The sequence below is a fragment of the Thalassophryne amazonica genome, chromosome 4 (genome assembly GCF_902500255.1).
Source record: "Thalassophryne amazonica chromosome 4, fThaAma1.1, whole genome shotgun sequence".
NCBI classification, from domain to species: Eukaryota; Metazoa; Chordata; class Actinopteri; order Batrachoidiformes; family Batrachoididae; genus Thalassophryne; species Thalassophryne amazonica.
This window is the reverse complement of record NC_047106.1, coordinates 136,645,241-136,861,031: the sequence shown is the minus strand read 5'-3', so window position 1 is coordinate 136,861,031 and position 215,791 is coordinate 136,645,241. Positions and strand designations below refer to the sequence as shown.

The window sequence follows — 215,791 nt, the reverse complement described above, 5'->3', positions numbered from 1 at the left end:
GGAAAACAACCATCAAAATGGATAGAAGAATAACCAGAATGGCAAAGGCTCACCCATCGATCAGCTCCAGTGTGGAGTTACCTGTAAGTGCTGTGACAGTTAGAAGACGCCTGTGTGAAGCTAATTTATTTGCAAGAATCCCCCGCAAAGTCCCTCTGTTAAATAAAAGACATGTGCAGAAGAGGTTACAATTTGCCAAAGAACACATCAACTGTCCTAAAGAGAAATGGAGGAATATTTTGTGGACTGATGAGAGTAAAATTGTTCTTTTTGGGTCCGAGGGCCACAGACAGTTTGTGAGACGACCCCCAAACTCTGAATTCAAGCCACAGTTCACAGTGAAGACAGTGAAGCATGGTGGTGCAAGCTGTTGTGTGGGCCGCTGAAGAGGAGGTACTGCTGGCCCACCACCACCAGAGGGCGCCCTGCCTGGAGTGCGGGCTCCAGGCACTAGAGGGCGCTGCCACCTTGCAGGAGCAGCCAGAGTGACAGCTGTCACCCATCACCTGCGACAGCTGTCATCAATCATCGGATCTGCAGGGGTATATCAGCAGGACGGCATCTCCACCTCAACGCCAAGATATCGTTTCTACTGAGAAGGTAACGTGCTCAGCTGACTGTTTAACAGTGATCTTTGTGACTTTTGTGTTTTGCTCTGAGTATTTTCCAACGAGAGGTGGAGGTAACTTACCTGCCGTTCGGATTCCTGGGTGCGAACGCGCCCTTCTTTGATTGTCCTTTGTTCCTCGCCAGCAGTACCAGGTCCGACACGCGGAGGCAGTGGCCACCTGGGAGTTCGGGACTTGGCGGCTCCAGTATTCCCGGGGTCTGGTGGCGGAGGAAACCGTGTGGTTCCGGTTCTACTTTGGAGAGGCGTCTCCTATCTTCGAGCCTGCCCACACGACACCTGTGTGAATTCGACTTTGTCTATTATTGTAATCTGTTGTACTTGTTGTGCATATTCACAACAGTAAAGTGTGTTATTTGACCTATTCCATTGTCCGTTCATTTGCGCCCCCTGTTGTGGGTCCGTGTACTTACACTTTCACAACAGGATATCTCGGCCAACGTCATGGATCCCGAGGGGCGTCAACCTGCTGTTGAACGGCCAATGGAAGAACAGGGCGCACAGGCGCCCGCAGGAGGAATGATCGGTGAGTTGCAGCGGATCCTCACCGTTTTCACGGCTCGGTTGGATTTAATGACCGAGCAGAACGTCCTCCTTAACCGCAGGGTGGAGGCTCTCGCCGCGCAGGTGGAGGTGCGCCCTCAGGGCGCTGCTGCGGCTCTCCCTCCTGTCGACCCTGTGCGTAACAGTGACGTTCCACTGGTCGTTCAACGACCCCTCCCACCTTCCCCGGAAGCATACATAAGCCCTCCAGAGCCGTACGGAGACGTGCGTGGACTTCCTTATGCAGTGTTCGCTCGTCTTCGCACAACGTCCTGTCATGTACGCGACTGATTCTAGCAAGATAGCTTATGTGATTAATCTGCTTCGCGGCAAGGCACGCGCTTGGGCTACAGCGCTTTGGGAGCAAAATTCACGGCTCCTTCTGACATATGATGGGTTTGTGAGGGAGTTCAGAACAGTGTTCGATCACCCAAATAGAGGAGAGACCGCTTCAGCCGTGCTGCTGTCAATGAGACAGGGGCGCCGGAGCGCAGCTGCTTATGCAGTCGACTTCAGCATCGCGGCTGCGAGGTCCGGCTGGAATAACACTGCCCTCCGCGCCGCCTTCATAAACGGACTGTCGTTGGTCCTGAAGGAGCTCCTGGTGGCTAAGGACGAACCGCGGGATTTAGACGGGCTTATCGATCTCGTTATACGATTAGACAATCGGTTAGAGGAACGCCGTCGGGAGCGAGGCGAAGGACGTGACCAGATACGCGCCGCCCCTCTCCCTTCCGGGTTCGAAAAGGGGCCGCCCTCCCCACGCTCCACAGCCGCAGCGCTTTGTGGGGCAACAGCTCCCCCTGTTGACGTTGTTAGGGAGACGCACAGGGCCAAAATGGGGAGGCTGATCCGTGGAGAGTGTTTTCTCTGCAGCTCAACAGAGCACACACAGAGAGACTGCCCCAAACGGCCAAAACGTCAACACTCGCCCTTAGAGACTGGGCTAAGGGGGGGTCAAGACATTCAAGTGAGACACACACAAATTGCCACACGACTCCCAGTCACAATCCTGAGCGGGGATTTAACCCTTCAAGCCCGAGCACTGGTGGACACGGGGTCAGAAGGGAATCTGCTAGACAGCAGATGGGCAAAGGAGGTAGGGCTCCCTCTGGTGGCGCTTCCTACGCCATTGCAGGTGCGGGCACTAGATGGCACCCTCCTCCCTTTACTCACACACAAGACACCACCAGTAACTCTGGTGGTGTCTGGAAACCACCGGGAGGAGATTGAGTTTTTTGTAACTCCTTCTACCTCGCGCGTGATTTTGGGCATCCCATGGATGTTAAAGCACAATCCCCGGATCGATTGGCCGTCTGGGGTGGTGGTTCAGTGGAGCGAAACCTGCCATCGGGTGTGTTTAGGATCCTCGGTTCCTCCCGGTTCCCAGGCTAAGGAGGAGGTCAAAGTCCCTCCCAATCTGACGGCAGTGCCGGTTGAGTACCACGATCTTGCTGACGTCTTCAGCAAGGATCTGGCGCTCACCCTTCCCCCGCACCGTCCGTACGATTGTGCCATTGATTTGGTTCCAGGCGCTGAGTTCCCGTCCAGCAGGCTGTACAACCTCTCGCGACCTGAGCGCGAATCAATGGAGACCTACATCCGGGACTCATTAGCTGCCGGGCTGATCCGGAACTCCACCTCCCCGATGGGGGCAGGTTTCTTTTTTGTGGGCAAGAAAGATGGCGGACTTCGTCCATGTATTCATTACAGGGGGCTGAATGAGATTACGGTTCGCAACCGATACCCGTTGCCATTATTAGATTCCGTGTTCACCCCCCTGCATGGAGCCAAAATCTTTACTAAGCTGGATCTTAGAAATGCGTATCACCTGGTTCGGATCCGGAAGGGAGACGAATGGAAGACGGCATTCAACACCCCATTAGGTCACTTTGAGTACCTGGTCATGCCGTTCGGCCTCACAAACGCCCCCGCGACGTTCCAAGCATTAGTTAATGATGTCTTGCGGGATTTCCTGCACCGATTCGTCTTCGTATATCTAGACGATATACTCATCTTTTCTCCGGATCCTGAGACTCATGTCCGGCATGTACGTCAGGTCCTGCAGCGGTTGTTGGAGAACCGGCTGTTTGTGAAGGGCGAGAAGTGTGAGTTTCACCGCACATCTTTGTCCTTCCTGGGGTTTATCATCTCCCCCAACTCCGTCGCTCCTGATCCGGCCAAGGTTGCGGCGGTGAGAGACTGGCCCCAACCCACTAGCCGTAGGAAGCGGCAACAGTTCCTCAGCTTTGCAAATTTCTACAGGAGGCTCATTAAGGGCTACAGTCAGGTAGTTAGCCCCCTGACAGCCCTGACCTCACCAAAAGTCCCCTTCACCTGGTCGGATCGTTGCGATGCCGCGTTCAAGGAGTTGAAACGGCGCTTCTCGTCTGCACCCGTTCTGGTGCAGCCCGATCCTAGTCGCCAGTTAGTGGTTGAAGTGGACGCCTCGGACTCAGGGATAGGAGCTGTGCTTTCCCAGAGCGGGAAGACCGATAAGGTCCTTCACCCGTGTGCCTATTTTTCCCGCAGGTTGACCCCGGCCGAACGGAACTATGACGTCGGCAATCGAGAGCTCCTTGCGGTGAAAGAGGCCCTTGAAGAGTGGAGACATCTGTTGGAGGGAACGTCCGTGCCATTCACGGTTTTCACTGACCACCGGAACCTGGAGTATATCAGGACCGCCAAGCGGCTGAACCCCAGGCAAGCCCGCTGGTCACTGTTCTTCGGCCGTTTTGACTTCCGGATCACCTACCGTCCCGGGACCAAAAACCAGAGATCGGATGCCTTGTCCCGGGTACATGAAGACGAAGTCAAAACGGAGTTGTCGGATCCACCGGAACCCATCATCCCGGAGTCCACTATCGTGGCCACCCTCACCTGGGACGTAGAGAGAACCGTCCGGGAGGCCCTGGCACGAAGCCCGGACCCCGGAACCGGGCCGCAGAATAGACTTTACGTCCCACCAGAAGCTAGGGCTGCAGTCCTGGACTTCTGTCACGGCTCTAAGCTCTCCTGTCATCCAGGGGTGCGAAGAACCGTGGCAGTTGTCCGGCAGCGCTTCTGGTGGGCGTCCCTGGAGGCCGACGTCCGGGATTATATCCAGGCCTGTACCACCTGCGCCAGGGGCAAGGCCGACCATCGCAAGGTATCGGGATTGCTACAGCCGCTGCCCGTGCCTCATCGCCCCTGGTCTCACATCGGCCTGGATTTTGTCACGGGCCTCCCGCCGTCCCAGGGCAACACCGTCATCCTCACGATAATGGACCGATTCTCCAAGGCGGCCCACTTCGTGGCCCTCCCGAAGCTCCCAACGGCCCAGGAGACAGCGGACCTCCTGGTCCACCACGTCGTCCGGCAGCATGGGATCCCAACAGACATCGTCTCCGATCGCGGTCCCCAGTTCTCCTCGCACATCTGGAGGAGCTTCTGCCGGGAACTGGGGGCCACGGTCAGTCTCTCATCTGGGTATCATCCCCAAACCAACGGGCAAGCAGAACGGGCCAACCAAGAGATGGAGCAGACCCTGCGCTGTGTGACAGCCGCGCACCCGGCGGCCTGGAGTACCCATCTGGCCTGGATCGAGTATGCCCACAACAGCCAAGTGTCGTCAGCCACCGGCCTCTCCCCTTTTGAGGTATGTCTAGGGTATCAGCCCCCGTTGTTTCCGGTGGTTGAGGGAGAGGTCGGTGTGCCCTCGGTCCAGGCCCACCTGCGGAAGTGCCGTCGGGTGTGGCGAGCCGCCCGTTCTGCTTTGCTGAAGGCCCGGATGAGGGCAAAGGCCCATGCAGACCGTCGGCGGACCCCGGCCCCTACGTATCGTCCAGGGCAGGAGGTGTGGTTGTCAACCAAGGACATTCCACTCCAAGTAGCCTCCCCGAAACTACAGGAACGGTACATAGGTCCCTTTAAAATCCTCAAGGTCATCAGTCCCGCCGCAGTGAGGCTTCAGCTTCCGGCCTCACTGCGGATCCATCCCGTGTTTCACGTGTCAAGGATCAAACCACATCACACCTCACCCCTCTGTACTCCGGGTCCGGCACCACCTCCTGCCCGGATCATCGATGGCGAGCCGGCTTGGACTGTGCGCCGGCTTTTGGATGTCCGATGGATGGGCCAGGGCTTCCAGTATTTGGTGGACTGGGAGGGGTACGGCCCCGAAGAACGCTCCTGGGTGAAGAGGAGCTTCATCCTGGACCCGGCCCTCCTGGCCGACTTCTACCGCCGCCACCCGGACAAGCCTGGTCGGGCGCCAGGGGTGCCCGTTGAGGGGGGGGTCCTGTTGTGTGGGCCGCTGAAGAGGAGGTACTGCTGGCCCACCACCACCAGAGGGCGCCCTGCCTGGAGTGCGGGCTCGAGGCACTAGAGGGCGCTGCCGCCTTGCAGGAGCAGCCAGAGTGACAGCTGTCACCCATCACCTGCGACAGCTGTCATCAATCATCGGATCTGCAGGGGTATATCAGCAGGACGGCATCTCCACCTCATCGCCGAGATATCATTTCTACTGAGAAGGTAACGTGCTCAGCTGACTGTTTAACAGTGATCTTTGTGACTTTTGTGTTTTGCTCTGAGTATTTTCCAACGAGAGGTGGAGGTAACTTACCTGCCGTTCGGATTCCTGGGTGCGAGCGCGCCCTCCTTTGATTGTCCTTTGTTCCTCGCCAGCAGTACCAGGTCCGACACGCGGAGGCAGTGGCCACCTGGGAGTTTGGGACTTGGCGGCTCCAGTATTCCCGGGGTCTGGTGGCGGAGGAAACTGTGTGGTTCCGGTTCTACTTTGGAGAGGCGTCTCCTATCTTCGAGCCTGCCCACACGACACCTGTGTGAATTCGACTTTGTCTATTATTGTAATCTGTTGTACTTGTTGTGCATATTCACAACAGTAAAGTGTGTTATTTGACCTATTCCATTGTCCGTTCATTTGCGCCCCCTGTTGTGGGTCCGTGTACTTACACTTTCACAACACAAGCATCATGATATGATACAAGCAAAATCTTGGTTCCAAACCAACAAAATTAATGCCTCGCAGATGTGAAGAAATCATGAGAATCTACTGAATCTACTGGTACCTTGTTTCCCATGTAACAATAAGAAATATACTCAAAACCTGGATTAATCTTTTTAGTCACATAGCACTACTATTTTTCTGAATACTACTGTAATATCTACAACTCTGCAACAGCAAGTACAACCACATCAGTGTCTGCTGTTCTGATGAGGATTTGTTGGTGGCCCTTATTGGCAGCATCCATGACATGGAGCATGATGCGTGTATCTGTTTCCTCTTGAGTCAGGGCTCCAGGGCTGTGTTGCACACTACCTCATCCTTCTTGGTGCACAGAATTTGTTTATGTTCCTCAATTCCAGCACCATGCTCAACAAGAAGGCCAGAGAGTTCTGTTTTGTTTTCACCGTTACAAAGAAAGCTCTGCCAGTTGCCAGGGATCTTTGTAGTGAGAGCTACTCTCCTGCGTACACTGCTGCTTCGCTTCTCTTAGGTTGATGTCTTGAGGCTTTGAACATCATAGATGTCAAAGACAACATCAACTCTCTGCACGTTTTGAATGATACTCTGGATGTAGGGTGTGAAGACATCTATTGCACCATCCAGCACTGCACAAGTGACCGACCTGAGGTGTTGTGTTGTTTGCCTGTGAGCGATTCTCCAAGGGAGTGAGTAGGTCTGATTCCTTGCCTGATCTCATCTCTCCTCATTTGGACATTTAGATTTGGACATTCTCGAACTTGAACTCTTCAAGTTTACCTTCTCTGGATTGGCAAGCAATATACAACCTTGAAAACAGCACAGTCATCCTTCAATGCAGACACCTGGGTTTTCTGCTTTACTTTAGTTTGGGAACTGGAAAACAGTGACAATTTTTTCTTTGTGGGCTGGGTTATAGACTTATCCTTTGTTACAAAGCGCTCTGTAACAAATGCCTCATACTGCTGTTGTCCCAGGACAAGAGCACCTCTGATGCTTTCAACAGTGGACTCATTCATCACAATCTTGCTGTCAGGTGTCAAGAGATCATTGCTGTCCTCAAGAAAAGGATTTCCAAGGTCCTCTATGGTAGTCTTCAGAGAAGCTACCTCTGTCATAAATGATTTCTGGGTGCCATCCGTCTCTTTGTGGTGTTTTTGATTGCCTTGTTCGTTTGAGGCATTCTTGAAGTCACGTACTAGTCTGCAGATCTCTGGACCTCCCACCATCCCCCAATGCACTGCTGTTGTTTGTGAGGCCCACTGCCCTCCCTCTCCTTTGGTAAGGGATTCTCCTGTTTGTGTACCTGATCTAGTGCCAAGGCAGAGAACCTGCCGCCTGTTTTCTGGACCACAAAGCCACCTTTGCTGAACTCTTGAAACACTGCTGGTTGTGTCTATTCCAGGCCTAACATGTCTCGCAGGTGCAGTGGGAGCCACCTTGCATAGTTGGTGTGATCTGTAGCAAACACCCAAGGAATTAGTCTCACCAGAGAATCAACATATTGTTTGAAATCACCTTCACGGATAGACTGCAGAAACTAAGTACGCCAAGCTGCAGCTCAAGTATCCAGAAATGGAACTGTGGGTGGTCTTGACACATCTTCTTGACCCAGTCTTGGAAGTCAGTTATGTTACCATCAGTTGAAGTTGTTTGCTTGTGATACTGGTATGCCTGAAACTGAAGGAGGTAGAGAGCAGCTGCAGTGACAGTGTGCGCATGGCGTGTCCTGATCAGGTGTGCTGTTTTCAGAAATGAGTCAGCAACCCCACCAGTTGCAATACCAACAGAGGACATCACTGTGGTCCATCCAGTATCAGCAAGCAGGTCTCCTAGAACTTTGAAGAAGGCCATTTCTGTATGATTGCACCCAACATCAGCACAAACTTCTCTTCACCATGGCTCTCAGGAAATGCCCACTGAATCATTTTGCCAAGGGCGAAGAGAAGTTGATCCATTGCCAAGACAGGTACTTGTCCAGGATTCACGAGCTGGGTAGCTGCCGCTATGACATTCATGGCATGTTTTATCATGGCAGGTGTGTGTGCACTCTCCATGAAAAGTGACATCAAGGCCGCTTTTGCAGGACACAGAACTGATGTCTGCAGACTACCATGGAAAGCTGCCCATGAGACAGCATCTGACTCTTTCAGGTTTGGCTTGTCCAAGACCTTTCTCACGTTCTCCAACCAGGAATGTTGCTTAACAAGAGTGGTGGTTGGTGTGAGGGATGGAGGTCTCACAGGTCCTTGGACAGCAGGCATTACTGGGTCTTTCTAAGAAATAAAGTGACATGAATTCATGAACTAGACTTCATGCAGCATCATGTTCACAAATTTAACTCCATTTGTAGCCAGCAAGGGGTTTCAGATGTTCTTTCTTATTTTCGTTATATTTTCCATCATTTATGACTATGAAGTAAGAGATAAAGATTTTAGTACTATATGTGAGCGTGACACGTGTCATCCTCGTAACTTTTAGTTTCCACTGCGGCCACCAGGGGGCTCTGCCAAAATGTATCCATAACTAAAAATGTTCACCCTAGGGTCTTCTATGTGTGTGCAAAATTATAGGCTTCTAAAACAAAATGCACGAAATCCCCATCTGGTTGAACTTGCATCTCTCGCTATATTTGGTTAAATGTCTCTTGGCAAGCTGCACCTCGACCAAACGCTTTTGGTCACCATCAACAAGCTTCTGGCATACTTTTGGCTGGATATTTGACCACTGTTCTTAGAAGTGGTAGAGTTCATTTAAATTGTTTGGTTTCCTGGCACGGACATGGCTTTTAAGCATAGTACTCCACAAATGTTCAATAGGGTTGAGGTTTTGGGAAGTTTGTTTGCCTGCTTTATCCAACTCAGTTTTGATGCACATTTTGGATCATTGTCCTGTTGCAACATCCGGTTGTGGCCAAGGTTCAACTATCTGTTGATTTGAGGTAATGTTGATTAATCTGGATGTAATCCTCCTCCTCCTCCAATATTCCAATTGATAAGCCCTTACGTCCACGACCAGATAGAGCCCCAAGGAATGCCGCTGCCAAATTTCAAAAAAATTCATAGACGTTTTTGAGAAAATGTCCAGATAGCACACATATCATGGTGGCATTAGAAGTTTCTAACCTTTAGAAACTGACTGCTGTGTTTGACACGCAGTACTGTGTGTATAATCAACTGCCAGCCAGTCATGGAGGTTGGTGATCCAACTCTGCTGCTGGAAAGATAAACATTTGAATTATAAAGTTTCAACTCAACACACAAAGATGAAAATCAGAATTTGTTTCTCTTTGATCATCTTGATTCAGATTAATAATAAAAAAAAAAGGCCTCAAAGAACAAATAGGATGAAGAAAATCTTTAATAAAATGTAATTTAAAGCCTGAAACCCACAGAAAAGGCAAAGAAACGTACATCAAAAATGCAGAATAATCACAACAGAAAAAAAGGACTCTGTGCTTACAACAGGATACCTAAAGAATAAAACCCTCAAAATATTTCAAGTGGCAACTAACTTGGAAAGCATTTCTTTTGTTGACTGACACCATTACACTTTTACCTGAAATGGTGGCAGATTAAATGTGCTTAACTATCTTTTTATGCATCTTTTTATGTTTTTTTTTTCCCCCTTTCTATGTCATTATGTGTCTTGTGTGATTGGACCTGGATATGGGTAGCGTTCGGGGGGGGGGGGGGTCATGGTCATTTTGTCTTGACTCATCACATTGTATGTTTTGTTCTTAAAAATTCAATAAAGAAAGTTGGAAAAAAATATTTCAAGTGGAAACTGAAAACACAAACTGACAATTTGTACAGAACCACAACTGCATAAGTCAGTTTAAACATTTGTGATACAAAAAGAAAATTAAAGTTTTGTTACATTTTTAATAAGCTTCATTACACTCAAAACACACATTATGACAAACAGCGGCCTTTTAACAGTCAATTCACAGGTTCTGCCCACACGCCTGGTTCCTCAGAGGTCAAACAAACAAACAAACGATATCAACAAAAGTCTGAGTTCATAACATAAAATGTCTGTCATAAAAAAATGCTACATAAAAACGTTCCACTGATGCTTCAAAGTAAAGATAAGAACGATACGAGGAAAAAGGAAATATGTGAAGAAGAGCATGATGGGACAGCTGGGCTCAGGCTCACATAGTTGCTGATGTTTGTGACACATGGAAGATGTTCCACATGAAAAGTATTAACCCCCCCAAAAAACGGGTACGTCATTCTGTGGCTCGTGTTGTTCGCCTGCTGCTATTCCTCACAGTGACAGCTTCATGACGATGTGTAAAACCCGCCACGCTTCTGTTAAAAATCGTTGAGGCCACGTTCATAGTCAGGTTGTGCACTTTTTTATTTGTCGGCAGGTGGACGCAGCATCAACTTTCCCTCCCATCACACGCAGAAGCTGAGCTGCCACCTGATGAACAGGAGCTCCTTCACGTCATCGGTGAGAAAGACCGCCTTGGGTCAGGAGGGCGGGCGGAGAAGACGGATATTAAAGCTGGAAGACACAGACACACTGCCGGGTGAGTCAAAGTGCTGAGTGAGCGCATGAAAGACTTGTGAATACCACCGCGACACTGCATGTCAGCACTGCAGGCAAAACAATTAGAGTCAGAGAGAATACAGCACACACACGGAACGCCACCAGGCTCGTGCTCGGCTTCATTTACACTGTACTTTCTGACTGTGTGCTGCTTCCACTGGCAAATTGTGAAGGCGTGCACACACATACACATCAGTCAAGACATCGCGGACGTGCAGCCGTGAAACGCAGCCTTGAAAGTGTGACAAACTTCTACTTGATGTTAGATCATCAACTCAAAGGACACGATATCAGGCAATTATTACTCGACAAGTCCTCGTGCATGAGCGTGTGCCAGTCAAACGCAAAAATCTGAACTGTAATAATCTGAAATAACACAGGAAAAAGGAGGAGCAAAAAGACATATAGAAAGCCAAGACACCAGCTGAAATCCATCAGTAATTAGCTGCTAGAATGGTCCAGCCAATCACCTGACCAACAGAAAATCTATGGAAAGAACTAAAGACCACAGAAGAGCTCCACGGAACCTTCAACATTCGAAGACTGTTTGTGTGGAAGAATGGACCAAAATCACACCCGAGCAAAGCATGTGACGAGTTTCTCCACACAGGAGGCATCTTGAACCCGTCGTGAAGTATTAACCCCTTAATGCCTGAATTGATATAGCTGTACATAAAAAAATGTTTTGTGTGTGTTTTTGCCTTTAAGTAGATGGTAAATAATGTTGAGATTATTAATTTCACTTTTGCACAAAAATAAATAGTAATTTTGGTATTTTGGTAATGACTTTATGTTATAATGTTATAATAATAATAATAATAATAATAATAATAATAATAATAATAATGGTATGTTGCAAATTTGCGACAACAGGCATACTGGTCAATTTGGTATGTTGCATATTTGAGTCAAATATTGTAGCATATATGCGACAATAGGTGTTAAGGGGTTAAATAAATTTCATTGAACATGTTCAATACTTTTCCCTGTGTCATTTCACATTATTACACATAACTTAATTTCCGTACTTATTTGTTTTGCTTTCTTTGTATGTGTGGATTACTTGCGTTGTTACCAAGATCTAGTGGAAATTTCATGTTAATAGCATCTTTACAAATAAATTTACTGAGGAAAAATGGTGACGCGTTCAATACTTATTTTGACCACTGCCTACTTATTTTGTATATTTAGTGTACGGGGGGATTAGAAAAAATAATGTCTGTTGCATACTGATGTTAGCAAAAACAGGTCAACCTCTGTACATGTAACGGATAAATATGATTATCATATACCTATAAATGATACGCCAATATGATTGGATAAAACACTAAAGAATAAATAGCAATACACCCTTTTCGCAGACGGGTAATATTTTTCATACCACCCGAGTAATCAGCCAATCAGGTGACACATACAATTCTTTCAGCCTCACTTAGAAAACAGCGCTTGGAACTTGACGTGGATGGGTGTTGAAAGAACCAAAACACCATCGCAATTTATGCAGATATTTTGATGAATTTCTTCATTTACAGCAGCTTCATTAAACAAATGTACTCGAATAATTATCAGCATGACGGCAAGCTTACAGGCTAACCTCCGCTAACACTAGAGGACAGTTGCCAGTTATGGCTTCTGAAACAAGGGAGAAAAAAAGAAACAGCACCATTCAGCTGAAGCATTAGTGGACGTAAAATATTCTGTCTGTTAAGAGCTTCACCTCTTGTTCCACGTGTGTATTTCCCACCGGTGTCACGTACGCCGCCCCCCCATCTGCTGTACCGAGCTGCATGCAGCAACAGGTCCAGAGACTACGCTCGCTGTTTTGATGCGCAGCGCCCACTGCAGGGCCTCGGTAACCTCATCCGCAGAGCTCTGTGGCCATATGACTTGGATTCTTTGCGGGTCCCGCATCCGTATCCGCGGAGGCAGTGAGCAAAGGGAGAGCACGCGCATTGTGTTCTGCATGCATTTATCATTTATAGGTATATGATAAAATCGTTGAAAGCCTCAGGGTGTACGGTTTTCTTCAGGGTGTATAAAGCCATATTCATTGGTGAACAACTTGACAACTGATATTATAAAACAATTATTTTCCTTAGGAGTTGCACTCAATGCTGTGTTCACACACAGGTAGGACACGTTACGAATGTCATTTTTCTATCAATCTTGGCACATTCCTGACATTATTAACGTGACTTAAAACATCTGAATAGGTTTCTTAACAGTGCGTGTCGGTGCGTGATATTCATGATATTCATGGAGCATATTTTGGCTGTCCAAAAATGTTCCACGAATGTCATGCACCACCCTCATTTCGCCTCATGTCATGGAGGTTGCAACTGAGCGTGTTGATACATAATGATTAGTGGTGATCCTTAATAGAGTGTGACAGTGTTCACAGTGGTTCCTGTGATGGTACTTGAAGCCCAAACTGTCACGTGTTGTTATGAATTGACACGGACACTGTCAAGTTTTAACACAAAATGTAACACGGTGTCACATTTCACTGTGTGCCACGACAAATCACTTCACTCACTTGTGCACAATTAAATCCTGCTGCACCACTAGAAGGACAGGGCCGCCAAGTCGGCTAAGTCTCGTTCCAGTGCTCCTCAGCATGCTCCTGCAGGTGTTCCACCTGCTGTTGTGCCTGATCTTCAGGAGAACCGGTCTGAGCCAGAGGAGAGCTACATCCGGCTCTCTGTCTCCTCCTCCTCCTTTCTGCGCCACTCCACGGCACAGAGCCCAACTAAGCATGCAATCACAAAGTTCTTCTGCTGTCGATTCATCTGATGGTGAGGAGCAACCTGGAGCAAACTGTTCAGCAGCTGACGGTAGGATGAATATGGGGGGGGGGGGGGGGGGGGGGGCAGGTGGGTTGTGGAGACTGATTCACAACATGACAGAACATAACGATGCGCTGTTATGCGCAACTGCGTGGAACATTATTATTGACCGTGCGTAATGTGCGTAATAGTTTGTGAGAATTCGCTAGCGACACGTTCCATTAATTGTAACATGTGGTAACAGGTTGCAGCAGTTCCTGAGGACACCTGACGCCTCTGTCCCGAATCATCACATTCATGATCAGTGGCCAAGAATGTGTACTTCGTAGCATTCGTGACTTGTCATTGTTATGTGTTAAAGCAGCATAAAAGACTCGAACTCTGATTCCTTTGGCTCCATCACACCAAAAAAACAAAAAACAAACAAACAAAAAAAAACTGGCACGTTGGCAGTTCGTTCCAGCACGTCTGAAGGTTCTGATTATTTAAAGTAGAACTGAACGTTACGGCTGAGCCGCCTGTCAGACGGGGTTTGAGCACATTTGTATGCAGGTGCGTGCATGTGTGTGTCTCTACCTGCTGTGTCACATAGGCCGTGCACGCTTCCTAAAACCGGGTCCCTGTCCGTCAGCAGCTGGCTTCGCTTCTGCAACATCACCTCACATGGCTCAGCTTCCTCTACACACTCCTGAAAGTGAAAGTGAACTAACCTTACACGACCAGATTCACTCAGGGCCCACAAGTATTTGGACAGACTAATTAACCACAGACTAAGGTTAATTATGGAGTTCCACAAGGTTCTGTGCTAGGACCAATTTTATTGACTTTATACATGCTTCCCTTAGGCAGTATTATCAGACGGCACTGCTTAAATTTTCATTGTTATGCAGATGATACCCAGCTTTATCTATCCATGAAGCCAGAGGACACACACCAATTAGCTAAACTGCAGGATTGTCTTACAGACATAAAGACATGGATGACCTCTAATTTCCTGCTTTTAAACTCAGATAAAACTGTTCCTAGGGTTTGTAAGAGTAGAATGGGAGGCAGAGCCTTCAGCTTTCAGGCTCCTCTCCTGTGGAACCAGCTCCCAATTCAGATCAGGGAGACAGGCACCCTCTCTACTTTTAAGATTAGGCTTAAAACTTTCCTTTTTGCTAAAGCTTATAGTTAGGGCTGGATCAGGTGACCCTGAACCATCCCTTAGTTATGCTGCTATAGACTTAGACTGCTGGGGGGTTCCCATGATGCACTGAGTGTTTCTTTCTCTTTTTGCTCTGTATGCACCACTCTGCATTTAATCATTAGTGATTGATCTCTGCTCCCCTCCACAGCATGACTTTTTCCTGGTTCTCTCCCTCAGCCCCAACCAGTCCCAGCAGAAGACTGCCCCTCCCTGAGCCTGGTTCTGCTGGAGGTTTCTTCCTGTTAAAAGGGAGTTTTTCCTTCCCACTGTCGCCAAGTGCTTGCTCACAGGGGGTCGTTTTGACCGTTGCCTTACAATATAAAGCTCCTTGGGGCAACTGTTTGTTGTGATTTGGCGCTATATAAATAAAATTGATTGATTGATTGATTGACAGTGACACCGTATTTGTAGTTTTGACTCTGTTCAACATCACAGTGTCATTTAAATCAAACAACCAAGATGTGTTTGTAGTGTCACATCCCAGCTTTAGTTCAGCGGCTTTAACAGAAATATCACATTAACCATTTAGGAATTACAACCATTTTTAACACATTCCCTGTTTATTCAGATGTCATAAGTAACTGGACAATCCAGTGATAAGGACTGTTTTTTTAACATTTAAAAAAAAAACAAAAACACTTTTATAGCCAGTTTTGTCTTGACACAAAGATTTCTGAGTCACTGAGTATGTCAAACAGTACAATACTGTGTAGTAAATGTACCTGTAGTAGGCAGTTCTCAAAGATTGTCCAAGAAGGAGAATAATGAGGGAAGCCAACAAGACAGCCATAAGAACTGTGAAGGAGGTATAGGCTTCTGTGGCTTTGAGAAACTGTGCATCATGCAACTTCTGTGTCTTGCATCACCAGTTACACAGCTTGTGCGTACTCTTCCTTCGCGGTGCCGCAACAGGTGTCCCGTCATCTCGACAGAACACCGGCCTGCTTGATGAGGACGCAGAACACAATGCGCTGTAAAAAAAAAAAGCATGCAAAATTGGACTAAAAAAATCTGCGAAACTGCGAGGCCATGAACGGTGAACCACGTTATAGCGAGGAACAACTGTAATGTGCTAATTATGAAGGTTTGTGCGTTAACCGACACATATGCCAAAAGGCATTATGGGACATGAGTCTCTGGGTAGGAGTGTGAACAGTGCGCTGAGAATGTCTCAATATTTCATAAGTGAGCAAAGCAATGAATGCATGTGATCGGTGATCCACACTTCACAAACAGAATTTTCAGTTTTGCAAATGCCTTTTGTTTTTGCAAATCAAAAAAAAAAGAGACATATTTACAAAAACACATTTATTTGTAAAAACCAACACACAAGTTACAAACTGGAATTTTGTGTTTGTGGATCGCAAACACATGCAAATCAAGGAGTATTTGTAGATCACCCTCTGTGCATTTGCAGGTATTAATGAGACACATTCTTATACTTTTTGATACTTTCATAGCACTTCTACTATATTTCTTAATGGCTGATATAAATCAATCAATCAATCAATCAATTTTTTTTTTATATAGCCCCAAATCACAACAAACAGTTGCCCCAAGGCGCTTTATATTGTAAGGCAAGGCCATACAATAATTATGTAAAACCCCAACGGTCAAAACGACCCCCTGTGAGCAAGCACTTGGCTACAGTGGGAAGGAAAAACTCCCTTTTAACAGGAAGAAACCTCCAGCAGAACCAGGCTCAGGGAGGGACAGTCTTCTGCTGGGACTGGTTGGGGCTGAGGGAGAGAACCAGGAAAAAGACATGCTGTGGAGGGGAGCAGAGATCGATCACTAATGATTAAATGCAGAGTGGTGCATACAGAGCAAAAAGAGAAAGAAACAGTGCATCATGGGAACCCCCCAGCAGTCTACGTCTATAGCAGCATAACTAAGGGATGGTTCAGGGTCACCTGATCCAGCCCTAACTATAAGCTTTAGCAAAAAGGAAAGTTTTAAGCCTAATCTTAAAAGTAGAGAGGGTGTCTGTCTCCCTGATCTGAATTGGGAGCTGGTTCCACAGGAGAGGAGCCTGAAAGCTGAAGGCTCTGCCTCCCATTCTACTCTTACAAACCCTAGGAACTACAAGTAAGCCTGCAGTCTGAGAGCGAAGCGCTCTATTGGGGTGATATGGTACTACGAGGTCCCTAAGATAAGATGGGACCTGATTATTCAAAACCTTATAAGTAAGAAGAAGAATTTTAAATTCTATTCTAGAATTAACAGGAAGCCAATGAAGAGAGGCCAATATGGGTGAGATATGCTCTCTCCTTCTAGTCCCCGTTAGTACTCTAGCTGCAGCATTTTGAATTAACTGAAGGCTTTTTAGGGAACTTTTAGGACAACCTGATAATAATGAATTACAATAGTCCAGCCTAGAGGAAATAAATGCATGAATTAGTTTTTCAGCATCACTCTGAGACAAGACCTTTCTAATTTTAGAGATATTGCATAAATGCAAAAAAGCAGTCCTACATATTTGTTTAATATGCGCTTTGAATGACATATCCTGATTAAAAATGACTCAAAGATTTCTCACAGTATTACTAGAGGTCAGGGTAATGCCATCCAGAGTAAGGATCTGGTTAGACACCATGTTTCTAAGATTTGTGGGGCCAAGTACAATAACTTCAGTTTTATCTGAGTTTAAAAGCAGGAAATTAGAGGTCATCCATGTCTTTATGTCTGTAAGACAATCCTGCAGTTTAGCTAATTGGTGTGTGTCCTCTGGCTTCATGGATAGATAAAGCTGGGTATCATCTGCGTAACAATGAAAATTTAAGCAATACCGTCTAATAATACTGCCTAAGGGAAGCATGTATAAAGTGAATAAAATTGGTCCTAGCACAGAACCTTGTGGAACTCCATAATTAACTTTAGTCTGTGAAGAAGATTCCCCATTTACATGAACAAATTGTAATCTATTAGACAAATATGATTCAAACCACCGCAGCGCAGTGCCTTTAATACCTATGGCATGCTCTAATCTCTGTAATAAAATTTTATGGTCAACAGTATCAAAAGCAGCACTGAGGTCTAACAGAACAAGCACAGAGATGAGTCCACTGTCCGAGGCCATAAGAAGATCATTTGTAACCTTCACTAATGATGTTTCTGTACTATGATGAATTCTAAAACCTGACTGAAACTCTTCAAATGGACCATTCCTCTGCAGATGATCAGTTAGCTGTTTTACAACTACCCTTTCAAGAATTTTTGAGAGAAAAGGAAGGTTGGAGATTGGCCTATAATTAGCTAAGATAGCTGGGTCAAGTGATGGCTTTTTAAGTAATGATTTAATTACTGCCACCTTAAAAGCCTGTGGTACATAGCCAACTAACAAAGATAGATTGATCATATTTAAGATCGAAGCATTAAATAATGGTAGGGCTTCCTTGAGCAGCCTGGTAGGAATGGGGTCTAATAGACATGTTGATGGTTTGGATGAAGTAACTAATGAAAATAACTCAGACAGAACAATCTGAGAGAAAGAGTCTAACCAAATACCGGCATCACTGAAAGCAGCCAAAGATAACGATACGTCTTTGGGATGGTTATGAGTAATTTTTTCTCTAATAGTTAAAATTTTGTTAGCAAAGAAAGTCATGAAGTCATTACTAGTTAAAGTTAATGGAATACTCAGCTCAATAGAGCTCTGACTCTTTGTCAGCCTGGCTACAGTGCTGAAAAGAAACCTGGGGTTGTTCTTATTTTCTTCAATTAGTGATGAGTAGAACGATGTCCTAGCTTTACGGAGGGCTTTTTTTATAGAGCAACAGACTCTTTTTCCAGGCTAAGTGAAGATCTTCTAAATTAGTGAGACGCCATTTCCTCTCCAACTTACGGGTTATCTGCTTTAAGCTACGAGTTTGTGAGTTATACCACGGAGTCAGGCACTTCTGATTTAAAGCTCTCTTTTTCAGAGGAGCTACAGCATCCAAAGTTGTCTTCAATGAGGATGTAAAACTACTGACGAGATACTCTATCTCACTTACAGAGTTTAGGTAGCTACTCTGCACTGTGTTGGTATATGGCATTATAGAACATAAAGAAGGAATCATATCCTTAAACCTAGTTACAGCGCTTTCTGAGAGACTTCTAGTGTAATGAAACTTATTCCCCACTGCTGGGTAGTCCATCAGAGTAAATGTAAATGTTATTAAGAAATGATCAGACAGAAGGGAGTTTTCAGGGAATACTGTTAAGTCTTCTATTTCCATACCATAAGTCAGAACAAGATCTAAGATATGATTAAAGTGGTGGTTGGACTCATTTACATTTTGAGCAAAGCCAATAGAGTCTAATAATAGATTAAATGCAGTGTTGAGGCTGTCATTCTCAGAATCTGTGTGGATGTTAAAATCGCCCACTATAATTATCTTATCTGAGCTAAGAACTAAGTCAGACAAAAGGTCTGAAAATTCACAGAGAAATTCACAGTAACGACCAGGTGGACGATAGATAATAACAAATAAAACTGGTTTTTGGGACTTCCAATTTGGATGGACAAGACTAAGAGTCAAGCTTTCAAATGAATTAAAGCTCTGTCTGGGTTTTTGATTAATTAATAAACTGGAATGGAAGATTGCTGCTAATCCTCCGCCTCGGCCCGTGCTACGAGCATTCTGACAGTTAGTGTGACTCGGGGGTGTTGACTCATTTAAACTAACATATTCATCCTGCTGTAACCAGGTTTCTGTAAGGCAGAATAAATCAATATGTTGATCAATTATTATATCATTTACCAACAGGGACTTAGAAGAGAGAGACCTAATGTTTAAGAGACCACATTTAACTGTTTTAGTCTGTGGTGCAGTTGAAGGTGCCATATTATTTTTTCTTTTTGAATTTTTATGCTTAAATAGATTTTTGCTGGTTATTGATGGTCTGGGAGCAGACACCGTCTCTACGGGGATGGGGTAATGAGGGGATGGCAGGGGGAGAGAAGCTGCAGAGAGGTGTGTAAGACTACAACTCTGCTTCCTGGTCCCAACCCTGGATAGTCACGGTTTGGAGGATTTAAGAAAATTGGCCAGATTTCTAGAAATGAGAGCTGCCCCATCCAAAGTGGGATGGATGCCGTCTCTCCTAACAAGACCAGGTTTTCCCCAGAAGCTTTGCCAATTATCTATGAAGCCCACCTCATTTTTTGGACACCACTCAGACAGCCAGCAATTCAAGGAGAACATGCGGCTAAACATGTCACTCCCGGTCCGATTGGGGAGGGGCCCAGAGAAAACTACAGAGTCCGACATTGTTTTTGCAAAGTTACACACCGATTCAATGTTAATTTTAGTGACCTCCGATTGGCGTAACCGGGTGTCATTACTGCCGACGTGAATTACAATCTTACCAAATTTACGCTTAGCCTTAGCCAGCAGTTTCAAATTTCCTTCAATGTCGCCTGCTCTGGCCCCCGGAAGACAATTGACTATGGTTGCTGGTGTCGCTAACTTCACATTTCTCAAAACAGAGTCGCCAATAACCAGAGTTTGATCCTCGGCGGGTGTGTCGTTGAGTGGGGAAAAACGGTTAGAAATGTGAACGGGTTGGCGGTGTACACGGGGCTTCTGTTTAGGGCTACGCTTCCTCCTCACAGTCACCCAGTCGGCCTGCTTTCCCGGCTGCTCGGGATCTGCCAGAGGGGAACTAACGGCGGCTAAGCTACATTGGTCCGCACCGACTACAGGGGCCTGGCTAGCTGTAGAATTTTCCACGGTGCGGAGCCGAGTCTCCAATTCACCCAGCCTGGCCTCCAAAGCTATGAATAAGCTACACTTATTACAAGTACCGTTACTGCTAAAGGAGGCCGAGGAATAACTAAACATTTCACACCCAGAGCAGAAACGTGCGGGAGAGACAGGAGAAGCCGCCATGCTAAATCGGCTAAGAGCTAGTAGCTGCGCTAAGCTAGCGGATTCCTAAAAACACGCAAAGTGAATAATATGTAAATAATTTAGAGGTGATTCAGCAGAAGGAGTGCTTTAGTTAAGGCACGTGAAGATTACACTGGGAAACAAATCGTTATCTAGATAACTAGATCAATCTAACTGCGCAGATTAAACAGCTAACAGATACAGCAAAACACCGCTGTGCTCCGGAACAGGAAGTGATACAATACCGCAGTGAGAGCCAACCACCAGTAGAGGCAAGCAAGGAAGTCCAGTGATAAATGAAGTCCAGTGTTGTACGAGGTCTGTTAGAAAAGTATTGGACCTTTTTATTTTTGCAAAAACCTAATGGATTTGAATCACATGTGCTTGCATGAGCCAACCTTGAACCTTCGTGCGCATGCATGAATGTTTTCACGCCTGTCGATTGCGTCATTTGCTGTTAAGCAGCCTTTGTGTGAGGACGCGTGCTGTGCTCTCGTCAGATTTTCATTGCAAGGAAAATGGCAGAATGACTGGAGCAGCACTGCATCAAATTTTGCCAGAAACTGGTTGACAGCCAGGTGGAAACCATTCGGAAGATTCAGACAGTGCTACGGGCGATGCTACGGGCATCACACAGATTAAGGAGCGGCACAACCGGTTTAAAAACATCCGCACAACGGTGGAGAGCAAGCTACACTCCAGGCGGCCATCAACATGCTGAAATGACCAGATCATTTCCAAAGTGAATGCTGTGGTGATGCGGGACCGTCGTGTGACTATCCGAGAAATTGCGGAAGAGGTGGACATCAGCACTTTTTTGGTACATTCCACTGTGACAGAAGATTTGGCCATGAAAAGGAGTGGCGGTGAAATTCGTGCCGAAGCTGCTAAAGGCGGAGCCACAGCACCTCCATGTTGAAGTCTCACAGGACATGCTCTGACATGCCCATCTCTTCCACAATTTCGTGGATAGTCACACGACTGAAAAGCCACCGAAAGCCGGCTGAATCTTCCGAATGGTTTCCACCTGGCTGTCGCCCAGTTTCTGGCAAAATTTGATGCAGTAGCTTTGCTCCAGTCGTTCCGCCATTTTCCTTGCAATGAAAATCCGCCGAGCGCACAACACGTCCTCACACAAACGCTGCTTACCAGCAAATGACGCAATCGACAGGCATGAAAATGTTTACACCTGCGCACAAAGGTTCAAGATTTGCTCATGCAAGCACACGTGATTCAAATCCATCAGGTTTTTGCAAAAAATAAAAAGGTCGGACACTTTTCTAACAGACCTCGTATAGTAACGAAGTAAAAATACTTCACTACTGTACTTAAGTACGTTTTGAAAGACTTTGTACCTTACTTGAGTTTTTTTTTTTTTTTAATTCAGCTTACTTTCACTTTTACTTCACTACATTTCCAACCTTAATTGCATACTTCTACTCCGATACATTTTCTATGCGCCATGCCGTTACTCATTACAAAACAAAACAAAAACACACACACACACGAAAAAAGTCGTGTTTTCAGCCAGAGACACCACTGATTACTAGTGACTGCAACGAAGTCAGGCCGATTTGTCATGAGGCATGTACATGTTGGCTTTTTTGCAGTTGCGCACTTGGGGGGTGTTTGTCAGGAAAATTATCATTTCTCTACATTGATTACAGACCTGCAGTGGTCAATCAGTGGTAATCAACTTTTCTGCAGCGCGGCTTTGCTTTGAACCTTGAAGCAATTGAAGCAGTGATTCGCAGGTCGAAGCAGTGCTTCGGTCTACGATTCGTGGATTTTATTTTGCTTTATCCTAATTTTTCTCCGCTAAAACCCTGAAGAGCATATGTCTGTGAGTAATATTGAATATTTTATGTTAAACCGACCTGTCTGAAACAGTTGATAGATGTATTTTATAACATAAAAATGGGACTGATGCTAATGCGTTAGCATGTCCATGGCGTTTTCAATGTTAAAGGTAGCATTAAGCTGTTCGCATCAGCACGTTTGTGTTGATTTGTGTTCGTTGTCGTAAAAGAGTCAAATTGTAATTTTTTTAATTTATTTTTATTCATATATTATAGCAACAACAATAATAGTCTACATAATAGACAATAATAGTCTAATGAAACAAAACACAACAGAAAAGATAAAACCATGTAACAATGAAAATACATACAGAAATAAATGTTTCCTATGAACACCTAGTGAGTAGCCTACTCTCGTTTCAGTTTTGAAACTTTGTTTCTGAAGTGTTTTTGAGTGATGTGCACAATTTTCAGTATTTTGACTAATACTACCAGTCATTTACAAGCCTAGATAAACTTTTATTAAAAAAAAAAAAAAAAAAAAAAAGTCCGTTTTTGATTATTAACATTTACTTGTACTTTTACTTTCAATACTTGAGTACATTTAAATCAAATCAATTCAAATCAAATCAATTTAATTTATATAGTGCCAAACCACAACAAACAGTTGCCCCAAGGCGCTTTATATTGTAAGGCAAGGCCATACAATAATTACGTAAAAACCCCAACGGTCAAAACGACCCCCTGTGAGCAAGCACTTGGCTACAGTGGGAAGGAAAAACTCCCTTTTAACAGGAAGAAACCTCCAGCAGAACCAGGCTCAGGGAGGGGCAGTCTTCTGCTGGGACTGGTTGGGGCTGAGGGAGAGAACCAGGAAAAAGACATGCTGTGGAGGGGAGCAGAGATCAATAACTAATGATTAAATGCAGAGTGGTGCATACAGAGCAAAAAGAGGTGAATAAAAAGAAACAGTGCATCATGGGAACCCCCCAGCAGTCTAAGTCTATAGCAGCATAACTAAGGGATGGTTCAGGGTCACCTGATCCAACCCTAACTATAAGCTTTAGCAAAAAGGAAAGTTTTAAGCCTAATCTTAAAAGTAGAGAGGGTGTCTGTCTCCCTGATCTGAATTGGGAGCTGGTTCCACAGGAGAGGAGCCTGAAAGCTGAAGGCTCTGCCTGCCATTCTACTCTTACAAACCCTAGGAACTACAAGTAAGCCTGCAGTCTGAGAGCGAAGCGCTCTATTGGGGTGATATGGTACTACGAGGTCCCTAAGATAAGATGGGACCTGATTATTCAAAACCTTATAAGTAAGAAGAAGAATTTTAAATTCTATTCTAGAATTAACAGGAAGCCAATGAAGAGAGGCCAATATGGGTGAGATATGCTCTCTCCTTCTAGTCCCCGTTAGTACTCTAGCTGCAGCATTTTGAATTAACTGAAGGCTTTTTAGGGAACTTTTAGGACAACCTGATAATAATGAATTACAATAGTCCAGCCTAGAGGAAATAAATGCATGAATTAGTTTTTCAGCATCACTCTGAGACAAGACCTTTCTAATTTTAAAGATATTGCGTAAATGCAAAAAAGCAGTCCTACATATTTGTTTAATATGCGCTTTGAATGACATATCCTGATCAAAAATGACTCCAAGATTTCTCACAGTATTACTAGAGGTCAGGGTAATGCCATCCAGAGTAAGGATCTGGTTAGACACCATGTTTCTAAGATTTGTGGGGCCAAGTACAATAACTTCAGTTTTATCTGAGTTTAAAAGCAGGAAATTAGAGGTCATCCATGTCTTTATGTCTGTAAGACAATCCTGCAGTTTAGCTAATTGGTGTGTGTCCTCTGGCTTCATGGATAGATAAAGCTGGGTATCATCTGCGTAACAATGAAAATTTAAGCAATACCGTCTAATAATACTGCCTAAGGGAAGCATGTATAAAGTGAATAAAATTGGTCCTAGCACAGAACCTTGTGGAACTCCATAATTAACTTTAGTCTGTAAAGAAGATTCCCCATTTACATGAACAAATTGTAATCTATTAGACAAATATGATTAAACCACCGCAGCACAGTGCCTTTAATACCTATGGCATGCTCTAATCTCTGTAATAAAATTTTATGATCAACAGTATCAAAAGCAGCACTGAGGTCTAACAGAACAAGCACAGAGATGAGTCCACTGTCCGAGGCCATAAGAAGATCATTTGTAACCTTCACTAATGCTGTTTCTGTACTATGATGAATTCTAAAACCTGACTGAAACTCTTCAAATAGACCATTCCTCTGCAGATGATCAGTTAGCTGTTTTACAACTACCCTTTCAAGAATTTTTGAGAGAAAAGGAAGGTTGGAGATTGGCCTATAATTAGCTAAGATAGCTGGGTCAAGTGATGGCTTTTTAAGTAATGGTTTAATTACTGCCACCTTAAAAGCCTGTGGTACATAGCCAACTAATAAAGATAGATTGATCATATTTAAGATCGAAGCATTAATTAATGGTAGGGCTTCCTTGAGCAGCCTGGTATGAATGGGGTCTAATAAACATGTTGATGGTTTGGATGAAGTAACTAATGAAAATAACTCAGACAGAACAATCGGAGAGAAAGAGTCTAACCAAATACCGGCATCACTGAAAGCAGCCAAAGATAACGATACGTCTTTGGGATGGTTATGAGTAATTTTTTCTCTAATAGTTAAAATTTTGTTAGCAAAGAAAGTCATGAAGTCATTACTAGTTAAAGTTAATGGAATACTCAGCTCAATAGAGCTCTGACTCTTTGTCAGCCTGGCTACAGTGCTGAAAAGAAACCTGGAGTTGTTCTTATTTTCTTCAATTAGTGATGAGTAGAAAGATGTCCTAGCTTTACGGAGGGCTTTTTTATAGAGCAACAGACTCTTTTTCCAGGCTAAGTGAAGATCTTCTAAATTAGTGAGACGCCATTTCCTCTCCAACTTACGGGTTATCTGCTTTAAGCTATGAGTTTGTGAGTTATACCACGGAGTCAGGCACTTCTGATTTAAAGCTCTCTTTTTCAGAGGAGCTACAGCATCCAAAGTTGTCTTCAATGAGGATGTAAAACTACTGACGAGATACTCTATCTCACTTACAGAGTTTAGGTAGCTACTCTGCACTGTGTTGGTATATGGCATTAGGGAACATAAAGAAGGAATCATATCCTTAAACCTAGTTACAGCGCTTTCTGAAAGACTTCTAGTGTAATGAAACTTATTCCCCACTGCTGGGTAGTCCATCAGAGTAAATGTAAATGTTATTAAGAAATGATCAGACAGAAGGGAGTTTTCAGGGAATACTGTTAAGTCTTCTATTTCCATACCATAAGTCAGAACAAGATCTAAGATATGATTAAAGTGGTGGGTGGACTCATTTACATTTTGAGCAAAGCCAATAGAGTCTAATAACAGATTAAATGCAGTGTTGAGGCTGTCATTCTCAGAATCTGTGTGGATGTTAAAATCGCCCACTATAATTATCTTATCTGAGCTAAGCACTAAGTCAGACAAAAGGTCTGAAAATTCACAGAGAAACTCACAGTAACGACCAGGTGGATGATAGATAATAACAAATAAAACTGGTTTTTGGGACTTCCAATTTGGATGGACAAGACTAAGAGTCAAGCTTTCAAATGAATTAAAGCTCTGTCTGGGTTTTTGATTAATTAATAAGGTGGAATGGAAGATTGCTGCTAATCCTCCGCCCCGGCCCGTGCTACGAGCATTCTGACAGTTAGTGTGACTCGGGGGTCTTGACTCATTTAAACTAACATATTCATCCTGCTGTAACCAGGTTTCTGTAAGGCAGAATAAATCAATATGTTGATCAATTATTATATCATTTACCAACAGGGACTTAGAAGAGAGAGACCTAATGTTTAATAGACCACATTTAACTGTTTTAGTCTGTGGTGCAGTTGAAGGTGCTATATTATTTTTTCTTTTTGAATTTTTATGCTTAAATAGATTTTTGCTGGTTATTGGTGGTCTGGGAGCAGGCACCGTCTCTACGGGGATGGGGTAATGAGGGGATGGCAGGGGGAGAGAAGCTGCAGAGAGGTGTGTAAGACTACAACTCTGCTTCCTGGTCCCAACCCTGGATAGTCACGGTTTGGAGGATTTAAGAAAATTGGCCAGATTTCTAGAAATGAGAGCTGCTCCATCCAAAGTGGGATGGATGCCGTCTCTCCTAACAAGACCAGGTTTTCCCCAGAAGCTTTGCCAATTATCTATGAAGCCCACCTCATTTTCTGGACACCACTCAGACAGCCAGCCATTCAAGGAGAACATGCGGCTAAACATGTCACTCCCGGTCCGATTGGGGAGGGTCCCAGAGAAAACTACAGAGTCCGACATTGTTTTTGCAAAGTTACACACCAATTCAATGTTAATTTTAGTGACCTCCGATTGGCGTAACCGGGTGTCATTACTGCCGACGTGAATTACAATCTTACCAAATTTACGCTTAGCCTTAGCCAGCAGTTTCAAATTTCCTTCAATGTCGCCTGCTCTGGCCCCCGGAAAACAATTGACTATGGTTGCTGGTGTCGCTAACTTCACATTTCTCAAAACAGAGTCGCCAATAACCAGAGTTTGATCCTCGGCGGGTGTGTCGTTGAGTGGGGAAAAACGGTTAGAAATGTGAACGGGTTGGCGGTGTACACGGGGCTTCTGTTTAGGACTACGCTTCCTCCTCACAGTCACCTAGTCGGCCTGCTTTCCCGGCTGCTCGGGATCTGCCAGGGGGTAACTAACGGCGGCTAAGCTACCTTGGTCCGCACCGAGTACAGGGGCCTGGCTAGCTGTAGGATTTTCCACGGTGCGGAGCCGAGTCTCCAATTCACCCAGCCTGGCCTCCAAAGCTACGAATAAGCTACACTTATTACAAGTACCGTTACTGCTAAAGGAGGCCGAGGAATAACTAAACATTTCACACCCAGAGCAGAAAAGTGCGGGAGAGACAGGAGAAGCCGCCATGCTAAATCGGCTAAGAGCTAGTAGCTGCGCTAAGCTAGCGGATTCCTAAAAACACGCAAAGTGAATAATGTGTAAATAATTTAGAGGTGATTCAGCAGGAGTGCTTTAGTTAAGGCCCGTGAAGATTACACTGGGAAACAAATCGTAATCTAGATAACTAGATCAATCTAACTGCGCAGATTAAACAGCTAACAGATACAGCAAAACACCGCTGTGCTCTGGAACAGGAAGTTGTACATTACTTTAGTTGTACATTACTTGTCATACTTAAGTACAATAAATACTAGATACTTGAAGACAAACTGGAATTTTGTGTTTGTGGATCGCAAACACATGCAAATCAAGGAGTATTTGTAGATCACCCTCTGTGCATTTGCAGGTATTAATGAGACACATTCTTATACTTTTTGATACTTTCATAGTACTTCTACTATATTTCTTAATGGCTGATATAAATGAAGTCCAGTGTTGTACGAGGTCTGTTAGAAAAGTATTGGACCTTTTTATTTTTGCAAAAACCTAATGGATTTGAATCACGTGTGCTTGCATGAGCCAACCTTGAACCTTCGTGCGCATGCATGAGTTTTTTCACGCCTGTCGATTGCGTCATTTGCTGGTAAGCAGCCTTTGTGTGAGGACGTGTGCTGTGCTCTCGTCAGATTTTCATTGCAACGAAAATGGCAGAATGACTGGAGCAGCACTGCATCAAATTTTGCCAGAAACTGGGTGACAGCCAGGTGGAAACCATTCGGAAGATTCAGACAGTGCTACGGGCGATGCTACGGGCATCACACAGATTAAGGAGCGGTACAACCGGTTTAAAGACATCCGCACAACGGTGGAGAGCGAGCCACACTCCAGGCGGCCATCAACATACTGAAATGACCAGATCATTTCCAAAGTGAATGCTGTGGTGATGCGGGACCGTCGTGTGACTATCCGAGAAATTGCGGAAGAGGTGGACATCAGCACTTTTTTGGTACATTCCACTGTGACAGAAGATTTGGCCATGAAAAGGAGTGGCGGTGAAATTCGTGCCGAAGCTGCTAACGGCGGAGCCACAGCACCTCCATGTTGAAGTCTCACAGGACATGCTCTGACATGCCCACTTCTTCCATAATTTCTTGGATAGTCACACGACTGAAAAGCCACCAAAAGCCGGCTGAATCTTCCGAATGGTTTCCACCTGGCTGTCGCCCAGTTTCTGGCAAAATTTGATGCAGTAGCTTTGTTCCAGTCGTTCCGCCATTTTCCTTGCAATGAAAATCCGCCGAGCGCACAACATGTCCTCACACAAACGCTGCTTACCAGCAAATGACGCAATCGACAGGCATGAAAATGTTTACACCTGCGCACAAAGGTTCAAGATTTGCTCATGCAAGCACACGTGATTCAAATCCATCAGGTTTTTGCAAAAAATAAAAAGGTCGGATACTTTCCTAACAGACCTCGTATAGTAACGAAGTAAAAATACTTCACTACTGTACTTAAGTACGTTTTGGAAGACTTTGTACCTTACTTGAATTTTTTTTTTTTAATTCAGCTTACTTTCACTTTTACTTCACTACATTTCCAACCTTAATTGCATACTTCTACTCCGATACATTTTCTATGCGCCATGCTGTTACTCGTTACAAAACAAAACACACACAAACACACACACGAAAAAAGTCGTGTTTTCAGCCAGAGACACCACTGATTACTAGTGACTGCAACGAAGTCAGGCCGATTTGTCATGAGGCATGTACATGTTGGCTTTTTTGCAGTTGCGCACTTGGGGGGTGTTTGTCAGGAAAATTATCATTTCTCTACATTGATTACAGACCTGCAGTGGTCAATCAGTGGTAATCAACTTTTCTGCAGCGCGGCTTTGCTTTGAACCTTGAAGCAATTGAAGCAGTGATTCGCAGGTCGAAGCAGTGCTTCGGTCTATGATTCATGGATTTTATTTCGCTTTATCCTAATTTTTCTCCGCTAAAACCCTGAAGAGCATATGTCTGTGAGTAACATTGAATATTTTATGTTAAACCGACCTGTCTGAATCAGTTGATAGATGTATTTTATAACATAAAAATGGGACCGATGCTAATGCGTTAGCATGTCCATGGCGTTTTCAATGTTAAAGGTAGCATTACGCTGTTCCCATCAGCACGTTTGTGTTGATTTGTGTTCGTTGTTGTAAAAGAGTCAAATTGTAATTTTTTTAATTTATTTTTATTCATATATTATAGCAACAACAATAATAGTCTACATAATAGACAATAATAGTCTAATGAAACAAAACACAACAGAAAAGATAAAACCATGTAACAATGAAAATACATATAGAAATAAATAACTGTTTCCTGTGAACAAGTTTTGAAACTTTGTTTCTGAAGTGTTTTTGTGTGATGTGCACAATTTTCAGTATTTTGACTAATACTACCAGTCATTTACAAGCCTAGATAAACTTTTATTAAAAAAAAAAAAAAAAAAAAAAATCAGTCCGTTTTTGATTAACATTTACTTGTACTTTTACTTTCAATACTTGAGTACATTTAGTTGTACATTACTTGTCATACTTAAGTACAATAAATACTAGATACTTTAAGACTTTTACTTGAGTAGCATTTCAATCAGTGACTTGAACTTCTACCAAAGTCATTTTTTTAATGGGTATCTGTACTTTTACTTAAGTGTGATTTTCCGGTACTTTATACAACACTGATGAAGTCCAAGACATCATCAGTGACTTCACGTTCATGTGCCCATCCCCTGAGTTGCCTAATGAAAACTGGCTGTAAAAGCGGTTATTTGTATGAACAATAATCTGTGTAGTTTGTTCAATTACTTATGGTGTCTGAAAACAGATGGACTCTGTAAAAATGGCTGTAACCTATTAATATAAGCAACAGGTTGGTCATCATCACGTCCCACGGCAGTCTGTACTAAATGTTCTTGAAAGGGAGCAGTATGTCCACGTAGATCTTGGTTCTTTCATTTCATCTCCATTGTCTTGATGTGCAAATACCGATGGACCTATATTTATCAATTTTTCATCAAACACATTAAATGTCTAAAACCTTTTCACAAAACTGCCTGCATTCTAATGACTGTTGTTCTAATCTAAAAACTTCTCATATCGTGAAGTTTTATGAATGGACACAGTTACACATTTTTTAAAAGTTATGTTTAAAAAAAAATACATGTTAGTATTAAAAGTAAAGTTTTTTCATGCAGCGTTTAAAAAACAAAAACTGTGCTGAATCACAGTTCATTAGACAACGGACAAATGTTTTTCATTGATCCTTTCACATCATATGACACGTACAAGTACAATCAAGACCGTAAAACACCAGACAGGAAAAAGTCCATGCCATTATTATTATTAGGCTATTATTAAATTAATTCAGTAAGGAAGAAGCTGTTTAAATAAACTTATTTTTTCTCTCCTCTCACCAGTATTGTCTGGCTCAGAAGCGGTTCTTCTGGAGAGGATGGACTGGGTCTCTGCCTCTTGTCCTGAATCGTCTGCTTGCACAGAATTTCCTCGTCTGTGGAACGAGTCCTACAGAAACAGACATGCTGATGGTGAATTCTTGGTTGTTAAAGTGCACGTACTAACATCTCCATAACTGCACAGCAAGTCGGTCCTGATGCAGGTTTTCACAATAAAAACCCTATGAAGGCCACAAACAGTGTACCTCATTATACAACAACAACTACAACAACATATGTCACTATAAAAACAAACTGCTGAAAGGAAATGTGAAATATGTAAAGCTACTGCTGGCTAGGCACTTAGCAATCACACCATTTTAAGGTCAAATCAGAGGAAGTGATTTCACTGTGAAAACGTGGTGCAAATGTCAACACGCTAATCCCCGGGACTTCATTTTCTGTGCAAGTACCTTAAAATCCTGACAACACAAACCAATAAAGAAAGTGTGGCATTCAACATATTCATGTAAGGTACAAACATGCCTGATGTTAATGACGTGGCCACATTTGTGATGTCACCTATAATCTGTATTCATGTGAAGCATTTTGGTCCTCTGTAATCAATACCATCATCACAAACTGCAAAAAACCTGCATCAACCATATGGGTATAAAGATTAGCACAGTACAAAGACGATGATACCATGACCAGAACAACAACAAAAAGAAAATGGCAAAATGTTTCCATGAGTAGTAAAAACTTCCACAATGCTGACATCCTTCAGATTTACATTTCCTACACCAGAAGAGCTTATATGAGATCACAATGAGAACATCAGCTGGAGATGTTTCAGCAGTAATCTGTCTTCTGTTGTCCTTCCACATAAGGTCCACTGGCACCTGAACATTGTACATTTCCACCTTCAGCGTAGGGATTCAACTGACAGACATTATAAAACTAATTCTACCATTATCTGATGAATAATGTTATGAAAACTCCTAAAAACATAAATACTGATTTGCAATATTGATACATTATCAACTGTAGAGGAGTGTGATAAACCTCACAGCTTCATGGATGAACCTCACAGGTTCATGGATGTGGACTTTGAGGTCTTATTGAAATTAAAAATGTTATTTATGTTTCTTTTCTTGTGCATAGAAAAGTTAATGTTCTATGCATTTCAAACGGGTCAAAAGACTTTACCCCCATAATTATGTTGAAAGTAGGGGGGCAGTGGTTCAGTTGTTAGACCAATGACCAGAGCATGTCCGAGCTGGGACTGATTTCACTTGGAGAGGTACTGTATGACACCGGGGGGCACCATCAGGACATGTGCTACTACTATGAACAGGTACATCCCCAAAGCTCAGGATTAATATATTCAATCAGAGTACTTTTCTCCCCCACGAAATCCCAAATGAAACCGACCATCCTTCCCTCTCTAAACATCCCTCCGTCACATTTAAGAGCATAAACACTTTAGGAATTCTGTCTGACCTCCTCCTAGCTCTTATTTCATTCACAGTTGCGTTGGTGCACTTCGACTCTCAGTTGTACCGTTTTCTGCTGAGTTCAGCTGCAGGCGCTCCACTGGAAGGTTCCCATGAGGACGAGAAAGGATTTTCACTGTCCTCTGGCAATTTGTTGAATATCAGCTGGAAGTCATCGTCCATAGAGATGTACGGCGCCAACATGTCCAGGTCCATCGCCTCAAAGCCCTGCACACAGAGCAGCAGAGGTCAAAGACCACAAAGTTGAATGCACTCACCAATGTTTTAGGATTTTGTGCCAGCTAAATGATGCTCATGATGTTATCACACCACTGATCAACAATTCAGTTACCAAACCAACAGCTTCAATACAACTTTATGTCATCGCAAGCGATTCCAACTTCAAATGTTAAGAAACAAATTTTAAAAGTTTAAGGGCTCATTTATGCTCCACTAACGTACATAAATCTGTCTATAGCTTTGTTGCACATATTTCTGCATGTCCTTTACGCTGGCGTGGATCTGTAGGCCCTCTGGAAAGATTCTTACAATGTCTAACAATTGAGAAGTCATGACAAGTTGTAGATAGAGGTGGTCTGTGCAGCCATTAAATACTTCATGACAAAATTTATATATATATATATATATATATATATATATATATATAAAATTTCTCTTTTAAGGTACACTAACGTGTTGCCTGTGGGGATCCATGGGTTCTAGAACGGTCATAAAATAGGTAGCTGACATTTTTGAAGGGTGGTAATAAATTATGCAAAGTTTCTATAATGATTTTAATAGAAAGTGTTGGAAATTAAAATGAGAACATTTTGTGAATAACTATATTTATTATTTGGCAAATGAAGTTGATGTGATGTTTTACAAATGGCAAGGTTGAGATATTTCCTTTGTTAAGAGCTTCTGCGATTACCAGGGACTGATTAATGCTGATATCAACGTCCATTGTTCAGTGTTGTTAGCTAATATCCGTAATTTCTGCAAAAATGTTAGTCCTACCAATGTTCCATTTTGGTGGCATTCATCCTTGACCCAAAATACATCCCCCCCCCCCCCCCCCCCCCCCATATATAAGAAAATTAAAATTGCTGGACCATTCCCGGGGAAAAAAAAAAAAAGGTTTTTCCCACAATAATTTTCTTTGTAAGAGTAAATAAAAAATAAAAGTGTTTTCAAGTTGACAGAACTGTTCTTTTAGAGTTTATGAGTGTTGACTGGTGTTTTACAGTGAGGACCTCCCATTAACCGATGCTGCAGCCAGAGGGCAGCCTCCCTGTGCAGGGACAGAAGGAGACCAATCACGTGATATTCTCCAGATGAGATTTTGTAGTTTCAGGAAGTGGTCAAAAAAAAAGTCTCTGAACTTCTGTTGCTAATCTATTCAGAGAAATATGACGAAAAGTACACTTAGACGTTATGGAGCCTCTGTGGACCTCAAAGAAGGCTGTGGCTTTCTTGAACTTTGGAGCCACTGACTCCAAAATTACAGTATTTTTGTCGATATCCGTTAAGTTTTCAGAAAACAGACAACAACAGATATAGACAAAATGTGCTGACAGTAGGTTCCATCTTCATCCGGATTAAACATTGAGCATAAATGAGCCCCAACTCATGAGTACCATCAAAATGCTGGAACTGGGTTCAAGGTTCTGTTTAAGGCCCTGTCACACTGGAGCACGAATGCCGTACGAATCACACGAATGGGAAAAACAAACAGAACTCGAATGATTCAAGCACATTCGGAGAGCAGCAGCTCCCAAATCCATGTTGACTACCCAGAGTGGGTGGAAGCATGGGTGCAACCAACTGAAACTTTTTTGAATGAACATTTTCTGTGAGTGGACAGCTGAGCCCTGAAGGCACGAGGTCCCCTTGTGGGGGTCCAGGGGCATGCCACCCTGGAAATTTTGAAAAAATTGTGCAATTTGGTGCATTCTGAGAGGACTACGGTCAGTTTTTCCTGGTTTTAAAACACAGTGACTCTTATACTCGAACAAAATATGGCTCAAGTCTTGATTTCATTCAAATTTATTTACTATCTTTTGTTTTTGTCTATAACAAGTTTCCACAAATGGACTGACTGTCTGTATGAATTGACTTATTGTCTTATAAACAAAAAATAATTACACCCTTTCGGATTTTAGTAAATAATACACTTAAAGAGAGACCGGAAGCCAGTTAAGGCTTCCGGTCTCTCTTTAAGTGTATTATTTACTCTTTGAGATCGGATTTTAAAGTGTTATTATTGGCCTACAAAATTGTTCACGGAATGGCACTCCGCCTACATGGCCAGCCTGGTTGAGCCCTATGTACCGGCTCGGGCTCTGCGTTCACAGGGTGCAGGCCTACTATGTGTGAATTAAAGTCAGCAAGTTACAGAGCCTTTTCCCACTGTACCCCAGCTCTGTGGAATGATCTGCTGTGCAGATCTGGCAATCAGACTCTGTGGAGACTGATTGTCAAAGCTAGATTGAAGACACAGTTTTTTCCCATTTTATGACACTTTTTTCCCGTTTTATCATTAGCATTTTATACGATTGTGTCTTCTTTTATTCCTTTTACTTATTTTTGTTTTAATTTTTTATTATGTTTTTAATCTTTATTTCATTTTATTCTGCCTTTTAAATGATGTTTGTGACGCACCATGAGACGACTTGTTGTGATTTGGCGCTATATAAATTTATAAATTTGATTTGAAAGACATGATAACTATTATCAATGAAAAGTGTTTTGCCACTTGTAAGTAATTTAAAACTGATGCAATAGTTAAAAAAGACCATCACCAGATCAAGACCACACATACTATCACCAGAATGCAGTGCTTTCAAATGCCCAGTTATAATATAAATCATAAAAATCATATCCAATGAATATAGCTGTACAGTATTTAGCACACTGCTTTAATTGTACCTCCAAATATTTAATTTTAATTTTATATAGTCATTTCTGAATCTATTAAAAAGTAAAAACTGAAAGCAATCAATAAGGTCAAGTGGGAGGGGGAAGTGTTGGCTTTTTTAAATACTTGAAAGACACTGGATTCATCGAGAGGATTTAGTACTGCTATAAAGGACTGATGCAGCAGGTGGCAACAGTGCAACAATAAGGATGTCGACTGCTGTTAACAACAAATTTTGACGGATATCCGTATACAAATGGAGGTTTTGCACACATGTGGAGGCAAGTCATGGTGGGGTGCCAGGGCAAGCACTGTGGTCCGCTCTTCTGAAGACCTGCCGTGTCACACTGCTTGTCGTGTCACACAACGCATGGAACGATTACATGTAAACCAGGGTCCCATGACCATTGCATCAATGGACTGCATGTGTGATTGGATTATTATGGACATCTGATCACTGATGTGCACACCCACAACCGCTATTACCGGCAGGGGTGAAAGTAAGATTAGATTCTTGCAGGAACTGTACTAATCAAAAACGCTTTTTTTTTACTCGCATCCTATTAAAGATGGCTCTTAATGGCTCTCTTAGGGTGCAGGCAGGATTACGCTGTCCAACACCTTCTAGCTAAGCTGCAATCATGAGCAAGGCAGACGTGTCGACATGTTCCGCACTGCAGAGGGTTTTCCAAGAAGCAGTGAAGAAAGGCAACACCAAGAAGGTGCAGTTGTTGCTGCAGAACATGACAAACTGAGAATTCAACATCAACTCCTTCAGCTCAGAAGGACAGCTGGTGCTCCACAGTCCATCACTGACAGTAACCTGGAGCTGATAAAACTGCTGGTGAAATTTAGTGTAGATATCTGACAGGCCAATAGGGAAGGGTGGAGTACAGTCATTTATAGCTACACAGTTGTGGCAGATTTAAGGAAGAAAAAAAAAAAAAAAAAAAAAAAAAAAAAACAACTTTGCGAGCATCAACACCACCAACCAAATGCAAACAACCAAACACGGCGCTCTTTGTGCTCTCAAATCCAAAACACGGTGGTGCTTTTACACAGTGCTTCTCTGTGAAAATTCAAAATAAAATAAACTAAAACAGCTACATCAACCAGTTTTGTCGGTACTGAAGTTTTCCCCTTAAGTATGTGTTAACTCCGATTGTGCGCTCCACTCCAGCGGGAGTCGACACGTGTGTGCGTGTGTGTGTGTTTGGAGTCCCGAGCGCAGATGGCCCCGTTTTCACCCTCCACAGTCTCCTCTTCCTCAGCAGGGGTACAGATTCAACCTGTCAGTTTTTATTTTTTGTCTTTTAAACTTGTTTTATGTCACAGTCAAACACAGCACTTGATGCTCAGCATCACTGTGACAGCTTGGTCAGCTGTGTGCAGTACAGTGCAGCTGTGAGACGCAGCTCACCTGACCGTGTGTCTGTAACACCTGACTGTTACAGAAACACGATCATGCCCTCATTGGTTACCAAACATATGTGAATTCTGATCATCATCTCAGCTGTAACATCATGTGCAGCTGCGTGGCGTCCTGGCTCTGTGGTGCGCCACTAATGTGCATGATATTACAGATCCATTGTCAGTCCACCTCATGTGTTAGAGGACATACCTGTAATATCAATCAATCAATCCATTTTATTTATATAGCGCCAAATCACAACAAACAGTTGCCCCAAGGCGCTTTATATTGTAAGGCAAAGCCATACAATAATTACGTAAAAACCCCAACGGTCAAAACGACCCCCTGTGAGCAAGCACTTGGCGACAGTGGGAAGGAAAAACTCCCTTTTAACAGGAAGAAACCTCCAGCAGAACCAGGCTCAGGGAGGGGCAGTCTCCTGCTGGGACTGGTTGGGGCTGAGGGAGAGAACCAGGAAAAAGACATGCAGTGGAGGGGAGCAGAGATCAATCACTAATGATTAAATGCAGAGTGGTGCATACAGAGCAAAAAAAGAAAGAAACACTCAGTGCATCATGGGAACCCCCCAGCAGTCTAAGTCTATAGCAGCATAACTAAGGGATGGTTCAGGGTCACCTGATCCAGCCCTAACTATAAGCTTTAGCAAAAAGGAAAGTTTTAAGCCTAATCTTAAAAGTAGAGAGGGTGTCTGTCTCCCTGATCTGAGTTGGGAGCTGGTTCCACAGGAGAGGAGCCTGAAGGCTGAAGGCTCTGCCTCCCATTCTACTCTTACAAACCCTAGGAACTACAAGTAAGCCTGCAGTCTGAGAGCGAAGCGCTCTATTGGGGTGATATGGTACTATGAGGTCCCTAAGATAAGATGGGACCTGATTATTCAAAACCTTATAAGTAAGAAGAAGAATTTTAAATTCTATTCTAGAATTAACAGGAAGCCAATGTAGAGAGGCCAATATGGGTGAGATATGCTCTCTCCTTCTAGTCCCCGTTAGTACTCTAGCTGCAGCATTTTGAATTAACTGAAGGCTTTTCAGGGAACTTTTAGTACAACCTGATAATAATGAATTACAATAGTCCAGCCTAGAGGAAATAAATGCATGAATTAGTTTTTCAGCATCACTCTGAGACAAGACCTTTCTAATTTTAGAGATATTGCGTAAATGCAAAAAAGCAGTCCTACATATTTGTTTAATATGCACATTGAATGACATATCTTGATCAAAAATGACTCCAAGATTTCTCACAGTATTACTAGAGGTCAGGGTAATGCCATCCAGAGTAAGGATCTGGTTAGACACCATGTTTCTAAGATTTGTGGGGCCAAGTACAATAACTTCAGTTTTATCTGAGTTTAAAAGCAGGAAATTAGAGGTCATCCATGTCCTTATGTCTGTAAGACAATCCTGCAGTTTAGCTAATTGGTGTGTGTCCTCTGGCTTCATTGATAGATAAAGCTGGGTATCATCTGCGTAACAATGAAAATTTAAGCAATGGCGTCTAATATCCGTCTAAATCCAGACTTGCCTCTACTGGTGGTTGGCTCTCACTGCGGTATTGTATCACTTCCTGTTCCGGAGCACAGCGGTGTTTTTCTGTATCTGTTAGCTGTTTAATCTGCGCAGTTAGATTGATCTAGTTATCTAGATTACGATTTGTTTCCCACTGTAATCTTTACGTGCCTTAACTAAAGCACTCCTTCTGCTGAATCACCTCTAAATTATTTACACATTATTCACTTTGTGTGTTTTTAGGAATCCGCTAGCTTAGCGCAGCTACTAGCTCTTAGCCGATTTAGCATGGCGGCTTCTCCTGTCTCTCCCGCACTTTTCTGCTCTGGGTGTGAAATGTTTAGTTATTCCTCGGCCTCCTTTAGCAGTAACGGTACTTGTAATAAGTGTAGCTTATTCGTAGCTTTGGAGGCCAGGCTGGGCGAATTGGAGACTCGGCTCCGCACCGTGGAAAATTCTACAGCTAGCCAGGCCCCTGTAGTCGGTGCGGACCAAGGTAGCTTAGCCGCCATTAGTTCCCCTCTGGCAGATCCCGAGCAGCCGGGAAAGCAGGCCGACTGGGTGACTGTGAGGAGGAAGCGTAGCCCTAAACAGAAGCCGCGTGTACACCGCCAACCCATTCACATTTCTAACCGTTTTTCCCCACTCGACGACACACCCGCCGAGGAACAAACTCTGGTTATTGGCGACTCTGTTTTGAGAAATGTGAAGTTAGCGACACCAGCAACCATAGTCAATTGTCTTCCGGGGGCCAGAGCAGGCGACATTGAAGGAAATTTGAAACTGCTGGCTAAGGCTAAGCGTAAATTTGGTAAGATTGTAATTCACGTCGGCAGTAATGACACCCGGTTACGCCAATCGGAGGTCACTAAAATTAACATTAAATCGGTGTGTAACTTTGCAAAAACAATGTCGGACTCTGTAGTTTTCTCTGGGCCCCTCCCCAATCGGACCGGGAGTGACATGTTTAGCCGCATGTTCTCCTTGAATTGCTGGCTGTCTGAGTGGTGTCCAAAAAATGAGGTGGGCTTCATAGATAATTGGCAAAGCTTCTGGGGAAAACCTGGTCTTGTTAGGAGAGACGGCATCCATCCCACTTTGGATGGAGCAGCTCTCATTTCTAGAAATCTGGCCAATTTTCTTAAATCCTCCAAACCGTGACTATCCAGGGTTGGGACCAGGAAGCAGAGTTGTAGTCTTACACACCTCTCTGCAGCTTCTCTCCCCCTGCCATCCCCTCATTACCCCATCCCCGTAGAGACGGTGTCTGCTCCCAGACCACCAAAAATCTATTTAAGCATAAAAATTCAAAAAGAAAAAATAATATAGCACCTTCAACTGCACCACAGACTAAAACAGTTAAATGTGGTCTATTAAACATTAGGTCTCTCTCTTCTAAGTCCCTGTTGATAAATGATATAATAATTGATCAACATATTGATTTATTCTGCCTTACAGAAACCTGGTTACAGCAGGATGAATATGTTAGTTTAAATGAGTCAACACCCCCGAGTCACACTGTCAGAATGCTCGTAGCACGGGCCGAGGCGGAGGATTAGCAGCAATCTTCCATTCCAGCTTATTAATTAATCAAAAACCCAGACAGAGCTTTAATTCATTTGAAAGCTTGACTCTTAGTCGTGTCCATCCAAATTGGAAGTCCCAAAAAACAGTTTTATTTGTTATTATCTATCGTCCACCTGGTCGTTACTGTGAGTTTCTCTGTGAATTTTCAGACCTTTTGTCTGACTTAGTGCTTAGCTCAGATAAGATAATTATAGTGGGCGATTTTAACATCCACACAGATGCTGAGAATGACAGCCTCAACACTGCATTTAATCTATTATTAGACTCTATTGGCTTTGCTCAAAAAGTAAATGAGTCCACCCACCACTTTAATCATATCTTAGATCTTGTTCTGACTTATGGTATGGAAATAGAAGACTTAACAGTATTCCCTGAAAACTCCCTTCTGTCTGATCATTTCTTAATAACATTTACATTTACTCTGATGGACTACCCAGCAGTGGGGAATAAGTTTCATTACACTAGAAGTCTTTCAGAAAGCGCTGTAACTAGGTTTAAGGATATGATTCCTTCTTTATGTTCCCTAATGCCATATACCAACACAGTGCAGAGTAGCTACCTAAACTCTGTAAGTGAGATAGAGTATCTCGTCAATAGTTTTACATCCTCATTGAAGACAACTTTGGATGCTGTAGCTCCTCTGAAAAAGAGAGCTTTAAATCAGAAGTGCCTGACTCCGTGGTATAACTCACAAACTCGTAGCTTAAAGCAGATAACCCGTAAGTTGGAGAGGAAATGGCGTCTCACTAACTTAGAAGATCTTCACTTAGCCTGGAAAAAGAGTCTGTTGCTCTATAAAAAAGCCCTCCGTAAAGCTAGGACATCTTTCTACTCATCACTAATTGAAGAAAATAAGAACAACCCCAGGTTTCTTTTCAGCACTGTAGCCAGGCTGACAAAGAGTCAGAGCTCTATTGAGCTGAGTATTCCATTAACTTTAACTAGTAATGACCTCATGACTTTCGTTGCTAACAAAATTTTAACTATTAGAGAAAAAATTACTCATAACCATCCCAAAGACGTATCGTTATCTTTGGCTGCTTTCAGTGATGCCGGTATTTGGTTAGACTCTTTCTCTCCGATTGTTCTGTCTGAGTTATTTTCATTAGTTACTTCAAGTCAGAGAAATCATTTTTTGGCTTGCCTCTACTGGTGGTTGGCTCTCACTGCGGTATTGTATCACTTCCTGTTCCGGAGCACAGCGGTGTTTTGCTGTATCTGTTAGCTGTTTAATCTGCGCAGTTAGATTGATCTAGTTATCTAGATTACGATTTGTTTCCCAGTGTAATCTTTACGTGCCTTAACTAAAGCACTCCTTCTGCTGAATCACCTCTAAATTATTTACACATTATTCACTTTGCGTGTTTTCAGGAATCCGCTAGCTTAGCGTAGCTACTAGCTCTTAGCCGATTTAGCATGGCGGCTTCTCCTGTGTCTCCCGCACTTTTCTGCTCTGGGTGTGAAATGTTTAGTTATTCCTCGGCCTCCTTTAGCAGTAACGGTACTTGTAATAAGTGTAGCTTATTCGTAGCTTTGGAGGCCAGGCTGGGCGAATTGGAGACTCGGCTCCGCACCGTGGAAAATTCTACAGCTAGCCAGGCCCCTGTAGTCGGTGCGGACCAAGGTAGCTTAGCCACCGTTAGTTACCCCCTGGCAGATCCCGAGCAGCCGGGAAAGCAGGCTGACTGGGTGACTGTGAGGAAGAAGCGTAGCCCTAAACAGAAGCCCCGTGTACACCGCCAACACGTTCACATCTCTAACCGTTTTTCCCCACTCGACGACACACCCGCCGAGGATCAAACTCTGGTTATTGGCGACTCTGTTTTGCGAAATGTGAAGTTAGCGACACCAGCAACCATAGTCAATTGTCTTCCGGGGGCCAGAGCAGGCGACATTGAAGAACAAAATTTTAACTATTAGAGAAAAAATTACTCATAACCATCCCAAAGACGTATCGTTATCTTTGGCTGCTTTCAGTGATGCCGGTATTTGGTTAGACTCTTTCTCTCCGATTGTTCTGTCTGAGTTATTTTCATTAGTTACTTCATCCAAACCATCAACATGTTTATTAGACCCCATTCCTACCAGGCTGCTCAAGGAAGCCCTACCATTATTTAATGCTTCGATCTTAAATATGATCAATCTATCTTTGTTAGTTGGCTATGTACCACAGGCTTTTAAGGTGGCAGTAATTAAACCATTACTTAAAAAGCCATCACTTGACCCAGCTATCTTAGCTAATTATAGGCCAATCTCCAACCTTCCTTTTCTCTCAAAAATTCTTGAAAGGGTAGTTGTAAAACAGCTAACTGATCATCTGCAGAGGAATGGTCTATTTGAATAGTTTCAGTCAGGTTTTAGAATTCATCATAGTACAGAAACAGCATTAGTGAAGCCTCTTATGGCCTCGGACAGTGGACTCATCTCTGTGCTTGTTCTGTTAGACCTCAGTGCTGCTTTTGATACTGTTGACCATAAAATTTTATTACAGAGATTAGAGCATGCCATAGGTATTAAAGGCACTGCGCTGCGGTGGTTTGAATCATATTTGTCTAATAGATTACAATTTGTTCATGTAAATGGGGAATCTTCTTCACAGACTACAGTTAATTATGGAGTTCCACAAGGTTCTGTGCTAGGACCAATTTTATTCACTTTATACATGCTTCCCTTAGGCAGTATTATTAGACGGCATTGCTTAAATTTTCATTGTTACGCAGATGATACCCAGCTTTATCTATCCATGAAGCCAGAGGACACACACCAATTAGCTAAACTGCAGGATTGTCTTACAGACATAAAGACATGGATGACCTCTAATTTCCTGCTTTTAAACTCAGATAAAACTGAAGTTATTGTACTTGGCCCCACAAATCTTAGAAACATGGTGTCTAACCAGATCCTTACTCTGGATGGCATTACCCTGACCTCTAGTAATACTGTGAGAAATCTTGGAGTCATTTTTGATCAGGATATGTCATTCAAAGCGCATATTAAACAAATATGTAGGACTTCTTTTTTGCATTTACACAATATCTCTAAAATCAGAAAGGTCTTGTCTCAGAGTGATGCTGAAAAACTAATTCATGCATTTATTTCCTCTAGGCTGGACTATTGTAATTCATTATTATCAGGTTATCCTAAAAGTTCCCTAAAAAGCCTTCAGTTAATTCAAAATGCTGCAGCTAGAGTACTAACGGGGACTAGAAGGAGAGAGCATATCTCACCCATATTGGCCTCTCTTCATTGGCTTCCTGTTAATTCTAGAATAGAATTTAAAATTCTTCTTCTTACTTATAAGGTTTTGAATAATCAGGTCCCATCTTATCTTAGGGACCTCATAGTACCATATCACCCCAATAGAGCGCTTCGCTCTCAGACTGCAGGCTTACTTGTAGTTCCTAGGGTTTGTAAGAGTAGAATGGGAGGCAGAGCCTTCAGCTTTCAGGCTCCTCTCCTGTGGAACCAGCTCCCAATTCAGATCAGGGAGACAGACACCCTCTCTACTTTTAAGATTAGGCTTAAAACTTTCCTTTTTGCTAAAGCTTATAGTTAGGGCTGGATCAGGTGACCCTGAACCATCCCTTAGTTATGCTACTATAGACGTAGACTGCTGGGGGGTTCCCATGATGCACTGTTTCTTTCTCTTTTTGCTCTGTATGCACCACTCTGCATTTAATCATTAGTGATCGATCTCTGCTCCCCTCCACAGCATGTCTTTTTCCTGGTTCTCTCCCTCAGCCCCAACCAGTCCCAGCAGAAGACTGCCCCTCCCTGAGCCTGGTTCTGCTGGAGTTTTCTTCCTGTTAAAAGGGAGTTTTTCCTTCCCACTGTAGCCAAGTGCTTGCTCACAGGGGGTCGTTTTGACCGTTGGGGTTTTACATAATTATTGTATGGCCTTGCCTTACAATATAAAGCGCCTTGGGGCAACTGTTTGTTGTGATTTGGCGCTATATAAAAAATTGATTGATTGATTGATTAATAATACTGCCTAAGGGAAGCATGTATAAAGTGAATAAAATTAGTCCTAGCACAGAACCTTGTGGAACTCCATAATTAACCTTAGTCTGTGAAGAAGATTCCCCATTTACATGAACAAATTGTAATCTATTAGATAAATATGATTCAAACCACCACAGCGCAGTGCCTTTAATACCTATGGCATGCTCTAATCTCTGTAATAAAATTTTATAGTCAACAGTATCAAAAGCAGCACTGAGGTCTAACAGAACAAGCACAGAGATGAGTCCACAAGAAGATCATTTGTAACCTTCACTAATGCTGTTTCTGTACTATGATGAATTCTAAAACCTGACTGAAACTCTTCAAATAGACCATTCCTCTGCAGATGATCAGTTAGCTGTTTTACAACTACCCTTTCAATAATTTTTGAGAGAAAAGGAAGGTTGGAGATTGGTCTATAATCAGCTAAGATAGCTGAGTCAAGTGATGGCTTTTTAAGTAATGGTTTAATTACTGCCACCTTAAAAGCCTGTGGTACATAGCCAACTAATAAAGATAGATTGATCATATTTAAGATCGAAGCATTAAATAATGGTAGGGCTTCCTTGAGCAGCCTGGTAGGAATGGGGTCTAATAGACATGTTGATGGTTTGGAGGAAGTAACTAATGAAAATAACTCAGACAGAACAATCGGAGAGAAAGAGTCTAACCAAATACCGGCATCACTGAAAGCAGCCAAAGATAACGATACGTCTTTGGGATGGTTATGAGTAATTTTTTCTCTAATAGTTAAAATTTTATTAGCAAAGAAAGTCATGAAGTCATTACTAGTTAAAGTTAAAGGAATACTCGGCTAAATAGAGCTCTGACTCTTTGTCAGCCTGGCTACAGTGCTGAAAAGAAACCTGGAGGTTGTTCTTATTTTCATCAATTAGTGATGAGTAGTAAGATGTCCTAGCTTTACGGAGGACTTTTTTTATAGAGCAACAGACTCTTTTTCCAGGCTAAGTGAAGATCTTCTAAATTAGTGAGACGCCATTTCCTCTCCAACTTACGGGTTATCTGCTTTAAGCTGCGAGTTTGTGAGTTATACCACGGAGTCAGGCACTTCTGATTTAAAGCTCTCTTTTTCAGAGGAGCTACAGCATCCAAAGTTGTCTTCAATGAGGATGTAAAACTATTGACGAGATACTCTATCTCACTTACAGAGTTTAGGTAGCTACTCTGCACTGTGTTGGTATATGGCATTAGAGAACATAAAGAAGGAATCATATCCATAAACCTATACTCAACAAAAATATAAACGCAACACTTTTGGTTTTGCTCCCATTTTGTATGAGATGAACTCAAAGACCTAAAACTTTCTCCACATACACAATATCACCATTTCCCTCAAATATTGTTCACAAACCAGTCTAAATCTGTGATAGTGAGCACTTCTCCTTTGCTGAGATAATCCATCCCACCTCACAAGTGTGCCATATCAAGATGCTGATTAGACACCATGATCATTTCTCTACCATAAGCCATCTCCAAAGGCCTTTCAGAGAATTTGGCAGTACATCCAACCAGCCTTACAACCGCAGACCACGTGTAACCACACCAGCCCAGGACCTCCACATCCAGCCTGTTCACCTCCAAGATCGTCTGAGACCAGCCACTCGGACAGCTGCTGAAACAGTCGGTTTGCATAACCAAAGAATTTCTGCACAAACTGTCAGAAACCGTCTCAGGGAAGCTCATCTGCATGCTCGTCGTCCTCATTGGGGTCTTGACCTGACTCCAGTTCGTCGTCGCAACTTCGCACAGCCATTGAAGAGGAGTGGACCAACATTCCACAGGCCACAATTGACAACTTGATCAACTCTATGCGAAGGAGATGTGTGTGAGGCAAATGGTGGTCACACCAGATACTGACTGATATCCCCCTCCCCCCAGTAAAACAAAACTGCACCTTTCAGAGTGCCCTTTTATTGTGGACAGTCTACGGCACACCTGTGCACTAATCATGGTGTCTAATCAGCATCTTGGTCAAGCACACCTGTGAGGTGGGATGGATTATCTCAGCAATGGAGAAGTGCTCACTATCACAGATTTAGACTGGTTTGTGACCAATATTTGAGGGAAATGGTGATATTGTGTATGTGGAAAAAGTTTTAGATCTTTGAGTTCATCTCATACAAAATGGGAGCAAAACCAAAAGTGTTGCGTTTATATTTTTGTTGAGTGTAGTTACAGCGCTTTCTGAAAGACTTATAGTGTAATGAAACTTATTCCCCACTGCTGGGTAGTCCATCAGAGTAAATGTAAATGTTATTAAGAAATGATCAGACAGAAGGGAGTTTTCAGGGAATACTGTTAAGTCTTCAATTTCCATACCATAAGTCAGAACAAGATCTAAAATATGATTAAAGTGGTGGGTGGACTCATTTACATTTTGAGCAAAGCCAATTGAGTCTAATAACAGATTAAATGCAGTGTTGAGGCTGTCATTCTCAGCATCTGTGTGGATGTTAAAATCGCCCACTATAATTATCTTATCTGAGCTAAGCACTAAGTCAGACAAAAGGTCTGAAAATTCACAGAGAAACTCACAGTAACGACCAGGTGGACGATAGATAATAACAAATAAAACGTTTTTTGGGACTTCCAATTTGGATGGACAAGACTAAGAGTCAAGCTTTCAAATGAATTAAAGCTCTGTCTGGGTTTTTGATTAATTAATAAGCTGGAATGGAAGATTGCTGCTAATCCTCCGCCTCGGCCCGTGCTACGAACATTCTGGCAGTTAGTGTGACTTGGGGGTGTTGACTCATTTAAACTAACATATTCATCCTGCTGTAACCAGGTTTCTGTAAGGCAGAATAAATCAATATATTGATCAATTATTATATCATTTACTAACAGGGACTTAGAAGAGAGAGACCTAATGTTTAATAGACCACATTTAACTGTTTCAGTCTGTGGTGCAGTTGAAGGTGCTATATTATTTTTTCTTTTTGAATTTTTATGCTTAAATAGATTTTTACTGGTTGTTGGTGGTCTGGGAGCAGGCACTGTTTCTACGGGGATGGGGTAATGAGGGGATGGCAGGGGGAGAGAAGCTGCAGAGAGGTGTGTAAGACTACAACTCTGCTTCCTGGTCCCAACCCTGGATAGTCACAGTTTGGAGGATTTAAGAAAATTGGCCAGATTTCTAGAAATGAGAGCTGCTCCATCCAAAGTGGGATGGATGCCGTCTCTCCTAACAAGACCAGGTTTTCCCCAGAAGCTTTGCCAATTATCTATGAAGCCCACCTCATTTTTTGGACACCACTCAGACAGCCAGCAATTCAAGGAGAACATGCGGCTAAACATGTCACTCCCGGTCCGATTGGGGAGGGGCCCAGAGAAAACTACAGAGTCCGACATTGTTTTTGCAAAGTTACACATCGATTCAATGTTAATTTTAGTGACCTCCGATTGGCGTAACCGGGTGTCATTACTGCCGACGTGAATTACAATCTTACCAAATTTACGCTTAGCCTTAGCCAGCAGTTTCAAATTTCCTTCAATGTCGCCTGCTCTGGCCCCCGGAAGACAACTGACTATGGTTGCTGGTGTCGCTAACTTCACATTTCTCAAAACAGAGTCGCCAATAAATAGAGTTTGATCCTCGGCGGGTGTGTCGTCGAGTGGGGAAAAACGGTTAGAAATGTGAACGGGTTGGCGGTGTACATGTGGCTTATGTTTAGGGCTACGCTTCCTCCTCACAGTCACCCAGTCGGCCTGCTTGGGATCTGCCAGAGGGGAACTAATGGCGGCTAAGCTACCTTGGTCCGCACCGACTACAGGGGCCTGGCTAGCTGTAGAATTTTCCACGGTGCGGAGCCGAGTCTCCAATTCGCCCAACCTGGCCTCCAAAGCTACAAATAAGCTACACTTATTACAAGTACCATTACTGCTAAAGGAGGCCGAGGAATAACTAAACATTTCACACCCAGAGCAGAAAAGTGCGGGAGAGACAGGAGAAGCCACCATGCTAAACCGGCTAAGAGCTAGTAGCTGCGCTAAGCTAGCGGATTCCTAAAAACACACAAAGTGAATAATGTGTAAATAATTTAGAAGTGATTCAGCAGAGGGAGTGGTTTAGTTAAGGCACGTGAAGATTACACTGTGAAACAAATCGTTATCTAGGTAACTAGATCAATCTAACTGCGCAGATTAAACAGCTAACAGATACTGCAAAACACCGCTGTGCTCCGGAACAGGAAGTGATACAATACCGCAGTGAGAGCCAACCACCAGTAGAGGCAAGCAAGAGCCAAGATGAGCGAGCAGTAATATCATGTTAACATGGCATTTAGACCCCATCAAGACGGCCGCAGGGCGCATCAGCGCGTCACGGAGACGTGCTGACTCACAGTGACACAGTATATTCGGTGTGACTGTACAATGTTCACGTCTAGTGCATATAATGATTGCGTGCCACAGAGTTTGCACATTACAATATTTTCCAAGCGGGGGGGGGGGGTTCGGCTCGTGCAGCTCGAATTTGCACGACTGTCGTTGGAATCCTCATTTGTACGGCATTCGGGCTCATTCGTGTTCTAGTGTGACGGGGGTATTAAGGATGCCTCAGTGAGGATCAAACCAACAAACCTCACAGATTTTCTTGTTAGAAAACCTACAAAAAGAATCATGTTTTCAGATTAAACAAGTTTTTGTTTTCTACCTCCTGAGTCTCTCCATCTTTTGTCTGTCCTTCTTCTGGACAAGTGGCAAAGAACTTCACCATGCTGGTGTCCATCACTCCATCATCCAACGGGCTCTGATGGAGGAGGAAACAAGTTGGTGGGCAAATAAAATAAAGAGACAGACACACACACACACACACACGTCTGTGTCAGAGATTTACCAACACTTGACAGGATTCTGAGGAAACAGCTGGAGATGATGATGATGAAGTGTTGAAGATGGGCGACAGCAGCTTCCTCAGCTGTGGGGTGCAAAGTTTCTCAGGACAATCTGGCACCATGTCTGGGCTGGACACTTTGGCAAACGACAGCTCCACAACTACTTACAGGAAAAAACAACAACAACAACAACAAAAAAAAAAACCACAAAGTAAAAATCAAACCAAATGTACAAAATTTTATGGCATTATGAGGTCAAGTAGTAAATCTTTGACACTTTGTTGTTGTGCATCTTACCTGTCAGCGAGACGACAGCATCTCCGGCCTCAGGGGCCAACTGGGGAAGCTCCTCCTGCTGGTCTTTGAGGTTGAAGAGCTCTGCAGCATCGTCGTCACAAGCTGCAGCACCAAGACTCTGGCTGGAGTCAGTCACACGTTCACTGCTGCTGTCAGAGTCACAACCATCAGAAATGCCAAAAGTTTCCTCTACAGCTGCTGGTGACTGAGGTTCCACTTTGAGCGTTTGGCCGCACTCCACCTGCTCCGCTGAAAAAATGACATCCGGCTGCTCGACTGCACTGCAGGACAAGGAGGTGCGAGGACAGAGAAGAAAATGTCAGCAGGTTGTTTATCACGTGCCAGGTTTTACGATGCTGAAGCATAAGACTGACTGTGGGAAACTGAAGCTGTTCATGTTCTAACATTCTATACCAGGGGTGCCCACACTTTTTGTGAACTTGTGAGCTACTTTTAAAAAGACCAAGTCAAAATAATCTACCTACATTACAAACACTAAATGCATTGGCTCATCAATTAAACTTGGTGCAGAACTGCAGTAAAACGTAGTCCCAGAGTAATACTAACTTAAACATTTTCTTGTTAAAATTACTATTATTCGCCCCTGGTTTGTCGTCTGAGCAGGAAGAATGAATAACGTGAATTTATGCAGAAAGCATGACCTGATTGATGAGTACGAAGGGTTTATCAGCACTTTTTACGTCATGCCGTCCTCAGAAGAGACTTTTGGGGCATTTGGACAGGAAGCGTTAGTATTTGTTGTTAATGTGTTGCAGGTCTTTAGATGTTTTTAGTTAAACTCCAACTCAGAGGTCGGCACAGAGTTTTAATGAAAAGTGTAAAAATGTCTTTCTAAAGCTCAGTGCAGGTCTGCTGTTGTCACCGTGCTGTGAGACACAGAGAGACCAGGACAACTGTTTCTCAACTCAGAGCTGCTGCACAAAACAGCGGATGAATGACTCGCAGCAGCAAATGCTAAAAGTGGGCGGTTCGATCGAACCCCTGACCTCCCACTGGCTATGTGTCAGTTTTAATGCCATGTGATCTCCCCACACTATCTTTGCGATCGACCGGTCAATCTCGATCAACCTATTGGGCACCCCTGTTCTAAACGAATATGTAAATTTAATATTTTGCTCTTAAAGTCTGCCCAGTCAGTTCAGCGGGTAAAACACTGACAGAAGGATCAGGTTCAAACCCCAGCTGCAGCCTTAGCCAAGACCTGAACTGTTAAACTGTTTAACGTGCAGGAACACTGACCCCTTCAAATCCAATCTACCCCATAAGATGAACTGCCCATTAGAAGCCTATGCACATAACATGGATCAGAACTATGTTCAAGTTACATCTGTTTATCTTGTTCATTTCTGCACCTGCACAACTGAAATCTAGAGTAAAATAAAACAGAAAGCCCACTACTATAATACAGTTAGCACGTCAGTCATGTAGCATGGCTTTCTTGTCTCTGCTCGATGCCCACGAGTTACATGGCACTGTGTGGACGCTATCCGTGTGTGGTCAGTGTCATCGCTGCACTCTGATGTACCTGAGTATGAAGTTAAGGCAGACAATGGCTTCAGGCTGTGACGTCTTGTTGCTGTAGAGGACAGTTGCCTGAGTCTCCACCCAGACAAAGCCACCATTGTTTACCAGAAAACGGTAGCGGCTGGTGCGAACCTGACCTTTGGTCAGCACTGTCAGGTAAACACATTTAAAGAAGGTGAATAGACAAAGAATATGATAACTTACAAAGATTTCAGTCACCGTTACACAGAAGTCACAGTTGTGATCATGTCATGGTTTGGAGTTTGGTACAATTGGAGAGGAGGTGGCTACAAATGTTTTTTTTTTTCCCTTCTGTTCTCTGTTTTGAGAAATGTGAAGTTGGCGACACCAGCAACCAGCAACGGGGGCCAGAGCAGGCGACATTGAAGGAAATTTGAAACTGCTGGCTAAGGCTAAGAGTAAATTTGGTAAGATTGTAATTCATGTCGGCAGTAATGACACCCGGTTACGCCAATCGGAGGTCACTAAAATTAACATTGAATCGATGTGTAACTTTGCAAAAACAATGTCGGACTCTGTAGTTTTCTCTGGGCCCCTCCCCAATCGGACCAGGAGTGACATGTTTAGCGGCATATTCTCCCTGACTTGCTGGCTGTCTGAGTGGTGTCCAAAAAAATGAGGTGGGCTTCATAGATAATTGGCAAAGCTTCTGGGGAAAACCTGGTCTTGTTAGGAGAGACGGCATCCATCCCACTTTGGATGGAGCAGCTCTCATTTCTATAAATCTGGCCAATTTTTTTAAATCCTCCAAACCGTGACTATCCAGGGTTGGGACCAGGAAGCAGAGTTGTAGTCTTACACACCTCTCTGCAGCTTCTCTCCCCCTGCCATCCCCTTATTACCCCACCGCCTTGAGACGGTGCCTGCTCCCAGACCACCAACAACCAGCAAAAATCTATTTAAGCATAAAAATTCAAAAAGAAAAAAATAATATAGCACCTTCAACTGCACCACAGACTAAAACAGTTAAATGTGGTCTATTAAACATTAGATCTCTCTCTTCTAAGTCCCTGTTAGTAAATGATATAATAATTGATCAACATATTGATTTATTCTGCCTTACAGAAACCTGGTTACAGCAGGATGAATATGTTAGTTTAAATGAGTCAACACCCCCGAGTCACACTAACTGCCAGAACGCTCGTAGCACGGGCCGAGGCGGAGGATTAGGAGCAATCTTCCACTCCAGCTTATTAATTAATCAAAAACCCAGACAGAGCTTTAATTCATTCTCTTAGTCTTGTCCATCCAAATTGGAAGTCCCAAAAACCAGTTTTATTTGTTGTTATCTATCATCCACCTGGTCGTTACTGTGAGTTTCTCTGTGAATTTTCGGACCTTTTGTCTGACTTAGTGCTTAGCTCAGATAAGATAATTATAGTGGGCGATTTTAACATCCACACAGATGCTGAGAATGACAGCCTCAACACTGCATTTAATCTATTGTTAGACTCGATTGGCTTTGCTCAAAATGTAAATGAGTCCACCCACCACTTTAATCATACCTTAGATCCTGTTCTGACTTACGGTATGGAAATTGAAGACTTAACAGTATTCCCTGAAAACCCCCTTCTGTCTGATCATTTCTTAATAACATTTACATTTACTCTGATGGACTACCCAGCAGTGGGGAATAAGTTTCATTACAGTAGAAGTCTTTCAGAAAGCACTGTAACTAGGTTTAAGGATATGATTCCTTCTTTATGTTCTCCAATGCCATATACCAACACAGGGCAGAGTAGCTACCTAAACTCTGTGAGTAAGATAGATTATCTCGTCAATAGATTTATATCCTCATTGAGGACAACTTTGGATGCTGTAGCTCCTCTGAAAAAGAGAGCCTTAAATCAGAAGTGCCTGACTCCGTGGTATAACTCTCAAACTCGCAGCTTAAAGCAGATAACCCATAAGTTGGAGAGGAAATGGCGTCTCACTAATTTAGAAGATCTTCACTTAGCCTGGAAAAAGAGTCTGTTGCTCTATAAAAAAGCCCTCCGTAAAGCTAGGACATCTTACTACTCATCACTAATTGAAGAAAATAAGAACAACCCCAGGTTTCTTTTCAGCACTGTAGCTCTATTGAGCCGAGTATTCCTTTAACTTTAACTAGTAATGACTTCATGACTTTCTTTGCTAATAAAATTTTAACTATTAGAGAAAAAATTACTCATAACCATCCCAAAGACATATCGTTCTCTTTGGCAGCTTTCATTGATGCCGGTATTTGGTTAGACTCTTTCTCTCCGATTGTTCTGTCTGAGTTATTTTCGTTAGTTACTTCCTCCAAACCATCAACATGTCTATTAGACCCCATTCCTACCAGGTTGCTCAAGGAAGCCCTACCATTAATTAATGCTTTGATCTTAAATATGATCAATCTGTCTTTATTAGTTGGCTATGTACCACAGGCTTTTAAGGTGGCAGTAATTAAACCATTACTTAAAAAGCCATCACTTGACCCAGCTATCTTAGCTAATTATAGGCCAATCTCCAACCTTCCTTTTCTCTCAAAAAGTCTTGAAAGGGTAGTTGTAAAACAGCTAACTGATTCGCGATTACCGTGAATTATTTATTTTATCCATAAAGCATAAAACGATTCAGAATCTGATGTCAAACGTGCTGCAGCCTCGCTCTCATCTTAAGGCGGGACAATAACAAGGAGGCTGACGGCCGATTAAAACAGTGCCGTCTCTTTCAAAAGCCGTCTAAAATGCGGAGCTGTCGGTGTGTGTGTGTGTGCCTGTGTGCGCGCGCGACGTTAACAGGCTGCAGACTGCGAGGGAGGGGGGGTGGTTGAGGGAGATTCCTGAATGCAGGCGCGACACGTTCAGTGCGCAGCGAGCGCGGAGCAGAGAGAGGATTTTAACCCAAGTAAACATGTTAACGGAAACGTGGAGCTGCTTTTACTTCTCTCTGAACTTTCTCTAAAGGTGTGATTCTGCCGTTACTGTCCTGTTCACACCATGTGCGCGTCATATGCTGAATTTATGAGATCATGAGATGAAATAAACAGTCAAATATCTTTAACAACATATTTAAAAAATGAGAATATATAAATGAACTGAGCCACAAAAAAAAAAAAACAATGTTCAGACGCAGAGATCACAAAAAGCAGGTGAGAACTCTGAACTTTAACAGCTGTTATTTTCCAAAGGTATTTATTTGTTCAATCTTGAGCTTAATGCAGTGTTTAAGCACAAAACGTGACTGATGAGGAGAAACAATTTCAGAAATGCAACAGAAACAACCACAAATCAGAAAAAGTTGGGACTGTATGTAAAATGAAGATAAAAATAAAAATGTTGCACCATTCCCAGTTTCTCCACTCACAGAAGCCAAACGTTCTTCCAGAGTTGTGTAATTATACTACAATAGTAGAATATAAAGAAGGGGAAAAAAAGAAAAAAAAAATAGACAATATATTCGTCAATCGCAATTATTTGTCTGACAATTAATCGTCTCCAGAAATTCCTAATCGTGACAGCCCTACTTGAGATCAGAGCGCAAAATGCTTGAGGATTTTCGAAATGCGGTGTTTTCTGTATCGATTTTCTATTGCGATAATTGCGTTTTGCGCAAAACCAGAGGTCAATCAATCAATCAATCAATTTTTTTTATATAGCGCCAAATCACAACAAACAGTTGCCCCAAGGCGCTTTATATTGTAAGGCAATATAAGGTAATAATAATAATAATTATAATATTATTTTGGTTGGTGGTGTGCCGCAGGATTTTGTAAATATAAAAAGGGTGCCGCGGCTCAAAAAAGGTTGAAAATCACTGGATTAGAGCATGCCATATGTATTAAAGGCACTGCGCTGTGGTGGTTTGAATCATATTTATCTAATAGATTACAATTTGTTCATGTAAATGGGGAATCTTCTTCACAGACTAAGGTTAATTATGGAGTTCCACAAGGTTCTGTGCTAGGACCAATTTTATTCACTTTATACATGCTTCCCTTAGGCAGTATTATTAGAAAGCATTGCTTAAATTTTCATTGTTACGCAGATCATACCGAGCTTTATCTATCCATGAAGCCAGAGGACACACACCAATTAGCTAAACTGCAGGATTGTCTTACAGACATAAAGACATGGATGACCTCTAATTTCATTTAATTTTTGATCAGGATATGTCATTCAATGCGCATATTAAACAAATATGTAGGACTGCTTTTTTGCATTTGCGCAATATCTGTAAAATTAGAAAGGTCTTGTCTCAGAGTGATGCTGAAAAACTAATTCATGCATTTATTTCCTCTAGGCTGGACTATTGTAATTCATTATTATCAGGTTGTCCTAAAAGTTCCCTGAAAAGCCTTCAGTTAATTCAAAATGCTGCAGCTAGAGTACTGACAGGGACTAGAAGGGGAGAGCATATCTCACCCATATTGGCCTCTCTTCATTGGCTTCCTGTTAATTCTAGAATAGAATTTAAAATTCTTCTTCTTACTTATAAGGTTTTGAATAATCAGGTCCCATCTTATCTTAGGGACCTCATAGTACCATATCACCCCAATAGAGCGCTTCGCTCTCAGACTGCAGGCTTACTTGTAGTTCCTAGGGTTTGTAAGAGTAGAATGGGAGGCAGAGCCTTCAGCTTTCAGGCTCCTCTCCTGTGGAACCAGCTCCCAGTTCGGATCAGGGAGACAGACACCCTCTCTACTTTTAAGATTAGGCTTAAAACTTTCCTTTTTGCTAAAACTTATAGTTAGGGCTGGATCAGGTGACCCTGAACCATCCCTTAGTTATGCTGCTATAGACTTAGACTGCTGGGGGGTTCCCATGATGCACTGAGTGTTTCTTTCTCTTTTTGCTCTGTATGCACCACTCTGCATTTAATCATTAGTGATTGATCTCTGCTCCCCTCCACAGCATGTCTTTTTCCTGGTTCTCTCCCTCAGCCCCAACCAGTCCCAGCAGGAGACTGCCCCTCCCTGAGCCTGGTTCTGCTGGAGGTTTCTTCCTGTTAAAAGGGAGTTTTTCCTTCCCACTGTCGCCAAGTGCTTGCTCACAGGGGGTCGTTTTGACTGTTGGGGTTTTTCCGTAATTATTGTATGGCTTTGCCTTACAATATAAAGTGCCTTGGGGCAAATGTTTGTTGTGATTTGGAGCTATATAAATAAAATTGATTTGATTTGATTTACTGTGATGTGCACATCTGGGTGATAGAGTCAATGTGTTTGAAGTGTTATAGGAGTAGCACGGCTCCTCAAAGGGTACTGGATGTGTGGGGTGGATGGGTGAGAGAGAGAGACTGAAAGAGTGGGATTTACGAGTGACAGTGAATGCATCAGGGACTTTTTGACCAATGGTGGTAAAAAGAAAAGTGGTGTATGTTATGAGTTATCACTCATGTAACTTATAACTGCCAAATAACACTGTCCTGTTCTGATCCACCACTCACAGCTCACTTGGAACTAGGAATTGGTATTGATAAGATTTTATCAATATCAATGTCATTATCATCTGCAGTGGAATGGTCTATTTGAAGAGTTTCAGTCAGGTTTTAGAATTCATCATAGTACAGAAACAGCATTAGTGAAGGTTACAAATGATCTTCTTATGGCCTCGGACAGTGGACTCATCTCTGTGCTTGTTCTGTTAGACCTCAGTGCTGCTTTTGATACTGTTGACCATAAAATTTTATTACAGAGATTAGAGCATGCCATAGGTATTAAAGGCACTGCGCTGCGGTGGTTTGACTCATATTTGTCTAATAGATTACAATTTGTTCATGTAAATGGGGAATCTTCTTCACAGACTAAAGTTAATTATGGAGTTCCACAAGGTTCTGTGCTAGGACCAATTTTATTCACTTTATACATGCTTCCCTTAGGCAGTATTATTAGACGGTATTGCTTAAATTTTCATTGTTACGCAGATGATACTCAGCTTTATCTATCCATGAAGCCAGAGGACACACACCAATTAGCTAAACTGCAGGATTGTCTTACAGACATAAAGACATGGATGACCTCTAATTTCCTGCTTTTAAACTCAGATAAACCTGAAGTTATTGTACTTGGCCCCACAAATCTTAGAAACATGGTGTCTAACCAGATCCTTACTCTGGATGGCATTACCCTGACCTCTAGTAATACTGTGAGAAATCTTGGAGTCATTTTTGATCAGGATATGTCATTCAAAGCGCATATTAAACAAATATGTAGGACTGCTTTTTTGCATTTACGCAATATCTCTAAAATCAGAAAGGTCTTGTCTCAGAGTGATGCTGAAAAACTAATTCATGCATTTATTTCCTCTAGGCTGGACTATTGTAATTCATTATTATCAGGTTGTCCTAAAAGTTCCCTAAAAAGCCTTCAGTTAATTCAAAATGCTGCAGCTAGAGTACTGACGGGGACTAGAAGGAGAGAGCATATCTCACCCATATTGGCCTCTCTTCATTGGCTTCCTGTTAATTCTAGAATAGAATTTAAAATTCTTCTTCTTACTTATAAGGTTTTGAATAATCAGGTCCCATCTTATCTTAGGGACCTCGTAGTACCATATCACCCCAATAGAGCGCTTCGCTCTCAGACTGCAGGCTTACTTGTAGTTCCTAGGGTTTGCAAGAGTAGAATGGGAGGCAGAGCCTTCAGCTTTCAGGCTCCTCTCCTGTGGAACCAGCTCCCAATTCAGATCAGGGAGACAGACACCCTCTCTACTTTTAAGATTAGGCTTACAACTTTCCTTTTTGCTAAAGCTTATAGTTAGGGCTGGATCAGGTGACCCTGAACCATCCCTTAGTTATGCTGCTATAGACGTAGACTGCTGGGGGGTTCCCATGATGCACTGTTTCTTTCTCTTTTTGCTCTGTATGCACCACTCTGCATTTAATCATTAGTGATCGATCTCTGCTCCCCTCCACAGCATGTCTTTTTCCTGGTTCTCTCCCTCAGCCCCAACCAGTCCCAGCAGAAGACTGCCCCTCCCTGAGCCTGGTTCTGCTGGAGGTTTCTTCCTGTTAAAAGGGAGTTTTTCCTTCCCACTGTAGCCAAGTGCTTGCTCACAGGGGGTCGTTTTGACCGTTGGGGTTTTACATAATTATTGTATGGCCTTGCCTTACAATATAAAGTGCCTTGGGGCAACTGTTTGTTGTGATTTGGCGCTATATAAAAAAATTGATTGTTGATTGATCGATTCCGCTTATCGATCCGATTCCTTATCGATACCTCTTGTGAATTTTCAGTGTACTAAAAGTAGGCTTTACAGGTTTTCTATGTCAACATTTTTTGAGTCTTAAAATAAATAAATATGATCTTGTACATAAATAAAAATAAACAATCTGTACTTTTTGTCAAAAGCATTTCAGTTTTCAGACATTTTGGCCTGAATGTCTCTCCGTACCCCTGAGTTGAGCTCAGCCGGCTGCTGCACGTCAGCGCAGGACGTCTCATTTTTGGAAGAAAAAACATTTTGATCGACTGCAGTTTATTGTTTGTATTACAACATTTGGAAAGAGATGTCAATTAATTTAAACGCTGTTTCACTTTGAAGTTATTAATTCCGACCTGGACTCTATCATTATAACTTGACTCGCCAGAGAGCGGCGCAGTGTTTGGAGCTGTGAGAACGGAACAGAGGATGATTTTCGTTTCTTTCTTGCAACAAGACAGGAGTCCCAGTTAGTGACTTTAATCTGCACAAAAGTGACTCATGATTGACATATTTTAATGGCTTTGAGAGGAATTAAGAAGAGGATTTGTTGCTTCTGAAAAGCAAAACTATAATGTCTGCACGGTGACAGTTCAGTCCGAAAAGTACTGTTGTACCACCCCAGTCAACAGGAAATCAAACACTCTTATGCGCTAATTTTGCGTTAATCTTTTTTTATTTATTTTTTGTGAAGGGCAGAGGGTTTGTTTCACTAAACAAATAGATTAACAAGTTACAAAGCTCAATTTCTAAATAAATACAAATAATTCCTGCCAACACAGCTGTCAATGATCAACAGCACAATTATAATAAAATTACTGTAAAACTCTGATCTAATTTTATTATAAATTGCAGTTCATCTGAAACAAATTCCCAGACTGGCGTCCTGTCCAGGGTGTGCCCCGCCTCACGTCCTGTGACTGCTGGGATAGCTCCCCGTAACCCTTAACTGGAGTAAGTAGCTGAAGATGAGTGAGTGAAACAAATTCTATTTGAAACTTTCAATGAATTCAGCATTTTTAAAGGTGAAGGTCAATAACAGATTTAACCTATTTTTTTTTTTTTTTTTAAATGTGAGCAGCTTTTGTATTTCATAATAGAATGTTTGTTCCTAAATCGGGTTAGCTGCACAAACACATGACACTCACAGGTGAGCAGGCTCTTCTTGATGTGAATGGAGTCAAGTGCGTGGTGGAACTCGTAGGCCGAGTGGCCAATCAGATCTTCAGACTTGTATCCCACTAACTCAGTCACCCTGGAAACAGAATGATGGCAGAAAACAAGACTGTGGGCTTTTTCCCTCCCCGCACACACTGTGAGAAGATATTTTGGGGTTATTTTGTCCCCGTCAAAGGAGAACTTGTCTTTCCTCTCACCTCTATAGAAGGGTGAAAGGTCATGGGACACTTAGGATTCCATGTTGCCGTACCTGCCCTCGCAGTGTGTAAAGCACAGGTCCATGCTGTGACGGGTCAGAAAAGTGTTGGAATCCAGAGGGAACTCCACGCTGGATGGGTGAGGGATGGGCTCACACAGCAGGGTCACCACTCCGGCTGCAGGGAGCGATGTGGCACCACCACCAAACTGACGCATGTGGCCTGTACAGTGGAGCACCTGGGCAGAGAAGGGGGATTGGACGGGTTAAATATCTTGGAGCCACATGCATGAGTTAATAAAATAATAAAACAGACTTGCAACTGAAAATGATGCAAAAAGTGTTGAATTTTTCTGTGTTCAACACAGGAACTATGATGTGCACGCAAATGTGCATGAGCTACAAATGCACATCCAATGTGAACACTGCAAGTGTTCAAAAGGTTTTTATTGGTCTATGGTGTAATCACTTTCTGCTGCCACACGACAGTAATTCACCTGCACCGTGCCTGACCACACTGTATTTTTCAGGATTCTTCACAGTCAGGGGCACAAGTACAAGATGCTCCCTCATACAGTTGTATGCAAAAGTTTGGGCACCCCTGATCATTTCCATGATTCTCCTTTATGAATCATTGGTTGTCTGGATCAGAAATTTCAGTTTAAGATGAAACCGCATGAACATATTGCACTTTTTCTTCAGAACTCACAGGTTAACAGGTTCATTATGGTCAGCCAATAATTGGAACCACTTCACTGTCCAGAGAAAATCAAGTTGTTTGGTTTGGAATTTTTATTATTCCAGTGAGAGGGAGAGAGTGTGTGTGTGTGTGTGTGTAAAGTTTGGGCACCCCTGATGATTTCCATGATTTTCCTTTATAAATCATTGGTTGTCTGGATCAGAAATTTCAGTTAAATATATCATATAGCAGACCAACACACTGATATTTTTGAGAAGTGAAATGAAATTTATAGGATTTACAGAAAGTGTGCAATAATTCTTTAAACAAAATTGGACAGGTGCATAAATGTGGACACTTGTCATTTTAATGATTTGAATACACTAACTGTCAGAATGCTCGTAGCACGGGCCGGGGCGGTGGATTAGCAGCAATCTTCCATTCCAGCTTATTAATTAATCAAAAACCCAGACAGAGCTTTAATTCATTTGAAAGCTTGTCTCTTAGTCTTGTCCATCCAAATTGGAAGTCCCAAAAACCAGTTTTATTTGTTATTATCTATCATCCACCTGGTCGTTACTGTGAGTTTCTCTGTGAATTTTCAGACCTTTTGTCTGACTTAGTGCTTAGCTCAGATAAGATAATTATAGTGGGCGATTTTAACATCCACACAGATGCTGAGAATGACAGCCTCAACACTGCATTTAATCTATTATTAGACTCTATTGGCTTTGCTCAAAAAGTAAATGAGTCCACCCACCACTTTAATCATATCTTAGATCTTGTTCTGACTTATGGTATGGAAATAGAAGACTTAACAGTATTCCCTGAAAACTCCCTTCTGTCTGATCATTTTTTAATAACATTTACATTTACTCTGATGGACTACCCAGCAGTAGGGAATAAGTTTCATTACACTAGAAGTCTTTCAGAAAGCGCTGTAACTAGGTTTAAGGATATGATTCCTTCTTTATGTTCTCTAATGCCATATAACAACACAGTGCAGAATAGCTACCTAAACTCTGTAAGGGAGATAGAGTATCTCGTCAATAGTTTTACATCCTCATTGAAGACAGCTTTGGATGCTGTAGCTCCTCTGAAAAAGAGAGCTTTAAATCAGAAGTGTCTGACTCCATGGTATAACTCTCAAACTCGTAGCTTAAAGCAGATAACCCGTAAGTTGGAGAGGAAATGGCGTCTCACTAATTTAGAAGATCTTCACTTAGCCTGGAAAAAGAGTCTGTTGCTCTATAAAAAAGCCCTCCGTAAAGCTAGGACATCTTTCTACTCATCACTAATTGAAGAAAATAAGAACAACCCCAGGTTTCTTTTCAGCACTGTAGCCAGGCTGACAAAGAGTCAGAGCTCTATTGAGCTGAGTATTCCATTAACTTTAACTAGTAATGAGTTCATGACTTTCTTTGCTAACAAAATTTTAACTATTAGAGAAAAAATTACTCATAACCATCCCAAAGACGTATCGTTATCTTTGGCTGCTTTCAGTGATGCCGGTATTTGGTTAGACTCTTTCTCTCCGATTGTTCTGTCTGAGTTATTTTCATTAGTTACTTCATCCAAACCATCAACATGTTTATTAGACCCCATTCCTACCAGGCTGCTCAAGGAAGCCCTACCATTATTTAATGCTTCGATCTTAAATATGATCAATCTATCTTTGTTAGTTGGCTATGTACCACAGGCTTTTAAGGTGGCAGTAATTAAACCATTACTTAAAAAGCCATCACTTGACCCAGCTAAAGCGCCTTGGGGCAACTGTTTGTTGTGATTTGGCGCTATATAAAAAAAAAATTGATTGATTGATTGAATACATTTAGCACAAATTATTGGAACACAAAATTGGTTTGGTAAGCTCATTGATCCTTGACATCCTTACACAGGTGAATCTGATCATGAGAAAGAGTATTTAAGGTAGCCATTTTCAAATGTTTCCCCACATCGCCTCTCTTCTAATGAGTGGCAACATGGGAGCCTCAAAACAACTCTCAAATGACCTGAAAACAAAGGTTGTTCAACATCATGGTTTAGGGCAGGGGTGGCCAAGTTCGGTCCTCGAGAGCCACCTTCCTGACACTCTTAGTTGTCTCTCTGCTCCAACACACCTGAATCCAATGAAAGACTCGTTAGCAGATTTTTAATGAGCCTTTCATTGGATTCAGGTTTGTTGGAGCAGGGAGACAACTAAGAGTGTCAGGAAGGTGGCTTTCGAGGACCCAACTTGGCCACCCCTGGTTTAGGGGAAGGATACAAAAAGCTATCTCAGAGATTTCAGCTGTCAATTTCCACTGTGAGGAACATAGTGAGGAAATGAAAGACCGCACCCTTACCAAAAAGTAGTACATGCAAGTATGTTTCAAGTATACTTCCAGTTTACTTTTTATATACTTATCAGTACTATTTTTTGGTAAGGGCAGGCACAGTCTTGAGGCAGATAGTGTCTCTGTGCATCGTTCAACGATACAGTGCACTTTGCACAAAGAGATGCTGTATGATGCTGTAATGCAGAGGAAGCCTTTTCTGCGTACACGCCACAAACAGAGTCCCTTGAGGTATGCTAAAGAACATTTGGACAAGCCAGCTTCATTTTGGAATAAGGTGCTGTGGACTGATGAAACTAAAATTGAGTTATTTGGATATAACAAGGGGCAGTATGCATGACTGAAAAAGAACACAGCATTCCAAGAAAAACACTTGCTACCTACAGTAAAATTTGGAGGTGATTCCATCATGCTGTGGGGCTGTGTTGCCAGTGCAGGTACTGGGAATCTTGTTAATGCTGAGGGTCACATGGATTCCAGTCAATATCAGCAGATTCTTGAGAACAATGTTCATGAATCAGTGACAAAGTTGAAGTTTCTGGATCTTTCAACAAGACAACTACCCTAAACACTGCTCCAAATCTACTAAAGCAGAAGTGGGCAAGTTGTTCCAGAAAGGGCTAAGAGAGTTCAGGTTTTCCTTGCAGCCACTGACTCCACCAGGTGAGTTCACTGATTAACTGATTCCATCTGCTCAAAGCGATATTAATCAGTGGCTGCAAAGAAAACCTGCAGCCTCTTGGCCCTTTCTGGAACAAACTGCCCACCCCTGTACTAAGACATTCATGCAGAGGAACAAGTACAACGCTCTGGAATGGCCAGCTCAGTCCCCAGACCTGATTATTATTGAAGATCTGTGGTGTGATTTTAAGAGGGCTGTCCATGCTCAGAAACCAACAAACCTGAGGTGTTTTGTAAAGAAGAATGGTCCAAAATACCTTCAACCAGAATCCAGACTCTCACTGGAAGCTATCTGAAGCATTTAGAGGCTGTTATTTCAATATAAAGCGCCTTGGGGCAACTGTTTGTTGTGATTTGGCGCTATATAAATAAAATTGATTGATTGATTGATATTTCTGCAAAAGGAGCATCTACTAAAATATTGATGTAGTTTTTTCTGTTGGGGTGGCCAAATTTATGCGCCTGCGTAATTTTGTTAAAAGAGTTATTGCACACTTTCTGTAAATCTTATAAACTTCATTTCTCAAATATCACTGTGTTTTTCTGCTATATGAGATATTTAACTAAAATTGCTGATCCAAACAACCAATGACTTATAAAGGAAATCATGGAAATCATCAGGGGTGCCCAAAATTTTACATACAACTGTATGTGCCCCTGCAGGCAGTGAACATTTTTTTAGAAAGAACATTTTTTTATATATAGAAAAAAACATAAAACATTCAAATACATACAAGCTACAACAAAAAGAGTCTGCACAATAACATAAATATTGATAAAATTAACTTTAAATGAATAAATAGAAGTAGCAGCAGAAGTATATATAGAAAGCAGCAAAACACCAAGTGTCAGACAAAACATTATCAGACAGATTGTTCATGAAACTGAATACAGTTGAGTGCAGGCAGGGTTGCAATTTAAAGAATGTGTGCACTGGAGAGTAACACTTTCTTTGGTCTGTGTGTGATCCTGACTCAGGCTCAGCAAAGACTGTGGACTCTGCACCCGATTTGGAATGACTCTCTCTCCAAAGTCATCAACGGCATGCTGGCTGGAATATTTCCAGCTATTCTGTAATTAGGAGTCAAGTGTTACAGCGTGGATAGAACATTTGACTATGTGGCAGCAAAAACAAACAAACAAAAAAAAAAGAATACAGTGTGGAAGCCCCACTACGCTGTAACACTTTGGAGGAGTCCCAACTAACACAAATTCAAATGTGCACATGCATATTTCTACAGACCTTCCAGGTGGCAGACTTGATGTTGACAGTACGCCCCCTGCTGGTCATCGTGCTCTTCATGCGCAGAAAGAAGTTTAACTCGCTCAGCTGATTCTTGTTCAAACCTGAAAACAGCAAACAGAAACTCAGCAAATCCTGCAAATTCTTTGAGCAGATTCACTTGATGCCATTTTTTTAAAAAACAGAAAACTAGTTGACTGAAAATGCACAAATGTAAACAAACAGCTCATGCATGATAATGCTGTGATCAAAACTCTGTTCACACTTGGGCTGAAGGTAACTCCCTTCGGCTGCTCCCTTGTTTGCACACGGGGTCGCCACAGCAAATCCAAGGTGGATCTGCATGTTGAACTGGCGCAAGTTTTATGCCAGATGCCCTTTCTGACGCAACTCCACATTACATGGAGAAATGTGGCAGGGGTGGGATTTGAACCCGGAACCTTCTGAACTGAAACCAAATGCATTAACCACTTGGCCACCACCCCTGCTACATTTGGGCTGAAAGCTGTGTAATATTCTGTTGTGGTGTGCGACTAACAGACTGACATGCAACAGGTGATGCGTCTTTCTCCTGAGACAGTAAGAAATGTGAAAAGCTTCCAACATGAATTAATGTGGAAAAAAATATGAAGAGATGGATGATTTCTGTAGCGTTTTTGTTCAGTGAGAGGCTAAGTTGTGATGTGCAGTACATCTTACGCTAAAGGAGTGATCTGAAACACACATGTATGCTGTTTTACAGTCTTAACTGCATGCATTTATTCAAAACCCTGTGCCATGAAGCTGGTGCACAGAGAAAAGGTGCCAACACAAAAGGCTAAAACATCTACATAACAAAAACTAAAGTACACTCAACAAAAATATACCGTATTTTCCGGACTATAAGTCGCACCGGAGTATAAGTCGCACCAGCCACTTTATCCATTATAAAGAAAAATAAACCATAAATAAGTCGCACCGGAGTATAAGTCGCACCAGCCACTTTATCCATTATAAAGAAAAATAAACCATAAATAAGGTCCCCTGGACTATAAGTCCCATGGACATACAGGTATGTTAACATGAAAAGTTCAGATGATAATATTGTGACGGCTACCGTTTTCGGATGCATATTTCACCAGTTGCAACTTGTAATCTGCAGAGTATGATTTTCTTTTTGGTGGCATTTTTTCGGGCCTTCTCCGTTGTCTTGTTATGTTATCAGTAACGTTAAAATTTTTATTTTTCTATGGTAGTCAGAAGTCGCAGGAACAGTCACACAAGCCTCGAGTGCCCTCTCGTGAGCTGCATTTTACCTACGGATATGTTTGTATTTTGCGGACCACATTGCGAGCCGAACCATGCAGCGCCTACCTGCGCAGCTCATGACCACCCAGCGGTGTCGATCCAGCTCCTTCCAAGTGCAGACGCTAATCCTCCGCCGTCGCTCAGTGCTCCCATGCAGCTCTCAGCGTCAACTCTGCTCACATTGATATCCAAGGGTTGAAGCTGTCTTGTTAGCCGTCCCGGAATAAACACCATGTTCGTCTGCTTCAAACGCTTTTCACAATCATCGACGCCAGCTCCTTCCAAGTGCACACGCTAATCCTCCGCCGTCGCTCACCCAATGCTCCCACGCAGCTCTCAGCGTCAACTTAAACACTCTGCTCACATTGATATCCAAGGGTTGAAGCTGTTTTGTTCGCCATGCCGGAATAACAGCAAGCACCGTGTTCGTCAGCTTCACACGCTGTGGGTGAGGTGAGGAATACGCATCCAAAGTTCTGTTCTCTGATTGGTTATCGCGACCAGCGTGAACTATAGGATGGCCGTCATACTACAGTGCCCATGATGCATTGCATTTCCTTTTCCGGTGGCCATTTTAAAACATAGATCGACTCTGTCACGTAAAATTGTTTTGTTACAGTAAATTAATTGAGATCCTACCGGTATATTTTTCATTTATAAGTCGCACCGGAGTATAGGTCGCACCCCCGGTCAAAACATGTAAAAAAGTGCGACTTATAGTCCGGAAAATACGGTAAATGCAACACTTTTGGTTTTGCTCCCATTTTGTATGAGATGAACTCAAAGATCTAAAACTTTTTCCACATACACAATATCACCATTTCCCTCAAATATTGTTCACAAACCAGTCTAAATCTGTGATAGTGAGCACTTGTCCTTTGCTGAGATAATCCATCCCACCTCACAGGTGTGCCATATCAAGATGCTGATTAGACACCATGATTAGTGCACAGATGTGCCTTAGACTGCCCACAATAAAAGGCCACTCTGAAAGGTGCAGTTTTGTTTTATTGGGGCGGGATACCAGTCAGTATCTGGTGTGACCACCATTTGTCTCATGCAGTGCAACACATCTCCTTCGCATAGAGTTGATCAGATTGTCAATTGTGGCCTGTGGAATGTTGGCCCACTCCTCTTCAATGGCTGTGCGAAGTTGCTGGATATTGGCAGGAACTGGTACACGCTGTCGTATACGCCGGTCCAGAGCATCCCAAACATGCTCAATGGGTGACATGTCCGGTGAGTATGCCGGCCATGCAAGAACTGGGACATTTTCAGCTTCCAAGAATTGTGTACAGATCCTTGCAACATGGGGCCGTGCATTATCCTGCTGCAACATGAGGTGATGTTCTTGGATGTATGGCACAACAATGAGCCTCAGGATCTCGTCACGGTATCTCTGTGCATTCAAAATGCCATCAATAAAATGCACCTGTGTTCTTCATCCATCACAGACGCCTGCCAATACCATAACCCCACCGCCACCATGGGCCACTCGATCCACAACATTGACATCAGAAAACCGCTCACCCACACGACGCCACACACGCTGTCTGCCATCTGCCCTGGACAGTGTGAACCGGGATTCATCCGTGAAGAGAACACCTCTCCAACGTGCCAAACGCCAGCGAATGTGAGCATTTGCCCACTCAAGTCGGTTACGACGACGAACTGGAGACCCCGATGAGGACGACGAGCATGCAGATGAGCTTCCCTGAGACGGTTTCTGACAGTTTGTGCAGAAATTCTTTGGTTATGCAAACCAATTGTTTCAGCAGCTGTCCGAGTGGCTGGTCTCAGATGATCTTGGAGGTGAACATGCTGGATGTGGAGGTCCTGGGCTGGTGTGATTACACATGGTCTGCGGTTGTGAGGCTGGTTGGATGTACTGCCAAATTCTCTGAAACGCCTTTGGAGACGGCTTATGGTAGAGAAATGAACATTCAATACACGAGCAACAGCTCTGGTTGACATTCCTGCTGTCAGCATGCCAACTGCACGCTCCCTCAAATCTTGTGACATCTGTGGCATTGTGCTGTGTGATAAAACTGCACCTTTCAGAGTGGCCTTTTATTGTGGACAGTCTAAGGCACACCTGTGCACTAATCATGGTGTCTAATCAGCATCTTAATATGGCACACCTGTGAGGTGGGATGGATTATCTCAGCAAAGGAGAAGTGCTCACTATCACAGATTTAGACTGGTTTGTGAACAATATTTGAGGGAAATGGTGATATTGTGTATGTGGAAAAAGTTTTAGATCTTTGAGTTCATCTCATACAAAATATGAGCAAAACCAAAAGTGTTGCGTTTATATTTTTGTTGAGTGTATGTCAAATGTCTGCTGTCGTCGGGTTGTATCTGTAACCAGCTTCATGTGGCAAAAGGGCTAAAATGTCCACGAAACCTTAGCCTGGCAGCTGACCATACGCGTGTTTAACAAACCACGTGACAGATGGAACAGCATGAGGGCATCAACCTCACACGTCCTGCTACTTTGCAATCTTCCCCTCTGATGCAGTGATTTTGTAGTGTAGTAATTGTCACTCTGGACTTTTGAGTTTACTTCTGGGTAAAACTTGAATTTGTGGTTCAAACAGAACAAATACCTCATGTTTTGCCAGTTCAGCAAAAATAGGTTCTCTGAAATGCTTCCATTTTATAACAAAGATGCGTTATTTTATCTCTATGTCACACAGAAAATACAGTTTGAATGCAGCCTGTGAAAAACAGCCTCATGTGAGCGAAGGAGAAACACAGCTGTGTATTCAGGCAGCCTATAAAAATGGTCTGGATCCAAAATGAGACAGAATTTCTCGAAACAAATTAAGGGACTTGAGGGTGAAGTGTCCGTCTCTTTCCTGTATGGTCCTGAGTTCGCAGAACCGAGTCATCTGAGCTGGCAGAAATTTCTCAGCTCTGGATAACAACAAGTACCATATTCCAAACTTTTTCCAAGTGTCGGCTCAACAGGACCACTGATGGCAGGACTAATGTTTTTATCCTGAAAGGATTAAAAATAACTGCATTATTATTATTATTTCCCTCCCACCAGTCAATGTAGACATGCTCATCTTTTTGAAAAAGAATTTGAAGTTACAAATGTAGATCAGCTTCTTTATTTTACTTACCACGATTTTGACAAAAGCTATTTTTTAATTCACTATTTACTGTTCATATTATAATTTAATGTAACAATTAAACAATACTTTGTTTTCTTTGCCCATTAAGTGCTTTTTTAAAAATGGAAGGCGAAGTAGCATGGCTTTTTTTTTTTGTGTTGATCTGAAAAATGATTCTATCCGTCGCTTAAGAACCGTACCAAATCCGAACCGTGACTTTTGTGACCCGTGACACCCCCTAGTACTTATGACCCCAGTGATAAGCTTTGTACCCTTCTGTATTTGGCTGATGAAATTTTTATTGACACAAACTGAATATGATGCTGCATCTGTGAGAAACCACCTGGTCAATAATAACAATAAGAATTAGTATTATTGTTATTATAACAACAAATTAAGATTCGACCCAATCTGTGAGTTTCTCCACAGACTCTGTGCTCACTATTAGGCAACAACCTTACCTGCACACAAATATACAGTGACACAACTCCAACACTTCATGGAAGCTAAAGGTTATTAAAAGAGGATTCATTTACAAGTCACAGTTTTATGCAACTTCAGTTGTTTTGAGAATAAAGCAGAATGTGTGTGTTTCCACACCACAAATTTAGATTTTAATTGAGACACTGATAACTTCTATAATGTCTGTGGCAGAAAAAATAAAAACCAAAGTCTGACCTGGTCTTGGGGTCACCAGGTCTCTGAGCTCCTCCTGATCACAGGGATGAACAAAGTCATAAACACTCTGACCCAGCAGCTCCAGCTGTAAACCACAACACAAGACGTGTTATTAACATGAGTCACACACCACACTGATATGCATGAGCTCAGTTTGCAAAGTCAGCTACAGTACAGTGAAAAAGTAATCCTCGTGTTTCTGTAAGAATGTGGTCTTTATATAGATAGTACATCATAACCATTAAATGTAAAATTTAAACAGTCTTGCTGAGATGTTTATTTTTACCCGATGGCCATCAAATATGAAGACTTTTCGTCTGTTGGTTCATTCATCTGTCTGTGCTCACCATAAGTCCAGTCCTATTACTGCCAGAGTCTTCAAATTCACAGGGAACATTCTTGGGACACAGACCTTGGACAAGTTCAGAGCTGGCTAACCTTGACCTCTTTAATAGAAATTTTAAGAGGTTAAAAAGTCACATTCTGTTTCATTGTAGTTTTTTTATTTGAGGGGCGACAGCCAATCAGAGTAGAGTGGCACCGTGACATCAGTGGCTGGTCTAGCTAGCTGTAAACTCCATTTCATTTGTGTGTAAATATAACCTCTTTGTCTTATATTATGTAAAAGATTGCAAGAAATAAACACTTCTAAAAGTGAAAACGCTGTTTTTGTAACCTGATAACACCTCTGGAGTGATTTAAAAGACATTTTGCAGACATCACCGTGCATGCTAACTTACGCTAACTTCAGCTCTTGTCAAAAGCTCATGTATGCGCACACGCACACTCTCCTGCCCATGCCATTAAAACGTAAATATTGTTTATTATTGATTGATTAATTAATATAGGGGCTTTATTGAACAAAAACAAATTGTACGTAAGACAATAGGACCTTAATAATTAATGTAAATAACAATAAATGTATAATTAATTATATAACTATTTTGCACTGGGATACCGATTAAACACCTGCAAATTATAAAGAAAACTATGCTCATACAGCCGAAGGTATTTTAGCATTGCGTTATATTTCATTGTTTACAAGAGGGAACGCTACTTGTCAACTCTGAAAATTAGTGAGAGGTTATACGATTTTGAACCATTAGACATTTAAATGATATTGCACTTTTAAATAACACTACTGATACAGTCAGTCAAATATTTGGAAAGTAACAATTTTTACGTTCTTGCTCTGTACACTGCCAAAATAACGTAGAAATTAAACAGTCAAGACACGCCTGTAGTGTAAACTTTAAGGGGTTCAACAAAAAATACTGCATTAAACAGATAGGATTTAAAGCCATTTTTATACACTAGACTACCTCCCACAATCAAAAACATGCTTACCCAGCCAGAAGTGAACATCAATCAAATGTTCATAGAATGTTTGTTTATTGTTCAGCAGTTTGCGAACGCTCATGATGTTTGTGTAATTTTTGCACAGAAGCGGACATTTGCAAACATGTATCAAATGTTCATAGAATGTTTGCATAATGTTCAGTGTGTTTGTGAACATTCATATAATGTTCATGTTGTATGTATAAAGCTTGCCTCTAAATAAAAGTATATATTCCATTCCATTTTTTTGTGGGCTCTATGAAGCCCACAAAAAATGAGGTGGGCTTCATAGATAATTGGCAAAGCTTCTGGGGAAAACCTGGTCTTGTTAGGAGAGACGGCATCCATCCCACTTTGGATGGAGCAGCTCTCATTTCTAGAAATCTGGCCAATTTTCTTAAATCCTCCAAACTGCGACTATCCAGGGTTGGGACCAGGAAGCAGAGTTGTAGTCTTACACACCTCTCTGCAGCTTCTCTCCCCCTGCCATCCCCTCATTACCCCATCCCTGTAGAGACGGTGCCTGCTCCCAGACTACCAATAACCAGCAAAAATCTATTTAAGCATATAAATTCAAAAAGAAAAAATAATATAGCACCTTCAACTGCACCACAGACTAAAACAGTTAAATGTGGTCTATTAAACATTAGGTCTCTCTCTTCTAAGTCCCTGTTGGTAAATGATATAATAATTGATCAACATATTGATTTATTCTGCCTTACAGAAACCTGGTTACAGCAGGATGAATATGTTAGTTTAAATGAGTCAACACCCCCAAGTCACACTAACTGTCAGAATGCTCGAAGCACGGGCCGGGGCGGAGGATTAGCAGCAATCTTCCATTCCAGCTTATTAAGAGCTTTAATTCATTTGAAAGCTTGACTCTTAGTCTTGTCCATCCAAATTGGAAGTCCCAAAAACCAGTTTTATTTGTCATTATCTATCGTCCACCTGGTCGTTACTGTGAGTTTCTCTGTGAATTTTCAGACCTTTTGTCTGACTTAGTGCTTAGCTCAGATAAGATAATTATAGTGGGCGATTTTAACATCCACACAGATGCTGAGAATGACAGCCTCAACACTGCATTTAATCTATTATTAGACTCTATTGGCTTTGCTCAAAAAGTAAATGACTCCACCCACCACTTTAATCATATCTTAGATCTTGTTCTGACTTATGGTATGGAAATAGAAGACTTAACAGTATTCCCTGAAAACTCCCTTCTGTCTTATCATTTCTTAATAACATTTACATTTACTCTGATGGACTACCCAGCAGTGGGGAATAAGTTTCATTACACTAGAAGTCTTTCAGAAAGCGCTGTAACTAGGTTTAAGGATATGATTCCTTCTTTATGTTCTCTAATGCCATATACCAACACAGTGCAGAGTAGCTACCTAAACTCTGTAAGTGAGATAGAGTATCTCGTCAATAGTTTTACATCCTCATTGAAGACAACTTTGGATGCTGTAGCTCCTCTAAAAAAGAGAGCTTTAAATCAGAAGTGCCTGACTCCGTGGTATAACTCACAAACTCGCAGCTTAAAGCAGATAACCCGTAAGTTGGAGAGGAAATGGCGTCTCACTAATTTAGAAGATCTTCACTTAGCCTGGAAAAAGAGTCTGTTGCTCTATAAAAAAGCCCTCCGTAAAGCTAGGACATCTTACTACTCATCACTAATTGAAGAAAATAAGAACAACCCCAGGTTTCTTTTCAGCACTGTAGCTCTATTGAGCCGAGTATTCCTTTAACTTTAACTAGTAATGACTTCATGACTTTCTTTGCTAATAAAATTTTAACTATTAGAGAAAAAATTACTCATAACCATCCCAAAGACATATCGTTCTCTTTGGCTGCTTTCAGTGATGCCGGTATTTGGTTAGACTCTTTCTCTCCGATTGTTCTGTCTGAGTTATTTTCATTAGTTACTTCATCCAAACCATCAACATGTTTATTAGACCCCATTCCTACCAGGCTGCTCAAGGAAGCCCTACCATTATTTAATGCTTCGATCTTAAATATGATCAATCTATCTTTGTTAGTTGGCTATGTACCACAGGCTTTTATGGTGGCAGTAATTAAACCATTACTTAAAAAGCCATCACTTGACTCAGCTATCTTAGCTAATTATAGGCCAATCTCCAACCTTCCTTTTCTCTCAAAAATTCTTGAAAGGGTAGTTGTAAAACAGCTAACTGATCATCTGCAGAGGAATGGTCTATTTGAAGAGTTTCAGTCAGGTTTTAGAATTCATCATAGTACAGAAACAGCATTAGTGAAGGTTACAAATGATCTTCTTATGGCCTCGGACAGTGGACTCATCTCTGTGCTTGTTCTGTTAGACCTCAGTGCTGCTTTTGATACTGTTGACCATAAAATTTTATTACAGAGATTAGAGCATGCCATAGGTATTAAAGGCACTGCGCTGCGGTGGTTTGAATCATATTTGTCTAATAGATTACAATTTGTTCATGTAAATGGGGAATCTTCTTCACAGACTAAAGTTAATTATGGAGTTCCACAAGGTTCTGTGCTAGGACCAATTTTATTCACTTTATACATGCTTCCCTTAGGCAGTATTATTAGACGGTATTGCTTAAATTTTCATTGTTACACAGATGATACCCAGCTTTATCTATCCATGAAGCCAGAGGACACACACCAATTAGCTAAACTGCAGGATTGTCTTACAGACATAAAGACATGGATGACCTCTAATTTCCTGCTTTTAAACTCAGATAAAACTGAAGTTATTGTACTTGGCCCCACAAATCTTAGAAACATGGTGTCTAACCAGATCCTTACTCTGGATGGCATTACCCTGACCTCTAGTAATACTGTGAGAAATCTTGGAGTCATTTTTGATCAGGATATGTCATTCAAAGCACATATTAAACAAATATGTAGGACTGCTTTTTTGCATTTACGCAATATCTCGAAAATTAGTAAGGTCTTGTCTCAGAGTGATGCTGAAAAACTAATTCATGCATTTATTTCCTCTAGGCTGGACTATTGTAATTCATTATTATCAGGTTGTCCTAAAAGTTCCCTAAAAAGCCTTCAGTTAATTCAAAATGCTGCAGCTAGAGTACTGACGGGGACTAGAAGGAGAGAGCATATCTCACCCATATTGGCCTCTCTTCATTGGCTTCCTGTTAATTCTAGAATAGAATTTAAAATTCTTCTTCTTACTTATAAGGTTTTGAATAATCAGGTCCCATCTTATCTTAGGGACCTCGTAGTACCATATCACCCCAATAGAGTGCTTCGCTCTCAGACTGCAGGCTTACTTGTAGTTCCTAGGGTTTGTAAGAGTAGAATGGGAGGCAGAGCCTTCAGCTTTCAGGCTCCTCTCCTGTGGAACCAGCTCCCAATTCAGATCAGGGAGACAGACACCCTCTCTACTTTTAAGATTAGGCTTAAAACTTTCCTTTTTGCTAAAGCTTATAGTTAGGGTTGGATCAGGTGACCCTGAACCATCCCTTAGTTATGCTGCTATAGACGTAGACTGCTGGGGGGGTTCCCATGATGCACTGTTTCTTTCTCTTTTTGCTCTGTATGCACCACTCTGCATTTAATCATTAGTGATCGATCTCTGCTCCCCTCCACAGCATGTCTTTTTCCTGGTTCTCTCCCTCAGCCCCAACCAGTCCCAGCAGAAGACTGCCCCTCCCTGAGCCTGGTTCTGCTGGAGGTTTCTTCCTGTTAAAAGGGAGTTTTTCCTTCCCACTGTAGCCAAGTGCTTGCTCACAGGGGGTCGTTTTGACCGTTGGGGTTTTACATAATTATTGTATGGCCTTGCCTTACAATATAAAGCGCCTTGGGGCAACTGTTTGTTGTGATTTGGCGCTATATAAAAAAATTGATTGATTGATTAATTGATTGATTGAAAACTTTGTAAAATGTCATATCATTATTACAGGAAAACAGTAAATATCATTTACTGCTTACACTAATTTAATGTTCGACTCCATTTAAATTATGTTTGCAAATATACAAACAATAGGAAATGATGCATTTGTAACTAATTTAAGCACTCTTGTTACCATAGTAACCAAGAATGTCAATTTATGATTTATTCAGGCCTATGAATGAGACAAATATAGCATGCACGCACGTTATAGCGGCATGTAGATGATCAACTCGATTAAAAATTTCCAGAATGAAAATTTGCCCTTGGTGGATGTAATAAAAATCGTGATAAACTGACAGCGGTAACTCAGAAACATGTCTTGGGGCAACTTACATAAACATGTTTGTTAACTGGAATATTAATTTTTGCAGCATAAAACATTACAGACGATAATATGTGATAATCAGCTACCAAAAATATGGTTTTCATACAAACAGATTGCAATTGAAGCTTATTATCCAGAAGTGCCAATGACCTGAGTTACATACATTTTGTCAATTTTTACACAAGCACAACAGCTTTACTAGACTGGCCTGCCTGCAGTCCAGTCATGTCACTCATTGAAAATGTGTGGCGATTATGAAGTGCAAAATACGACAACAGAGAACCCGGACTGTTGAACAACTGAAGACATACATCAAGCAAGAATGGGAAAGTATTCCATCTACAAAGCTTCAACAATTAGTGTCATCAGTTCCCAAATGCTTATTGAGTGTTGTTAGAAGGAAAGGTGATGTAACACATACCACTGTCCCAGCTTTTTTGAAATGTGTTGCAGGTATCCATTTCAAAATGAGCAAATATTTACACAAAACAATAAAGTTTATCAGTTTGAACATTAAATATCTTGTCTTAGTGGGGTATTCAATTGAATATAGGTTGAAGAGGATTTGAAAATCATTGTATTCTGTTTTTATTTACATTTTACACAACGTCCCAACTTCATTGGAATTGGGACAAATATAATAAGACAAATATAGCATGCACACACGTTATAGCGGCATGTAGATGATCAACTAGATTAAAAATTTCCAGAATGAAAATTTGACCTTGGCGGATGTAATAAAAATTTACCAGGCAGTCTGAAAATAAATGAAAACATAAAACTATCACAAATTTGCCAGGATATCAGGAAATACAAAAAAACTAAAACAAAAAAACAAAAAACAAAATCAATGGACTATTATAAATTTGTGAGGATCAATCAATCAATCAATCAATTTTATTTATATAGCGCCAAATCACAACAAACAGTTGCCCCAAGGCACTTTATATTGTGAGGCAAAGCCATACAATAATTACGGAAAAACCCCAACGGTCAAAACGACCCCCTGTGAGCAAGCACTTGGCGACAGTGGGAAGGAAAAACTCCCCTTTTAACAGGAAGAAACCTCCAGCAGAACCAGGCTCAGGGAGGGGCAGTCTTCTGCTGGGACTGGTTGTGGCTGAGGGAGAGAACCAGGAAAAAGACATGCTGTGGAGGGGAGCAGAGATCGATCACTAATGATTAAATGCAGAGTGGTGCATACAGAGCAAAAAGAGAAAGAAACACACAGCAGTCTAAGTCTATAGCAGCATAACTAAGGGATGGTTCAGGGTCACCTGATCCAGCCCTAACTATAAGCTTTAGCAAAAAGGAAAGTTTTAAGCCTAATCTTAAAAGTAGAGAGGGTGTCTGTCTCCCTGATCTGAATTGGGAGCTGGTTCAACAGGAGAGGAGCCTGAAAGCTGAAGGCTCTGCCTCCCATTCTACTCTTACAAACTCTAGGAACTACAAGTAAGCCTGCAGTGTGAGAGCGAAGCGCTCTACTGGGGTGATATGGTACTATGAGGTCCCTAAGATAAGATGGGACCTGATTATTCAAAACCTTATAAGTAAGAAGAAGAATTTTAAATTCTATTCTAGAATTAACAGGAAGCCAATGAAGAGAGGCCAATATGGGTGAAATATGCTCTCTCCTTCTAGTCCCTGTCAGTACTCTAGCTGCAGCATTTTGAATTAACTGAAGGCTTTTCAGGGAACTTTTAGGACAACCTGATAATAATGAATTACAATAGTCCAGCCTAAAGGAAATAAATGCATGAATTAGTTTTTCAGCATCACTCTGAGACAAGACCTTTCTAATTTTAGAGATATTGCACAAATGCAAAAAAGCAGTCCTACATATTTGTTTAATATGCGCATTAAATGACATATCCTGATCAAAAATGACTCCAAGATTTCTCCAGTATTACTAGAGGTCAGGGTAATGCCATCCAGAGTAAGGATCTGGTTAGACACCATGTTTCTAAGATTTGTGGGGCCAAGTACAATAACTTCAGTTTTATCTGAGTTTAAAAGCAGGAAATTAGAGCTCATCCATGTCTTTATGTCTGTAAGACATTCCTGCAGTTTAGCTAATTGGTGTGTGTCCTCTGGCTTCATGGATAGATAAAGCTGGGTATCATCTGCGTAACAATGAAAATTTAAGCAATGATGTCTAATAATACTGCCTAAGGGAAGCATGTATAAAGTGAATAAAATTGGTCCTAGCACAGAACCTTGTGGAACTCCATAATTAACCTTAGTCTGTGAAGAAGATTCCCCATTTACATGAACAAATTGTAATCTATTAGATAAATATGATTCAAACCACCGCAGCGCAGTGCCTTTAATACCTATGGCATGCTCTAATCTCTGTAATAAAATTTTATGGTCAACAGTATCAAAAGCAGCACTGAGCTCTAACAGAACAAGCACAGAGATGAGTCCACTGTCTGAGGCCATAAGAAGATCATTTGTAACCTTCACTAATGCTGTTTCTGTACTATGATGAATTCTAAACCCTGACTGAAACTTTTCAAATAGACCATTCCTCTGCAGATGATCAGTTAGCTGTTTTACAACTACCCTTTCAAGAATTTTTGAGAGAAAAGGAAGGTTGGAGATTGGCCTATAATTAGCTAAGATAGCTGGGTCAAGTGATGGCTTTTTAAGTAATGGTTTAATTACTGCCACCTTAAAAGCCTGTGGTACATAGCCAACTAATAAAGATACATTGATCATATTTAAGATCAAAGCATTAATTAATGGTAGGGCTTCCTTGAGCAGCCTGGTAGGAATGGGGTCTAACAGACACGTTGATGGTTTGGAGGAAGTAACTAATGAAAATAACTCAGACAGAACAATCGGAGAGAAAGAGTCTAACCAAATACTGGCATCACTGAAAGCAGCCAAAGAGAACGATATGTCTTTGGGATGGTTATGAGTAATTTTTTCTCTAATAGTTAAAATTTTATTAGCAAAGAAAGTCATGAAGTCATTACTAGTTAAAGTTAAAGGAATACTCAGCTCAATAGAGCTCTGACTCTTTGTCAGCCTGGCTACAGTGCTGAAAAGAAACCTGGGGTTGTTCTTATTTTCTTCAATTAGTGATGAGTAGTAAGATGTCCTAGCTTTACGGAGGGCTTTTTTATAGAGCAACAGACTCTTTTTCCAGGCTAAGTTAAGATCTTCTAAATTAGTGAGACGCCATTTCCTCTCAACTTACGGGTTATCTGCTTTAAGCTGCGAGTTTGTGAGTTATACCACGGAGTCAGGCACTTCTGATTTAAGGCTCTCTTTTTCAGAGGAGCTACAGCATCCAAAGTTGTCCTCAATGAGGATATAAAACTATTGATGAGATAATCTATCTCACTCACAGAGTTTAGGTAGCTACTCTGCCCTGTGTTGGTATATGGCATTGGAGAACATAAAGAAGGAATCATATCCTTAAACCTAGTTACAACGCTTTCTGAAAGACTTCTACTGTAATGAAACTTATTCCCCACTGCTGGGTAGTCCATCAGAGTAAATGTAAATGTTATTAAGAAATGATCAGACAGAAGGGGGTTTTCAGGGAATACTGTTAAGTCTTCAATTAACATACCATAAGACAGAACAAGATCTAAGGTATGATTAAAGTGGTGGGTGGACTCATTTACATTTTGAGCAAAGCCAATCGAGTCTAACAATAGATTAAATGCAGCGTTGAGGCTGTCATTCTCAGCATCTGTGTCGATGTTAAAATCGCCCACTATAAGGATAGCACAAATTATGCAGGTGGCAGGACTGTGACCAGAGCCTGAAGTATGAGGTGTAGAGTGTGAACAGAAAGGGAGGCCGGACCGTCCACTGTGGTGCCCCGTGCTGCTCTTGATGGTGTCTGATGTGATGTCTCAAAACCTCACATACTGCGGGCAGCCTGCGAGTTAGTTGGTAATCCAAACCACCAGTGGGGCCTCCACCTTCATGTTACGTAGCTTATTGGCGAGCAAGTCAGGTGCTGAATGCACCGGCAAAGTCAAAGAACATGACTCTCTCAGTGCTGCCTGCCTCCTCCAGGTGAGAATAAGCTCTGTGCAGCATGAAAATTATGGAATCCTCCACTCTCCTGTTGGGCTGGTACACAAACTGCAGGGGGTCCAGCGATGGTTCCATGACTGTGCGGAGGTGCCTCAGGACGAGCCTCTCAAGTGACTTCATAATATGAGCTGTTCAGGCCACAGGTCTGTAGTCAAAGTGTGTTGGGATTCTTCTTCTTGGGTACAGGAACCAGACATGAGGTTTTCCACCCTATCTCTAAGGAACCACCATCTGGCTCAGGCTCAAATTGAAGATGTACTGGAAAATCCCACACAGCTGGATAGTACATCCCTTCAGCACTCTGCTGCTGAGGCCGTCATGACCCGCAGCCTTTCCGGGACACAGGCAACTAAATTCTCTTCTCACATCCTCAGCAGTGATGGTGGAGGGAGGTGGGGGTGGTACTAATTGGGGTGTGAGGTGAGTGCACATGGGAGGGGGAGCAATGATTGTCAAAGATTGTCCTCAAATCTGTTGAAGAACAGGTTTAGCACATTGTCCTCATGAAGGTCTCCTTCCATCATCTGGGCCACCTTCTTACCATGACCAGTGATGGTTCTCATCCCACTCCACACCTCCCTCATGTTGTTCTGCTGGAGCTTACTCTCCAGCTTCCTCCTGTAACTGTCCTTCCCCTCTGTGATCTTTCTTCCTCAGTTCAAGCTGCACCCTCTTCAGCTCCTCTCTGTCTCCACTCCTGAATGCAGCCTTCTTCCTGTTCAGTGTCACCTTGATGTCGTTGGTCACAAGCGGGTTGTTCTTGGTTTAAGTCTTGCCTGGGATGATACTGTCTGTTCAGAAGTAGATATAATCCGCTATGCAGTCCGTAATGCTTTTGATGTCCTCCCCCTGTGCATCACAGTGCACACCCCAGTCACCTCAAAACATTCACGAAGACTGTCTTCTACCTCCTGTGACCACCTACACTAGTGTTCAGAATAATAGTAGTGCTATGTGACTAAAAAGATTAATCCAGGTTTTGAGTATATTTCTTATTGTTACATGGAAAACAAGGTACCAGTAGATTCAGCAGATTCTCACAAATCCAACAAGACCAACCATTCATGATATGCACACTCTTAAGGCTATGAAATTGGGCTATTAGTAAAAAAAAAAAAAAGTAGAAAAGGGGATGTTCACAATAATAGTAGTGTGGCATTCAGTCAGTGAGTTCGTCAATTTTGTGGAACAAACAGGTGTGAATCAGGTGTCCGCTATGTAAGGATGAAGCCAGCACCACAATAAGAAATACAGTGGTCCCTCGCTATATCGCGGTTCACCTTTCGCGGATTTTTTTTGTGCAATTTTGCATGCTTCTTTTTTTTTTTTTTTTAACTGTCTGCTGTGCTTAGTTGCAGCCAAAATCTGGCAACAGGTCCAGAGACTACACTCGCTGTTTTGATGCAGAGCGCTCCAGCAGCGAAGAAAAAGCACGCGCATTGTGTTCTGCGTGTGTCTGTTTATAAGAATCTTCTCGCTCAGAAGTAAAAAAGAGCGCCAACAACTACCCATAACTGTGTTCTTCACTCTGAAAAGACACCTGCAGCGAGGTGGAAAACACGCTGCGGAGCGGCGCCACGACGAAGAGGCGCGATCACAGGAATACTGGTCAGGTACTAATAATAATTTCTTATGTGTCCAACCCCGTAGGGTGATCGTTAAAATTAAATTTGTTAGTTCTAAAAGCCATCATAATTATTTATAGGAAAACGTTCTATTTTTATTTCTCAAACAAATGTTTGGGCCTGAAAACAGGTTTTGATCTTTGGTTTCATTCTATAATACTGGACTTATTTTTCTACTAAGGTTTGAACTTTGAGAGTGTTTCCACAGGAGAGAAAAGTGAGAAAATGTGTGTAGTGAGGGGTTTTACAACCTTAAAACATCTATAATAATTGTGACTACTTTGCGGAATTCACCTATCGCGGGCTATTTTTAGAACGTAACTCCCGCGATAAATGAGGGACCACTGTATACTCAAAACCTGGATTAATCTTTTTAGTCACATAGCACTACTATTACTATTATTATTATTACTATTATTATTATTATTATTACTATACTACAGGGGAGGTGATGGTCTAGTGGCTAAAGTGTTGGGCTGGAGTCCAGAAGATCATGGGTTCAAATCCTCACCTGACTGGAAAATCACTAAGGGCCCTTGGGCAAGACCTTTAATCCACTATTGCTCCCGGTGTGTAGTGAGCGCCTTATATGAATGTGAGGCATAATTGTAAAGTGCTTTGAACGTCTGATTCAGATGGAAAAGCGCTATATAAATGCAGTCCATTTACCATTTTACTATTATTCTGAACACTACTGTATGTACTACTCTTGTAATCACAGGTTGCCACCGAACTGCAGGGATGTAATGTAGCTCTAAACAGAACAGGTTATGGTCCACTTTGGCGAGCGCGGGGGGGGGGGGGTTGGCGTCTGTGGCACGGTATGTTTCCTTGACAATTTCAATTCAATTTATTCTCATTTATGTAGCGCCAAATCACAACAGAGTTGCCTCAAAGCACTTCACACAGGTAAGGTCTAACCTTACCAACCCCCAGAGCAACAGTGGTAAGGGAAAAACTCCCTCTGAGGAAGAAACCTCAAGCAGACCAGACTCAAAGGGGTGACCCTCTGCTTGGGCCATGCTACAAACATAAATTACAGAACAATTCACAGACAAATATACAAGAAATGCTATTGGTGCACAGGACAGGTGGATCAGCAACATGAATACAATACGTTTCAGAGTAATAATAGTATTATTAAGAAATTCTCTGTAGCCACACGGTTTAACATACATGTTCAGTGCACTAGGTCATCGAGATAAATTATCGTATCTGAGAGATCATCTTTGGGGTAATCGGCTTGGCGTTAATGACTTTTTTCATCTTTTTGTTTTTTGCATTGGTATTTCATTTATGAAGGTATACAACATTTTTCTTTCACTGTTTATTCTCAAAAGTAAAGATGTAGAGTACTAATAGCATTAGCATACATTAGCATACAGCAAGTCTATAGTCTTACTGTCTCTTGTTTTACAGGCCACAAACTGCTTGAAAGTGGGAAGGGATGTTGAAAGGGTAACATGGTTAAAATCCTCAGCCATGGCAATGAAAGTACTGGGGTGCAGTGTCTGTAGCCTCGCCGTCACAGAGGCGATGACGTCATTGGCCCACGATGCGTTTGCCGTTGGTGAGATGTAAACAATAAGGATAGTGCCGTGTGAAAACTCCCTCTGCAAATAATAAGGATGAAGACTCACTGCCCGCAGGTCAACGTCTGGTTTACACACACACGCTCCTTCACCATAACGTGTCTGGGATTCCACCACTTGTCCAATAAGTTATTAAAAACTATTAACTAAAACAAAGTAGGGGAAGAAAAAAAATAGTGAAAACACACAATGATAAGGAGCACGCTAACTTCCTTTACAGAAACAAGTCATGTTTTTCCTTAAGAACTCAGAAACTCCTGATAAGTGTGACCTTCTTGACTGTACTGGACTATGGTGATGTCGTGTATATGTGTGCTTCAAGCAGTTGTCTACAGTCCCTGACCCCGCTGTATCACCGTGCCTTGAGATTCATCACTGGTTGTAGCCGCGTCAAGCACCATTGTGAGCTAATGCAGCCATGCCTGCTTTGACTGTAAGGTGATATACACACTGGATGACTCTGGTTAACAAGACTCTTACTGGGTTGGTTCTGACTTTATATGTCCAATTTACTTTGGAGATCTGAAAGCCGTTATGCTTTCAGCTTGAATGACATGTCATGCTTGGAACAACACAGTCACCTTGGTTCAATAAGGCTAGAGGTCTAGACCGAAAATGGTGTAATTCAAAACTAGAAGTATTCCACCTCGCGTGGCGTGATGCCATCTTACTCTATAAGCATGCACTACTGGCTACAAAGCGGGCCCATTACTTGGATCTGATCAATAAAAACAAGCATAATTCAAAGTTATTGTTCGACACGGTGGCAACACTTATTCATGGACAACCACCTGTAAATCACTCGGCCTTTACAGCTCGATTTCTTAGATTACTTTGAGAAGAAAATAGATGACATCAGGTTAACTATATCCCAGCATGCCTTAACCCAGCTACTACACCCTGTTATTGAGGTAGGTGCCATTACTGAGGTATTACCTAGATTTACAGAACTTGATAGTATCTCACTAGATGTACTGACGAAACTTGTAACATCTACAAAAAGCACAACCTGCTTATTTGATCCTATATCTACAAAACTGTTTAAGGACCTGTGGCCCACTGCTGATTTCCAGCACAGTCGGCCCAAGAATCTGTCATTAACTTCTGTACCTAAATGTTTCAAATCTGCAGTGATTAAACCATTACTTAGGAAATCTAATCTTGACCCTAGTGTATTGAAAAACTATAGGCTGATATCAAATCTATCATTTTGTTCTAAAATTCTGGAATAAGTGGTTTCACAGCAGCTCGTGGATCAACCTTACTGGGAATAATCTCTTTGAGCCACTGCAGTCTGCTTTTAGAAAATGTAATTCCACAGAGACAGTTCTTACTAAAATGGTAAATGATCTATTTCTATTTTCTACATCAAAATAGAAATTTTGCACTTTTCTATGACCCTCCCAAACATGTAGTGGTCATTCTGAACATTTTTAATGTTTTGGAAAATCTGTAGCTGCTGCAGTTTGGAAAATACAGATGTATTTGAAGTACCACTCGGGACAAAAAAGGGTGTGGTCATTTTCGGGCTGTTCGCCTTGGATAGAGATTTTAGCACATATCCCAAGTTGTTCATTGGGGTCGTGTTAGTCTAGAATAGTTGAGTTATCTTCTCCTAAATGATGTACACACATGTCTCAGCTGGTCCTTCACTGTATCCCTCTCTGTGGTAGAAAGCTACTTTAACAGGTTTGGTTTGCAGACATTCACATACAAGTGGGCATATCGTGTGCACGTGTGTCCACTGCACAATTGTGGATGGATCACTCTCTCAGAGGGACAAAAAAAAAATAAATCTAATATGTGTTGCCAAACATACTTGGGACACTATTAATATCCCTGGACAAGTAAAGTGTCTGTGCAGAGTAACTTTGTATGTCCTTGCACAGGTGTAGAGCAGAGTGTAACATTTTAGAAGGCTCTCAGTCTCAGAGAGCCAGCATGGACAAGACTCGTGTATCACCGTCCGTCCAGCACACAGACCGAGACGACGAACCCCCAGGCTGAGTATTTAACCTGTGATGTCACAAAAATTAACTCTGAGATTTCCTGTTTTTCAACAACGTTCTCTTCCATTCTCCAACATGACTGAGTAGTTTATTGCCAGCCTGTTTATCATTACTATGTCTCCGTGTCTCCAGAAGTTATTATTTTGTTGTTAATTTGGGAGGTGATGGTGAAGTAGTAAATGCGTAGCCCTGAGACCAGAAGATCATGCACACTCTGCCGCTGCTGTGACGACTGACAGGACTGATTTTTGACTGTCAGAATGTGAATGTAGCACATGCATTTCACACTGCAGCTGTCACGCTTTCTTTCCATGACCAAAAACAGCTAAGAATAGATTTACAGGATAACTCCCGCTTCTTTCTACTGCTCCAGTTACCCAGAAAGGTCACACAGTTTCACAGAGGTGTACAGTACTTCACCGGCTCAGTGCTTTAACTTTAAACATTCATGTGAAATATAGCATGTTTCTGAGCACACGTAAACAGGAAACTATAGGCCCACGACCTGATTGGTGGATGCAAAACACTATACATAAAACACAAATTTAGAAGCAGACACAGACCACGACCAATACTTGAACCTCTCCTCAACCTGGTGATTATGTTCTTCAGCTGAACAGACACTCGGTTATGACACGTCACAGTGTTACACAGCAGACGTGTACGGTGACTGCCCCAGAGCTCTCACCGGGATGTTCAATCAACAGGTCTACATAAAAGCAAGCGCGATGTCTGAGCCCAGCACTGAGCACGAAGCACAATGTGTGTGATAATATGATGTAGTTCTACTGGAATGCTTCAACAGGCTCTTATCTACAACATGACAAATGGCTGTTGGATGAAATATGCAGCGAGCACGTCTACCCCCTCCTGGAAAAATTTTAAAGACTGTGGTGCAATCTTTGCACGAAAAGCAGTTATTGTTTTGTTTTGTTTTTTTATTTAAGTAAACAGATATTTTTAAATCAATTCCACTTAGTGCAGCATAGCAGGAGTAAAACAAGGACACTCACAATAATATTGATTAAATTAGACATTAAACAATGTTTTAGTAGTAAAAAATACATTCATTCCATCCATTTTCTTCCGCTTCATCCAAGGTCGGGTCATGGGGGCAGCAGCTCAAACAAAGCCGCCTAGACCTCCCGATCCACACACACCTCCCCCAGCTCCACCGGGGGAACTCCGAGGCGTTCCCAAGCCAGCTGCGAGATGTAGTCCCTCCAGCGTGTCCTGGGTCTTCCCCGGGGCCTCCTCCCGATGGGACGTGCCCGAACACCTCTCCAGCGAGGCGTCCAGGGAGCATCCGGAAAAGATGTCAGAGCCACCTCAGCTGGCTCCTTTCAACGTGGAGGAGCAGCGGCTCGACTCCGAGCTCCTCCCGAGTGACCGAGCTCCTCACCCTATCTCTAATGCCGCGTTCACACCGGGCGCGACGCGAGCGACTGCAGCCACAGGTTGCCATGTAATCCCTATGTAAGGACGCGTTTTGGCGCCAAACCGCGCAGCGCGACGCGATGGACGCGAGTGAAGCGATTTTGAGCGTTTTGCGCGTTTGTGGTGCAATATTGCGTCGCGTCACGTCGCGTTGCCCTCCTCCCCAAGTTCAAAAATCTGAACTTTTTCATCTCGTCGCACCGCGATAACCAATCAGGGACTGAATATGTAGTGACATGGAGATGTCTGGAGTTTGACTGAAGATGTGAACATGTCCTGTATCTGGTAGCAGCCTGTGAGCAGGACTTATGTCTCTTTTGTCCTTTATTTCACAATCATGACAGAGTTTTTGGAGCGAACAGCAGCACCACAGAAGCGGGGAGCGGAGTTTCTTTTTATTTTTATTTTATGTGCGCGCGCGCGAATCGTCCTGGAGATTATTTTACTTATTAACTACACAGCTGTATAATAAAACAAATGGTGACTGGTTTCTAAACACAATTATGACAGTTTTTTGGGGGAAGAGCGAGGAGCAGCAAGCAGCAGAGTTTCTTTTTTTTTTTTTTTTAAATTGTTTACATGTGCGCGCGCGAACGGGACAGTTGATCCTCAAACTGGGTCCCGCAGAGGTGGAAGGAGCGCTGAAAGCAGCCGTCACCCAGACACAGCTCCTGCAGCAAATAATGATACTCTCTGTATTGGGAGCTTTCCACAGCAACTCGCTCCGTGTGATAAAGGTCCATCATGTTAGCTTGACTGACAAACGGAGCCGGCAAGCAGAATGGAAGCTCCTCCTATTTGATGACGCACCGGGGCGAATTTTAGCAGCGAAAGTCCGCCGAAGCAGAGCGACACACCGGGCCAAGGAGGCGCGTCCGTCGCCTGGCAACCCACGCGAATTTGTAGAGTCTGATCGCGCCCAGTGTGAACGCGGCATAAGGGAGCACCCAGCCACCCCGCGGAGGAAACTCATCTCGGCAACTTGTACTCACGATTTCATTCTTTAAATCTCATGACCATAGGTGAGGGTCAGAATGTAGATCGATCGGTAAATCGAGAACTTTGCCCCCCTACTCAGCTCTCTCTTCACCACGATGGTCTGATACAGCGACCACATCATTGCAGATGCTGCACCGATCCGTCTATCGATCTCACGCTCCATCCGTCCCTCACTCGTGAACAAGACCCTGAGATACTTAAACTCCTCCACTTGAGGCAAGGACACTCCACCGACCTGAAGAGGGCAAAGCACCTTTTTCCAGTCGAGAACCATGGCCTCGGATTTGGAGGTGCTGATTTTCATCTGGGACGCTTCGCACTCTGCTGCAAACCGCTCCAGTGCACGCTGAAGGCCCTGATTTGATGAAGCCAACAGAACCACAACGTCCGCAAACAGCAGAGACGAGATTCTGTGGTTCCCAAACCTACACCCTCACTGCACCTAGAAATTCTGTCCATAAAGGTAATGAACAGAGCTGGTGACAAATGGCAGCCCTGGCGGAGGCCAACGTGCACTGTAGTTGGAACACACCCTCCGGTCCCCCTTCTTAAACAGAGGGACCGCCACACCGGTCTGCCAATCCAGAGGAACTGCCCTCGAACGCCACGCGATGTTGCAGAGATGTGTCAACCAAGAGAGTCCCACAACATCCAGAGACTTTCATCCGCCCCAGGAGTCTTGCCACCGAGGAGCTTTCTGACCACCTCAGTGACTTCAACCTGGGTAATGGATGAGTCCGCCTCTGAGTCCCCCGTCTCTGCTTCCTCTTCGGAAGACGTGATGATGGGATTGAGGAGATCCTCGAAGTATTCCTTCCAATAATACTGGGAATTAATGTAAGGAAGGAATACATTAATTATGGTTTTATTATGGTGAAAATATGTCCGTTCATCAAAAGCAGACCTTGTCTTTCCTCCTCTCGCCCCCTCTGGCTATGCACCTGTACTGTCTCTGGTACAGGAGGAAAACAGACATGATGAGAAGAAAAACTTGTATTTACATGGAAATTCAGGGCTGTGAAATGATAACTGTGAAATCCTCAGAAAATCTGTAGGGGGTCTGGGGGCACAACCCCCCTGGAGCGGGGTCGAGAGCCGGCGGGGCCCCAGAAACCAAATTAATTTTGTATCTAATGATACATTTTCAGCATCTCCTGGAAGAAAAAAAAATCTCAAAAGAAGTGCATATTTAAATGATCCTAGAGTTAATTCATTTGAACTGTCAATGATGTTAAAATAACAGAATATGACTTGGAAGTAGGACCTGGAATGATTTTTCTTTTAACTGTAAACCAAATTATGCATTAACTCAGAACAATTAAACTACATGAAATTCATGAAGACTGAAAAGACTGTTAAAAGTGTTTCAAAAACCACAAATAAAGATTGAAGAATATTTTGAAAATCAGGGTAAAATATCAATAACATACCTTATAGTAAAAAAGTCACATATTCTTGTGTAAACTCCTGTAAATCCAATCAAAGCCACAATGTCTTTCTTCCAATGAAAGAAAGTCTAGATTAATTAAAAGAGTCACATAATCTTGTCTGAAATCCTGTTTGAACAGCACAATTTATTTTCTAGAGACAAAAAAATTTCCTGAGGGTACAAGATGCAGTTTGTTTTTCTCGTTTCTTTTAGCTTTCGGATGTGTTAAATTCAAGCCAGCGCCAATTCCATGGATTCTTGTCCTTATTAAACTTTTTCAAATTGTCTTTCTCACCATCTTCTCTCTGTCTGATGTCCCTCCGTGACACAGACATGTGGAAAATTCTTCTTTTAAAAACTTGATGGCTCTAAAGTATGCAATGTCCACATGCTACTTTTAGCTTAAACAGAATGTCTTTAATTTAACAGGAGCAGCAGACATAACAGGAGCGGCCAGCTACAGGTACACAAAGACAGACAGACACAGACGGAGCCACAGTGGGACTTACCGCAACAACATGACAGTCCCACTTTACTGCATGCTGGCAAACATATATGACAAACAGAATATGAAATTGTCTTTAAACTAAATGAAAACAACAAAACAGGAGTGCTATTCTTGACCAGTATGTCAAAAGACATACAGGCCAGTGAAATGACACAAACAACCCCACAAATTTCTTTATTAAGAGCCTAAATGACATGTTTTCTCCTGCAGGACGGGAGAAGACACAAAATCAATGTATCTCTATTATTGGTCGGACATAAATTCTCAGAGTTACAGGGGTGCGGGCGGTAATGGTCTGAAATTCAGTGGGAGCAGGATGAAGAAAACAGTCCCATGCAGGGCTCTAGACCACAGCTAAACACACATTTCTGTACAATCCTCACATATTGTACATTCCTGTCACATTAATGTGTTGGCTTTAGCCATTCAGTGCTGTATGTCTTAAAGACATGTCAGCCCTCATCAAAGCTAAATTTTTCAGGTTTTTATTTTTTTACCTGTGTGATGCCAATGTGTTTGCTGACATTTTCAGACAGGTAGATCATGTCACCCTCTTCAGTCATCACCATGACGAAGCCTGCCAGCACCTCAAGATAGAAAGGGTTCATTGGATCCTCGTCCTCCTCCGTTCTGTCTTTACACTCATCTTTCTGGTTCTCATCTGTTGTGAGAAAAGTACACACTGACTATTACTGCTGAAAACTGTGTAATTTATAGCCATAATAGCCATAATGTGTAATTACCATAATGCCATAATGTGTAATTACAGTTAGGGCACATTGACACTAGCACAAATTTGATCCACGCACTGGTACGCAATCCTGTGTACCAGTGAGTAAACGCATCGTAAATTGCTGTACTTACTTTCTTTGCGCACTGACACGCGGCACTGACACTGACATTTGTAAATGTTCCAAATTGTTAAGCCTTTTTTTTTTTTGAGACGTGAGTGAGATTTTGAGTTATGGCCTGGGGACATTAGTTCATTAGTGGCAGCTTTTATTACATCTGCCTCAGGTTGTATTTTTGAGTCATTCAGCGTCAACATGGACTTCCTCATCAAGGACCTCTCAGGGTGGGAAGATGACCCATCATTCCAGTCGCCACAGAAGGTCCTGGATAACGTTGCTGCAGTCAGTGATTTTGCTGAGGGAGACGTTGCACTTATCCAGGATTACAATCAGATCCTAACCAAGGATGAACAACAGCACCAATATCTGCTGCAAGTGGCATCGACATCAGTCAGGTAAAAATACAAACAAAAACAAAAGGGTCAGCCAGCCTGGTGTGAAGGACCCCAAAACAGATACAACCCGACGACAGCAGACATTTGACATACACTCAACAAAAATATAAACGCAACACTTTTGGTTTTGCTCCCATTTTGTATGAGATGAACTCAAAGATCTAAAACTTTTTCCACATACACAATATCACCATTTCCCTCAAATATTGTTCACAAACCAGTCTAAATCTGTGATAGTGAGCACTTCTCCTTTGCTGAGATAATCCATCCCACCTCACAGGTGTGCCATATCAAGATGCTGATTAGACACCATGATTAGTGCACAGGTGTGCCTTAGACTGCCCACAATAAAAGGCCACTCAGAGGTGCAGTTTTGTTTTATTGGGGGGGATACCAGTCAGTATCTGGTGTGACCACCATTTGTCTCATGCAGTGCAACACATCTCCTTCGCATAGAGTTGATCAGATTGTCAATTGTGGCCTGTGGAATGTTGGTCCACTCCTCTTCAATGGCTGTGCGAAGTTGCTGGATATTGGAAGGAACTGGTACACGCTGTCGTTATACGCCGGTCCAGAGCATCCCAAACATGCTCAATGGATGACATGTCCGGTGAGTATGCCGGCCATGCAAGAACTGGGACATTTTCAGCTTCCAAGAATTGTGTACAGATCCTTGCAACATGGGGCCGTGCATTATCCTGCTGCAACATGAGGTGATGTTCTTGGATGTATGGCACAACAATGGGCCTCAGGATCTCGTCACGGTATCTCTGTGCATTCAAAATGCCATCAATAAAATGCACCTGTGTTCTTCGTCCGTAAGAGACGCCTGCCCATACCATAACCCCACCGCCACCATGGGCCACTCGATCCACAACATTGACATCAGAAAACCGCTCACCCACACGACGCCACACACGCTGTCTGCCATCTGCCCTGGACAGTGTGAACCGGGATTCATCCGTGAAGAGAACACCTCTCCAACGTGCCAAACGCCAGCGAATGTGAGCATTTGCCCACTCAAGTCGGTTACGACGATGAACTAGAGTCAGGTCGAGACCTCGATGAGGACAACGAGCATGCAGATGAGCTTCCCTGAGACGGTTTCTGACAGTTTGTGCAGAAATTCTTTGGTTATGCAAACCGATTGTTCCAGCAGCTGTCCGAGTGGCTGGTCTCAGACGATCTTGGAGGTGAACATGCTGGATGTGGAGGTCCTGGGCTGGTGTGGTTACACGTGGTCTGTGGTTGTGAGGCTGGTTGGATGTACTGCCAAATTCTCTGAAACGCCTTTGGAGACGGCTTATGGTAGAGAAATGAACATTCAATACATGAGCAACAGCTCTGGTTGACATTCCTGCTGTCAGCATGCCAACTGCACACTCCCTCAAATCTTGTGACATCTGTGGCATTGTGCTGTGTGATAAAACTGCACCTTTCAGAGTGGCCTTTTATTGTGGGCAGTCTAAGGCACACCTGTGCACTAATCATGGTGTCTAATCAGCATCTTGATATGGCACACCTGTGAGGTGGGATGGATTATCTCAGCAAAGGACAAGTGCTCACTATCACAGATTTAGACTGGTTTGTGAACAATATTTGAGGGAAATGGTGATATTGTGTATGTGGAAAAAGTTTTAGATCTCTGAGTTCATCTCATACAAAATGGGAGCAAAACCAAAAGTGTTGCGTTTATATTTTTGTTGAGTGTAAATGCGCAAAAGTTTAAACAGACCTCCTCTCAAGGTATTACTGCTAAAACTCAAATGTGTGCATGCACGCACACACACACACACATCCTGTTTGCTTGAGAATGAGGCAGAAGGAGAGAGCGGAGGGTGGGGGTGGGGGGGTGCTGATCTAATTCACGAAAGTAAACTGTTCATTTCTCAAAGTTTACAGTGGTTACACTCTAAATCACAAGTGAACACAGCCACGTCTGCACAGCCATGTGGAAAGTGTTTTTCTTTTTTTTTCTTTTTTTTTAGTCACTGTTATTGCAGGTTTTAACTGACTTTTCTGTCATCAAACTCTCTCTGGTCTGTGGCTCATTTGTGCACTGAAATCTGATACTGAGCCGACTGCTCCACGGTGAAACAGAGATAATAAGGGAGCAGTGAATGTGAGCAGGAGTGGTGCACTTTGCAAAATGAGAGTGTCTTGCAAATGGCAATGCAAAACCACCAAATAAACAAGAGCAGATTGCACAAGGGCAGGCTGGAACGTTCTGCCCCAATACGATTATTTCTATTACTTTGAAGGGCGACAATCCAGCCAGGACGAGTCTGCACAATCAGGACGGCAGCGGTCGCCTCATAACAGCCACAGAGGCACAGCATCAAGTTCGGGTACGACGGCATAGCCCTCACAGAATTTCTGTAACAGCAAAACAAGTCCGACAGAAAAAAGTCTCACCCTCTGTCCCTTTTTCTGTGATTATTTATTTGATATATTTGTTATGTATTTATTTACTGTAGTATTTTATTTTTCCTCCCTCTCTGTTCTCTGTGTTTTACTGTAACACATCGTCTTCACTCTGTCAGCTCCAGCTGACGGTGTGAGTTGCTGGCCGGCGGTGGGCTGACACGCCCCCTGTCCACGGCGCTACGAGCAAAGCAATCACACATGAATGAGTTCACGCCTCTCCCCTTAATGTAGATACATTTTTATTCATTTTTCCACTCAAGGAGAAACATCCGGGGGTGCGGCCTGCTGCTGACCCTGCGGTCACTGTTTGTTTCACTGTTTGTCTGTTAGCGTTTTTAAACTTGTTTTAACGTATATTTTTAAGCAGTTCATTGGTTTAATGTGGATGTGACCTGTCAGAACTTCACTGCACTTTGGACCTTATCGTCGCAATAAAAATCGCGCTGCTGTGGATCATTTTCTGCCTATCAGCGTTTGCGCACGGGAGCTGCCTCACAAGCCGGCAAAGCTTCCTTACCTACACCAGAGAGCATCTTTTGTCACTTCGCTCACCTGGTGAGGTTCCTTCAGTTTGTCTACCTGCGGACTGTCAGGAAATCCGACGGCTTCTTAAATGTCTGCGGAAGAGGAAAAAGCGTGGCTCCAGGGGAGGTGTGAGGCACAGACTCTGGAGACGCCGCAGCAGATTCCCGTTGCCTGTCATCACTCTGTCTAACGTCCGCTCGGTAAGCAATAAACTCGATGAACTTGTGCTAAGAGCCGAGCATGACGGTGAATTCAGACAGAGTAATCTTGTGTGTTTGACGGAAACATGGCTTAAAGATCATCACAATACACCAAGCCTGTCAGACTATACCGCTGTCAGAGCGCACAGGGATGCGCACACTGCGCACAAATCCATTGGAGGGGGTCCGTGTTTGTTTGTGGATAACAGCTGGGCCACTCAGTACAGCATACGAGAGCAAGTATGCACACCTGACTATGAGATACTGACTGTATCTTTTAGACCCTTTTATCTTCCGCGGGAGTTCGGACAGATCACTGTCATTCTCGTATACGTGCCCGGTCCAAATGAGGACGCAGCAGGAGAGAGAATTGCAGAGAGCTAGAATAATGCACTCAGCCGCTCTGCTGACCAGCCCGTTTTCGTTCTGGGTGACTTTAACTCCTGCAGTCTGTCTGACTACCTGCCGACTCTACAGCAATATGTAGACTGTCCTACACGTCTGCATCGGATGCTTGACCATTGCTATGGCAACATCCCAGAGGCTTATAAAGCGGTATGCAGACCGCCTCTTAGAAAATCTGACCACAATGTGATTCATCTTTTGCCTAAATACAAAGCTGTGGTCAAAATAATTAAAACAGTTAATAAGCAGGTACAGGTGTGGTCCGAGGAAAGCAAAGAGCAACTCAGAGACTGATGGAACAAACTGGGAAATTTTCTTTGAATCCTGTCTGGATGGAGATGAACTCACTGACACCATCACATCTTATATTAAGTTCTGTGAGGATAATGTGTCAGAGACTAAAACTGTGAAAATATTCCCAAATAACAAACCCTGGGTGTCCAAACAATTGAAAATCTGTCTTAATGAAAAGAAGGCGGCCTTCTGCTCTGGTAATATGCAATTAATGCAGGAAAAAAAATCTGACAGCTGAGAGGGAATATCTTTAAGGCAAAAACTGAGTACAAGAATAAAGTAGAAAGTAAATTTTTCAGTGGCAATATAAAACAAGCCTGGGAAGGTCTAAATACACTGATGGGCAAAACCAGTAAGAAATGTGACGCTTCTACAACCATCGATCAATGTTTTGTTGATGAGTTAAACTGTTTCTTATGTAGATTTGATAAAGTGGATGATAAACAGGAATGTGATGAGATCTGTAAAAATCTTCCAGCAGGAGCTCCCACAGCCATCACTGAGGATGCCGTGGCTAAAAGTCTTTCTAAACTGAAGCCAAACAAGGCCACTGGCCCAGATGGCCTGAAAGCCCGTCTACTCAAAGACTGTGCTCCTCAATTAAAAGGAGTCTTTTCCAGATTGTTTAATTCCCTTCTTGTCACAGGAGTGCCCAAATCCTGGAAATTCTCCATAATAAGGCCTATACCAAAAAAGCCAGGGGCAACCAAACCTGAAGATTTTCGGCCCATTGCCATAACCTCCATATTATGTAAAACTATGGAAAGAGTATTAGTTGATGTCCTGACCACTATAGTGGTGAACTAGACCCTCTGCAGTTTGCCTATAAGAGGGACAGAGGTACTGATGATGCCGGATTGATCTTGCTGGACATGATCTCAAAGCAGCTTTCACTTGCTAAAGCATACGCTCGGGTTTTGTTTGTAGACTTCAAAGGGTTTGTGCTAACAACATTCTGTCAGGAGAGCTCATCATAAGCACTGGCTGCCCACAGGGTAGCGTTCTTTCACCTCTACTCTTCTCTCTTTTTACAAAGGAATTTGCAGTTAATGACACAAATTTTAAACTGATTAAGCGGATGAGATGGCCCTAGTCGGCCTGCTACAGAAATGTGACTCCTTTGGTGAAGCCTCCTAGCTCACCACACTAAAGCCCCATTTACACATAAACTCTCCCGGAAGCGTCCCGGCAGAGATTTTGCCCCCTCCAGGCCGTCTTAAGGATCAAATGCCGTAGTTAACCCCGGCGCACGGGGGCGTGGTTTGGTTCCGGCTTCACCGGGAATCGTCGAAAAAATTATTCAACGTCGAATAATTCCAGGAGCGCTCCCGGAGAAGTGGCCTGACGACGGAGACAACGCGAACAACGGCGTTTGATACTTTTTAATCGCCGTGTCATCCCACCCCTTCCTGTAGTGCCGCAGTTTACACCGCCGTAATTGGCGGCCGGCGTTGTATCCCTAACCAACGGCGTGTAAAACGACGATAGAGCCCACATCAGCGTCCTCAAAGGCGTTTTAACCGGCGACAGAGGCAGACAAAACGGCGGCGCTAGCGGACAGTACGCTGTTCTAAACGCCACCTCCCGGTTAACGGCGTTCCAAATGGCCGATAGGCGGCGGTCAGTATAAAAACGCTAGCGCGCTGCATGCAGGTCTCTCACTCGCGGCCAGCTCCAGATATTTTTGCAGAGAAGCTCCAGTATACCTCCTAAAATAAAATTGGCAGCGGCAAGGACTTACCAAGAGGTCTGGTTCAGAAGCAGAGGGTAGTCCTGTGGTGCAGACGAGCAACACGTTGAGGAGGGAAAAAAGGAGAAAAAAGAAAAGGCTGAGAGATGAGCTCCCTGTCACTCCCTCCCCCTGCAATGACAGCTGCTTCAGCCTATTATACTCTGGGGGCGGTGCCTATAAGCAAAAGTTCCTGGAGTAAAGCAGGATTTGCCTGGATAAATCCAGCGGTACACAGGGCATTATCGGCGGCAGCAGAACACCGCCGTTCTCACGCGCGTCTTAACCTGTGATTGTAAAGGATAGAACTGAGCATTAACCCCCGTTGCCTGACGTGTGCCGGATGCTACGGCATCAAAACTCCGCTTTATTCTGCGGATTTAGCGGCGTTTTATCCGCGCATTTGCAGCTAGTATGGCGCTCAAAACGCCGGCGAAATGCTCCACCCCTTTCCACCGCGAAAACAGCCAGAACTACCGCAAACTTCAGTCTATGTACTACCCGCGCACAAAACTGTCTATGTGTAACCTGGGCTTAAGGCTCTTGAAGCTTGGTGTCTCAACAGCCAGCTGGAAATCAATGTGTCTAAAACAAAGGAGCTTGTTTTTCACACAAAGCAAGAACTGACAGTACAGCCAGTTTCACTCAATGGCCAGCTTGTTGAAATGGTTGAAACTTTGAAATATATTTGGTACAGTTCTTGACAGTCACTTGAGCTTCTTTGAAAACACTGATTTTATCTTTAAGAAATGTTCACAGCGACTCAGTCTTCTCAGAAGTTTGAGTTGTCTTGGTGTTAATCCGCAGATTTTAGAGCTTGTGTATTCTGCACATATTTTAACATTTAGTATTTTAACATTTCATCTTTGTGTTTGGTTTGGTCACTTGAGTTGTAAGTGTAAGGACAAATTAAATAGAATTGTAAAAATAGTAAAAATTGTGGGAAAACCCCAGAAGCCTCTGACCCACATCTCAATCTCAATTTTCTCAATTTTCTAGAAATGAGAGCTGCTCCATCCAAAGTGGGATGGATGCCGTCTCTCCTAACAAGACCAGGTTTTCCCCAGAAGCTTTGCCAATTATCTATGAAGCCCACCTCATTTTTTGGACACCACTCAGACAGCCAGCAATTCAAGGAGAACATGCGGCTAAACATGTCACTCCCGGTCCGATTGGGGAGGGGCCCAGAGAAAACTACAGAGTCCGACATTGTTTTTGCAAAGTTACACACCGATTCAATGTTAATTTTAGTGACCTCCGATTGGCGTAACCTGGGTGTCATTACTGCCGACGTGAATTACAATCTTACCAAATTTACTCTTAGCCTTAGCCAGCAGTTTCAAATTTCCTTCAATGTCGCCTGCTCTGGCCCCCGGAAGACAATTGACTATGGTTGCTGGTGTCGCTAACTTTCTCAAAACAGAGTCGCCAATAACCAGAGTTTGATCCTCGGCGGGTGTGTCGTCGAGTGGGGAAAAACGGTTAGAAATGTAAACGGGTTGGCGGTGTACACGGGGCTTCTGTTTAGAACTACGCTTCCTCCTCACAGTCACCCAGTCGGCCTGCTTTCCCGGCTGCTCGGGATCTGCCAGAGGGAAACTAACGGCAGCTAAGCTACCTTGGTCCGCACCAACTACAGGGGCCTGGCTAGCTGTAGAATTTTCCACGGTGCGGAGCCGAGTCTCCAATTCGCCCAGCCTGGCCTCCAAAACTACGAATAAGCTACACTTATTACAAGTACCGTTACTGCTAAAGGAGGCCGAGGAATAACTAAACATTTCACACCCAGAGCAGAAAAGTGCAGGAGAGACAGGAGAAGCCACCATGCTAAACCGGCTAAGAGCTAGTAGCTGCGCTAAGCTATCAGATTCCTAAAAACACACAAAGTGAATAATGTGTCAATAATTTAGAGGTGATTCAGCAGAGGGAGTGCTTTAGTTAAGGCACGTGAAGATTACACTGGGAAACAAATCGTAATCTAGATAACTAGATCAATCTAACTGCGCAGATTAAACAGCTAACAGATACAGAAAAACACCGCTGTGCTCCGGAACAGGAAGTGATACAATACTGCAGTGAGAGCCAACCACCAGTAGAGGCACATTTACACTGACAGGATGAGGAGGAAAGCTGAGAGAGTCCTGGTAGACAGCTCTCATTCTCTGTCCTGTCAGTTTGAGCTCTTGAAGTCTGGGAGGCGCTACAGAGCTCCTCTGGCCAAAGGTTCTTTTAAAAAATCTTTTATAGCAAATGCTGTCACCATAATGAACTCAAAAAAGTGACCACTCCACAAAAAAACCTGAACTGCTTTACTTCTGTTTTATTTGATTTACTTCCATGTATTTTATGTATCTTATCTTTGTATTATTCGTGTGTTTGTATGACTATGTTTGTATTTTAGTGTTGTCTTTTTTGTGCTGGTGAGCCGAAGACAATTTTCCACATCGGTGGACAATAAAGAATTATTCTATTCTATTCTATTTCTGTCTGTCATGTGCACTATAGCGTGGTGGACAGCAATCACAGTCCAGCCACCGTTTGAGCCTTCGCCACCTTTGCTGCACCTCAACAATGTTCAGTCATGGTGTATGTGCGTGGGGGGGTGGGGGTGGGGGAATGACACACTCACATGCCATTTGTGTTGCTTGGTAACGGCACACTCAAGGGGCACTTAGAAAATGTGGGGCCATTTGTGTGGTCGCCTGCTCTCTACTTTCGTGCTGGCTGTGCGAATGGCCCCACCTTTTCTAAATGCCCCGCGAGAGGTGCTGGATGTTCGTGGGTGGCACCTGGACTCCAGCTGAGAGTGGGTCGAATGGCCACTCGCCCGGCATTCGTCGTCATTCAGCCGCTGGTGTGAAGGCTGCCTCAATTGCACCATTCAGCCACAGTTCTTGCAGCTCCTCGGCTGCGGCACTATATGTCCGACCTGTGTTCGACATCCCGTGGGAATGTTGCAAGCACGATCAGATGGCAGTGCGATCTCATCTTGCCCACTCTTAGAATGGGTTTCCAGTACGAGTGACACGCCAATGTAGAGTGCATGTGGTGTGGCTGAATGCCTGTGGTAACTGCTGTACGAGGTGTTCGAGGCGGCTCCAAAATTTCACAAGTGGCATTCAAACCTTCCTCTGTGCGCCATTTGACCTCAACCGTGTTATGTGTGAAGAGGCCTTAAAACACAGGATGCATTGCAGCAGCTCAAATTTTACGGGATTTTTATCACACCTGATGTACAGTCCAGAACTCGCACCCTCAGACTTTTCCCTTTTTCCCAAGCTGAAAGAGCAACTGAAGGGAAAGCAATGTTCCAATGATGCAGATGTGCAAGCAGCTGTGGTGCTGAGAGAAGACACCAGATTTCTTCACTGACAGAATGCAAAAAGGGAAGGTGACTATATGGAAAAGTAATGATAGTGCCTGATGGAGAATATTCCAAGCTTTAAACATGTGAGTGCTTTGCTTGTTATTAAAATAATTCTGTAGTGTCATGTATCATGTTAATGTTGGGGTTTTTGTTTGTTCCCTTTTGTGGCTGGGTGGTTTGTGTTTGGGTTTTTTGGGTCTGTATGTCTCTTGTCTGCCTTCACTGTGCTTGGTGGGGGCGGTGCTCGGTGAGTGGGTCACGTCCTGTTCTGGGTCTTTCTACACTTGTTCCGGGAGTATTTAGACGCCACTAGTTGCACCGGGTGTTGCCTGATCGTTGTGCCCTGTGCCAGTGCTTCAAGCTCAGTACCACGTTTTGTTAAGCTGTCTCTGGTGTTTTGACTGCCTGCCTGTATTTTTGTCTACGCCTCTGCCTGATGTTTCGGTTTTGGTTGCTCTTCTTGGACTGTCTGTTTGTGTACCGAACCTTGCTAAGCACCTCAGTAAAAGCCTCTCTGAACCAGAACTGTTCCAGTGAGTCCTGCATTTGTCTCCTGCCTTCCTCGTCTGACAACCGTGATAGAACGATCAGGCCAACAATGGAGACAGCGGACTCGGATCCATTCCAGCAGGCCGTTCGCTTCCACAGCCGCCAGCTGGCCCAACAAGAAGACCGCATCACTGCTTTAAGCACCAATATAGCCGATCTAGCCACAAGACAGGACGCCTTCATGTCCTCTATCAGCTCTCAGATCAACCAGCTCGTAACCTCTCTGTCCCCACAGACACCGTCTGCCTCGGCAACCACCAACCAGCCACCGATGGGACTGAGTGCGGCCCCGCCGGTACCCACTGCTGCTCCTGATGTCTGCAATCAGCTATCTCGACCTGAACATTTCTCTGGTGAATCCGGAGACATCATACCGTTCCTAACACAATGTGACCTGCACTTTGAGTTGATGTCAGCCATGTTTCCGTCCGACCGGGCGAAGATCGCCTTCATTATTACTTACCTCACCGGCCGGGCCGCGGCGTGGGCCTTGGCAGAGTGGAGCAGACAGTCCCCGGCGTGTAGTACTGTCCAGGCGTTCCAGACCGCTCTCCGCCAGGTGTTCCAGCATACGTCACCGGGCCGTGAGGCAGCCCGGTCCCTGATGCGCCTCCGGCAGGGTAACAGAAGAGTTGCCGACTACGCCATCGACTTCCGCATCCTCGCGGCTAAGAGCGAATGGAACCCGGCTGCACTCCATGACGTGTTCTTTCAGGGCCTGTCTCCGCAGATCCAGGACCAGCTGATCGCCATCGACCTCCCGGAGCGACTCGACGAGCTAATCACGTTAGCCATCCGCATCGATCGCCGGCTGGCGGATCGGCCCCGGTGGGACGTGCGAGCCTCGTCCCAGCACGCTGAGTCCGCTCTCCACGTCGGGCCCTCGGCGTCCTCCTCCAGCTCCCTCCCGGCTGCCGCTGATGAACCGATGCAGCTGGGACGAACCCGATTGACCATCGAGGAGCGGCAGCGGCGGAAAGATCAGGGCCTGTGCTTCTATTGTGGTCAGGCGGGGCATGTGGTCACGGAGTGCCATGCCAGGGGTGCCCCCGTGCGGTCACAACAGGTACGCCGGGTGAGTCAACATTCCATTCTTTCCGTCTCTCCCCGTAACATGGTCACTGCCAAGTTAATATCCAAGCATACGTCATGTTCTGTTCCGATTTTTGTGGACTCCGGTTCAGATGCTAATTTGATGCACTCCTCCCTCGCTAGGTCTTTGCACCTCAAACTTCACCGTCTTTCATGACCATTGGGTATACATGCCATGGACGGTCACGTATTGGGTCACATCACCCACCGCGCGGAGACCGTTCAATTAATCATAGCCGGTACTCATTCCGAAACAATCAGTTTTCATGTCTTCGATGAAATGACTCACTCCGCCATTTTGGGGCATCCCTGGTTACGTAAACATTGTCCATACGTAAACTGGTCCGACGGGCAGATCACTTCCTGGGGTTCCGCATGTACCGGGCGCTGTTTTGCTATGACCATCAGGGACGGCAAGGTCCCTAATCCTGAGTTGGCGGGTGTGCCCGCGGAGTACCACGATATTGCCGACGTATTCAGCAAGGTCAAGGCAAAGTCGCTGCCACCGCATCGTGCATACGACTGTGCCACTGAGTTATTGCCGGGCACGAGTCCCCCGCGGGGAAAACTGTTTTCTCTGACTGGTCCTGAACGTGTCGCTATGAACGACTACATCCGGGACTCTTTGGATGCCGGGTTGATCCGCCCATCGTCGTCTCCTGCGGGGGCGGGGTTCTTTTTTGTTGAAAAGAAGGATAAATCACTCCATCCCTGCATCGACTATCGCGGGCTTAATGACGTCACAGTAAAGAACCGTTATCCTCTGCCCCTAATTGCCTCCGCGTTCGACCTGCTAGAGGGCGCCAAACTCTTCACCAAACTCGATCTCCGTAATGCCTATCATTTAGTGCGAATCAGACAGGGTGATGAATGGAAGACCGCTTTTAACACCCCCACTGGTCATTATGAATATCTAGTCATGCCTTTTGGTTTAACCAATGCACCCGCAGTGTTTCAAAACCTGATTAACGATGTACTACGGGAATGTCTGGGAAAATTTGTGTTTGTGTACCTCGACGATATCCTGATCTTCTCCCCGGATGCGGAAACGCATGTCCGTCATGTCCGTACCGTGCTTGAGACCCTTTTACGCAATCAGTTGTACGTAAAGGCAGAAAAGTGTGACTTCCATAGGTCCTCAGTGACCTTTCTGGGATTCATCATATCATGATAATTATTGTATGGCCTTGCCTTGCAATGTGGAGCGCCTTGGGGCAACTGTTTGTTGTGATTTGGCGCTATACAAGAAAAAAGTTGATTGATTGATTGATCATATCATATCGTGGACCACAGTTCGTTTCACACTTCTGGGGTGAGTTTTGTCGACTCCTGGGAGTCACCTCGAGTCTCACCTCCGGGTATCACCCTCAGGCGAATGGGCAGGCTGAGAGGGTCAACCAGGAATTGGAAAAGGGGTTACGTATCCTCGCCTCCCAGCACCCCGCTTCCTGGTCGTCACAATTAGTATGGGTAGAGCTCGCTCACAATAGTTTACCGTCTGCCTCCTCTGGTTACTCCCCAATGCACGTGTCGCATGGGTATCAACCTTCTTTGTTCTCTCCTACAGTCTTAACCACCCAGGTGCCTTCAGCCCTTTCCTTAATCCACCATTGTCGTCTAATCTGGGAGCGGGCCCGACGAACGTTACTGCGCTCTTCAGCGATCTACAAGGCTGCTGCCGACAGGAAAAGGACCCTAGAACCACATTACTCCCCGGGACAGCGGGTTTGGCTCTCCACCCGGCACCTTTCCCTCCGTGGTCTGCCACGGAAACTTGCTCCTCGGTTCGTGGGGCCGTTTCCCATCACGAGGGTGATCACTCCGGTCTCTGTCCGCCTTCGTCTGCCCCGGACTATGAGGATACATCCCACCTTCCACGTCAGCCAGGTCAAGCCTGCTCGGTCCTGTGTCTTCTGCCCTCCGGCCGTTCCCCCGCTTCCCGCCTGGTTTGTGGCCAGGGGGCCCGGTTTTTACTGTGCGCCGCCTTGTGGGGTCCCGGCGGCGTGGGCGGGGGGTGCAGTACTTGGTGGACTGGGAAGGTTATGGACCTGAAGAACGCTCATGGATTCCTTCTCATTTCGTTTTGGATCCTGGACTGATTGCGGACTTCCATGCTCGGCATCCTGGGTTCCCCGGGCCGTCAGGTGCCGGCCGTTGAGCGGGGGGTCCTGTCATGTATCATGTTAATGTTGGGGTTTTTGTTTGTTCCCTTTTGTGGCTGGGTGGTTTGTGTTTGGGTTTTTTGGGTCTGTATGTCTCTTGTCTGCCTTCACTGTGCTTGGTGGGGGCGGTGCTCGGTGAGTGGGTCACGCCCTGTTCTGGGTCTTTCTACACTTGTTCCGGGAGTATTTAGACGCCACTAGCTGCACCGGGTGTTGCCTGATCGTTGTGCCCTGTGTCAGTGCTTCAAGCTCAGTACCACGTTTTGTTAAGCTGTCTCTTGGTGTTTTGACTGCCTGCCTGTATTTTTGTCTACGCCTCTGCCTGATGTTTCGGTTTTGGTTGCTCTTCTTGGACTGTCTGTTTGTGTACCGAACCTTGCTAAGCACCTCAGTAAAAGCCTCTCTGAACCAGAACTGTTCCAGTGAGTCCTGCATTTGTCTCCTGCCTTCCTCATCTGACAACCGTGATATGTAGTATATATATATATGAGTCAGATGACCCTCATAAAATGGTAACACATTTTTCTATTGTCATATGTTGCATACTGTTATATCTGGGAGCATGCACTGGTCCTGCGCATTGCTGCACCCACTATGGAATTGCCTCTGGTCCTGGATGGCAATCACCCAGGCAGACAACTGATGTATATCCAACACTCCATAGTAACCATCTGTCTGCTTCAGGCAGGTAAAGGCACCTTGACAGTTTTTTTTTTGTATTTATATAGCACCAAATCACAACAAACAGTTGCCCCAAGGCGCTTTATATTGTAAGGCAAGGCCATACAATAATTACGTAAAAACCCCAACGGTCAAAACGACCCCCTGTGAGCAAGCACTTGGCGACAGTGGGAAGGAAAAACTCCCTTTTAACAGGAAGAAACCTCCAGCAGAACCAGGCTCAGGGAGGGGCAGTCTTCTGCTGGGACTGGTTGGGGCTGAGGGAGAGAACCAGGAAAAAGACATGCTGTGGAGGGGAGCAGAGATCAATCACTAATGATTAAATGCAGAGTGGTGCATACAGAGCAAAAAGAGAAAGAAACAGTGCATCATGGGAAACCCCCAGCAGTCTAAGTCTATAGCAGCACAACTAAGGGATGGTTCAGGGTCACCTGATCCAGCCCTAACTATAAGCTTTAGCAAAAAGGAACGTTTTAAGCCTAATCTTAAAAGTAGAGAGGGTGTCTGTCTCCCTGATCTGAATTGGGAGCTGGTTCCACAGGAGAGGAGCATGAAAGCTGAAGGCTCTGCCTCCCATTCTACTCTTACAAACCCTAGGAACTACAAGTAAGCCTGCAGTCTGAGAGCGAAGCGCTCTATTGGGGTGATATGGTACTATGAGGTCCCTAAGATAAGATGGGACCTGATTATTCAAAACCTTATAAGTAAGAAGAAGAATTTTAAATTCTATTCTAGAATTAACAGGAAGCCAATGAAGAGAGGCCAATATGGGTGAGATATGCTCTCTCCTTCTAGTCCCCGTTAGTACTCTAGCTGCAGCATTTTGAATTAACTGAAGGCTTTTCAGGGAACTTTTAGGACAACCTGATAATAATGAATTACAATAGTCCAGCCTAGAGGAAATAAATGCATGAATTAGTTTTTCAGCATCACTCTGAGACAAGACCTTTCTAATTTTAGAGATATTGTGCAAATGCAAAAAAGCAGTAATACATATTTGTTTAATATGCGCATTGAATGACATATCCTGATCAAAAATTACTCCAAGATTTCTCACAATATTACTAGAGGTCAGGGTAATGCCATCCAGAGTAAGGATCTGGTTAGACACCATGTTTCTAAGATTTGTGGGGCCAAGTACAATAACTTCAGTTTTATCTGAGTTTAAAAGCAGGATATTAGAGGTCATCCATGTCTTTATGTCTGTAAGACAATCCTGCAGTTTAGCTAATTGGTGTGTGTCCTCTGGCTTCATGGATAGATAAAGCTGGGTATCATCTGCGTAACAATGAAAATTTAAGCAATACCGTCTAATAATACTGCCTAAGAGAAGCATGTATAAAGTGAATAAAATTGGTCCTAGCACAGAACCTTGTGGAACTCCATAATTAACCTTAGTCTGTGAAGAAGATTCCCCATTTACATGAACAAATTGTAATCTATTAGATAAATATGATTCAAACCATCGCAGCGCAGTGCCTTTAATACCTATGGCATGCTCTAATCTCTGTAATAAAATTTTTATGGTCAACAGTATCAAACGCAGCACTGAGGTCTAACAGAACAAGCACAGAGATGAGTCCACTGTCTGAGGCCATAAGATCATTTGTAACCTTCACTAATGCTGTTTCTGTACTATGATGAATTCTAAAACCTGACTGAAACTCTTCAAATGGACCATTCCTCTGCAGATGATCAGTTAGCTGTTTTACAACTACCCTTTCAAGAATTTTTGAGAGAAAAGGAAGGTTGGAGATTGGCCTATAATTAGCTAAGATAGCTGGGTCAAGTGATGGCTTTTTAAGTAATGGTTTAATTACTGCCACCTTAAAAGCCTGTGGTACATAGCCAACTAACAAAGATAGACTGATCATATTTAAGATCGAAGCATTAAATAATGGTAAGGCTTCCTTGAGCAGCCTGGCAGGAATGGGGTCTAATAGACATATTGATGGTTTGGATGAAGTAACTAATGAAAACAACTCAGACAGAACAATCGGAGAGAAAGAGTCTAACCAAATCACTGAAAGCAGCCAAAGATAACGATACGTCTTTGGGATGGTTATGAGTAATTTTTTCTCTAATAGTTAAAATTTTATTAGCAAAGAAAGTCATGAAGTCATTACTAGTTAAAGTTAAAAGAATACTCGGCTCAATAGAGCTCTGACTCTTTGTCAGCCTGGCTACAGTGCTGAAAAGAAACCTGGGGTTGTTCTCTTTTTCCAGGCTAAGTGAAGATCTTCTAAATTAGTGAGACGCCATTTCCTCTCCAACTTACGGGTTATCTGCTTTAAGCTGCGAGTTTGTGAGTTATACCACGGAGAAGGCACTTCTGATTTAAAGCTCTCTTTTTCAGAGGAGCTACAGCATCCAAAGTTGTCTTCAATGAGGATGTAAAACTATTGATGAGATACTCTATCTCACTTACAGAGTTTAGGTAGTTACTCTGCACTGTGTTGGTATATGGCATTAGAGAACATAAAGAAGGAATCATATCCTTAAACCTAGTTACAGCGCTTTCTGAAAGACTTCTAGTGTAATGAAACTTATTCCCCACTGCTGGGTAGTCCATCAGAGTAAATGTAAATGTTATTAAGAAATTATCAGACAGAAGGGAGTTTTTCTTCAATTTCCATACCATAAGTCAGAACAAGATCTAAGATATGATTAAAGTGGTGGGTGGACTCATTTACATTTTGAGCAAAGCCAATTGAGTCTAATAATAGATTAAATGCAGTGTTGAGGCTGTCATTCTCAGCATCTGTGTGGATGTTAAAATTGCCCACTATAATTATCTTATCTGAGCTAAGCACTAAGTCAGACAAAAGGTCTGAAAATTCACAGAGAAACTCACAGTAACGACCAGGTGGATGATAGATAATAACAAATAAAACTGGTTTTTGGGACTTCCAATTTGGATGGACAAGACTAAGAGTCAAGCTTTCAAATGAATTAAAGCTCTGTCAGGGTTTTTGATTAATTAATAAGCTGGAATGGAAGATTGCTGCTAATCCTCCACCTCGGCCCGTGCTACGAGCGTTCTGGCAGTTAGTGTGACTCGGGGGTGCTGACTCATTTAAACTAACATATTCATCCTGCTGTAACCAGGTTTCTGTAAGGCAGAATAAATCAATATGTTGATCAATTATTATATCATTTACTAACAGGGACTTAGAAGAGAGAGACCTAATGTTTAATAGACCACATTTAACTGTTTTAGTCTGTGGTGCAGTTGAAGGTGCTATATTATTTTTTCTTTTTGAATTTTTAGATTTTTGCTGGTTATTGGTGGTCTGGGAGCAGGCACCGTCTCTACGGGGATGGGGTAATGAGGGGATGGCAGGGCAAGAGAAGCTGCAGAGAGGTGTGTAAGACTACAACTCTGCTTCCTGGTCCCAACCCTGGATAGTCACGGTTTGGAGGATTTAAGAAAATTGGCCAGATTTCTAGAAATGAGAGCTGCTCCATCCAAAGTGGGATGGATGCCGTCTCTCCTAACAAGACCAGGTTTTCCCCAGAAGCTTTGCCAATTATCTATGAAGCCCACCTCATTTTTTGGACACCACTCAGACAGCCAGCAATTCAAGGGGAACATGCGGCTAAACATGTCACTCCCGGTCCGATTGGGGAGGGGCCCAGAGAAAACTAGAGTCCGACATTGTTTTTGCAAAGTTACACACCGATTTAATGTTAATTTTAGTGACCTCCGATTGGCGTAACCGGGTGTCATTACTGCCGACGTGAATTACAATCTTACCAAATTTACGCTTAGCCTTAGCCAGCAGTTTCAAATTTCCTTCAATGTCGCCTGCTCTGGCCCCCGGAAGACAATTGACTATGGTTGCTGGTGTCGCTAACTTCACATTTCTCAAAACAGAGTCGCCAATAACCAGAGTTTGTTCCTCGGCGGGTGTGTCGTCGAGTGGGGAAAAACGGTTAGAAATGTGAATGGGTTGGCGGTGTACACGCGGCTTCTGTTTAGGGCTACGCTTCCTCCTCACAGTCACCCAGTCGGCCTGCTTTCCCGGCTGCTCTGCCAGAGGGGAACTAATGGCGGCTAAGCTACCTTGGTCCGCACCGACTACAGGGGCCTGGCTAGCTGTAGAATTTTCCACGGTGCGGAGCCAAGTCTCCAATTCGCCCAGCCTGGCCTCCAAAGCTACGAATAAGCTACACTTATTACAAGTACCGTTACTGCTAAAGGAGGCCGAGGAATAACTAAACATTTCACACCCAGAGCAGAAAAGTGCGGGAGAGACAGGAGAAGCCGCCATGCTAAATCGGCTAAGAGCTAGTAGCTGCGCTAAGCTAGCGGATTCCTAAAAACACGCAAAGTGAATAATGTGTAAATAATTTAGAGGTGATTCAGCAGAAGGAGTGCTTTAGTTAAGGCACGTAAAGATTACACTGGGAAACAAATCGTAATCTAGATAACTAGATCAATCTAACTGCGCAGATTAAACAGCTAACAGATACAGAAAAACACCGCTGTGCTCCGGAACAGGAAGTGATACAATACCGCATGCACGCATTTAACCCCCGCACTGCCGTGCAACTCGTGGCAATGCAATCCGCTAGATGCTGCGCTTTGTGCACTGGATGTTGCTTTATATAAGATAATTATTTCATGGCAGATTAATTATTTGCTCTCAGAATTTGACTGATGAAACCACCTCTAATCGCTCCAGAAACAGGAATTTTCCACAGCTGCAGCTGTTCTCGTGCGCTTCATGACGTGGAGAACGCTTCTGGAATAGTCTCCAAGGTAATTATTTGTAATACATCTATTGTAATGGCTTGTAAAACAGTTGCATTTTGAGTCTTTCTTATTAGTATTTGTAAAATTCTGTTCATTATAGATTTAACATCCCGTCATAATCGTTCAAATGAGCTGCGCTGAGATGCGGTGTGCTGACGCAGTGACTCACGGTGGCACAGTGTTTTTTTGAATTATTTGCGCAATGTTCATGTGTAGTTTAAAAAATTAATGCGTGCCAGATGTTCAGAACATTTCAAAAATTTCTTTGTGCACTTGCACACAGCCGTGCACAGTTTACAATGAGTTTACTCACTGGCACAGCAGATTATGTGCCAGTAAGGGGGATCAAACTCCTGCAAGTGTCAAGATGGCTTAAGACAGTAGCATCGCTTTGACCTTCTCCAGGCATTGGAGTCGTCAATACTGAGACACCTATGCGCTGGATCACGCACAGAGAAATGTGCCACACGGACAAAATGTTGTGGATGACATTCCCATTCCTTTGTGATGAAATACCTGATTTAACAAACGTCAAATATGATGCATTCGAAAAACAAACAAGTTCAATTCTCTCTCCTGGAAAACACAAGGGACCAAACGTCTTTACCTTCATGTGCACCTGAATAGCAAGTGGTTTTCGGAGCAGTTGGGCTTACAAGACTCATTGAGAGATGAACAAACAAGGTGATTCCAATACCCAAACTTATTTTTTTTTTGGGGGGGTGTAATAAAGTTAAGTAATGACAACCAACAAAGCACCAGGTTCCGGAGTCTTACCAGCTTGGAGGAGGTTCTGCATGCGCAGGTAGCTCAGAGTGACTCTCATGATGGCAGCCTTGTCCAGGTGGGTGGTGACTCGGCGAGGGAGAGGAAGAGTGTGGGCGAGCTCATAAAACACCTCCGTCTCCTGACTCCGCCTACATCTGGCTGCATCACGGGAACGCAGTTTCCTTTGCTCTGAAGTGGTCCTGGACAGAAAGAACAAGAGACAGAGAAAAGCACAAAGGACACACAGTTAGAATGGAAACGAGGGGGAGAAGAGAAGAAAACGAAGATACCAGAAGAGAACGGCGGCCTTTTTTACACGTTCCAGGCCACCACGAGCCAGTGAAGTTAATATTTCACTGGTCCGTACGGGCCAGTAAATCGCTTTGGCCAAATTTATTAGTCTAATTTAATGCCGCATTCACACCGGGCGCGATCAGACGCTATAAATTCACGGGGGTCGCGCCTCCTTCGCCCAGTGTGTCGCTCTGCTTTTGCTGCGAAAATTCACCCCGGTGCTCCTCGCTCTTTCCCAAAAAAACTCTGTCATATTTGTGTTTAGAAACCAGTCACCATTTGTTTTATTATACATCTGAGTAGTTAATAAGTAAAATAATCTACACAGATGATTCGCGTGCACGCGCACGTAAGTAAAAAGAGAAAGAAACTCCGCTCCCGCTGCTGTGGGGCTGCTGCTCGCTCCAAAAACTCTTGTCATAGTTGTGAAATAAAGGACAAAAGAGACATAAGTCCTGCTCACAGGCTGTTACCAGAGACAGGACATGCTGCGCCACTTTGCAATGTTCCGAACATTGCCGAAGTGCAGACGAACTTCGTCTGCAGGAGCGTCTTCTGATGTGGCGCAAATTTCGCTTCAACATCGACGCATCATTTTCGCTTACACAAGATCGATCGCAGTGAATATTATGAATTTCTTGAAACCTCCTGCCCCTGGGCAGAAACCAGGGAAGCAAAGGAAAGAACAGCTATCACCCTCAAAACAAGCACAGAAGAGGAAGGCTGCTGATGCTGAATATGAGAAGAAAAGGGTGAGGAAAACTTGGCAACCTTCCTGGAAGAAAAGATGGCCATGGCTGCAGCGTGATGAGGAGAGCGAGGTTGTCTTCTGTGGAACTTGTAGGGCCATGCCAGAATATGCTGACAAGTAAGTATAAATATATCAAGTCCTGGTAGACAATGTGGTATGATTTCATAAGCCAGCTTAAAAGTCTAATCAGTATGCCTTTGTGGAAACCCCACGGTGACAACATTAGCAAGGGAGCTTGGTTTATGAAATTTAACATATTAATTTTGTAAATGATCAAGAAATAAATTTATTTTTGTATTAATGTCTCAGTGTTGAAAAAATTCATATCAGTTACCTACTGACATTTTTTTCAAAGTTGACTCACTTTAAGGTTTTTATCATGTAGTATAAGAATACTGTGTTTGTTTTCAAGTGTTTTTGCATTAAGGAAACCCAATTATAATGTCTGAGTGTTGATTTAAAAAATTCATATCGGTTACCCCCCAGTTCGGTGCAGGCGTGAAAGTATGGGCCAGTGATATTTTCATCTGGGCCAGTACCTTTCAAATTCTACTGGCCCTGTGGGCCAGTGCATAAATTGCCTTATTGTCAAGCCCTGAACTACCAATGATAATCAAATCAAATCAATTTTATTTATATAGCGCCAAATCACAATAAACAGTTGCCCCAAGGCACTTTATATTCCAAGGCAAGGCCATACAATAATTACGGAAAACCCCAACGGTCAAAACGACCCCCTGTGAGCAAGCACTTGGTGACAGTGGGAAGGAAAAACTCCCTTTTAACAGGAAGAAACCTCCAGCAGAACCAGGCTCAGGGAGGGGCAGTCTTCTGCTGGGACTGGTTGGGGCTGAGGGCGAGAACCAGGAAAAAGACATGCTGTGGAGGGGAGCAGAGATCAGTCACTAATGATTAAATGCAGAGTGGTGCATACAGAGCAAAAAGAGAAAGAAACACTCAGTGCATCATGGGAACCCCCCAGCAGTCTAAGTCTATAGCAGCATAACTAAGGGATGGTTCAGGGTCACCTGATCCAGCCCTAACTATAAGCTTTAGCAAAAAGGAAAGTTTTAAGCCTAATCTTAAAAGTAGAGAGGGTGTCTGTCTCCCTGATCTGAATTGGGAGCTGGTTCCACAGGAGAGGAGCCTGAAAGCTGAAGGCTCTGCCTCCCATTCTACTCTTACAAACCCTAGGAACTACAAGTAAGAATCGTCCTCCGTTTTGTCACAGCTTCAAATGCTGCGCGGCTCTCTGACTCAGAGAGACAAAGTCCGCTCAGAATTAGTAACTTCAAAACGAATCACCGCTTTAAATAAAATGGCACCTCTTACAAATGTTGCAATACAGACAATAAACTACAATCGACTAAAATGTTTTTTTCCTCCCAAAATGAGATGTCGTGCATTCTTTATAAACCTGACCTGCAGCACAGTTGTAAGAGCTGCAGCTCATAGGTATGGAAATACATTCATGCCAATAATAATGTCTGAAAGGAAATGCTTTTGACAAAAACTAACAGATTTTATTTCTGTTTATGTCCAGAGATCAAGGATCCACCATGTAGAGTTTATTATGTCCAGAGTTTAAGAATCTAGTAATCAATTTCACATTTATTTACTTTAAGACTCAATAAAATGTTGTTCAATTTCAATTTAATCAGCTTATAAAGCGCCAAATTACAACAAAAGCCGTCTCAAGGTGCCTCACATAGAACAGTTCAATATAAAAAACATAAATGAGGTGTCAAGATTCAACAGCAAATTCAGTTAAGTTCCCCTCCAAAAAAAGCCTCCACTATTAAACTTTAACTCTTTTCACCCATTTTGATTTCATTACATCCACCAAAGACGTAATAAAATCGCTGGTGTTAATTTATTTATTTATCTGTCTGTTTCTCTGAACCCCAGAAAACACCCACACACAGGTCCAAAACTCAGAATTGCTGATGATCTTTCTAATAAATGTGTTCCTAGTTCAAATTGATTTCACACAGCTAAGCCACAACAGGAGACACATTTCTGGGATGTTTCTGGGACACTTCCCTCATGCAGTGTGTGTGTAAGGTGTAATCTGTTACCCAGTTAGTGTACAACACATCCAGAAAGTGTTCACGGCACTTCACTTTTTCCACATTCTGTTATGTTACAGCCTTATTCCAAAATGGAGTAAATTCATTTTTTCCTTCAAAATTCTGTTGTGAGTAGAATCCCAAGCTTATTCTACTCACAACACCACAATTTATGGGGTGTTGTGAGTAGAATAAAAAACTAAGAAATCACACGTACATAAGTATTCACATCCTTTGCTCAATACTTTGTTGATGCTCCTTTGGCAGCAATTACAGCCTCAAGTCTTCTTGCATATGATGCCACAAGCTTGGTGCACCTATCTTTGGACTGTTTTTTCCCATTCCCTTTTGCACAGAAAATACAGACAATTCCTTTGACTTCATGCTTGGTTTGTGCTCTGACAACTGTGGGACCTTATATGTAGACAGGTGTGTGTCTTTCCAAATCATGCCCAATCAACTGAATTTACCCCAGGTGGACTCTAATTAAGCTGCTGAAACATCAGTACAGGATCTACCTGAGCTCAATTTTGAGGTTCATGGCAAAGGCTGAGAATACTTATGTGCATGTTATTTATAATTTTTTTTTTCAACAATCTGATGTTATCGAGTCCAAAAACATTGTCACTGCTGATTGTACAATGCAGAACTTTGCTGACAGATTGAAGGCTTTAAATGTGTGTGTTGGGGGGGGGGCAAACAATCTATATTGCAGGCCACCAGTGGGTTTGTTTTGGTTTCAAATCCAGCTTGGGGGAGCGCTGTTCTTCCTCACTCCCTCACTCATCTTCAACCCCTCTCCCAGGATCAGGTTGTGGGGGCAACAGCTCCAGCAGGGGAACCCCAGACTTCCCTTTCCCAGGCCACATTGACCACCTCTGAAAGGGAGGATCCCGAGAAGTTCCCAGGCCTCTGTGGAGATATAATCTCTCCACCTAGTCCTGGGTCTTCCCCGGGGTCTCCTCCCAGATGGACGTGCCTGGAACACCTCCCTAAGGAGGCACCCAGGGGGCATCCTTACCAGATGCCCAAACCACCTCGGCTGGCTCCTTTCAATGCAAAGGCTGAGCTGTGTTACAGCTATGCACACACAGCAGCAGCTGTCTGATAACTGAATTAATCCACAAGCTCTTCACAGGTGTCTCTCCATCTCAAAAAAAAAAAAAAAAAAACACAGAGAAATGAAGGTCACTACAGAGATAAGTGAATGTTTCTGCAGGTGCTACACTTTCATCTAAGACAGACACATTTCTCATGGCCAAGTCCAGACATTGGGTAAGCGTACATAGTCTTGATCCATGAGTATCGCAAACCAACAGTCAGATTTATCACTCAGCATCCAGTGATTCTGCACAGACAGATTCACTGCTTGCAAAGTCAAAGTTAGCAAACCTTTCCTTGCCAACAAATCCACCTAAACCGCCGTTTTCCATAACCCTACCAAACACCCAAACCCTACCAAACACCCAGTCCATGCAAGCACTGAAGAGTTTAGCAACTAGAACACGTCCTTGATGAATGGCAGTACTCAGGTTGAAAAACTCAGATTGTGCCCACCTCAACAGCACATTCAGTACCTTGTCATATGTGTGTTACATGTGTTCCCACATGAGAGCAAAGCTACTGAATACTGTATCAGAAATATAAGCAGAAGAAGAAACAGCAAGACGTGTAACGCTGGCAGCTGCAGGTTTGGTGATTAAAACGCCCACCGTTTTTCCCTTTTCTGCAAATATATGTACTTATGTCTCCATATACATTTCTACACGCTTTACTTTTTCTTGTTCCCCCCTTTTCAATATTATTATATTTAAGTAAATATTGGAGGAGTGGGGTACAATTAGTTATACCTAACAGCTAACGTTAGCTTATCTAGCTGGCCTTAGCAATGTTCATCGTAGCTTACAAAATAGTTGGTTCCTTTGTGTTTGATAACAAAATTCTCCTGTGATGTCTTATCTTTCTTATGTCTTATTACTTACTGTATTATATTATATATACCTTTTTCTTGAGCCACTTGGGTGGGTAGGGAGAGTTCCCATGGGATAAAAACGCTTTTTAACCTACCATCCCTGGTTCTCAAGACCAGGCACCTAAGTGGCTCTACTCCACTCTTTTCTACTCTCCTATTTTACTCTTCCTTTATTAGTATATATTTAGATATACCTTGTATACTGGCATAGTTCCACCTTAGAATGGGAATATAATATATAAGATATACCTTACGGAATGTTCATATGCTGGCTGGGATATCCAACAACTTCTTGGGAATCATGCAAATTCTCAAGAAGTCCCAGAAAGCAGCCCAGTCAACCTAAACAAACGCTTTGCAAAAATCAGCGTAGGGCGCAATGAAGGACCGCTGATATTGGTGCATGCGTTCAATGAGTATACACCGAGCCAGAATACAGTTTATGGCTCAGGTTGCTGAGCATTAAATAACGGACTGAATTCTGTTAAAAATAAAAGCCGCTTCGACTGCTCCCTTGTTTTCACTCGCAGTCGCCACAAGGTGGATCTGTGTGTTAATTTGGCACAAGTTTTACACTGGATGCCCTTCCTGACGTAGCTCCATATTACATGGAGAAATGTGGCAGGGATAGGGTTTGAACGAGGAGCGTTCGGCACTGAAACCAAGCACACTAACCACTTTGCCACCACAGCTGCTGAAGTCTGTTCAAAGTAATGATGTAATGTCCCTGTAGGAGTGGAACAACACAACACATATCATGATAATCCTATCTTGGAGCCTGTACTGAATCCTATCAAGTGTAACAATAGCATGAAAAGTCAACTACTGCATGGAAGAAATAATCTTTCTTTGTACTTTGTGTCCATAAGAAGCTTTCATCGTTCACTGTCATAATTTGCAACCCACCCTTTTCAGGTTTCAAATCCTACAAAACCTCAGAGAGGTCGCCACGCTGCAAGATCTCAGTAACATTGAGAACTGCATTGAGACGCTCTGATCATGCTGCACTTTAATCGCTGCACACAGACAACACCATTAACATCGCAACATAAAACTATTTTTATATTGTGCCTAAAACTCTCATGAATATATTCTCTGGGTTTATAGACGTTGTTATTGCATTTGTTTTATGTAAACATGGGAGAATCACAGTCTGTCTCTCCATTACTTTCAATATATGTATCGCTTAAGGCTTAAAGCCTTTGAAACAATCCATGTAAGCCTTAACTTTTACAGTCCTCTAATGCTACTGTATACGAAATTCAATGGGAGCGGTGTGAGTTTGGGAGCTGGAATTTTTGCGCCCGTTTGACCCACGCATGCGCAGATGCGTTGCGCACTTTGCTTATAGTGTTTATAAACCAGTCACCATTTGTTTTATTACACATCTGTGTAGTTAATAAATAAAATAATCTTCACGGACGATTCGCTCGTGAGCATTTGAAAAACTCCGCTGCCCCTGCTGTGGGGCTGCTGCTCGCTCTTCCCCCAAAAACTCTGTCATAATTGTGAAATAAAGGACAAAAGGGACATAAGTCCTGCTCACAGGCTGGCTACCAGAGACAGGACATGTTCACATCCAACTCAGTCAAATTCCAGAAATCTCCACTTCACAACATAACCAGTCCCTGATTGGTCATCGTGGCATGGCAAGACGAAAAAGTTCAGATTTTTCAACTTGGGGAGGAGGGCAACGCGACGTGACGCGATGCAGTGTCGCGCCACAAACGCGCCAATCGCTCAAAATCGCTTCACTCGCGTCGCTTCATTTGCGTCCATCGCATCGAGCTGCGTAGCTTGGTGCCACAACACCTCCTTCCATAGGGCTTACAACCCCTGGCAAAAATTATGGAATCACCGGCCTCGGAACATGTTCATTCAGTTGTTTAATTTTGTAGAAAAAAAGCAGATCACAGACATGACACAAAACTAAAGTCATTTAAAATGGCAACTTTCTGGCTTTAAGAAACACTATAAGAAATCAGGAAAAAAAATTGTGGCAGTCAGCAACGGTTACTTTTTTAGACCAAGCAGAGGGAAAAAATATGGAATCACTCAATTCTGAGGAAAAAATTATGGAATCATGAAAAACAAAAGACCGCTCCAACACATCACTAGTATTTTGTTGCACCACCTCTGGCTTTTATAACAGCTTGCAGTCTCTGAGGCATGGACTTATAATGAGTGACAAACAGTACTCTTCATCAATCTGGCTTCAACTTTCTCTGATTGCTGTTGCCAGATCAGCTTTGCAGGTTGGAGCCTTGTCATGGACCATTTTCTTCAACTTCCACCAAAGATTTTCAATTGGATTAAGATCCGGACTATTTGCAGGCCATGACATTGACCCTATGTGTCTTTTTGCAAGGAATGTTTTCACAGTTTTTGCTCTATGGCAAGATGCATTATCATCTTGAAAAATGATTTCATCATCCCCAAACATCCTTTCAATTGATGGGATAAGAAAAGTGTCCAAAATATCAATGTAAACTTGTGCATTTATTGATGATGTAATGACAGCCATCTCCCCAGTGCCTTTACCTGACATGCAGCCCCATATCATCAATGACTGTGGAAATTTACATGTTCTCTTCAGGCAGTCATGTTTATAAATCTCACTGGAACGGCACCAAACAAACGTTCCAGCATCATCACCTTGCCCAATGCAGATTCGAGATTCATCACTGAATATGACTTTCATCCAGTCATCCACAGTCCACGATTGCTTTTCCTTAGCCCATTGTAACCTTGGTTTTTTCTGTGTAGGTGTTAATGATGGCTTTCATTTGGCTTTTCTGTATGTAAATCCCATTTCCTTTAGGCGGTTTCTTACAGTTTGGTCACAGACGCTGACTCCAGTTTCCTCCCATTCGTTCCTCATTTGTTTTGTTGTGCATTTTTGATTTTTGAGACATATTTAAGTTTTCTGTCTTGACGCTTTGATGTCTTCCTTGGTCTACCAGTATGTTTGCCTTTAACAACCTTCCCATGTTGTTTGTATTTGGTCCAGAGTTTAGACACAGCTGACTGTGAATAACAAACATCTTTTGCAACATTGCGTGATGATTTACCCTCTTTTAAGTGTTTGATAATCCTCTCCTTTGTTTCAATTGACATCTCTCGTGTTGGAGCCATGATTCATGTCAGTCCACTTGGTGCAACAGCTCTCCAAGGTGTGATCACTCCTTTTTAGATGCAGACTAACAAGCAGATCTGATCTGATGCAGGTGTTAGTTTTGGGGTTGAAAATTTACAGGGTGATTCCATAATTTATTCCTCAGAATTGAGTGAGTCCATATTTTTTCCCTCTGCTTGGACTAAAAAAGTAACCGTTATTGACTGCCACAATTTTTTTCTTGATTTCTTATAGTGTTTCTTAAAGCCAGAAAGTTGCCATTTGAAATGACTTTACTTTTGTGTCATGTCTGTGATCTACTTTTCTTCTACAAAATTAAACAACTGAATGAACATCCTCCAAGGCCGGTGATTCCATAATTATTGCCAGGGGTTGTACATGGCAACCTGTCTTTGCTGTCACTTGCGTCGCGCCCGGTGTGAATGCAGCTTGAGAGGGGATAAGAAGCAGAGCTGCCACTTCTGAAGAGGAGCAAAGCAAAGATACAACGAAGCAGTGGATCGAAGGACTGCTTCATTGGCTTCATTGGTTCAAGGTTCAAAGCAAAGGACTCGACTACGAAATTAGTTGTCGACGGTTTCAATAGTCGACGTAGTCATGACTAGTTGAGGCAGCCCTATTTTCAAATGGTGAAACAAGCCCCAGATTTTGCATAAACATTAATCGTAGACATTACTCTTTGGAAAAAACTGATTGGCCACTTGAATTTCCAACAGGTGGGCAGGTAGGGCTCAATTGAAGAATTGCACAGAGGTTAAAAAAAAAAAAAAAACGCTCCAATCATATTGAAAGCAATACCACATTATGTGGCTGATCACAAAGATTTGAAAAAGGTATAGTTTGGACTATCTGTGACTGAATGTTATGGAGTATAAACAGCAAGAATGTTGACAAAGGTCAATTTCAGTTTGCATAGGGCTCAAAAGTTAAAGTTCGATAAAACGTTTTGCTTGGTCTGCAAAGTAAAGGTCAAACAATCTCGACATCCATTGGATTCTATGACATGTGACATATACTCAACAAAAATATAAACGCAACACTTTTGGTTTTGCTCCCATTTTGTATGAGATGAACTCAAAGATCTAAAACTTTTTCCACATACACAATATCACCATTTCCCTCAAATATCGTTCACAAACCAGTCTAAATCTGTGATAGTGAGCACTTCTCCTTTGCTGAGATAATCCATCCCACCTCACAGGTGTGCCATATCAACATGCTGATTAGACACCATGATTAGTGCACAGGTGTGCCTTAGACTTCCCACAATAAAAGGCCACTCTGAAAGGTGCAGTTTTATCACACAGCACAATGCCACAGATGTCGCAAGATTTGAGGGAGCATGCAGTTGGCGTGCTGACAGCAGGAATGTCAACCAGAGCTGTTGCTCGTGTATTGAATGTTCATTTCTCTACCATAAGCCGTCTCCAAAGGTGTTTCAGAGAATTTGGCAGTACATCCAACCAGCCTCACAACCGCAGACCACATGTAACCACACCAGCCCAGGACCTCCACATCCAGCATGTTCACCTCCAAGATCGTCTGAGACCAGCCACTCGGACAGCTGCTGAAACAATCGGTTTGCATAACCAAAGAATTTCTGCACAAACTGTCAGAAACCGTCTCAGGGAAGCTCATCTGCATGCTCGTCGTCCTCATCGGGGTCTCGACCTGACTCCAGTTCGTCGTTGTAACCGACTTGAGTGGGCAAATGCTCACATTCGCTGGCGTTTGGCACGTTGGAGAGATGTTCTCTTCACGGACTAATCATGGTGTCTAATCAGCATCTTGATATGGCACACCTGTGAGGTGGGATGGATTATCTCAGCAAAGGAGAAGTGCTCACTATCACAGATTTAGACTGGTTTGTGAACAATATTTGAGGGAAATGGTGATATTGTGTATGTGGAAAAAGATTTAGATCTTTGAGTTCATCTCATACAAAATGGGAGCAAAACCAAAAGTGTTGCGTTTATATTTTTGTTGAGTGTATGTTACCCCGTAATGTAATAACCAAGTGTGTGAATAGTTTTAATATTCAAACCGTCTGAACTGTTAGCTTGTAGGACTGCAGGTTTCACGTCTCCTGTTTGTAACTGGCAACAAAGTGTTCTCGGTGAGAGAACAGAACTCTGAGTCCTAGTTCTCTCTGTACACTCATGTGAGTTTGTTTTTGTCTGTGAGAGGAATGTGAAGACTTGGCTCTGTGCACCAAACAGCTTCTGCTGACAAACTGTGGTTACTGTACATGTGAGACTGATCAGCTAAAAACAGCAAGGGAACAAAAACAAAAAGTGTTCATGTTTGTGATGGTGAGGTTTTATAATGAGTCTGTCTGAAAGCGAGCAACAGAAAACTAAAAACAGCAACACATTCTGAAGACTGACAAGGAGATAAAAAAGTATTTCTTTTACCAGTTCTTGACAGCACTACCAAGGGTTTGAGACTTGAAGTACAAAGTTCCTATGCAAATATCTCAAAAAGGGAAGTCCTTTGGACCAAGCAGTTCCAGCAATAACCCACCAGGGGGAGCTCCCCGCACACCCTACTAGAGTGCCTTGATTAGAGAGTGGCAGCATGAAGTCGAGAAAAAAAACAAAAAATCGGTCACATGACTCATGGTGCCAACTTGGGTTCAAAATAGTGTTCGCTGTTAATGTGTCTGCATAGAAATCCAGCTATTTGTTTTTTATTTATTCGCTGACAATGTCAGGTTGCTGCGCATTTGGATGCACAAATAGACACAACAAGGGCTTCAAGATGTACAGATTCCCTTCAGATCAGAACAGAATTTGGGAAAATAAAGTCAGCCGTGTGGGATGGAAGCCGACATCATCGTCAAAGCTTTGTGAGGAAGGTAAATTTATTGTTCAGTCTCATGTACAGTAAAACTCACGGAAACTGTCATCGTATAAATCAGATATTTGCAGTCACCGGACAAAAAAGTCCCAAAGTTTTTGTATTGTTTTCCATGTAATAAACACAGTATGTAACAGATTTTGTATGACGGATTTTTCGCTCACATCGGATAAAATGTCCCGTCCAATTGCAATGCATTTCCATTAAAAACCCCTCGCATGTGGAACCAGAGTCATTTCTGTGATTAAAAGCCAGACGTTTTTTTTTTTTTCAAAACTGTGCTCAGACTTGGACCTGCAGCCTGACGTGCACCTGTTACAACAGACACAAAAGGCTGTGATTTTACACTTTGCTGCTTTCAATCCTTCGTCTCCCATCATATTTGAATAGTTTTTACAGTGCGCACAGAGATTACATTTTGATAATGGATCAAATAGATTTGCCAGAAAAAAATTTCAGAGGAAATTTTGACCTGGTCATTAAATGAGGCATCCCGATTCAGGATTCCCATAGATGTTTGCCACCTCCTGACTTAAACTAATCTATTACATACAAATAACTAATTCTGTCTCTTTTATACATATAACAGATTTTTCGCTCACATCCGATAAAATGTCCCGTCCAATTGCAATGTATTTCCATTAAAAACCCTGAGCAGTCTGGACGTGCAGAAGCAAGTTGCCCCCCTTCACGGCATGTCTTTTTCCTGTTTTTTTCCCTCAGCCCCAACCCGTCTCAGCAGAAGACTGCCCCTCCCTGAGCCTGGTTCTGCTGGAGGTTTCTTCCTGTTAAAAGGGAGTTTTTCCTTCCCACTGTTGCCAAGTGCTTGCTCATAGGGGGTCGTTTTGACCGTTGGGGTTTTTCATAATTATTGTATGGCCTTGCCTTACAATATGGAGCGCCTAGGGGCAACTGTTTGTTGTGATTTGGCGCTATATAAGAAAAAAGTTGATTGATTGATTGAAGTGCTCTGACACTCGCCGATTTGAGGAATGTGGGACCGGTGTCATTTCTGTGATTAACTCATTGAGTGCCATTGATGCTTAAACGCGTCTTTTCAGATAGTAACACTCAGCGCCAAAGACGCATTATCGCGCCAGTTACATTTTTTTATGGGGGGGGGGGGTAATCAGCTGATCTAGCTTGTGTAAAAAAATTGTAGAGTTGTAATCACAAGGGAACCCATTCTGTGGGTGGTAGCAGTGTGAGTGTGGACCGAAGCGCGGCTCGCTCTCCACCGTTGTGCGGACGTCTTACGGTTGTACTGCTCCTAATCTGAATGGTTTCCACCTGGCTGTCTGTCAAACTGTGATGCAGTCGCGCTGCTCCAGTTGTTCCATCTTTTTCCTTGGAATGAAAAATCGCAGAGCACGCGACACACACCTCACACAAAGGCTGCTTACAAGCAAATGACGCAATCGACAGGCTCATGCAAGCACACGTGATTCAAATCCATCAGGTTTTTGAAAAAAATAAAAAGGTCCGATACCCCGGAGCCAGAGGGAAAAGACGTGCCGCCGAGAGAAGAGACAGACGGAGTCGCTCCCCTGACGTTTTTTTTTTTTTTTTTTTTTTTGGTGCATTATACAATAGGATCACTTTTCATAATGTTTGAGATGTCACTGAAGCAAAAACAATTATAATCAAAGACATTTTCTCCTTGAAATGTTGCTGAAATGTTGTTGAGTATATCTCATCTAAATCAATTCTAAAATTCACCAGTAATAAAATTATAAAGATAACTGAAGTGGTCATAATAAATATTTAAGAAGCTTAAAAGTTTATGAGCATTGTAAACACTGACACGATGGAGTTTGATGCGGAAGAGTTCAGAAAGACACGATTGGAATGGTTTGATTACCATTTACAGCTGGCAATGAAAGACTTGGCAGTTAACTTTGTGTTAAAGTCAGAACAAGAAGCTGCACTGAAAGAGATCTAACAGGGACAAAGAGACACATTCTGTGTGTTGTTGCTCCAATGAGAGCGGCACACTGAGCAGTTTCGCGAGCTCAATCTGTGGGCGTGAGCTATCCCACAGTGCTAAAATAGCAGAGATGTTGGTCCAATGAGAGCGGCACTCTGAGCAGGGTGGTGTAGTGTCCAGGGTAGAGAGATCTGCGCATTAGAGGTGGGCGGATCGATCCTAATATTGATAATATCGATACCAACGCTGGTATTGATAGTGAACATTCCTCGTGTAAAAAGACTGATACTCAAGCTTTTTTCTCTCCTGCACGCACTGACTACTGCGCACGCACATTCATCAAAGTCTACTCTCTATCTGTAAGAGCAGAGCTGCGCTGTGTCACACAACACAGACCAGCACATCCTTGTATTGTGGTTTGTCAGCCCTCTACCTCAGGAGATTTTAAGTTGTGTTGAGTGATATTTTTTGAACAAAAATGTTGAGTGTTATAATAAAGTATTATGTACAATGTTTGGCAAAATTCTGTCCTGTCTTTTGGATTCTTTGGATCTATGAAGCTTAAATATGAAAAAGTATCGGTATCAGTATCAACGGGTAGCTTATCTCCTCGGGACACCGGACCACCAGCTGGAAACGAGGCTTTAGATAGGACAAAACTGCACTATGCAGTTTCCAGCTCCATCAGCAGCTTTAACCTAATGTTACGTTCCAAACAACTTGGAAAATCCCAACTGGAAACTTTGGAAAACTGCATTTACTTGATGAACTTGAGAAATAATACGGATGCCTGCAGTAACATATTCAAGCTGTGATGTCACTGCAATACACACACACACACATATATATATATATATATACACAAGCTGTTAAATTCTTTTGATTTTTTTTTGTTTTTGCATTAGCTGATGCAACCTAACAATTTTTGTTTTTTGCACTACTTACATGAAATAATGTCACACACACACACATATATATATATATATATATATATATATATATATATATATATATATATATATATATATAGTCTGTGATTTTTTTTTATTTTTAATTGAACAAAAGAAAAAACATAAGAGGTACAGGCAGACAAACGATGTTACTGCATTTTTTGTTGTCATTGACGTCATTGTTTTGAATTGCTCGACTCTTTAATCCCCCCCCCCCCCCCGCGGTATCGACAATGACACAGTATCGATATTTTATCGATGTTTTAACTGTAGTATCGCGACAGTTCTCCAAACACGGCGTGTACACGACGCACGGTCTCACACACGCACGGTCTGTCGCTGAGTGCAAAAACATCTCACACAAAGACAAATAAATCCTCTCAGTCACAGCACAGATCTGCTGCAAACAACTTTATAAAAAGTCCGTCGAACGTTTTCACCAACACGATGGCAGATTTTTTTTTTTCTTAAGATTTATTTTCGGTGCAGTTTGATGGTTTTGCGCAGTAACGGACACGCGCGCAGAAGTTGCAGCGAACAATACCTGCGAAAAATCTTCAGATTAAACTCAGATTAAACGTTAGTCGAAAAGACACTTTACAGAATAAAACTCACCGTTTGGCCACAGGCGGCTCCGCTGTCTGCTCCATGTTCAACATAAACGATCCACTCATAAAATTCGATTGTTCTGGAACAGAGAAAATACACAGCACCAAGATGTCAACAGCGACAAGCTCACTGAACTAAAACATAACCTACAGTGATTTCCGGACCTTCAAAATAAAAGCCTCTAAACAACTTTTTCAGAAGTGTCTTTAAAAACTAGAGACATTCGTACAGTACTATTTTCCATGTAAAGTGCAGTATATATACATGTGTGGGGTAGGAATTTGGTTAAACCTTCATGTGTTTATGTAAACTGGGATACACAGTGGAAAAATTGGAGTTTGGCATTATATTTATTTAGAGGATGTGGCCAACAGTGACCATAAAAAGTCGGTAGCCTTCGAACAAATGCAACTACTGGTAAATTTTAAAGGTAGGTCAAGGTCACTGGACTTTGAACCCATGTGAAGTACTCCTCCAAGGCACGTATCAACAAATATGAAGTTCATGCAAGCAACAGTTGCTAAGCTACATTGCAGCGAACGAATTACGGACAGACGGACAACCCGGATGCTATATGACCTGCCGAGAAGGGCATTAAAAAAAACCTGTCAACAAAAACTATTGTGATCACATGAAACACAAAAATAAATGAATGAAAAAATCTGAAGTTTCTGCGAGCAATAGGTGCCGAGGTAAATTTCAGGCAAAGGATTTGACAGTTGTAACCACTGGTGACCTTGAAAAGTAGGTCAAGGTCACCAGCCTTCGAACCCATGCAAAGTACTCCTTCACGGCATGTACCCACCAAATATGAAGTTTCTGCGAGCAAGGGGTGCCGAGGTACATTGCGGCAAACAAATTTCAGGTGAAGGATTTGACAGTTGTGACTGCTGGTGACCTTGAAAAGTAGGTCAAGGTCACTGGCCTTCAAACCCATGCGAAGTACTCCTCCAAGGCATGTACCCACCAAATCTGAAGTTTCTGCGAACAATAGGTGCCGAGCTACATTGTGGCGAAGGATTGGACAGTTGTGACCATTTTGACCTTGGAAAGTAGGTCAAGGTCTCCGGCCTTCGAACCCATGCAAAGTACTCCTCCAAGGCATGTACTCACCAAATATGAAATTTCTGGGAGCAATAGGTGCTGAGCTAAATTGCGGCGAACAAATTGCGGCCGGACAGATGAATGGACAAAAATCTCCACAGAGAATACCAGGTCAGACTGGGAGAGCGGAGGGTTTTCCTTCACCAAAACAGATCAGATCTTGGCTTGCATCTCAGATGTACCTTCTGGCAAATTATAGCTGAAGTTTCAGGTCTTCTTTTTCAGAAAATCCTCCTCTGTACCACTTCATCATGAAGCTGTATAACTGGGGATACAAAATGCAAAGTTTGCACTGTGAACAAGTTCTCCAATCACAGCCACATAAGCCAATAACTTCTTCTGGGAGTCTTGGTGGCTTCCCTCACTCTTCTCCTTCTTGCACAGTCACTCAGTTTTTGAGAACTGTCTACTCCATACAGATTTACCACAGAATGTCATACGGTTTGTATTTCTTCATAATTGATTCAAATAAAGTCCAAGACACATATTCAGTGCCAGTTTTACCACCAGAGAGCCTCTTCCACAACTACCACAAAATACTCCAAGCTGTCATTGATGTTAAAGGGGGCAATACATGATATCAAGAACAGGGGTATGTCAGCTCAGTCTCACATTTTTTTTTTCTTTTTGTGTTCCCGTCACGAAATAAGTCAAATTTTCGTGGCAGTTTTTTTTTAAACTCACTATTACTAACCAACCATAACCCCCCCCCCCCCCCCCCCGAATGGATTTGTGCTCCCGTGACGAAAATGAGGCGCTTTTTGTCACAATATCACAAATCAAATCAATTTTATTTATATAGCGCCAAATCACAACAAACAGTTGCCCCAAGGCGCTTTATATTGTAAGGCAAGGCCATACAATAATTACGGAAAAACCCCAACGGTCAAAACGACCCCCTGTGAGCAAGCACTTGGCGACAGTGGGAAGGAAAAACTCCCTTTTAACAGGAAGAAACCTCCAGCAGAACCAGGCTCAGGGAGGGGCAGTCTTCTGCTGAGACTGGTTGGGGCTGAGGGAGAGAACCAGGAAAAAGACATGCTGTGGAGGTGAGCAGAGATCAATCACTAATGATTAAATGCAGAGTGGTGCATACAGAGCAAAAAGAGAAGGAAACACTCAGTACAAATCAATAGATTAATGTATATTTCATGCTGCTGAATCACAACTTGCCGTGAGACCGGGTTGGGTATGTACAGTTGTATTGTATGTAAAAGTTTGGGCACCCTTGATGATTTCCATGATTTTCCTTTTTAAATCATTGGTTGTTTGGATAAGCAATTTCAGTTAAATATATTATATAGCAGACAAACACAGTGATATTTGAGAAGTGAAATTAAGTTTATAGGATTTTATAGAATTATAGAATTTTGTCACTAATTCTTGAACATTGTTCTCAAGAATCTGCTGATATTGACTGGAATCCATGTGACCCTCAGCATTAACAAGATTCCCAGTACCTGCACTGGCCACACAGCCACACAGCATGATGGAACCACCTCCAAATTTTACTGTAGGTAGCAAGTGTTTTTCTTGGAATGCTGTGTTCTTTTTCAGTCATGCATACTGCCCTTAGGCTATTGATGTTGGTGGATCGAATAATTTCTTAACGATACCCGAAAAGAACCAGTTCCCGATACCCAACCCTAGTTGCAGACGTGTACTTTTTTGCCAAACAAATTGAATTCAAACCAGTCTAGATCTGCTTCAGAGTTGTTCTGCTGTACATTTAAGTGGAATTAATTTATTGAAGATTGTAGGTTGTAGAGATCTGCCGGGGGTATTTTGTTCCCAGTGTTGTATAGTAACGAAGTAAAAATACTTCACTACTGTACTTAAGTACGTTTTGGGAGACTTTGTACTTTACTTGAGTTTTTTTTTAAATTCAGCTTACTTTCGATTTGATTTGATCGTTTATTTAGTCCCCATGGGGGCAATTCAGGTGCACTCAGTAGTAAAAATTGCATTCATAAAACCACATCATACAAGTTCATAAAAACACAGCAGAATAAATATACAAAACAAAAACCAAGAAAAAAAAATAAGGTGCAAGTCAGTGTAGACTTAAGTACAACAGTGAGTCACTTTTACTTCACTACATTTCCGACCTTAAATGCATACTTCTACTCCGATACATTTTCTATGCGCCATGCCGTTACTCGTTACAAAAACAAAACACACACACACACACACACACACACACACACACACACACACACACACACACACACACACACACACACACACACACACACACACACACACACACACACACACACACACACACACACACACACAAAGTCTGTTTTCAACCAGAGACACCACTGATTACTAGTGACTGCAACGAAGTCAGGCCGATTTGTCATGAGGCATGTCCGGCAGTTGTGCACTTGCGGGGTGTTTGTCAGGAAAATGATAATTTCTCTGCATTGATTACAGACCTGCAGCGGGTCTGTAATCAACTTTTCTGCCGCGCGGTTTTGCTTTGAACCTTGAACCTTGAACCAATCGAAGCAGTGATTCGCAGGTCGAAGCAGTGCTTCGATCTACGATTCGTGGATTGATTGTTTTATTTCGCTTTAACCTAATTTTTCCCTGCTAAAACCCTGAAGAGCATATGTCTGTGAGTAATATTTAATATTTTTATGTTAAACCGACCTGTTATGGTCTTCTGAAACAGTTGATAGATGTATTTTATAACTTACAAACGGGACCGATGCTAACGCGTTAGCATGTCTATGGTGTTTTCAATGTTAAGTTAGCATTAAGCTGTTCGCATCAGCACGTTTGTGTTGATTTGTTTTCTGTATAATTAATGGCTCAACGTTCGTTGTCGTGAAAGAGTCAAATTGTAATTTTTTAATTTATTTTTATTCATATATTAATAATAATAGCAAAACCAATAATAGTCTAGATAATAGACAATAATAGTCAATAATAATAGACTAATAATGTTACAATTTAGAGAAAGAGACAAAAAGAACCCAATGAAACGAAACAACAGAAAAGATAAAACCATGTAACAATGAAAATAAATAAATACATATAGAAATAAATAACTGTTTCCTGTGAACACTAGTGAGTAGCCTACTCTGGTTTAGGTTTTGTTTCTGAAGTGTTTTTGTGTGATGTGCACAATTTTCAGTATTTTGACTAATACTACCAGTCATTTACAAGCCTAGATAAACTTTGATATATATATATATAAAAAAATCAGTCCGTTTTTGATTATTAACATTTACTTGTACTTTTACTTTCAATACTTGAGTACATTTAGCTGTACATTACTTCTCATACTTAAGTACAATAAATACTAGATACTTTAAGACTTTTACTTGAGTAGCATTTCACTCAGTGACTTGAACTTCTACCAAAGTAATTTTTTAAATGGTATCTGTACTTTTACTTAAGTGTGATTTTCCGGTACTTTATACCACACTGTTTGTTCCCTATATTATATATCATGTTGTTCAAGACTTTAACGCAGTTATCTTCTCATTGTTACCACATTTGTTTTCACTTAGAATCACAAAAGAATTATGTCACATTGTTGGCTGTTGACTGCGAGTGACAAGATTACAACACGCACCAGTGAGGTCATCTGCCCAATATGTTACACCATGCCCCCAAATAATAATCATTGATTTTACAGTCCCAAGAATTACAAAAAAAAAGAAGAAGAAAAAAATCAGTTTATGTCAACCACTAGCTCTGCCGTCTACATAAGGCAGAAATATGGAACATTAAGTCTGGCCTCCTCAACAAATACAGAGTATAACCTGAGTAGCCCATTAAGTGATAATCGCCCTTAACAAAAAAGGAAAAAAAATAAAGAATAATAATAAAACTGAGGGTAATATAATTCATGTTCCATGTTGCAGTTAAATGCATCTAAAGCACAGAGAGAGGCAGCGCCCTCTGTTTTCATCATGATGAATTTTACATGAACACTACAACCTGAATGAACACATATACAAACTTTGAACTTCAACTATCAAAAATTAATTTAACAACAACAAAATTTGGCAGTTTCGGTTTCACAGCCAAGCTGATGTTTATCACGTGGCCGTCATTCCTTCCGGCTCACATCCAGACTTTTAACAGCACACTGCTCCGATCGAGCCACCACCAAAGGAGGAGAAGATTTAGTGGAATATGTTACAGCGCTTTCAGAAAGCGCTGTAACTAGGTTTAAGGATATGATTCCTTCTTTATGTTCTCTAATGCCATATACCAACACAGTGCAGAGTAGCTACCTAAACTCTGTAAGTGAGATAGAGTGTCTCGTCAATAGTTTTACATCCTCATTGAAGACAACTTTGGATGCTGTAGCTCCTCTGAAAAAGAGAGCTTTAAATCAGAAGTGCCTGACTCCGTGGTATATCTCACAAACTCGCAGCTTAAAGCAGATAACCCGTAAGTTGGAGAGGAAATGGCGTCTCACTAATTTAGAAGATCTTCACTTAGCCTGGAAAAAGAGTCTGTTGCTCTATAAAAAAGCCCTCCGTAAAGCTAGGACATCTTACTACTCATCACTAATTGAAGAAAATAAGAACAACCCCAGGTTTCTTTTCAGCACTGTAGCCAGGCTGACAAAGAGTCAGAGCTCTATTGAGCCGAGTATTCCTTTAACTTTAACTAGTAATGACTTCATGACTTTCTTTGCTAATAAAATTTTAACTATTAGAGAAAAAATTACTCATAACCATCCCAAAGACGTATCGTTATCTTTGGCTGCTTTCAGTGATGCCGGTATTTGGTTAGACTCTTTCTCTCAGATTGTTCTGTCTGAGTTATTTTCATTAGTTACTTCATCCAAACCATCAACATGTCTATTAGACCCCATTCCTACCAGGCTGCTCAAGGAAGCCCTACCATTATTTAATGCTTCGATCTTAAATATGATCAATCTATCTTTATTAGTTGGCTATGTACCACAGGCTTTTAAGGTGGCAGTAATTAAACCATTACTTAAAAAGCCATCACTTGACCCAGCTATCTTAGCTAATTATAGGCCAATCTCCAACCTTCCTTTTCTCTCAAAAATTCTTGAAAGGGTAGTTGTAAAACAGCTAACTGATCATCTGCAGAGGAATGGGCTATTTGAAGAGTTTCAGTCAGGTTTTAGAATTCATCATAGTACAGAAACAGCATTAGTGAAGGTTACAAATGATCTTCTTATGGCCTCAGACAGTGGACTCATCTCTGTGCTTGTTCTGTTAGACCTCAGTGCTGCTTTTGATACTGTTGACCATAAAATTTTATTACAGAGATTAGAGCATGCCATAGGTATTAAAGGCACTGCGCTGCGGTGGTTTGACTCATATTTGTCTAATAGATTACAATTTGTTCACGTAAATGGGGAATCTTCTTCACAGACTAAGGTTAATTATGGAGTTCCACAAGGTTCTGTGCTAGGACCAATTTTATTCACTTTATACATGCTTCCCTTAGGCAGTATTATTAGACGGTATTGCTTAAATTTTCATTGTTACGCAGATGATACCCAGCTTTATCTATCCATGAAGCCAGAGGACACACACCAATTAGCTAAACTGCAGGATTGTCTTACAGACATAAAGACATGGATGACCTCTAATTTCCTGCTTTTAAACTCAGATAAAACTGAAGTTATTGTACTTGGCCCCACAAATCTTAGAAACATGGTGTCTAACCAGATCCTTACTCTGGATGGCACTACCCTGACCTCTAGTAATACTGTGAGAAATCTTGGAGTCATTTTTGATCAGGATATGTCATTCAAAGCGCATATTAAACAAATATGTAGGACTGCTTTTTTGCATTTATGCAATATCTCTAAAATTAGAAAGGTCTTGTCTCAGAGTGATGCTGAAAAACTAATTCATGCATTTATTTCCTCTAGGCTGGACTATTGTAATTCATTATTATCAGGTTGTCCTAAAAGTTCTCTAAAAAGCCTTCAGTTAATTCAAAATGCTGCAGCTAGAGTACTAACGGGGACTAGAAGGAGAGAGCATATCTCACCCATATTGGCCTCTCTTCATTGGCTTCCTGTTAATTCTAGAATAGAATTTAAAATTCTCCTTCTTACTTATAAGGTTTTGAATAATCAGGTCCCATCTTATCTTAGGGACCTCGTAGTACCATATCACCCCAATAGAGCGCTTCGCTCTCAGACTGCAGGCTTACTTGTAGTTCCTAGGGTTTGTAAGAGTAGAATGGGAGGCAGAGCCTTCAGCTTTCAGGCTCCTCTCCTGTGGAACCAGCTCCCAATTCAGATCAGGGAGACAGACACCCTCTCTACTTTTAAGATTAGGCTTAAAACTTTCCTTTTTGCTAAAGCTTATAGTTAGGGCTGGATCAGGTGACCCTGAACCATCCCTTAGTTATGCTGCCATAGACTTAGACTGCTGGGGGGTTCCCATGATGCACTGAGTGTTTCTTTCTCTTTTTGCTCTGTATGCACCACTCTGCATTTAATCATTAGTGATTGATCTCTGCTCCCCTCCACAGCATGTCTTTTTCCTGGTTCTCTCCCTCAGCCCCAACCAGTCCCAGCAGAAGACTGCCCCTCCCTGAGCCTGGTTCTGCTGGAGGTTTCTTCCTGTTAAAAGGGAGTTTTTCCTTCCCACTGTCGCCAAGTGCTTGCTCACAGGGGGTCGTTTTGACCATTGGGGTTTTTACGTAATTATTGTATGGCCTTGCCTTACAATATAAAGCGCCTTGGGGCAACTGTTTGTTGTGATTTGGCGCTATATAAATAAAATTGATTGATTGATTGATTGATTGATGTCAGATTTAACAATAAATTTCAAAATGTGCTGTTAGGAGGGGGCAGTTGTGACATTTTGGTGAAATTTTGCCCTGGAGACCCCAGATACAAACAATTTGCCCAAGTGAAATATTTACTAAGCAATCAGGAATGGCTGATGAATGCAATTTGATTAGTTTACGTATTAAAATTCTGGGGCCCGAGTTTCTCTGTGAAAGTGACCCTTACTGAGCAACGATAAACTGTGGCGACATTTAGCTTAAATTTTATTAAAACCATTAAATGTTCATTATCTCCACCAGGGATCATAATCTGGATTGTTACAGGATCCATGAAACATTTTTGCAGTGGCTCAGCACAGACCTGTTTGGCCTGTAGCAATGCGAGGTTTGCATACAGTTCCGTATCGATAGCAACGGCAAAAAAGTAAAAGCACATTTTTTTAAACCACCAAACAATATACAAGCAGTGGAAACCGTAGATAGATGACAGATAATTGATCAACAGGTTTGGAAGTGCAAACCCCAGAGGGGGCACAGGACAATTCAGTGCAATGTTTCCTTGGGTGTTTTTGTCTGTAAATATCTGAAAAGTCATTGTTCTGCTTACTGAGTCAAGACAAGTTGTGCAGCACTTGGGGTGACCAGATAAGATAAGATAAACTTTATTGACAGCTGGGAAAATCACTTGTTGCAGAAGCAAGATTTGAACAGTAGTAAAGAAAAAAAAAATATTTACATTAAAGAAAGGTGACTAAAGTATATTGCGATGTTTGCTGGTGGGTACATAAATACTGATGTCAACAGATTATGTGAAAAATATAATATAGTGAGTATAAGTATGTATAGATATGTTAAACTTATTGCACAGGATAAATTGCACAGTTGTGTATGTAATAAAGCATAAAATGTGACGGTAGACGTAGTTGATTCTGGTGATAGGCATAGTTTTTGCTCCATAGACCAGTTAGAAGATGTCAGACCAGATATTTCATGACAAAACACCCATGTGAAAAGTTAGTATCACAGCAACATCTCCCATGAGGGTGTGTGGTCACAACTCAGAGATCGATGACCTCCTCTGTGGATAATATTCTGCCTTGTTAGTGGACGTTGTAATATTGAGTGTGCCAGAAAGTAAAGTGGCAGGATGGAATTTATCACATTAACCCTCAAGCGACCAAGCTATTTTAGCCACTCATTGTTTGGCCACTCTACCATACAGACCTGATTGGTGGATTGCTGCAGAGATGGTTGTCCTTCTGGAAGGTTCTCCTCTCTCCACAGAGGAATGCTGTGGCTCTGGCAGAGTGACCATCAGGTTCTTGGTCACCTCCCTGACTAAGGCCCTTCTCCCCTGATTGCTCAGTTTAGACAGGCAGCCAGCTCATGGAAGAGTCCTGGTGGATCTGAACTACTTCCACTGATAAAATGGAGGCCACTGTACTCATTGGGACCTTCAAAGCAGCAGAAATGTTTCTGTACCCTTCCCCAGATTGGTGCTTTGAGACAATCTTGTCTCAGAGGTCTACAGACAATTCCTTTGACTTCATGCTTTGTTTGTGCTCTGACATACACCATCAACTGTGAAACCTTACATGTAGACAGGTGTGTGCCTTTCCAAATCATGTCCAATCAACTGAATTTACCCCAGGTGGACTCCATTTGAGGTGTAGAAACATCAAAAGGATTATCAGTGAGTTATCTTTGTTTGGGTTATCTTTGGGAGTTATTATCTTTGAGTTTCCTGGCAAAATCTTCCATGGAAGCAAGGTAGGGATTATGAGCATCACTGTGGATAATATACCTGTTGGCTCTACGTGATGTGTAGTGTCCCCATTTAGTGTTATGAGTCGGACGCAGCTCGGAGAACCGACCAGCGTTTGAAGGACCCAGTATGAAATAAGCAGAGCACGGTTCAAAGGCTAACTGAATTTAATACATAACAGTGATAATATAATAACAAAAGGTGCGGCCTGGTGTGGTGCGCTCCCAGCAGCGCTAACGGTCCGGAGCCAGAAGCTGTTTCGGACCCAAGGACCCCGCCGACACCCCCCAGGTGGCCGCAACAACCGAGTCTGTGAAAGAAGGAACCATTATGTGAGTCCACACTCTACACACAGAACACTTAAAGGTGTACAAACAGCAAACACTTCCTGGCTTGATTACTGATCAGCTTCCCAACCTGCAGGCATGGAACAATCAGTTCACAAAACTCCACTGCAGTGAAAGCTGATACATGACTAACAAACAGCTCAATACAATAAGGTGTGAGGGACACCACATTTACTGACTGTATAACTGTTAGTCACAAAATCTAACGTACCTCAGGAAGTGTGCTGACGAGCGTGAGACCTCACCCCCTCCTCTTTCACAGACTGTGCATCAAACCTGGACGTTCTCAGCATCCGCTGCTGATGAGATGGCTCCCAAGACGACGATCTCACCCGTCTGGTCACAAGGTCGAGTCTCTGGCAAATACACACTGTGCACTCCAGTCTTAAATGCCAACATGTTCCAATCCATCCAGATGCACCACAGCTGTGAGTCCTGACGAGTCGCAGGTGATCAGGGTGAGGTCCTGACAGCCTCAGCAACACAGCCACTCAGTCCCAAACGCACGCCACCTGGGAGGAAAACCAAAAGACAGAAACAAACCGGCAGCCAGGCCCCCCCAGCCATATAACAGTACCCCACCCTCACGGGAAGCCTCCCGGCGACCACACACACCTGGCCCAGGAGAAACACCCCCCTCCAGGGACCATGGCTGGAAACCGCGTCTGCGTTCATCCTCCAACAGACTGGTTGAACTGGCTGCATCTTTGCCCTTGTTTCTGACAGTCTCTTAGCACAGGTGTGGCCAGGAGTTCTTACACCTGTGCGGTCAGCCTTTATCCAAACATGTGTAATTAGTCATAAAACAAAACACAAACAACCAAAACACCCCCCCCTCCCCAGGGGACCGTCCCATCAAACCCCAGGGAAGGGGAGAAAGGAAAAACAACCCAAACCCAAGCCTACAAACAAAAATGCTAAAACACCCCCCCCCCCCCCCCAGAGGACCGTTCCATCAAACCCCAGGGAAGGGGAGAAAAGAAAAACAACCCAAACTTGAGCTCACAAACAAAAATGCCAAAATACCCCCCCTCCCCCCCCCAGAGGACCGTTCCATCAAACCCCAGGGAAGGGGAGAAAAGAAAAACCCAAACTTGAGCTCACAAACAAAAATGCCAAAATACCCCCCCTCCTCCCCCCAAACGACACGTAGGGACCAACACCCCCCAGAGGGCCTCCCGCCAGCTCCAGGAGTAATAACCACGGCCGAGGTCCCTCTGGGATCCAACGTCACCCACGGGGACTACCAGCGCCTCCCAGAGGACCACTCGTCAACCCCAGGAGACGCCTCCCCTCATGACCAATGGACCCAGCCCCGGCCGTCCACGGCTAGATGGACCCACAGCCCTTTCCCCCCCAGAGGACACCACAGTCAAACCCTGAGGGCGGAAACTGGGGGGAAACAAAAAGATACCCCAAACCCCCCCCCTCCCCTCCCGGGTGCAGAGGCTACCTGGGAAACGCCCAGCACAACCTAACTGCACCCCTCCAGCAATGCCGACACTACGGCACACCCGGCTGGAGTCAGAGGAGAAGAGAGGGCATAACAAAAAACAAAAAGAGAAAAAACAACCCAAGTACCACCCCATCACCCCCCAGGGGACCGTTCCATCTAACCCTGGGGATGTGAAACAAAAAGAAATAGAAGGAAAAACAAACAGACCAACACACAGTTGTTTGGGTCCCTTTTTTTTTTTTTTTTGTTCTTTTTCAGACAGGCTGCAGTGTCACAACCCCAGACAAATAGTGGAAAACAAAAAATAAAATCCCACACAAAAACCAACTCAAACAACACCCACACAAAAGGAACTAACACAAAACAAATCAGTGAGTTATACCGTCAAGCTCAACCAAATGGAACACACCTGTTCCTACTCAAGAGCTTGACGGTAACGTGATTCAGTCACCACAAGGGGGAGCCAGAGTGCTAAAAATGAAAAAACCCCTTTGGCGACAGAAAAAAACAAACGAGCTGCTTTTGTGTGTGCAGCTGAGTGCAACACACAACCAAAATGTGCTCAACTAAATAACGCCGGAGCTGAAACAACAGACGCAGTAGTTACCTTTATCCGGGGAAACGGGGCTACAACTGTAACACAGGAAGCCCAGCGACCCGTGCTAACAGAGCTCCGCCGTGCGCGTGAACCCATTACAAACGCACTCTTGCAGCTCCCGTTTAAACCTCTTATCCGGTCGGAGCGTGACGCGAAGCCGTCGCCAGTCACACTCCACCACGACCCACGGATAAGGCACAACACAGGAACACGGCTGCAAGAGAGCACAAATCAGTATCCAGTAATGGGTTCTCAAACACGCACCTTCCGGGCGGAGAGCCCCGCAACTGATCCGGATAACCACTGAACGTCTGCTGCCGCCTTCCCGGCGCGTTACCGTCTCTGCTACCGCTGGGTCCGTGATGTTTGGCCAGAGACTACTGTTATGAGTCGGACGCAGCTCGGAGAACCGACCAGCGTTTGAAGGACCCAGTATGAAATAAGCAGAGCACGGTTCAAAGGCTAACTGAATTTAATACATAACAGTGATAATATCATAACAAAAGGTGCGGCCTGGCGTGGTGCGCTCCCAGCAGCGCTAACGGTCCGGAGCCAGAAGCTGTTTCGGACCCAAGGACCCCGCCGACACCCCCCAGGTGGCCGCAACAACCGAGTCTGTGAAAGAAGGAACCATTATGTGAGTCCACACTCTACACACAGAACACTTAAAGGTGTACAAACAGCAAACACTTCCTGGCTTGATTACTGATCAGCTTCCCAACCTGCAGGCATGGAACAATCAGTTCACAAAACTCCACTGCAGTGAAAGCTGATACATGACTAACAAACAGCTCAATACAATAAGGTGTGAGGGACACCACATTTACTGACTGTATAACTGTTAGTCACAAAATCTAACGTACCTCAGGAAGTGTGCTGACGAGCGTGAGACCTCACCCCCTCCTCTTTCACAGACTGTGCATCAAACCTGGACGTTCTCAGCATCCGCTGCTGATGAGATGGCTCCCAAGACGACGATCTCACCCGTCTGGTCACAAGGTCGAGTCTCTGGCAAATACACACTGTGCACTCCAGTCTTAAATGCCAACATGTTCCAATCCATCCAGATGCACCACAGCTGTGAGTCCTGACGAGTCGCAGGTGATCAGGGTGAGGTCCTGACAGCCTCAGCAACACAGCCACTCAGTCCCAAACGCACGCCACCTGGGAGGAAAACCAAAAGACAGAAACAAACCGGCAGCCAGGCCCCCCCAGCCATATAACAGTACCCCACCCTCACGGGAAGCCTCCCGGCGACCACACACACCTGGCCCAGGAGAAACACCCCCCTCCAGGGACCATGGCTGGAAACCGCGTCTGCGTTCATCCTCCAACAGACTGGTTGAACTGGCTGCATCTTTGCCCTTGTTTCTGACAGTCTCTTAGCACAGGTGTGGCCAGGAGTTCTTACACCTGTGCGGTCAGCCTTTATCCAAACATGTGTAATTAGTCATAAAACAAAACACAAACAACCAAAACACCCCCCCCTCATTTTCTAAGTAGTCATGATGAAGGGGTTGGTCTGTCTGAGGCAGGTTGATCTTTTTGAGCAGCGACACCCTGTCCACTATCAGGTCCACACAACCTCCAAAACCCACGGCCACTCTTGGTCTGACGATGTTGCTCCATCCGACTTGGCGTTCAGCCCGGAGCAAAGTCTTGTCTTGTCTTGTCGCCCTCAAAGAGTTTGTGCTAACAACATTCTGTCAGGAGAGCTCATCATAAGCACTGGCTGCCCACAGGGTAGCGTTCTTTCACCTCTGCTCTTCTCTCTTTTTACAAACGAATTTGCAGTTAATGACACAAACTTTAAACTGATTAAATACGCGGATGACATGGCCCTAGTCGGCCTGCTACAAAAGTGTGACTCCTCTGGCGAAGCCTCCTATCTCGCTTTTCATATTGTCATTATGGGGTTCTGTGTGTACAATTTTGAGGAAAAAAATAATTTCATCCATTTTGTAATAAGGCTGTAACATAACAAAATGTGGAAAAAGTGATGCACTGTGAATACTTTCCAGATGAGGATATCTGGCATATTGATTTAAATTCAATAAATGTTCTCATCCTGGGGCATTTTAGCTGCACAAAGGTGCCAGTTCTTGATGCTTTAAAAATGAAAGGATTACACACTAAATTCACACTTCAGTCCAATAGGTGGCAGAAAGCTGGTTTGTTCAATTCAAAGGCAGCCATGTCCAACAGGTTGTAAAATACAGCCATGGGCCATCTCTGTGTTCCTGCACGCATGGAGTAATTGTGTAATTTTTGGACCATGATATCAACACCGCATTTGAAATGGTTGTAAACAACAACAATGTTGGGTTTTTGTTTTCAGGTGTCCATAATTTCCACTTTCAGATGCATGGTGCTTAGAAGACAGATTTCTTTGTGTGTGTGTGTGTGTGTGTGTGTGTGTGTGTGTGTGTGTGTGTGTACACCATCAGCAAGGCACTTCCAGATGTGAACACCTGTGTTGAGTACAACTGGCGGACCGAGGTTTCCTTAGCAGTTGCTGGTAGCTCCCGACGATTTTTGTTGATGGTGACAAGCAGAGTTGGTTTTTGTTGAAGAGGCCTGTTAATCAAAGACAGAGAGATGAAGAAATTGTCCATAGTTACAGTCCTTCCCTGGTCCACAAATAGTTCCATCAACTTCAAAACAACATTCCCTGACAGCCTCTCTCCTGCTGGATGAGTGGGATCTTTTCTCAAGTAAGGGATGGCATTACACATGTATTTTGTGTCCAGGTCTGCTGCAATCCAAAAACTGATTCCAAATTTGTCAGGCTTGGATGAAATGTACTGCAGAAAGGGACAACGAACCTTTGACGGAAATAATTGCTCATCCACGGTAACATGCTGCCCTGGACTGTTTGACAACACACACTTCTGAACAAACTGCTGTCAGATGTCAGAAATTGCTGCAAATTTGTCCATTTGTAAGCGTTCCTTGTGGGTGTCCTTGTTGTTGAGGCAAAGGTACCGCTTTATTTCAAGAAAGCGCTTACGGGGCATTATGGCTTTGATATCTGGGTTGCCAAATCTATTAATCCACATGAATTGCATGGCACCAACGTAGTCCTTGGCAGCCCTTCGGAAAAGGATTGCAAGGAATGCCATCAGCTCATAGACGCTCATCTGCCAGCTGGGGTTTGTTCTACGGCCGTCCTGGACTGTGTAGTCTTTGATGGTCAATAACATGCTGATATCCACCAAACACAGGAAGCTTTGAAGGCGAGTCGTGATTTTGCGTTTTGCAAACTCTGTTGGCCCTCTAGATCCATTGAATGCTGTCTGTGGAGTTTTATGAAGTCTCCAATGTTGCGGTGGAACCAAACAGTGCCAAAAAAAGCAACTTTTTTTTTTTGCTACAAGGGGCGTTGCCATGCTTTGTGTCTTCTTCCTCATCTGATGTAGCCTCTGTGTTTGAACTGTCCTGCTCAATCACATACTTGACCGCCTGTCTCTTGGTGCGTCTTTGGAGGGGAGGATTTACTGGTGCAATAGCAGTCGCATCCTCATCACTTGAAGAATCTGTGATGACGTTTTCATTCTGAAATGCAAAGTTGCCCACATTTCCACCATCAGGTTCACAGTCTGACATGCTCTGTAGCATTACTAAGGCCTCCTGAGTGCTGATCCTTCTTGATTGCATTGGTTGTGACATTCTAAAATCTGAGGTCTGTGTGAAAGGCATCCCCTATTTACAGTGTTTGTTTTAGTGGATTCATCATCACGTCCTGAAGAAAATTATCCACATAAAGCCTCCTGAGTTTGGAAAACAACATCTGAAAATACTTTAATTCCTTGCTGTGACTGAAGAAAAGTCCCTCTGGCACTTTGCACTACAGTTGCGCCTCTGTCAGATCAGTTAGTGGAGCTTCTGTCTTCCCCCTACTGGGTCTTGTCTTTGTGTCACAAGTTGGAAACGTCACAGCGCCTCATTAACGTCTTATTAACCACAGACACCAGGTGATTGTGGATGCATGTGATGAAATTCTCTCATGATCCACAAAGAAAGGAAAAAAGTTCATTTACGCCATCGTGCATGCACTGGATGCCGAGCTGGTCGTATAACACATTTATAGTACGTATTTAATTAAAAGTTAATAAATATTTCTGTTTAACATCTTTCTATGTAAATATTTCATGTTACAACATGGAGACCTGCGGTTTATAGACAAGTGCGGCCTGTTTATGTACAATTTTTTTTTCTTTTTAAAATTGGTGGGTGTGGCTTATATTCAGGTGCGCTCTGCAACCCAGAAATTACGGTGATGTCTTTTCATGCCCCATGTCCGACAGCAGGTGTTAACATGCCGAGGTGCAACGTGCATTAGATCCAGACATTAAAGGTCTCTTTCGTGTCCCCATGAACCACAGGGTGGTAGGCGACCACCTGTTCTCGGTCATATACAAATGATCAATGGTACGGATCAAAGCCTATCGCCTGAGTCTCACTGTCCTTCCTTTGTTGATGATAGCAAAGCATTTCCTACTTTATTGTTTATCAACTTGTATAAATGCTGTACATCTGGAAAATAAAGATGGTCTATTCACTTCTAAGCTCACTCAGTATATTGACCCAATTTCCTTTCATGCTCGTCTTTGACGGCACTGAGATATGTAGAAGTTTTGTTCAACAGCATGCCGCCAGTCACCAGGAGCCTGGCTCCAAAGCTTCACACCGGTGATCCACCAATTCCACACTAGTGATGACACAACCTCTACATTGGTGCATCCGACGTGACCTCTACACTGGTCACTCCAACGTCTGCTTTTCAATGTCTTTGAAAGGCAACCGGACACAATCATGCCGGCGATCACGGAGCCTGCTTAATCGACTGATAGCCTGCACTTCAGTCAGGGCTCCACCGTTTGAACGCCACAACGATCCATATCTGGCGGTGGAGCCGCACACTCTGACAGCGCCGAGCTGGTGGAGGCGATGCTGTGGGTCTCTTCACTGCTTGCATGACCCGACACCCACCCAGAGGCAGAGCCTCACAGCTGGGGGCCAGCAGCTCATCGTACCAGCCACGAGTCAACCACACAACAGAGCAGCGTATCACAGCAGCTGCAGCCCAAATTGGATCGGCACTCACTCAGCGCGGACAGCCAAGCTCGCTTCAATCACAGCTGCTATCACAAGGCTGGCAGACAATCGCACCAGCAACAACCCAGCCAGCCAGCCAGCCAGCCAGCCAGCCGACCAGCCCGTCGCAGCCACAATAACCATCAGCGTCCTGGCTTGGAGAACCGGCACTCACATGGTGCGGACCACCGAGCTCACTTCGATCACAGTGGCCACAGCAGCACCCAGGCTGCTCCACCACATTCTCACAGGGCAACCACTCCTGTTTTCTCCACCACACGGAGGATCCGAACAATCTACAGGACAGCTGTTCTTCAGGACAGCCGCGTCCCTGCACCCTCAATGGACTCCTGTGGCGACAAACGGCACTACCAGGTCAGCCAAAGAGGAATTCCCCATTAGCCAAACTAGCGGGAACGTCTTTTCAATCTGGACTTCACCCTGCTACAATAGGATTTACAGAAAGTGTGCAATAATTTTTTAAACAAAATTAGGCAGGTGCATAAATTTGGGCACCCCAACAGAAAAAAATACATCAATATTTAGTAGATCTTCTTTTTGCAGCTTCCAATAAGAGTCTGGATTCTGGTTGAAGGTATTTTGGACCTTTTTTCTTCACAAAATGTCTCCAGTTCAGTCAGGTTTGTTGGTTTCTGAGCACGGACAGCCCGCTTAAAATCACACCAGATTTTCAATAATATTCAGGTCTGGGGACTGAGATGGCCATTCCAGAATGTTGTACTTGTTCCTCTGCATGAATGCCTTAGTAGGTTTTGAGCAGTGTTAAGGGTCTTTTTCTTGTTGAAACATCCTTCAACTTTGCCACTGATTCATGAACATTGTTCTCAAGAATCTGCTGATATTCACTGGAACCCATGTGACTCTCCACTTTAACAAGATTCCAATGATGCCAAGATGCCAATGTGCTGACGCTGGCTCACAGATCTGGCAACTTGTTTCCGATGGATTGTTTGTTGTTGTGACGCTATTCTGAACGTCACACGGTTGTATATGTTTCTTTTATTTCTGTTTAGCACTCTTATGGTTATTAATTGTATCTTCTCTGAACGTTATTTAACTACAGTCCTGTTGTAATTCGCTAACAGTTAGCATTTGCTAGCAGTTAGCATTCGCTAGCATTTAGCTTTCGCTAGCTAGGTCGACTCTCCCTTCCCACCCGTCGTTATTTTTATAGCTGGTTCTTTTTACCTGGTTAATACTTCTGTTAGTTTTTCAGTCAAACTGCTGTGAATTTTAAGTAATTATTTTACTCCTGTGTAAATCTTAGGAGCGGTTAGCATTTTCGCTAGCGGTTAGCTTGCATTAGCAACTTCGGACCCTCGTTTTCATTTTTTCATTTCATTTTTTTATATACTTCTGTTAGTTAACTGTTAGTGTAACTGTTGTGAACTTTAGCTTAGTACTTTACTCTTGTGTTAATCTTAGGAGTGGTATATATATATTTACTGTTCCTACATTTTTATACTTCTGCTACTCTTTCAGTGTAACTGCTGTGAACTTTAATTTATTTTCTGTCTGTGTGGGCCTTAGGAGTGGTTAGCTTATCCATTATTGGTTAGCTTGTGCTTGCTTGGCTATACTCTTGAATTTCCTAGTGCGCAAAGTACACTACTTTACCTACTTTACACCCTCCATAAATCCTATGTGATGTTGGAAGATAGGGTGGCTCTCTTAGAGAGCCGTGTCCGTAAGTTAGAGCAGCTTCTTAGCGCAGTGGAGTTAGATGTTACGGGCACTCCAGATGAGGTTAGTGCTGGGCCGGCTAGCAAGCCCATTAGCATCAGCCTAGAAACGCCGGCTGTGGAGGATGGTTTTCGGACTGTGGCAAGGCGGAGGAAGCCCCGTGGGGCTTGGTGCCCGGTTGTGGCACCCCGATCACACTCGCCACTGCGAACTGTGAATCGTTTCTCCCCCTTGGATGTACCTGATGTGAATTCTCCAAGCCCACAAGTGACTTCCACTCCTATCTCCAGGCCGAAACACCGGACTTTAGTGATAGGGGATTCGATCACCCGCAAAGTCAGGTTACAGACGCCGGCTGACGTTAAATGTATTCCTGGGGCCAGAGCTCCCGACATTGCATCCCATCTTAGGGTGCTGACGCTGCAGAAGGGAAGACAGACGAAGGAACATGACATGAGATATAGTCACATAGTTATTCACGTCGGCACCAATGATATCAGGATGAAGCACTCAGAGGTCACAAAAATGGACTTAGAGAGGACTTTCGACCTTGCCAGAAAGATGTGTCGGCATCGATTAATAGTCTCTGGTCCCCTCCCCTCCCAGGGCACTGATGAGGCGTTTAGCAGGCTGACATCATTAAATAGGTGGCTGGCGCAGTTTTGTCAACAGCAAGGCTTTAGCTTTATTGATAATTGGCCTTCGTTCTGGGGCCACCATGGCCTGCTGATGCCGGACAGCCTCCACCCTACTGGGGAAGGCGCCGCCATCTTGTCTGCGAACAAAGATAGAGCTCTACAGGGAGGGTAACATTAGGAATCTACAGCAGGCCACGGAGCAGGTGATTAGAGACCCTGCAAGGCTTATGACAAATGTGGGTGTGGAATCCATTAGCTTAGCAGGGAAATTAGTGCAGAAAATCCACTATGGTGATAGTGCAGTTTATCTGCCAGGGAGGGAAATTCAACAAGTTGAGACTGTGGCCTGCTCCCGTAGACGTGTCCATAAAAATCATAGAGGGATATGCTTTGCAAACTTAATACCCATTACTATATTGGATCATGTTGAAATTGAGGGTGGCCCAGTGGTTGTTCCAGTAATAGCAAAGATTTCGTGTCTGCTACCTACAACGCGCATGGAATGTCTCAAACCTAAACCTACTTCTAGGCATCTTATATATGCTACACTGGAACCATCCCTAAACCCAAACAGTTCAACTGTCAACCCCACTGAGGTCCTTAGACTGGGACTCATTAACATAAGATCACTGTCCTCAAAATCATTGTTGATTAATGATTTAATTATTGATCATCACTTAGATATGATTGGGTTATGTGAAACCTGGCTTAAACCTACAGCTGTCCTCCCCTTAAATGAAGCCTGCCCACCAGCATATACATTTAGTCACGTCCCTCGTGATGCGAAGCAAGGCGGGGGTGTTGCTCTTATTTATAAATCTAGGTTTAGCTTATTAGCTGTTGGGGGTCACAAATATAACTTGTTTGAGCATCTGATTCTCTGCTCCACTCAGGATATTACGCATTGCCAAGGTCAGAAGAATAAAAATCAGCCGTATTACTTTGTCAATGTACGAGGTCTATTAGAAAAGAAACCGACAGTTTCATTTTTAAAAAAAACTATATGGATTTGAATCACGTGTGATTACATCAGCCAAGCTTGAACCCTCGTGCGCATGCGTGAGTTTTTTCACGCCTGTCGTGGAAGGAGTGGTCCAGCCCCCTTGTCGGATTTTCATTGTCTGAGAAGATGCTGAGAGACTGGCGCTGTGCTTGATCAAAATTTTTTCAAAAACTGTGAGGTACATCCGAGTGGACACCATTTGAGAAATTCAGCTGGTTTTCTGTGAAAATTTGAACGGCTGATGAGAGATTTTGGATTGTTTCTATTGCTGTAAGGACTTCCCACGGAGCGGGACGTCTCGCAGCACTCCGAGACAACGTCGTCATCCCGTTTCAAGCTGAAAACCTCCAAATTTAAGCCACTACACCCTGCTATTGAGGTGGGCACCACTACTGAGGTATTACCTAGATTTACAGAATTTGATAGTATCTCTCTAGACATGCTGACGAAACTCGGAACGTCAACAAAAAGCACAACCTGTTTATTTGATCCTATACCACCAAAACTGTTTAAGGACCTGTGGCCCACTCTTGGGCCGTTTGTGCTGGAAATTATTCATCTGTCTTTAACTTCTGGATCTGTTCCTAAACGTTTCAAATCTGCAGTGATTAAACCATTGCTTAAGAAACCTAATCTTGACCCTAGTGTATTGAAAAACTATCGGCCGATATCAAACCTATCATTTTGCTCGAAAATTCTGGAAAAAGTGGTGTCACGACAGCTCGTAGACTATCTTACTGAGAATAATCTCTTTGAGCCACTGCAGTCTGCTTTTAGAAAATATCATCATTGGTAAATGATCTTCTGCTTACAATGGACTCGGACACCACTACGGTTCTGCAGCTGTTAGATCTCAGTGCTGCATTTGATACAGTGGATCATCATATTCTACTTGATAGGCTGGAGAATCATTTTGTGATTACTGGGAGTGCCCTTGCATGGCTGACGTCATACTTGACCAGTCATTCTCACTGTGTTTTGTACAGTAACACTACCTCTAACCTTACTGACATGAAATTTGGGTGTTCCTCAGGGGTCTGTCTTAGGCCCCCTACTTTTCTCTCTTTATATAGCACACCTTGGGCACATATTGTGGCGTTTTGGGATTACCTTTCACTGCTATGCAGATGATACTCAGTTATATATGCCAATAACTGCTGGTAATCTCTTCACATAAAATCCTTAGAAGATTGCCTTGCAGCAGTGAGAAGTTGGATGTCTAGAAACTTCCTACTTTTAAACTCTGAAAAGACTGAAATGATGGTTCTTGGTCCAGTGAGACAACGGCATCAATTTGACCAGTTAACACTCAGCCTAGGCTCGTGTGTCATACATCACACTGACAAAGTGAGGAACCTTGGGGTGATTTTTGATCCTTCTTTGTCCTTTGGCCTCCATATTAGAAATATTACTAGGACTGCTTTCTTCCACCTGCGAAATATAGCGAAGATTTGTCCCATCCTGTCTATGGCTGATGCTGAGACCCTGATCCATGCATTCATCTCTTCTAGATTGGACTACTGCAATGTTCTATTTTCTGGTTTACCGCAGTCTAGCATTAGGGCTCTCCAATTGGTTCAGAATGCTGCAGCCAGACTTTTGACACGAAGCAGAAAGTTCGCCTACATTACACCCATTTTGGCGTCTCTTCACTGGCTTCCTGTCCCAGTGAGATCAGATTTTAAGGTTCTGCTACTAACCTATAAAATTATTCATGGACTGGCACCTCATTACCTAGCTGACCTAATTAAACCTTACATACCGGCCCGGGCTTTATGTTCTCAGGGTGCAGGACTACTTTGTGTCCCTAGGGTGAATAAGAAGTCTGCGGGTCACAGAGCTTTCTCTTATCGTGTCCCTGTTCTGTGGAATGGTCTCCCTGCATCAATAAAACAGTGAGATTCTGTGGAGACTTTCAAGTCCAGACTTAAGACGCACTTATTTTCCCTTTCTTTTTTTTTTTAAATTTATACTTTATTTTAGTTTTCAAAAGGATACAGTTTTAAACATAAACATTTGCACAGATTGAACTTGGTAGCATCCCACAAAATAATTAACATTTGTGAAAACTTACTTTTTTTTCCCCCTTTAAATTAAGCGAGAACTGTAGCATTGAACCCGGGTGTAAAGAAATAATCTTATTCATAAGTCCACTTTGTGAAAGTCCATTGAAATATGTTGAAAACATAGAAAGCAGATTCACCTACAGCATTTACACATTTTTGTACCCCCCTCCCCCATTCTTACTTAATATGTATGTGGTAAAATCCTATATAAAGTCAGATCTATATTGTCTAATGTATTGTAGCCATCCTTTCCATACATTATTGAATTTGTCAACTTCCAATCTAACAGATGCTGTTACTTTTTCCATAGTGTATATATTTAACATGACATCAACCCATTCCTCCACCTTTGGGATCCGATCTGTTCGCCATCTTTTGGTGATTGCTTTTTTACTAGCTAAAAGCATGATTCTCATAATTTTATAGTCATCTTTTCTTCTTAAATGTAACATTTCTATATTAGTCAAATATAACATTTCAAAACTTAACGGGATTCTGACCCGTACTACTTCATCTATAATGTTTTTGATTTCAGACCAATACTGAGTCATTAAAGGGCAACCCCAAAAGATGTGAAAATGATCCGCTTTGTCTTCCCCACATGATCTCCAACATTTTGTGTCTACATATTTTCTTTGAGCAGGTGTTAAGAAAAACCTTATTACATTTTTCCAGCCATATTCTCTCCAGAATAAAGAGCTTGTTGTTTTCCATTGATATTGGAGTATTTGATCCCAGTCCCCCTCTGAAATTAAAATGTTTGCTTCCCTCTCCCACCTTTCTTTGACATATCCTGTGGCATCCCCCTTTAACTCCTCTAAAGCTGTATATAATTTTGAAATAACTTTGTAACTTAACTCTGATTTATAAGCATCTAGGATAAGTTTGAGTATATTTGACCGAGTAATATTCATATCCTTATTTTTCATTTCTTGCTTTAAATAATGTCTTAGCTGCAGGTACCTATGGAAACCCTGATTTCCAAGATGAAAGACATCTCTTGTTGAAAACTCATTACATCATCTCTTTTGATTATCTCCCAGTGCATTCTTGGACCATTTCCCCACAATTTAAATGTGCTGTCCAATGCATTTGGTACAAAATCAGTATCATATGCAATCCATCTCAAAAGCCTGCATTTTTCAACTAAATTATACTTTTTCAAAATTTCAGACCAGATTCCCAGAGAAACCCGCAGCAAAGGGTTCACATTTTGTCTCCAGTTTACCTGTAATTGCAAATCACACATCAGGGCTTGTACTGGTGGCTCCATTTTCCCCTCAATATCTTTTCATTTCGCTACATATTCTGGATCACACAAACCCATCAACACCTTCAACTGAGCAGCTTGATAATAGCTCTTGAGGCATGGTAAAGCTAGACCTCCATGTTTTTTTGGCAACTGTAAAGTTCTGTATTTAATGCGTGGTCTTGCCCCCTGCCATATGTATCTAGATATTAATTTGTCCCATTCTTTAAAGTCCCTCTCAGTTAATTCAATAGGAAGATTTTGAAATATATATAACAACCGTGGCAAAATATTCATCTTAATCACCTCAACTCTTGACACCAGGCCTAAGAAAGGGATTAAGTTCCATTTTGAAAAGTTTGCTTTGATGTTAGACATCACCTTGTCATAATTTGAGATTTTCAAATGTCCAAGATCTTTTGTAAGGTGAATGCCCAAGTACTTCATTGATTGCTGCTCCCAATTAATTGGATAATTTTGTTTTATAAATTGGTTTGGTATATAATTATATGATAGAGCTTGGGTTTTCTGCACATTCATTTTATATCCTGACAGCTTTGCAAACTCTGCCAAGAATGACATCAGGACTGGTAGTGATGAGCTTGGGTTCTCCAGGTAGATCAAGACATCATCTGCAAACAACGCTAATTTCTGCTCTATTCCTGATACGGTTATTCCCTTGATATTGACACACTGTTTTATCCTCTGGCTTAGCGGTTCCAAAAAAATATCAAATAATAACGGACTGACTGAGCAGCCTTGACGACAACCCCTCTCTAATTTGATTACCTTTGACAGACTACCATTGACTTTGATCCTTGCTATTGGGTCCACATACAGAGATCGAACAGTCTCAATATAACCATCATGAAAATTACATTTTTTCATTACTCTAAATAAAAATTCCCACTTAACGGAATCAAATGCTTTTTCTGCATCCATTCCCAGTATGGCGGCCTCCAGGTTTCTTTCTTTGATGTGTTGCATAATAAGTAATGTACGGCGAATATTGTCATGTGTTTGCCTTTGCTTTATAAATCCAGTCTGTTCTAAACTGATAATATCTGGTAATATGTCCTCCATTCTTCGAGCTAAAATTGCTGTAAAAATTCTATAATCCACATTAAGTACACTAATAGGTCGGTAGCTAGAGCAATTTGTTACGTCCTTACCCTCTTTTGCAATAACGGAAATGATTGCTTCCCTCCAAGAATCTGGAATTGTCCCACCCTGTAAAATCCAATTGAAAGTTTTTTGTAATAAAGGGATTAAAGTTTTTCTGTATACTTTATACCATTCGGAGCCATAACCATCTGCACCAGGACTGGTGTCAGATTTAAGTCTAGATATGGCTGAATTGATTTCTTCCACCGTTATTAGAGCAGTTAATTTCTTATTCTGCTCCTCTGTTATTTGTGGCAAATGTAACTTGTCTAAGTATATGTCTATTTGAGATTCATTATTATTTTCTGTTTGTGCATACAACTTGGCATAATAATCTTCAAAACATCTATGTATATCCTCTGTTTTGTATACCATTTGCTTTGTTTTAGGGTCTTTCATCTTAGAAATTTGTCTTAATGTCTGTTGCTTTTTAAGTTTATACGAAAGTAATTTTGTAGATTTACTCCCCGCCTCATAATATCTTTGCTTTGTGTAAATCATTTTTTTCTGGATTTCTTGAGAGAAAATGTCATTAATTTTTTCTTTAATATATTCGCAAATATTCCTCTCAATTTCCTCTTTCATCTGACCATTGAGCAAACTTGAATTTAGTCTCCACACTGTTGTTTTCTTTTCAGTCCCTGTGAATATTTTTAAAAATATTGGGCAATGATCCGATAGGTCCATAACCCCCATATAACATTCTTTTACTCTATAACGATCTTTTGAGTTAATTAAAAAATAATCGATTCGTGAATACAGAGCATGAGGAGCTGAATAATAGGTGTAATCTTTTTTGAGTGGATTTAGGTCCCGCCATATATCTAAAATCCCATGTTCTGACAATAATTTAAAAATTATTTTACCAGTAGTGGTCTTTTGTTGGGTTTTCCCTGTCGAATCTAAATTCGAATTAAGACGCTGATTTAGATCACCTCCCCCTATTAACACTCCTTCACTCTCAGTTATCACCAGCTCAAAGAGGAGTTCGAAGAAACTCCAGTCCGAGCCTGGGGGGGCATAGATATTGAGCAATGTAACCAGAACTCCCTCTAGTCTACCTATAACTATTACATATCAACCTTCCTTATCCTTTATAGTTTTAAGCATTTCGAAACTTATTCTATTGGATATTAATATACAAACCCCTCTTCTATGCCCTGACTGATATGAAGATGAAAATTCCTGATTATATCCATTTCTCTTGAGTTTTTCATGTTCTTTATCAGTCATATGGGTCTCCTGTAAATATAGCAGTTCTACACCCTCTTTTTTCATCTTGCTCAACACCTTGCCCCTCCTGATTGGACTGAGGAGACCATTAACTGGATCTGGATATGGATCTGGATCATTATTATGACCATTAACTGGATCTGGATCATTATTATGAGGCTACTTTTATATGAGTACTCTGTGATGCCATTCTATGTTACATAATGTAAATATTGTTATTCCTTTCACCCTATGTGCTACATAAAACAAACATTTGGAACAGTAATGAATACAGAAGAACAACTTTGAACTAAGTATACTCAAGACTTCCAAACATGAGGTCCAAAAGGAGACCTTTGTAGAGCAAAGTACCAGCTCTGAGGGATAACCCCTAACCCCGTAGGGTAGGGGGCCCTTGTGACCATATTTGGCCCTGTTCATTCCTCCCACTTTTTGTCCACTTTGAAATAAACATAAACTCCCCGACTGATAAATTAACTAAATAGAGGAAGGCTCCCTCTCTGTTGTAAACAAATACACAGTCATTTTCAACATAATTTCCATAACACCACACTGTTGTCTTGATGAGAGAAGGTCCTATTGGTCCAGTGGCTTACTGGTCCTCTTCCCCCGCTCTTCTGTAGTTGAAGGCTTGCAGTTTCTCCTTATATCCCAAAGATGCTGCCTGGTCCGGTTTGTCCCCTCCTCGAGCAGAGCGCCACATCAGATGAGACAGCCTCTCCAGGGGGTCATCCACGGGTCTGATGATCCGGACCTGGAGACCCCTCGCCACCATATCCTTAGTTGCCTCTGCTGCCGTGGTATACAAGCGAGTTTCATCTTCATAGAAAACGTGAAGCTTCGCGGGAAAGGGCGTCTGGAATCTGATTTTTTTCTCTCTCAGCACTCGCTTTGCTTCAGCGTATTCCTTTCTCCTTTTCATGACTTCGGGTGCATAATCATGATCCATGTACACCCGTTGCTTCTCAAACATGAAGCCTCTCATTCCCCACGCCTTCTTTATGATTTCCTCTTTACATTTGTAACTTGACAGCTTCACAATAATCAAGCGTGGAGGGGCATCTGTGGGGGGACGTGGTCCAAGTGCTCTGTGTGCTCTCTCCACTCGGAGTGCAAATGTCGGTGGCAGCTCGAGTTTTTCCCGGAGTAAAGTTTCCTCAGCCCGTTCTCTGATGTTGTGCAGACGTATATTTTCGCGTATGCCCTGTCCATCCTGGTCCACCAACCGCTCCTCCAGCCTTCTCTGGATCTTGATCAGCTCACATGTCGCTTGCTCAATGCACTGGACTCGGTCCTCAGTCCCTTCAATACGTCTTTCTGCTTCATCAATTCTGCTATTGGCCGTTTTTATTTCTGCCCTGATATCTTTCAGATTTTCCACTGTTTCACGGCGAAATTCCCTAATTTCACGCAGAACAGTCTCCAGCTCTGACATTTTCCTGGGTTCGGGGTACCTGTGCACTGCCCGTTCCTCCTCCGCATGTACCACTGTTAGCTCGGTTAGCTCTGGTGTTAGCTTACCCCGCTCTTCTTTGTCCGTGTGTATCTCAGTGATTCTAGAAGATTTTTTCGTCTTTCCTCTTGTCATTATCAAAAGCCCATTTATGCCTTGATATTTTAGGGATTACACGGCAAAATTCACCACTCAGGGCTTCACCCAACTTAAAAGTCGGGGAGCAATGTTTTTACACTGCTGCTATCATCGAGTCCCGACCGGAAGTTCCACTTATTTTCCCTTTCATATGGCTAGCATACTGGTACAGTTTTGTTTTACGGTTTTTACTCTTTTAATTCATGTTATTAGTAATTGGAGCGGGCTGCGGCCTCAACTTCACCTAAATTCTGGGTCTTTTAGTGAAGCTTAGGGCTAGCAGCCGGCGATCACCTTAGTATTTCTTCTGTTTTTCTTGTTGATTAATGCTGGCAAATTATATAGTATTTTTTTGTCTTTCTGATGTCTGATTCTGTTTTTTCTGTTTAAGGCGCAGCTCCATCCAGAGATGGGAGTTGTGTTTGTGTTGGCGACCCTCCTGTCCTGTGCACCAACAGCAATTCTTGCACTATATTTGTCCGTGAATTGTTCTGTGAATTATTTCTGTAATTTATGTTTTTAGCATGGCCCAAGCAGAGGGTCACCCCTTTGAGTCTGGTCTGCTTGAGATTTCTTATTCAGAGGGAGTTTTTCCTTACCACTGTTGCTCTGGGGATTGGTAAGGTTAGACCTTACCTGTGTGAAGCGCCTTGAGGCAACTCTGTTGTGATTTGGCGCTGTATGAAGGAAAATAAAAAATTCCCAGTACCTGCACTGGCCACACAGCCCCACAGCATGATAGAACCACCTCCCAATTTTACTGTAGGTAGCAAACATTTTTCTTGGAATGCTGTGTTCTTTTTCAGCCATGCATAACAAGGGGCGGTATGCCCCTTGTTATGTCCAAATAACTCAATTTTAGTTTAATCAGTCCACAGCACCTTATTCCAAAATGAAGTTGGCTTGTCCAAATGTGCTTTAGCATACCTCAAACAACTCTGTTTGTGGCATGTACACAGAAAAGGCTTGCATTACAGCATCATACAGCATCTGTTTGTGCAAAGTGTGCTGTATAGTTGAACAATGCACAGAGACACTATCTGCAGACACTATCTCATGTTATAGGTCTTTGGAGCTGGTCTGTGGGTTGACTATGACTGTTCTCATCATCCTTCGCTTCAGCTTATCTGAGACTTTTCTTGACCTGCCACTTTGGACTTTAACTAGTACTGTGCCAGTGGTCTTCCATTTCCTCACTACGAGGTCTGTTAGAAAAGTATCCGACCTTATTATTTTTTTCAAAAACCATATGGATTTGAATCACGTGTGATTACATCAGACATGCTTGAACCCTCGTGGGCATGTGAGAGTTTTTTCACGCCTGTCGGTTACGTCATTCGCCTGTGGGCAGTCTTTGCGTGAGGAGTGGCCCACACTCTCGTCGTTTTTTTTCATTGTTTAGGAATGGCTCAGAGACTGCTGCTTTGTTTGATAAAAATTTTTTCAAAAACTGTAAGGCACAACTGAGTGGACACCATTCGATAAATTCAGCTGGTTTTCGGTGAAAATTTTAACGGCTGATGAGAGATTTTGGTGTCTAAGTGTCGCTTTAAGGACGGCCCACGGCGCCTGACGGCGATCTGCGCTCCGAGACGGCGTCGTCTCGCTGTTTCAAGCTGAAAACTTCCACATTTCAGGCTCTGTTCACCCAGGTCGTCGTCAGAGAACAGAGAAGTTTCAGAAGAGGTCGGCATGAGGAGTTTATGTGGACATTCCACTGTTAAAGGAGATTTTGTAATGAAAGAACGTGCGGGCAGATTCGCATGTCGGGCCGGACCCGACCGCGGGGGGTCGCGACAGGAAAAACACCTCCATTGGAAACCTTAACGGACAAGTTGGAACATGCCCAGCTGTTAAACAATTTCTCAGATCCTCACTTGTTGAAAGCCATCAAAAGCCGCCTGAATTTTACAAATGGTTTTCAACAAGGAGGTGTTTTTCCTGTCGCGGCGCAGACGGATTTGCGGCGTCATCACGGAATTGACTCGGCGAATTTGCCCGTACGTTCTTTCATTACAAAATCTCCTTTAACAGTGGAATGTCCGCATAAACTCCTCATGCCGACTTCTTCTGAAACATCTCTGTTCTCTGACGACGTCCTGGGTGAACAGAGCATTAAATTAAGAAGTTTTCAACTTGAAACAGCCAGACGGACGCCACCTCCGACCGCGCCGCGCAGATCCGCTTTGTGAGCTGTCCTTAAAGCGAAAGAAACTCCACAACCTGTCATCAGCCGTTAAACTTTTCACCGAAAACCAGCAGAATTTCTCGAATAATGTCCACTCGGATATCCCTCACAGGTCCTGAAAAAATTTTGATAAAGCAGCGTGCGTTGTCTCCAGCAGCGTCTCAGACAAAGGATTTCAGCCGAGAGGGCTGGACCAGTGCTCACTCAAAGCCTGCCCACAGGCGAATGATGTCACCAACACGCGTGAAAAAACTTACGCATGCGCACGAGGGTTCAAGCATGTCTGGTGTAATCGCACGTGATTCAAATCCATATAGTTTTTTTTTTTTATAAAACTGCCGGTTAGTTTTCTAATACACCTCATATGTTCCTCACTGTGGAAACTGACAGCTGAAATCTCTAAAATAGCGTTTTGTATCTAAACCATGATGTTGAACAATCTTTGTTTTCAGGTCATTTGAGAGTTGTTTAGAGGCTCCCATGTTGCCACTCAAAAGCGATGCAAAGAGGGGAAACATTTGCAAATAGCCACCTTAAATACCCTTTCTCATGATCGGATTCACCTGTGTAAGGAGGTCAAGGGTCAGTGACCTTACCAAACCAATTTTGTGTCCCAATAATATCTGCTAAATGTATTCATATCAATAAAATGACAAGGGTGCCCAAATTTACACTCAACAAAAATATAAATGCAACACTTTTGGTTTTGCTCCCATTTTGTACGAGATGAACTCAAAGATCTAAAACTTTTACCACATACACAATATCACCATTTCCCTCAAATATTGTTCACAAACCAGTCTAAATCTGTGATAGTGAGCACTTCTCCTTTGCTGAGATAATCCATCCCACCTCACAGGTGTGCCATACCAAGATGCTGATTAGACACCATTAGTGCACAGGTGTGCCTTAGACTGTCCACAATAAAAGGCCACTCTGAAAGGTGCAGTTTTGTTTTATTGGGGCGGGATACCAGTCAGTATCTGGTGTGACCACCATTTGCCTTATGCAGTGCAACACATCTCCTTCGCATAGAGTTGATCAGGTTGTCAATTGTGGCCTGTGGAATGTTGGTCCACTCCTCTTCAATGGCTGTGCGAAGTTGCTGGATATTGGCAGGAACTGGTACACACTGTCGTATACGCCGGTCCAGAGCATCCCAAACATGCTCAATGGGTGACATGTCCGGTGAGTATGCCAGCCATGCAAGAACTGGGACATTTTCAGCTTCCAAGAATTGTGTACAGATCCTTGCAACATGGGGCCGTGCATTATCCTGCTGCAACATGAGGTGATGTTCTTGGATGTATGGCACAACAATGGGCTTCAGGATCTCGTCACGGTATCTCTGTGCATTCAAAATGCCATCAATAAAATGCACCTGTGTTCTTCGTCCATAACAGACGCCTGCCCATACCATAACCCCACCTACACCATGGGCCACTCGATCCACAACATTGACATCAGAAAACCGCTCACCCACACGACGCCACACACACTGTCTGCCATCTCCCTGGACAGTGTGAACTGGGATTCATGCGTGTAGAGAACACCTCTCCAACGTGCCAAACGCCAGCGAATGTGAGCATTTGCCCACTCAAGTCGGTTACGACGATGAACTGGAGTCAGGTCGAGACCCCGATGAGGACAACGAGCATGCAGATGAGCTTCCCTGAGACGGTTTCTGACAGTTTGTGCAGAAATTCTTTGGTTATGCAAACCGATTGTTTCAGCAACTGTCCGAGTGGCTGGTCTCAGACGATCTTGGAGGTGAACATGCTGGATGTGGAGGTCCTGGGCTGGTGTGGTTACACATGGTCTGCGGTTTGTGAGGCTGGTTGGATGTACTGCCAAATTCTCTGAAACGCCTTTGGAGATGGCTTATGGTAGAGAAATGAACATTCAATACACGAGCAACAGCTCTGGTTGACATTCCTGCTGTCAGCATGCCAATTGCACGCTCCCTCAAATCTTGCGACATCTGTGGCATTGTGCTGTGTGATAAAACTGCACCTTTCAGAGTGGCCTTTTATTGTGGGCAGTCTAAGGCACACCTGTGCACTAATCATGGTGTCTAATCAGCATCTTGATATGGCACACCTGTGAGGTGGGATGGATTATCTCAGCAAAGGAGAAGTGCTCACTATCACAGATTTAGACTGGTTTGTGAACGATATTTGAGGGAAATGGTGATATTGTGTATGTGGAAAAAGTTTTAGATCTTTGAGTTCATCTCATACAATATGGGAACAAAACCAAAAGTGTTGCGTTTATATTTTTGTTGAGTGTATGTACCTGCCTAATTTTGTTTAAATAATTATTGCACAATTTCTGTAAATACTAGAAACTTCGTTTCACTTCTCAAATATCACTGTTTGTCTGCTACATGATATATATTTAACTGAAATTTCTGATCCAGACAACCAATGATTTATAAAGGAAACTCATGAAATTATCAGGGGTGCCCAAACTTTTGCATACAACTGTAATTTCACTGTCTTTTCTTGCCTTCCACACAAAGCTACAAACTGTCTGGTGACCGAACTCCTGCTTTATACATGTTGATGCCTTTTCATGCCCCATGTCTGGCAGCAGATGTTAACACGCCGAGGTGCAACTCATATTTGATCCAGACATTAAAGGTCTCTTTCATGCTCTCCTGTTCTCGATCATATATAAATGATCAATGGTTCAACGGTACAAATCAAAGCCTTTCGCCTGAGTCTCACTGTCTTTTGTTGACAAAACAAAGCGTTTCCTACTTCACCATTTATCAACTTGTATAAATGCTGTAAAATATAGTCTGTTCACGTCTAAGCTTGATCTGGTGGTTGGCTCTCACTGCGGTATTGTATCACTTCCTGTTCCGGAGCACAGCGGTGTTTTGCTGTATCTGTTAGCTGTTTAATCTGCGCACCAGTTTGAGCACCGAGAAGACGATCAAACTTGACTATCTAGAGGAAGTAAAAGTTGTAACAAGGTTTCCGTAGGTGAACCTGCGGAAGGATCATTCGGATCATAATTATAGGCCAATCTCCAACCTTCCTTTTCTCTCAAAAATTCTTGAAAGGGTAGTTGTAAAACAGCTAACTGATCATCTGCAGAGGAATGGTCTATTTGAAGAGTTTGTCAGGTTTTAGAATTCATCATAGTACAGAAACAGCATTAGTGAAGGTTACAAATGATCTTCTTATGGCCTCAGACAGTGGACTCATCTCTGTGCTTGTTCTGTTAGACCTCAGTGCTGCTTTTGATACTGTTGACCATAAAATTTTATTACAGAGATTAGAGCATGCCATAGGTATTAAAGGCACTGCGCTGCGGTGGTTTGAATCATATTTGTCTAATAGATTACAATTTGTTCATGTAAATGGGGAATCTTCTTCACAGACTAAGGTTAATTATGGAGTTCCACAAGGTTCTGTGCTAGGACCAATTTTATTCACTTTATACATGCTTCCCTTAGGCAGTATTATTAGACGGCATTGCTTAAATTTTCATTGTTACGCAGATGATACCCAGATCCTTACTCTGGATGGCATTACCCTGACCTCTAGTAATACTGTGAGAAATCTTGGAGTCATTTTTGATCAGGATATGTCATTCAAAGCGCATATTAAACAAATATGTAGGACTGCTTTTTTGCATTTACGCAATATCTCTAAAATTAGAAAGGTCTTGTCTCAGAGTGATGCTGAAAAACTAATTCATGCATTTATTTCCTCTAGGCTGGACTATTGTAATTCATTATTATCAGGTTGTCCTAAAAGTTCCCTGAAAAGCCTTCAGTTAATTCAAAATGCTGCAGCTAGAGTACTAACGGGGACTAGAAGGAGAGAGCATATCTCACCCATATTGGCCTCGCTTCATTGGCTTCCTGTTAATTCTAGAATAGAATTTTAGAGGGAGTTTTTCCTTACCACTATCACCTGGGTGCTTGCTCTAAGCGTTGGTAAAGTTATACCTTACTTGTGTTGTTGTGATTTGGCGCTATATCAGTGAAAATAAATTTAAATTGATTAAAAGACTGGCCGTTTATTTTTTCAAACTGTGCTCAGACCTGGCGCCTAAATGAGGCAGGGCATTATTCGAGGCTGGTGATTATCATCAAAATGCTGCTTGCTCCCTGCACTGTAATATAAGTTTCACACATACAAGGGCTGTCAATAAAGTATAGGTCCTTTTTATTTTTTTCAAAAACTATATGGATTTCATTCATATGTTTTTACGTCAGACATGCTTGAACCCTCGTGCGCATGCGTGAGTTTTTCCATGCCTGTCGGTGACGTCATTCGCCTTGTGAGCACTCCTTGTGGGAGGAGTCGTCCAGCCCCTCGTCGGAATTCCTTTGTCTGAGAAGTTGCTGAGAGACTGGCGCTTTGTTTGATCAAAATTTTTTGTAAACCTGTGAGACACATCGAAGTGGACACGGTTCGAAAAATTAAGCTGGTTTTCAGTGAAAATTTTAACGGCTGATGAGAGATTTTGAGGTGATACTGTCGCTTTAAGGACTTCCCACGGTGCGAGACGTCACGCAGCGGTCCCAGGCGCCGTCGTCAGCCTGTTTCAAGCTGAAAACCTCCACATTTCAGGCTCTATTGATCCAGGACGTCGTGAGAGAACAGAGAAGTTTCAGAAGAAGTCGGTTTCAGCATTTTATCCGGATATTCCACTGTTAAAGATTTTTTTTAATGAAAGACGTGCGGACGGATTGCAGCGTCGGCTCGCAGCCGCCGCGACGCTCCGCCACTGGAAAATCCCTGGGTGTGGTGAACCAAAGACAACAGCTTTAGATCAGCCTTCTGCTTGGCTGTGAACCCTCTCCGTAGCCTGATGTGCACCTGCTAAACAACAGAAACTGCAAGAGCTGACTTGTCACTTTTATGATTTCACTCCTTCCTCTCCCATCACATTATAAAGGTTTTTGCAGTATGCCTGCTGATCATGTATCAAATACGTTTGGCAGAAGAGTCATCAAATTTGACCAACTTCACAAGGAGCCAGAAAAAGACACTTAAATGACCTGCAATTTATGGAGGAAAATTGTACGTACCATATCATTGGTTCAGAGGTTGACGATTGTATAAAGTGGAGCTCATTGAGGGACAAATAATAATAATAAAAAAAGCTGCTGTTCCTGCTGCAAATTCCATAAAGATGCAACAGAGAACTCTAAAAGTGTCACATGCACATCAACATCATTGCATGGCCAGAGTTGCAGAAGCATAAATCGGGCTTTAGGATTTTAAGGTACCACTCTGTAGCTGACTTAGAAAAAAAACAGATTTTGTCCATTTTCTACATATAAGAGTTTGATTATAACTGACAAAATTCGCTGGTCCACTTGAATCCATTGTATGCAAGTTTTACTCTGTAAGGATGTTCATTCAGTTGTTTAATTTTGTAGAAAAAAAGCAGATCACAGACACAAAACTAAAGTCATTTCAAATGGCAACTTTCTGGCTTTAAGAAATACTATAAGAAATCAGGAAAATTGTGGCAGTCAGTAACGGTTACTTTTTTAGACCAAGCAGAGGGGAAAAAATATGGACTCACTCAATTCTGAGGAATAAATTATGGAATCACCCTGTAAATTTTCATCCCAAAAACTAACACCTGCATCAAATCAGATATGCTCATTAGTCTGCATCTAAAAAGGAGTGATCACACCTTGGAGCTGTTGCACCAAGTGGACTGACATGAATCATGGCTTCAACATGAGAGATATCAATTGAAACAAAGGAGAGGATTATCAAACTCTTAAAAGAGGGTAAATCATCAAAAGCGTCAAGACAGAAAACTTAAATATGTCTCAAAAATCAAAAATGCACAACAAAACAAATGAGGAACAAATGGGAGGAAACTGGAGTCAACGTGTGACCGAACTGTAAGAAACCGCCTAAAGGAAATGGGATTTACATACAGAAAAGCTAAACGAAAGCCATCATTAACACCTAAACAGAAAAAAACAAGGTTACAATGGGCTAAGGAAAAGCAATCGTGGACTGTGGATGACTGGATGAAAGTCATATTCAGTGATGAATCTCGAATCTGCATTGGGCAAGGTGATGATGCTGGAACTTTTGTTTGGTGCCGTTCCAATGAGATTTATAAAGATGACTGCCTGAAGAGAACATGTAAATTTCCACAGTCATTGATGATATGGGGCTGCATGTCAGGTAAAGGCACTGAGGAGATGGCTGTCATTACATCATCAATAAATGCACAAGTTTACATTGATATTTTGGACACTTTTCTTATCCCATCAATTGAAAGGATGTTTGGGGATGATGAAATCATTTTTCAAGATGATAATGCATCTTGCCATAGAGCAAAAACTGTGAAAACATTCCTTGCAAAAAGACACATAGGGTCAATGTCATGGCCTGCAAATAGTCCGGATCTTAGTCCAATTGAAAATCTTTGGTAGAAGTTGAAGAAAATGGTCCATGACAAGGCTCCAACCTGCAAAGCTGATCTGGCAACAGCAATCAGAGAAAGTTGGAGCCAGATTGATGAAGAGTACTGTTTGTCACTCATTAAGTCCATGCCTCAGAGACTGCAAGCTGTTATAAAAGCCAGAGGTGGTGCAACAAAATACTAGTGATGTGTTCGAGCATTCTTTTGTTTTTCATGATTCCATAATTTATTCCTCAGAATTGAGTGATTACATATTTTTTTCCCTCTGCTTGGTCTAAAAAAAGTAACCGTTACTGACTGCCACAATTTTTTTTTCTGATTTCTTATAGTGTTTCTTAAAGATAGAAAGTTGCCATTTGAAATGACTTTAGTTTTGTGTCATGTCTGTGATCTGCTATTTTTCTACAAAATTAAACAACTGAATGAACATCCTCCGAGGCCGGTGATTCCATAATTTTTGCCAGGGGTTGTACACTGTCTCAGTCCATCCAGCTGTAAATGGGTACCTACCTTGGGGAAGGAACCTCAAGGCAGGGGGTTGCTGTGGCTTGACAGTATGGAATATGAATATATATAAATACACTTGAGACTGTTGCTAACAGACTAAGTAGTTTGCATATTACCCTTCTAACCATGCAACCATCTGTATACATCAATTTACTTTAACTACCCTGTGCTTCACTGGTGAACAAGGGTATTGTAATCAGTCCTGTACATCTCTCTGGTTGACAGATTTTCAACAAACTTGGTGGGAAATTATGAATATTACTTTGGCAACTATTTCAAAATGATTACCTTTTGGAGAGGATAGGACAACAAAACCATGGTGGTAAATAAAATATGTTAATCTCTGCAATCAGTAGGGCTAGAGAGATAAGTTCCTATTGATAAGCAAAATATTTGTTTGACTGGTAACATGAATTATTGGACACATCCCAGTGTGCAGCGCGGACAGAGGTTTCATTATTTTTTTGTTCACTATTCCTTGCCCATTTCAAGCTGATTCAATAAAACAGAAGGGAACCCAATTTGAATATAGTTGCATGTTTAAAATGGTTGCAAGTCACCTAACAGATTTGATAGTTCTACATATATTAGGACTCAAAATAGATATTATGGTGCTGTTATAACCTACCAGACACTTATATTTTTACATACCCATTGTGTTAAAAAAGAAAAATTGGTCATTGCTTCTTCACGATCAAGTCTTTTCAATATAAGTTGTGTTTCATGAGAAAACCTTTTTGAAAAAATAATTTTGACATGTTATGGAGAAAAAGCTGTTAAAATTGGGGTGTGTGCACCTTTTTTTGCTGGCCAGGAGCTGGCAAGATTTCCATCCTTAACCATCTTTATTTGCTTCTTTCAATGTTTCTGAATAGAACTTGAATTAAACAAGACAATAACACCCCTTGTGTCAACCATGACATCTTAGGATGAACTGTGGATTTATTGCATGTGCAAATTCTTGCAATAAGCAAATCAGGTGCAACAGGAATAGAGTCTAAAATTCAATAAAGATGATGCTACATCATAAGGGGGAATTTGTGTGCGCATGCATGTACCTGTGAGCCATTTTAGTTTCTGAATGTGCAAGAGGGTGTGTTTGTTTCTGTAAGTTACTCATTGAGGCTGCTGTGGCCACACATGATACTGATGAAAATTGGATTATCATTTGAACCTAGTGTCGGCTGAAAGGGTTGTGTTCAGTGGTTGGTCCGGGTCACTGACTTCTGCCACCAGACGAACCTCACCCAGAATGCTTTGTGGACAAACTGACACCGGAAAAACTGTCACCCAAAATGAAAACACAGTGACATCCTCAATTTCTCTACAACAGCAGACATTCAACTTTTAACTGTGGTTACTATTTACAATAGAAGGATCTTCATACATTATTCTTCATCTTTCCATTTTTTTTGTTTGTTTTTGTCATTGCTTCTTCACGATCAGGTCTTTTTCATACACATTTTGTCCTTTCTGTATTTACAGACTATTTTCAGTATTTACAGTATAAATTACTTCACAGTCTATTGAGAAAATAAATAACTTAAATACAACAGCCGTGGCTTTTGCAGTGTCCTTTCCATGAGGATGAAGGGGAGAACAAAGGGTTCCTCAGAAATGGTTTAGAATTGTTTGAAGCTCTCTTTCAGCAGACAAACACACAGTGAACAGGTGGTGGAGACGATGCACAGGGAACAAACATTCTCACAGTAGCATGTGGTGAGAAACACAACCTAAAAAGCAAATACAGTAAATCTCTATATACCATCATTCAACAATCATTTTTCCTTTGAAAGACTCGTCAGCATATTTATTAAAACAAACAGTGCCCAATAAAGCTGACACATGGCCTTTAAAAACCACTGTTGAGACTGTAAACATACATGCACCTTGGCCAAAAACCTTCAGTCAATTACTCTCCAAACCTACACATTGCATTTTACCACTTAATTCATTCATAACATCTACTTTGTTTCAATAGGTTTTTATTCAAAATAAGGATTAAGAGTATTTTTGAAATAAATGAACTAATATTTGTTTAAATTTATATAATTATTTTTGTTCAAGTCAGGTCTTAGCTTTGGGATAGCCATTCTGGTAATTTTAAGTTGTCTGCAAGCTATAGCATCACAACCTTGGAGGTATCTTAACTGCAAATATTTGTTGAGCATTTTTATGTCAGTACTGGAGCAACGGCTTCCTCTTTGGTCAACAGCATGAGCAGTGGAGTACTCTGTGAACAGTGGATGAAGATATATTTCTCCATAATGCCTCAAACACCATCAGTTGTGAATTTGGGGTTCTGTTAGACCTTTCAAACCAAACTTGGTTTATCCCCATCATTAGCCTGGGCCTCCCTCCTGAATGACATCAAGTCAGGATGGTCCCAACATGCTTATATTTTGGTACACTAGCCACCTGTGGCACACAAAATTATTTTGAGATGGCTCTTAATGATGCATTCACATGTTGACTTGTGTGGCAGATGGTAAAGACGACATTCAATTTTTTCCCACCTGAGAGGACAATGTAAAAATCCTTGAAAATAATACTAACTGCACATTTTATGAAATGCCCCTCATTTGTTTTTCCAACCATGTACTGACCCTCTCCCACTTTTAGGACCATGGTAAATTTTTCTGTTAGCATTTTTGAGATGGTCTTTTTGGGTTCATGATCTTCAGTCATAACACTCTAACAATGTATTTCTTAACTAGTTGGGATTTGTTTGATGACTACTGCATTTTTCACCATGAACTGAAAGTTTATACCATAGGTTCTTCTCAGTTACTGGTTAACAAACCCTACTTTTGAGCTATGCTCTTTTCAGAACATTCGCTCCATCTATCTGTCACGCCATGAGATTTAAGCTAGTAAGAGGCGGGTCCTGGAGGGACAAGCTCATTTCAAGGGTATTTGGCACCACCTACCGTTTGCTGATATATATGACATACAAAGTTATGAACCCTGAATTCAATTTTTACAGATGTAGTTCTGGGGTGGGGGTGACAAACAAAATAAAAAAAACATTGTTATATTTGGAACAATATGGTTAAGTAAATGATCTGTCTAGTCACACTGTAATATTATAGTTTCTAACATTATCTACCATCTGCTGCTACAGATCACAGCGATTATGCTATGATTGGTGTGATGTTTAATTCTGCTGTCAACGTGTGAATGCACCATAAATCTGACTTGGACCATAACATTTCTCTGAAAAACTGTAGTTTTCATTTTACTTTGCTTTTAAATGAAAAGTGGTACTGGTCTGATAAGCAGGTCATTAAACACAGCCACAAGTATACCAATCAGGTCATAATTAAGTCAATTAATCAAATACATCTCAAAGTGATTACATCAGTTTTTGAATTCTTCCACAAATGTCCATACATCCATAAATGTGGTGTAAGCAAGCCTTTGCCCAGTGAATAACAACCAAAATAAACCTATCCCTTAATTATTAAAAAAAAAAAAAAAAAGTGGAAACAAAGGAGACATTCAATTTGACTTAACACACATGGTTTGATAACATGACGTGTGTGTGTATGTATTAAGGTGGTCCCTGAAAAATAATCAACATTTTCAAGGTGCTTCCTCATTTCTTGGTTCCTTTAGGGGTAATTAAAATTAGATAAAATTTCATGAGATTTGAAAAATATTAACCACTGCTGCCCGGCCTGTTTTTTTGTGACGTGCGAGTGACATTTTGAGTTATGGCCTGGATGAACGATGCACAGAGACACTATCTGCAGCAAGATCATGTTGTAGGTCTTTGGAGCAGGTCTGTGGGTTGACTATGACTGTTCTCAGCATCCTTCACTTCAGCTTATCTGAGATGTTTCTTGGCCTGCCACTTCGGGCCCTAACTAGTACTGTGCCTGTGGTCTTCCATTTCCTCGCTATGTTCCTCACAGTGGAAACTGACAGCTGAAATCTCTGAGATAGCTTTTTGTATCCTTCCCTTAAACCATGATGTTGAACAATCTTTGTTTTCATGTCATTTGAGAGTTGTTTAGAGGCTCCCATGTTGTCTCATTAGAAGAGATGCAAAGTGGGGAAACATTTGCAAATGGCCACCTTAAATACCCTTTCTCATGATCAGATTCATCTGTGTAAGGAGGTCAAGGGTCAATGAGCTTACCAAACCAATTTTGTGTTCCAATAATTAGTGCTAAATGTATTCAAATTAATAAAATGACAAGGGTACCCAAATTTATGCACCTGCCTAATTTTGTTTAAATAATTATTGCACACTTTCTGTAAATACTAGAAGCTTAATTTCACTACTCAAATATCAGTGTGTTCATCTGAAATATGATATATTTAACTGGAATTTCTGATCCAGATAACCAATGATTTATAAAGGAAAATCATTAAAATTATCAGGGGTGTACAAACTTCTCACTCACACACACACTCCCTCTCATCGGAATAACGAAAATTCCAAAACAAATAACTTGATCTACTCTGGACAATGAAGTGGTTCCAATTATTGGCTGACCAAAATGAATATGTCAACCTGTCAGTTCTCAAGGAAAAGTGCAATCTGTTCATGCGGTTTCATCTTAAAAAATTTATTGCTATTCTATATATTTTATGATTTTTTTAGGTTAACATACAAATAGTGAATGCTTATGAGTGCAATGGTAAGAATATTTCATGAGGTGAAATATGGAACATTTCATCTTTCACCTCATGAAATATTCTTTCCATTGCACAAATGAAAAACATTCATAATTTGTTTTATATAACACCTAAAATAGATCCTTGTCATTTGATATTTTATTAATTTATAAACAAGAGAAAGGGGACTTACATTTTGGTGTGCGTCACTGGTCCTTTGACATCAAGAGGTTCCAAACAGTCCAACACGAACTTTAAATAGCAATCCAATCCAATCCAAAATTGCTGTCAGTCAACTTGCAAAAAAATGACGATGTAGTCTGTACCTGATGCCGTGCACTGATTTCTTCCTGTGCAGACTGCAGTCCGCTTTCCTCAGTCCATCAAAAAAGCACGACAGAAATTTGTCGAGCTCTTCATCCTACAGTGTTTCTACTTCAGCTAGAGACGTCACAGCGAATACGGCAAATGCCTCCAGATGGCTTAAGGCGGACTGGATTTATTTATTTTTTGTGTTAGAAGAATGAGTACTGTCAAGAAACTCATTCAAATCGACATCTGTCCCCAAAACAAACCCCACCATGTTTGCTTTTAAACTACGCAACGTCGCCGTGTCAAAGGGTACGAGAGTGTTGGTGTGAGCGCGCGGTCCATCAATGCTTATTTGCTGCATGCATGCAAACGCAGTATGTTGTGTTTTTATGTTAAGGTGGTCACGGTGTGCAATGATGCAAAATGTATGGAACCAAAATTGCACAGTAAATGGAACAAAATTGCAAATGGGACAAATGACCAATATCATGTGACATACAAACCACCAATCAAATGACAAGGATCTATTTCGGTGTTATATAAAACCTAAAAATTTTAGATTTTCTTGGGATATTGAAATTACAATTTGTTGTTTATGTAGTTTTAGTTGACATTTTACAATACTGTTATTTCATGAAATGTGCAACAGTTTAATTAACACAATATACAATTACAGCCTAAGACCAAGCAAAATGAAACCTGAACTCTCAACTTCATAATTCACAACGTGTGAACATGTCATTCACACTCATGTACCTTGTTAATTCGCTATTTTTTTGTACTTCATTTATAAAAACAGAGGTAGCTGATTATATCTTTGCACATCACAAACTAAGCTACATGGGTGAAGTAGCTTGCTAAGTGATAATATTTAGCAGTAACTACAGGTTAATTTTGATGGAAGTCCTGTCAAATTCAATTTCAAAATCAATCTGCAGTTTGCTTTTGTAGGCTAGATATAATAGTAGATATTCAGGTTCTAAAGAGGTTCACTGTAAAATCTAGCTCAAAGAACAAGCTAATGGCTAACTACTACTGTACAGTGCATTCAGAAAGTATTCACAGCGCTTCACTTTTTCCACATTTTATGGTAGAGCATTATTCCAAAATGGAGTAAATTTATTTTTCCCCTCAAAATTATACTCACAACACCCCATAATGACAACATGAAAAAATATATTTTTTCAAAGTTTTTGGAACTTTATTAAACAATATAAAACTAAGAAATCACATGTACATAAGTATTCCCATCTTTTGCTCAATCAGATTCAGGTCTGGGCTCTGGCTGGGCCACTCAAGGACATTCATAGAGTTGTTCTGAAGCCACTCCTTTGATATCTTGGCTGTGTGCTGAACCATCGCCCCAGTCTGAGGTCAAGAGCACCCTGGAGCAGGTTTTCATCCAGGATGTCTCTGTACATTGCTGCATTCATCTTTGCCTCAATCCCGACTAGTCTCCCAGTTCCTGCTGCTGAAAAACATCCCCACAGCATGATGTTGCCACCACCATGCTTCACTGTAGGGATGGCGCCTGGTTTCCTCCGAACATGACGCCTGGAATTCACACCAAAGAGTTCAATCTTTGTCTCATCAGACCTGAGAATTTTGTTTCTCATGGTCTGAGAGTTCTTCAGGTGCCTTTTGGCAAACTCCAGGTGGGTTACCATGTGCCTTTTACTCAGGAGTGGTTTCCGTCTGGCCACTCTACCATACAGGCCTGATTAGTGGATTGCTGCAGAGATGGTTGTCTTTTTGGATGGTTATCTTCTCTTCACAGGGGAATGCTGGAGCTCTGACAGAGTGACCATCGGGTTCTTGGTCACCTCCCTGACTAAGGCCCTTCTCCCCTGATCACTCAGTTTAGACAGGTGGCCAGCTCTAGGAAGAGTCCTGGTGGAGCCAAACTTATTTCCATTTATAGATCATGGAAGCCACCGTGCTCATTGGGACCTTCTAAGCAGCAGAAATGTTTCTGTAACCTTTCCCACACATTTGTGCCTCGATACAATCCTGTCTCGGAGGTCTATAGACAATTCCTTTGACTTCATGCTTGGTTTGTGCTCTTACATGCACTGTCAACTGTGGGACCTTATATGTAGACAGGTGTGTGTCTTTCCAATCAACTGAATTTTCCCCAGTTGGACTCCAATTTAGTTGAGCTCAATTTTGAACTTCATGGCAAAGGCTGTGAATGCTTACGTACATGCGATTTCTTAAAACAAAAAAAAAAAAACTTTTCACATGGTCATTAAGGGGTGCTGTGTGTACAGTTTTAAGGGGAAAATGATCTATTTTTGAATAAGACTGTAACATAACATTTGGAAAAACTGAAGTGCTGTGAATACTTTCCGGATGCGCTGTACATATTACAGTGACCTTCTTTCATTAATTCAAGTGAAGTGTATAAAATAGACAAATAATGAATGTTTATGAGTGCAATGCCTCCTTGAATGGCGCATTCCATCTTTCACCTCGTGAAATATTGAACAAATTAAAAAAAAAAAAAGAAAATCATTATTTGTTTCATATAATGGCTAAAATAGATCCTTGTCATTTGATATTTTATTAATTTATAAACAAGAGAAAGGGACTTACAATTTGGTGTGTGTCACTGGTCCTTTGACGCCAACAGGTTCAAACAGTCCAACACAAATTTTAAATAGCAGTCCAATCAAATCCAAAATTGTTCTCAGTCAACTTGCAAAAACACTCAAAGTTCAGAAACAATCCTGACGATGTAGTCCAGTGTACAGACTGCTGTCTGCTTTTCTCAGACCAGTGAAAATTCGCAACAGAAATGTGTCGAGATCTTCATCTGACAGCGGTTCCACTTCACTTAGAGACGTCCCAGCAAATACTGCAAATGCCTCCAGATGGCTTACGGTGTACTGGATTTGTATTTTGTGTTAGAAGAATGAGCACCGTCAATACGCTCCCGCCATGTTTGTTTATAAGCTTAGCTGTCGCCGGTAGTGTAAACGCGCGCAGTGGTTAGGGCGTGCAATAGCACAAATCGTACAGTACCAAAATTTCATGCTGAATAGCACTAAAATTGCATGGTAAATTGAACACAATAAATAAAAATAATCCATGTCATGTGACATACAAACCACCAATCAAATGACAAGGATCTATTCAGGCGTTATACAAAGTAAAATATTTCAGGAAGTGCTTCCCACCTCGATGTGTCAGAGTTCCGACTGGCCACTGTGAGCATCACACTGGAAAGGTTTGTGTTATGATAAGTACAGATCGTTACAATGAGGGCATCGTACTGCAGGTAGGTTGCCGTCTATGGTTGTTGGCCCCTATTTTCACGTAAGTAAAGAGTGGATATAGAGAAGACAAATAAAAATAAGGGGATGAGCGAGGGGCAAGTGCAAAGCTTCTCCTTCAGCTATACCACTGTGCCGCTTGGAGAGTTTCCATTCTGTGCAGTCAAGTTCTGAATGAGAGAGAAACAAAAATACAAATAAGAGAAAGTTAGACTAATAGGTCATCAAGACAAAGAAACACTACAAGCCACGTCTAAGTTGAGGAAAATACATTCTATCGCCAAAGTGAGGATAATGGATAAGAGAAATAATCAACAGCTTCATCCTTTTAAAGTTAGAATGTAAATGAGATATCCACCAGAAAATTTAAACAAACAAAAACACAATTGCACATGCAGAAATTTCATCACAAACAATTTCTGTGAATCTATAGGCAATTTTGTAAACCCAAAATGTCAAAAATGAAAGTATGTAATACACATCACAAGAAAACATAATATAAAATATAATTCAAAACTTCAGAATCATTAAATATTTTTTAAAACTCAAATCATTATTTTAAATTATAATTTCATCTTTCCTATTGTCAGGTGTCGGAGCACGCATTGTCACTCCAGCAGTGATTATAAGAAGATAAAATAATTTTTGTTTAAGTCATTCATGATGTAAGCTGTACATTCATTCCAACCTGGCGAAAGAAGACTTCAAAGACATCATTAAAATCCCAAAATTATCTCGACATTCATGCCAATGATGACTGTATGTAAACGTCTGACCACAAATGTATATTATATTTTGAGACACGATTTAAAAAGGTCAGTGAACTGTGAGTCTCTGAAAGCACTGCTGCATGCACACACACACACACACACGCGCACACACACACACACACACACACACTCTCTCTCTCTCTCTAAATGGTGCCCTTGCCTGCCTGGTCAGTTTCCTTACAATGAAATCACCCAATGCCTACTCCAAAACAAACAAACAAAATCTGCATTGTATTTTAATTTTATCTTATACTGTGGCCTGACATCAAAATAACTGAGCAGCCAAATCCACATTCAAGGCAGCACTGATTAAATAATACCACAGCAATCTATAAAATTAAAGTAAGACACATGGTTTGTGCGGTCTGGGATGTAACAGGTGAGTGAGATGGAGCGAAAAATAATATGACTCTTCACTGTCTTAAAACAGGCCGCTCCAACCATGTGCTGGCCACAATCCACCCACTCCACCCTACACTGCGCTTGTATTACTCATATGCCCTGACTTTTTCTAAATAGTACCCATATCCGCATAAATTAACTTAAAATCAAAGGTATGAGGGGCGACTGAGAAGTTTTGAGCCTGACTCAGATAAAGTAGGGTGTGGTTCTCCATCTTCTGCATTCTGAGAAACCAACATTTCTCAACATTTGATCCAGTGAGTCAAAATGCCACACATTCTCAATGAATGATGGTTTCTTAGAATGCAAAAGATGGAGAACCATACCCCACTTTTTCTGGGTCGGTCTCAGAACTTCTTAATCACCCCTTGTATGTAACCCTTGAAATCAACTCTTCACCCATTACCACCTGACTTTTAATTGAAATGATGATGGAAAAAATACAGTCGTAAAACAGCTCAGCAGTCAACTAATTCCATCAAAACAGACGACCCCACACAAAAACTGCTATAATTCCTACAGATTGAGCCTGCTGACATAACAGCTGACAGTATGAACTATAAGATCAAATTGATTGTTTTCAACTCTAACATCCTGCAGCAGCCAAACAATATGCTTTTTTTAGTACTGTTGTTACGCCAATAAAAGAGCTAAACTTACCGCCTTCCCTGGTCGCGCCCAGGTACAGATGAGTCCCTCTTGGCAGGCTGTGATAATGCAATCATCCATGAAAACCAGGACAGTCAGCCTCTCGTGTGCAATCTTCTTGCATACCAGCGGCTCCAACAGCGGCACCTCATGCATGCGTGGGCAAAGTGTGGTTCCCAAGACCTTTGCAGCATCTAGCCGGTTGCTCCGCGGCGCCACATTGATCTTATCATTGCTCTTGCTGATGTTGCCCAAACTGTGGTATCGCTTGTGCTCCTTGTCCACCCCACTACTACCAGCAGATTTGTCTGACTTACGCTCCTGGAGTGAAAGAGTTGCAAAGCGACCAATGCTGAATGGGGTGCTATTTCCTCCACTAGTGCTCCCTCCTCCACCACCTCCTCCCACACTTCCCTCTGAGCCTCCCTGGCCTTTGGATGCATTTGCCACAGCAGGATGGGGCAGAGAGTTGGAACGTGAGAGTGAACGAGGAAGTGGCAAAGGGAGCGTTGGCGGGTTAGAGGTGCCAGTGTTAGTGTTCGGTGGGTGGTGATGGCCCTCCACTTCTCCACCGCCTCCCCCTACAGAGGTATTGTTGACTGCACCGCTGCCCGAGGTGGACAGTGAGGGTCCAAAAGTGTTAGTAAAGGCCCGTGACAGTGGCAACCGTGGGTACAAAACATCATCCGTTAGGTCCCACAAACAGAACTGGGTGTCCTGCCCTACTGAGCCAAACCGGTATGTGACAGAAGGCGACCCACCACCTTTAGAGCTGTGCTGAGAAAGACGCGACAATGTGCTGCTTGTTCGAACCCGGCCAAAGTGCATGGAATTATTAGGTCCACTCTGGAGATCTTCCTCACTGCCGCTAAGCTCCATTGGTTCATCGTCTTCCAAGGAAGTTGTGAAGGGATCAAAGGCCACTACATTCACCCAGGACTTGTGGCCATGACCCCTTGCTACCACACGACTCTCTGCAAATGACCAAACAGTAACTAGGTCATCCTCTCCACCTGTGGCCAGATATTTCCCATCAGGGCTCCATGAAACGCATAACAACCCACCAAAGTAGCTCTTCATCACCCCCTGCAGCTCCATGGAATCAAAATGGAAGACGCGCAGGCAACCATCCTGACCCACACACGCTACATGCACACCATCCGGGGAGAAGGCAAACTCATTTAGGCTTCCTTCACCCACAGCCCAACGTAAAAGAGGGTTGCGTGGAGTCTTTGTTTTGCAGGCATACACGGCAAAGCCTTCACCCTGCCGCAGCAGTGAGTACTGTGGGGCTGTGGTACCACATGGATGGTCTACATTGTAGAGGTAGAGGTGGCCGCTGGCATGGGATGCCAGAAAAAGGTTCTCCGATTTGGGAAGCCATTTCAGACACATCACCTTGGATTTGTCTATCAACCTCTGGAGAACAGAAAGAAGGTGGGAAAGAAGAGAGAAAGAAAAGGATAAAAGAAGAATGCAAGAGAAGCAGTATTGGGAAAAACAAGTAAGTAAGTAAGTGGAGTGAAGAAGAGGATATAAGCAGAGCATGTTGGGGCAAGTACAGAGGGGTGGAGAGAGACAAGGAAGACAAGAAAGGGAGTATAATTAATATCAAATACTACAGTTTTAGAGATTACTGTGTACGTGGTGGAAACGAGATATGCTCTCTCCCTCCAGTCCCCGTCAGTACTCTAGCTGCAGCATTTTGAATTAACTGAAGGCTTTTTAGGGAACTTTTAGGACAACCTGATAATAATGAATTACAATAGTCCAGCCTAGAGGAAATAAATGCATGAATTAGTTTTTCAGCATCACTCTGAGACAAGACCTTTCTGATTTTAGAGATATTGCGTAAATGCAAAAAAGCAGTCCTACATATTTGTTTAATATGCGCTTTGAATGACATATCCTGATCAAAAATGACTCCAAGATTTCTCACAGTATTACTAGAGGTCAGGGTAATGCCATCCAGAGTAAGGATCTGGTTAGACACCATGTTTCTAAGATTTGTGGGGCCAAGTACAATAACTTCAGATTTATCTGAGTTTAAAAGCAGGAAATTAGAGGTCATCCATGTCTTTATGTCTGTAAGACAATCCTGCAGTTTAGCTAATTGGTGTGTGTCCTCTGGCTTCATGGATAGATAAAGCTGGGTATCATCTGCGTAACAATGAAAATTTAAGCAATACCGTCTAATAATACTGCCTAAGGGCAGCATGTATAAAGTGAATAAAATTGGTCCTAGCACAGAACCTCGTGGAACTCCATAATTAACTTTAGTCTGTGAAGAAGATTCCCCATTTACATGAACAAATTGTAATCTATTAGACAAATATGATTCAAACCACCGCAGCGCAGTGCCTTTAATACCTATGGCATGCTCTAATCTCTGTAATAAAATTTTATGGTCAACAGTATCAAAAGCAGCACTGAGGTCTAACAGAACAAGCACAGAGATGAGTCCACTGTCTGAGGCCATAAGAAGATCATTTGTAACCTTCACTAATGCTGTTTCTGTACTATGATGAATTCTAAAACCTGACTGAAACTCTACAAATAGACCATTCCTCTGCAGATGATCAGTTAGCTGTTTTACAACTACCCTTTCAAGAATTTTTGAGAGAAAAGGAAGGTTGGAGATTGGCCTATAATTAGCTAAGATAGCTGGGTCAAGTGATGGCTTTTTAAGTAATGGTTTAATTACTGCCACCTTAAAAGCCTGTGGTACATAGCCAACTAACAAAGATAGATTGATCATATTTAAGATTGATGCATTAAATAATGGTAGGGCTTCCTTGAGCAGCCTGGTAGGAATGGGGTCTAATAAACATGTTGATGGTTTGGATGAAGTAACTAATGAAAATAACTCAGACAGCACAATCGGAGAGAAAGAGTCTAACCAAATACCGGCATCACTGAAAGCAGCCAAAGATAACGATACGTCTTTGGGATGGTTATGAGTAATTTTTTCTCTAATAGTTAAAATTTTGTTAGCAAAGAAAGTCATGAAGTCATTACTAGTTAAAGTTAATGGAATATTCAGCTCAATAGAGCTCTGACTCTTTGTCAGCCTGGCTACAGTGCTGAAAAGAAACCTGGGGTTGTTCTTATTTTCTTCAATTAGTGATGAGTAGAAAGATGTCCTAGCTTTACGGAGGGCTTTTTTATAGAGCAACAGACTCTTTTTCCAGGCTAAGTGAAGATCTTCTAAATTAGTGAGACGCCATTTCCTCTCCAACTTACGGGTTATCTGCTTTAAGCTACGAGTTTGTGAGTTATACCACGGAGTCAGACACTTCTGATTTAAAGCTCTCTTTTTCAGAGGAGCTACAGCATCCAAAGTTGTCTTCAATGAGGATGTAAAACTATTGACGAGATACTCTATCTCCCTTACAGAGTTTAGGTAGCTACTCTGCACTGTGTTGGTGTATGGCATTAGAGAACATAAAGAAGGAATCATATCCTTAAACCTAGTTACAGCGCTTTCTGAAAGACTTCTAGTGTAATGAAACTTATTCCCCACTGCTGGGTAGTCCATCAGAGTAAATGTAAATGTTATTAAGAAATGATCAGACAGAAGGGAGTTTTCAGGGAATACTGTTAAGTCTTCTATTTCCATACCATAAGTCAGAACAAGATCTAAGATATGATTAAAGTGGTGGGTGGACTCATTTACTTTTTGAGCAAAGCCAATAGAGTCTAATAATAGATTAAATGCAGTGTTGAGGCTGTCATTCTCAGCATCTGTGTGGATGTTAAAATCGCCCACTATAATTATCTTATCTGAGCTAAGCACTAAGTCAGACAAAAGGTCTGAAAATTCACAGAGAAACTCACAGTAACGACCAGGTGGATGATAGATAATAACAAATAAAACTGGTTTTTGGGACTTCCAATTTGGATGGACAAGACTAAGAGACAAGCTTTCAAATGAATTAAAGCTCTGTCTAGGTTTTTGATTAATTAATAAGCTGGAATGGAAGATTGCTGCTAATCCTCCGCCCCGGCCCGTGCTACGAGCATTCTGACAGTTAGTGTGACTCGGGGGTGTTGACTCATTTAAACTAACATATTCATCCTGCTGTAACCAGGTTTCTGTTAGGCAGAATAAATCAATATGTTGATCAATTATTATATCATTTACCAACAGGGACTTAGAAGAGAGAGACCTGATGTTTAATAGACCACATTTAACTGTTTTAGTCTGTGGTGCAGTTGAAGGTGCTATATTATTTTTTCTTTTTGAATTTTTATGCTTAAATAGATTTTTGCTGGTTATTGGTGGTCTGGGAGCAGGCACCATCTCTACGGGGATGGGGTAATGAGGGGATGGCAGGGGGAGAGAAGCTGCAGAGAGGTGTGTAAGACTACAACTCTGCTTCCTGGTCCCAACCCTGAATAGTCACAGTTTGGAGGATTTAAGAAAATTGGCCAGATTTCTAGAAATGAGAGCTGCTCCATCCAAAGTGGGATGGATGCCGTCTCTCCTAACAAGACCAGGTTTTCCCCAGAAGCTTTGCCAATTATCTATGAAGCCCACCTCATTTTTTGGACACCACTCAGACAGCCAGCAATTCAAGGAGAACATGCGGCTAAACATGTCACTCCCGGTCCGATTGGGGAGGGGCCCAGAGAAAACTACAGAGTCCGACATTGTTTTTGCAAAGTTACACACCCAGTCAGTGAGTTCGTCAGTTTTGTGGAACAAACAGGTGTGAATCAGGTGTCCCCTATGTAAGGATGAAGCCAGCACCCGTTGAACGTGCTTTTCTCTTTGAAAGCCTGAGGAAAATGGGATGTTCAAGACGTTGTTCAGAAGAACAGCGTAGTTTGATTAAAAAGTTGATTGGAGATGGGAAAACTTATACGCAGGTGCAAAAAATTATAGGCTGTTCATCTACAATGATCTCCAATGCTTTAAAATGGACAAAAAAAAACAGAGACGCGTGGAAGAAAACGGAAAACAACCATCAAAATGGATAGAAGAATAACCAGAATGGCAAAGGCTCACCCATTGATCAACTCCAGGATGATCAAAGACAGTCTGGAGTTACCTGTAAGTGCTGTGACAGTTAGAAGACACCTGTGTGGAGCTAATTTATTTGCAAGAATCCCCCACAAACTCCCTCTGTTAAATAAAAGATATGTGCAGAAGAGGTTACAATTTGCCAAAGAACACATCAACTGGCCTAAAGAGAAATGGAGGAATATTTTGTGGACTGATGAGAGTAAAATTGTTCTTTTTGGGTCCAAGGGCCGCAGACAGTTTGTGAGACGACCCCCAAACTCTGAATTCAAGCCACAGTTCACAGTGAAGACAGTGAAGCATGGTGGTGCAAGCATCATGATATGGGCATGTTTCTCCTACTATGGTGTTGGGCCTATATATCGCATACCAGGTATCAGGGATCAGTTTGGATATGTCAAAATACTTGAAGAGGTCATGTTGCCTCATGCTGAAGAGGACATGCCCTTGAAATGGGTGTTTCAACAACACAATGACCCCAAGCACACTAGTAAATGAGCAAAATCTTGGTTCCAAACCAACAAAATTAATGCCTTGCAGATGTGAAGAAATCATGAAAAACTGTGGTTATACAACTAAATACTAGTTTAGTGATTCACAGGATTGCTACAAAAGCAGTTTGAACATAATAGTTTTAAGTTTGTAGCATCAACAGCAGATGCTACTATTATTGTGAACACCCCCTTTTCTACGTTTTTTTTTTTTTTTTTACTAATAGCCCAATTTCATAGCCTTAAGAGTGTGCATATCATGAATGCTTGGTCTTGTTGGATTTGTGAGAATCTACTGAATCTACTGGCACCTTGTTTCCCATGTAACAATAATAAATATACTCAAAACCTGGATTAATCTTTTTAGTCACATAGCACTACTATTTTTCTGAACACTACTATATGTCTTTGAGGACAAGGAACATACTGGAAAACAACTACTTGAGTGCATTATTAACAACAAATCTGACAAAGCTGATATGATGCAAAAATACAGTTATATTTTGGCTGTCTTTCCTAGCTATGCTTCACTAAGTGAAGACCTAGTACACAGAGCTAAGGATACTATCTCATTGGGCTGGAACACCTTGCGAATGGCATTTGTGAGGGATTTTGCAACATTTGCTGGGTGGCATCATCCCCTCGCACGAATCACAGGGTGTTGCTCATGCCTTGCCTGAATTTTGAACAACTTGAAGTTGGAGAGACAACACAGGTCCTCGCCAAGTAATCACAGAGCCATCGCAAGCATTGCAAATCCCTCTGAGTGTAGTCTCTGTGATGTGTGAGGTACGTGAGAGAACTTTGTGAGGGATGGACAATAGATGAAACTACATTGTCAGTGATTGGAGACAAAAATGAGGATCTGACATTCCTCCCACGAGGAATGTCAGATCCTCCCACATTTCCTGTATGTTCGTTTTGTGAATTGTTTTGTAATTTCTGTTGTTTTGTAATGTCTGCTTGAGGTTTCTTCCTCAGAGGGAGTTTTTCTTTACTACTGTTGCTCTGGGGGTTGGTAAGGTTAGATCTTACTTGTGTGAAGCACCTTGAGGCTGCCTTGCTGTGATTTGGTGGTATATAAATGAAAATAAATTGAAATTGAAATTTAAAAATTGAAATTGTGGGAGTCAGGCAGGAGCGGCCCTGGAAGCACGCCAAAATAGTAGAGATGATCAGAGAGACCATGCGTCTGGAAGCGGCTGAGGGAGTCCAGCAGCTGCAGATAAACTGCAGACACTGCAGACTGGACACATCTGTCCACAGTAGCTGGAATTATGTTTTTTCTTCTTCTAAATCAGGACCACAATGGGAAAAAGTCTCATGCTTGCAGCTGTGAGCTACATGCACGCATGCATGGTCAGCCCACATGCACAGAGGTGGACTTCAACACAGCGGTGACCAAATACTGGCCATTCCTGAGAACTAAGGAGGACATCTGTCCACAGGACAATGTCGTGTGCCGTCCGTGCATGACTGTGCCACCACCAGGTTAACACCAGCTGAGCACTTTGTGCACAACATGTCATTTGTACCACTTCAGTGAGATGCTGTGTAAAATTTATTGCTCATTCACGTGTTTGGTCACTAATTCGTGTCTCCAGTGACTTTCCAACATTTGTACCAGTGAGATGCTGCCCTAAGATAGCACAACAGAAGGGGGAACTGATCCAATCCGGCAGACCTGTGCAGTAAACAGGTGCGGCGTCATGCCATGATACAGGTGATATGGCCCTAAAAACAACATAAGAAGAAGCAGGTACTCGTATCATGTCTTGGCAGATTTCTATACAAGGGAGTTTTCTGTGAGCACTACTGCCAATTTGCTTGTTGGGGTGGGGTTGACCTTACCTTTGTGGAATGGTGCTTGAAAAATAAATTCAATTGATGTACGAGCATTACTGCTTCACTTTACTAGATACCCTCACCAGGAGATTTGGTTTTAAGTTGGATCTGCTCAGTGAATATGCTTTGATGCACTTCATGCTATCAGACTGCATGCAAATATTCAAAGAAACGTACCAGCCTACCTACACGGTGTGACAATGTTTATCAGCTATTTTGATTCTGGAATAAAAACCATTAAAGCAAGGGAAGTTTCAGGAACACGGAGACCTCCTCATAGACCTAGGCAGTGGTGGGCACAGCTAACCAAAAAGTTAGTTTCAATAACCACTAATCCGCTAACTGAAAAGTTAACATTTATAATGCTAAACCGCTAAATAATTTAGCGGAAGTTACAGCTAACCGCTACCTTTTAGTACTGATTCGGTACACTGTCGGCTACTGATAAGCCAGTTTTGAGTTTAAGTACCGCTGAGGCTTAAAAGTAAAATCAAAGGCGATCACAAACCCAAAATGAACAACGAACCAGAGCTTCTGTCTTTATGCACTCTGCCTGCTCCTGCCCCCCAAAAAGTGTCATTTACTTTCCACATAGCTACCACAACCCAGACAGAGGGCAGGAGACATGAAACACAAAGCACTTTTCACTCATGGTCTCCTTCACTGGTTGGTTAGTTTATTTATTTGTAAAAACCAGCACACAAGTTACTGTTATGTGTGTGTTGGTTTTTTACAAATAAATGTGTATTTGTAATATGTCATTTTATTATTTGTTAAAAAAGGCATTTGCAAAACTGAAAATTCTGTTTGTGATGTGTAATTCACAATGAATAGCCACCAACGTTGGTCGCTATTGACACTCCCATCCAGCAGATCGCAGTGTTCTATACAATTTGACTGGGGGGTGGGGGAGTGATTGAAAGAGACTCATTTTTCCCATAATGCCTTTTGGCGCGCGTGTCTGTTAACGTTCAAACCTTCAGAATTAGCACATTACTTTAAAAAATATGTGCGATATTTTCACATGTACCTTAGTATACACTAGTAGAGTTCCACCTCAGATTTGAAATGTATAATAGAAGATATACCTTACCGAATTTTCATGTACCCAGAAATTCTTACAGCAGCATATCAAACATGCCCAGTACAAAGCAAAAGTTTTGTAGTTGTCAAGTGTTCCAGAGCCAGACCTTGCTTCATCAGTCAGAGATGGGTGGCATCCGTAAGGATAAAAAAAGAGCCAAGAACAGACATTGAGCTCATTTCCTCAATATTTTACTTTTACAAGGAAATACCACGTGTTTGCATTGTGGTAAAAATGTATTGTTGCAAATGAACTCCAGGAGCCTTCTTTTTAAATAATTCTGCATTAGGTGAGTGATTTTGAATGCGGTGCAAATGTGCATTGAAACTGAACAGTTATTGCTATGACAGCTTCAAAAATTCAACTGCCTGTTATCCCTCAGACAATAACATAATAGAATTATTGCGATGCTGAATCTGAAGCACAGACCGATGCTGTCATCACAGTTTTCTTTGTTTACATTGTAAAACTTCAATCAATATTGGCTTCATGGTAAGGATGTCCCAGTACTACTGAAGTGTTCAGATTGGGGCCCCGATCAAAGGATTTATTTTTGATTGATCAATGTTTGATAAATTAAGCCTGAGTCGGAAATTCAGTGCATGTTCCCTCTTGCTTCCCTTCATTCTGAAACAAACAGTCTCCCTACTCCTGCACACCAGTACAGAAAATCTTGAAACAGGCTCAACAAGAATGTAAACACAGTGCACCTGCCATCTGGTGGCAGTACTGCAGTAATACACATACACAGATGAAACGAGCAGCAAAAAATTAGCCAAGCAGTAAACTTCAATGGAATCGGACGAAGACCGCCCGGAAGAAGAAAATGTTCCAGTTCCTTGACTGGACTCTTGAGACTAGCTCCAAATGTGAGCAAGTCTGTTTTACAATGTCCAACTTTAGAGCAGAAATAAACATGTTTTACAGCCTGGCACAAAAAACAAAAAAAACAGTTTGGATCTCTGGACCATTTGCGCCTCCATGACAACTGTACGGCAGGGGGGTAAAACTTCTTAGTTTAAGTTGTTTTAAGCCATAAAGTTATGTGTCAGTCTGGAAGGAAAAAGACTGATGGGTGACTGTGAGAGGGCAAGGTGAAAATTTGGAATTTTTCAAATGATTCTGGTGAATTTTAACAGATGAAAAGATGATTTTAAGTGGATAAAAATGCTCTTATTCATATCTACCAGTTCTAGCTAGTTTATGTGGCATTTCACTCTTATTCAGCAATTTATGTTGAATCCTGGTGAAACGTGGGCCCCACCCATGTCCCTTGTTGATGCGTTCAACCCTTTTTTTCCCCTATCTTCTTAGTTCATTTGTATTCTTCTTACTCTCTTCATTTTTTTCAATAAGAACTAACTTACATCAGGAGTAGATATCTGGTCAGACATCAGGGCTGCAGGTTGTCAGCAGTATTACTTTGTTCAGCCATGTCCATGCAAACTTTTCTTTGTAATCTTTACAGATTTCTCAGACACACTTGCCATCTTTTATCCTTTCCAGTGCATTTTCCTCACAAACTTTCAAACTTTTTTCACTTGCCGCCATTATGCATCCCATAATATGCAGTTGTCGCACGCGGAATCTCACACGAGAGATGTTTTTCAGGAAAAGTAACGTTTTTACCCCTGCCCTGTCATGAACTACCCTACCCTGTTAACGAACTTTGTTTCGTTAATTGGCTTTATTTACATTCATGGACACAAACAAACTGCAGGATGAGGTGCTAAGCTATTTAGCATAGCAGCTCTTCTTCTACATACTCCCGGCAAGCCTCATGCACACCACGCTATTCAGTAACAGCGACACCTGGTGGCTAATGTGAGAGGTGTCACAAACACATCACACCTCAATTTTTTTCTCACCGGATTTGAAATGACATTGACTGGTGACAAAATTAATCCCTAACTCCGGAAACCGCCGGTCAGCAGGTGATTCTCATCCCTGGTGTATAATAAGGGGCGCAGTCAAATCAAATCAATTTTATTTATATAGCGCCAAATCACAACAAACAGTTGCCCCAAGGCGCTTTATATTCCAAGGCAAAGCCATACAATAATTACGGAAAAACCCCAACGGTCAAAACGACCCCCTGTGAGCAAGCACTTGGTGACAATGGGAAGGAAAAACTCCCTTTTAACAGGAAGAAACCTCCAGCAGAACCAGGCTCAGGGAGGGGCAGTCTTCTGCTGGGACTGGTTGGGGCTGAGGGAGAGAATCAGGAAAAAGACATGCTGTGGAGGGGAGCAGAGATCAATCACTAATGATTAAATGCAGAGTGGTGCATACAGAGCAAAAAGAGAAAGAAACACTCAGTGCATCATGGGAACCCCCCAGCAGTCTAAGTCTATAGCAGCATAACTAAGGGATGGTTCAGGGTCACCTGATCCAGCCCTAACTATAAGCTTTAGAAAAAAGGAAAGTTTTAAGCCTAATCTTAAAAGTAGAGAGGGTGTCTGTCTCCCTGATCCGAATTGGGAGCTGGTTCCAGAGGAGAGGAGCCTGAAAGCTGAAGGCTCTGCCTCCCATTCTACTCTTACAAACCCTAGGAACTACAAGTAAGCCTGCAATCTGAGAGCGAAGCGCTCTATTGGGGTGATATGGTACTATGAGGTCCCTAAGATAAGATGGGACCTGATTATTCAAAACCTTATAAGTAAGAAGAAGAATTTTAAATTATATTCTAGAATTAACAGGAAGCCAATGAAGAGAAGCCAATATGGGTGAAATATGCTCTCTCCTTCTAGTCCCTGTCAGTACTCTAGCTGCAGCATTTTGAATTAACTGAAAGCTTTTCAGGGAACTTTTAGGACAACCTGATAATAATGAATTACAATAGTCCAGACTAGAGGAAATAAATGCATGAATTAGTTTTTCAGCATCACTCTGAGACAAGACCTTTCTAATTTTAGAGATATTGCGCAAATGCAAAAAAGCAGTCCGACATATTTGTTTAATATGCGCACTGAATGACATATCCTGATCAAAAATGACTCCAAGATTTCTCACAGTATTACTAGAGGTCAGGGTAATGCCATCCAGAGTAAGGAGTATGTACACATTTTGAGTAACAGCGGTTGAGCTGATCCAGACTCTTGCAAAGTCCGTAACTCATTGTCCGCTGGTAGCAGCTGCTAGCAGTGGTAGACAGCTGTGTCTGTCATTCTGAGCATTTTATAAAAAACTAAAAAACTATAAAAATAATATAGCTTGTTGCGTGGTGAAATGTCCTAAAGGGTCACCTAAGACATCCCTGCTGCTGTATTTGTCCTGAGTGAAATTCTCATTTTAACATTGTATGTCAACAATGTCAGCGCTTTGAGCAGCTATCGATAGCTTGATACATTAGGTCCCGTTAATGTACAAGTACTGAGAAAATAGGTGGCTTCTAACTTTTTGTGTCCACACCAAAGCAATCCCTTATGAGAACCACTGCACAGTCCCCAAAAATATAACTTAATGAACACCCAAACTGAGGTTAGCCTGCTGGCTTAGCTGGTTCAAACTCGAAGACAGGGGCGTGCTCAGGCTTATTTTGTCACTCACTGAATAACCCCTGTGAGCTACCCATGTTGCATCCAATGTGACACAGCCAAGGTCAGCACTGCCACGGTTGCCAACATGGCAACATCCAGACAAGGGCTTCATTTCAGCTCTTCTGGGTTTCTATAGGAATCCTTTGTGTGACATCACACAGGCTTTGTCCATGTATACAGTCTATGATCAAAGCCTAGTTTGCTAAACATCGAAGCTCAGCTAACAGGCTAACATCAATTTGTGAGTTTGTGAAATCATATTTTTGGGGCTTTAGTGATGGTTCTAACAGTTTTGCTTTAGTGGGGGCATTAATGACTATGACCCACTTATTTCCACAGTAATCGTGGATTAACTCGACCTAGTACTCAAGCTACCAATAGCTGCTTCAAATGCTAATGTTGCCAGCATCCAAAATTGCATGTCACAATATGTTCTCTAGGGCTGAAATGATTCATTAAGTAACTTGAATAATTCAATTACAAAAAATGTTCGAGGCAAATTCTGTGTCTTAAAGCTCCGTTTTAACTTTGTAGTACAAATGCCCGGCCTACGTGTGGCGCTGTAACATCCCCAGAAAAAAAAACAGAAGAAGACTAGAGGCCGTGTAACAGCTAATCAATTTAGCACCAAAAGCTACAGCTTTCCAACACGACAGAGTAAAATAAAGCCTTTAAAGAGAAAGATGGTCCACACTGATCATCTGAAATAGCTTACTGCGCATTTAAAGTGAAGCGGTCATGGTTTGGTTCGCTGGCTGCTCTCCACTCTACGTGGGGAGGGGCTATTCGCCCGGCGGCTGGCTGCCCGGTGTGAGGGGCTCTCAGCAGTCCCCTCCATCACCGGCCACACTGACAAACAGTCTCTGAAAGAAGATCCTCTCAGCAGAAGTCCACTCTTTCTTTTGTGTTTTGCTCAGACTCACTCTGAGTGTTTCGCTTTTTAGTTTTCACTTTTTTGGGCAACACACTACCCTTCACAAACACGGTAAATTAAATATATATATATATATATATATATATATATATATAAAAACACTGACTGGGAGGCTTGCATTTCAACCTCCAGCTGAAATGCATCTGCTGAATTGCAGAGAAAGCGGGATAAAAAAAAAAAAAAAAAAATTCATGCTGGGACCCAGTCCGCGAACCTTTAAAAAACAAACAAAACAACAAACTTAAAAATGGTTAAATTTTACAAGTTTGGGGGGGGGGGGGAGCCACATCCCATTGCCATTTCAGCAGAATGTCAAGACTTTGGCCCGACCATAGTCGGGCGAATAGACTATTTGTCTATTCTCCCGACTATTTGTTAGCCTGACTGACTGAGGATTACACCGACTGCCTGCGCTTATGGTCCGGTGTCAGGAGAGTGCTGAGCTGAGCTCCTGACATTGCGAAAGATGCAAAAGTTGTAAAGACATGAAAAAATAAATAATTACCCAGAAAAACAGACAGGGATACACTAAATTTGACAATCTGCGTGATAGCACAGCGACACTGTGCCACTGCTTAGGGAGAGCCCTGGACTGTTGATGTTGTTTCAAAACGCAGAAGTACTTTTCATCCGATTACTCGATTAATCGCCAGAATAATCGATAGAATCCATCCATCCATTTTCTTCCGCTTTATCCGGAGTCGGGTCACGGGGGCAGCAGCTCAAGCAAAGCCGCCCAGACCTCCCGATCCACACACACCTCCCCCAGCTCCTCCGGGGGAACCCCAAGGCATTCCCAAGCCAGCCGAGAGATGTAGTCCCTCCAGCGATAGAATACTCTATTACTAAAATAATCGATAGCTGCAGCCCTAAAATTCACTCAACGCAAATACATTGCACACATCTTAGATGATCCATTCAGAGAAATAGCCACACAAGCCATTTTATTCTAGATATTTGTAATAAAATGCTAAAAAAAGAGACAAGCCTTCACAGCAGCTGCAGCCAGCAGCCTAAAAAAAGTCAATACCTGAGCTGTCAGTTAAAATGGCCATGCCCCTAATGTGCTGGGATAACTGGGCTTTAGTGAACACAACAATGAACATGATGATGGTGATAAATTATATCACTGCTTTCACCTCAAGTATTTTGATCTAAAATTTTCATTTCTTCAACTTTCTTCTGCATAGTACCTAGAAATAGTATGTTCAAAGATGATGACATTTGTTCAAAGGGCAGTGGATTAGTGGTTAGCACTGTTGCCTCATAGCAAGAAGGTCATTCAATTGATCCCCCCTGTGGCCTTTCTGTGTAGAGTCTGCATGTTCTCCCCGTGTTTGCGTGGGTTTCCTCCGAGTGTTCCAGTTTCCTCCCACATTTAAGACATGCAGGTTAAGTGAATCGGAAACTTTATAACTACCCAGGTCCAGACATGGGGCCAAATACAAAAGTATTTGTATTTGAAAATACTTAAATACATTTTTCGGAGTATTTGTATTTTCTGATTTTGAATTCAAAGTATTTGTATTTGTATTTCAAATACGTCGCTGATCCCAAGTATTTCCAAATACTTTTACAAATACTTTTTCAAGTACTTTTCAAACTTGAGAATCTCTGTGACGTTATTGATTACTGTGATTGAGATACAATAATACAATATGCTGAGATGAGAAGATATGACATTTTATTATTGTTCTGTGATACGGTGGATACAAAAGGATGCAATATTGATGGAAACAGAATATATATTGTGATAGTTTGATTATTGCCTGTGATATTATGATAGTGAATTTGTGATAAAACATTCAATCCTTTACTTATCAATAGTATTTGGTCATGCTATTTTCACAATAAATTGTCACCGGTTTATCAGTTTTTGTGTTGATTTGTTGTTTATAGTTCATAGAAAGTATTTGTATTTGAAATACTCAAAATATAAAGTATTTGTATTTGTATTTGAAAAAGTACAAAGTATTTGTATTTGTAATTCGAAAATCTAAAGTATTTGTATTTAACAATGCAAAGTATTTGACCCCATGTCTGCCCAGGTCTCCCTTGTAAAAGAGATCTTGATCTCAATGGGACTAACCTGGTTAAATAAAATTAAATGTATGTTGAAAGATGATGACAATAACCAATACCCCCCACGCCATTTTGCATTATGCATTCTAACCAAAGGGTATTTCTGCTAGTATTGTAATATTGTTTGGAGCTGTAGCCCAAAAGTTAGTTAATTTTTAAAAAGATCATATATTGTAGTTTATATGTAATGAAAAATACAAAACATAAAATTTTTACTTTCTGAAATAACTGACATAAAATGATGATGGCAGAGCTGTGCAGAGGCAGTCATTTTTTGGGACCACCCAAAATTAAATTAATTTAATTAAATTGGGTAAATTAATTCACTATGCAATCAATACTGCTCATAAAAAAAAAAAATTCTGTTCATTCTTGTTAGTATCATCATTTATATCACTTCGTGAACAGAGGAAATAAGCAATGGGGCTATTCCACAGAGCACCGCTCCTTCCTGTTTAATTCCAAACAGTAAATCGGGTCACGCTTTGAAGCATCACAGTAACTTCTTGAGCCATCTTTGTCAATCTTGAACAAACTTGGTATATGTAGTAGTTACGGCCATCATCGGCACAAGATTTGAAATCGGGATGCAATTTTTGAAAATTTCATCCCAGTTCTCGAAATCTTCACAGTCTTAATGGCTTCAGTCATGTTCGAACTTCTTTAAATGACATTTGTTTTCCTTGATTTATGATTAATTTTATTGTGTTATGATGTGTTTTTATTCTTGTGTTCTTTTATGGTTTTGTCTTTTGTCTTTTTAAGTTTTGAATTCAGTTTTCTCTCTTTTTATTATGCTGTATGAAGTGCCTTGAGGCGATCTCATCGCGAATTCTAAATTAATAAACTTGAATTTGAAAAATTTGAAGCCGAAGTGGCGGCTGTCATGATTTTTGCTATAAAAGTTGACCAGCTCAATCATGTCTGGCTAAGAGTGCAGCACCTTTCTTTTATTTTTGGGTTGCCAGGTCTACACTTGATAAACCAACCAGTTGCCATGTCTGCAATTTATAAAACAGCCGGATTAAGCTATTTCATCCTGTTTGTACATTTTTTTTGTATTATGGGTGATCATAGTAGAACGGCGCTCTGTGGAATAGCCCTGTAAGCATCCTTTACGGCAAACAAACAGAGATGACATAATACCTCCTCATTGAACAGTTTGCTGGTTTCCTTCTTGATAGGGTCGAGGTACTGGACCTGTCCAGCTGAGAAACCCACGATGAGCGCTACACTCTCTGCTGTGGCAGAGTACTGGTTGAAGTCATGACATGTCGGCTGAGTCCCTTTGTATATTCTCTTGTCTATAGGTTTACTGAGATCAACTGCCTGCAGACAAATCAGAGAAGGAAGACAACCATGAAGCATGTACAAAGATATGCAAAGACTAAACTTTTGCAAACATACTGCCTTCTTGTCTGTCCTCTTTGAAGTTTCAATAGATCATCTAGCAAAGTAAAGCAAGTGGCTCTGTGGCATGGGTGCTGAATTGCCAAACAATAGCCCTACAGACAAACTACAGGGAACTATGTGTCTTTGGACAAGACACCTGTTCTACATCATCTCATTCCCCTTGTTGTAGATGGGTTCCAGCCTTGGCTGGGGAGTAACTTGCAATGGAGTGGTTTGTGGACTCTCATCTCCTTCATGTTATAGTCTGTGGGGATGAACCTCAAAGCCTGTACAGGTTCAGATCCCGCGCAGAGTGCGCTGAAGTTGCTGTGTCCACATGCACAAGGTGAACATCGGGCGGAGGTTTCTATGTCACTTTGTGTTCTAGAGGATGAACAAGTCTCACTGTCGCCATGTTTGGGAAAACTTGTGTGTTCTCGAAAAAAGAATGAAATAAAAAGTAAAGCATTCAGTCTGGATTGTTAGGTGGATTGAAGGTTTTAAATTATCCGTAGATGTGCGTGTGATTGTGTTTGTTTGGGGCAAAAAGAAGAAGAATGAGTGACAAACATCACCCTGCTGGGAAGAGCTTTTTTTCAGCGACTATTCGTCAGTGAGGCCGGGCAAAAAGCAGCCGGTGTGCTCGAGCAGTCACACGCAGTCTGAAATTCTTCACTTTTGGATATATATACATTCTAGGGACGGGACCAATCCGATCCCAGATCGGGTTCCGATACTGACATAATTCATCGGAAAATACTGATCCAACCGGCAACATTTTTGGATACAGGAGAAGAGCCACTGTGAATCCTCTCAACTGCTGATGCTTGCTCTCTGCTTGTTTACTGCTGAGCGGAAGGACGAGGGGGAGGTTTCTGAAGCTGGGCTGTTTGAGAGAGCTCTCTTCCGCAGTGTTCTAGCTGCGGTTAGCGGCAAATTTCTGCCCGGCTCTCGGGTTCAAATTGTCTGTTCATCGAGCACGGATTTTCGGAAAAATTAACTGAATTGTTGCTGAAAATGTGTGCTAAAAAGTTAGCCGCTTCACTGTCTCAAGGCTGTAATGGCGCGTTCACACTGGACGACACGCAAGCGATGGCGGCGACAGGTTGCCATGTAATCTCTATGGAAGGACGTGTTGTGGCACCACAAAAGTCCAAGCCACGCAATGCGACGCAATGGATGCGAATGAAGCAATTTTGAGCGATTGGCGCATTTGTGGCGTGATATCGCGTTGCCCTCCTCCCCAAGTTGAAAAATCTGAACTTTTTTGTCTTGTCGTGTCGCGATGACCAATCAGGGACTGGATATGTAATGAGATGTCTGGAGTTTATACTTGATGTAGACATGTCCTGTGTCTGGCAGCCAGCCAGTGAGCAGGACTTATGTCCCTTTTGTCCTTTATTTCACAATTATGACAGAGTTTGAGGGGAGGGCGAGCAGCAGCACCGCAGCAGCCAGTTTTTTATTCACGTGGATGCGCGAGTGAATCGTCCGTGAAGATTATTTTATTTATTAACTACACAGATGTATAATAAAACAAATGGTGATTGGTTTATAACACAATCTGACAGAGTTGGAGGGGAGAGCAAGCAGCAGCACTGCAGCAGCCAGTTTTTTCACGTGCGCGCATGAACAAATCGTCCGTGAAGATAATTTTATTAACTACACAGATGTATATAATAAAACAAATGGTGACTGGTTTATAACACACTTATGACAGAATTTGAGGGGAGAGTGAGCAGCAGCACTGCAGCAGCCAGTTTTTTTTTTAAATTGTTCACATGCGCACGTGTGAACAGGACAGGAGGTCCTCAAACTGGGTCCTGGAGAGGCGGAAGTACCGCTGAAAGTAGCCGCCATCCAGACGCAGCTCATGCAGCAAATAATGAAACTCCCGAATTGGGAACGTCTCATGAGGATGTTGTGAAGCCAGGGACAGCGCCGCTGGTGATGTCTGTCAGCTTTCCACAACAAATAGAACACAGCAACTCGCTCTGTGTGATCATGGCCAGCCGTGCTGACTTGACTGACAACCGGAGCCAGTGAGCGGAATGGAAGCTCCTCCTATTTGATGACGCAGTGGGCTGAATTTTCACAGCGAAAGCAGAGCGACACACCGGGTGATGGTGGCACGTCCATCGCCAGGCAAGGGATGCAAATTTGTGGCGTTGCGTATCGTCCGGTGTGAACACGGCATAAAACAGCAGCTCAGCATGCAGCCAAGGAGGAGCTGAACAGGAGATTCTGTCCGCTGAAAGGAAAAAAGTCTCCATTAAAATCCTGCACGTCGATGATGATACATTTATTTTACAGTTGAAAGGCTTCGTGTTTCCAAAAAGTTTGAAGTTTGCACAGCACGAAAACTGCTGTTTTCGAGAGGAAGAAAAAGAGAGAGAGAGGGAGAGAGAAAGCAAGCGAGAGAGAGAAAGAGAGAGCGAACGAGAGACAGGCAGACAGAGAGAGAGAGAGAGAGAGAGAGGGAGAGAGACAGGCAGAGAGAGAGAGTACTGTCTTTTCTCTTTAAGTCTATAAAAATAAGGCTTTAAAAGTCTATTAAAAAATAAAAGTACTTAATTCCTTCATCAAAACATCAAATCTAGGCTTTCATCTTGGATACACCTTCTGGTAAATTGTAGCTCAACTTTCAGGTCTCCTTTTTAAGAAAATCCTCATATAAAATCAACAATAATGATAATTATAATATTAAAGCAAACAGAGCTCTGGTATCGGATCAGAAAAGTATCGGTATTGGCACATATCCAAATTCAGGGATCGGATCGGAAGTGAAAAATTGTGAATCGGCGCATCCCTAATACATTCCCCCTGTTTGAGCAACAGTAGGGTGTGTTATGACACCCTCTCTACTTTTAAGATTAGGCTTAAAACTTTCCTTTTTGCTAAAGCTTATAGTTAGGGCTGGATCAGGTGACCCTGAACCATCCCTTAGTTATGCTGCTATAGACGTAGACTGCTGGGGGGTTCCCATGATGCACTGTTTCTTTCTCTTTTTGCTCTGTATGCACCACTCTGCATTTAATCATTAGTGATCGATCTCTGCTCCCCTCCACAGCATGTCTTTTTCCTGGTTCTCTCCCTCAGCCCCAACCAGTCCCAGCAGAAGACTGCCCCTCCCTGAGCCTGGTTCTGCTGGAGGTTTCTTCCTGTTAAAAGGGAGTTTTTCCTTCCCACTGTAGCCAAGTGCTTGCTCACAGGGGGTCGTTTTGACCGTTGGGGTTTTACATAATTATTGTATGGCCTTGCCTTACAATATAAAGCGCCTTGGGGCAACTGTTTGTTGTGATTTGGCGCTATATAAAAAAAAATTGATTGATTGATTGATCTTATCTTAGGGACCTCGTAGTACCATATCACCCCAATAGAGCGCTTCGCTCTCAGACTGCAGGCTTACTTGTAGTTCCTAGGGTTTGTAAGAGTAGAATGGGAGGCAGAGCCTTCAGCTTTCAGGCTCCTCTCCTGTGGAACCAGCTCCCAATTCAGATCAGGGAGACAGACACCCTTTCTACTTTTAAGATTAGGCTTAAAACTTTCCTTTTTGCTAAAGCTTATAGTTAGGGCTGGATCAGGTGACCCTGAACCATCCCTTAGTTATGCTGCTATAGACGTAGACTGCTGGGGGGTTCCCATGATGCACTGTTTCTTTCTCTTTTTGCTCTGTATGCACCACTCTGCATTTAATCATTAGTGATCGATCTCTGCTCCCCTCCACAGCATGTCTTTTTCCTGGTTCTCTCCCTCAGCCCCAACCAGTCCCAGCAGAAGACTGCCCCTCCCTGAGCCTGGTTCTGCTGGAGGTTTCTTCCTGTTAAAAGGGAGTTTTTCCTTCCCACTGTAGCCAAGTGCTTGCTCACAGGGGGTCGTTTTGACCGTTGGGGTTTTACATAATTATTGTATGGCCTTGCCTTACAATATAAAGCGCCTTGGGGCAACTGTTTGTTGTGATTTGGCGCTATATAAAAAAATTGATTGATTGAATTGATTGATTGATTATGTTTCGGACGCGGTCGGAGCACCGACCCAGCGTTTGAAGGACCCAGCATAAAATAAGCAGAGCATGGTTCAAAGGATAACAGAATTTAATAAACATAACAGTGAGTGATGCTAAACAACTAAACAGTCCACGGTCTGGTGAGGTGGAAACACGGCGCGCTCTTAACAGCGCAAACGGTCCGGAGCCACAGCAGTGCGGACCCAGGGACCCCGCCGACACCCCCCATGTGGCCGCGACAAACCGAGTCTGTGAAGAAAGAAAACATGAGGTGAGTCCAACTCCACACAGAGAGACACAACTCAAAGGTGCACGCAATCAGCAAACACTTCCTGGCTTAAATCTATACATCAGCTTCTCACCCTGCAGGCACGGAACAACTCAGTTCAAATCTCCGCTGCAGCAGAAGCTGATTAGACAATTAGCATAACGTGACAGCTCACTAACACAAGGTGTGAGGGACACCTAATCCACTGTCATTACTTCATAAAAGTCACCAAAACCAAATTACCTCAGGAACTGTGCTGAAGAGCGTGAGACCTCACCCAATCCTCCTTCACAGACTGTGGCGTCAAACCTGGAGCGGTCTCTGCGTCCGTGATGGTGAGATTGTTCTCCTGACGTCGATCTCACACGTCTGCTCACAAGGTCGAGTCTCTGGCAATCACACACTGTGCATTCAAGGTTTAAATGCAGCAATCTCTGATTAAGACAAAATACACAACAGCTGTGAGTCCTGATGACAAGCCTCAGGTGTTCAGGGTGAGGTCCTGATGCTCAGCCACTCAGTCCTGAATGCATACCACCTGGTGGGAGAAACAGAAAATAAAAACCAAGCCAGCCAAACACCCCAGCCCACAACAGGGTGGTCCATAAAAATGGTCAAAATTTGTTTTTCAAAAAACTTCAAGTCTCACCCTCTAAATTTGTTGTACCTAAACATAAAAACATAAAAACACATCATGTACAATTTCATAAAACTCTAATAATTTTTACTGGTAGACACAGCCCTTAAAGATTTTGCTGGCAATAACTTTGTCATATAGTATGGTCATTTCCAGATATTTCCAAATTATTTCTGTCAGTTTAATATTGATATGTCAGGACAGAAATTATGGCAATACATTGGAAAATCAAATCTTTTCATATCCCATAAAATAGTTAACGCTAAAACATGAATTGTGAGATGCAGTTCTTCTCGTACATGTATCATGCTCCTACAATACCTACATACTGGGGTAGCGAAGATTTTGTAACAATCAAACATTGCATTTTCATTTTATTGATGAAATACTGTTTCATTATTGATAAATTTAAATAAGTCTATGCTTTATATATTTCCACATATATTTTGATCTAGCTCCAAACAATAATATTCTTTATGCCTTGCAGTACTTAATATTCAAAAATGTATGAATCAGCACAAGAACCAATTATACAGCTGTGTAACATAAGAGAACATCCTTTACATGATAATGATATTTAAGTTGCCTGCATCATGACCAAGACTTGCTGCCGTTTCAGTCAGAATATAGGTGGCACTTCTGTCTGTTGTTTTGGTCCTATCCAATGCTGCTGCAAGTCCTGGTGTTACAACAGCTTTAATTTTCCTGGCTTTTTGTGGCACTGGCATAACAAATTCTTCATCTGGACTTTCTGTGTTCTCTTCACTTTGGCTGGAGACAGTGTCAGGTAGTGAGACATTAGATGGTCCAGGCTCCTCCAGTTTCTCTTTGTATTTTGCTTCTGCAGCTTTCCTTTTTTCTGCTCTTTGTTCTTTGGCAGTTTGTATTTTATCTATGCCTGCCATGCATCCCCTTCTACCTTTCTCTCGCTGAGCAAGTAGGAACTGTCTGTCATCTTCAAACTTTATCATTGTTAGGACATCCTGATGTGCCATGTCAAACAAGTCCTCCAAAGATTCACAAAACACTGTTTCATCTTTCTTCTGCTTGTCTGTATTGCGATTCTTGGTCTTTTTCAATGTTTTTCATTTTCTGAACACCTTTTCTAACTTTGTGATCAGATGCTGCTTTGCCCTCAGTGGGATTCTAGCTCTCTCCCAAAAAGGAATTGCCATGTCTATAGAGGTCACAGCAGCATCATGGACAGTTTTCTTCAAATCAGTGTGTTTGAAGAAAAATACCTTGAGTATTTGCCCACTTGAGGGCAATTTGTTTCCCTTTATTTCAGTCGGTGGAACCAATAAGGTATACAAATGTTCTACTTCTAGTAGCTGACATGTTTTACTGAAGTTTCCAGTTAATGGTTAAGCATGTTAAGTCAGCAAGTGTCTCTTTTTACATTTATCTCATGTTAGATTCACCATCACCAAAGATCTGAAAGAAAAGAAGCTGTGAATTGAAGCAAAATTTTCAGCTTGTAGCCTAAAATAACATTTTTGAAAGTATGTTGTTTGTGAGAAATATTTAAACCCAGGTATAGTTTTAAATTGAATATAAAATTATACTTTAGTTACACTCAGGTGGTTAACTTCTATCCTCTTTATAAGTGATGTGATTAGATACTGGATAATGGATAACCTATTGCACGGGCACTCGGGCAGCGATAACTGATATATTTACAACCTTCAGCTATGATGTGCTACCTCTAAATATTAATGTATGACAAAAATATTTGGCAGGCTTTCTTTTTTCCCCAAAGCATCATAAAATGAAGGGGTGAGAGTAATGAATTTCCAACTTTTATTTTTTTGAACCACCCTAAGCAACAGAGTTTCTGCAAATGTGCGTGAGTAATCTGAAAATAAAATGTGACGTAGTGCACTACTGAACACTGGTTTTATCGGCTAGCGTTAGCTTAGCCTTTAGCATCAATCAATCGGTCGAGCTGACATATAAATTGTTCCATCCATTTTTATTTTTTTTACCAAATAAATCTATACAGTAGTTTAATTGTTACTGCTGTGACAACAAGAACAGTCTCAACTTTAAATAACTTAGATTTTTTAATTTATTTTTTAACTATCGAGTAATCTATGGAGTTAAAATTGTCTCATTAATATTTGTAAATGCACACAGGGTGATCTACAAATAATCATTGATTTGCAAATGTGTTCAGATATCCACAAATGCAAATTTCATATTTGTAACTTGTAAATTGGTATTTGCAAATATAAAACTTAATTTGTAAAAAAAAAAAAAAAAAAATTGTAAAACTGGAAATTGTATTTGTGAATTGAGTTTCAGCATTTGTGGATCACCAATTACACGCATTCATCGCTTTCCTCTGCGACGTCATTTTGAGACATTCTTTTCGCGAACACAGATCCACAAACAAATGCCGACTGATTCACAAATACACACGCACACTGGATATCCACTAGATGGCAGTGTGGTTCCATTCATTGATGTTGCAAGCTGAAACTATATGCTCCCGGATGACTCTTTAATCGTGATCGTTACTGAGTATTTAAAATGCTTATCGCAAAGCGTTCTTTTTTTATGACATAATGCAAGTTTTATAAGTCCGCAGACACTGATCTGTGTGTTACAGATACAAATCAGTTTCCTCGGATCCGCGAAGCCTGGCTGTTGCGACAGTTGTCATAAAGCGGGACTGGTTGGTTGCTGCGGTGACGCTGTGTGGCTCCTGTGCGAAGCTTAGCTAAATGTAGCAACTAGAACTTTCAAGTTTTTAAAAGAAGAATTTTGCAGCATGTCTGTGTCACAGAGCTTGCACAGGCGCAATGCTGTTTAATACGCTTATTTGAACCACTGCGTTAAAGAGTACAACACTAACACCCCCGCCCCCTTTCCCATGATGAAATCCGCGGACACATAATTTAAAAAAATAATTCCGCAGACGGCTTTTGATGGCTTTTCAGTCGAGTGAGTATCCGAGAAATTGTTTAACAGCTGGGCATGGTCCAACTTGTCCTGTGAGACTTCCAACATGGAGGTGTTGTTTGTCCAGCGGCTGTGAGCGGCTGCGTCCCGATGCGCGAATCCGTCCGCACGTCTTTCATTACAAAATCTCCTTTAACAGTGGAATGTGCCGATAAAGTGCTGATCCCGACCTCTTCTGAAACTTCTCTGCTAGTCACACGACGTCCTGCATCAACAGAGCCTTAAATTTGGAAGTTGTCTGCTCGTTCCAGCCTGTCAATGGCCGCGCGGGGCGCGGTGCGCCCTCCGCCGCCGTGGGCTGTTTTTAATCCAGTTTTAATGGTCCTTAATCCGTGTGATACCGACAGAATCTTCACCAAAATCCTTCTGAATCTTTCGAATGGTTTCCAACTGGCTGTCTCTAACAGTTTCTGAAAAAAAATTCATGGAGCAAAGCGGCAGCCTCTTAGCCATTTCCCTGACAATAAAAATCCGACGAGGGGGGTGGACCAGTGCTCACTCAAAGCCTGCCCACAGGCGAATGACGCAACCAACAGGCGTGAAAAAACTCATGCATGCGCACAAAGGTTCAAGCTTGTCTGATGCAAGCGCATATGATTCAAATCCATATAGTTTTTGAAAAAAATAAAAAGGTCGGATACTTTTCTAACAGACCTCGTATAGATCAGTGGTTTCTGCCACTAGTCTTCCATGTTTTGGCCCGACGCGTCGTTCCTATTGGACAGCGTGAAGCTACGTCACAGCTCAGACCGTCGAAAGTTGGATTAAGTTGAACTTATGTTTTTTTCTTTTGTTCAATAAAATAAAAGATTGGGTTGAACTTTGACCGCGTCAGCCTGCCGACAGGCGCGCTCCCGTCAGAAGCGTCACTTTAGCTCAGCTTTTGACACGACACTGACGCTTCTAAAAAGCAACGTGTCTCTTTGAAAATAATGCTTTTTAGACCGATTCTTGATGCCTCTGACACTTCCGACGCGTGAAAGGCCCATTAATCTGCAATAATGAGCTTGAAATAGCGTTGATCAAAATAATGAGGATAAAATCTATATCGGATTCCTGATCGGGATGCAACATCCGATTTCGATCAAGTCTGAAACCAGGTGATCGGGCCCCATTTCGGGACATCCCTATCCAAAACAAAATGTATTTAGTTAAAAATATTCTGAAATAGAAGACTTCAAAAATACCTCACCAAGTTGAGTTTGGGTAAGGGACTGAAAACTCTCCCTGAGCTGTACAAAATTCCAGTGGAGATAGCTTGGAGGCCTACAGGTACGGTGTGTCTGGAAAGTATTCACCGCGCTTCACCTTTTCCACATTTGATGTTACAGCCTAATTCCAAAATGGAGTAAATTTATTTTACCCCTCAAACTTCTACTCACAACACCCCATAACGACAACATGAAAAATGTTTTGTTTTTTTTGCAAATTTATTAAATATTTAAAAACTCTGAAATCACATGTACGTAAGGATTCACACCTTTTGCTCAATACTTTGTTGATGCACCTTTGGCAGCAATTACAGCCTCAAGCCTTCTTGAATATGATGCCACAAGCAGAGGACTCGAGGCAATCCTGTCTGAGGTCTACAGACAATTCCTTTGACTTCATGCTTGGTTTGTGCTCTGACATGCACTGTCAACTGAGGGACCTTATATGCAGACAGGTGTGTGTCTTTCCAAATCATGTCCAAGCAACGGAATTTACCCCAGGTGGACTCCAATTAAACTGTAGAAACATCTCAAGGAACATCAGTGGAAACAAGATGCACCTGAGCTCAATTTGGAGCTTCATGACAAAGGCTGTGAATACTCATGTACATGTGATTTCTATTTTTTTTTTTTTTTTTTTGGAATAAATTTATAAATATCTAAAAAAAAAAATAAAAAAAAACTTTTTCACATCATCATTATGGGGTATTGTGTAAAAAAAAATTGAAAAAAAAAAAAAAAGAATTGCATCCATTTTGGAATAAGGCTGTAACATAACAAAATGTTGAAAAAGTGAAGTGCTGTGAATAATTTCCAGATGCACCGTACGTATTGATTTTCTTCTTTTTCGAGCATGTGTTTGGCTACACAGTGAATGGTGCACATTATTTTCTCCAAACTTTATTACCTATGCGCTTCTTTGTCACCTGGCACTCAATGTTTTCCCGTGATTCGAGTCTGTCCTGTGGTTTGTTCTCAACCCCTGGTTTCTCCTCTGGTCATCCTTTGGAATTCTGTGAAACTTCAGCCCCATTCTTTTTTTTTTTTTTGTCTGTGCCCCACTTGTACATCCATAAAAGATGCACTCATTCCCATTTTAATATTGACTGCTAAAATGTGTGCAATAATATGTAAACACTGTTGACAGTGACTATGTTTACATGCAGCCAATAACCCTTTCATAACCGGAATATTAGCAATAACCCGGTTGCGCACGGCCATGTAAACACCTGCAAAATCTTGAATATGCTCATATTCCGGTTTTTAAAAAACCCGAATAAGACCCCTGGGTAACTCCTCTTCTAACCCGAATATCAGGCCATATAAAAAGAAAAAAGAGTGTTTACACAGGAGAGAAAAGTGAGAAAATGTTAATGCCTGTTTGAGAAAAGTGTATAAAGTGTGTAGTGTGGGGTTTTACAGCCTTAAAACATCTATAATAATTGTAAAAACTAATGCTGACTACTTCGCGGATTTCGCCTATTGCGGGTTATTTTTAGAACGTAACTCCCGTGATAAATGAGGGACCACTGTACTTCATTAGTATCGTGAAAGACATGAATATAATGTCTTTTACTGATGGTAGAAAGTACCGAGATAGCGACATTTACAAGAAGGTGGCTGAAAAGTTACGCGAAGCAGGATTTGCACGAACGCCAGACCAAATCAAGCACCGGTGGAAGACGTGTGTCGCTGTTTAGATGGGGATATTCCAAATGATACCAATGACCATGTATACAGGAGTAACTCTGTCTGCTTAAGCATGTAAACGGGTTATTCCTAATGATTCAGAAACCGGAATATTGACCTTATCCTGAATATTAACGGCATGTAAACGTAGCCTATGTCTGTTGCCAGGAGTAAGATACTGGCAGATATGTTATGTTGCATCAAATTCTCCTATCATATATGTACACTGTGTGCACAATTATTGTGAGTTTTGTGACATTTCTATGCATATTTCCCAGCTCTGAGCAATATATACCTGAATACTTCTTGGATTTAAGTATCCTCAGGTGATGCACGTTTGTGTAATGAGGGAGGGTGTGGCCACCTGTGATTATCAACCAACAACATGGTGTGCATAATGAGACAGCTTCTTTACTTATGACAAAATGGGCTCAAAAAACAGAATTCACAGACACTGAAAAGTGAAGAATAAGCAACCCAACTGGGCATGCTTGAACTGTGACCTTCACTCTTTTTTAACTACCAATCAGAGAACAAAAGCAGGCAGCGTACTACGGGAGACGTGCAGCTTTAACTACGTTTAAAGTGCGTATCTCTGGTAAATCAAACATCAAAGGAGCTGACTAGTCTAAATAAATAAAGAATTATGAAAATATGGATGTACTGTGCTTTATTTTTAGTGCCCTATATTTAGTGCCCATATGCCCTGAGAAATTAAGTCATAAACATCGGAAAATTAGCTTGATTTCATCTGCCGCTGATAAACGCTCCCAGTTGTTAACTTATCAGAAAAGGTGACATCATGTGAGGCACCGCTCCCTCAGTGACATTATTGAAACGAAGGAGAAAACTGCACTTTTTGCAGCTCGAAATCTGTTTTTTGTGGATTTTGATGGCGAATACACTGAAATGGTGAAGAGGCGAGTGTTGGGAGCACCAATATAACCATTCGTGGTATTTATTAGTTGTGCAGTTTTCCCATGAATTAGATTTTTAAGGGAGAAATGGACGTGTTTTTGTACACGCCTTCCAGAAAAGTGGAGAAACGCAGCCAAGCACAGTGTGAGAAATGCGCTTCAGAAACTACTTGGACCCGGATTTGCGGAGAAAGGATTTTATCTGTGTATTTAAAGATGGGAACACAAAGACTTTGACAAAAAGTGACTGTTGCTGCAGTCTTAACACGAGAGATGTGCCGTGGACAATGGACTCGCCCCAAGCCATTTAATAGCATTACTGGCTTACCGGATCAATGACTGTGAATGCACAAATGACAGATGAAAGCAACACAAAGCGATCATTGATCGGATCTTTACCGGCTGTCATGTGCTCCTATAATTTGGATTTTTTTTAAATCCAGGCAAAACCTTTTCTCCTTGGTTTTCTATTTTGCCAACAAATTATACCATTTGAAGCACATTCTGGAAAGAACATGACTTTTATGCAAACAACCAAGATAACTGAAATTTTGGGGACTCCCTTTTGTCTGATCATTTTTTAATAACATTTACATTTACCCTGATGGACTACCCTGCAGTGGGGAATAAGTTTCATTACACTAGAAGTCTTTCAGAAAGCGCTGTAACTAGGTTTAAGGATATGATTCCTTCTTTATGTTCTCTAATGTCATATACCAACACAGAGCAGAGTAGCTACCTAAACTCTGTAAGGGAGTTAGAGTATCTTGTCAATAGTTTTACATCCTCATTGAAGACAACTTTGGATGCTGTAGCTCCTCTGAAAAAGAGAGCTTTAAATCAGAAGTGTCTGACTCCGTGGTATAACTCACAAACTCGTAGCTTAAAGCTGATAACCCGTAAGTTGGAGAGGAAATGGCGTCTCACTGATTTAGAGGATCTTCACTTAGCCTGGAAAAAGAGTTTGTTGCTCTATAAGAAAGCCCTTCGTGAAGCTAGGACATCTTTCTACTCATCACTAGTTGAAGAAAATAAGAACAACCCCAGGTTTCTTTTCAGCACTGTAGCCAGGCTGACAAAGAGTCAGAGCTCTATTGAGCTGAGTATTCCATTAACTTTAACTAGTAATGACTTCATGACTTTCTTTGCTAACAAAATTTTGACTATTAGAGAAAAAATTACTCATAACCATCCCAAAGATGTATCGTTATCTTTGGCTGCTTTCAGTGATGCCGGTATTTGGTTAGACTCTTTCTCTCCGATTGTTCTGTCTGAGTTATTTTCATTAGTTACTTCATCCAAACCATCAACATGCTTATTAGACCCCATTCCTGCCAGGCTGCTCAAGGAAGTCCTACCATTATTTAATGCTTCAATCTTAAATATGATCAATCTATCTTTGTTAGTTGGTTATGTACCACAGGCCTTTAAGGTGGCAGTAATTAAACCATTACTTAAAAAGCCATCACTTGACCCAGCTATCTTAGCTAATTATAGGCCAATCTCCAACCTTCCTTTTCTCTCAAAGATTCTTGAGAGGGTAGTTGTAAAACAGCTAACTGATCACCTGCAGAGGAATGGTCTATTTGAAGAGTTTCAGTCAGGTTTTAGAATTCATCATAGTACAGAAACAGCATTAGTGAAGGTTACAAATGATCTTCTTATGGCTTCGGACAGTGGACTTATCTCTGTGCTTGTTCTGTTGGACCTCAGTGCTGCTTTTGATACTGTTGACCATAAAATTTTATTACAGAGATTAGAGCATGTCATAGGTATTAAAGGCATTGCGCTGCGGTGGTTTGAATCATATTTGTCTAATAGATTACAGTTTGTTCATGTAAATGGGGAATCTTCTTCACAGACTAAAGTTAATTATGGAGTTCCACAAGGTTCTGTGCTAGGACCAATTTTATTCACTTTATACATGCTTCCCTTGGGCAGTATTATTAGACGGTATTGCTTAAATTTTCATTGTTACGCAGATGATACCCAGCTTTATCTATCCATGAAGCCAGAGGATACGCACCAATTAGCTAAACTGCAGGATTGTCTTACAGACATAAAGACATGGATGACCTCTAATTTCCTGCTTTTAAACTCAGATAAAACTGAAGTTATTGTACTTGGCCCCACAAATCTTAGAAGCATGGTGTCTAACCAGATCGTTACTCTGGATGGCATTTCCCTGATCTCTAGTAATACTGTGAGAAATCTTGGAGTTATTTTTGATCAGGATATGTCATTCAAAGCGCATATTAAACAAATATGTAGGACTGCCTTTTTGCATTTACGCAATATCTCTAAAATCAGAAAGGTCTTGTCTCAGAGTGATGCTGAAAAACTAATTCATGCATTTATTTCCTCTAGGCTGGACTATTGTAATTCATTATTATCAGGTTGTCCTAAAAGTTCCCTAAAAAGCCTTCAGTTGGTTCAGAATGCTGCAGCTAGAGTACTGACGGGGACTAGCAGGAGAGAGCATATCTCACCCGTGTTGGCCTCCCTTCATTGGCTTCCTGTTAATGCAAGAATAGAATTTAAAATTCTTCTTCTTACTTATAAGGTTTTGAATAATCAGGTCCCATCTTATCTTAGGGACCTCGTAGTACCATATTACCCCATTAGAGCGCTTCGCTCTCAGACTGCGGGCTTACTTGTAGTTCCTAGGGTTTGTAAGAGTAGAATGGGAGGCAGAGCCTTCAGCTTTCAGGCTCCTCTCCTGTGGAACCAGCTCCCAATTCAGATCAGGGAGACAGATACCCTCTCTACTTTTAAGATTAGGCTTAAAACTTTCCTTTTCGGTAAGGCTTATAGTTAGGGCTGGATCGGGTGACCCTGGACCATCCCTTGGTTATGTTGCTTTAGACGTAGACTGTGTTTCATAATTATTGTATGGCCTTGCCTTGCAATGTGGAGCGCCTTGGGGCAACTGTTTGTTGTGATTTGGCGCTATACAAGAAAAAAGTTGATTGATTGATTGATCTTACACAGACTGAAGAATTTATTAAAATTTTTATGGATTTTGGGGGGGGCACCGTGTACTTACATGTATTTTTATCATTTTATCCATTCTTATTAATACATGGACTTGGATTTTAAAGAAACTGGTGAATTAAATGGGCCCATACTTCAGAAACCCTATTATCTGAGAAACGTGTTAATATCCACTTCAGTAAAGAGAGAAATACACAAGTTATAGCTGATTGCCCCCGGTTTGAAATAACATGAACATTGCTATGATAAACAATGACAAAGATGTACCTCTTTGTAGTCATTGCGGGGCCTCTTTAAGAATGCTCTCTTCTCATTTTCCATCAAAGATTCAGTGATATCTCCATAAATACATTGGAGCTACATTTTTACACCAGTATTTTTGCCGATCCATCCATCTGTGAGTTTCAGTGTGTCAGGTGTAACAATTCCGTTGACCAGAAGCAAGTCCTCATAATCATGTCAGATTTGGAAAAAGGTGTTTCCAAAAAAATTTAATTCATCAACTTTCCACCTTTTAACGTAATTGAAACAGTAATGATCCCTAATGCTCACAATGCATTCTGCCATCTTCACCATATTAACACAGGTTTATATGGTAGCCAAAACTTTACCCAATCCATAAGGCTTAGCGCAGAGAAAGATGCTAGACTCACTTTACCTCCTTCAAACATTTTTTTCATCAATATATCATTGCCAAATAGCATAATAACCATAAACCAGTTTCAAATTTGATCAATGAAATGATACAAGCGAAGCGTCGTGCAGAAGCGCGAAGCTTGCTCATTAGGGATTTGAATCGTACAACAACTCATGATTCAATTCGATTCCGATTCTTGGGGTGACGATTCGATTCAGAATCGATTCAAACAGCTCTGAGAAATAGTTATATTACTTAAAAAATGTTTATGTTTAAGAAAATGCAGCTTTACAAGGTTAATCAAGTGATTCTAAATGTAAATTTACTTATCTGCTTTGCTCGTTTATAGTTGGCTGGCAGTTTAGGGAAGCGCTGGTCAGTCGTCGGCAGATACCGCTGCTCCGCTCCTTTTAGCTCCGGGTCATAGTGTAGCATGTGGGCTTGCGGAGTTGAAGTGTTCCCGAAGTACTTGACTTTCATTTTGCAGATTTTGCACACTGCATACGAGTGCACATACATGCACACTCGTAAGTCATGTCAAGCTCCTTCTTACGCAGCAAATAATAAAATCCAAAATGCGCTCAAACATTTGCCTTCAGCAAAGACGGTGCTGGCTGAATTAGCTCTTTGTCCGCCATGCTAAGCTACAGCTCACGAATGTCTGAAGCACGCCGGACCCTCCCCTCGCGGGGATGCTGTAGTACGGAAGCCGTTGCCTGACAAACAGTACACGCAGCAAGTAAGTAATAAAATGTTTAAAAAAAATGCTTTTTAAAAATCGATTCTTGGACATTTTGGATCAATTCAGAATCGTAATAAATAAGAATCATGATTCGGACGTGAATCGATTTTTTCCGGCACCCCTATTGCTCATGGTACAGGGCGTCCTAAACAGGAAGTGCCAAATGAGCTCGGGACCAGAGAAGGCAGCGGCGTTTCTGGATGTTGTTGATGTATGGCTTTCGCTTTGCATGGTAGAGGTTTAACTTGCTCTTGTAGATGTAGCAACGAACTGTGTTAAGTGACAATGATTTTCTGAAGTGTTCCTGAACCCATGCAGTAAGATCCTTTACACAATGATGTCAGTTTTTAATGCAATGCCGCCTGAGGGATCAAAGGTCACAGACATTCAATGTTGGTATTCGGCCTTGCCGCTTATGTGTAGAAAGTTCTCCAGATTCTCTGAATCTTCTGATTATATTATGGACTGTAGATGATGGATTCCCTAAATTCCTTGCAACTGAATGTTGAGAAACATTGTTCTTAAACTGTTGGACTATTTTTTCATGCAGTTGTTCACAAAGTGGTGATCCTCGCCCCATCTTTGCTTGTGAATGGCTGAGCCTTTTGGGGATGCTCATTTTATACCCAATCATGACACTCACAATTAGTGTCCTCAGTTCCCAAATGCTTATTGAGTGTTGTTAGAAGGAAATGTGATGTAACACAGTGGTAAACATACCACTGCCCCAGCTTTTTTGAAACGTGTTGCAGGCATCCATTTCAAAATGAGCAAATATTTGCACAAAAAACAATAAAGTTTATCAGTTTGAACATTAAATACTTTGTCATTGTGGTGTATTCAATTGAATATAGGCTGAAGAGGATTTGCAAATAATTGTATTCTGTTTTTATTAAATTTTACACAACGTCCCAACTTCATTGGAACTGGGGTTGTATATTGGTGAGTAAACAACCGTATTTTATGACAGAAATAAGGTCCTGGTTGGTAAACACAGCATTTCTCAGATAATTCTGGTTGCCTTATATACACATGTTTAAGCTAAAAGACAGCAGCTGGTTCATGCTCTGTTGGCTTATTAGTACAGCAGATAACTGAAATCAAATCAATTTTATTTATATAGCGCCAAATCACAACAAACAGTTGCCCCAAGGCGCTTCATATTGTAAGGCAAAGCCATACAATAATTACGGAAAAACCCCAACTGTCAAAACGACCCCCTGTGAGCAAGCACTTGGCGACAGTGGGAAGGAAAAACTCCCTTTTAACAGGAAGAAACCTCCAGCAGAACCAGGCTCAGGGAGGGGCAGTCTTCTGCTGGGACTGGTTGGGGCTGAGGGAGAGAACCAGGAAAAAAGACATGCTGTGGAGGGGAGCAGAGATCAATCACAGTTTTTCACTTCCTGTTCCGGAAAACAGCGGTGTTTTGCTGTATCTGTTAGCTGTTTAATCTGTGCAGTTAGACTGATCTAGTTACCTAGATAACGATTTGTTTCACAGTGTAATCTTCACGTGCCTTAACTAAAGCACTCCCTCTGCTGAATCACCTCTAAATTATTTACACATTATTCACTTTGTGTGTTTTTAGGAATCCGCTAGCTTAGCGCAGCTACTAGCTCTAAGCCGGTTTAGCATGGCGGCTTCTCCTGTCTCTCCCGCACTTTTCTGCTCTGGGTGTGAAATGTTTAGTTATTCCTCGGCCTCCTTTAGCAGTAATGGTACTTGTAATAAGTGTAGCTTATTCGTAGCTTTGGAGGCCAGGCTGGGCGAATTGGAGACTCGGCTCCGCACCGTGGAAAATTCTACAGCTAGCCAGGCCCCTGTAGTCGGTGCGGACCAAGGTAGCTTAGCCGCCGTTAGTTTCCCTCTGGCAGATCCCGAGCAGCCGGGAAAGCAGGCCGACTGGGTGACTGTGAGGAGGAAGCGTAGCCCTAAACAGAAGCCCCATGTACAACGCCAACCCGTTCACATTTCTAACCGTTTTTCCCCACTCGGCGACACACCCGCCGAGGATCAAACTCTGGTTATTGGCGACTCTGTTTTGAGAAATGTGAAGTTAGCGACACCAGCAACCATAGTCAATTGTCTTCCGGGGGCCAGAGCAGGCGACACTGAAGGAAATTTGAAACTGCTGGCTAAGGCTAAGCGTAAATTTGGTAAGATTGTAATTCACCCGGTTACGCCAATCGGAGGTCACTAAAATTCACATTGAATCGGTGTGTAACTTTGCAAAAACAATGTCGGACTCTGTAGCTTTCTCTGGGCCCCTCCCCAATCGGACCGGGAGTGACATGTTTAGCCGCATGTTCTCCTTGAATTGCTGGCTGTCTGAGTGGTGTACAAAAAATGAGGTGGGCGTCATAGATAATTGGCAAAGCTTCTGGGGAAAACCTGGTCTTGTTAGGAGAGACGGCATCCATCCCACTTTGGATGGAGCAGCTCTCATTTCTAGACATATGGCCAATTTTCTTAAATCCTCCAAACCGTGACTATCCAGGGTTGGGACCAGGAAGCAGAGTTGTAGTCTTACACACCTCTCTGCAGCTTCTCTCCCCCTGCCATCCCCTCATTACCCCATCCCCGTAGAGACGGTGCCTGCTCCCAGACCACCAATAACCAGCAAAAATCTATTTAAGCATAAAAATTCAAAAAGAAAAAATAATATAGCACCTTCAACTGCACCACAGACTAAAACAGTTAAATGTGGTCTATTAAACATTAGGTCTCTCTCTTCTAAGTCCCTGTTAGTAAATGATATAATAATTGATCAACATATTGATTTATTCTGCATTACAGAAACCTGGATACAGCAGGATGAATATGTTAGTTTAAAAGAGTCAACACCCCCGAGTCACACTAACTGCCAGAACGCTCGTAGCATGGGCCGAGGCGGAGGATCAGCAGCAATCTTCCATTCCAGCTTATTAATTAATCAAAAACCCAGACAGAGCTTTAATTCATTTAAAAGCTTGACTCTTAGTCTTGTCCATCCAAATTGGAAGTCCCAAAAACCAGTTTTATTTGTTATCTATCGTCCTCCTGGTCGTTACTGTGAGTTTCTCTGTGAATTTTCAGACCTTTTGTCTGACTTAGTGCTTAGCTCAGATAAGATAATTATAGTGGGCGATTTTAACATCCACACAGATGCTGAGAATGACAGCCTCAACACTGCATTTAATCTATTATTAGACTCAATTGGCTTTGCTCAAAATGTAAATGAGTCCACCCACCACTTTAATCATATCTTAGATCTTGTTCTGACCTATGGTATGGAAATTGAAGACATAACAGTATTCCCTGAAAACTCCCTTCTGTCTGATCATTTCTGTCTGTCTGATGGACTACCCAGCAGTGGGGAATAAGTTTCATTACACTAGAAGTCTTTCAGAAAGCGCTGTAACTAGGTTTAAGGATATGATTCCTTCTTTATGTTCTCTAATGTCATATACCAACACAGAGCAGAGTAGCTACCTAAACTCTGTAAGGGAGTTAGAGTATCTTGTCAATAGTTTTACATCCTCATTGAAGACAACTTTGGATGCTGTAGCTCCTCTGAAAAAGAGAGCTTTAAATCAGAAGTGTCTGACTCCGTGGTATAACTCACAAACTCGTAGCTTAAAGCAGATAACCCGTAAGTTGGAGAGGAAATGGCGTCTCACTAATTTAGAAGATCTTCACTTAGCCTGGAAAAAGAGTTTGTTGCTCTATAAGAAAGCCCTTCGTGAAGCTAGGACATCTTTCTACTCATCACTAATTGAAGAAAATAAGAACAACCCCAGGTTTCTTTTCAGCACTGTAGCCAGGCTGACAAAGAGTCAGAGCTCTATTGAGCTGAGTATTCCATTAACTTTAACTAGTAATGACTTCATGACTTTCTTTGCTAACAAAATTTTGACTATTAGAGAAAAAATTACTCATAACCATCCCAAAGATGTATCGTTATCTTTGGCTGCTTTCAGTGATGCCGGTATTTGGTTAGACTCTTTCTCTCCGATTGTTCTGTCTGAGTTATTTTCATTAGTTACTTCATCCAAACCATCAACATGCTTATTAGACCCCATTCCTGCCAGGCTGCTCAAGGAAGTCCTACCATTATTTAATGCTTCAATCTTAAATATGATCAATCTATCTTTGTTAGTTGGTTATGTACCACAGGCCTTTAAGGTGGCAGTAATTAAACCATTACTTAAAAAGCCATCACTTGACCCAGCTATCTTAGCTAATTATAGGCCAATCTCCAACCTTCCTTTTCTCTCAAAGATTCTTGAGAGGGTAGTTGTAAAACAGCTAACTGATCACCTGCAGAGGAATGGTCTATTTGAAGAGTTTCAGTCAGGTTTTAGAATTCATCATAGTACAGAAACAGCATTAGTGAAGGTTACAAATGATCTTCTTATGGCTTCGGACAGTGGACTTATCTCTGTGCTTGTTCTGTTGGACCTCAGTGCTGCTTTTGATACTGTTGACCATAAAATTTTATTACAGAGATTAGAGCATGTCATAAAGGCATTGCGCTGCGGTGGTTTGAATCATATTTGTCTAATAGATTACAGTTTGTTCATGTAAATGGGGAATCTTCTTCACAGACTAAAGTTAATTATGGAGTTCCACAAGGTTCTGTGCTAGGACCAATTTTATTCACTTTATACATGCTTCCCTTGGGCAGTATTATTAGACGGTATTGCTTAAAAAGCCATCACTTGACCCAGCTATCTTAGCTAATTATAGGCCAATCTCCAACCTTCCTTTTCTCTCAAAGATTCTTGAGAGGGTAGTTGTAAAACAGCTAACTGATCACCTGCAGAGGAATGGTCTATTTGAAGAGTTTCAGTCAGGTTTTAGAATTCATCATAGTACAGAAACAGCATTAGTGAAGGTTACAAATGATCTTCTTATGGCTTCGGACAGTGGACTTATCTCTGTGCTTGTTCTGTTGGACCTCAGTGCTGCTTTTGATACTGTTGACCATAAAATTTTATTACAGAGATTAGAGCATGTCATAGGTATTAAAGGCATTGCGCTGCGGTGGTTTGAATCATATTTGTCTAATAGATTACAGTTTGTTCATGTAAATGGGGAATCTTCTTCACAGACTAAAGTTAATTATGGAGTTCCACAAGGTTCTGTGCTAGGACCAATTTTATTCACTTTATACATGCTTCCCTTGGGCAGTATTATTAGACGGTATTGCTTAAATTTTCATTGTTACGCAGATGATACCCAGCTTTATCTATCCATGAAGCCAGAGGATACGCACCAATTAGCTAAACTGCAGGATTGTCTTACAGACATAAAGACATGGATGACCTCTAATTTCCTGCTTTTAAACTCAGATAAAACTGAAGTTATTGTACTTGGCCCCACAAATCTTAGAAGCATGGTGTCTAACCAGATCGTTACTCTGGATGGCATTTCCCTGATCTCTAGTAATACTGTGAGAAATCTTGGAGTTATTTTTGATCAGGATATGTCATTCAAAGCGCATATTAAACAAATATGTAGGACTGCCTTTTTGCATTTACGCAATATCTCTAAAATCAGAAAGGTCTTGTCTCAGAGTGATGCTGAAAAACTAATTCATGCATTTGTTTCCTCTAGGCTGGACTATTGTAATTCATTATTATCAGGTTGTCCTAAAAGTTCCCTAAAAATCAATCAATCAATCAACTTTTTTCTTGTATAGCGCCAAATCACAACAAACAGTTGCCCCAAGGCGCTCCACATTGCAAGGCAAGGCCATACAATAATTATGAAACACAGTCTACGTCTAAAGCAACATAACCAAGGGATGGTCCAGGGTCACCCGATCCAGCCCTAACTATAAGCCTTAGCGAAAAGGAAAGTTTTAAGCCTAATCTTAAAAGTAGAGAGGGTATCTGTCTCCCTGATCTGAATTGGGAGCTGGTTCCACAGGAGAGGAGCCTGAAAGCTGAAGGCTCTGCCTCCCATTCTACTCTTACAAACCCTAGGAACTACAAGTAAGCCCGCAGTCTGAGAGCGAAGCGCTCTAATGGGGTAATATGGTACTACGAGGTCCCTAAGATAAGATGGGACCTGATTATTCAAAACCTTATAAGTAAGAAGAAGAATTTTAAATTCTATTCTAGCATTAACAGGAAGCCAATGAAGGGAGGCCAACACGGGTGAGATATGCTCTCTCCTGCTAGTCCCCGTCAGTACTCTAGCTGCAGCATTCTGAACCAACTGAAGGCTTTTTAGGGAACTTTTAGGACAACCTGATAATAATGAATTACAATAGTCCAGCCTAGAGGAAATAAATGCATGAATTAGTTTTTCAGCATCACTCTGAGACAAGACCTTTCTGATTTTAGAGATATTGCGTAAATGCAAAAAGGCAGTCCTACATATTTGTTTAATATGCGCTTTGAATGACATATCCTGATCAAAAATAACTCCAAGATTTCTCACAGTATTACTAGAGATCAGGGAAATGCCATCCAGAGTAACGATCTGGTTAGACACCATGCTTCTAAGATTTGTGGGGCCAAGTACAATAACTTCAGTTTTATCTGAGTTTAAAAGCAGGAAATTAGAGGTCATCCATGTCTTTATGTCTGTAAGACAATCCTGCAGTTTAGCTAATTGGTGCGTATCCTCTGGCTTCATGGATAGATAAAGCTGGGTATCATCTGCGTAACAATGAAAATTTAAGCAATACCGTCTAATAATACTGCCCAAGGGAAGCATGTATAAAGTGAATAAAATTGGTCCTAGCACAGAACCTTGTGGAACTCCATAATTAACTTTAGTCTGTGAAGAAGATTCCCCATTTACATGAACAAACTGTAATCTATTAGACAAATATGATTCAAACCACCGCAGCGCAATGCCATTAATACCTATGACATGCTCTAATCTGTGTAATAAAATTTTATGGTCAACAGTATCAAAAGCAGCACTGAGGTCCAACAGAACAAGCACAGAGATAAGTCCACTGTCCGAAGCCATAAGAAGATCATTTGTAACCTTCACTAATGCTGTTTCTGTACTATGATGAATTCTAAAACCTGACTGAAACTCTTCAAATAGACCATTCCTCTGCAGGTGATCAGTTAGCTGTTTTACAACTACCCTCTCAAGAATCTTTGAGAGAAAAGGAAGGTTGGAGATTGGCCTATAATTAGCTAAGATAGCTGGGTCAAGTGATGGCTTTTTAAGTAATGGTTTAATTACTGCCACCTTAAAGGCCTGTGGTACATAACCAACTAACAAAGATAGATTGATCATATTTAAGACTGAAGCATTAAATAATGGTAGGACTTCCTTGAGCAGCCTGGCAGGAATGGGGTCTAATAAGCATGTTGATGGTTTGGATGAAGTAACTAATGAAAATAACTCAGACAGAACAATCGGAGAGAAAGAGTCTAACCAAATACCGGCATCACTGAAAGCAGCCAAAGATAACGATACATCTTTGGGATGGTTATGAGTAATTTTTTCTCTAATAGTCAAAATTTTGTTAGCAAAGAAAGTCATGAAGTCATTACTAGTTAAAGTTAATGGAATACTCAGCTCAATAGAGCTCTGACTCTTTGTCAGCCTGGCTACAGTGCTGAAAAGAAACCTGGGGTTGTTCTTATTTTCTTCAATTAGTGATGAGTAGAAAGATGTCCTAGCTTCACGAAGGGCTTTCTTATAGAGCAACAAACTCTTTTTCCAGGCTAAGTGAAGATCTTCTAAATTAGTGAGACGCCATTTCCTCTCCAACTTACGGGTTATCTGCTTTAAGCTACGAGTTTGTGAGTTATACCACGGAGTCAGACACTTCTGATTTAAAGCTCTCTTTTTCAGAGGAGCTACAGCATCCAAAGTTGTCTTCAATGAGGATGTAAAACTATTGACAAGATACTCTAACTCCCTTACAGAGTTTAGGTAGCTACTCTGCTCTGTGTTGGTATATGACATTAGAGAACATAAAGAAGGAATCATATCCTTAAACCTAGTTACAGCGCTTTCTGAAAGACTTCTAGTGTAATGAAACTTATTCCCCACTGCAGGGTAGTCCATCAGGGTAAATGTAAATGTTATTAAAAAATGATCAGACAAAAGGGAGTTTTTAGGGAATACTGTTAAGTCTTCTATTTCCATACCATAAGTCAGAACAAGATCTAAAATATGATTAAAGTGGTGGGTGGACTCATTTACTTTTTGAGCAAAGCCGATAGAGTCTAATAATAGATTAAATGCAGTGTTGAGGCTGTCATTCTCAGCATCTGTGTGGATGTTAAAATCGCCCACTATAATTATCTTATCTGAGCTAAGCACTAAGTCAGACAAAAGGTCTGAAAATTCACAGAGAAACTCACAGTAACGACCAGGTGGACGATAGATAATAACAAATAAAACTGGTTTTTGGGACTTCCAATTTGGATGGACAAGACTAAGAGACAAGCTTTCAAATGAATTAAAGCTCTGTCTAGGTTTTTGATTAATTAATAAGCTGGAATGGAAGATTGCTGCTAATCCTCCGCCCCGGCCCGTGCTACGAGCATTCTGACAGTTAGTGTGACTCGGGGGTGTTGACTCATTTAAACTAACATATTCATCCTGCTGTAACCAGGTTTCTGTTAGAAAAAATATATAAATTCTGCCTTTCTATTATTTTTTCTTTTTGAATTTTTATGCTTAAATAGATTTTTGCTGGTTATTGGTGGTCTGGGAGCAGGCACCGTCTCTACGGGGATGGGGTAATGAGGGGATGGCAGGGGGACAGAAGCTGCAGAGAGGTGTGTAAGACTACAACTCTGCTTCCTGGTCCCAACCCTGGATAGTCACGGTTTGGAGGATTTAAGAAAATTGGCCAGATTTCTAGAAATGAGAGCTGCTCCATCCAAAGTGGGATGGATGCCGTCTCTCCTAACAAGACCAGGTTTTCCCCAGAAGCTTTGCCAATTATCTATGAAGCCCACCTCATTTTTTGGACACCACTCAGACAGCCAGCAATTCAAGGAGAACATGCGGCTAAACATGTCACTCCCGGTCCGATTGGGGAGGGGCCCAGAGAAAACTACAGAGTCCGACATTGTTTTTGCAAAGTTACACACCGATTTAATGTTAATTTTAGTGACCTCCGATTGGCGTAACCGGGTGTCATTACTGCCGACGTGAATTACAATCTTACCAAATTTACGCTTAGCCTTAGCCAGCAGTTTCAAATTTCCTTCAATGTCGCCTGCTCTGGCCCCCGGAAGACAATTGACTATGGTTGCTGGTGTCGCTAACTTCACATTTCTCAAAACAGAGTCGCCAATAACCAGAGTTTGATCCTCGGCAGGTGTGTCGTCAAGTGGGGAAAAACGGTTAGAGATGTGAACGGGTTGGCGGTGTACACGGGGCTTCTGTTTAGGGCTACGCTTCCTCCTCACAGTCACCCAGTCGGCCTGCTTTCCCGGCTGCTCGGGATCTGCCAAGGGGGAACTAACGGCGGCTAAGCTACCTTGGTCCGCACCGACTACAGGGGCCTGGCTAGCTGTAGAATTTTCCACGGTGCGGAGCTGAGTCTCCAATTCGCCCAGCCTGGCCTCCAAAGCTACGAATAAGCTACACTTATTACAAGTACCGTTACTGCTAAAGGAGGCCGAGGAATAACTAAACATTTCACACCCAGAGCAGAAAAGTGCGGGAGAGACAGGAGAAGCCGCCATGCTAAATCGGCTAAGAGCTAGTAGCTACGCTATCCTAGCGGATTCCTAAAAACACGCAAAGTGAATAATGTGTAAATAATTTAGAGGTGATTCAGCAGAAGGAGTGCTTTAGTTAAGGCACGTAAAGATTACACTGGGAAACAAATCGTAATCTAGATAACTAGATCAATCTAACTGCGCAGATTAAACAGCTAACAGATACAGAAAAACACCGCTGTGCTCCGGAACAGGAAGTGATACAATACCGCAGTGACAGCCAACCACCAGTAGAGGCAAGCAAAGTTACCTCATAACTCCATAACATTCAGTCACAGATTGTCCAAACTATAGTGAGGAAAATACAACCCCTGGCAAAAATTATGGAATCACCGGCCTCAGAGGATGTTCATTCAGTTGTTTAATTTTGTAGAAAAAAACAGATCACAGACATGACACAAAACTAAAGTCATTTCAAATGGCAACTTTCTGGCTTTAAGAAACACTATAAGAAATCAAGAAAAAAATATTGTGGCAGTCAGTAATGGTTACTTTTTTAGACCAAGCAGAGGAAAAAAATATGGAATCACTCAATTCTGAGGAAAAAATTATGGAATCACCCTGTAAATTTTCATCCCCCAAATTAACACCTGCATCAAATCAGATCTGCTCATTGACACTGACGCTATGCCATGACATTGACCCTATGTGTCTTTTTGCAAGGAATGTTTTTGCAGTTTTTGCTCTATGGCAAGATGCATTATCATCTTGAAAAATGATTTCATCATCCCCAAACATCCTTTCAATTGTCCAAAATATCAACATAAACTTGTGCATTTATTGATGATGTAATGACAGCCATCTCCCCAGTGCCTTTACCTGACATGCAGCCCCATATCATCAATGACTGTGGAAATTTACATGTTCTCTTCAGGCAGTCATCTTTATAAATCTCATTGGAAAGGCACCAAACAAAAGTTCCAGCATCATCACCTTGCCCAATGCAGTTTCGAGATTCATCACTGAATATGACTTTCATCCAGTCATCCACAGTCCACAATTGCTTTTCCTTAGCCCATTGTAACCTTGTTTTTTTCTGTTTAGGTGTTAATGATGCCTTTCGTTTAGCTTTTCTGTATGTAAATCCCATTTCCTTTAGGCGGTTTCTTACAGTTCGGTCACAGAAGTTGACTCCAGTTTCCTCCCATTCGTTCCTCAATTGTTTTGTTGTACATTTTTCGATTTTTGAGACATATTGCTTTAAGTTTTCTGTCTTGACGCTTTGATGTCTTCCTTGGTCTACCAGTATGTTTGCCTTTAACAACCTTCCCATGTTGTTTGTATTTGGTCCAGAGTTTAGACACAGCTGACTGTGAACAACCAACATCTTTTGCAACATTGCGTGATGATTTACTCTCTTTTAAGAGTTTGATAATCCTCTCCTTTGTTTCAATTGACATCTCTCTTGTTGGAGCCATGATTCATGTCAGTCCACTTGCTGCAACAGCTCTCCAAGGTGTGTTCACTCCTTTTTAGATGCAGACTAACGAGCAGATCTGATATGATGCAGGTGTTAGTTTTGGGGATGAAAATTTACAGGGTGATTCCATAATTTTTTCCTCAGAATTGAGTGATTCCATATTTTTTCCTCTGCTTGGTCTAAAAAAGTAACCGTTACTGACTGCCACAATCTTTTTTCTTGATTTCTTATAGTGTTTCTTAAAGCCAGAAAAGTTGCCATTTGAAATGACTTTAGTTTTGTGTCATGTCTGTGATTTGCTTTTTTTCTACAAAATTAAACAACTGAATGAACATCCTCCGAGGCCGGTGATTCCATAATTTTTGCCAGGGGTTGTAAGTATTTGAATACCCTGCGATTTTTCAAGTTCTCCCACTTAGAAATCACAGAGGGGTCTGAAATTTTCATCTTCGGTGCATGTCCACTGTGAGAGGCATAATCTAAAAAAAAAATTCCGGAAATCACAATGTGTGATTTTTTTTAATAATTTATTTGTATGTTACTGCTGCAAATAAGTATTTGAACACCTGTGAAAATCAATGTTAATATTTGGTACAGTAGCCTTTGACTGCAATTACAGAGGTCAAATGTTTCCTGCAGCAGGGATTTTGGTCCACTCCTCCATACAGATCTTCTCTAGATCTTTCAGGTTTGGAGTTTCAGCTTCCTCCAAAGATTTTCTATTGAGTTCAGGTCTGGGGACTGGCCAGGCCACTCCAGGACCTTGAAATGCTTCTTACGGAACGCCTCCTTAGTTGCCCTGGCTGTGTTTGGGGTCACTGTCATGCTGGAAGACCCAGCCATGACCCATCTTCAATGCTCTTATTGAGGGAAGGAGGTTGTTTGCCAAAATCTCGCAAAACATGACCCCATTCATCCTCCCTTCAATATGGTGCAGTCGTCCTGTCCCCTTTGCTGAAGAGCACCCCCAGAGTATGATGTTTCCATCCCCATGCTTCACGGTTGGGATGGTTTTCTTGGGGTTGTTCTTATCCTCTAAACATGGTAAGTGGAGTTGACTCCAAAAAGCTCTATTCTGGTCTCATCTGACCACATGATCTTCTCCCATGCCTCCTCTGGATCATCCAGATGGCCACTGGTGAACTTCAAATGGGCCTGGACATGTGCTGGCTTGAGCAGGGGGACCTTGCTGCCCTGCAGGATTTTAAACCATGACAGCATCATGTGTTACTAATGTAATCTTTGTGACTGTGGTCCCAGCTCTCTTCAGGTCATTGATCAGGTCCTCCTGTGTAGTTCTGAGCTTTCTCAGAATCATCCTTACCCCACAAAGTGAGATCTTGCATGGAATCCCAGACCGAGGGAGATTGACAGTCATCTTGTGTTTCTTCCACTTTCTAATAAATAATCATAACAGTTGTTGTCTTCTACCAAGCTGCTTGCCTGTTGTCCTGTAGTCCATCCCAGCCTTGTGCAGGTCTACAGTTTTGTCCCTGGTGTCCTTAGACAGCTCTTTGGTCTTGGCTATGGTGGACAGGTTGGAGTGTGATTGATTGTGTGAACAGGTGTCTTTTATACAGGTAACGAGTTCAAACGGCTGCAATTAATACAGGTAAAGAGTACAGAATAAGAGGGCTTCTCAGCCAGCCGTGGCTGCTCTTCCGGCTCAGTTGTGAATGTCCAGGTGTTCGCTTGCTTCAGGCTGTCTGATGCAGCATGTTTGAAGCCCGGTTGCCATAGAAAATCACTAATACATATTCTCTTACTGCAAGAAAATGACAGTAACATGATCGCGACGACACACTGTGTGTCAACTCCTCATCAATGAAATTATCCTGGTAGCTCATTTTACAAGCGAAAACTCTCCATTTCTGTTGAAATTTGCTAAATCCCAGACCATGTGAAACCGTGTGTGAAATCACACAACAATGACATCACACCCTGGACAACCTCCTTGATTGATTGATTGATTTTATTTAGTAAGTTCAATGTAAGAATATAATTAGAAATACATGGATGACACAAGAAAGAAGTGCCATCCAGCATTCTTTAATCAAATCTATGATTTCAATGTACATGTAACTGTTTTAGTTTCAACAAATGTTACGTGAGCTCATGATTTGGGTGTTACTCTGAAATTAAGTACCTGACTGTCCAATATTTTGGTCCAATTAAGTTAATTCCACAGCTTTTTGGTATATTCAGAGTGTAGATTGCGTACTGTGCAATAAATAACATTCTATCATAAGAACAACTTTGAGACTTTCTTATGTCTTTTAAGTTC

The 215,791-nt window shown here is 42.2% G+C and overlaps 2 protein-coding genes across 4 annotated transcripts; both read right to left on the bottom strand.

Moving 5' to 3' along the window:
* Positions 1-9,497: 9,497 nt before the first annotated feature.
* Positions 9,498-123,150, bottom strand: hif1al (hypoxia inducible factor 1 subunit alpha, like). Of its 3 annotated transcripts, none has more exons than XM_034168651.1 (15): positions 123,016-123,150; positions 108,452-108,642; positions 88,736-88,899; positions 69,005-69,089; positions 63,918-64,021; positions 59,033-59,217; positions 58,752-58,858; positions 50,421-50,568; positions 48,875-49,155; positions 48,580-48,740; positions 48,397-48,492; positions 32,346-32,506; positions 30,804-30,912; positions 14,078-14,189; positions 9,498-10,670 (listed from the first exon to the last, which is right to left on the bottom strand). In XM_034168651.1, exons 1-15 carry the CDS (start codon positions 123,072-123,074, stop codon positions 10,606-10,608), a joined length of 2,028 nt encoding a protein of 675 aa, XP_034024542.1. In that variant the 5' UTR covers positions 123,075-123,150; the 3' UTR covers positions 9,498-10,605. The 3 variants fall into 3 exon arrangements, with proteins under 3 accessions (XP_034024542.1, XP_034024543.1, XP_034024544.1); XM_034168652.1 differs by having other exon boundaries at positions 48,580-48,737; XM_034168653.1 differs by lacking the exon at positions 14,078-14,189.
* A 44,347-nt stretch (positions 123,151-167,497) lies between these two features.
* Positions 167,498-187,150, bottom strand: zmp:0000000529 (WD repeat-containing protein 20). The gene is made up of 3 exons (XM_034168649.1): positions 186,076-187,150; positions 169,941-171,347; positions 167,498-168,278 (listed from the first exon to the last, which is right to left on the bottom strand). Exons 1-3 carry the CDS (start codon positions 186,295-186,297, stop codon positions 168,231-168,233), a joined length of 1,677 nt encoding a protein of 558 aa, XP_034024540.1. The 5' UTR covers positions 186,298-187,150; the 3' UTR covers positions 167,498-168,230.
* Positions 187,151-215,791: the final 28,641 nt, after the last annotated feature.

What these genes read in the sequence shown, in the direction of transcription:
- hif1al (XM_034168651.1), bottom strand. Translation starts at nt 123,074, where the DNA reads ATGAGTGGATCGTTTATGTTGAACATGGAGCAGACAGCGGAGCCGCCT. An exon ending in CCTGGTGACCCCAAGACCAG is followed by an intron (nt 64,022 to 69,004) that starts GTCAGACTTTGG and finishes TGCTGTTTTCAG; the next exon opens with GTTTGAACAAGAATCAGCTG. An exon ending in CAAGAAGAGCCTGCTCACCT is followed by an intron (nt 50,569 to 58,751) that starts GTGAGTGTCATG and finishes TTTACCTGACAG; the next exon opens with TGCTGACCAAAGGTCAGGTT.
- zmp:0000000529 (XM_034168649.1), bottom strand. Translation starts at nt 186,297, where the DNA reads ATGCTTCATGGTTGTCTTCCTTCTCTGATTTGTCTGCAGGCAGTTGAT. An exon ending in GCAAACTGTTCAATGAGGAG is followed by an intron (nt 171,348 to 186,075) that starts GTATTATGTCAT and finishes TCTGTTCTCCAG; the next exon opens with AGGTTGATAGACAAATCCAA. An exon ending in GGGCGCGACCAGGGAAGGCG is followed by an intron (nt 168,279 to 169,940) that starts GTAAGTTTAGCT and finishes TCTCTCATTCAG; the next exon opens with AACTTGACTGCACAGAATGG.